This window comes from Orcinus orca, chromosome 6 (assembly GCF_937001465.1).
Source record: "Orcinus orca chromosome 6, mOrcOrc1.1, whole genome shotgun sequence".
In the NCBI taxonomy this organism is placed as follows: domain Eukaryota; kingdom Metazoa; phylum Chordata; class Mammalia; order Artiodactyla; family Delphinidae; genus Orcinus; species Orcinus orca.
The window spans coordinates 40582665-40871022 of record NC_064564.1 but is presented as its reverse complement, the minus strand read 5'-3'; the positions used below and the strand labels follow the sequence as shown (position 1 = coordinate 40871022).

The following is a 288358-nucleotide window of genomic DNA, read 5'->3' as shown; positions in this document are numbered from 1 at the left end:
GATTCCATTTAATTACTATTCTCAAAATGAAAAACTGTAATAATGGAAAACAGATTAGTGGCCGCCAGGGGCTAGAGCTGTGGGGGAAGGGTTTAACTATAAAAGTGTAGCACAAGGGAGTTTCTTTGGGAGTGATGAAACAGTTCTGTATCTTAATCGTGGTGGTTACATAAATCAACACGAGATGAAATTTCACAGAACTATTCATGTCCCACCTCAAAATGAATGCATGTAAAGACGTAAAATCTAAATAAGGTTTGTATGTGAGCTAACAGTGTTGTACCGATGTCAATTTCCTGGTTTTGACAACTGTACAATGTTTATGTAAGATGTTATCATTGGGGGATGCAGGTCAAGGGTGTACAAGAATTTTATTTAAGTTTTTAAAAAGCCAAGCAGAAAACTAGGAAGTGGGCAACTATGGCTATTATGCAGTGTCCCAACAGGTACTGCAGACCAGCCATCTCAACCATAGGTTTGTCACTACCAATTTATCATTTATAGGGACTCAAGCAATGGAGAGAGAGTTCCATACACCAGCCCCTGCGTCTTCTCCATGCTCAGCAGGATCCCCAAGTGCCCAGCCCAACATTTCAGTAGCATCACAACACATTCCCAGGGCTTGAGACCTCAACCTTGATACTCCTAATGTCCCTGGTGCTATAAAAGTGAGGTTCCTTGGGAACCAGCAGGTGTTCTGATTATAAATACACATCATAAAGACACTGTTGCCCTTCTCCTATTCGAGTTCCACCTTAGATCACATAGTAGCTAGCAGATGTCCCAAGCTGGTAATCCATACACTGTATCTCCCTCACTCACACAGGGATTGTTATATCAAAATCTTCAGTGAGGTTCTGCAGGAGGCTTAAAGACAGATCAGGGTCTCATTTATCCAAAGGATGCAAAAGAAAGAGAACAGTATACAAACATCCTGGGGAAAGTAGATTAACTACTGAGGTGCCAAAAAGATGTTTTGTAGACATAGAATTTAAAATATTAAATATGTGTCTGAAAAATATAGTGTATATGGTTTTCCAAGTGGTGAACCCATATTTGGTTACTGAAAGTGCCAGGACCAAGACACGCTGATTTGGGAACAGCCCACAGGGCTTGAGCAAAGGCACTTTCTGAGCACTCACCTGTCCCTGCATGTTCATGATGACCACTGTGTTTGATCTGTTGCAAACCACAAAGTGCTCTGGGTTTTTAGGAAGCAGTATCACACTGTTGACAGTGATGTCTGTCCCTGCAGTGCTGCCCAAGGATTTAAAGGTATTTGAACATTCTGTGGTCTTCATGTTCCAGATCTACAACACAAAAATATAAGGCATAAACATTTGGGGGGCGGAGGAGGAAGGTTAACAATTTCTAATGTTTTGCAGTTGAAAATTATATTACTAAAAAAGAAAAAAATTGACTCAGAAAAAAAAGCTTCTTACAGTCCAAATACCTAGCACTGCCATATACATAAGAGCTCCCCATTTGCTGATTAACTGGTATAAACAAAATAAAAATCAGAAAGTGAAATAATAAAACCCTTTTAAAACTTATGATCTTTTCCTACAAAATTTTCCTTGGCTGACAAGCTACCTATCTTTAATATCAGCTATGTGTCAACACTGCTACTGTCATAAACAACCAGAAAGCTACCCTTCTCTGGACACCAAAATGAAATGAGGGTTTTTTAGATTTACATGCTCAGGACCCTGAGATTCAGACTTGGTAGGTCTGGAGTGGGATGTAGGTTTGTGCAATTTTTTTAATCTTTTTTTGTTTTTAATTAATTAATTATGTGGCTGCGTTGGGTCTTCGTTGCTGTGCGCGGGCTTTCTCTAGTTGTGAGCAGGGGCTGCTCTTCATCGCGGTGTGATTGCAGTGGCTTATTGCAGTGGCTTCTCTTGTTGCAGAGCACGGGCTCTAGGCATGCAGGCTTCAGTAGCTGCAGCAGGCGGACCCTAGTGCACACGGGCTTCAGTAGTTGTGGTGTGACAGTTCAGTAGTTGTGGCTCGTGGACTCTAGAGCGAGGATGTGGGATCTTCCCGGACCAAGGATCGAACCCATGTCTCCTGCATCGTCAGGTGGATTCTTAACCACTGCACCACCAGGGAAGTCCCTGTGCATTTTTTAAAAGCTCCACAAGTGATTCTCAGCTTGTACTGAGAACCACTGCCGAAGTCACAATGTTAACAGACACACATGAGGATCCATGAAGCGGAAGCTACTCTTGGCCACTTGTGTGACCTCTCCCAGTCCAACATTTCTTCTGCTAATAGTTCTCCACCCTAATGCTTTTCACCTGGCCCTTCTGAGCTACTATGAACTGAAGTGGTTAAATCAGACATCACAGTTATTAAAATCTGAAATGTGCTTAGAGAAGGGATGGACCAACTATTGCCTGGCATCGTCTGGACAGCACTCACTTCATGAGGTATAAAAACTTCAAAGGCATGGACTATGTTGTGTTTCTTCTGTGCCTTCAAAGGAACCCAGCACAAAACAGATGTTGAATGAATACCTATAGAGAGGAGGAAATAGTTGCCCCACTAGTTGTCCCAGTATTTATTTTCTTAATAAATACTGTATCATCTACCCCAATCTCCTCTCCAAAGCCCAGCAGCCTAGAAAAGAAATGAACATTTCAGGGATCAAGAGTTCTAAGACTTCTAGAGTTTTCTGTCGAAAAGGTCAGTGAGATGCTTTACCCCACTTATTGCAGAACTAAACGAAAAGACCACAAAACAAAGAGACCTACACAAGCCACCTCCCAATGGTATTTTTACAAGTTGTGAGGCCCATATATTGATACATAGCACAAAGAGGGCAAACCGCATGACTAAAGCACTAAGAGCTCTGTGTATTTCGCCACCTATCCTGAGGAAGAGTACATCTCCTACCTTCAGGTTTCTGGTTCAATTCCCAAGCCAGAAGAAGCCACTGCAGAAGGTGGTCTGACTGTTAGGGATTTGTGTTAGAATGTTTAGGTCTTCTGCCACGTAACACTCACTTACATAAGGCAATTTATAAGCAGATCTAGAATGTAAATGGAGTGTCTCAAAGATATCTAGCGATTTTCTATTTGGATTTCCCATCTTTTATAGGAAATGAGGCCCTCTGTTGAAATAACTAAATCTCTTAAGGTACCGAAGAGCCACTACTTTCAGATGAGAGCTGAAGGCAATAAATAAGTATCTGAGAGGACTTGGTTCTACTCTATGCCCCTCCTGCTCCTCTTTAAATGCTATTAGAAAGGCCCCAATGTGGAGGCTCGGGGTGGGATGAGGCTGGCCTATTTATTTAGCCACTGAGCTCTTCGTGAACTTGTTGCGGTGGACCGTACCTATGGCAAGATAGAATTTCACCACTGTAAATGGGGGTGGACTTAAGTTTAGAACTCCACACCTTTCCTCTTTTCCTACACATGATAGTGTCTGTAGGTTTGAGATTTGAGGTCCCTAGGCCAATAAGAATTACCACAGAATATTACTACTGTCACAGACTCACCTCAATTATGGCTAAAATACTTAGTAAAGAGGTTTAACCACCACAATTATCACCATTATCACCATTGAAAACTCCTCAAAGGGCAAAAGTGGAACAGACACCCCAAAACAAACCAGTAGCAAATACTTAACCTTCACAGTGCCATCAGAGGATGCACTAATAATATAATGCCCATCCTGTGTAAATGTTGCTTCATTAACGAAGGAGGAATGGCCACGAAATTCCTTCAGGGTTTTTCCAGATTTTAAACCATGAATTCTATCACAAATAAAAGCAAATGAAAAGAACAATTAATATTCTATATATTATGGTTGGGACCAACTGTTGAAAGGATTTTAGATGAATTATAGAAGCTCATGTTAAAATATTAAATGAAGAATGAGGGCTATGCAATTATGTATGCAGTATTATTTTCATTATGTCAAACAATCAAACAAAACCACAACAAAAGCTTTGCACAGAGACTGGAAGAAAATATGCCAATAATACCACAAGCTTCTGTTCAGCAACGAATTTCTAGGTCTCTGCCGGGTCCCAGGAATCTGTATTTGTCACATGTCCTCTAAGGTGACTCTGAGGCAGGTGGGTCCATAGACCACACTTTGAGAAATATGAAGTACTGCTATAATCCCTTTCTAATCTCTCTTCTAGGTAAAGACCCAAATGGACAACACAATAGCACTGTGTCAGCTGTACTTTGGGGAAATAAGGTCTCACATACCCTCACTCTCCATATAAAAGCATCCTGGTGAAAACATAAGGAATCACTAGTACCTCCCTGTAAGGCTTCACCATATTAAACCCAAGTGAGGGCAGTTTGGGGACTCTTTTTTTTTTTTTTTTTTGCAGTACGCGGGCCTCTCACTGTTGTGGCCTCAAGCACAGGCTCCGGACACGCAGGCTCAGAGGCCATGGCTCACGGGCCCAGCCGCTCTGTGGCATATGGGATCTTCCCGGACCAGGGCACGAACCCGTGTCCCCTGCATCGGCAGGCGGACTCTCAACCACTGAGCCACCAGGGAAGCCCCTGGGGATTCTTACTTACCTAATTGTCTGGTCAAATGAGGCACTAAGGATCTGACTGCTATCCTTAGAAAAGCTTAGACAGGTGACACCTTTACTGTGTGCTCTTTCAAATCTCCTTAAACACTGTCCACTCTGAATCTTCCATACCTTTATTAAAAAAAAAAGAATAGTGAAAACCTGTAAATACTGTCCCACTCTACTCTGCAGAGCCAAACAAGATGCAGTACTCACTGATATGCTAAAAACAGCATTAAAAATGCATGCTAATAGCTGAATATGATATGTCTGGTTCACACAGTACAATGATAACTTGAATCCTTTGAAACTTAAGCCTCTTTCCTTTTAAATTATTAAAACAAAAATTCAGACTCTAAGTTCCCTTAGCAGAGACCATTTCTGTATTTTATCTAGCCCAGGGGATTTTAACAGCAATTAAATACAAGCCACAGCTAATCAACTGCTAATCACCTGCAGACCACCCCATCCCCTAAGCACAACACACCATAAGGTGAGCCACAGTGGCACAGCAGAAAGGGCACAAGCAGATCTGGACTGAAGTCCCAGATCTGTCACTTACCAACTGTGTGACCTTAAATTATTGGACCTCCCTAGGCAGAGTTATTATTAGGATTAAACAAGAAAAACTAAAGTCACTGGCATAAAGCTGATGCTCCATAAAGAGTAGCTGTTATTAAGCAAAAAACCTATGTAGGACACTAACTCATTACAGAACTCTCAAAATGTCTACATACAAGAGTTCATGCCACTAATTCACACCTTGATTTTTCCATCTTGGGCACCAGTTGCTAACATTTCTGTATCTCTGCTGAAGCACATGCAGAGGACAGCATCATCCATCATCATGAAGTTATCCTGGGCCTGGTACTTAAGATCCTAAAGGAAACAATGATAAGCAGTTATCAAAATAACACAAAAACACCAGTTACCCCAGGTCTCTGCAAACTCACTAAAAGCAGGATAATTGGACTATGCCAACTCTAAATCTGCAAAGCAAATAGTGTCATGCACACTATTCTGATGAACAACTGATAATACTGGGAATAACATTTTTACACAATTCAAGTAACTATTATAAAAAATGCAAACATATTAGCCTACATCTTTTGCTTATGATCCTTTCTAAGCAAAATTTCCCTACAGTATATATTGTACATCTTTAATAAATCTGAATTTATTTGTTTTTAGGGTATGACATGAGAAATTAATGTTTTGTCCATACTGTCAGCTACCTTTCGTAAAACCATGTATTGATTAATCCATTTATTTGTTATTTTTCTTTTATCATCTATTACTGTTCATATTGAACTACATATATATATATATTTTTACATCTTTATTGGAGTATAATTGCTTTACAATGGTGGGTTAGTTTCTGCTGAAATATATTTTTTCTAAAGTATAGAAAGACACTGCTTCATGGTTAAAAAAAAAAGGTAAATTATAAAGAAATATACAATGTAGAAAGTGAAAGTCACTCATAAATCCACTAAGCATGGAGTGGAATTTAGTACTCTATGATCAAGATTACATTTTAAATCAGGGGTTGTCAACAAGTAGCTATTTGGGAAAAAGTTAAGTTGGATCTACACCAATTTTAGCACCCTAAACAAATGCCAGATGGATCAAAAATTAAACATAAAAAGAAACATAATGAAGGAAGTCCAAAGGTACAAACTTCCAGCTGTAAAATAAGTGCCATGGGGATGTAATGTACAGCATGGTGACTACAGTTAGTAATACTGTATGTATATTTGAAAGTTGCTAAGAGTAGATCTTAAAAGTTCTCATCACAAGAAAAAAAAAAGCTTCTAACTATGTGTGATGATGGATGTAACTAGACTTACTGTGGTGATCATTTTGCAATATACACAAATATTGAATCAGAAGCAATCCAAAAGAGAAATGGGCAAAGGACATGAAAAGACTTCACAGAATAGGAAATACTGGTGGCTTTTCACATATAAAAAGATATTCCACTTCATTCAGAATGAAACACAGTTAGTCCTACAATAAGGTTAGAGTGGAAACAATAAGCAACTGCTTACATATACACATAGAATATTCCAGAAAAGTTACATAAGAAACTGGTAACTCTGAGTGGACCAAGGAAGGAAGGGAACTGACTGGCTGAGGGACAAGGTGGGGAACAAGACTCTTTACTGAATAACAGTTCTATTTTATAAAATGTTTTATCAGATGTACATATTACCCATTCAAAAAGTAAATTTAAATTGCAAAACTAAAAGATAATTTAAAAACAGTAACAGATAATTCTCCCACTAGAAAAATTAATGTATTTAAAATACTTTACCTTCCTGATTTTTCCAGTCGTAAAATTCCATACTTCAATGAATCCATCAACAGACCCAGTAACCAGATACTGACCATCTGGAGAAAATCGAGCACACTCCACATGTGATTTCTGACCAAACTGTTTCAAATGAAACAATGAAACAGATGCATTTTTATGTAGTGGCCTTAAAACAATTCCCATTTTAAACTTTTGAGAGCTCTGTCCTAGCATAAAGCCATAGCTAGCCTGTATCATGGAGTTTGGGAGGGGTGTTTCTGTACCCAGACACCAAGAGATGCTAGATATATTTTCTCCAAACAGTTTAGCGTCTAGGCTCTCCACTGAAACTAGTTTTTGTTCTTGTTTTTGTTGTTTCTTTTTTTTAAATGAAGTTGGTATTTCCAAAGAAAAGCAAAAAAACTATTTTAGCAAGGGACTTAGAACAAATAATCCTGTTAACTCAAGCAATAAAGTTTTACCAGAATCAGCCACTGTTGGCATGACTTTCACACTCAACTAAATATGGCATATGTTCCTATTTTTTTTTCATCTGGGGGAAAAAATTCTTTTTTCAAAATAAATGGCTATTTTCCTCCACTATTTTTTAAACAAATTTTCTATCACTGCTTCTTTTCATGACCTTCATTTAATCAAGTGATAATGTATGGCTGACTAACTCTAGGAGAACTGATTAGAGCTGACAGATTGTTTGCCTGGGAAATGTATCCTGAGCATTTACCAGCAAAGATGCTTCCATTAACAGATAAAAACTACAGAACGTTAGACAGATGGGAACAGAGAAAAGCTCTATTATGAGTTTCATTTTAAATGCCAAAAAAGGAAGTGTTTATAACAGAAAATCTTGGTCCAGCAGCATAATTATAATGGATTTCTATTTGTCGCAAGGTTTTAACCAGGGTAAATAAAAGTGCTGCCCCAAAATATCTTTACGTGCAAATCAAAACATATAATCCAGAAAAGACAAATTCAAATCACTAAGCCAAAGTCAAAGATTTGAGGAATATGAATTATTTTTAAATCTATAAATTCAATCAGAGCACAAACCCAGAAAGAAACTAATAAAAAGGAGATGCTAGGGCTTCCCTGGTGGCGCAGTGGTTGAGAGTCTGCCTGCCAATGCAGGGGACACAGGTTCATGCCCCGGTCCAGGAAGATCTCACATGCCGCGGAGCGGCTGGGCCCGTGAGACATGGCCACTTAGCCTGCGTGTCCGGAGCCTGTGCTCCGCAACGGGAGAGGCCACAACAGTGAGAGGCCTGCATACCGCAAAAAAAAAAAAAAGGAGATGCTAAAGTAGCAAATATGGTTGTAATTCTGAGGACTGCAACAATTATTTCATTATGCTTTTTCTTAGAAAAGTCAAAAAACAAAACAAAAAACACCAAGAACCAGCCATCAAGGTGATAAAATTATTTTCCTCAAACACCACTCAAGCCCACTTTACAATCCATGCCTGGTACTTTGCCTAACATGTAGCAAGCAAAAACACAAATGAACAGGACAAATTTCATGGTTCTTAGTCCCAGGCTTAACCAAAGAGCTAAGCAGTCTTCCAAATGCAGGATTCCTTGGAGGAAGTCCAAGGGCAGATGATGGGCCAGATGTCCAATGTATGTCCACTCGGTAATACAGTTGAGGTGTGCCACTGCCTGGCTGCAGGGAGACCTCAGTGATCACCGGCAGCAACCATGAACGTTGTTAGAGCTGGAGAATGAGTTCTGCTCCCCAACCCAAGCTCCTGGCACAGGGCCTGGCTAAGCAAGCATACACTGAGTCCCCAACAAATGATTACCGACTGGCTGCGTGTCCAAGGATCCTACCTTAATATGCCTGCTCAGCTGCGTAGGAAACTTTTCTTCTTCCACATCTTTGACAGCTGCTTTGCCTCGGAACAAATCTATGGTCATACCAGGAGGAAGCAATCCCTGGTGCTGCTGCCACTTCAGTGCCTATGAGAAAAGAAATCCACTTGGGTGCTTTTAAGATCTGGTCCTGATTGTTCAGACAAAGCCTGAAACTGTGAGCCATCCAGACCCAACCATCTTTGGCCATCCAAACACAACATAAGCTCGGCTATTCTGTGTCCTAGGAACACAGGCTGATCTCAGGGTAGAAGGGGACTCTGAGAGCCAACAGGGCCATGTTTTTACACCTATTTTCTTATAGGTGTCTCTTATTATAAATAAAATTTGAAAAACAGAAATCTCCCATAGTTCCAACATCCAAACACAGCTACTGTTAGCATTTCATGTTACCTTGTAGTATTTTTCCCCTGACATACATGTTTAATTTATATAGCTGTAATTATACCATATGTAAAATTTTATATTGTTTTCACCTATCATTAGATCATGCTATGACATGACTAACATTTCAATGGCTGTACAATATATCCTATGTAGTGGATGTTTCACAGTTTATTTAATATATTAATGGACATTTATACTGCTTCTAATTTTTGCACTCATCTAAATAATGCTGCAGTGAACACCTTTGGACATAAGGCTTTTTCTATTATGAGCATATTCCCCACTTGCAATAGGTTCCTAGAAGAGGACTTACTGAATCAAGAAAAGAACACAAATGGTTAAGGCTCTTTATATACACTGCCAAAGTGTTTTCCCCAAAAGACACAACTTCAATAGCATTCACGACTGCATTATTGGGAGTAGAAAAACCATGGACTTTGAAGACAAATGGTCCTAGTTTGTCAATTATGCTATTCTGACTCCCAATTTCACCAACTAAATTCAGGGGAAAAGCCTAATTCCTAGAGCTGATGAAAGGATAAAATAAAATAATATATGTAAAGTCTGTAACACAGGGACATGATCAATGTTGATTCCTTTTTCCCTTTACTATATCAAGAAAACAATAATTTTGGATGTCATTTAAAAACTCTAATGAGTGGAAAGTTACGCCCTACTTTAGTCAATTCTCTGATTAGAGTTTGAGCTTTTCTGCATGTTTATTAACTACATATATTTCTTCTGTTAGCTGTTTATTCATGTTCTTTGCTCACTCATCTATTGTGGTCTTACTATTTTTCTTATCAATTTGTGAGCTTTTAATGTGATCAAGACATTGTATTTGTTGTTTATGTTCGCCAAAAAGAATTTTTTTCCCAATCTACCCATTTTTTTAATTATAGCTTTAAAGCTTTCTTTTTATCTTAAGTTAAACTCTCAAGTAATGAAATTTGTTGACCTTTACCTTGGTGTTTACTCCCTACTCACAGGAAATCCTTCTCTATCAAGAGGTTTGATACATTATATCACCACCTAAGTTTTTCTATATTCTTAAAATACATAACTTTCACTCTATCTGAAATTATGCTTATAAAATATGAGAGAAGGCTCTAATCTGACATTTCTCCCCCATTCTAAAGTAGGTGCCCCAACACCATACACTTAATAATTCCTCCCTGTTCCTAGGTTCTGTGACATTCCCATTAACATCTATTGAATTCTTATAAATAACAGGATCAATTTCTTGCACTGCTGTTGCACTGGATGCCAAGTACCAAAATGATTCAAACTATAAACCTGTTAAAAGCTTCACTACTTCTAGGGCTAGTGTGCTTTCAACATTCTTCCTTTCCAAAATTTCTTTGATGAATATACTTCCAAGTTTATTTTTTCAAGTGAACACTAGAATTCTTCTGTGAAACAGTTCTAATCCTATTGTGATCTTTATTATAAACTGCCTTAAATCTAAGAAGAACTGGCATCAACATCAGTCTTATCCAGGAAAATCAATGTTTCACCATCTACTCAAATCTTCTTTCATTTCTCTTGAAAGCTTTGAAAGGCTTTTGCTTTTTTAAAAAGTGGAAATAAATCATGTATTACCCACAAAAGTTAATGCTAGAATTCTTATATTGTATGCTGTTGCTATAAACAAAAGCTCTTTTTTTCACTGAATATTCGAACTGGCCAGTGCTGATATGTAGAAATGTAATCAACTTTTGTATATTTTATATCTCACAACTTTACCAAACTTTTAAATTAATTCTATGATTATAGTTTAAATATTTAATGTTTATAAATACTATTAATTTTGTTTATTTCTTTCCAAAATTCATATGTTGCTTATTTTTCATATTTTACTTTAATGACTGGAGAACTTGACCTGTCTCCAATCAACAGGTACTCTCTACAGGCTCTTTACCCTTAGTCTACAGCAGCTTCAAATCACTCCCAACTTTAAAAGGAAAAAACAAAAACGAAAACCCCTCTCTACATCACCCCTATCTCCTTCCTTTAACAACCAAGAAAGGAACAACTTGAGAGATGAAAAGGGAAGCCAAGAAGAAAAGGGTTAGAAAAACCAAGAGTGGAGTTTCATGAAGACAAGTGGTTATCATGGTTGAGAGCAACCAAGAGCATGGGGAAGATGAGGTCAGAAAGGAGTCTGTACTCTAGGTCGCATTAAAATTGGAACGACAATGCTAGTAATACTACTACTAAAAATAAAAAAAAAAAAAAGAAAAGAAAAGAAAAAGAAAAAAGAAACACCGCCAGCAGCTACCAGTTACTGTGTGTTTACAAGGTGCCAGGCAAAATATAATTGTTTTAAGTACATTTTATCTCATTTAATCCTTACTACAACACCAAGATGAGTAACTGGGATCAAAAAAGTTAGGTAATATGCCCAACACCGCATAGCTGGTGAGAGAGCTCAGATTCTAACTATGGTAAACATTTGTTCCAATTTGTTTCAGACAGTGTTCTGGCACGATGATCAACAATGCCCTCAAGATTGGATGATAAATTCTATTGTTACCCTAATTCTGTCTCTAGAGTGTATGCCCTTAACCACTAATCTATACTGCCACTCCCAGGAAAGATGAATGTGGCATGGCACAGCTGTTGGTACAAGCAGCTCTACAGGTATTTCCCAGTTCTTAGGATGTCTGATTTCTTTAGCTCATACATAGACTTTATATGGTACAGGAAACACTACCAGGAGTTCAGAGTCATTTCAGTTCCACAGACTGTAACTACCTGACCCAGCAATGCCATGAGACGAGATGGAGGCACCACGCTGACTTCCCCAGCTAAGGCCTGGGCAATCGCTGCTCTTCTCTTCTCTTTGCTACTTCCATCGGGGTATGCCTGAAAAAGGAGCGGCAGTAGCATCATTTCCAAGAAATGGCAAAAGACATAAATGTGCTTATTTTTAAAAAAGTAACAGTAATCAAGCAGAAACATTCAAAAAGGAAAACATAAAAAGTTAAACAGAAGATTAATCAAACCATTTAGTTTTTAAAAACAACTTCTCAATTCTACCCACTTGCATTTCAAAAGTATGAGCTGAGAGAGAACTGAGGTCAGCCAATCCACACCATTATTTCTGAAAAGAGCCTAAGTAAACTATGTCAAAGCCAGAGTTGTTTTTCCAATTTTTGAAAAATCTGCAGAGCCAAGGATTCTTTTATATTCTTTAATAATTTTGTTCAGTCAAATGACTCCCAGCCCAGAAGTTCTTCACCACCTCTAACTTAAATCCTGTCCTGGCAATCCAAACTCCTTCCTTTATCCTCACGGTTTCTGTGAGTTTACTCTAACAACTTCCCATTATCCAGTGCCTATTAAATTCTTCTTCCTCCTATTTAGACAAGCTTCTAGTAAAAGGCTGGGTGAAAAAGAATGAAACTATATATATATAGTTTTGGAAGAATAAAAGAATAACAATCATCATGCTCCAGTAAGCATAATCAGCTGAGAAGCAAAAGCACAAGCTTTTAAGAACTAAAAGAACCAGGACTTCCCTGGTGGTCCAGTGGTTAAGACTCTGCACTTCCAAAGGGACACAAATGCACAGTGAACATACCAGCAGTAGAGCAGCACTTCTGGGCCAGTTAAGTACGTGGGCTAATGTGGAAATGATACCAGAATGAACTGTCTACTTTTTTACTAATCAACACACAATCCTATATGATGAGGTGTGGGGGGGAGGGAAGGTCCTCAAATACTAAATTAGATTATTCTCTTTAACATATGCAAATTTCAACCAATGTAAATAAACAAAAAAGTATCATTTTCAAAAATTAAATCAAAAATACGAAAAGTATCCAATAAAATGTTTTAAAAAGATCACATTATTGCTCAAAGTTAACAACAGTTTCTTTTCATTACCACCGTCATACCTCTCGAGGATCGAAATAAGACCTGGCCAAGAGGTTTTCCAGATGAATATACCGTTCTGGCTGTGTTTGTTTTAACATAATCATGGGATCAGTCTGTCTCAGAAGAGATCTGGCAGCACCCAATTCACGGAGCTCTATTAATTCCAAAACAACCTGTATAATTGAAAGAAAATGGCTGTCAATGCATTCGCTTATTAATTTTTCTTTTTCAGTACTATTTCTGACATAGAAATGGCCTATCAAAATGATCTCCAAATCACAAATCAGGAAATGCCCCTTCTCCTTTTCACAAGCAATTTCAGGCAGACAACTACAGTAATTATAAAGTAATAACTTCAGTCCTTCATTTTTATCTACCAATCTCCTCTCCTCTACCAATCTCCTCTCCTCTTAGGTCTCTTACTCAGAATGTAGATGCTAGAGAAAACTAAAGATGGAAATATCTCTATAGGCTCCAGAGAAACCTTTCTCCAATTACCAAAATTTTCTTTAGGGAATTAACTAAACTCACGTGGACTGTAAAGAAACAAACCCATTTCCCTATTTTTACTTCAAACCACACGACATTCTTATTTCCAGAAAATCCACTCTGTTCTGTTATATAATAAGTAATTTTACGATCTATGTCCTGGTTTCCTGGCACACATCTTCTAAAAACCTTGGCATTTCCCCAGTGATAGAAATATCTTTGTTATTCATAAGCCCTCTGCATCACACCTGAGTTAGTGCTAAGGAGATGGCTCAGGACAAGGGCTGGCTATCAAAAGGACCAACCATATGATTAGAGGATTGATGCTCTGAGCCAGCCCAACCCTGCAGAGGGTCAAGGAACTAGAATTTGAATGAAAAATCTCAATGGAGCTTCCTGGTTGGTGAATACTTTAATGTGCCAGGTAAGAGACAAACCCTAACTCCCTGGGGGGAAGGCACTGGAAATTCTGGTTCAGTACCCTCCCAAACTTCACCCTATATGTCTCTTCATTCAGCTGGTACTGATCTTTCCCCTTGATAATAAAACTGCAATCATCCGTATGTCACTTTCCTGAGGTCTGTGTCATTCTAGTGAATTATCAACTCTGAGGGGGTCATGGGGACCCTCAAATTTGTAGCCAGTTGGTCAGAAGTATAGATGGCCCAAAACCCCAAAGTGTGGCTGGTGTGTGAAGTAAAGACAGTCTTGTAGAGGACCGAGCCCTTAACTAGTGGGGTCTGCACTAACTCTGGGTGGTTAGTGTCAGAACTAAATTGCAGCACACTATTTGGTGTCAGAACAGTTGGTGTTAGAATAGATCATTCAATGGTCACTTAAGAAAGAATTTCAATTTGGGAAAATCTTGGCTTTTCCAAGAAGAGAAATAAAAATACAGAGTAGTTGGGCTTCCCTGGTGGCGCAGTGGTTGAGAGTCCACCTGCTGATGCAGGGGACACGGGTTCGTGCCCCAGTCCGGGAAGATCCCACATGCCGCGGAGCGGCTGGGCCCATGAGCCATGGCCGCTGAGCCTGCGCATCCGGAGCCTGTGCTCCGCAACGGGAGAGGCCACAACAGTGAGAGGCCCGTGTACCGCAAAAAAAAAAAAAAAAAAAAAAAAATAGAGTAGCACTCAAGCTTTGACAGTGTAAATTTTAGGGCTGTTAAAGCCCCATAATGCTTGAAGAAATGTTCATGGATGCTTTCCAGTCAGGGGGCCCACAATAAACCAACATACAGGGATCAGCATCACCCCCACTCTTACCTGTTCATAGAGGTCAATGAGGGTTTTGTCTGGCAATTTCAGAGACTGTATAGCCTGTAAAACAGTGTCCCAATGGCCACTATTAATGTCAGCCACAAAACTCTCAATGCTGTCCACAGTATTCAGAGACACAGTAGTCTCTTCCTGCAAGGTGGCTAATGCCCGATGTAAACTGTTCTCCTTTAGGTACTGCATGATAAGACGGATCACACTGAAAGAAGAAAGCAAGTCATTCAGCTCATGGATCCTCACTCACCAAAGAGTTCACAAAATAAATCCCACCCCAGTTTATTTTTCTACACAACCATCCTCCTTTCACTACCTACTTTCCGTTTCTTTATCGTGTGAGTAAAACTTTCCCAAAAAATCACAGAACCTAAGCTACAAGATATCATCCAGTCCTACTTCCAACTCAGAAATAGGAGAACTGGGGTTCAGCGAAGGGAAATAATTTGCCCAATGTCTCACAGTCAGCTAGAAAGCAAGTTAGTACCAAGAAGACTCTCTTACTTCCAAGGTCAGAGATCTTTTTATTATGCCAAGTTTCTTATTAATTCATATGATTACACTGTTGCACACTATAGTAAAATACTTTAAACCAAGTCTAGTCACTGACACAAAATAAATGATTGGATGATTTGGTCCATTTTTCAAATGACAACAAAAAATATGAATTGAGACCTTCTTAAAAGGGATTTGTTGAACACAAATAAGTAGAGCTATACTGTATGTAAAAGCAAAACAAAGCTATGTGTCCTCACTTGCAAAAATAACACCTACCCACTGCCTTTATTACCAAATGTTCAAGACAAGTGAAATAAAAACATGTGGATTCAGTTTCCCAAGGAAAAGAGGACCCAGACAATCTCCAAATACTCAGAGAACAAGCAACGGTTTTCAGCATGTGACACGTCATTTCGAGTTAAATATATATAATTAAAGCTTCTTTTTTTGTTGTTGTTGTTTTGTTTTGTTTGAGGTACGCGGGCCTCTCACTGTTGTGGCCTCTCCCGTTGCGGAGCACAGGCTCCAGACGCGCAGGCTCAGCGGCCATGGCTCAGGGGCCCAGCCGCTCCGCGGCATGTGGGATCCTCCTGGACCGGGGCACGAACCCGTGTCCCCTGCACCGGCAGGTGGACTCTCAACCACTGCGCCACCAGAGAAGCCCGATATAATTAAAGCTTCTTGATCTTCAGCTTAGTGTTAAGGAGTCTAGTGAAGAATGTTGTTCATATAGACAGTAAAAGTTCACTTTACAGGCTATACTACACTGTTCTTCTCTTGCCTTAAAAGTAAATATGTGGCACACAAGATATTTCTACTGGACAGCACTAGTATCAGGGGTCACACTGTCCTGGTTGGAAGGGATTTCAGACTGGAATTTAGTCAATTCTCTTTCCCAGGAGAGAAATAATAAAAAATAATAACCAATGTTTTCTATGTGTTCACTATATATCAGGTACTGTTCTAGGCATTTTGGATTCATTTACTCCTCAAAACAACCCTATGAGGATGGCATTACTCTTACATCCATTTTACAGATGAGAATTTGACCAGGTAACAGAGATAAGTGGAAAAATGAAGATTCAAACTGGCAGCGTGGCAGGTGAACATACACCCTGGACAGGAAAGCAAACACCCTCTTCTTAAAAAGGGCTCCCTTCCTGCAGAAGGGAACTGATTACTGCTACTCACAGTAGTCTTTTCTCTCATGGCCCCTTTAAGAGATACCTGCTGTTCCAGTATCACACTGTCTTCCATAGCACGCTTCCATTTACACTCCCCAAATGAAACACCACACTTCACGCTTGGAAAGAACTCATATTTGACATAGCCAAAATCAAATTCACGTCCTTCAAACACAGTGTAATACATAAAGAGCTAAAAGCTTTGGAGATAGGCTGGGATTTGAGTCAGAGTTCTGTCACTTACTGTGACTATGGACAAGTCAGTTAACATCTCTTTGCCTGTTTCCTCATCTGTTAAGAAAAATAACTACTCTGTAGGGGTTGGTCAAAGAGTTGACTACACTGCTTATAGTGTGACTAGCATGGAAAATACTTAGTAAAAAGCAGCAATTATTGATAATGAAAACATGCAGCTGGGAGAATGGTTAGCTCCCACTTTGATTCAGGCTCAAAGCATGGAATCCTTTCCAACTCCTGCCCTGACTTAGGTGTCTTCATCACCAGCACTCTCCATCACCCTTCTTTGCTTTACTTTTCTCCAAAACACTTACCACCATTTGCTAAGCCTATTTTACTTACTGCTTTTGCCTGCTGTTTGCCTTCCTCAATAACAATGTACTTTCTATAAGGCACGGATTTTTGTTTGCTTCGTTCACTACTATATTCCCAGGGTCTAATACAAGTACACAGCAGACTTCAATATTTGTTGAATGAATAAACCTCCCTTCTTCCTATGGCAGACCTTGAGGACAAGTCCTCTCTCCCTTACACTCAGGACACAAATGATACGTCTGCTGATTTAATTATTAAGTGTTGGCAAGAGCAAGGTAAAGGATGGAATCCTGGAAAAGTTCACTAAAGACCTTCAGTCACTCATTAGCCCCCCTCTCCCCCAAGTCTATCATTCTCCTGGCCCAATTTCCACATTCTGTCCCTCCTTTGGGCTACACAGAGCTCACAGACTAACCAAAATTCAGCGCCACGTGGAACTTCATAAAATAGCTAGTCGCTCATTCATTCCAAAGACAATCACTCATTCATTCCAAAGACAATCATTGAGCCTCGACGATGTGCTAGGAACTGGGACTGTAATGAAAAGGAGCCCCTAGACGCCTACACAGGCTAGTAGGGTGGACAAACGGTGACAATACTGGATTAAGTGCTGGGCAGAAAAAAGCAGAGGGCCCTGTAAGCACAGGGGAGGAAACAAACAACACTGCTCACTGGGGGCGGGAAGAGAAAGAAGGCCGCGAGTGCGGCCCCCTTGTGCAGATTAGACCGGAGTCCAGATTGGATGGCTAATTTGCTCAGTCACAGATACCCGGAGTCGGCGAGGGCTAGAACTCAGGTCTTCCAGGCATGTCTTACCCCCAACCCCGCGCCGCCTCCCACCGGGCTTTGGGCTTCCCGTCCGCTACTTTCTTGTGGGCCCGCCTCCGAGGTAGCCAGATCCAAGAAGCTTCTTTGAGGGAAAGGAAATGCCCCTCCACTCCCCAGCCTCTCGAACGCCTCCCCCGAGCAGCTCCTACGACCCCACCCTTCGCCTGCCGGCCCCCGCAACCTCGCGAGCATCCACCACCACGGGACTCACTCCGAGGACTCGATTTCGATCGACATAGCGCTATCTTCCCTGGCGCAGGGGCCACTCCACTCTCAGGCCCAGTAGCGGACCGCACCAGCGACACCTCCGGCGGCCCCCGTACGTCACTTCCGCTCGACGTCCGACGCCCGCTCTGGAGGCGGTCTGTACGGAAGAGGGGCGTGGAGTGCGTGAGGAGCGGGGTTTTGAGAGGCGGAGCTTCGAGGGGCCGTCAAAAGTCGGAACCTGGGCGCCTGCTGCAGAGAATTTTCCGTTCTCCTCCTTAGAGGAAAAGTTGCCTTTAAAGGACTAGTTTTTTTGTTTGTTTTTTCTGCGGTGCGCGGGCTTCTCACTGTTGTGGCCTTTCTGTTGCGGAGCACAGGCTCCGGACGCGCAGGCCCAGCGGCCATGGCTCACGGGCCCAGCCGCTCCGCGGCATGTGCGATCTTCCCGGACCGGGGCACGAATCTGTGTCCCCTGCATCGGCAGGCGGACTCTCAACCACTGCGCCACCAGGGAAGCCCTAAATTTTGCTTTTTAAATTTTTAATTAGTTGACTAGATTTAAAGGTAGGGTTGATTAATACATTGGAAACCAGTGGGCCACTAGGCAACATTTGCAGGAAAATTCCTTGAGTGTTAAATAAATAAATGAAAGATTTTGAAGCCAAAACACAGTTTAATTAATCTAATTATGAAAAGTTGGGGACTCAGGATTTGCATACTCAATTCTTGGAACGAGCTAAATTACTTGTAACGTTTCCAACTAAGTATTTAGTTGAAAATGGTTTCACAGCAGTGGTACAATTACTGGAAAAACAATGAAACCAAATGCATATGTGTAAAGGGCGATTTGAGACGTCCTTTAATAGACTTTAAACCATACATTATTAAATTAGTAGAGACAAATGTAAAGATATCAATGAATTTCATAAAGATTATTTTTTAAAAATATTTTATTGCCATCCTATATAAATTTTAAAAAATATTTGCAGCACAATGATAAGAAATCTCTGCTGTGAAAATTACATATTGAAATGATTTATTTGGAGAGTTCCTATTGGCTGTCAGTCTTATCTGATGCCACCAGAGACCCTGGGGACAAGTTTTGTGTTTCACCTTGTGAGCTGAACTTTGTGTTCTTGCAGCTTCAGTCCAGGTGATAAAGCAGACGGAAGAAGGAAAAGCAAGAGACTGTCATACAGGGTGAAGTAAGTCAGAAAGAGAAAAACGAATACTGTATGCTAACACACACATATGTAATCTAAAAAAAAAAAAAAAGGTAGGGGCAGGACAGGTATAAAGACGCAGACGTAGAGAATGGACTTGAGGACACAGGGAGGGGGAAGGGTAAGCTGGGACGAAGTGGGAGAGTGGCATTGACATATATACACTACCAAATGTAAAACAGATAGCTGGTGGGAAGAAAAAATAGCTATAAAAAAGAAAAAGCTAGCTATCTTTTTTTTTTTTAACTTTTGGCTGTGTTGGGTCTTTGTTGCTGCGCGAGGGCTTTTACAGCGAGCAGGGGCTACTCTTCGTTGCGGTGGCTTTTCGTTGTGGTGGCTTTTCTTGTTGCGGACCACGGGCTCTAGGCACGCGGGCTCAGTAGTTGTGGCTCATGGGCTTATTTGCTCCGCAGCATGTGGGATCTTCCCAGACCAGGGCTCGAACTCACGTCCCCTGTGTTGGGAGGGGGATTCTTAACCACTGCGCCACCAGGGAAGCATGGAACAGGGAGATCAGCTCGGTGCTTTGCAACCACCTAGAGGGGTGGGATAGGGAGGGTGGGAGGGAGACACAAGGAGGGGATATGGGAATATATGTATATGTATAGCTGATTCACTTTGTTATCAAGCAGAAACTAACACACCATTGTAAAGCAATTATACTCCAATAAAGATGTTAAAAAAGAAGGAAAAGCAATAGAGCTCTCCAGGAAGGCTTGCAGCAAAGGCTCATTCCCTTTGGACTCTGGACCACGCCCCTGGGTGTGCCTCGGGACTGCCCGGAGCTTCCCTTCCTTCCACCCTCCCCCTCCCTGGTTTCCAGGACTGACAAAGAGAACTTTTGTTTCTGGCCTTGAGTCCTAGTTTAAGTGCCCTAGCAGCAACCTCAAACAGGCAGAGGGGCCAGGCGGAATAAAGCACCCTAAAGAGTTTTCCTAGAACCACAAGCTGGCAGCCCCAGCAGGCTTTCACAGCCTCCCCACCCAGTTTCTGGATGGGGATCAGAGATAATCTGGTCTTGGTCACCTAGCCAGTCAACACTGGTCTTCCAGTCCAGGGCTTCCTCAGGTTTCTCTCCTGCCTTCATCCTCCCAAAGCCAGGCACCCCCAGCAGTGTGCTAGGATGTGTGCTCACCTCAGGGTTGGTGGAGGACCAGGGAAAGACCTAGCAGGCCTTGTTTCCTATGAAGAAAAGCTCTGGAAGGGTCTTCTGGAGAGTGTGGGCAGTGAACCTGCAAGACAGGGCAGACCCAAGGTGGCGAGAGTACCCACAGGCCCCACGGAGCCAGCAGGGCCAACGTCATTAGCCAAGCCCACCAGGTACCAAGCCCAGGGCCTGCGAGAGACGAAGTTGAGCCCCAGCACCTGAGTCAGAGACAGAGTGTTCTGAGCTGGCAGGCAGGGCCCAGGCTAGCATCTGAGAGACATTGCCCAACAAATTGGTCACGGTGGAGATTTCTTCCTTCCTCAGCATCAGATGGTCAGTTCTCCTCATTCCATGTCTCATTGTGGCTGGGTCAGCTTCCATCCAGAGCAAACCGCATGAAACATAAATCACTGAGGTCTGGAGTCTGATGAAGTTAAACCCAGCAGAGCTTTTTAGAACTCTTGATTCAGCCTGTCTAAAAACCATGAATCATCAGACACAGCCCCCGGTTTCATTTAGGAAAACGCCATTGGCTAAGAAGGTTTGGGAGGATTGGGAATGGTGCTGCGCTGCCCTCCTTTGGGGAGAGGGTGCACGGGGAGGGGGGAGAAGAGGTGCCTAGAAGGAAAAGGGAGAGCTGAGCAGGAGTCCAGGCCTCAGCAGAGCTGCCTGTCTCTCTGTCCTCCCCATGTCCCCAGCAGCCTTGGGACAATACTGTGCCAAGCTCCCCTGGACACCAAGTGTCAGCCCAGGGAAGGGACAGGACTGAGCACTGCAATGAAGCAGCTGTACTGTCTGTGAACCAGGGGCTGCTTCTCGCCTCACAGAGCGACGCTTCCACAGGCAAAAAGGAGCCCAGCTTCTTCTTCAGGTCTACGTGGGTCCTCAGCTCTCAGGGGTCTCCCTTCCTCCCTGTACCCATGATCCAGGCCCCCTGCATCCTGGTGGATTATTTCAGTGTTTGCCACTCCCATGTGTCTCCCAGATGGAGGCCGCACTAATGTCCCTGGTATAGGGAGCTGCTGCCACAAAGTATGCCAGATTCCCAAGTGCTCACAAACTGTAAAAGGAAAACCAAACAAAACCCAAACAACACAAAACAGAAACCAGGTCTTGGTTCTAGCCCCCTGTCTACACTGCACTTCTCTTGGCAATGCTGCTGAGGCCAGGCTCGAAGCGAGGGCCGTGTCTTCTGGCTGAGGCTGGGCACCACTCGGCCTCAGGCCTCCAGCTCTCACACTGTTTTGTGGAGGGAGAGCAGCTGAGGCTGGATGAGTGGCTGGATCATGTTCTGTGGCCAGAACCCTGGGCTGGGACTCCTGGATCAGACACTAACTCTATGTGACCTTGTGCAAGTCACATGACCTCCCTGAACGTATGATTCTCATGATGGGGATTACTGTAATGAGCAACGCAGTGCAAAAAGGGCCAGGTGTGCTCATAAGGCGAGAAGCCGTGTGAGGGATCACAGTGGTGCAGCAGTTCGCCAAGTCCTCCTGTTCCCTCCCTCATTACAGACGTGCCTTTGGTGAAGTGGGGAACCAGAGAGCTGGGGCCTGGGAGCTGGCCTGTCTCCTGCGCTGCTGTCATCAGGGGAAAGCAAAGTCGCTGAACACAAAGCAACAGGACATTTCACAGAAAGGGAATACTCTGAAGGCCCCACCAATGGCCCAAGTCCCCGGCTGGATAACCGCTGGTGGCCCACCCTGACCAAGGCTCTCAGTGCAGGAAGCTCCAGCTGTCTGGGCCCCCGTGGAGATGAGCGAGGGGGTGGGGTGCAGGGCTCGGCACCCAGCTCTTGGCACCCCACCAGAGAGAGCGTCAAAGATAGTGGCGTGCACTCTTATTGGTCACAACCTGCTACCCTCCCTCCTGTGGCATATGCCTCCCAGGCAGGGACAAGGTCAAGGAGGACGTGCCAATTGTCTGGCACTCACATCTGGCCCGGAAATGAATCTACGATAGCTGCAGGCTTGGGTCTGTGTCAAAATCCAGATGTCAGGGCCTCCCTCAGCAGCAGGACACCTGGATTCCACGGCCAGAGATCCACAGGCAGTGGGATCGCCCCGGCTTCCTGCTGGGTTCATAGTCCTCCCAGGGCCCTGATCAGGTGCCTCAGGCCAATCTTGCCCCTCCAGAGCCAGGGCACAGTGCCCCCATCCCCGCCATTTTTTCTGTTGGTTAACATTTTTATTACCCAAGTATAACAGGCACGAATATTTAATGGAACTCAGGAAAGAGTGGCAAAACTGTCCTAACTTTATTTTTCTAAATCCGAGAGAATTGCTAGAAGCTCTCTGGCCGGAATTGATCCCGTCCAGCCTCCATGAACATCCCCAGAGCATGCCACGTCCCCCCTCAATGTGAATAGGGCACAGGCCTCCATCATTCCCCCCATAGGAGGAAGCCCCCGTCTCTCTTCCCAGTCTGGGCACTTTCATGGAATGCAACTCCCCTGGGGAGCAACCCAGCTCATTCTCTCAATGGGGCTAGTACTTGTTAAAGGCCTCGGCCCTCAGGCAGCCCCCAAAACACTAAAGGTTGTTACCCCAGAATGGGAGCCTGGCCACACTGTCTGTGCGGAGAAGGGAGATCATCTCTTCATTTTATCGCTCGTGCATCTGCTCCCACAAACAACTGCAGAATAATCTCTGCACTAAATTATTCAGACATTTTCCTGCCATATGTGCAAATACCATTCTGTAGTTTGCTTTTTTCCCTCAGACCTCTTTCTAATCAATAAGTATAGATCCACTTCATCATTCTCAGTGGTCGCCTAGTACTTCATTGTTTGGATGATCCTCATTTTACTCAGCACAGTCCCCCACTGATGGTGGCTTCTAGGTTTTCAGTGTTACGAGGAATGGCAGGGTGAACACTGCTGCATGCAACAAACACTCCCTCCTGTGCTTCTCCCTCAGGGTCGATGGGATAATCAGGAAGCCTGAGTTTGGAAAACCTAAGGGGGAGCAGGTGAAAGGAGTCTGCCGGAGCTTGGAGGGGACTGGCAGAAGAGGGAGATGGCAAAGCCACAGCATCTCAGCCTGCCCCACCAGGTAGAGCTTTAGCAGATTATCCTGTGATGCTCAAGGCCTTCCTGGGAAAGGAGAGGGGGAAGGCAGGGGTGATCCTGCTATTTTTACAAATAAAGACTCAGATAAAATGACTTTCTTCAAGGCAGTATGAAGGGTGAGCCTCAGGGACAAGGGGAAACCCAAGACCACGACACTTCCTTCTGGCAGGAGAGACCAGAGGTGGATTCATAAAACAGAAGAGCAAACTGAGGCTCAGAGAGGGGAGTGGACTTGCCCAGAGTGACACAGCAAATGGGAAAGCAGAGAGCCAGACATAATGACCATTGTTTGTATGGCTTCTTCTGGCCCTCTTCCCGGGCCCCCTCCCTAGTGACCTGGCACACAACTTGCTCAAGGGCAGCTTTCTTGGCAATGCCACGGTCCTCTGGTTTCTGGTCCATTGACCCTATCACTTCGCATGACATCCATACACCGCCGGTTCCTCTGCCTCCCAGCCTGGGTACAGGTCCTGGAGCCCAGATGAAGGCAGCAGCCACGTTCCCTGCCCGGGGACTGTGCCAGAGAAGGAAATGAGGCTTGTCTGGCACAACCAGCTCAGCCAGGCAAACCTCATTTCCTTTCTGATGGGGGAAGAAGTTCCAGTTCTAAGAAGAAATTAGCCTCTAGGAATGTCCGAACTCCCACCTCCTGGAAGAAACAGGAGGAGAGTGTGTCTGGGAGTGTGGTGGAGACTTGCCAACCTAGAACTCAGTCATCTTCTCATTTCCTCAACCTCTCCCCCATCCTTCCCACACACAGCTTCCCTCTGTCACCAGCAGCAAACGCTCCTGCCTGGGGAGGTTTTACTCATATATCAATACCTGCATGGGCACCCACCCGCCTGAACACCACAGCCCTGCTTCCAAAGGACATTAGTGATTAGGCATCCAGGTCACATTCTCCCATGGAAAAGAGATACTATACTGGGTGGGGGGTGGGGGGTGGGGGGGGTCTGGTGTCCACCAAATCCACACCCACGGCTACTGGGCTCTGCCTGGCTCAGACTTGGTTTGGTTCTCAGGTGAAGTGGGAGACTAAAGGCACTTCTCAAGGAACTGGCAACCCCAAAAGCCTGGCCCTGGCCCCCTTCCTCCCTGGCACCTTGGAGCCCACCAAGCCGGGGTTCAAGCCCCCCTCCATCACCAAGGCCGCCAGTCCAAACACCTTCACTCAGGGGAGGCAGGAAGGGGTGAGGAAGCAGCACTGGTGAGGTCCTGGGTGTCTCCAGAAGAGGAGCGGTCACTTGCCCTGAGATCCACTCACCCATCTGCCACAGACACGTGCCCTAGAAGAGGAAAAAAGGAAGATCCCCAGCACACCTGGTGTGTGCATGTGTCTATGTGGGTAATGTGTGCACAGCAGTCTCTATGTATATCTCAGCACGTGTGTTCACCTGCACTTTCAAAAATTTAACAAATATTTGTAACATGTATAATGCTTATTATGAGCCAGTCTGAGTGCTTTATAAGATTAATTTACTTGACAATCCTATGAAAGAAGTACTGTTATCCCCATTACACAGATGAACAAAGCGAGGCACAGAGAGGCTAAATCACTCACTCAAGGTCGTGGAACCAGGAAGAAGGAGCAATAGGATTTGAACCCGAGCATTCTGGCCTCTCCTAGGCACATGTCAGCATATATGCATCTGCGTGGATATGTGCATCTTTAGGGAGGGAAGGGTGCCCCACTTAACCCGGACCTTACAGTTTGGAAAGCCCTGTAAGGCAGCACTTTGTCCAAAGGAGTCTCCTGGCTGGAAAGTCAGATCTGAGTACCAGCCACCTCTGCTCAAGCCTGAGGCCACTAGGGCTCCTTCCAGCAGTCACAGGGATGGGTGGAGACAGCCAGATGGCCCTGGTGGGGCTACAAGGGGCTGCCCTTCCTGCTCTGTTTCCCAACCGGTCCCACAAGCACAGCTCCATCCCAGCAGGGCCTGCAGCCCCCTCAGCCTGGACGGCGGGAGTGACCTCTCCTGCACACTGGTTTCCTCCGGCCCATTTCTTCCAGATGCCAATTCAATCGAAGCAGCATGTCAGAGGCTGCTGATGCCTGACCCCAGGGGCGCTGCAGAGGAGGAGCAGGTGGTGCCCAGGGTACTTACTGTCTCAAGTCCTTGGATCACAGCTAAGACCTTTGAGAGCGTCTGGTTAAATTTCCTGGGGCTGACAAGAAAGCTTATTTATCTAAGCTACCCTGTGAACACCTTGTGTAAGTGGCTCTGAGAACTATCTCAGAACCATGCTGGCGTTGGTGGAAAACAGCAGAATGTGGCCGGAGAACTGCTAGGGAAACTTCTACTCTGAAGTGGCACCAGCTGCTGCATAGTGAGTACCTGTGAGGTGTCAGTCATTGTGTTTCAGACACATCATCCCTTTTAAGCCTCAAAAAGTCTCTACGTGTTATTATTCCCATTTTACAGATATGAATATGAGGCTCAGATGGGGGAACGGCTGATCCCAGTGAGGTGCGTGCACCCTGTGTGATCCCAGTGAGGTGCGTGCACCCTGTGTGATCCCAGTGAGGTGCGTGCACCCTGTGTGATCCCAGGCAGGGCTGTGGAGCGTGGCCAGGTGAGGCGCCACCTCCTCCCCCCACCCAATCCCCCAGCCTCCCACATGAGGCAGGCACAGGAGGCAGACCTCTGCTTTCCTCACATCCTCCCAGCAGGCAGCCCCAGTCACTGCCCTCCAGCTCTGGGAGAACCCAAACCCCTTACATCAGAAGAGAAACCACCTGCCGTTACAAAGATAGGGTCATTTATTCACGTTATATTACTGGCTTTTAAAGGCAAAAATACAGTTCTGTTTTGAACACCAAGGTCAGACATTCCTCCACTTACAATGGTAAATACATATATTTGCATACACGGGAAATCGAAATACACAGCACAACAGGTCTCTAGGACAGGGACGCTCCCCTCCCAGCCGTGTGGGGTGGACGCTCCCCTCCCAGCCGTGTGGGGTGCCCCACATCCAGCCCTCAGGTCAGCAGAGATCCTGCCCAGGCTGAGTCAGCACCAGCATTTCCTTTACCCTCTTATGCCACCTCTGCCCTCCGATCTTTCCCAAAGGCCACTTTACAGGGTCACCAGCAACAGAATGGACAGAAATAGAGAAAGTCACAGCACATGACAACTTCATGGTGACAACTTCCAGGTGAAGGAAATGGTCCCTGAACCCTCAGCCCTGAACTCCCCAGTGAGGAAACAGGACCTGCAGCATCTCATGAACCAGGCAAGGTCCAGGCCTAACCTTGGGACCCCATTAGCGCACCGGAAGATCAGCAAATGGGGAAGAGGTGCAGCAGGATTTCCCTTGGTCCTGAGAATGAACCACATACTTGACTATTACAATGGAACATGAAAGAAAATGCAATAGGAAAAGAAAAAAAAGTCAGAATTTTGTTTTAAGAGTAAAGTAAGTAACAAAGAGGTTACCACCCAGGATATTTGTCTCCTCTCTTCTAAGGCACTTTGGAAAAGTCAGGATCTGGGGATAGAAAAAGAGGCCTTCATTCTTTGCACTTCCCAAAACTCCCTGACAGTACATTCCTGGCTTTATCAACATCACTGTTAAGGAGTGGGGAACTGACAGAAGGAACACTCTTTGCATAGCCCAGCTGCTTCTGCAGTGGAAAATAATTTGTAACCAATACAAAGGCTTCTGGAAAAAGAACCACATTAGCATCTGAGATGCTCAAAGTGATAAAGGCACAGGTTCAGACTGGGGCCAGGCATCAGCTCAGCCTCTACACTGAGGGCTGGTTTCCAGGCTGCCACCAGCTGTAAGGTCCACTCTGAGGTTAGAAAGCTGAATTTTAAGCCCTCAGCCCAGGCTGGACCCAGCAAGGGCACCCAGTGGCAGGAACTGCCTTGTGCATCTCAACCCAGGCCGGCTAAAACCTCTGGCAGCAGAGGTGGGCTTGGGGAAGATACCGCTGTGGGTCAGCCTCCCAGAAGTGGGAGCACCTGCTAAAAACCTGAGGGGGAATGGGAGGCTTTAGGCACCAGAGTGGTCGTGGGGGACTGTGGGTGGTTTCAGCCGAACTTCTTTCTAGATCTCTAATGAAAAGGCACATTCACGCTGGAGAATGAATGTTTGACCCTGAGCGCCACAGGCCAGTTTTAGGGAACAGGCAAGAGGCAAAGGAACAAAAAGGGGGAGGGAGGGAAGAGAGAGGCAGCAGAAGGGAGGAAGGAGAAAGAGGAAGGAGAACCGGTCCTGCAAGGTGGGCCAGGCAGCGTGGCCATCAGAGCCCAGGAGGCAGCACCCAGGGGCCAGAGGGAGGCTTCCTCCTCCTGCCTTGGCTAAGGGCCAGTGAACAACCTCATGGCTGTCATTTACAGCTCCACAGCCTAGGGCCCTAGCGGGAGGTCTTGGGGTCAGTCTGAGGAGGTGAGGGTTCCCTCAGCCCTGTCCACCGGGGGGAGGGGAGGGAGGTGGAGAGGTCAGCCAGGCAGGCCGAGGCTTCTGTCTCCCCCAGGAGTCCAGCTCAGTAGTGCTGATGTGGAGGCCTAGCTCTCATCAAGGGGCCCAAAGATGACTCTGCTCTTCAGAAAACCTGGCCTGCCAGCTACATCAGAGGCCCATGTGGGGCCACTATAGCATACATCATTTTTTCCCTTAAAAAATGCTCAGTCCCCTCCCCACATTTAAAACACCACAATAAAAATACATGGGAAATTCAAGTTTATATAGCATGCTCAGAAAAATAAATTGCCACGGCTAAACACTATGCAATTCTGGATCAACACAAAATCAAGCTAGCTCGTAATTAGAACCTGATTTGTTCTTTCTTTAAAATACTACAAACTGCTATTTAAAAAAAGGATTTACATTCAGGAATCAGACAATCTGGAGAAAGGCCACTGAATGTGAGAACACCCAAGACTTTTGCTCTGGTGGCTAAAGTCGCCTTGGAATTTACATGTTAGCAGGGTGAAAGGTCCAAGGCTCAAGTTTTAAAATTCTTTTGCTAAGGAAAGACACACACACACACACACACAGTGATTGTAACAGTTGCATACCACGGAAAGAGGGTGGGGAGAAGGGGGTAAAATGAGAATGGTTGAAATCGTGTGGTTTTTTTTGTAATGTGACACCGAAAAAACATCACACCAATCCAATTTCAGCAGCACTCTCCAATTTTTCATAAAGTAATAATACCACAATTTAAAGCAAAATTCTTACCTATATCACAACAAATTAGCAGTTTTTCACAGGGAATGAGTCCCACAGTCACCAAATTTGGGGCTGTGTATAGCTCTGATTCTTTGGGGTGACACTGTGAACATGTTGAGAACCCCCCAAAGGCTGACAGTTGCTATGCTTACATACACCTCGTGGGGCTAAGAAGTCACATGCCGAGCCAAGTTGGAGGCAGAATATCCCACTCGTCCTGGTCGTCTGGAAAGGCGTCTGAATGATGAGCCGAGAGGGTCTATCACTCTGATTGGTAAGAATGAGAGGGACCAGCCCAGGAGATTGGCAGAGACACACAGCAGAGGTCCCTGGCCATTTTCAGGTCTCTTATCATTGCACCAAAATGCTAGCTCGGTGTCCCGATGTCCACTGTGATTTTGGTATACAACGGGTATCTCTGCACGTCCAACACCAGGTAGGTGAGTGTGTTCAAACCGTCGGAGAGCATTGTCTCCTTTGTGTGTGCAATTCGGTCGAACCTACAAGGAACAAACGGGCAAAGGGTTGAAGCCAAAACAAAAATCTTAAAAAAAAAAAAAAACTTTAAACATTTGTACTTTTTGGCCCCTCCTCCCCACTCCTACTCCAATCCTGTCCCGTGGATTGAACCCTCAAGGCATGAAGCCCATTCCAGAGCTTCATTCCTACAGCCTGCCCCACCTGAAAGGGGAAAGAAGGAAACACACACAGGGGAGAGAATAAAACACAGAACACACCTCTGAGGATTAGGTTCATTTTTCTTGTCTCTTGAGTGGCGGATCATCCGACACTTGCCGATCACGGCACTTGGGCGAGATACAGACATGCCTTTAAAAGCTAATCTGTAAGGCGTAAAGAGACAAGTCGTCATTACAGAGCTTCCATAAGGCTCGGGTCCCACAGTCCCAGCTGCAAGACTCTTGTCCTGTCCACCATCCTGTCAGCTGTTCTCACCCAGCCCACGGCCCAGCCCAGTGTACAGGCATTGCTTAAAACTCACATGCCTTTCCCATAACATTTTACCACTGGTTCTAGATCGTGTTGGTGACCACCCTGTGCCAAGCACTGGGGGTGTCTGCCCTCACGGACTTTATAATGTGGGTGTGCTTAGAACACAGGGCCATCGGTGCCAGTACGGAGGGGACGAGGGAAGGGTGGCGATGCGCGCAACAGAGGGAGAAGCAACCGACTCTACCTGAACAAGACTAGGCACAGCCAAATCTTGAAGATGAGTGGGTGCTTTTGCCAGAGCATTTCGGGCAGTCAGGACAGCACAGGCAAAGGCAGGGAGGCGAGAGCAAGCACAGTGCCCTCAGGGAGTACCACAAGCTTCTGGGGACTGGTGAACAGGGTCTGGGGTAGGAAGTGGCCGGAGATGAAGCCGGAAGGAAGGGCAAAGACGACATCATGGAGGCCTCCTTAGAGCTTTTAGCATCCCCAAGAACAGTGCCAGTGTCGGACAGGGATATAACAGTCATCCCTCGGTATCCGCGGGGGACTGGTTCCAGGAAAACACCCCCCCTTCACAGTGGATGCTCAAGTCCCTTATATAAAATGGTGTAGCATTTGCATATAACCTATGCACATCCTCACCCTCCCATATACTTTTCTTTAAGCCTTATGTATTTATTTAATTTTTATTGGGGTATAGCTCCCATATACTTTAAATCACCTCTAGATTACTTATAATACCTAACACAGGGACTTATCTGGTGGCGCAGTGGTTAAGAATCTGCCTGGCAATGCAGGGGACACGGGTTTGAGCCCTGGTCCGGGAAGATCCCACATGCCGCGGAGCAACTAAGCCCGTGCACCACAACTACTGAGCCCACGTGCCACAACTACTGAAGTCTGCGCACCTAGAGCCCGTGCTCCACAACAAGAGAAGCCACCACAATGAGAAGCCCGTGCACCACAACCAAGAGTAGCCCCTGCTCACTGCAACTAGAGAAAACCGGCGTGCGGCAACGAAGACCCAACGCAGCCAAAAATAAATAAATTAATTAATTAATTAAAAATAAAACCTAATACTATGTAAATGATATGTAGCTAGTTGTAAATACAATGTAAATGTTATGCGAATAGTCGCGCGTGCACAACAAATCCAAGTTTTGCTTTTTAGAACTTTCTGGAATCTTTTCTCCCAAATATTTTCGATTGAAGGGTGGTTGAATCTGTGGATGTGGAATCCACAGATATGGAGAGGTGACGGTATACAGTGTTTCCCAAAGGTTTTGGGCCAAAGGGAAGTCTCTGATAAGCAGTATCAGAATGGAGAGCTGGGAACAAGACTAGAGGCAGCCAGAACGGGGTGCAAGATTCTGTGTAGGTTCTGGGGGAGAAAGGAATGAGGACCAAAACCAAAGCCTTGACAGCAGGAATACAAAAGTAAGCTAAGAGGCAGGAATGGCCAGTCCTAGATGACTTCAAGGTTCCCAGCCTGGCCTCCCTCAGTGCTGAACTAGTGCCTGGCACACAGCCAGTTGGTACACAGTAGGAGTTAGGTTCCTTATCTTTCAGGAAAGCTGCTCCACGGGGAGGAGCAAGATAGGGGTAGGGGATTAAGAGGTAGAAACTACTATGTATGAAATAAATAAACTACAAGGATATACTGTACAGCACAGGGAATATAGCCAATATTTTATAGGAACTATACATGGAGTTTAACCTTTAAAAATTGTGAATCAGGGGCTTCCCTGGTGGCGCAGTGGTTGAGAGTCTGCCTGCCGATGCAGGGGACACGGGTTCGTGCCCCGGTCCGGGAAGATTCCACGTGCCGCGGAGCGGCTGGGCCCATGAGCCATGGCCACTGAGCCTGCGCGTCCGGAGCCTGTGCTCCGCAACGGGAGAGGCCACAACAGTGAGAGGCCCGCATACCGAAAAAAAAGAAAAAAAATTGTGAATCACTATGGTACACCTGAAACATATACACTGTACATCAACTATACCTCAACTTAAAAAATAAAAAAAATTGAAAAAGGAAGAGAAGAAAGCTCCCCCACAGACCACTCATCTTCTAGTCCCTCCACCCTCGGAAGTCCGTCCTCGGGGCTCGCTCCTGCCAGCCTTTCTGATCACTCAGGTCTGTGCATCACAGCAGCCCTGTACACCATCATACGGGCCCAGCTGCCAGGTGTGGTGCTGTGAAAGCAGGTTTGTTTCTGTCTGGACTCCCTGCTCAGGGCTTCAGTGTCCTCCTCCTCACTGGGCCTTCCTGGCCCAGTGCTCTGCGTACTGATAACAAATCTGGACACTCCAAAACGTTTTCTTCAAGGCCTGTATTAAAGACTTGGGTTGATGTCAAGTTCCCACACGAAGCTAACCTTAAATGACTTTGGGTGCTGCTCTGACAGACACCTTCCGTTAATTATCCAATTAACGTACTCCAATTCAGAAAGGCACTAGGGTGTATTCTGATATCAAACTCAGTGACAAGTTCAGACTGGCTCCCAGAGGGAGAAGGTGCTTTCTGCCTGCAGCCAGCAGGGTTGAAAATTCCATTGCCAGGAAGAAGTGAGCAGAATGTGGTTTCAAATGCCACGGACAAATGGTTTTTTACCATCTGTGATGACAACTCACATGATAAAGGTTTACCAGCTTACAAAGAGGCCCAGGGTGTGGACGGCCATATAGCATGAGTCAAAGTAAATTCACCCCTTCACATGGTTCTTATTGTACATTTTCCAAAAGGGTAATGCAAAAATCACAGAAGCTACTTTTCCTAAAGACACTTTTTCAATTTATTTTGGCTGCGTTGGGTTTTCATTGCCGGGCGTGAGCTTTCTCTAATTGCGGAGAGCGGGGGCTACTCTTCGTTGCGGTGCACAGGCTTCTCATTACGGTGGCTTCTCTTGTTGTGGAGCACAGGCTCTAGGCACGCGGGCTTCAGTAGTTGTGGCTCGCAGGCTCTAGAGCGCAGGCTCAATAGTTGTGGCGCACGGGCTTCGTTGCTCCGCGGCATGTGGGATCTTCCCGAACCAAGGCTCGAACCCGTGTTCCCTGCATTGGCAGGCGGATTTTTTTTTTTTTTTTTTTTTTGTGGTACGCGGGCCTCTCACTGTTGTGGCCTCTCCCGTCGAGGAGCACAGGCTCCAGACGCGCAGGCTCAGCGGCCATGGCTCACGGGCCCAGCCGCTCTGCGGCATGTGGGATCCTCCTGGACTGGGGCACAAACCCGCGTCCCCTGCATCGGCAGGCGGACTCTCAACCACTGCGCCACCAGGGAAGCCCAGCAGGCAGATTCTTAACCACTGCGCCACCAGGGAAGTCCCACCTAAAGACACTCTTTATCACCTATAGCACCTAGAGCAGGGCACACCTAAGAATTTGGGCTGGGCGGGAGCTGCATTCCTCCTGAGGGTCAATCCTCGCAGAATAACCAAGCACTGGTAGAGAGACCAGAAGTGAAGGGAGACACGGAAGAAAGAGATCTAATTCGTTACCATTACCTGTTAAAAATGTCATCATCTTCACCTCCCCAGCCCCAGTAGTTATTAGGAAATCCATTGATGGTGAGAAACTGTTGTTTACTTAGAGCAGAGACACCTCCAAAATACTGCACATAAGGTAGGCTGGGGGAAAAAAACAAAAACCAAAACACACACACACACACACACACACACACACACACACACACGACCAGTGGTTAGCACACACACACACACACACACACACACACACACACACGACCAGTGGTTAGTAAGTTTTGACTTTTTGAAATAAAGCTTGTTCAAAATAGAAACACTTCTAAAGTTATTTTTATTCTCTGGAACTTTTAAATTAGGGATTTATGCGGGTTCTCCTTGTTTGTTTTGTTTTCAGATCAGACTCAAGATTATCTTAGAGAAGACACAGATACCAGAAAGTAGAATCTTGCTCTTTCTAAGAACATTGTGTTGCCCCTGTGGTTATCTAGAAAATCAGTCTGTGACAAGAACATAAGCCCAGTTCTGTTGCACCACTCAGGAACCTGCTTCCCATGTGTCTTGCTTGCTCCTGCACAGGAAATCCTTGTCCAGAAGGTCCTAGAAACTGCAACTGCTTTAGAGTCTCCTGTGCCCACCCTGCCAACCCCCCCTTTCCACCCCCAGCCCATCTACAGTCTAGCTTTCATTCTTCCAGAGATATACTGGCTTCAACACTGACCCCAACAGTCAAGACAGCATTTCTGAAAATTTGCTAAAATAAAATTTTCTTGGAAAATTCTACCATATCCTGACTTAGCAAAATGTATAATGGTGAATCTATTTTGACACATTTTCAAGGAGTAGGGCATCTGGGCTCTCATCCTTCCAAACCTTTTTGTATTTCAATGTTTTAGTGGTTATGAATTGTGGACTCCTGAGGGACGCAGAGGAAGAACTGACGAGAAATGTTAAGAACCTGGACATGCCTAGAGGCCAAGCAAAGGCCTTCCTGTGGGTCTTTTAAAGCTTGCTGTTTTGTGACAACCCTGTGTGCAGCTCCAAACCACACTTGGGCTCTTACTGTAATCCAAAGAGACCAAAACCCATCACACTAATGAAGGAAAACTCTAACTCAGACTTTGAGGGGGAAGTCAGCCAAACCATATAGAACATATGAAAAAAAGATGCAATTATTATTTTCAAATATATTCCGGAATTCTGACTGTAAGCATACACAAGCAAAGATCCCTGGGAGCCTGCTTTAACAAATCAAAAATAATCTACTTGTAAATAGGTGTCATCATTTAAGTGCCAAGTCATCCCCCTTTGGCATACCGCACATTACAGTCTGCACTTGTAATGTGAGGGTTTGAACCAGAGGTAGCCAGGCCATTAAGGCTTCTTCATAATCAGTGTTCTTATAGAAATGGACTCTTAGCCACTTCAAGGGGGAAGTATATGCTATTTTGACAAGATTTGGTTTTCTTGTCTCTGCTGCTTTCTCTTATCTACCTGCCCCGTCTCCCAAGCCTAACTAGTTCTGGGTAAAACAAACACGATGCTGTGGTAAAGAATTAGGTAAGCACCACCACGCTTCAAGGGAGGCACTCAGAAGAGCTGGTGTATCTCAAAGGGAAGAAGATACACAAACAGGGAGGGAGAGAGGGAAGATAGGAGGGTACAGAGTGCCGTTTGTAGTCAAATTTCCCCCCTTTAAGACAGTAAGTTTATGGTCTGAATGCCTTTAATTTGGAGGAAGGACTTCAGAGCATACCTACATTCATCTCACAGCTCTCATGCTCCCAGCAAGGGAGGACAGAAAGGAACGATGAGAATAAATGAGTCTGAAAGAAGTTGTTGTATCTAAACCAAGGCATTGCTGGGTGGCAGAGGCCCGCCAGCGGTAGTCAGCCGAGGCCAGGGATGCCTAGCACACGGCTACCCGCAGCGCAGCTTCCCAGAGCTCCCGTGTTGACTCGGAACAGGGAGGGAGAGCTCAGGGTTCTCAACTGACAGGTGACTTAAAACAATTTTGTGTTGATACAAACGTGGCTAAATTACGGAACAAAACGCAAATTTCTTTTTTAAGATTAAAAAAAAAAAATGGACTACCAGGCTATTTTCCACCTGTGACAATGTGCTTTAGATAACACTGCTGCTCCTGGGGACAGGCTTCAGCCAGCTTCCTCACAAGAGGCATTTTGGTGGAGAAGTTTGAGCCCCAGTGTTTGAGCAGAAGCCTGTGCTTTGCAGGGACACAGAACCATGTTCCTTCTTAAAGTGCCAAGGAACATCTACTGAAGTATCCAAGCCCAAGAATTTACTGGGGGAAGATGATTCCAATTTGTTTCCCAAACTGTGTGGGGAAGGGGAGAGAAGAAAGTGAGGTAATACAGCTGCTGTTTGGAGCCTAAAGACGAACACCATCCCAAATATAAAAACTCTTCTTGCCTGGATGTGCAGAGGTATGGGCGTTTCTGGACTCCATTTTCCTCCTTAAATAATAACTGACTATGGGCTTAAAAAGGGCCCAGTTCTCAGAGGAGGCATTCTCCTCCAGAGCCTAAGAGGCACTCCTCCTGGGCTGGAGGAATTGCGTTCCCTAGTTGTCACATAAGAGACAAATATGTTTTCTGCAGATTCCGGTGAACATCTCTTACCTAAATCCAAACTTATCCATTGCTACAGAAATGTGCCGTGGCTGTGAAAAACACCTGTAGGTGTTATGGTCGTTCATTGGAATGAGGTCCACGTCACTAAACACAAAGCAGTTGTAGCCATAGTCCTTCAAGGCCTCTTTAAAGCCAACGTTGAGGAGCTTCGCACGGTTGAACATGGATTCTCCAGCCTGGTGCAGAAACAAAAAAAGTGGTATCAGATGCTATAAGGCCTTTGAGCAGAACGCTCATGGGGACTGGTGACTTGTCCACTCCACGTGGTCATTAGACCAATCTTGGGCCTCATTTTCTGCCCTCACTTTACAACTCAATACCGAACGGCATTCCCTGAATCAGCAATCCCACTTCTAGGAGTTATCCTGTAGGACTTGCAAGTGTGCAAATGACAGGTGAACGTGTTCACTCTGTTCATCACACGTTCACCAACACAAAAGATTGCAAGCAATGACGTAAGCATGACCAGGAAACTGCTTAAATAAACCATGGTACAGCCATACAATGGAATAGAGCTGTTTACAAAAAATAAGGAGGCTCTAAAAGGAAATGATCATCAAGATGGTATTGTTAGGTGAAAGGCATTTAAAGATACATGTCATTTATTCATATAGTATATAGAAGCTAATTGTGGGTCACTCAGGTAACTGGTGACCATGGGACTTTTTCACTTCTACCTGCTTTGTGTGGTTGACTATGGTTTGATCACCACATTGTGTGCCTTCCAGGTGTTTGTCACTAAACTAGGTACCAGAGAAATAGGGCAAACCCAAATCAATCTCTGCCCTCGCAGTGCTCAAAGTGTAGAGTGGGGAGCAGTGTGATCCTCGGCACGATGGACACAGTGTGTATGAGCGAGGAGGACACCTACTTCAGGGTGCCAACCATCGGGTCCCCCAGAATCAAGTGTGTTGGTGCAAAGGTACTTCACATTTTATTTAGTTCTCTTGTTTATTTCCAGTCTCCCCCCACTAGAACATAAGGTCAATGAAGGCTGGAATTTTTTACTTTTTATTCACCCACTGCCTAGAATACTGCCTGGCATATAATAATATCTCAGTAAATAACCCCTGGATGGATGGATGGATGGATGGATGGATGGACGGATGGATGAGTAGACCAAAGATGGACTTCAACATACAATGGCAGATGGCAATCCTTTTGGGAGACTCCGACCTAAGGGGCCCCTCAGGGTCACCACCATGGGTCTGTGCTCTTACCAATTACCAATTCCCATGACCCCAGGTTAGTAAGGATAGTAACAGCAGCGACACAGCCACCCTTACACTTAGTTCACAAGCCCTTCCATACCCATGCTCTCATCCTGGCCAGAATTCTCCCAATGTTGCCATGAAGAAACTAAGGCCACATAAATGACACAGCTGGTGCTGGAGCCCAACACCCTGGAATCCTCACTGAGTGCTCGTTCCCAATATCTCTTGGGATCAACAAGATCAGGGCCCTCTACTTTGGGGAAAAAATGTGCCCCAGAAGGGCCTGCAGTAGCTATACAGTCTCAAAGGTAGAATGCTGAATATCCTCTCTCCAGGACTCCACCAGGCTGCCTGTGTGAGTACGGAGAGCACAGACAGTGCCACAGCCCCCTGTCTCAGGAGGGTGACTCAGGGAAACAAACCACTTGAGAAAGACAAGTACCAGAAAGTCAGAAAAAGCAGCCCAGAAGAGTAAATGAAACATCTTACACAAGAGCTCCTTTCTTCAGTCTGTGACAAAGCTTTCTCACCATGCGTGGTAAAGGGAGAAGGCTGTGCCCTGTGGCACTCAGGGTGTTCTCTGGCTGCCTCACCAGTTAAGAATCATTTAGAATTCTGCCTTCAGCTAATTCTGTGTAAGTCATGAGGTCAAAAAAAAAACGGCCAAAGTTTAGGAAGTGCATATGAAGAATATGAAGTTGTCGGAATTATTACAATAACACATTGCTAATATTCTCTGGGGGATATGATACACCAGGCACAGGTAAGTGCTTTTCAAGCATGGTGCATCACTTAATCATCTCAACAGTCTTGTAACAACCTTCATCCCAAATCAGATTAACTTCATTCCTCCCACACCCTTCCACCTCCCAGTGATGGGAGAGAGGCCTGTACCATCTTCCTCCTCCTGCCCCATAAAGACCCTAAAAGAGACAGCGTTCTCTAACGTTGTGAGATAAAATTCAGCCCCATTGAACATTTTTCCAACAAGTGAAAAGGCACTATTCCAACAAAGCCTTTTCCCACCTGTGTAGCAGGGCCCCAAGGGTGGCTGCCCAACGCTCCCTTCTCTTGGTCCACTCCCCAATAACAGGAGCAGGGTGTTGGTGGCCATGTCTGAACCACAGGACCCGGCCTACTGGCCACGACTGTTTGATCTAAGCAGATGCCTGAATGAGACTACACTAAGCATTCTCCTCTCTCGGGAGCTAGAAATATGGAACTATGAGTGGGCACCTCTGGTGCCAAACCCCAAGACCAGTGGAAGCCTGGAAGAGAAACCTAAGGAGCAGACCTGTTCTACCCCTTTCCACATGTGTGGCGTAACAACTCCTTCAGCTCAATAAGGTGCTGCAGTGTCTGGCCCACACTTACAACTAGTGAGGCAGTTTTCCAAAATACCCAAAACTATACATCATTCCTCCCATCCTTCCTCTCAGCCTAGCTTCACCTGTGTGATCCTGGGAGCTGGAAAGGGCAGGGTACACTTTTGCAGGTGTACCTACCAGGGCCCCTAGGAACACCAGAGCAGCAGAATGGTAGATTAGGAAAGTGTGTGTGTGTGTGTGTGTGTGTGTGTGTGTGTGTGTGTGTGTGTGTGTGTGTGTGTGTGTGTTTCTCTTCCTCCCCTGGGATTATAGAAAAGTCAGTTCTAGGCTTCTTTGGATGAAATGGTACAACACCTTGGGTAACTTTCTGGATAAGAAAGGCCCTGAGCAGTCTGCCAATCACCACGATTAACAGGAGGTTCTCGTTCCTCTCCAGGGAATAGGAAGACACCCAGCTCTCATTCCTGCCCCTCTTCATCGGGCACATTCATCCAGTGCATCCACTACTTTATGCACTCAGGGAAACACTGGTCAAGCACCTACTGTCTGGCAAAGCCAAATACACAATTGTGACAGACACATGCACTCTTATCCCAGGAATGCCAGCTTCTTCACTTATTAGCTATATGACTTTGGGACTAGGCCTCCATTTCCTCATTTGGGCACAGGGATGAAAACAGATGAGTTGTGTTCAAAGGGACAATGCATGAAAAGGCTTTAGCACACTGCCTGGCAATGAACGAATGGCAGCTACTCTCATTATCACAGGAGTAGGTTTTCCCATCCACCTTGAACAGTCAGACCTTTTCAGATCCAACCTGGAGACTCCTCCTTCTCTCATGTTTGTATGTGTCCCTCCTAATCAGCTTTAAGATTCCTCCCAAATCCTGCTTCTCTGATGGGGGAATGGGTTTTTAAAAAGGATTAAGGCTCAAGTGAGTTAGCCTGTGGCTCATATGATCAGGACCTCTATAGCAGCAGAAAAAAGTCAGAGAGACCTTGAGAGATGTGTGATAAGCTTGGGAAGTCATACTCAGCATAGAGAAGTTGGTGCACTGGGAGCAGGTGTCCCTCTGAAAGGCCGAGCTTTTTAAGTTCAGGCTTCATCTTACATTGATAGACAAGAGTTAGTTATACTTATCCATTCCTTCTAGGAATGGCCCCGCTTAACAGAGGGAGAGAACAGGGAGAAAAAAGAAAGGCCAAAAAACAATATGACATTCCCACAGCTGGACAGGGCAACTATCTCACTGACCAAAGCATGCAGAAAAGCCTGTAAACTGTTTATGACGGGGCATACAATCCTGAGAGTGGGTGTATCAGTCAAGCGAAGCCAACAACGATCAATCCAGAGAGGACAGAAGCCTGGGCCTGGTCAGGCGTGCTGGCCTGGGGTAGAGGGAGGAGACGTGAGGTGGGAAGCCTGGCAGGGTCTACACCCTTAGACACTTCACGCAGCAAACCCAGTGCCCTTCTGGCAGATCTGGGCGGCAGGGACAAACGTCTTAAAAAACATCAGATGGGGCTTCCCTGTTGGCACAGTGGTTAAGAATCTGCCTGCCAATGCAGGGGACAGGGGTTCGAGCCCTGGTCCGGGAAGATCCACATGCCACGGAGCAACAAAGCCCGTGCGCCACAACTACTGAGCCTGTGCTCTGGAGCCCATGAGCCACAACTACTGAAGCCCACGCGCCTAGAGCCCACGCTCCGCAACAAGGGAAGCCACCACAATGAGAAGCCCACGCACCGCAACAAAGAGTAGCCCCCCCTCGCCGCAACTAGAGAAAGCCCGTGCGCAGCAACGAAGACCCAACAAAGCCAAAAATAAATAAATAAATAAATTTTTAAAAAGCATCAGATGGCTCTCCAGGGCATTAAAACCTTTTTCTAGAGCCCTCATTTATACTAAACATAAGGGAAGGCAAGTAGTATGTCCACTGAAAACAGAATCCTCATACACTGCTAGTGGGAATATAAAATGGTGCCGCCATCTTGGAAAACAGTCTGGAGTTCCTCAGATGGATAAACAAAGAGTCACCATATGATCCAGCAATTCTACTCCCAGGTATATACCCAAGAGAAATGAAAACACATCCACCAAAAAATTTTAAACACCATGCTAAGTGAAAGAAACCAGTCACGAAGGATCACATATAAGATTCCATTTATATGAAATGTCCACAACGGGCAAATCCATAGAGACAGAATGTAGATTAGTGGCCACTAGGGCTGGAAGGAATGGAGGAATTGGTAGCTAAGAAGTACAGGGTGTTTTTTTTTTTCTTTTTGGCTTAATGAAAATGTTCTAAAACTGACTGTGGTGACAGATGCACAACTCTGAGTATACTAAAAAGCCGCTGAGTTATATACTTTAAATAGGTAAATTGTATGGTATATCTCAATTAAGTGATTGTCAAAAAAGAAAGAAAAGCCAGCTCCAGAGACAGGAGAGGACCAGAGGGTCCTGTTTCTCCCTCTTTCTCATATATCATTCTTGTCATTTATTGGGTGTCTAGTCCATGCTTAGCAGTAGGGAGACAGAAAAAGAAAAGACACAAGCCTTGCTTTCAAGGAGTTCCAAATTAAACAGGCAATTGTTATGGGGCGATGAGCTCTTTAGGGTGGACAGTTACCCGGGAGGGAAGAGAAGGAGCTCTGAAGCCCGGCACATATGGAGAAGTGGAGGTGGAAACACAAACCCAATTCTAGAAAATCAGAGAAGGCCTCGAAGAAGTTAGCCAAGTTTAGTTGGGTGGCATGAGAAGAATATTCCTAGAAGAGCGAGCAGCATTTGTAAAGGCTGTTAGGAAAACAGAGCATTCAAGGAACTACAAGAAATACAGACTGGGAAAGCCAGAATAAGACATGAAGGTGGACGTGGACCAAAACGTGGTGGGGGAGAGGGAGGCTGGGAACTCTGCTAAAATACTCAAGGTTTCATCTTTTATTCAGGAGCCCTTGAGGTTTTAAACAAGAATTATGCTTTGTGCGTCAAGGAGGGATTTGTGCCCTACTCCCCAAATGAGGGCTGTTGCATGATTCATGTGAGAGACATCGGAGACGAGGCAATGGCATTGGGCAAGCAAAGAACGCCTCCCCGGAAGGGCTAAGGCAAGGATTCCACTTCCCCATTTCATGCGTCACCTGCTCCCTCGGCCTGTGTACTGCACCTGCAAGCAGCCTTTGTGGGGCTTTCAGAAAAGGTACCAGAATCTGGTCTAATCCCCAGGCAAATCTTGTGGTTACGGCAAGAGCAGCCTTTCCCTGATTGCAACAGGGGACAGATGACCAACTACGGAAAACCACAGCCCCAGTTGTGCAAGTTCTAACAGTCTCTAGAAGATCCACCAAACCACCCTGGCTTTCCTGGATGTCAGGCCCCAGTGTGTACACCAGCACACATATCCCCCGACCATGATGGCTTGGGGGCTGACTATACCTGGCCCCTCCTCCACCAAGAGACACAGCAGCAGTGAGGTTGGAAACATCAACCGGAAGCCCAGGGTCTCAAAGAATCAGAATTTCTATGTGATGGGAGAGACAATTTTGCTGCTGTACACGTGCCCTGCCCATCACAAAGCCACCCCCGACAGTAACCCACAGGCTCTCAAGCCCACAGATCCAGAGGCAGGTCTGCAGGCAGTGCAAATGTTTGCAGAAATACCCTCTTTCATACTTTTCTGTGCCCACTCAGATGCCAAAAGGAAAGACCTAGGCCGAATGGGTGGTAGGAAAGCAGAGGAAGCTCTGGCTGGGCAGCCCTGCGGCAGGACTGACCTGCAGGCCTTGGGATGGTAGACAGGCTGGCTGAGAGGTGATCTCCAGAGAATTACTGGGATTATACAAATGCTGAGTTTGTGGAGGGCAAATATCCACTCACCCAGGATTTCACAACAGTTGGGTCTCAGGCTTTGAACCATAATAATATGGTAGCCCTGAGCTTGGACAGGGCCCTCAGTAAAACCTGATCTGAGACTTAAGCCCTTCTCCCAGCAAGTGAAGGAAACGGGCCCTTTCAGGTTCAGGGTGCTGAGGAGGTGGTTCTCTGTTTGCCAAAGTAATTAGTCCCAAGAGTGAGCACACCCTTGGCCTCTCCTAGACTAGGACACACGTCAGAGCCATAAGGTACCTTCAGAGAGAACTGAGCTAATAGAACAGCTTAGCAGGGATTCTGGGCAAGGTAAACACAGAGAACAGTTTTAAAACCCCAGCTCAACAGCAGCCACAGCAGGATGCCTGCCTCTCTCCCAGGGCGCAAGGCACTGAGATGATATTTTCTGCAGAAAAACACTTAGAAAATAAAGACTTCTTTTTCAGAAAGCAATTTGGCCACTTATGTTACGAACCAGAAAAATGTTTAAACCATTTCTGAACCCATAGTCTCGTATCTGAAATCTAGCCTGGGGAAATGAATCTAAATGTGGAAGAAGCAAACACAGAATAAGCTGCAGACTGAAAGATGTTCATTACAGTATTATTTACACTAGTGAGAAAGTGGAAATTATCTAAATGTCTTCTAATATAGGAATGTCTATGTTAATTATGGTAGCACTACATGTTCAACTACTATGACGGCATGGAAAGTGATGATTATGAAGACTATGAAATAACATGGGAAGATGCTGATGATACAGAATTTAAGAAAAAGAGCAAGATACAAAAGTATATACACATACAGTATGAGCACAACTGTGGCTTGATTTTAAGGCAAAGTCTCTTCGACCTCTGCACAACAGGCTGGCTCCCACCAGCCTCAGCATTTCTGAGTGAGCCCACCGAGGCCGTGGCCTTGCCCGGGAGACCCCAGGGCTCGAGACGGCATCCTCTCAGGATTACTTACACAGCTTCCCCCTGACCAGCAGGGCCTGGGCTCTGGGTTGGATTTGGGGGCATGTGGACATTACCAGGGTGGCAGCAGTGGTGGCAGCAGCAGCAGCAGTCACAGCAGTAGTTAGGTCGGCATTCCTCTCTTTCTTTCTCTCTCTAGGAGGTGAAGGGCACAGAAGAGGAAGTAGGTGGAGAGCAAGAAGCAGATCACAGAGAGGAGGTCCTCCTTCAGCTTGCTTTGCTACAAACAGGATTAACAAATAAAAGCAAAAGGCCCCCACTAGAAGGAAAAAAAAAGAAAAAGAACAAAGAGACAAAGATGGCTGCAAGGGAGAGACGCAAGGAGGAGAGGCAAACGTCTAGGCTGTGACCACCCTTGTTCCAGGGCAAAGGCAAATTCCTAATAAGCTGTCATTCCCTGTCACGAAGTCAACGGTGAACAGAGAAAATGACATTTCCCAGAACAATGCCCAGGGAGGCAATTCCCCAGCTCTGCGAGTACCTGAAAGTGCTTCTACACATTCCCCAGGAGACTGGAGCGAGCCACACGACAGAGAGAGGGGAAAAAAACACAGCAAAGGAAACGACCAATCACTGGGGCAGCACGCAAGCAGGTAGGGTACAGATATCCGCAGCAGGGGGTGCTACAGAACAGGACTGGCCTCACCCCTCCCGAGCCCCACTCCTGCACACATCAATCTGGGTGCTACCAGCTCGGGCAGGAAATGGAAGGGGTGATGGTAAATAGACACAGTCAAGATGAAACCAAACCAGGGGGGCCTCAGGACCAGGCAGCTGTCCTCACGAGCCTGCTTCACTGTAATTCGTCTTGGCCTCATTTAGGAACCAGCTGCCTGGCCCAGTGACAGAGGTAAGCTGCTGAGGGGTGGTGACAGATGCTCTCACTCACTGAGCGTGCAAAGGGTGGTCTCCAAACCTGCCCAAACCTGGTCTCAGACGAGCAGCCTAGAATCACCTCACGACTGTGTACAGATGAAAAGGAAGAGGGAAAAAATTCCAAAGCTAGACGGAGACTCCTCAGGTGCGAGCTGGGGCTCCCTTTCAGGCCAGGTTTTACCTGTAAGCATGACAATTGCACAAGCCTTCCAGAAGGTTCTGAGGCTGCTACTCCAAAGCTGCTGCCCCCCCTCTCGTGACCCAGTGGCACTCATGGGGGCATTGCCAAGTGGATGTGGAGCTGTTCCCCAGTGAGGGGAATACACGTGGCAAGGTGAGGCATTCCTTAGGCCTCGGGTGATTTCTGTCCAAATCTTAGCTCTGCCACCCAGCCGTCACGGGACCCCCAGCAACCTGCTCGCCTCCGAAGCCTTACCTCAGCAGGGACGGTGGGGGTACCCATTGCCTCACTGAGGGGCTGTTAGGGTCAAAATTCAAAGTGAGACCGTGAAAGAGGTTCAGTCCCAAAGACCACAAAGTTTTATGACCATCAAATACCACAGGGCTTAGAGTAGGTTCTCTGCATTTTTCCTGAAAAGGGAGGTCACCCCTGGTCCACTAGGGACAGGAAGCTTTGGGGAGAGGCCCGGGGGAGGGAGCAGAGGGAGAAGGCTGTGCAGGTTCCCAAGGGTCATGACCTGGCCTGGAGGGGAAAGGAGGCTTGACTTCTAAGAGACACAGACCTCTCCAGAGAACCCAGAGCAAGGGGTCCTGAGAGCAGGTGTAAGTAAAAGGGCAGGAGCCATAGGAAGCAACTCCATGCTCCAAACCCTGACCCTGCAGTGGACCGTGCATGGAGCTGCGTGGTCAGGGAGACGAGCAAGTCAGACCTGAGGGTCTAGGGGCTGCTGGGTGGGGAGAGCATGCACACAGGGAATCATCCCTCCACTCTCCCCGCCTCACTAGAAAGCACAACGTGGCCTGGGACAGCTCGGATGGAGAAGTCGGCTCCACTCCAGGCCTTCACAGAGCTAATAAGGCTGGGGAGGGCCTCCCATAGTGGCCAGAAAGAGAGCAACCAGAGGAGGGAAGGGGAGGCATGCAGGGGGAAGGTGGACGGTGCAGCATAAGCAAAGGGGCAGGAGGGCAGCTGGGCGTGTCTCGGGGATGGTGGCGAGTCCAGCGTGGCTGTGGCCTAAAGGTGTGAAGGAGGCCTGAGAGGAGGTGGCCGGAGGTCGGTCAGGGTGGGCTGCAGAGGGCCTCCCTCAGATGCCAAGCTCAGGCCTTCAGGCCCTTTAGACCCTCGCCTGTGGACAGCAGGGACATACTAAAGAGTTTAGAGAGGGCATGACACGGCCGGAACTAGAAAAATTGTAGGTAGCTGAGTGAGATCAGAGGCACCAGGGGATATACAAACAGAATCAGAGAGACAGATCCTGGGCACTGCTTCTGGGGCAAAGGGCTGCCATGGTTATTACGAGCCCACCTGGTCAGCTGGCCTGCATTCCTCACCTGTTTGTTAATTCCCATGGCAGCTAATCCCACAAACATCCTGTATTTCTTATTTAGGGCTAGTGCTGCCATGGTGGCAACCTGCCTTCCCCTTACCTTTGGTGGTTTTATGGTTTCCTTTCCCAATTAAAGTATGAAGGAGTGTAGTGTGCACCCCACCTCCCATCTGCTACGACGTCTTGATGTCCTCCTCCGCACCAAGGTCCCAGTGCTGGACCTTGGGCAGGACACCTGTGCCTCAGAGAAGCACCCTTGGCTCCGAGAGGCTGGACCTGCCAGAACGCTAATGGGATGTTCAGATGCCAGCCGGCTAGGGCAGGAAGAGAGCTGGACACAGAACCAACAGCAATGCTGCTGCTTCTCCAGGTTTACTCAACCGGTAAAGCACACCACCCACCTCTACCCCGCTTATTGTGAGATGGAAGTTATTACGGTGATTGGAGGGGACTAAGCCAAACGAAAGTGGTTAATAGCTTAGTACGGACAGGGTAGGAGCCACAAAAGCCCATGAAAGCTCACCCCTGTGTGTGGAGCTTGAGACACAACCCTTCTCTGAAGAAGCTGGTGGGCTTGCCGTGGTCCCTAAGTCCACTATCTGAGCCCACGGAGGCCACACAAGTGGGAGGGAGGGTCTCAACGCTGGTATTGAGTGGGGGTGAAGCAGGAGGCGGGGAGAGAGCAGTAAAGAGTTTATCACCACAGTCCTGGGCAGAGAAAATAGGCAGGAAGAAGGGGACAGGATGGGGCGGGGGGGGGAGAAGGAACTCAAATCAGCTAATGTTTACCAAGGGTTCACTGTGTGCCAGGTACGTCACAGCCCTGTGTGCTAAGGACTAAAACCTTGCCTTCCCACTACTGAGGAAACCAAGGTGTGAAGGACTCAAGCCCAAGGTCACTGAGCTGGCAAGGAGCAGAGCTGGAACCCAGGCAGCCTGAGCCTGGTGCTCACTCCCAGCCCTGGACACCCAGCTTTGAGAAGGAGGGACTAAATGGCCTGGAGGAGGGAGTTAGTGCTGATGCACTGAGAGGGCACTAGGAGACGGGGACTGGCCTCTGAGCTGCAGCCCTACTGTGGCTTATGTGGCTTCCTACCCGTCACTTCCCCTCTCTGAGCCTCAGTTTCCTCACCTGCAAAATAGAACAGTTTTCACACTATCTGGCCTCAGGGGTACACATGAATCCCAGCAAAGACTGAAGGGGAAGTCAGGGGACAGAGATGGGGACATGGCCCCCACTTCAAGTAGAATAGCACCATTGTGACCCACTGTGGATGGGGGCTGTGGAGGATTTTAAAGTGGCAGGAAGAGGTTTTGTTCTTAAAAACCTGTCTGAGAAGCCCTGGACTAGATGTCTCAGGGGTCCCTCCTATTTTAAGCACTTTCTCATCTTAAATGGGGTATGTGTTGGGGGTGGTGGTGAATGAAGCATCAAAGTGACAGCAGGGTGTCTGAGACAGGAAGACGCTGAGAAGCCTATTTGCTCAACAAATGGTACACAAAGCCCAAGCCAGATGCTATGAACTCCCTTTCCCTTACTATAACAGTAAAACAGAGAACACAGGAAGGTCCTAATTTGTAGATGGGGCACGCTCCAAATGTTTCCCCTCCCACCTCTTTCTTTTCAAGGCTTAGGGTTCTTTATACAAAGATATTCTTCACTGGAAAGGCAGAGCAGACTTCAAGTTTCTTTATGACTTGGTTACCTGGAAGTCAGATCATATTTTCCCCAAGAAATAATCAGGGCGGAGCTGGAGCGGAAGAAATTAGATTAACTGGGGGAGAGGGAGATAAAGAGGAAATTATTCACCAAAGGTGAAAAGTTAACCCTTGGAAGAGAAGGAAAAGATGAAGAAGCAAAAAGACATGCACTGGGGCAGGGGTAGGGGGGATGGGGTGGGGGAGAGATGACAATACAGACAAGACTAAAGGAAAAAAAGAAGTAAATGTTACAATGCTTTTCTCTTGTAAAAATAAAATACAGTGTGTGTGTGAAAAATAATAATAAAGTTAGATGTTGACAAAACTAAACTCTTTTGTTAGGGATGCATGCAGGTTAAAGGAAATGATTGTCAAGAAGTGAGGATGGTGTTTAACCGGGAAGAGGGAAGGAGCTTGTGATGAGAAAAGGAGATGGGAGGTTTAAGATGCTGACAAGTATCAATACTTTCAGATTCGAGTAGTGGTTATGTAAGTATCCTCTTTTTATTTGTTACATTGACAGTTTTGTTCTGTGCACTTCTCAGTAGGCATATCGTATTTTACAATTAAAAACCTGCATAAAGAAGAAGAAGAAAAAAAAGACGTAAATGTTTGAAAAACGAAAAATAAAATACTTCTGATGCTGAGATACATGTGGGAAAAGATAGGAATTGGGGGTGTTTCTCAGTATCCTAGGGAAAGTAAGAAGGTGGGAGGGGAGGAGGTGTTAATGTAGGCCTGCTTTCCCCAACGTTCAATTCACGGAACACTCTTCGCTTGAGATGGTTTTTGGAAAACGGCTCTCCAGTCAGATGAGCTCAGGAAACACTATGTGCGGAGTCCTTCTGGAGGCTGTAATGTACACCAGTACACTGAAGGCTCTGCAGGAATGAAACCTGCTTCATGTTGTTCAGTCCAGCATTCCTCAGATGCATTTGGCCTCAGATCTCCATTTTGGAAAGCACACTTTGGGAGAAGCCCCATCTTAGGCAGTGTCCAGTGTCAGCCGGCACAGCGGGGCCACTGGTCCAAGCTGGCTTGCTTAGTTGTTCTGCCAGCTTGGACTGGGGCGGGCAGGAGCAAAGAGCTGGTATAGGACATTTGGAAATCTGTTATTGGAAACGTGGGGAATATCTATATAAGCATGTCATAGGAATTTAAGATAGTGGCTAAATTTCACTGGTCCAATATTTGTTTTGACTTCATAATCGAAGTGAAATCTCAACATTCACCTAAAATACAAGCTTTCTATAGATTCGCATTCTCCCCCCCGGGCGCCCACACCAAGTCTTCCTTGACCACAATCACCTAAATTCAAAACTTGGCATCATCACTAACTATCTTTTACACTCTCTACCCAAGTATATATTTTAATCTAGTTTATATGCCATCCAGACCACAGCTGTCTCTCCTCTGCTCAGGCAGATTTGTGGGAGGCCACCAGATGCCTTGATGAATAAGATCTGACACGGTGTCTACAGTGTATCATTCATCTACTGGTAAAACAACTGTCAAAGAGGGAAAGGGGATGCAGCTGGCGTGGCCTGTTCCTCGTAATCTCTGCTGGCCCCTGGTGCTGGTGGCTTCCTCTCCCAGGCACTCACTGCCGTTGCTTTAATAACGGGCTCCTGAATCTTGCCATGGTCAACGTGCTCACTGGCATCAGACAAGTGTTCCTTGATGGCAGGTTTTTCTTAAGCAAGTCTTCTGGTCCAAGGAAGGCCCACCAAGTCCCTCAACTTTGATGGAAGCTGTCAACTGCTAGTAATCTTACTACTCAAGCTAACTTACTACAAGCAGACCCAGAGTTTAACTTGAAATGAAATGGACACTGGACCTTTTAGAAATGGAAATGCATCCTGTCTCTTCAGATGAATTTCAAGGGAATTTGGTATATAGATAAGTTAGATGTGTTATTCCAACTGGGAGGTTATAGTCTAAAGATAGGAATTTAGGTATTCAGGATAAACTTGAAACACCAAAGTTATACTCTTGGGAAAAAACAAAACAGAACAACACTGTATGGCATTTGCACCAAGATAAGGAGGGGGGTGGGGGTGGTAGTGGAGTTGCAAAATGCCAGATGTCTAAAAAATCACTTCCATTCCTTCACCCCTCATTACTCACATATTTGAGTACATAAGCACGCGCATGCACGCGTGCACACACACACGCACGCACATGCACACACGTGTACACTCCTTCCCTTCCTCCCTCCACCTTCCCAGACCTCACCTGGTTGATAACATAGATGCCATAGTCCAACTGCTGACGCTGTAGGATTGGGTGCAAATAATACAGCCAGTACTTGAGGTGTTCCTGCCGGTTGCGGAACGGAATGATGATGGCCACCTTGTGAGGAGAGATGCAGTCCTTGGGGGTATAGCGACCACCCACCTTCACCTTCGGGTTCTGCTCCTCCACAAGCTTCAGGTCCACAGCTTTGTTAAACTCAATCAGCATGGGGCCAACTAGAGAGGTGGAGGGAAGGAGAAGATATCAGGCCACGGGACTCTGCAGGTGGCCAGGCCGCTACCGCTGGAAGCATCTCCTCCTGGGAGGCAGTGTGGCTGTGGAAAAGGCACTCAGGCCCAGCACTGGGTACCATGTCCAGAACTAGCATGACTGACCATCCCAGGAAACCCTTCAGTATCAGGCAAACCCAGACAGCTGGTCACCCTCTGAAGCACTTCACCTTCGTAGGACCCACTCCTCTCAGACTATGTTGCTCAACTGAAAAATGGAAATGGAGTAATTCCTGCTCAGACTTCCTGACAAGCTGTAGTAAGGATCAGAAAGCATGGCTGAGAAAGCACTTTGTCAGAAATCCTGAGGTTGAAACTCTGCCACCTCCCAACTGTGTGGCCTTGGACAAATGACTTACATCATCTCTCTGAACCTAACCTAGTCGGGGGAAAGTGTGCGTGTGTGTTGGGGAGGTCCCTGTGGAGGAAATGAGCCTGAAATTACAAGGCGGCAGAGAGTGGCATGAGTAACCCATGTCTCAGGAAGGGAAGTGATGCACAGATGAAACAAACTCGACGGGTAGGGACTGGAGGAACTAAGGGGAAGCAGAGAGAAGAAACAGCCAGAACAAACATCACAGAAGAGTGCTTAGAATCAGCAGGGGATGAAGAAGGGAGGAAAAGTCAGGGGCAACTCCAAAGTTTCTGGCCTAGAAGAACATGGCTCCAAATGAGAGAACTAAGTTAGTAAGAGAGCTCTGGGCTCAGAAGACAAATTGATGAGATGTGGGTGGTGGCTTGTGAGGTAGTGGCAGGTTAGGAGTAGAGGAAAAGGCAAGGGTGAAGATCCAGATACAGGCATGAAAGTCCCCGTCTCCTAAGTAGAAACAGGTGGAGCTGAGAGAGGCCCTCACTCCTCCAAGTCTGACAACCACCCCTGCCACAGCACACACGGGGAGGGCAGGAGAAAGATGACTAGCCTAGGGACACACAGGGAATTGGGAACAGAGTCAACACTTGAACCCAGGTCCCCAGTATTCCCTGTAGGCCAGACTTTCTCAAAGTGGGTTCCAGGAAACACTAGTCCCAGTGAGATGCTCAATGGAAGAACACGTCCCCTGGTCAAATAAGTTTGGGAAACGCTGCATACTAAATCTTGCTTCTGGGAAGTCATAATGCATACCAAAAGCTCTGAGAAGCTGTGCAGTCAAGAAGTTCACTTTATCTATCTCACCACTTCCTAAACTTATTTGGCCATAGAATCATTTTATCAGGGAACATACTTTAGGAACCGTTACTCTAGCATAACCAGCTTTACCTATGGAATAAACTATCCACAGGAACAAAGGAAGGAACCTAAACACTACAGAACAGAAGCCAGACCCAGGCCACAAACTCAGAGCAAGTTCACCTGAAACATGCTGGTGAGAACCACCCAGGGTCCAGTGTGTAGCCCTCTGTCGCCCTGTTTGTTTGTCAACAGTATGTAGCTCTCCAAGCACCTCTTGTCTTCAGGGATCACTCACCCTCCTGAAATGAGGCAGCCCAAGAAAAGGAAGTTGTGACTCTCGCTCCCCTTGCCTGTCAGCAGGTATGGACCTGCATCTCCTCCTCTTCTCCCCTCTCCTGGATCCCCAGGACTCCTCACACCTTCCCTCCCACTGACGCTGACCCAGTTCTATCATCACAGCACCCGCTCACGTTAGTTCATTTTCTTCTGAGACACAGCTCTGATCCTATCACTTTCCTGCTAAAACCCTCTGATGGCTCTAAGGCTATAGCCTTGGACAAGGTAGGGCTAAGCCTCTTAGCTTGGCAACAAGGCCCTTCAGTCTCAGCTCTACCCGCCTTCCCGTTCCAATAAACTGTGCCTCTGCCCACACTTTTCCCTTTGCCAGAAACGCTCTTCCCTCTTCCCTCTAACGTCATTGAGAGACTAGGATCTTAAAATCAAAGCCCCAGTCTGGCCTTGTCCTTTTGCTCTCCTCATTCCCACAGAGCTCAGACGGCAGACCCCGTGCGGCAGGAAGGGGGTCTTCAGGGATCAAAAGCCCTAGTCTCTGCCTGGCCGTGCGCCTCGGTCTCTGGAGGAACAGAGGCCTCACAGATCAGTCCCTCACATGACTGCCTGCTGACCCAGCTCCAACCTCCCAGGGTGCCCTCAGGTGAGTAGGTACTATGTCCCAGAACCAAGTAAGGGGTCAGCCTGGCCATCGTCTCTACAGAAAAATGTGAGGAGTGTGAACACATTCTATCATCAGAATCATGTGAAGTAATCAGTAAAAATATGGAATCTCAGGCCTCTCCCCTAGAGAACCTGACTCGGTAGATCTTGGGAAGGACCCACATAAATAACAAGGAGCCCAAGGGATTCTTATTGGGCAAGATGGGCAGAGGGGAGCCGGACCGCCCATCTTCACAAGCCTTGGGGCTTTCATGGAGGGAGCCCTTTCCCACAGGGTCCAGCAGGCCTGGGTTGCTCTACTCCCCAACCTTGGGCAAAGCCTTTTGGGAGACCCTGCTGCACAGGGTGCTTGTGAAAAACATGAAAAGAAGACCTGTCATTGGGCTCTTCTCACTTCAGAAGGCCCCACGACATCTGCACCCTATCCCCAGCCTGCCCCACCTTTGGTTCTGAAGATGCTGCTAAACATAGCTCCATTTTGGGGAACCCAAGAGGCATCTGGACTGTCACCCCACCAAACTTCTCACAACTTCTGAAACCAACCCAGAAAACAGGAATTCACACTTGGTCTGCCCACCCTCCCTGGAGCAGACACCTGCAGGCTAGAAGTGTCTTAATTTCGCCCCTTCAGCAGTTCCAGAAAGATGGTCCTGAGGTAGTTTCCTGGTCAGGAGAAAGGCTGCCTGGGTCCTAGTTCAGCTCTACAAGTGACTTGTTGGATGATCTTTGGGCGACTACCAGCCAGCCGCTCTCAGGATACTGGCTTCCGTTTGCAAACTGCAGGGACTGGAACTCACATGAACACTTATTTAACCTCACCACCACCACCACCACCACCACCTATGGCCAATCCGCTTCTGCTCCAGAGTTCCTTCAGCAACTGATAACATTGTCTACCCAATTATGGGAGCTGATAACCTGGGTGGTCCATCTTCTATCCCCCTCCTCTTCCTTCAGCCCCCGCATAGGGGTTAACAGCATGTGACCGTCCATCCACGGGAGCCTACTCAACCATCAAGCCAGAAGAGTTTGTTTAACATAAACGTTTTCTGTGGTGTGTCAAGGCCACTTTCAATTCGTTTCAATCAATGCTTTCTGGACACCTACTGTGTGCCAGGTCAGGGAGGTGGGAGGTGATGGGATGGACAGGACAGTTCCTGACTTCAAGGAGCCCCCTGCTGAGCGTGGCAGGACCCACGTGAAAACCACCCTGGTTCAAGGCTGTCCGAGGGACTTGCTGCCCCAGTGGCTCCATGCAGAGCTTGATCACCGAACAGCCTCTTTCTCACTCCCCTACTCCTCCCTGTGCCCTCTCACAACCCTGCCCTGTCTCCCACACATCTAGAGCACCCTGACCCCCATCTTGCCCTTCTGGCCCAATCTGGCAATTCTTTTCCCTGCCTTCTCCCCTTGAAGCTGCCACCGCTCTGAGAACCGCCCCTCCCTGTTCACACCCCTGAGATGGGTCAGCGCTTGGCAGCTGTGGTGGCTCCAGATCCGGGGCTGAATGTTTTCCTGGAGCCGGCGCTAGCCGGGAGGCCTCCCTGCATGCCCAGCACACCTCCTGCCACGAGGCAGGGGACGTCCTTCGTGGCACACCTGGCTTTGCCCTAATTAGAAAGTCCAAAGAGCTCAGACTCCAAGAGGGCAGTGACCAGCTCTGCCTAGAACCACACTGACCTGCCAGCAGGTCTCAGAGCCACCGCGGGGGCCTCGGGAGAGGCGTGGGGGAGGAAGCAGAGGGCTGAGGCTTCCTGACGGTCCTCGGGCCGAGCCAAGGCCCCCTTGCTGTGCAGCGCGTGGCGCGTGCTACCACAAGCCCTCGGCCCTGCTGGGCCGGCTTGTGTGTTTTCTTGGCTCTAAGAGCTGGGAAGCAGGGTTACGTAAGCAGATGAGCAGATGTGAGCCTGTCCTCGGCTCCCCCCACTAAAGCCCTGCCACGTGGGCCTCTCAGCTGGGAGTCTAGGTCACAGCCTTGCATGTAAGTCGCTCAATAACTTCAATGTGTGAACTCAACTCAGACAGATTCCACTGCTCCCTCGCCCAGCACGGCAAACCCAAACACACATATGCCCCTCCATCAAAAGCCCTGTGAATCCAGAGCCAGCCCAGCACAGACTCCCTGCCTCACTTCCAGGCTGGCTGAACCACTCGTTCGTTCCTCTAGCCTCAGCCAAAGAGGCTGGAACGTCTAGTCACTGCTTCCCAACTGACCAGCCAATGGGTCAAGACAGTCCTTGGCCTGTTGTGGAGTGGTGACAATGTTTCATGAGCCTGAGACAAAATGGTCAAAGATAATGTAAGTGGTCCTTCATTAAGCTCAATGTAATCAATATATCAGAATGCCCATTCTTCCAAGATGAAGTGCTTCTTACTCTTTAAATGTTAAAATCCCCTTTCTTTTATGAAATGATCACAGTGGATTTTGATGCTGGATTGACCTTTTTTAATTTAATTTTTTAAAAAACCCTTACTTGCAGCCATGGGTCAGGCCTCCAAGTTTAAAAACAATATTTTTCTTGAGCAATGAAATTCACTGATTTGGGAACTAGCTTTGTGGTTCAACAAGCTGAGATGCTGGAATCTCTTCCTTGGTCAAGCCTCAGACCTAACAGTATGGCATAGTCCCCCTTCAAGCCATTCCTCCCACTGCCCACCCCTCAGCCCCACTACAGTGTTGTTCCTCAGGCTCTTGTGGGTGAGCCATTTTTCTCTGTACCAGTCTTCCGGCGGCCAGATGTATGCTGGAAGCCAAGCCAGGCACTACTAAATCCCCAGATTTGGGAATGACAGTTGTCTGCAGTGGTCCCACCAACTCACGATGCCCCTTGTAACCCCTTACACTAAAAATGAGAAGCACTGTCTACTGCATGGGGCTCATTCCAAATCTTCTCCCCAGTCCTTCACGGAAGAGAAGCTCTCCAGAATTCTCCAAGGACTTCCTTATCACCAATCCAACAGCTGCCTGGCCTCAGCTCAAACATCACCTCCCCTGGGAAGCCTTCTCAGACCACTCAAGGTTGGTTCTTACTTTCCTCCGCCTTCTTTAAACACTCACAGCACCACATCCATTCAACCATGCACCTGGTTAGCACACACCACATGCCAGTTGGTGCCAGGCATGCAGCAGTGGGGCTGGGTTAAGAAGAGGTCTTTGCCCTTGGCAGGGGGGAGACCAGCAAAGCAAACAATGACGGTGAGGGTGACAGTGGTGAGAACAGCTGAAATGGCACAAAGGAAGGGGAGTCAACTCCGGGGCCAGGGAACAGAGTCAAGAAAAGCTTTGCAGAGAAGCAGCTGACTCCACTGGGCCCCTCAGCTCCTCTCTGGGAGAAGAGTTGTGAGTGTCCACTTGGCTGCCATGGACACGGAGTACGCCAACAACTCTGAGCTGAGTGAATGGTGCACAGCTATTCTCCCTGCCACCAATGCAAGCAACCAAGAGGATTTCAATAAACCTCAAGAAAACCTGATGGAGGAGCACAGGACAGAGAGCCACCAGATGGGACTGCTCAAGGCTCACGTTAACCATGTCTTATTGGGTTTTAAAATCTAAATCACAAAGGCTTCAAAAGTACTGGAAATGATTTATTTCTTAAACCAGATGTTCAGGGTATTTTTCTTTATACCTTTCGGTATATTTAAAGTTGAGCAATAAATATTTAAAAATATAACCCAAGGACAACAATTGTGACCCCTCCTTCATCCCTTTCTCAATAAAGAAGTGTCTTCCAAAATAAAGACTTCAAAACATACAACTCCGTGACCAGAAAACAGGAATAATCTATTCCAAAGGCTGACTTGATATGGCTTGGGCACAGTGCGTGCAGAATACAATTTCAACACCCACTGTTCTTTCTGCCAACTCACCATCCAAGCCACTATTAGACCCTGGGGGGAAAAACACTTTTTCAACAGGAAGCAGAGCACATTTGTGGTCTCAGAACCCTGCATTTGGGGGCACAGAGAAAAACAAAATATTTGTTCAAAAAATAAAAGATCCTGCCAGAGGAAGGCTGCAGAGCAGAACCCAGGTGGCCAAGGGGAAGCTGGGCCAATAGGGCATAGTGGGGCCAGCTGCTCCTTCATCCATCTCTGCGCTGAGGCGTGGCCCTGCCGTGTGCCTGGACTGCCACACTGTGTAGGTCTTCCAAAATATGACCTGCAAGTGACCCGGCAAGGGATGAACCTCAGGGGAACTGCCTTTTCTTGTGCACTGCTCTCGCTCCCATTAAATTCTCACCCGGCCTTCAAACAAGGGCCAAGCACCCTCACTCGCTTTATTGCATTTGCTTTCAAGATACTGTTGAGGTTTCCATCTATTGCAGAGGTTCTCAAATTGTGCAGTACACAAAGAATCATCTGGGGAAGCGTGTAAAACTGCAGATTCTTGGATCCTCCTCCCCAGAGCTTTTGATGTGCAAAGTCTGGGGCTGGGGTCCCGGACTCTGCCTTTTTACAAGTACTCTATGTAGCTTTAATGCAGGTCCCTAGAGTATATTTTGAGAAACGCTGGTTTACAGGCTCACCTGTTCACCACCACCTCCCTCCCACCGCCATGAAGCTCTTTAAGAGTGAGGCACCAAGAAAAACAACTTACTGTGTATGGCTGCTCTCTGACGATGTTTCACTTTTGGCTTTTGCAAAGGGACAGATGTAATAGCTATTCTGGGCTGCGGAGCCTGAATATCTACATTTTAACTCTTCCCGAATCTTAACTTTTTAAGCCACATTTTCTCTTTCTCTTGTTTTAATTTATTTATGTTGACCCTTTTTATGGTGTGTATTCTTATAAGTTACCTCAAAAACCTTTGTGAAGTAGGTAAGGGAACAGTCCTTCAAAGTTCAAACTTTGAACTTCAAAGCTTTCCCCAACTCCCTCAGGCCAACTGGTCCCTGCTCCAGATGCCTACAAACACCCTTTACGTACCAACATCACAACCTTCACAAGCACGCATCCAAGTCCCCCCCCAGGGGGCGGGTGCCAGTCTACCTCCCTGCTTCTTCCAGCAGACCCTCGTCTCCTTGAGGGCAGGAGTTGTACACCATTCCTTTTTGTACTTGGGACAGTTTCTGGCAGAACAGGCTGCACAAACGTGTGGTGACCCCACAGCACTTATTCAACTACGAGGTAAGAATGTGAACTAGCAGAGTAGGAAACCATCTTGCCTATGTGATGCTTGAGAATCTAGAGTGCTGTCCTAAGTACACACCTACACCCAAGGCGACCAAGGGCAAGAACACTCTCCTTTCCGGTCTCCAAAGATGGCTTTGGTTTCCAGGTATAGCACCTGATTCATGATCTACAGGCACATCTCCTGCCCTCAATTTTAAATGAGTTTCCTCCAGATTCTAGACCTATAATTTGAGACTGTGTGGCAGTGGACAGCCTAACCTCCTAATGAAAATGTTGCTATTTCCTCACCTAAACCTCACACTGCCAGAGCAAACAGGCATTTCACCAAATACCACTTGTTCCTTGAGAGAATAACCCCAAAGCTCAAAGTCTAATATGGGTCATTAAGATCACCAGAAAAGCCTTGGGTGGTCACTCAGTCCAGGATCCTGTTACCAAGGGTACCAAGGCCTAAACCTAAGGGAGCAAAGTCAAGGTCAGATTCCATCACCTCGAAGGGTCAGGATCCACCTTGAAACAGACCTGTGGATAATCCTGTCAGACCAGGGCTGGAGTGACCTCGAGAATTATATTTCAACCCCAGCATTACACATAAGGGAAACTGAAGGCCAGAGAGACTAACAGCCTTCCTCAAGGACACTCTTGGATTTGCAAAAAAGCCATCCTTATCTTTTCCTTATTAATCCTTTAGGGTTCTGATGTTCATGGATGCATCTACACAGCAGACAACAGATTACAGCTCATGTGCCCCTCCACTCTCCCTCCATTGTGCCCATGGGGATTCTATCTCAGAATCCTAGGGTTCAGAATCCGTGGGGATTCCAGCAAGCCAAGGAGCCTAAAAGTGAACCTGATGTGACATCACTGATCTAAACCCTTCTCAAGTGCATTTCTACACATACATGGTCATGGCTCAGAATTCAAGGGGGCAGTAGAAACAAGGATAGAGCACTGGGAAACCCTGGGAGACCCCAGAACTCGGGGCATAACAGTACACGTCTGTCCTGGGGTGACCCAAGGAGGTTTCCACCAGCAGTGGAACCACAGAGATGCAAGGCCTGAGGTCAAGAAGCAGTGCCCAGGGATCAAGGCTTTTAAAGCCCAGTAAACAGGCTTCCCAGTGTTTGTCCTCTGGGGAAAAACTGTCCCAGGAGGAATTTCTGCTTTGTTTGGTTCCGGCCCAAACGCAGATTTCCTCCTCACCCAGCACTTCTCCTGACTGGCTGCCCTCCCTCCACTGGAATTTGTGAAAACTGCGCCTGCCCACAGTTATCACTACCAGGAAAGGCTCGGGAGGCCAACTTGCCTGGAAATTAGCCCCAGGATGATCGTGCTGTATCTCTCGCCCCTTAGAACTAGAGCACTTCTGGAAAGGATGATTTGAGCTTCTCAGGAAGGGTTAGATGATACAGGCCTGGGCGTTATTTAAAGACCTTCCTCTGCAGGCTGAGGCAGCCTCCCAGTCTCCTCCGGGTCTTGCACTCTCAGCCTGGGGTCAGTCACCAGCAGGTAGGCCCCGGGCCTGCCAGGCCCAGGATGGCCAGAGCCACATTTACCTCCATTCCTTTCCTGATTTTCCCCTCCTCAGGATGCTGCGGGAGAATACTTTGCTCTGCACCTTCTTAGGCCATTTGTTAGAAAAGATGTAGAAATTTGACACACAGTTCTACAGGAACCAAATGCAATTTGCAAGGGAACCAGCATGGTAGGAAAGGTCACAGACCAGGATTCAAATCCCGGCTCCACCTCTGAAAAGCCACAGGCACGTTTCATAACCTCTAAACCTTGTCTGTAATATAGCACAATGCCTAACACACAGTAGGTCTACAACATGTATTTGCTGAGTAAATATATGAATAATACTTGCGTGCGGGCCTTACACTCTAAGAGGCAAAGTCATTCTTAATAGAATTTAATAGAGGCTAAAAGTCATAAGACAGACTGCTGAGGAGAATCAGCAGAGTTAAATTATACCAGCACATTTAAAATGCAGAGGGACTAAGGGTATTAACATAGTTACAGAAAAAGAGTACTGGTGAGAGAATGCACAAAACAATGGGGAAAAGTCTTCTGTTCAAACAAAAGATAGCGTGGGCAAAGCAAACAGAGAGCTGACAGATTGAGAGAAGAGGTCTGCAGTGTCTGAGACCCGCAAGGGATTAGTATCCAGGATGTATAAGGAAACCTTCCATGTCATCAAGAAAAATATGAGTCCCTGTGAAAAAACAGCCAAAGAATTATTACGAATAAACAATTTACCAAAGAAGAATCCCAAAGGCCATCAAGCATATGAAAAGATGCTCCAGCTCATTTGAAATCAGAGAAAACCACGTTAAAACAAGAGCTTACCCAGGGACTTCCCTGGTGGTCCAGTGGTTAAGAATCTGCCTTCCCATGCAGGGAACACAGGTTTGATCCCTGGTCGGGGAACTAAGGTCCCACATGCCGCTGGGCAACTAAGCCCGCGCACTCTAGAGCCCGCGTGCCACAACTAGAGAGAGAGGCCTGCGCACCGCAATGAAAGATCCTGTGTGCTGCAACTAAGACTCAACGCAGTCAAGTAAATTAATTAATTAATTAATTATTTATTTTAAAAAAGAGCTCACCCATTGTATCTACGCGTTTGGCAAAAATTAGGAAGTTGGTTAATGCCAAGTATTTGTAGAGTTGCTCTTGCTCTGCTGGTGGAAACATAAATGGGGGCAGCCATTCTGGACCCATATCTGGCACCCTCGAAGCAGCATAAATACACACATAGGTCCATAAAGGACATGTAGAAGGCCATTCCTTACAGCATTATGTGTGAAGGCAGTGTTGAAGGCAGTGTGGGAGTCTACCATTAATGGAGAGAGAAAATTGGTATGAACACCACAGACACTAGATTACACACAGCAATGTGGATGGACCTTATAATCAAGGGTGAGCATCTGCAGCCCAGCTCTTAGTTTCTAAATACCATTATCTACTAAAAAGAAATAGTGCTCATCGGAGAAGTGGCTGATTCCAGGGCTGGGTCAGAGAATTAACAAGAGGAGCCTGGAACATCTTGATTTGCCTAAAAGAAAGGAAATGCTCAAAGAATGAAGGGATATGCCAAAATGACACAGAAGCCAGCTCGAAGGGGATCTCATTGGCCAAAGCTGGGACAGTCTGAGCATCAAAATAAATAATGTTAGAAAAGGATTATGAACTATTGAATAAAGTAAGAATCCACAACTCTGTACTAATATATGAAAATAGGGAAATAGGAAAACTCTTCCTCACAGTAAAATGCCAACTAATAAATGTAGAAGCAATGATAGATCACCAACCACCATGATAATAATAATTCAGGTAAGAATCATCAATAGGCACTAAAAATCAATGGATGAAAGTATGAGGAATAACAAGGTATTTACATAATCTCAAAGTAAATGCCCATAAGACACACTTTAATTAAAAGGGGTAAAATAGGGCTTCCCTGGTGGCGCAGTGGTTGAGAGTCCGCCTGCCGATGCAGGGGACGCGGGTTTATGTCCCAGTCCGGGGGGATCCCGCATGCCGCAGAGCGGCTGGGACCGTGAGCCATGGCCTCTGAGCCTGCGCGTCCGGAGCCTGTGCTCTGCAACGAGAGAGGCCACAGCAGTGAGAGGCCCGCGTACCACAAAAAAAAAAAAAAAAAAGAAGGGGGGTAAAATAGCAAACTTGATAATGGAGAAACAGCAGGCACCACCATAATGAAATGATCAAAGTTCACATGGCCAGTAAGGAACGAATTAACAGCACGTGCCTCCAGATATTATGTACCGAGAAGAACTCAGCATCGTTCACTGGTATTCTTATTCAAGGCATAACCTGAACCTCATCACAAGGAAACATCAGACAGACTCAGACTGAGGGGCCTTTACAGAACAACTGGCCCACACTCTTCAATATTTTCAGTGTCGTGTAATACAAAGAAGTGTCAGGCATTGTTCCAGATTAAGAGCCGAAAGAGACATGATGACTGAATAAAATGGTGCTCTTCAATTTTCTTTTACTACAAGGACATTCTTGGGACAACTGACAAAATCTTCATAAGGTCTGTAGATGAGATAATAGAAAATTTTCAATGTTGATTTCCTGATTTGATCATTATACTACGGTTATATAAAAAATCCTTGTTTTTAGGAAATACATACTGAATAATTAGGGGTAAAGGGGCATGATTTGGAATATCAAACAGGCGGGATCCAGGGATATCCAGAAACTCTTTGTATAATTCTAGCAACTTTTCTGTAAGTTTGCAGTTATGTCAAATTTTTAAAAATTGAACAAAAAGAAAAAGCAGATCTGGGTTAAAAAAATAGAATCAAAATGAGCTATAAAAAATACCATTTACATAAGTTAAAAATACGTATATACATATACTGTATGATCCATTTATATGGCCTTCTCAAAAAGACAAAACAACAGTAATGATCAGTGGTTAACAGGGGTGAAGGGTGAGAGGAAAATGTGACTACAGGGGGATTTTGGGGGGTGACACAACTATTCTGCATCTGGATTGTGGCGGTAGTTTTATATATATGTATATATACACACATATATATAAATTCATAGAACCAAAAAAGGGCCAATTTTACTGTATGTTAATCTAAAAAATTGAATTTAAATTAAAAATTGCATATATATGAAGCAGTGGCTCCCATTTAGCAAGAGCAAAAACAGATACACATTAAACACTTTAGAATCGCTGCCCATGGTGGGGTTGGGAAATGGAAGGGGGAATGAGGATAAAATAAAACAAGAAAATAAGGCAAGAGAGTCCTTGATGATAATAGGCATGAAATAAAAAGTTGGATGGCTGGATGGAAAGGAAGAAAAGAAGGAAGAAAGTACACAAGGAAATAAATAGAGGAGTGGTGGAGGCTGGAGCTGGATGTGTCCTTCCAGGGGTGTACAAGGGAGAAAGGAACCCTGACCTCTGGATCAGACCAAGGTCCCTGAAGGAGTTCTGCAACACTGTGGGGATGGGTTCATCAGCCTGACAGCCTGACACCATCCAACATTAGAGTACAACTCACCTCCCTGCTGTGACTTCTGACTTAGCAGCTGCCCTGATTATACTATGGCTTCCCTTATAGTGCTGCCAGCAGCCAGAGAATTCTAAGCCACCTGACAGTTCCAATCTTGCAGTAGTGCAGAGATTTAGCATTCCAGCATGTAAATAAGTTTTATAACTGAGTCAGCTGACCCTCTGATCAGTTTTGGAGCCCTGACTGCATTTCTGGATCTGCAATGCTGGTTCCAAGTACATCCTTCTCTCTCCCACTAGACCCAGACCTTGCACTGTGGAAAGCCTGCTGCCCTATAGGCCACCTGGGCAGTCAGCCAGCCATGCACTCCTAGCAATACCTCTCTGGCATCAAGACCTCTTTAAATGCAGCCAGTTCCAATTTCTTCCTCTACGGACTGGAGATAATACTGTGTTCTCTTTACATGGTAAATGAGATAACACATATACATTCCTATCACAGTACTTAGCACTAACAGATGTTCAAGAAGCATTACGTTGTACTAATGGATGTTCAATAAATATTACTCCGCCTTCTCCCCTGATTCCCTAGAACTTCAAAGCCTACATATTATTACAACTCTATAATCACAAGCAGCTAAAATTTCACATTTCTATTCTAAGCCACCAGCGTAAGTGATAGATTTGGAAAAAGAATCTGGGACCTCAAAGGGTCCTGTGGGTATGATACAAGGCTTCTTACAACATATGAGGGTTGAACAGTGATTCTGTTCATCTTTTACTGTCAGGGACAAGTACTAAAATGTTAAAGAACCAGCTTAGAAAAGAATACAGGGCTTTCCTGGTGGCGCAGTGGTTAAGAATCTGCCTGCCAACACAGGGGACACGGGTTCGAGCCCTGGTCCGGGAAGATCCCACATGCCGTGGAGCAACTAAGCCCGTGCGTCATAACTACTGAGCCTGCGCTCTAGAACCCATGGGCCACAACTACTGAAGCCCGCACGCTTAGAGCCTGTGCTCCACAACAAGAGAAGCTACCGCGACGAGAAGCCCACACACCACAATGAAGAGTAGCCCCTGCTCACCGCAACTAGAGAAAGCCCGCGCACAGAAACGAAGACCCAACGCAGCCAAAAATAAATAAATTTTTTTTAAAAAAAGAAAAGAATATAAAAGAAAATTTTTACAATCTTGGGATGATGAAGACCTTCCTAAGTGCAAAACAACCTGAAGTCATAAAGGAAAAGACAGACTTAAATACATAAAACTTTTGTATGATCGAAGATACCAGAGGTAAAATTAAAAGACACGTGACACATGGAGATCATATTTGCAAATGATATATAATAAGGGAGTAATATCCATAGTATTAAAAACTCCTATAAATTTATTTCAAAAAATAATAGAAAAATGGGTAAAAATATTAACAAGTAATTTACAGAAGAAATACGAATGGCCAACTAACACATGAAATTTGCTCAACACCATCAGTAATCAGAGAAACAAACTAAAACAAGATGCCACATTTGACCATCATATTGACAAATGTAAAAAGACTGATAACATCCTGTGTGGGAAACAGGCACCTCTCATACACTGCTGATGAGGCTAAATTGGAGGGCAATTTGACAGTATGTATTAAAATGTTAAAAGTATGTGATCTTTAGATCCCAAATCAATAACCTAACCTTCCACCTTAAAAAGGGTTTTAAGAAAAAGAAAAGCAAACTACACCCAAAGCTAAAGCAAAACAGAAGAAGATAATAAAGATTAGAGCAGAAATTAATGAAATAGAGAACAGAAAAATAATAGAGAAAATCCATGAACCCAAAGTTGGTTCTTTGAAAAGATCAACAAAAATGCCATACTTTTGGCTAGACTGACCAAGAAAAAAAAAAAGAGAGAAGACCAAATTATCAAAGTTGGGAATGAAAGCAGAAATATTCCTAACAACCTTAGAGTAATAAAAAGGATTATAGGGAATACTATGAATAACTGTATGCCAACAAATTCGATGACTTAGATGAAGTAGACAAATTCCTAGGAAGACACAAACTACCAAAACTGACCTAAGAATAAAAAGAAAATCTGAATAGACCTGTAACAAATAAAGAAATTGAATCAGTAATCAAAAAGCTTCCCACAAATAAAAGCCCAGGCCCAGATGGTCTCACTAGTGAATTCTACCAGAAATTTAAAGAAGAATTAATACAACCCTCACAAACTCTCCCCAAAACTGAAGAGGAGGGAACACATCCCTACTTATTCTGTGAGGCTGTGTTACCTTGATACCAAATTCAGACAAAGACATCATGAGAAGGATGAGAAGGAAAACTACAGATTTATTTGCCAATTATACCTCAATAAAGCCGGAAAAAAATCCCTATAGATCAATGTCTCTTATGAATAAGAATTCTCAACAAAAATATTAGGAAACTGAAGCAAGCAGCATAGAAAAAGGATGACACACCACAACCAAGTGGGATTTATCCCAGGGATCCAAGTGTGATGTATACCTGAGAAACACCGTATCAACAGAATGACAAAAACCACATGACCATCTCAACAGACACAGAAAACCATGTGACAAAACACATCAACACCTATGCATGATAAAAAAAACACTCAACAAACTAGGAACAGAAGGGAACTTCCTCACCTGATAAAGAGCATCGGCAAAACTCCCACTGCTAACATCATACTTAAAGACTGAATGTGAAAGACTGAATGTTTTCCCCCTAAGATCAGAAACAAGACAAGGATGTCCTCTCTTACTGCATCTATTCAACAATGTGCTGGAAGGTCTAACCAGGTCAATTAGGCAAGAAAAAGTGTTGCTGTGAGAGTTACTGAAAATAATGCATATGTAGTACTTTTCCCACACTTGGCATGTCAGTAAGTGCTGAGTAAGCATTACCTGTTGTGGGAGTGGTTGGTATGATTATTGCTGGAGCCTAGAACCCAAGATTCACAGCAGCTCCCACTGATTGGGTTTTCAAGCTGACCAATTTACTTGTGACTTGGGGCCTAGAAACTGGAATTGCTGGAAGGGTCAGCTGGGTGTGGATTTGTCCAGTAACTGACTCAATCCTGGCTCAGGGTGTACTGACAGTCACCCAGCTCTACACGGCTGGCCCACCTGCGGCCAAGACATTAAGCTGTATTAGGCAGGAGTACAAGGCTACATCAGAATTCCCAGGCAGGAAGAGACTCCGGAGAATATCCAGGCCAACCCCCTCATCTCGTTTTATAGATGCGCAAAGTGAGGCCCAGTGAGAGAACGTGACTTCTTTCAGATCACTCAGTAGGTTGATGTCAAAACTGAACTTCAGGGCTTGGCATCCTGGCTTCCATCACCAGCCCCTGGGTAGAGTAAAGACAGGTGATCTACAGGCCTGTGTCTTAGGTTTTCTAACAACACTGGTATAGGCCACTGGGCAGCCCAGCCTAAGCCCACCTATGTCCAGCCCTCATTTTTTTTTTTTTTAACACAGCCCTTTTCTTACCCCCTGAGACTCCATCAAATATCCAATGCTCCCTCCAGCTCCTCTCCCCGACCACTCAGATTACATATAATCTGTGATGGCCTCTCCCCAGGACGCTGACGAACAATGGCCACATGGAGAAGGGAAGGCTCTGGACGACCACAGAATCCTGGCATGCCTAAGACACAGCAACCTGCACTCCAAGTTCCCAGTGTTGTGGATTCAACAAGATGGAGGCTTCTCCTTGTGGCCTGGGGTCTGCTCAGATAAGCCAGGCCAATATCTCTACCAAACTATGGCTCCAGGCTAAATCCTGTCCCTAAACTGTGGTTACAGTCTCAGACCTCTTCCTCCTCCTCTTCACTGCCCCAGGGCAGCGGGGGAAAAAACTTCATTTGAAAAAACTTTTACCCTGCAGTCTACTGTATTGAATGTATACCTTTGCTGCCCAAGGGGATGCATTGATCAAAAGACAAAGTACTGCCATTACCAAGTAACTCATTTCGTCTAATCCTCTTATCAAACCTCTGAGGTAGGAATTATCTCTCCACTTTACACAGGAAGGAATTCTTGCCCTGGGTCCCCCAGGAACAAGATGCTCCTTGACAGCAGCTCTGGCCTAGTTCCAAATGGACCCCTGAGAGTACCCTGTTAAGTCACAGCTGATTGCTGAGGAATGCAGCAGAAGAGAGGACACGTGGAGGGGCTACAAGATGAATGGAGCAGCTGTCACAGGTTGAATGCACTCCGTCTACTGAGTCTGTAAACCTTTGGTCACTGAAATCACTAGCTCTAAAGCCATTCCTACATTTATGCAAGTAGCAGGCTCCTGTGTGTCTACAAAAGAGGCATGTGCATGGGGGGTGGCTACAGGGACAGAAACGGCAATTCATGTTTGCAGACCTTGGGCTACTGATCAACTTATTTATACCCAATATAATTTAAAGGCCTTTCTTCATTTGGGCCCCATGTCTGGATCCCATAAACCAGGGCTGTCAGATCAGAGTTCGTCCGCATGGGGTAAATGGTCAGGTGCCCAGGCTAACCCATTAGAGTCAAACATGGGTTCTGCATGCAGTGTTTCCAGCAACCAACCTGCAAAGTTTTAGATCAACAACATTTTAAAGCCAGGCTTTTAAAGCTAGGATCTGTCCACAATCTACAGGTTTGACTCCACAAATTAAGGAAGAAGGAGAGGTCCTTATGCTGTGTAAATCAACATTTTGGGCAAAGGTGTGTGTGTGAAGTGTAGAAAGAGCCACCAGTAAGGCACTTTTGTGGATACCCAGTAACCTCAGCAGGAACTGCCCAGAAGCAATGGCTTGTAGGAAAAGCCTCATGTCCAGAGCAGGTGCAGTGTCCTACACAGGGAACTTCACACATGCTCACACACAGAGAGCTGAGAGTATAAGGGTGAAACTCCAGATACATCTGACTGTCTCTTGGAATCTACACTCTTTAAAAGCCCATATCCCTGGCCCTGGAATTTACAGTTTAGGGCCTGTGGATTATTCTAGCCCTCCAGGAAAGCAAAGTGGCAGTGTGAACCAGTGTCCTAAAGATGACCATATCCTCTGGCCTGGAAATTCCCCTCTAGGAATTTATCCCCAGGAAATAATTCAACTGAAGCAAGGAGCTACATGCAGCAAAGATGTTCAAGATGATCTGTGACGGTGAAACGTGACGTTGAGCGCTAAGGGAATAGCCATAAGGATTTTAGACAGCAGCTACTAAAGATAATTCTGATAATTATAAGCAACATAACAGTTTATAAGATAATGTTGAACAAATATAGCAGAAGGCAAAATAGCTCACACTATGGTTGCAACAGTGTAAAACATGTATGCATTTGGAAAGTAATGGCAAGTTTTGTTACAGTGATAGATGCATGTTTTGTTACAATGGTAGGGAGTAAAATGATACATTTTTAAACATTTAATGTGGTGACATTGCATTTTCAATGGAAGAAGAAGAAATCCTACAAAGCAAATGCCAAAATCTTCACAAATAAGAACTATTAGTACTACCAATAAAAGACAACATATATTTGGAGCTTATTCTGTGTTAGGCACTGTTTCAGGCCCTTTTGTGCCTATTAACTTCACAACATCTATGAGGTACTTTTATTATCCTCATTTTACAGGTGAGAGCAGTGAGGCACGGGGAGGATAACAGCTTTCCCAAATCACACAGCTAGTCAGCATGATAGAAAGAAACACTACCCACGCCATTTCAAAGGTCACCCACCTAAAAATCTTTATGCCTGCTTAAACAGAGACGACAAAATCTTCAGCAGAAGCCTCACCACGAGACCCCTGAAATGGGTAGTGGGTAACAAGCCTCACAGGAACTCTCAGAGGGCTTTAACGTTACAGATATGACCAGGATTTCCCTCCACCCCAGCCTAGACTCCAGGAGGAACAAGAGGAAGGGCACTAAAGACCAACAGGTTTAGCATGACTCAAACTTCAGAGAGGGGAGAAGGGACCAAGGCAGTCGGGGTTTGCCCTAAATGATATAATGAGCTAGAACCAGAATTCAGAATCCTCGCTCCAGAGGCCCTCAAAGCTCGCCCCCATGCTCTGCAGACCACAAGCACCTCCTTCTGACCTCTTCCCTTCTCCTTCCTCCCTTTGGTCCCTCAGTCTAGCTATCCTCAGCCTTCCCTCGTCCAGCACAGTCCCAGCTACACCATCTCTCTCTTTTATCATCTTTCCTTCACGCCGCCTCTACTTCCTGTCCTCTCCTGCCCTGCCGGCAACTGCATGCAACAGCTGGGACTTCAGTTATGGCAGTCTCCCCATGTAACAGCAACTAGAGGAAATGACAGGCAGTAGACCCCTGCCCCTCCCAACCAGGGAGACTGTTCAAACATGCTGAGAGACAGGGATGCTAAAAATCAGTGCTTGGAAGAAAGGCCCTTCATTTTGACTCTGGCCCTGACCCAGACCACCCATCCAGCTCCCTGTACCTCCTTAGTGCCCTGGGAACACCCACGCTTCGTCCTCTCTTTGCCAGGATCTGCCCACCGCTGAGGGGCTCCCCGAGAGTGGGCGCCAGCCCTTGGTCATGTCTGTCTCCTATGCTTCATATAGCGTAGTTACCAAGAAAAGTTTGCTGAATGAGCAAATGAGTCCCCATTCATCCTCTTCCTCAGGGGCGAGTGCCCTTCTGACTTTGGAGGGAAGATTCAAGTCTACCCATTCTCAGCCAGGGGGGCACCCTGCCCAGGCTGCCTGAAGCAATCATCTGAATGACAGGAGCTACCTAACACCTCCATGCCAAGTGTCTGAGTTCCTATATTGCAAATACCAGTTTCCCTAGGTCCACCCTAACTGGGAGTCCTTTCCTGTTTTTTCAAGCTGGTGGTGTCCTGAAACACAACGACAGCCCTGCAGTTCAGTTTCAGGAACGTCAAAGGCAAAAGGACATTATGCAAAACAGGAAGAAACTTTTAAAGAAATGTTTAAAGGCATTGTCAGAATGCAACCTGTCATGAGGCCAGGTAGTTACTGAAACCCCTGCCAGGGCCCCTCCCCAGGACCTGGAGACCCACGTGGTGAGGCAGGAAGGAGCCTGACCTCACACCCTACTCGTCACGCTGGTCTGACATACCCTGCCCCTTCCCACAGTGCAGCCTCCCCCTTGACCCACAGCCTCTGGGCCAGTGACCCTCGGCAGAGTCCCAAATCCAAAGTGCCCCTCAGAAGAGGTGAATTTAGCTCCAGTGAGGACAAAGTGGCATAACTTCAAAACAGGCGTCTTGTGAAGAGCCTGAGTGCCAGCTCTGCTGGTCTCTGAGGCTTCTCCTGAAAGGAATTCCCAGAAACCTACAGGTTCTCACCTCCTGGCCCTTCTCCAGATCTCCGGACCCTCTGGAGGTAGGAGAACTGTGCTGTATGTTTCAGAACCTGGTTTGCTAGCTTGTTCCCACACCTCCTGTGGACATGGTCACATCTCAGTCACATCACCAGCACTGGGTTAGCACTGGTGCTCACCCAGCACCATGGCCCCAGGGCCATGCACATAAGCCCGGCCCAGGGACTTGGCTGCTAAGGAGACAAACGGAGCAATTCCTGAGGAAGCTGACTCCTAGGGCATCACCCCCGCTGCACAGTCCGTCCTGCAGCCTGGCCCTCTGCCCCTGCCCCAATCGCTTCCTGCACCTAGTTGTTTTTTTTTTGTTGTTTTTTTTTTTTTGGCAGTACGCAGGCCTCTCACCGTCGCGGCCTCTCCCGTTGCAGAGCACAGGCTCCGGACGCACAGGCTCAGCGGCCATGGCTCAGCGGCCCAGACGCCCCGCGGCACGCGGGATCCCCCCAGACCGGGGCACGAACCCGCGCCCCCCGCGTTGGCAGGCGGACTCCCAACCACTGTGCCACCAGGGAAACCACTGCACCACCAGGGAAGCCCCTGCACCTAGTTTTTAATCAGAATTCTAGACACATCTTTTATTCAGCAATAAATGATGTTCATCTGCCACCACTAAGCAAACCTGAAATTTTCAATAAGTCTATCCTTTAGTAAGACTGGTTTAAAAACCAAGCCCTTCTCAAAAAGCATTCATCCCTTTTCTTCCTTTTTAAAAAACTCTACTACGGAAACAATCCAACAAGTACCTAAAGCTTTAGGCATGAGCCTCACTGGACCACTAACAAGAAAACAAAAACTATCTGTATGTGTTCGGCAACAGCTGAATAATAAAAGTTATACCCTTTGTTGTTTTTAAAGGTGTAGGACCAAGCCTGTGACAGAATCTTAAGGGAAAAATCCTGGACACCAGGCTATCTATATCTATATCTAACTATACCAATCTAACTATCCATTTATAAAGATATCAACTAAATTCTGAAACATGTACAAGAAAAAAGACTAGCAGGAAATTTGCCAACATGCGTCCTCTAGGTGATAGGAATATAGATGTGCTTTTCAACCTCTTTTAACTTCTCAAACGGTTTTCAATGAGCCTGCATTACTTTTTACAAAAACGAGGAAGAGATTACCCACTCCTTAAAAAAACAGGCAAAAGCAAAGACCCACAACCCTGGTCTCCCTGGCATCCCAGGGAGACAAATCCTCCTCCTCTCTCTCAGGGCTTTGTGAGGGGCTTGGAGAGGCGGCAGGGGGAAAGAGAAGCAGCTACATTACACACCCAGACCAGACATTAAAATCACTGCCCAAGAATTCAGCAACAGCCAATAATACAGCCCCTGGCCTTCATTTGTGCAAGGAAGGGGCGGGCTGAGCCAGGCTGAAAAGTAGAACCTGAAACACTGAGAGTGTGACTCAGCCCTTCTGCCTCCTAAGGACGAATCCCCTTAGGCCACGTTCTCCCAGAACCAGCTCCCCGCCAGACCCTGTCCCCTACCCGCCAAGCCACCACAACCTTCCAACCTGGAGGTCTCTGACCTTTAGAAAAGTATCCAAGATCTCTCCCCCAAGCCGGCGACCTGCGTAGGCCCAGGTAAACACAGAGGGCCTCATAACTGAGGCTTTTGCAATCACAGCCACAGTCTGGCTCTCAGGATCCCTCGCCAAGTTAAGGGACAGGAGGGACCCTGTGGAGATCACCGAATCCAATCTCATGCCTTGCTAACTCCCCAGGAGTCAGGGTCTGTCTTACAGTGACCTCATCACCTGGGCCACATGGGCAGTACCAGAGGCAAAGGTAAAATGGCCACAGCGGAGGCCCTCAAGGGAGTTAGACTATCTGTCCTAAAACAACTGGACTGCTGCTTAACCAGGTAAGAATAACTGGAATTTCCAGGTGGACACGGATTCAAGCAGAATTTCAGTCTCTGCTTCTTATCAAGTACAGGCAAGGAACACTGAGGAGGGAATAAGGCATAGGAGGCACTGGGTTAACGGTCAGTGAAGAAATCACCAGGTTTGGCTTGGCCCCAGGATGCCTGGGCCCCTTTCACACACATCCAGAGCCCAGCTGAGCCCGAAGGGTATGAGCCTCCTGGCCCTGCCCCCAAAGTCTGAAAGGTCCCCAGGGTGGAATCCACGGAAGGGCTGGGACTACCTGGGCATTAACTGTCCCGTCTTTCCCAAACCATAAATTAGTCTAGCCCCAGCCTGGAAACCCCTACTCTGCTGCTATCCAAAGACCGTAATACCCAACCATATGGCTGCTGATGTATCATTATAGTCATTATAAAGCAGCAAGTTAAAGATTACCCCCAGAGCTAATGCACGGCTTCAGAAATTAGAGGAACATTTTCACACAATCAGATAAAACCGGAACTGGAGAACTTTAATACCAACTCTGGGTTTCTGAATAAGGGAAAGAAAGAAGGAAGAAAGGAAGGGAAGGGGATGGCTAGGGAGGCAGAGACTAAACATACACACACACACACACTCTGGCTTCCCTAAATGACATCGGCATGGTTTAATTATGCCTCCTCTGCCTAAACTGTGAGTTCCAAAAGAGAAGGCATTTTGTCATCTCCTTCTCTGTAGCTCTAGCGCCCAGACTAGGACAGGCATATTGTTGAATCCAGGAAAGCTGTCACCTTATCAGACCTCTCAGATGGACCCACAGACACACCTAGCAGGGATCTTCCCAAACTCAGTGCCACATTAGGCCACCCTGAGCCTCTGCACTAAGTGTCTACTGGGCAATAACTTTAAGGAAAAGCATTAGACTGGGAAGCAGGAGACCTGGTTTTTCCAGCCCCAGCTGGCTACTGCCTGGCCGTATGGCCTGAGGCAAGACCCTTCCCCTCTAGCACAATGTGGGATGGGGAACTGCAGAGACCCATCCTGGGATGCTGCGGTTCCAAGATGCTGCAGTTTGAGTCCAATCTCACATGTGGCTCTTGCAACCTGTAACCCAAGGAACTTGCACCTGGTTCATCAGGTGGAGGCCCCCGTGCTTGCTCAGAGTCTGGGACAAATTACAACAGGCAGGAGACACTTCTGCGACCATCAGGCTGAGTGGAAAAAAGTGAGCCAAATAGTCATGGAGGGTATTTCTCCACCTCAGACTGTTAGACAAGAAGGCATGTCAGTGTGTAGGTCAAGAAATTATCTTCCCCAGGAAAAGCAACAGGACAAAACTGGTTTAAAAAACTAGTTACCTAACGTCCCAAAGCTTAAAGATCTGGACACAGGGGAGGCTCCTGGTGCCTCCCCAACCCCCAGGATGAGGCTCCACCGCAAGCCAGAAGGTGATGAGGCTCTAGGACTCATCCCAAAGAAGAGAGAGAGCCCCTTCCGGAGCTGAGGCCAAGACAGATGTCCTCAAAGTACACTATGTCCCAGGCAGCGTGCTTGTGTCCACATGTGTGCATATGGGGGAAGGGGGAGAAGCGGGAACAGTGTGCTGGTGGAGAAACACCTGACAGCCGAGAGCCCGGCAGACACCCAGCAAGTGCTCTGTCTTGCCAAGGGTACAAACCATGGCAGAGGCTCGGCTGACACCCCCCATGAAACCTGGGGAAAACGGCTCACGGATAAGTGCTCTCCCAGGGCCCTGGCTACCTGTGGCTGTTTGCTGGCCCAGGTGCCCATGACTCTCTAGTGCCCGTGACTCTCTGGTGTCCACCTCTAGATCAGAGTCCTTTTCTGAACAAAGGAAGAGGCTCTCTTCAAAGCATAGCTGGGCAAGAGCGGCCTCAGGTTTAGGCAGTCTTATACTCACCACCACCCGCCTCCCACCCATAGACTGTACCAACTGTCCAGGTCAGCCCAGCCTCCCCTAACCAGTCCTACCTGAGGTACTGACCCCGCCCCGCCCCCAGCCAGCCCCTCTCTGGGCGGGCAGCGCCAGTGCTAGTCAAGTCACGTGGAGCTGCCGCCAAATCTAAGCACAGATAAACATTCATTCCGGGAAAAGTAACTCAACGCAAGGCTGCTGCTCCTCCCAGGCTGACTACATCTCAGGCAAACACCCAGGCTGCCAGAAAGGGAGCCTCACTGCCATGGTCAGTGAGATGCCGCACAGCCCAAGGGCCAAGACAACAGCGCCTACAGGCCTGGACTCCCCGGGAGAACTCCCTGGGGAACTTGCAGGAATCCTCAGGAAAGACCCATCTTTCCCCTGCAGCCCTCACTCCTGAAAGCCTCACAGCAGCCCAGCAGGTGTCCCGGGGCAGAGCCTACTATGGCTTCAAACACTGCAACCTGCCCTAATGCACAGTATAGACACAGGCAGGATTCAAACCCAAGTCTATCTGAAGTCTATCCTGAGGCTCTAACAACCCAGGACAGATCCAACAGTGACCCGTCGGCAGCCCAGTCTGGTGCCTGGCTCCTGCAGGGAAGGGCATGCCCGTTACCCACCACCTACCAGCCCGGAGGGATCACAGCATCTGGCATAGACCCTTGGACACCAGAAAGTACAGCCCAGTTGTGGAAAGGAACTGCAAGTAGTGAAAAAGCCACAGCTTTAAACCCCACGGATGCTTTCTCCCACCAACCTCGAAACCAACACGTAATGGCTTTGGCTGACACCTGCCCAGCTGAACAGATGGGCTTGACTCCCCCAGCCCACACACTCCCCGGGAGACTTTCAGCTTTCTCAAGGCTCTCTTCTACCCAGGAGCCTCCACTTAGAGAGCACCCAAACCTCAAACCCAAGGGCTCAATAAAAGTGAAGAAAAACACTCCACCCTCACCTTCCGGGGCTACCTCCGCAGCAGCTGAAACGTCACGGTCCCATGCATGTCACACAAAAGCGGACAAGCTACAGAAAGCCTAGGGCCTCTCCCCTTACCCTCCAAAACTGTATCTCTCAGGAAGTCTGTTCGTGCCACCAGTTCAGAGTCAACGCAGAAACAGCAGTAACTCGTCACCCAGTCACTGGGCAACACCAAGGTGGGTCACCACTGCCTCTCATGATTCATTGAGAAGATCCTACACCTCAAACACCAATCTAATGAACTTTGAGGTACTTTCCTTTAACTTGCTAATTAATTTCTCTTTCCTTCTACATAATATCCAGGCAACAATTAAAAACAAAAGATCAAAATCTGGCCTCTCTGGGGTCTGAGAACTCACCAACCCTCTTCCTCCTTCTCTGCTGTTCACAGCCATCTCCAGAGTCTGAGAAAAATGAAACTTCAAGTCCCAGGTCCTATTTGCCATGTACTTAACATACACAATCTCATTTAGTCCTGAAAATAACTCTGTGAGTTAAGCATGGACAACCCCATTTTACACAAGAGAAAGAGACTCTGAGGAACTCAGAGTCTGAGTTCTAACATGCCTGAGGTCAGACACTTAGCAGTATGGCAAAGATTCCATTTCATTTTACAGGACCAGTCTGCTTCCCAGACTAACCATCAAGTCCAAAAGAATTCAAGTTTCTGCTTTAAAAAAAAAAAAAGTCCCCTTTATTACCACAATTCATGTCTGACCAGTTCCAGGAGCATCCTCCCAAACTTGATATGAAAATGTTGAAGTAATTATTGGAGAAATTGAGCAAGAGTGGGTAGGAGGCCTGCTCTGTCTGGGCTCTGTGAAAAAGTGACAGAGTTCCCACTGGCAGGATGCCTGCTCTCCTGCCAGGGCCCCTCACTCAGAACAACATTCTCTACACCCTGGCATTGAAACTGAGCAGCCACCTGTCTGGTAACCTTGGGAGCAACCTGTGGCTGCCTTGGGCCTGACTGCCTGTGGATTACAGGTCAAGGGGAGGTCCCGGTGGGCATGGGCTCAGCCTCCTCGTGACATAAGGAATGCAAACCCACCGACCCAAGCTCTCTGCTTGTGCTGAAACAGAGGCTGGAGTTCCGGTTCAAAACATCTGGGCAAGATACCTGAGACTCCAGGCTGCTGCTATCAGGAAGGGACAACTTGGTGCTAACTGATTATATTTTAGCCCTCCAGCCCCCAGGGTACACACATTATACTGGTACAAATACCCTCGGCCCCTGGGAGGGCCCTACTCTTGGGAAGCTACAAGGGCAGGAAGCAGGGTAGGAGGGCCCCAGGGCAGGGATCTAAGCAGAGGAGGAACTGAACACAATAGTGACAATTTACTGAGGGGTTACCCTCATCCTTGTAAATGCTTGTTTACACTGTTTGGTCTAATCTTCCAAAACACCCCCCTCAAACAGGTACCACTTATTATTCCCATTTAATAGATAAAAAACCAGAGGTTTAGGGACAAGTCACTTGCCCAAAAGCTTAGGAAAAGGGTTAACCCACACTCAGGAGACAGTGGTTCTATGTGAAGACAGGAGATGTGACCTGGGAGGTCTGCTCCCTTCCCTCCTGGAGGCCTCATCATCAGCGTTCCAAACTAGAGAGAGCGGGTTACTCTGAGCTGCCTCGTAGTCCCTACCAGAGTTAGCAGAGCGAAGGCTGCTCCGAGTTCTAAGCAGACTCAAACTCCCAAAACTTCTTGAGGCTTGGGCCAGAGCAGGGAAGTCTCCAAGGCCTTCTCTGGTTCTGGGATCGGGGGTGGGTGGGTGGCGGTGGCTACGGCTTACTTAAACCGTCCCCGACCCAGTCTCCAGCATGAATCCGAAGGGACTCACCTCCCAACCTCTCACCCCCATCCAGCCCGGAACCTGTTTGGGATTAGGGGCTCTGATCCGGAATAGGGAGACTGACTGGCTGTCGAGGAAGAGGGCATGGGCGAACGCGCATGGTACCTTACCGAGCAGCGGGGACTCCTCAGGGCATGCGGGCAGCGACAGTGCTGTGGCGGGGGGCACTGGGGCCGAAGTCAAGTTGCTCCCGAGGCCGGGGCCGGGGCCGGGGCGAGAGTCCGCGTCGGGGTTGGAGGCGCCACCCAAGCGCGGCTTGGAAGAGGTGCGCGAAGGCAGTGGCGGTGCGGCCCCTCGGGGCTGGAGCTCCCCCGAGGGCTGCCCGATGGCGGCGGCGCCGTTAGAGCTGCCCTGCAGCGGTGTGGGGACTCCGACCAGCTGAGGCAAGCGGCTCAGGTCGCGGCCGACCAGGTAGTAGACGAGGGTGACGCCAAGATGCAGCGCGCAGACAGCCACGAGCAGGCGGCAGGCCCGTTGCAGGGACGCGCCCGGCATCGCGGCGCTGCCGCCCAAGAGCGGCTCCCGAAACCTCATCTTCCCGCCGCCGCTTTAAGAGGGGGGGTGGGCTACCGCGGGGAGGGCGGCCCGCCCGCGGGCCTCCGGCCAGACACTGCCACAAGACTGCGACTGGGGGAGGGATCGGGGGAGGGGGCGAGGGAGCGGCGCCGGCGGGCAGGCGGCGGAACTCAGACTCTGGCCGACTCAGCAGCCCAGCAAGCAAAGTGCAGACTAGGGGCTGGCGCGGACGGGGGCGGGGCCGAGGCCGAGGCCGCCGGCGGAGCGGGGGCAGGGCCGCCCGTAGGAGCCGCGTTTTCGGGACAGGAGCTGGGGGCGGGGCCGGTGTGGGGCGGGGCCGAGTGCGGGGCGGGGCCTGTGCAGGGTGGGCCGCAGGGGCGGAGCCATTCGGGGCGACAGTTGGCAGCCCGCAGCCTTGGAGCTGAGATCTCAGGTCCTCACGCCGCCCTCCTCCGCAGCCTGCCCCATGGGGCTTCGGTCCCTACTAAGCCACGCTTCCTCCTCCTCCTCCTCTTCCTCCGAGCTGACCCCGAGAGAAGCCGCCACTTCCTGCGGTGCTGAAGGGCTGGGTTATGCGCCTGGGCCTGCAGCGCGGCGTCAGAGAGGAGGGAGGAGAACAGAGCAGACTGGTCGTGGTCTTGAGGGGTCGGGGGCCGCGGCGGCTTTCCTGACGGTGGACCTCGGTAGACCTGGGGGGAGGGTCAGGAAGAGGGGCGGAGAAGGGTTGCCCAGCAAACGGCTTCGACGCCCAGGCGGAGGTAGGACAGCGGAAGAGGGAGTCTCTGGGACGTTCGGAACCCCCTCCCTTGGCCGAGCTAGGCCCCTCTACCGAGGTGGGGGCCCAGCAACTAGGCGCGGCTCATCCGGCGCCCTGCGGAAAAGAAAGTGGACGAGTCTCCACCTCTCTGAGCTCACTGTCCTACAGCGCAGGTTAGGGGATCCCAGAGACCCGCCCAGCTAGGTTGTGGGGATGCGTGGGAGGGTGTCAAAGAGCCCCAGTGACTCCCACGCCGCCATGCAGGAGGAGATCAGCCGGCTTTATTTACAGTCCGCGCGGGCCTGGACACAATGTCATGAAGTAGGAATTGTTCCCATTTTACAGATAGAATTCAAGGCTCAGGAAGGTTAAGAAGCTTGCTTAGGATCCCACAGCTGGTGAGAGGCAGAGGCAGAATTCTGGCTCTAAAACCTTTATTTACCACTTGTTGATTTGCAAGTAAGGGCTGGAAGCTGTGTGGGTGAGAGGTTTAGGCACTGAAGTCACTTGGTTCAAATTTGACCCAGAGGCCACTCGTCAGGCCCATCTGGTTGCCTGAGTGAGCAGGGACACCTCATTTCTGAGAAGGACTCATGGAGGTGCTGTCACTTATGTGGATGGGGAAGCTGAGGGCTGTGGCAGCCTACTCTGAAGTGGAGGAAATAATAACAATGCTACCATAGGCTGAGAGTTTCCTATATACCAGTCAGACACAAGTGTTAACTGCTTTACATACATTGCCTCAATCCTAACAACACCATGAAGTGGGCAGTTGTTACTCTCACCATTTCATGGATGAGAAAACTGAGGCTCAGGAGTTGACATGTGGTTGTGATCACACAGAATCTACTTTCTTCACTTGGCTTCCTGGACATCAGGCTTTTCTGATCTTCCTCATTTCACTGGCCACTCCTCTGTCTCTTTTCTGGGCTTCTCTTTTTCCTGGTTGTTGAAGGCCCCAGGCCATAGTCCATGATGCTCTTTTCTGTCTACACAGAAAAGACTGTGATTTATATTCAGTAATACCTGTATGCTGATGACTGCAAAATTTTCCATCTCCAGCCCTGACCAACCAACTCATATTCCACTCCCTCTTACTGGCATCTCAAACTCAGCACCTACGCCCTACACTCCACTCCCATTCTTACTTACCTCAGAGAATGGCACTGTTGTTCATCCATTTCCCCCAAGCCCCGAACCTAAAAGGTGTCCTCAATGTGCTTTTCTTATTCTTAAATGCCATTTCCAATCCCTCAGCAAGTCTTTCAATGCTACCTTCAAATTATCAGAATTAACCACTTGCTAACTCTGCTCTAACTGTCCTGGACCAAGCCACCATCATGTTGACCTGGGTTATAAGGTAGCCTCCTACTTGGTCACCCTGCTTCTACCTCCACCATGCCCCCTCCCCAGTCTATTCTCCAAACAGCAGATAGGGAGATCTTTGTAAGCATAAATCAATTCATGCCATTTTATTGAGAACGAACTCCAACTTTGTAGAAGCCCTGTCTAATCTGGTTTCTATCTCTATTCCCCACCCTCTTCTCCTATCACCCTCTACCACGCTCTATGTACTTTAGCCACACTGACCTAACTGCTGCTATTCCTTGAACTTGCCCTGTTACTTCCTGCCTCAGGACCTTTTTACTTGCTGTTCACTTAGCCTGAAACACTTATGAAATACTTAGCCCCATACTTCATTCAGATCTCTCAAATGTCACCTTATGAGAGAGGTCTTCTCAGACTACACTATGTAGAATAGTCCCCCAACCAAAGCTGCTTAACCTGCTTGATTTTTTTCAGAGTAGGTATCACTACCCAGAATTATACATTTAATTTATTGTTTGTTGTCTGTCTGTCTCAATAGAAGATCAGCTGCATGAGTGCAAGAACTTTCTCTCTTGTTCACTACTATATCCTCAGCTCCTAGAAATGAACCGGACACGTAGTTGGCACTGAATAGATATTTGTTAAAATACTTGTTAATGAATGCTTATGATCATCTTGATAATGTGGGAAGGGAAGAGGGGAAGAACTATTGTAGTTAGAACACAAATTCAAGAGTCGTTCACCAGGGAACTGGTGAGGGTGAAGCTGGCCCCAACAGTCTATGCCTAGACTGTCATACAGAATGAAGTAAGTCAGAAAGAGAAAAACAATGTGGAATCTAGAAAAATGGTACAGATGAACCAGTTTGCAAGGCAGAAATAGAGACACAGATGTAGAGAACAAATGTATGGACACCAATGGGGGGAAGGGGAGACTGGGATGAATTGGGAGATTGGGATAGACATAGATACACTAATATGTATAAAACAGATAACTAATAAGAACCTGCTGTATAGCACAGGGAACTCCACTTCGCTGTACAGTAGAAACTAACACAACATTGTAAAACAACTATATCCCAATTTAAAAAAATTATAAAAGGAACAGAAAAAAAAAAGCAATTCACTGCCATTTAAAAATGAAAGAATAAAAAAAGAGTTACATATAAAAAAAAAGAAAGAGAGGGCTTCCCTGGTGGCGCAGTGGTTGAGAGTCCGCCTGCCGATGCAGGGGACACGGGTTCGTGCCCCGGTCCGGGAAGATCCCACATGCCGCGGAGCGGCTGGGCCCGTGAGCCATGGCCGCTGAGCCTGCGCGTCCGGAGCCTGTGCTCCACAACGGGAGAGGCCACAACAGTGAGAGGCCCGCGTACCGAGAAAAAAAAAAAAAGAGAAAAACAAATATCATATGTTAACGCATATATGTGGAATCTAGAAAAATGGTATAAATGATCTTATTTGCAAAATAGAGACACAGATGTAGAGAACAAATGAATGGACACCAAGGGAGGAAGTGGGTGGATGGGATGAATTGGGAGTTTGGGATTGACGTATACACACTATTGACACTATGTGTAAAATAGATAATTAATGAGAAACTACTGTATAGCTCAGAGAACTCTACTCAGTGTTCTGTGGTGACCTAAACGGGAAGGGAATCCAAAAAAGAGGGAATATATGTATACATATAGCTGATTCACTTTGCTGTACATTAGAAACTAACACAACATTGTAGAGCAACCATACTCCAATAAAAATTAATTAAAAAAAAATAAAAGTATTTGCCCTGTTGGGCCATCACACACACACAAAAAGATGATAGTAACATATAATGTTTATTTATTTTGATGATTGTGGTTATGTTGGAAATATGCACATAAGGTTTTGGGTAATGTGGCATCATGTCAGAAATTTACTCTCAAAGAGTCCAAAAAAGTATTTGTACTAAACTTGCAACTTTCCTGTAAGTTATCTTTTCCTGTACAGATCCAACATACAATGGGAAGACAGAGACAGGAAAATCATAATAGAAACTCCCACTTAAAAAGGGGTAATAAAAGGTACATAGCGGTCCTTAGGTCTTTAGGAAATCTGAGATCCAATAGCGCAAATGTCACCAATTCCCCCTGCTCCAGGAGCAGGGAATGTGATTCTCTGTGGCTCTTCACCCTCCGGGCTCTTGGCTCCATCCTCTGGGTCATTCCTCCTTTCCCTTGTTTGCAGCAGAGTAATTTGTTCAGTCTGCTTCGCTAAGTGCCCAGTGTCCTCATTTCATTTGAACTGTCTTTGCCTATTTTAGTCCAAGCTAGTGGTACTTATGCTGGTACAATTCTCTTGGAGGGGAAGAAAATAAACAAAAATATTGTGCATTTCCCATGAACCTTATTGAGTTTCACTCCATTAGACAAAAACTATATCCCCAAATCTTAAGATAAGTTCCTACCTTCTTTAGGCTGTGAGTCGGGGTACTATGGGACAAATCCTTAAGATTCTTAGAAGCACTTTTGTCTAGCTGAGAGGTCTATAAGACACTGCTTGAAATCTATGAGATCGTAAAGAGTCACAGTCACATTCTTGACTTTATCCAAACTTTACTGGGAGTGCCCTAGAATTAATCTTTTCTCTAGGTTTTAGTTTACTTTGAGTAAGCTGGGTTTTTTTTTTTTTTTTATTTTTTTTTTGCAGTACACGGGCCTCTCACTGCTGTGACCTCTCCCGTTGCGGAGCACAGGCTCCGGACGCGCCGGCTCAGTGGCCATGGCTCACGGGCCCAGCCACTCGGCAGCATGTGGGATCCTCCCGGACCGGGGCACGAACCCGTATCCCCTGCATCGGCAGGCGGACTCTCAACCACTGCGCCACCAGGGAAACCCGAGTAAGCTGTTTTTGCAGTCAAAAACCTTGATTGGGGTTTCTTAGAAAAACTAGGTGGTTTTCTGCTTCATATAGTGTCAGCTGGGGTAATAGAATGTCTGGAAGTTATAGATGGCCTCATTCACATGGCTAAAAGTTAGTGCTGGTTGCTGTCTGGGTGTTTAGCTGGAACCCTTAGCCAAAGGTCTCAGTTTTCCTCCATGTGGACCTCTCCACATGACTGCTTGGGCTTCCTAACAGCATGGCAGCTAGACTCTAAGAAGGCATATTCCAAATGCATAGGAGGGAGTGGAAGATCTGTTAAGGTCAAGTCTTGGAAGTTATTCAGTGACACATTCTATCATTCATATGCCACATTCTATCAGTCAGAACAAGTCACAGAGCCAGCCCAGATACAAGAGGAGGGGAAATAGACTTCACCTCTTGATGAGAGATGTGGTAAAGAATTTGTGGTCATCTTTAATCCACCACAACACAAACTGTTTCTCAGGATGGTACTCCCATCCACACTTTCTTTTGAGTGTCCAGCTGGACTTCTTCCCATGACCTGAAGTGAGGTTGGCTTCCTCCTCTCACTCTTTACCCCAAACCCACAAAGTGCCTCCAGCACTGGGTCTGTGCCCCACAAAGTGACCTTGGCCATCCATTCTCAGCAACATCTATACTCAGGACAGGATATACCCACAATCTGTTGGGATGAGTTCCTTCCCTCAAGTGCTACTTCCTCAGATCCTAGAAAGGCCAGCAGAAGCCTGAGAACTGCCTTCAATACTGTATCTGAAAGTCTGTTAGAATGTCCGATCTGTCTTATTGCCATAATGATGCTACATAGCAAATAACCACCAAATCTAAGTGCTATACAACAATAAAGCATTTATTTCTCTCTCATGTGTCCATGTGTTAGCTGGGGCAGCTCTGCTTAAGGCTATAGTTCTGTAAGTTGGCTAGATGAGTCTACTCCATGTGTCTCTATTCTGTGATACCTATCAAGGGCATGTTTTTCACATGGTAATGGCAAAAGCACAAGACGGGTGAGCAAAAAAGCCATTGCCTCTTAGAGACTATGCTTGGAGTGGTCACTTCTACACTCCGTGAGCCAAAGCAAATCACTTGGCCAACCCAACATTAGCAGGACAAGAAAGTGTATTCTGTCTCTAGTGGGAGGGACTTCAAAGTCACATGGCAAAGGGATTGGGTACAGGGAGTGGTGAAGAATTCAGAATAATGCAATCTTCCATTCCTTTTTTTTTTTTTAATAACTCACAATTTGTAATTCCTCTGGTCTCCCCACCTCCAGTTTCCTGCCCTTCCCAACCTGTCCTATGGACTTGATCAGATTTAAGAATTGGAGAGAAGTTGGAAGGACACCAACTCTTCCTTCACCCCCACACAGTAGGATCCCCCAACACAATATACTCTCTGAGAGTTCATCCAGTTTTGTGTGCACACCTCCAGCGACAGTGAACTCACTATATTATGAGGCAGCCTGCTCTGTTGTGGATATCACAGACCCAACAATTAAACCCTTCTCGTTTTAAGCTGAAACTCGCTAGTAGCAGTGATGCTAGCTATGTTCCATGGAGCCACAGAGGATAAACTGAATCCTCTTTCACTTGATGGTCTTTATTTTTATTTTATTTTTTTCTGCGTTGGGTCTTCGTTGCTGCGTGCAGGCTTTCTCTTGTTGCGGGGAACAGGGGCTAGTCTTCATTGTGGTGCGCGGGCTCTAGGCACGCGGGCTCTAGGTGCGCGGGCTTCAGTAGTTGTGGCACGTGGGCTCAGTAGTTGTGGCACACGGGCTTAGTTGCTCCACGGCATGTGAGATCTTCCCGGACCAGGGATCGAACCTGTGTCCCCTGCACTGGCAGGCAGATTCCTAACCACTGTGCCACCAGGGAAGTCCCTTGATGGTCTTTAACTTATTTAAAAAGATCAGACATATGCCTTCTCCCAACCTAAAGACAATTCCTCTCTAGGCTGACTAATACCTATCATTTCTACTGTTCTTCATGCTTCATAGTTGAGTTCCTTCCCTGTCTTGATCATTCTTCTTTGACCAGGCTCTAGCTTGTCACTTTCCTCCATAAAAGACCAGTGCCCAGGACTGAATTCAACATTCCAGCTGGGGTCTCAGCAACGGAAGAGAACAGGACCATCACTCACCTCCATAGTCCCAAATACTGTACTTTCACCAATGCCTTCTAACACAACTTTCACTTTTTGATGTTCATGTTAAAGACAGAGCTGAAGGGGCTTCCCTGGTGGCGCAGTGGTTGAGAGTCCGCCTGCCGATGCAGGGGACACGGGTTCGTGCCCCGGTCTGGGAGGATCCCACATGCCACGGAGTGGCTGGGCCCATGAGCCATGGCCGCTGAGCCTGCGCGTCCAGAGCCTGTGCTCCGCAATGGGTGAGGCCACAGCAGTGAGAGGCCCGTATACCGCAAAAAAAAAAAAAAAAAAAAAAAAAGACAGAGCTGAAGACAAATCCTGGAACAGTGGAAACTTGAATCCTTTTAAAAACAGTCCTTGTACCAATCAAGGTTTTTGATTGCATAAACAGTTAATTACACCACTGCTCTGCCACGGCCACCACCGCCAGGGAACACTCAACATCACCACTTCAGGACTGGTCAAGCTGCTGTTGCTGTTGCCATGAATACTTCCTACACTACATCTGCCCCTTAAATTCACCTCCTAAAAATTAAAAGTCCTTGGTGGGAGTGGCTGAGCCTAATTCACATGATTGAGTCCTGGCTGCAAGGAAGTGAAAAGGAAAATCTTCCCCTTTCTGCTTCCATGGTGGGAGCCAGGGCACTACAGCCCTCTAGTACTAAATTATTATTAGAAAATTCTTGCAAAATAAGATAGGGGTTTGCATGCTGAGTGGACAAATGTAATGACATAGGTTCACTCATTTAGCAGGTTACTTTTCCTCTTAATCATACTGTCATCTAACCTATATTTCCCATTTTATCCACACAAGGATATCATGGCAGAGATTGTTAAAAGCCTTACTGAAGACCCAGTTTACTAACAGACAGGCTATCAAATGCAGCTCTGTGATCTGTCAGTTCAGGGACCTGTCAAAAAAGAAATTTGATTGTCCTTGCCCTAAATTGTTCTGAGAAATCTCTCCTTCCTTTATTTTTTAAAAAATTTATTTATTTATTTATTTATTATTTTTTCGCTGCATTGCGTCTTCTTTGCTGCACGTGGGCTTTCTCTAGTTGCGACGAGTAGGGGCTACTCTTCATTGCGGTGCATGGGCTTCTCATTGTGGTGGCTTCTCTTGTTAAGGAGGTTGTTGCTCTTGTTGCTCCAGGCGCACGGGCTTCAGTAGTTGTGGCACACAGGCTCAGCAGTCGTGGCTCAGGGGCTCTAGAGCGCATGCTCAGTAGTTGTGGCACACAGGCTTAGCTGCTCCCCAGCATGTGGGATCTTGCCGGACCAGGGATCGAACCTGTGTCCCCTGCACTGGCAGGCAGATTCTTACCCACTGCACCACCAGGGAAGTCCCTCTACTTCCTTTATATTTAAAAAAATCTATTGTTGGATGAGAGCATAGTCTGCAGAATCAACTTTTTCGCCCTGTAATGGACAGGTGTTAATTTTGTCTTCCCTGTATTCACTCCTCATTCTGGTAAAAGATGTCCACTCTTCCCCATGTGGTTGGGATAGTCTAACCTCACCACGGTCCCCTTAATGGATGTGGGACTCATATCTGGCCAATGAGAGCACTGTTTCCCTTCGGCCACAGTGATACGTTCAGGAAGCAAAGATCCCCTCCACCCCAAAATTTCTGTATGTGTTGAGAAAAAAGCCTCTTCCTTTCCTCTAGGGTGGCCAGCCTGGAGTTGCTGAGGGTATCGTATTAGTTTTCTAGGACTCCCTAACAAACTGCCACATGCTTGTTGGCTTAAAACAACAGAAGTTTACGCTCTCACAGTTCTGAAAGCTAGAAGTCCAAACACAAGATGTCAGCAGGGCCATGCTCCTTCTGAAAGCTCTAGGGAAAAAATCCTGCCTTGCCTCTTTTATCTTCAGTGGCTCCCAGCAGCCTTGGCATTCCTTGGCTTCTAGCTGCGTCACTCCAATCTGCCTCTGTCTTCATACGGCCTTCTCTGTGTGTATCTTTTTCTTCTGTTGATGCGTCCTCTTCTTATTAGGGCACAAATCACTGTAAATAGGGCCCACCTTAATCCAGTATGACCTCATCTTGCCTTAACTAATTACATCTGCAAAGACCCTCTTTCCAAATAAAATCGATTCTGAGGTTTTGGGTAGACATGAATTTGGGAGGTTCACTATTCAGCCCCCTACAGCTACCATGCAGAAAGAGCCTGCCTAAGAAGCCAAAAAGGAGGCGGGGGGTGTGCCCTGCTATGCCCATATCAGACTCTCCCTGGACTGATCGGTTATGTGAACTGGCAAATCCCCTTTCCCTTTTTCCCCTTAAGTCTGTTTGAAGTAACAGAAAGAAACTAACTACCACCCCTCCTTTTTCAAAACTGGAAGATCATTTGCACATGACCAATGTTCCAGACTTCTGCCTACTGCGCTCATCCTCCAAAATCTCTGACAGGGATTGAGCAATCTCATTTGGAAGTTCTCTTAGTGCCTTGGATTGACTTCATTTGGCCAGGAAACAAATTTATTTTGAGCAGCTGGACAATCTCTTGCAATGTCTTCCAGCTTTATACAGACCACAAAGAGAAGTGGGCCCAGAAGTGAAGAGTGATTACTGCCCAAGTTCCCGAGGCTTCTTGCCCCATTTGTCCCTCCTGAGACCTAATAGCATTTCTGCCCATGGATTCTGTGCCTCAGGATCCATTCTCCTTCTACTGGAATCTTCCAGGTGTTGCACGAGTGAATTTCAGATCTTTACAATCAAAGAGACTGACAAAGAGCCATGGTCATATAACAGGTGGGGACAAATCAGAGAGGGTGAAAGGTAAGGGCTGCTGAGCCTAGGAATGCAGGTCAACGTGGGTCACCGAGCAAGTGAGTAGAGGAGAGGCCATCCTGGCAGGAATGAAGTTTCAGGAACCAGAATAGAAACTTGCTCCCAGCAGGCAGAGTGAGCTGGGCCCTGCCCAGACTTCCTTGGAAGCCACCTGGCCTGCCTGCCAATCCTCACCTGGGAATTTCCCAGTTTCTCTAGTTGTGTAAGACTGGCCACGCCAGAAGGCACCTGTTCCCACTAGGTTCTGAGGGCTACAGTGTCCCTGCTTTGTTGCCACCTGATATTGTAGTCCTCCCCTCCTAAGTGTCTGGAAAGAGCTGCTGCCAGCTGGTTGTTATTCCGCTCACCTTCCCCATCAGCACATCACTCTGTCAGTCTCTAGCCCGGGAGTGTGAGGAGGAAGTTGGCCTGCAGGTTGGTCCTGAAGACGATGATCCAAGCCCAGCCCTTTCGTTACAGGTAGGATGATCAACTTACCCCTGTTAGCCCACAGTGGCCCCAGTTTTAAAACTGAAAATCCACAGCCCAGGACCCCTCTCAGTTGTGGGAAAACTAGGAGAGTTAATCAGCCTAATTGTAGAGCCCCCAGGTCCTCAGTGGAAGCCTGCCTTAGCATTGTGCCTCAAAGGCACCATCCCAGGTCTGGGGTCTCCAGCCTCCAAATCCTACTCTCCTAAGGATTCTCATACAACTGGCATTTCTGAAACCACCGCATTTCTCCATAGGCCTGCAGGCAGTATGGCAAGTTAAGTGCACAGATTCTGAAGCCTTCCTAACTGGGTGAGCTTAGGCAGCTATCTAACCTCTCAGTGCCCCGCTGGAAAGTCGTACCGATAATAGCTAGCTCATCGTGTTGCTGTGAGAAAAGTGAGAATAGTCCCTGACTGTATAAATGTTGGCAACTATTCCCATGCCCTCACCCTGATCTAGTCAGTGCCTCTTCCCTCCAATGGGCACTCCCACCTCTCCGCTGGGCACATTTGGCGCAGACCCTGGCACAGACAGTGGGAGGACCAGCCTGACTCTAGAGGCTTCACCTGGTCCTCCTCTCCCTGGGCTCTGAGATGGGGCCTCAGAGGAGGGCCTGACTTCTTTCATTTCTGGGCAGAATCCTTGAAGAGGAACGCTCATGGGGCCCGTTAGAAGGTCCTAGCAGAAAGGGACGCGCAAAGGACCTCAACGGCTTGGCCAGCGCTCTGGTATGGATGGGGGGCCACCATGTCTCTGGTCCCCTGCCATCGTGGTCAGCTGTGTCCCTCAACCTGTTTCTCAGCAGCTGTGCCCTCACACTTGTCAGGCAGAAGTAAGAGATTCCAGGCCAGGAGCATTGTCTCCTGAGAACTCTGCGAACAATCACAGCATGCCTTGAGGACTTTCTCTGTGTGCGTGGTGGGGTAGTGTACGCAGCCTCTGCAGACAGCTAATCCCCATGACCACTGACAACTGGAGGTGGGAGCTGACTACCCACAGAGTCACCCTGGCCTGTGTTCATTTCTTCTACTCTGTTCACCATGGGGAAGTGTTTGCACCAATGCCGGCTTTGTATGTCACAATGAAAGCAAATCCCAAAGCCCTGGTGCTGGGTTTCAGGCCCTTAAGAAGAAAACCCCAGGAGTGCCTGGAGGTCTCCCCACCTCCCCTCAGGCCAGCCACACCAGGCCAGCTCTCAAAGGCCTCTCGTGTCTGTCTTTTCTCTCATCTTTCCCCACTCTGATAAATGTCTTGGGATTAGCCCTTCTGTGTTTATTGGATGAGCAATTTGTGTCTGTCTGAAAAGCTGCATCTGAATAATATTTGGCACAAGCTGAAGAAATGTGATCTGCCACGTTCCCCTCCAGGCAGCTCTCGAGCCAGCCCATCTCCTGCCAACAGTGCTATACAGCTCTGCAGCTGGCTCTGCAGCCTAAACACATTTGTGGGTTGAGGAGCAGGGGAAGTGGGTAGGAGGGTGAGGGAGGTGGGCACCAGAAACCCAGAGTGACAGAGCAGCCTGAGTGAATCTGCCAATCATTCTGGAGCCCCTGTAATAATTTGGGGACATCACAGATGCCCATGCTGGTCACCAGGGCACAGGCGCACCAGGGCCCCCATGCAGCTCAGGAGCCCGGGTGGTTACCTGGGCCCAGAGTCCCAGGTGTGAACAGCAGCAAAGGAGATTCAAGGGAGTCCAAGGGGTGGCATGAGGATCTCAGGCCTAGAATGGTAATCAGCGCTGGGCTCTTGAGGTCTGAGTGTTTGTGTGGGATGGGGAGTGGTAGGATGCACTGAGGCTGTTTAAATTTCTCCTGATGCTGGGACTTCCCTGGTGGTGCAGTGGATAAGACTCCACGCTCCCAATGCAGAGGGCCCGGGTTCGATCCCTGGTCAGGGAACTAGATCCCACATGCATGTCATAACTGAGAGTTCACATGCCACAACTAAGGAGCCTACGTGTTGCAACTAAGAAGCCAGTGAACCATAACTAAGGAACCCGCGAGCCACAACTAAGGAGCCCACCTGCCGCAACTAACACCCAGCACAACCAGATAAATAAATAAGTAAATGTTAAAAAAATTTTTTTTTTCCTGACTCCATCTATATGGGCCCTGAAACTTGGGAGCACAGAGCTTGCAGTGACAATCAGGCAACCCAGGCATGAGGTGCTGAGGAGCACAGAGAAAGAGGCAATTTGGTGGATGTGGATGTATCAACAACCTCCACCCTGCCCCCGCCCCAGAAGCCTCTGTTTTTCTCCCGCAGCACCCTCCCTACTCCTGTCTTGGGACCCACATTTCTTCTCCTTGAATCCCAGGACTCAGGTCTCCATCTTTCCACCACCTCTGCCCCACTCTCCCCAAGTCAGTGATAGGATTAAAGGCAGGACATCGTCCCTGGGCCCCTAACAGCGAGCACAGAACTGGCCACCCAGGAGGCATCGCTGTGGTTTAGTGAGTAAAGGAATGAATTAGAGAAGCTGGGAGCTCAGACCTCATGGTCACAGACGCATAAGACGACAGCAGACAGCAGGTCAGACAGAAGCAGCAGTGCAGGAAGTTGGTTCAGGAGTGAGAACTTATCTGTAACAACACCATCTCCAGAGTCAGCCGAGGCCCATGGGGAAGGCCAGCTCCTCAGGATGGGCCCCTTGCAGCCGTTTGCACGTCCATCTTAGTGCTCCACATGGTTCCATCCATTCAGTTAATGTGCTTTGAATCTCTCCCTTGTACCATACTCCATAGGGTACCATCCGTCCCCTCAAATAGAACAAAAGCAGATGTACCCATAAAAAGGTAAGAGAAATCAGTGCTCTTACAGTGGCACAGAGAGAAGGCTATAAAAGTTCAGAAGAGAAAGAAGTTAATTTCACTTGTAGGAGCAAGGAAGTCTTTATGGGGATGGGGAGATGCATAAGACCTGGACCTGGAACAAAGTGCACATGCATCCCAAGTGTGCTGTTCCTCACCACCCACTGCCTCCCACACCCATCCCCAGCACACACCCAATTTGGTGGCCATGGTAGATTTTGCTGACTGATCCCTTACTCTTTCACTGAGCCCAAGTATGTCTACAGAATCCTTCTGAACACAGAAACACAGCCAGACGATCAGAGCAGGCACACGAAACGCATTTGCCATCCCACACCTCGGAAGGTGTGTACAGCCGGGACATACAGGAATGGGAGACAGAGGGAACAGAGTGAGGACAGGCACCATGGTGGGAAAACACTGAATGCATCTGATGAAGGTGAGTGGCGCGGTTAGACTCACGGGTAAGGTTTGTGAACGGGGAACAGTGGACAACATGGCTGAGAAAGTAAGTTGAGGCAATATCTGGTTTAGGGTTTTGCCAGGCTAAGGCATGTGGGCTCAGGCCTGCAGGGGGCAGAGGCAGTCGCACATCTGTTCGGGGAGACATTCCGGCGGCAGTGGGCAGGATGGGCCAGGGTGGGGAGAACCTCGAGGCGGGTAGATCAGCCAGACGACCATCCCAGGCAATCAGCGACAGAGCCTCCTCTAAGCTCCTGCGGCACTTGGCGAGCACATCTGTTCAACACTCACCCCACTGTCTCTCTCAGAGCAGTCTTTTGACGGCCTGATGGCCCCCACAGCCTGCGGGTTCCTTGACAGCAGGAACTGCCTCTCTGGGGCCCCAGGCCTGACTTGGTTCTTGGCAGGTGCTCCTTCTACATTTGCAAAGTTACTGAATAGGGCAGTGAAGAAAAGGACAAGGAGCGTACAGAGAAGGGCACAGATTTCCGGGATAACACCCTGTTTAGCAAGTGCAGTTCCTCGTGCCTGGGCACTGGCGCAGCTGTCTTTTGGTGTGTGTGGAGAAGTAGAGGACTGCGCGGGCAGTGCAGGCGGGGAAGGAACTACAGCTCACTCCTAGGAGCTGGCAATCGCCATGACTCTGTGTGAGTGTGTGCGCATATGTCTCAGGGAGGGCTTTTCAGAGAGAGGTGGACAGGAGACCCCATGATCTGTACTGTCCTAAGGTGCCTTAGGAAATGTATTAAAACTCTTTTGATTGCAGTGACAGAAGCTCAATGCAAGCAATCTTAGAGAAAATAGGACATTCATTGGCTCATACGGTGCCTTTGGAGACAGCCAAAACTAAGGGTTCCAGTAATGTCAGACTCTTGCCATTTCTAATGTTAGCTTTTCTCCACTGGTCAGTCAGCCTCACTCTCGAAGCTAGGCTCCTTTCACAGGCTGGAAACATGGCTGCCAGGAGCCTGGGTCTCACCTCAGGGAGCTTCCCCACCAGAAAGGCACCAAAGGCTTCTTTTCTCATGTTCCAGCTTCAGAGTTCCCAGGAAAGGACTCTGATTGGTTCTGCTTCTGTCAGGAGCCTGCCCCTGGCCTAAGACTAAATGCAGTGGCTAACCCGGAAGCAGGGCCATGGAAGAAAGAAATGCTTCCACCAAAACCACCTTAGCTGAAGTGGTAAATGGGTATTTCCCAGAGGAAGAGACAACAGTAATAATCCTGTCTGAGTGCTTTGCATAAATTAACTGTTCCTCACAACAACCCCAACAGGTGTTACTATGTTAATATTGTAATCATTGTTACCCTTGAGAATTATTACCTCGGGAAACCAAAGCACAGAGAGGTTGAGTAACTGCCATAGAACACACAGCTAGTAAATAGCAAAGATGGAGCTGAGATTTAAATTTACTCAATCTAGCTCCAGACCCTATATCTTCCTGTTCTGTTATATTGCCTATTCACTACAGAAGGCGAGAAAGCAAGGTGTAGGGCTCTGAGGAAGAAACCTACACAATTTCTCCTGGGGAGACCCAAGGCCTGAGCTGAGGAGCTTGTGGAAAGTGATTGGTCCAATGTCATGGAAATCTGGAATAAGAAACACCACCACCCATCTTAATCTCACTGAAGATATCTGAAAAGGAATGTTTCATTTTAACTTCTTTTTTCTTCCATCTTTATTTACTTAAAGTAGAATTAGATGAAGCCAAGAAAAGCATGAAAGAACAATGAGGTCCCATTTTCACCTATTAAATATCTAAGCAGCTGTGTAATAGTCATGCTGGCAGTGGTGGGGAGATGGTTTGCTTCTAAATGCTGGTGACAGGACAAAGTGGTCCAACCAGTGAAAAAGTTATTTGGCCATGAGGGTCAAGAGCTTTAAAAGCTTTCTTTGACCTGATCACCTCACTCTTTAGAAATAGCTCATGGACTCATAAAATAAAACCTAACTAGTGCCATGTGTGAGAGACACATCTAAAATAGTGCTCCTCAGAAAGACTGAAAGTAAAAGAGAAGGAAAAAATAGAAAACAAAACAAATACCACATATGCAAATACAAGCAACGACAACAACAACAAAAAAACCCCAAGGGTTATAGTATTAACATCAGACATGGTTGAATTCACAGAAAATCAGAAAACAAGATACAGGAGAAAACGTTGTAATGATAAAGGCTGAGAGCCACGATGAAGATCTGGCATCAATATTTATGCACCAAAAATACAGTATCAGAACTTATAATGCAAAAACAATTAGGAAGTACATGGAGAAATGGACAGAAATACAGTAATAGTAGAAAATTCTAACTCACCTCTTTTAGCCCATGACTGATCAATAAATCATACAATAAGTAAGGATATGGAGGACTTGATTTGTTAACTTAGTAAGGTAGATCAAATTAAAAGATATCAAGCTCTGTACCTTGAAAACCTAGAATATACTCTTTATGAGATCATTAACAAGTGACCACATGAAAGACCACAAAAAACAAACAAAATCTCAATACATTTCAAAAAGTAGGATGAATACAGATAACATTCTCTAATCACAATGCAGTAAAACCAAAAAGTAATAGCAAAAACAGAAACTGAAGAGCAATAGAAAAGTTGAAAATTAAACAAAAAGAAACAAACAAAAAACTACACCTGAATGGAATATTATTCAGTCTTGAAAATGAAGGCAATTCTGACCTATGCTAAGACATGAATGAACCTTGAAGACATTATGCTAAGTGAAATAAGCCAGACACAAAAAGACAAATACTGTATGATTCCACTTACTTGAGGTATCTGGAGCGGTCATATTAACACACCACATTGGAAACAACATGTAACGGTCGTTTCCAGGGGCTGGGACGAGTAGGGAATGGGGAGCTGTTTAATGGGTATAGACTTTCAGTTTTGCAAAATGAAAAAGTTCATCTTATATTTTGCACAGTAATGTGAATATACTAAACACTACTGAACTGTACATTTGAAAACAGTTGAGATGGTAAATTTTATATTATACGTATTTTAAGAAACTTTCTCTTAGTTAATTCTCAAAGTGTAAAATATCTTTTGGAGAAAAAAAAAGGATAATTCCCAAGGAAATAGTGCAAAAGACAAGTCAAAGGAATGAGTATTTCTGTGGTTATTGTCTAAGTTTCACATAATCTCCAGGGGAGGATTTAGAGGGGTAAATTCTGAACACCACAAGCTCTGAGAATGACACATTGACACTGCTCAAAAAAATGTTGGTTTTCTTCCTGCCCTTAGTCAACAAGCATGTGTGCCAGGCCCTGTATTAGGCCCTGGAGAGACCAAAAAGTATTGAGTCTGTCTCTCCTCAGTGAGGACAGCCTAGGGGAAGGCAGGCTTTGGGGAGATATGTACCTCATGAACCAGAGCCCGGCTGGACCCTGCCTGAAGGGCTACAGAAAGGGGAGGAGGAGGGGGAAGAGGCCCTACCAGGACCAGGACATTAGAGGTGGCCTCTAAGAGAAAGCTAAGATTTCACCAGAGGAGAAGTGCTGTGAAGGGCAGTGCAGGCAGAGGAAACCACCGAGCAAAGGTCCAGAGAACAAAACTGAAAATTCTGTTCAGCCCCACCAGGTACTTCCAAGCAGAAGGAGAAGGAGAGGAAGAGGGAGTACAAACAGCCAAGGGTGGGTCCTTCTCTCTGAAGTTAACCCCCTCCTTACCTGGGCTTCTGATTGTGGCCTCCTCACGGTGACCACAGGTAAATCATCTCATCTCTCTGAAAGTCAGCTTCCTCATTGACAAAATGCAACTGATAATGCCACCCGGTTTCATGAAGATCAAATGAGATAAGGTGTGTTAAGAGTCTGGTGCCTCACACACACTCAGCACACAAGAACGGCTGGTGCACATATTTTATAGGTGAGGGAGCATTCTCCAACTCAACTTTATTCCTTATTCGCTTTGAAGGTTTTGATGGCCTTGTTTCTTCCTCTCCTGAAGTTTCTTCCAAGATTCTCTCTACACACTTTAGACACCAGGTTATCAGTTCCCTGAGGAAAGAGAAAAAGTTGATTCTTCTTGCTCTCTCCAGGACCTGACACTTGTCAAAAAGAATGGACTCCTTAGCTTCAGGTAGCCTAATCAAAGTCACAGCCACTCCATGGTGCCAACCATGGTGCCACAAACACCTGGGGCCTCAGCAAATACTACAGGGGCAGCAGCACCTTCTATCTTCTGGTGTTTTGGGTTTTGTCTCCTGTACGTGGCAGGTAGCGTCCTTCATACCTGGTAAGTTAGTTTATTTGTTATCTAATAGACATATCAACAAACAATTGCAAAAGTTGCACTAGAGATCTGTGGAAAATGCAGTGGGGACCCGGAGAAGGAGCACTTATGCTTCACAGAGGAGAAGCATGAGATGGGCTTTGAGTCAGGAAAGGACATGGGGGTTAAAGAAAGAAAATACAGTTAAGGGGTAGAGCTTGGGGTCCCTTGCAATAGTTGGCAAGGCTGAGCAACTGTTTCCCATGAGGCCATGCCCAGTGGCAGGGACGCAGCAACTATTAATCTCCTCTAGAGGGTACTTTGCAAATCCTTCTCTCACTGCCTCAGCCCTCTCGGCCTTACATCATTGGCCAGAGCTTTTTCCCTAAGGAGAATGGAGCTCTGCCAGAGTCCCAGAGTGAGCAGTAATGGAGCAGAGATTAGGATCTGACTGAGTTATAGTCCTAGCTTTTCTATTCTTAGCTCTTAGGCTTTTATGGAGCTCTGGGGGTTGAGCTGCCTTTGAAAAGCCCACACATGGAAAGCATGGTGGGTACAACTTGCTCACCATTAGGAAAAAAATTAAGTTAGAGCTCTAAGTCATGGCTGATGTTAGAATAAATTCCAGATGGCTAAAAGCTTTGAATGTAAAACATAAAATCATAAAAATAGTAAAAGAAGATAGATGAATATTTATCATTTTGCAGGGGAAGGGGAGTACAGAAGTTTAACACCAAAGGCAGATAATAAAGAGAAGATTGACATTGGTTAAAAAAAAATCGGGACTTCCCTCATGGCACAGTGGTTGAGAATCCACCTGCCAATGCAGGGGACAAGGGTTCAAGCCCTGGTCCGGGAAGATCTCACATGCCGTGGAGCAAATAAGCCCGTGTGCCACATACTGAGCCTGCGGCCTACAGCCCACAAGCCACAACTATGGAGCCCACGTGCCACAACTACTGAAGCCCGCGCACTCTAGGGCCCATTCTCCTCCACAAGGGAAGCCACCGTAGTGAGAAGTCAGCACACTGCAACAAGGAGTAGCCCCTGCTCTCCACAGCTAGAGAAAGCCCATGCACAGCAATGAAAACCCAATGCAGCCAAAAAATAAATAAGTTTTTTAAAATCATGCAAAAGAAGCCTGGCACAAAAGTAGAAATATTAAGAAAGAACTTCAATATCAGACTTTCAGATTTAATGGGCCCTGGGCCATTCCTTGGGATGGTTAATTTGGAAACTGAATTTGGAGTATATAATGAAATTACCCCCTTCTCCTCACATTTGTACTAATCAGCCAGCTGCAGGGGGGATTCACCCCAGACCAAAACACTGAGCATAGGCTCTTGGACCAGAGGCAAAGTCTTGTCCCAAAAAACTAATGCCCAGGAAGGGAAAGGATTATCGTACCCAAAAGACAAGGCAGATCCTCTTCTTCCTTACATACCCCATCGATACCCAACCAGCATGTTCCACTCCTCCCACCAAGTTGCTACATGCAGACTCAGTAAACAGAACAGACATGTAAACAGTAAACAAACTCAGTAAACAAACAGAACAAGAATGCACAATTAAAACATGGACAAATGTCTAGAAAACTACACATTTGAGTAAAGTCAAGACTATTAAAGAGGGCCATCAAAATCCACCATCAGAAAAACTAACATCAAGAAACAGAATTAATAACTACTAAAAAACAAGCCTTCAGATTAAGTGTAATTAATAGGTTCACAAGAAATGTGAAAGGATATTTCACATATTAAAAAGAATCAAGTGGAGATTTTGGAAATTTAAGAACTCAGTTTTCCAAATAAAAATTCAATGGACTGATCACAAAATAGATATGGCTGAAGAGTGAAAAATAAAGTTGAAAGATCAAGTGGAGAAATTCTCTCAAAATGCAGTTCAAAAGACCAGAGGTGGGAAGTATAAAAGAAAATTTAGATAGGAATTCCTTGCTAGTCCAGTGGTTAGGACTTGGTGCTTTCACTGCTGGGGCCTGGGTTCGATGCCTGGTCTGGGAACTAAGATCCTGCAAGCCACATGGCATGGCCAAAAATAATAATAATAATAATAATAATAATAATAATTTAAAAAATAATAATAATAAAAAGAAAAGAGGCAGCAGCCAGTTTGGCCCACTGGCTGTAGTCTGCCAACTTCTGCGTTATGGCTTTCAGCGCCCTCATTTGTAAGATAGGGACAATAATTATACCTACTTCATAGGGTTGTTCTGGGAATTAAATACGGTAATGTGTTAAGTACTTTGCTCATTGCCTTACACACACTAAGGTGCCAATAAATGTTAGCTATTGTTGTTGCTGATGTGCTTGTTCATGTAGGTGCTGAGAATGAAGAAGAAGGAGGTCATGTTTATTCAGCACTACTGTGCACACAGCAGGGCCAAGTCTTAAAGGGACTTACGGGATTTCATTTAGTTATTTTTATTTCTTAATAAAAATACCTCATGTTGGCATAGAAAAAAAGTTGGGGGAGGGGGGAGAAGGAGGCATGGAGGATGGATCCAGAAGTCCTACCATCCTGTTTTATAGGAATTCCATAATGAGAGAACAGAGGGAATGGAGGGGGGGAGAAAAAGAAGTAAATTATGTCCTACTTCCTAGAGGTGAAGAAAGGAGTAAGCTTTCACAGTAAAATGGCACACTGAGCACCAAGAATAATTTTTTTTAAAAAGACCTACACCTGGATTAATTATGATGAAATTTCAAAATACCGAGCATAAGGGAAATTCCAAGAAGTTTTGTTCCATCTTCTTACATTTGTAAGTGCATATTTCTAGGAAGGGGGCCCAGAACAAGTATCAAGTTCTCGAAAGAACAACCAAAAAGGAAGTCGAAAAACCACCAGCCTCTGTGAAGGCAACTTCTCCAAACAGGGGCGCTGGTGAAACGGGGCTTGACCCCCTAAGTGACACCCTTCCCCAAAGGTTGTTCCACATCTGGATCTTTAATTAAAAAAAAACAAACCTCATGCTGCCATAGGGGAAAAAAAGAAAAAAAAAAAACGGTTAGGAAGCATGGAGGATAGATCCGGAAGGTCTGCCATCCTGTTTAATAGGAATTCCAGAATAAGAGAAGAGAGGGTGTGGTCCCTTTCACTCCTTTTTCTTGCATACCTGCACAAGGAAAGTTTGACCAAGCTCAAAACCAGACTGCCCTTAACTCAGACAGCACATTATTATATTTTCTTCTCTCTGAGAGGAACATCTACAGAGGTTTTCCTCCAGGAATGTGCCTGCTTTTTAAAAAGTCTCTAAGACTCAAGAATGCTATTGGCATTTGCTACTCTGAAAATCTAGCTGGGGAAATGGGGTGGAAGGTGGGTCCTGAGAGCCCACTGCTGCCTTGCAGGGTTGGAGATGTGGAGATGTGGGCCTGATCAGTGTTCAAGCTGCGTTGGGAGGCTGGAGACTTGGGTTGGAGACTCAGCTCCGCTACTTCCAACTGTGTGATCAGTGTGATCCAGGCAGATCACCTTTACTTTCTGAGACTGTTTCCTGGTCAGTGAAATGGGAACACATTTGTTTCCTGGTCAGTGAAATGGGAACACATTTGTTTCCTGGTCAGTGAAATGAGAACACATTTGTTCTGCCTCTCAGCGTAGTTCTGAGGCTAAGGTGGTAAAACAACGAAGATGTTCTGAGATAGCAAATTCTAAACTAAGGGTCACTTATGCAGATGCCTTCAAGGGCCCTGTCACTTATGCAGATGCCTTCAAGGGCCCCTCAGGTAATGCAAATTTGTGAAGTGGCCAGCTTAAGACACTAGGGAATGGTGGAGACCCTGACCTAATGAACACTCTTGGAAGCCAAATTTGGCCCTGGGTCACCAGCCTGTGACCCCTGCTCTAAACAAAAATAAGGGTAATTAGAACAAAGCAGCTCTCAAAAATTGATGTAAAATAAAATTCTTTTTTCCCCCCCTGTTATGGGTTCAATTGTGTCATCCCCTCTCAAAAAAAAAAAAAAAAGAAAAGAAAAGTAGAAGTCTTAACCCCAACAATATGAGCTTATTTGGAAATAGGGTCATTGCAGATGTAATTAGTTAAGATGAGGTCACATTGGAGTAGGACTGGCCCCTAATCTAATATGACTGGTGCCCTTAGAAGAAGACAGTCATGTGAAGACAGAAAGGCACAGGGACAAGGCCACATGAAAACGCAGGCAGAGATTGTAGTGATGCACCTACAAGCCAAGGAACGCCAGGATTGCTGGCTATCATGGGAAGCTAGGAGAGAGGCATGGAACAGATTCCTCCTCAGAACCTCAAATGGAACTAATCCTACCCTCACCTTGATTTCAGACTTCTAGCCTCCAGAGCCGTGAGAAAATAAATTTCTTCAGTTTTAAGCCAGCTGGTTTGTGAAACGTTGTTATGGCAACCCGGGGAAACTAATACACTCCCCTAAATGGAACTTTATTTTACAACAGGCATGAATTTCTGATCTTCATCATGAGTCAGTGAATCTCCCAGCTTAACTGCTAACAGGCCCAAGGACTAGGGTGAGACCCATAAGGTGCCAGGGCCCACCATTGCTGGATGCAATCACTCTCAAGTTCCTGCAAGGGCCGATCCTTACGGTGGGTGCCTCCTTGAGAGCTGGGCACCTCTGGCTATGTCGGAGTGTGTGGCAGTAGTCCTGCTTGAACGCTTTATTTAAAATCTTTGAATGGTGCTTTGGAGCTAATTATAAAACGTAGTTTCCAGCCACCTTAACCCAGGGTAGAGCAAACATGTACTTCTCACCATCTCAGAATACTTCCGTTTTGCTTAAGATGGAGGTTGAAGGGTAGCAGAATATGCCACCCCAAAATGTGGCTGTAGGAGTTCAGGACATGCCACTCCAAAATATGCTGCTTTGATATATTATTTGGGGCTGTAAGCACTTGAAAAACAACAAATGCAAGGAGAGGCTTTCTCTGAACTCCCCTTATCTGTCTGAAGACAGAACCTCGGAAATGAACTCAGTTGTCATAAATCTATTCCCCAGGGGTAGCATCAGCTAGTGAAGACTGACTCTTATCAGAGGAGAGGAGGCCATAAATCATCCAGACACACTTTGTCACAAATTATCATACCTCCCATCTATTCTTCTAAGGGCCCATTCATCTTTCCTAAAAATCATTTCCTCTCCTCTTAGGCCTAATCACCTTTCACTATTAAGATGGTATTTAATCCTGACTTCTAAGCCACCTTAGGGAATTATTCATTTTTCCCTGGGTATCTCCCACATATGCATGAGGTAGACACGTTAATAAACTTCTGTTTGCTTTGCTCTTGTTAATCTGTGTTTTATTACGTGAGTCTCAGACCAGAACTCAGAAGGGTACAGAGAAAATCATTTTTCCTCTCCTACAGTTTCTGGGGATGAGATGGGACCATTGAGACATCCTACTCAGATGGAATCCTGGGAACACTGGCAGAAGGGTGAGAATTCTTACCAAAGTTGGCACTCCTGGATCTCCATCTGGAGGGCCCAATCAAGGGAGGAAGGTAAAATTTCGTGTGGTCCCTTCCTTTCCAATGTCAGATTAGCAGGAGAAAAACATTACTAAGGATTAGTTCTTTGAATTGTGACTCTTATGAATTTGGTTTTTGGAGTACCCTTTGGTTATCTATCCTTTCCCTCCCAGAAACAACTACTGCTTTCCTTTTTGTCTACTTTGTGTCCTGAGACCTTGGCTTGCAGGTAGGCTGTTGGTTCTTGTGTGTACAAGTGGCTCAAACATCAGTTTAGGGGCCCCAAGAATGTGGCCAGACAAGACTGTGGGTCACACCCCATTTGCAGCTAGCCTCCTGTTGCAGGGGAGCTAAGCCTTTTTTTTTCCAGCGATATTTGTGAGTAGTTCTGGATCTTGGGAGAGTTGCATCTTTTGCACCCTTTTTCAGGACAGCTCTTGCGTCCATAGTTAACTCATAAAAGTTTTGGTTTTGAGTCACTTGATAGTTATACCTTTGGTATAAAAGAAAAGGGAAAGAGATAAGTTTTAAAAAGAAGTTCAGTATTGTCAGAAATATTTACTGTTTGTCCTGGCTGAAATCTGATATAATATCAAAAGGATTTTTTTTTAAGAGTTCTATGGTCAGAAGATGGCCTAATTGGAAGCTGATATTCAGAGCCTGATAGAAGCTTTTTAATTTTTTTAAATGTCTTTATTGGAGTATAATTGCTTTACAATGTTGTGTTAGTGAATCAGCTATATGTATATATATATTCCCATATATATATATCCTCATATCCCCTCCCTCTTGCATCTCCCTTCCACCCTCCCTATCCCACCCCCCTACGTGGTCACAAAGCACCAAGCTGATCTCCCTGTGCGATGCAGCTGAGAAGTTTTTTTTTTAAAGACTTCTCTGTTCTCTCTATTTGATCGTGTTCCTCCCATGAGGACTTTCTGGTCAACCGAAACGCTTTTTTTTTTTTTGCAACCTCTTACTCAATTTATTATTTATTTATTTTTTAATTTGGTTGTGTTGGGTCTTAGTTGCGGCACGTGGGCTCCTTAGCTGCAGCTTGAGGGCTCCTCAGTTGTGGTTTGTCGGCTCCTGAGTTGTGGCATGTGAACTCTTAGTTGTGGCATGCATGTGGGATCTAGTTCCCTGACCAGGGATTGAACCTGGGCCGCCTGTGTTGGGAGTGCAGAGTCCTAACCACTGCGCCACCAGGGAAGTCCCAACTGAAACCCTCTTCTCGGACCCCTGCTGACTGCATTCTCTGCCAGTTGTGTCCACTTCCTTTTTGTTGACATGATTTTGCTAAGGATAATTTGAAACTTCACTGGGAAAATTTAAGATCTCCCCAGACTGGCTCCTCTAAGACCTCTTCCTTCCCATATCCCCTGCTCCTCTTTCCTCCTTTTGCTGTCTTCCATCTTCCATTCAGCGCCCTTGAATCCTTTGCTATGTCCCCCCTCAAACTCCTACCTCCTCCAGCCCTCTGTCCACCCTGCCAGACCTTTCCCTTCCCACTTCAGCCCCTCAACTCCCTACAGTCACTTGCACTTTAGGCCCCCATACCCTCCATCAGGGGCTCTCAAAGACCTATAAAAGCAACTACTTGGGGCTAAAAAGGAAACAGGAGCTTTTGGAAGTTGGGAAACTGAAAACTCTTGAAAGTCTTCTCCACAAATACTAGTGAAAACTTTAGCCATCTAGTGGGTAACCGTAACATATTCATCTGCCAGAAACACAATTTGGATCCAACTGTTCTTTCATGTACTAGTGAGTTTTGAATTAATGTACCTGACATATGGCTAAAATTTTTAAATGAAAGCTGTAAGATCTCAGTTTGCATTTGTCTGTATGTTTATGTATGCCTATACATGTATGTTATGTATATGTGATATTTTTCCACCTCTGGATGGTGGTGCCAAAATTGATTTGTAAAAGAGCTCTATTTAATTGGCTTAAAGAAAAATAAGTGCTGGGCTTATAACTACTGAGCCTGCGCTCTAGAGCCCGCGAGCCACAACTACGGAGCCCATGTGCCTAGAGCCTGTGCTCCACAACAAAGAAGCCACTGCAATGAGAAGCCCACGCACCGCAACGAAGAGTAGCCCCCGCTTGCCGCAACCAGAGAAAGCCTGCATGCAGCAACAAAGACCCAAAGCAGCCAAAAATAAATAAATAAATTTATTTTTAAAAAAGTAATAATGTTTAACCTTCTTAAGTTATATTTGTATGGGTGTTATATTATCAATATAGGTGTTCCAGAAATTATATGAAATTCCTAGAATCTGATATGTCCTGGTATAATGTTATCAGTCATAACTCTAGTTATCATCTTAAACTGTTGTACAACACAGAAATAACCAAATTTCCTTGTCAATTGTGTTTAAATGAACTCTCATCAGGTTTTTAACCATGGCCATTTTTAAGTCTTTTGGTCAGTCACAGACAGTTATTGTTTTAGTCTGATGTTTCCTGAAAGCTTTTGCAAGTAGCTATGATCCAAAAACACTTTGTCTTCAGATTCATGGAAAGGACTTTGATAAGTGCTCTAGAATATCAGTTTCCAATAACTTTGAGATCATACCATTGAACTGGGTAGGAATTTCCAGAACTCTAACAGAAAAACAGAATGATTCATAAAACTACTAGCTCAAGATCAAGCAAACAAGAATTAATTACCTGGGACTGAATAAACTGATGAGTATGATTACAATAATTATGACTTTTTGTTTGAAACATTGCTAGTTCTTTAATGTTTTGTTTTCCAGATTTAAGAAAACTTTTCTCTTTTCTCTTAAGCTATCTATGATTTATGGCACTTTGGTAAAGTGTACCTTTGTAAACAGAATTGAGGCATTTATCTTTTCTCCCTACCTGATCCCTCCAGAATTCAGACTCTTATTGAGTATTCTTATTTTCATGGCAATATAACTATTTGTGTAAGTTTGATAAGAATCTGTTCTCCTTGTGATAGGACACAATTGGAAACATTGGTTATATTACTAAGGCTTTGACTAGGATATCAAATTTGAGAATGATGTACATAGAATCAGATATGGCCAGACAGCTTTATGGAAATAAGGTTGACTTTAAGGAGCCAATGCTTATTAAGGTCCCTTCTGAGAAACTTCCTGGTTCCTTGATTTCAGGGTTTCCAGCCTTACCAGGTGAGTAAGGAAGATCAATTCCTGGCAGACCCAGGAACCTCAGGATATTTTGGTGACTTGGAGCACAGAGGAATTCACCCAAATGCATAGATAGGCATGTGAAGTCTGATGATGAGTTCTTGGTTTGGCTTCCTAGCCTTGAAAGTCTTTTAAAAGTCCAATCTGAGATTCCTTATGAAAGTTCCAACAAAGCAGATTTTAAAAGAACCTATATGGTCAATTGCTATACTTGCTGCACTTATGTAAATAATCAGGCCAAGTTTAGTAAGACTAGACTTATTCTGCAAACAGATTCATCTTACCGTGATTACCTTTGCTAGAAATGGGGGTGATTGTACAGAGAAAAATTATGTTTCAATAGAAAATTATAACACATCCTTGTGGGTATGAGATTCTAGCCCTGTGCATTGTCTTTGAAGTTTTGTTATCTACCTGCAAACTGGACTGGATCTTGAATTCTAGTCTTCTCTAATATCTGGTTAAAACTCTCCAATCTAATGCTTGCAATTTTCTTTCACCCTTCTGACTTGGAGTCACTAAGAACAAAAACTTCCCTTTTCCAAAAGCCCTGGAAGCTGAAACTGGACAACTTGATATAAACCTCAGAGATATCACCACAAAAGATCATGTATGGACAACCTTCATGTCTGTTGCTGTCTGGATCACTCAGAAAGTTCACTGGAACACCCAATGACATCATCAGAAACATTTAAACTGTGAAAGGTGCTTCTAGCCCAGTATCTAGAAATCTTCTCATGGCTGCCTTCTGGACTCAGAAACTGACTTATAGTGTGCTCCAACTATTATTTGTTTTGTTTCCAAAGATATGCCTCTTATCAAATACCTGCTAGTATCCCACCTGCAATACCACCTCCTGGAATGAGGCACAGTTGTTTAACTGAACCGACCTATTCTCAGGACTAAGAGACTGGTTCAATGAGATCTACCAACTCAGCTTCTAGACTGTGAAATTTCTTGAGGAATTTTCAAAGGTGGGGAATGAGGGTAGCAGAATATGCTGCCCCAAAATATGACTGCAGGAGTTCAGGACATGCCACCCCAAAATATACTGCTTTGGTATATTGATTATTTTGAGCTGTAGGCACTTGAAAAAATGGCAAATGCAGGTAGAGCTTTCTCTGAACCCCCCTTGTCTGTCTAAAGATAGATCCTCCAAAAGGAACCCATTTGTCAAAAATACCCTCCCTAGAGGCATCGTCGACAAGGGAAGATTGAGTCTTATCACAGGAAAGGAGGCTAGAAGTTGATACAACATGCTGACAAACTTGGTCACAAACTATCATACCTCCCTTCTACTCTTCTAAGGGCCCATTCATCTTTCCTAAAAATCATTTCCTCTCCGCTGAGAGTCCTACATTCCCCCTCTTTTTTCACTATTAAGCTGGTATATAATCCTGAATTCTAAGCCACCTCAGGGAGTCACTTATTTTCCCTTGGGGATCTCCCATGTATGCATAAGGTATACATGTTTATGATTTCTCTTTGCTTTTCTCTTGTTAATCTGTGTTTTTATTACGGAGGTCTCAGCAAAGAACTCAGAAAGTTAGAGGGGAAATTATTTTTCCTCCCTTTGAGGACTTACAAATTGGAGCTCTCTCTCTCCCACCTGCCTCATCCACTCCCATCAATCAATAAATCAGTAAATTCTCTATCCTAGGTGCTGGGGATTAAGAATTGAATAAGACACCAAAGGGTGGGGGAAACAGATTCATTTTTAAAAGATCAATTACCATACAGTGTTATAAGTGCTGTAAGAGAGACAATTTAAGGGCCTATGAGAACTCAGAGTGGTATATCACCCAGACCCCAACAGACTGAGGAGACAGGGTAAAAAGATGATATCTACACTGTCTCTTTAAGAATGGATAATTGTTAATTAGATGAGAAGAAGAAAGGAGGAAGCAAGAGGGGGTGACAGATTGGATGGAAGAGGAAAAGGAGGAGTCAGGAACAATGCCCAGGTCACTTGGGTGATGAGCAAATGTGATGCAGTCACTAAGACAGGAAAGGCCAAACAAGGAACAGATATAAAGGAAAACAGATTGATTCGGACTTGGACACGCTGAGTCTCAGGTGCCTGCAGATATCCAGGGAAAAATAAAATAACCAATGCCACATTTCCAAAGTGTGTTCTAGGAACCCCAAGTTCCAGGAGATGTTAATATTCCAGGAAAAGGGGGGCGGTCTGTTGCAGGTTGTACTAGCCCAGGTTCCCTAGAAAACAGAGCCTGAGGCAAAGATTATATGCTCAGGCTTTTTATGGAGGCACAAAACCAAAGCCTCAAGAATGATATAGGGCTTCCCTGGTGGCGCAGTGGTTGAGAGTCCGCCTGCCGATGCAGGGGACACGGGTTCGTGCCCCTGTCCGGGAGGATCCCACATGCCACGGAGCGGCTGGGCCCGTGAGCCATGGCCGCTGGGCCTGAGCATCCGGAGCCTGTGCTCCACAACAGGAGAGGCCACAACGGTGATAGGCCCGCATATCGCAAAAAAAAAAAAAAAAAAGAAAAGAAAGAATGATATAAAAGGGAAGAGAGGCATGGAGAGATGGAAAGCAATGTAAGATGCAGGCAGCAGCAGCTGGTTGGCCACAGAACTACACCACTGGCTACAGTTAAACAGTTAAGGAAAAACAAAAAGTCAAGAATCCAGGTCTCAGGCAGGGCTGAGAGAATCTGAGGAAATGTATTGATTATGTTCAATACAGATGTCAAATAAGTTTAAGAAATACGAGGTATTACACACTCCCTCTTTTTTTTTTAAGATTTATTTATTCATTTTATATTTTATTATTGCTGCATTGGGTCTTTGTTGCTGCACATGGGCTTTCTCTAGTTGCGGCAAGCGGGGGATACTCTTTGTTGTAGTGTGTGGGCTTCACATCGCAGTGGCTTCTCTTGTTGCAGAGCATGGGCTCTAGGCACACGGGCTTCAGTACTTGTGTCTCGCAGGCTCTAGAGTGCAGGCTCAGTAGTTGTGGTGCACGGGCTTAGTTGCTCCACGGCATGTGGGATCTTCCTGGACCAGGGCTTGAACCCGTGTCCCCTGCATTGGCAGGCGGACTCTTAACCAATGCCCCACCAGGGAAGTCCCACACTCCCTCTTAAACACTTGCAATGCATAATAGCACATTCACAGTTCTAGGAGCACCTCAGCAAAAAAGTCAATTTCATTCTATTTAACCCAGCATTTTCCAAACTTATTTGACCATGGAAGCTTTCTTTCATGTCCTACTTGTCTGTAGAAATCAGTTCTTTTCAGCTGTGGATACTAGAATCTGGGGCTCAGGAGAGAGTAAAAATTGGAAATAAAGATTTGAGAAACATACAGATAGTGATTGAAGCCTGGAGAATGAAGGGGATCATGCACGAAGAGTCTGTAGTTTGATCCTAATCCTGAGTCTTGGGATACACCAGTATTAAGGGACAAACACAGGAAGAACAGATTGGTTCAAGGTGGTGGAGTAGAAGGACATGCGCTCACTCCCTCTTGCGAGAGCACAAGAATCACAATTAACTGCTGAACCATCATCGAGAGGAAGACACTGGAACTCACCAAAAAAGATACTTCACATCCAAAGACAAAGGAGAAGCCTCAATGAGATGGTAGGAGGGGCGCAATCACAGTAAAATCAAATCCCATAACCACTGGGTGGGTGACTCACAAACTGGAGAACAATTATACCACAGAAGTCTACCCACTGCAGTAAAGGTTCTGAGCCCCACATCAGGCTTCCCAACCTGGGGGTCTGGTAACGGGAGGAGGAATTCCTAGAGAATCAGACTTTGAAGGCTAGCAGGATTTGATTGCATGACTTCGATAGGACTGGGGGAAACAGAGACTCCACTCTTGGAGGGCACACACAAAGTAGTGTGTGCACTGGGACCCAGGGGAAGGAGCAGTGACCCCATAGGAGACTGAGCCAGACCTACCTGCTAGCGTTGGAGGGTCTGCTGCAGAGACGGGGGGTGGCTGTGGCTCACCGTGGGGACAAGGACACTGGCAGCAGAAGTTCTGGGAAGTACTTCTTGGCGTGAGCCCTCCAAGAGTCTGCCATTAGCCCCACCAAACAGCCTATGGGCTCAGGTGCTGGGTCACCTCAGGAAAAACAACCAACAGGGAGGAAACTCAGCCCCACCCATCAGCAGACAAGCAGATTAAAGTTTTACTGATCGCTGCCAAACAGAGCAACACCCAGCACTACCCACCACCAGTCCCTCCCATCAGGAAACTTGCACAAGCCTCTTAAATAGCCTCATCCACCAGAGGGCAGAAAGCAGAAGAAAGGAGAACCACAGTCCTGCAGCCTGTGGAACAAAAACCACATTCACAGAAAGATAGACAAAATGAAAAGGCAAGGGACTATCTACCAGATGAAGGAACGAGATAAACCCCAGAAAAACAATTAAATGAAGTGGAGATAGGCAACCTTCCAGAAAAAGAATTCCAAATAATGATAGTAAAGATGATCCAGGGCCTCGGAAAAAGAATGGAGGCAAATATCTAGAAGATGCAAGAAATGTTTAACAAAGACCTAGAAGAATTAAAGAGCAAACACCTAGAAGAATTAAAGAACAAACAAACGGAGATGAACAATACAATGACTGAAATGAAAAATACACTAGAAGGAATCAATAGCAGAATAACTGAAGCAGAGGAACGCATAAGTGACCTGGAAGACAGAATGGTAGAATTCACTGCCACAGAACAGAATAAAGAGAAAAGAAAGAAAAGAAATGAAAACAGCTTAAGAGACCTCTGGGACAACATTAAACATACCAACATTCACATTATAGGGGTCCCAGAAGGAGAAGAGAGAGAGAAAGGACCCAAGAAAATATGTGAAGAGATTATAGTCGAAAACTCCCTAACATGGGAAAGGAAAGAGCCACCCAAGTCCAGGAAGCACAGACAGTCCCAGGCAGGATAAATCCAAGGAGAAACATGCCGAGACACATAGTAATCATACTGACGAAAATTAAAGACAAAGAAAAATTATTAAAAGCAACAAGGGAAAAACGACAAATAACATACAAGAGAACTCCCATAAAGTTAACAGCTGATTTCTCAGCAGAAACTCTACAAGCCACAAGGGAGTGGCACGATATATTTAAAGTGATGAAAGGGAAGAACCTACAACCAACATTACTCTACCCGGCAAGGATCTCATTCAGATTCGACGCAGAAATCAAAAGCTTTACAGACAAGCAAAAGCTAAAAGAATTCAGCACCACCAAACCAGCTCTACAACAAATGCTAAAGGAACTTCTCTAAGTGGGAAACATAAGAGGAGAAAAGGACCTACAAAAACAAACCCAAAACAGTTAAGAAAATGATAATAGGAACATACATTTGGATAATTACCTTAAATGTGAATGGATTAAATGCTCCAACAAAAAGACAGAAGTTCGCTGAATGGATACAAAAACAAGACCTATATATATGCTGTCTACAAGAGACCCACTTCAGACCTAGGGACACATACTGACTGAAAGTGAGGGAATGGAAAAATATATTCCACGCAAATGGAAATCAAAAGAAATCTGGAGGGCTTCCCTGGTGGCGCAGTGGTTAAGAATCTCCCTGCCAATGCAGGGAACACGGGTTCGAGCCCTGGTCCGGGAAGATCCCACATGCCATGGAGCAGCTAAGCCTGTGAGCCACAACTACTGAGCCTGCGCTCTAGAGCCTGTGAGCCACAACTACTGAAGCCCACACACCTAGAGCCCGTGCTCTGCAACAAGAGGCCCGCACACCGTAACAAAGAGTAGCCCCCACTCACTGCAACTAGAGAATGCCCGTGTCCCGCAACAAAGACCCAACTAGGTCAAATAAATAAATAAATAAATTTAAAAAAAGAAAGCTGGAGTAGCAATACTTGTATCAGATAAAATAGACTTTAAAATAATGTTACAATAGACAAGGAAGGACACTACATAATGATCAAGGGATCAATCCAAGAAGAAGATATAACAATTGTAAATATATATGCACCAAACATAGGAGCACCTCAATACATAAGGCAAGTGCTAACAGCTATAAAAGAGGAAATTGGCAGTAACACAATAATAGTGGGGGACTTTAACACCTCACTTACACTAATGGACAGATCATCCAGACAGAAAATTAATAAGGAAACACAAGCTTTAAATGACACAACAGACCAGATAGATTTAATTGATATTTATAGGACATTCCATCTGAAAACAGCAGATTACACTTCCTTCTCAAGTGCGCACGGAACATTCTCCAGGATAGATCACATCCTGGGTCACATATCAAGACTTGGTAAAATTAAGAAAATTGAAATCATATCAAGCATCTTTTCCCAACACAACGTTATGAGATTAGAAATAAAATACAGGGAATAAAAACATAAAAAACACAAACACATGGAGGCTAAACAATATATTACTAAGAAACCAAGAGAGGGCTTCCCTGGTGGCGCAGTGGTTGAGAGTCCGCCTGCCGATGCAGGGGACACGGGTTCGTGCTCCGGTTCGGGAAGATCCCACATGCCACGGAGCGGCTGGGCCCATGAGCCATGGCCGCTGGGCCTGCGCGTCTGGAGCCTGTGCTCCGCAGCAGGAGAGGCCACAGCAGTGAGAGGCCCGCGTACCGCCAAAAAAAAAAAAAAGAAACCAAGAGGTCACTGAAAAAATAAAAAAGGAAACCAAAAAATACCTAGAGAAAAATGACAATGAAAACTCGATGATCCAAAACCTATGGGATGCAGCAAAAGCAGTTCTAAGAGGGAAGTTTATAGCAATTCAACCCTACCTCAAGAAACAAGAAAAATCTCAAATAAACAATCTAACTTTACACCTAAAGGAACTAGAGAAAGAAGAACAAAGAAAATCCAAAGTTAGAAGAAGAAAAGAAATCATAAAGATCAGAGCAGAAATAAATGAAATAGAAACAAAGAAAACAATAGCAAAGATCAATAAAACTAAAAGCTGGTTCTTTGAGAAGATAAACAAAATTGATAAACCTTTATCCAGTCTCATCAAGAAAAAGAAGGAGAGGAATCAAATCAATAAAATTAGGAATGAAAAAGGAGAAGTTACAATAGACACCACAGAAATACAAAGCATCCTAAGAGACTACTATAAGCAACTCTATGCCAATAAAATGGACAACCTGGAAGAAATGGACAAATTCTTAGAAAGGTATAACCTTCCAAGACTGAACCAGGAAGAAATGGAAAACATGAACCAACCAATCACAAGTAATGAAATTGAACCTGTGATTAAAATTCTTCCAACAAACAAAAGTCCAGGACCAGATGGCTTCACAGGCAAATTCTATCAAACATTTAGAGAGGAGCTAACATCCACCCTTCTCAAACTCTTCCAAAAATTTGCAGAGGAAGGAACACTCCCAAACTCATTCTATGAGGCCACCATAATCCTGATACCAAAGCCGGACAAAGATACTACAAAAAAAGAAAATTACAGACCAATATCACTGATAAATATAGATGCAAAAATCCTCAACAAAATACTAGCAAACAGAACCCAGCAACACATTAAAAGGCTCATACACCATGATCAAGTGGGATTTATCCCAGGGATGCAAGGATTCTTCAATATACACAAATCAATCAGTGTGATACACCATATTAACAAATTGAAGAATAAAAACCATATGATCATCTCAATACATGCAGAAAAAGCTTTTGACAAAATTCAACACCATTTATGATAAAAACTCTCTGGAAAGTGGGCATAGAGGGAAACTACCTCAACATAATAAAGGTCATATATGACAAACCCACAGCAAACATCATTCTCAGTGGTGAAAATCTGAACACATTTCCTCTAAGATCAGGAATAAGACAAGGATGTCCACTCTTGCCACTGTTATTCAACATAGTTTTGGAAGTCCTAGCCACAGCAATCAGAGAAGAAAAAGAAATAAAAGGAATACAAATTGGAAAAGAAGAAGTAAAACTGTTACTGTTTGCAGATGACATGATACTATACATAGATAATCCTAAAGATGTCACCAGTAAACTACTAGAGCTAATCACTGAATTTGGTAAAGTAGCAGGATACAAAATTAACGCACAGAACTCTCTTGCATTCCTCTCTTGCATTCAACAGACGATGAAAGATCAGAAAGAGAAATTAAGGCAACAATCCCATTCACCATTGCAACAAAAAGAATAAAATACCTAGGAATAAACCTACCTAAGGAGGTAAAAGACCTGTACTCAGAAAACTATAAGACACTGATGAAAGAAATCAAAGATGACAGAAACAGATGGAGAGATATACCATGTTCTTGGATTGGAAGAATTAATATTGTGATAATGACTATACTACCCAAAGCAGTATACAGTTTCAATGCAATCCCTATCAAATTACTAATGGCATTTTTTACAGAACTAGAACAAAAAATCTTAAAATTTGTATGGAGACACAAAAGACCCCAAATAGCCAAAGCAATCTTGAGGGAAAAAAACAGAGCTGGAGGAATCAGACTTCCTGACTTCAGACTATACTACAAAGCTACAGTAATGAAGACAATATGGTACTGGCACAAAAACAGAAATAAAGATTAATGGAGCAGGATAGAAACCCCAGAGATAAACCCACTCACCTATGGTCAACTAATCTATGACAGAGGAGGCAAGGATATACAGTAGAGAAAAGACAGACTCTTCAATAAGTGGTGCTGGGAAAAGCAGACAGCTACATGTAAAAGAATGAAATTAGAACACTCCCTAACACCATACATAAAAATAAACTCAAAATGGATTAAAGACCTAAATGTAAGACTGGACACTATAAAACTCTTAGAGGAAAACATAGGAAGAACACTCTTTGACATAAATCACAGCAACGTCTTTTTTGACCCACCTCCTAGAGTAATGAAAATAAAAACAAAAATAAACAAATGGGACCTAATGAAACTTAAAAGCTTTTGCACAGCAAAGAAACTATAAACAAGACGAAAAGACAACCTTCAGAATGGGAGAAAATATTTGCAAATGAATCAATGGACAAAGGATTAATCTCCAAAATATATAAAAAGCTCATGCAGCTCAATATTAAAAAAAAACAAACAACCCAATCAAAAAATGAGCAGAAGACCTAAATAGACATTTCTCCAAAGAAGACATACAGATGGCCAAGAGGCACATGAAAAGCTGCTCAACATTACAAATTATTAGAGAAATGCAAATCAAAACTACAATGAGGTATTACCTCACACCAGTTAGAACGGGCATCACCAGAAAATCTACAAACAACAAATGCTGGAGAGGGTGTGGAGAAAAGGGAACCCTCTTGCACTGTTGGTGGGAATGTAAATTGATACAGCCACTATGGAGAACAGTATGAAGGTTCCTTAAAAAACTAAAAATAGGGCTTCCCTGGTGGCGCAGTGGTTGAGAGTCCACCTGCCGATGCAGGGCACGCGGGTTCGTGCCCCAGTCCGGGAGAATCCCACATGCCGCGGAGCGGCTGGGCCCGTGAGCCATGGCCGCTGAGCCTGTGCGTCCAGAGCCTGTGCTCCGCAACGGGAGAGGCCACGGCAGTGAGAGTCCCGCGTACCGCAAAAAAAAAACAAAAAACCGAAGCTTCCAGAGATAACTGTAAGCCCTCAGGATCATCATGCCTCTATCATCACGATCAGGAAAGAAGCCACGACCACTCTGCTACAGGAAGCTGCTAAACCAGGAAGCTAGTGACCAGGAAACAAGTCTGCCACAATCCACACCTGCAAAATTGATGCCTCACCTGCCCCTTCTCTCCACTTAGCTCCAGGTTCAAGTCCTGTTCAAGTTCACTTAATTAGCAATTCCTAAATCACATTTGGAATGCCAGCTGCAAGGGCATCTAGGTAGTGTGTCTTCCCAGCTTAAACTAGAAGGAAGTAGAAAGGGATATTGTGTGAATCACAGTATCCACCACTGGTGGTGTCACAGAAGCTCTAATAAGTGCTGATATCTGCCCCCCAATATCTATTCTCCCTTTCATCCATAGCAATAGACTACCCAGTATAAGGACATTTCCCAGCCTCTCTGCAGATAGATCTGACCCATGAGATTAAGTTTGGGCCAATAATATAAAAGTGAAAGTGTCACATAGCAGCTCCTGGGAATCTTTGAGAGACAGCAGGAGCATGTCCTTTATATTCTTCTTTGTCCCTCCTTCCAACATGCTGCTTGGAGCACCACCTTGGACTATGACGTTGAGGACTACACCCTGGTGTTGGCAGAGCAGAGCTAGAAAGAGTCACCCTTCCAGCTCTGATGACTGATTCTGTATACATGAAGAACAAATCAACCACAGTTATCTTGGATCACTGTCAGCAGAACCTAATTCTAACCAATACAGATTTCAAGGGCACTGGTTCTTGACATTTTGGCAGATCACTGATCCCTTCTGAGAATCCAATGAATGCCCTGGACCATCCTCCCTAGAAAGATGCAGATTTGTACAACACTTGGTATAAAAATTTTAAACACTGCATGTTGTTTCTTCCTTAAGACAATCTCTCATGGATCCCTAGTTAGGAAGCCCTAGAGTTGAGATTTTTCAAGAAGAAACAATTGTAATCGACAGGTAAATGAAAAATTTAAAGAAAAAGTAAGAACTGGGAAGTGGCCCCTGGATTTGGCTTCAGATTCCTGATGCCATTAGTAGGAGCAGTTTCAGTGCAGTGGGGTAAGGTGGGAGAGAAGCTACACTGTAGAGTGCCAGAAGAATGGGAATCAAGGAAGTGGAGGCAGCAAGATCATCAACTATTTAGAATAGCATGGCCCTGAAGAGAGTGGCGGCCAGGAGACAGTGGAGGCCATGGGCTCCAGGGAACATTTTCCTGGCCTTCCTCTGCTTCTAGGACTAGACCAGCCAGAGTTAGGGTAATCTGAGATATCCAATACCACTCAGTGTTGCAGCCCAACTGGTGGCTTTGGCCTTCACTGCCCTGGAAATGCTGATGCTGTCTCAAAAATTAGCATTGAGGGGGAGCCTGGGAGCAGGAAAGGTCCCTGCAGGAATGAAGGCTGGAGGATGTTTTGGGCCCAGTCAGAGTAGATACTATTAACTAAGTCCTTCCCCTTCAGACACCACACACTAGGGTGCCCTGGACATCCTTCCATGAGACGACTGCCCCTGCTGCCCCTCCGTCCCCACTTCTGGTGTTGCTGCTGTGACTGGATCCAAGACCTGAAACCAGTGCGTCCAATAGCCTCCACACAACGGTGGAGCTAATGTCCAAGCAGACCATAGCCAGTCCTCAGGAGAGGAGAGGGAAGCACACCACGTATCCTGGTTTCTCTTCTCACCAGGAAGCTCCTTCATGCTCTTCTGCAATCAGGCCTTGCACTGGCATTCCTGGCATGTCTCCATGACTCTCTCCACCCACACCTCCTCAACCCTGCTCTGCGATCCCAGCCTCATCCCTTTCTTCTCACCCTGAGCCCTTCCTTTCATCATCCCTGAACACATTAGTCACTTACATCCTCTCTTTTTTTAGCATCATCCTTTCTAATGATAAAACCACCTTCCCAATGAAAGATTTATTGTGCAGGGAACCCTCCCCAGCTCCCCATGGTGCTGAAATTAGACAAAGGCTAGTCACATGTGGGAAACTGGAGAAGGAAATGGCTGATTTACACCCGAGCCCTGGGGAACAGCACCATCAGTGGGAGCCTATGGCAGAGGCTCCACCCTGAGTGGCGGAACTTTTATGGGGACACAAACTGCCCATTTATCTCCTATCTTGGGAGGAAGCAAGGATCCTCACTGGGGCCTGGCACTTGCCGGTTTGCTGATTGCTGGGCCAAACTGTCAGGTTTTAGTAGTCCTTCAAGGGCATCCAGGGAGAAAGCGATGGTCCCGGGTCAGAGCTGGAGCAGGGTTTGCTCTCACCTCTGTGGCCTCCACTTCCCAGGACATACTCCTGCTGCTCTGGACCACGGCAACCTCCAGAAAGGAGACTGGGCTTACGAAATGGAAATTGTCCAGCAAAACTTATAAACATCCCACCGGCACCCACCTTACTTCCCACTACCAAGGCCCCAGTGTTCAAAAAATACAGAGCTTAGCAGCCACAGAAAGCCTTTCAGATAAATTAGAGCTGAGCCAAACATTCAAGTACCGGGGGCCTGGTTCCCTAGGGCAGCCTCGTCCTCCTCCCCTGACCAGCATTTCCTGGGTGAGGAGGAAGAATTCAGCAAAAGGAGTAAACGTCCCCCTGGAATTTTAGCAAGGGGCCTGGAAAGAAACACAGGCTCTGGCCTCTGAAAAACCTGGGTGGCAATCCCATCCCTGCCACTGACCTGCTGTGTGACTTTGGTCATATCCCTTAACTTCTCTGAGCTTCCACTTGCTTTCTCAACTGTTGACTAAGAATTAGAATTCCCCTTATATACGGTTGTAAGAATTAAACAAAATCAGGTCTGCAGAGTTCCTGGCTGTTATTAAGTTACCAACCTGCTTGGAGATACAGCCTCTAAAAGAAACTGTTTCCCATTTTCTGAAATGCTCTCCTCTCTGCCCTTAGCTTCCCTTTCTCCTCTCTCTTCATTTCTTTCCCCAGCACGGGGAAAGATCTAAGTCCCCACTATTCGAAGGTCCAGGGTGGCAAGCAGCCTCGTCCAGGAGTTTGTGAGAAATGCAGAATCTGAGGCCTCACCTCAGACTCCCTGAGTCTGAACCTGCATTTTAATAAGATCCTCAAGTATTTCTCTGTGCAAATTAAAGTTTGAGAAGCACTTGCACTGGGTTACCCCTTGCTTCTTTTATTTACAACATCAAATAGAACTGAATTTCACACCATTTAATGGGAGTTTCCCTCTAGCAAATTGCTACACACTAAAATCTCCTTAATTGTGACACTTGAGCAACAACAAATCATAATATTAATTAAAATAATAACACAATCTAATATGTGTTTAATGCTTTGGTATTTACAACACTCTTATTTTTCTTTCTTTATTTTTTTTGAGGTACGCGTGCCTCTCACCGCCGTGGCCCCTCCCATTGCGGAGCACAGGCTCCGGACGTGCAGGCTCAGCGGCCACGGCTCACAGGCCCAGCCGCTCCGCGGCACATGGGATCCTCCAGGACCGGGGCACGAACCCATGTCCCCTGCATCGGCAAGCGGACTCTCAACCACTGCGCCACCAGGGAAGCCCTACAACACTCTTTTATACCCACATAATCTCATCTGATTCTAGAATATGGGATGGCTATCTTCAATCAGAGAGTGTTTGAGTGAGCGAATGACTAAATGATTGAATGGATGACTTGGGGACTATTTAGTGGAGAGAAACTGAATTACAAGAGGGCTTTTAGGATTACACCAATGAGCAATTTTGTCCAGTCGCTGGTAAGTGATTCAAAACAACAGTGACCTAAACAAGATAGGGACTTATTTTCCTCTCACATGATAAACCATCTGCAGGCAGGTCAGGCTGGTATGGGGATTCTACAAGGTCTCAGAAGCTGGAATCTGTCATCTGCTCTGCCATCCTCAGCGCATGATGTCCATCTTCAAGATCACCTCATGAGTGAAAGATGGCTGTTGGAGCTCACCCATCAAATTCATGTCCCAGGGACAAAGGAAGAAGAATAGGGGGAAAGGGAAAAGGGGTGCTTGCTGAGTTAACTCCTTTAAACAGCTTTCCCAAAATCCCACCTAATCACTTCCACTGACCTCTCATTAGCCACCCCCACTTGCAAGGAAGGTTGGGAAATGTGGTTTTATTAGCCAGATACATGGTGCCCCCAACATAGGAGTAAGTAAGGTGGGGATAATGGCTATTAGGATGAAAGTTAGCATTCTCTGCAGAAAGGGGTATGAATGAAAGGGAAGAATGCATATACAGATCATGTTCAGTGTGTCAAGGCCTTCTTGGAAGTGTTTTGTGTTTCTCCCCATGCAACAGCTCAATAAGGAATAGAACAGGGCTTCCCGGGTGGCCCAGTGGTTGAGAATCCACCTGCCAATGCAGAGGACATGGGTTCAAGCCCTGATCTGGGAAGATCCCACATGCCGCAGAGCAACTAAGCCCCTGCGCCACAACTACTGAGCCTGCGCTCTAGGGCCCACGAGCCACAACTACTGAGCCCGTGTGCCACAACTACTGAAGCCCACGTGCCTAGAGCCCGTGCTCCGCAACAAGAGAAGCCACTGCAATGAGAAGCCCGCGCACCACAAACAAGAGTAGCCTCCGCTCGCCGCAACTAGAGAAAGCCCACGTGCAGCAACGAAGACTCAACGCAGCCAAAAATAAATAAACAAATTTATAAAAAAAAATAAATAAGGAATAGAACAGTCTGGACAGGAGGGAGTGGTCCCTGCTAGGCTGCTTCTAGGGAAAAGGAAAGAGTCTCCTTACCAATGTATTACCTGAGGGCTCAAAATGGGGGGAGGTGAAAAATCAGGCCCCTTAGCTGGTCCAGCTCAGCTGGAGTGTTGTTTTCTCTCCAGAGGATGCTGGTTCATGATGGAGTTGTCATCACTCGTGCTCTTCTTCCTGCCTGGGATGCTCTCCCTCCTCGACATCCTAATTCCAATCTTCTTCCACCCAACCCCTGCCCCATCCTTCAGTTCTCAGCTTGTATGTTCTCACAACTCTGTGATATATTTTGTAGGGGAGCAAAATTTGCCACCCCAGAATACGTCTCTTTGGCATGAGGAAGAAACAAAAGACTCAAGAAGTCTTTTTCTTTGTTTTCTTTTCACCTCCCCCTTAACTACCTAAAAGAATTCAGAGAGAGGGCCTTCTCCAGGAAAGAGAACTATCACCAGAGCTATCTATAGTATAATATGAACTAGGTGTGGTAGACAGACAGGAAACTAGCAAAGTCTGTTTGTTAAAATTCCTCTCTCTGTCCCATTGTTTCTACACGGCCCAGCAAACATTTAACAAACATTTGCTCTTTTTTCATCTTCCTACAAATTGCCTTCCTTCCCTTTGAAGTCCCAGACACGTGCTCCCTTCTCTTTAGTCCAGAATGACATATATACCTCATGCTGCCTGTATTTGGAATCTCTCATGTTAATGTGGATTTCTTGTACATAAGTAATTAAATTTGATTTTCTCCTGTTAGTCCGTCTCGTGTCAATTTAATTCTTAGACCAGACAGAAGAGCAGAGAAAGGTAGAGGAAAATTTTTTTCCTTCTTGACAGTTCTCATAAACCTGGATTTTACCTGTATAGTACTTGTTCCAGGTCTGTCCTGCCCTAGCCTCCAAGTATAAGGTCCCTGGGGGTATATACCACATCTATCCTATTCATCGTTAAATTTCCAGTACTTTGAGGGTTTTGGGGGCGTTTTTGTTTTGTTCTTATAAATTTATTTATTTTTGGCTGCACTGGGTCTTCGCTGATGTGCGTGGGCTTTCTCTAGTTGCGGCGAGCGGGGGCTACTCTTCGTTGTGTTGCGCGGGCTTCTCATTGTGCTGGCTTCTCTTGTTTCAGATCACGGGCTCTAGACGTACGGCTTCAGTAGTTGTGCCACATGGGCTCAATAGTTGTGGCTTGTGGGCTCTAGAGCGCAGGCTCAGTAGCTGTGGCACACCGGCTTAGCTGCTCCATGGCATGTGGGATCTTCCCAGACCAGGGCCCGAACCTGTGTCCCCTGCATTGGCAGGTGGATTCTTAACCACTGCGCCACCATGGAAGTCCCAAATTTCCAGTACTTTGCACAGTACCTGGAACATAGTAGATGCACCAGAAATATTTCTTGAATGAATAAATGTGTTTGATAAGGAAGTTCATACTATTCCTTAGCTCTTTGGATCAATAACAACAACAACAAAATCTATCTAAACTAGCTTAAGCAAAAAGGGGAAACTTAATTTTAATGATATCAGAGTCTAGATTACAGCCTAGCCTCAGGAATGGAGCAGAATCAGAAACTCAAACACCACTGGAAGTCTCCTCATCTTTCATTCTCTCTCATCAGACCAGCTTCCCCTGCTTGTTACTTCCACACAGTGAGAAAAATATGACTGTCAAGAGAACCTCAGGGTTATATGTTATTGGACCAATCAGCTGGAAAGAAGTTAAAATAGCTCTTTCTCTCTCCAAAATTCCCAAACAGAAAAATTATTGTTCCAGTGTGGGTCAAGTGCCTGACCCTGGACCAATCAAGTGACCAGGGGCCAGGGGCCAACTGTAGAAACATGACAGTTCCCACTGCAACCTTGTAGTTTGGGTGTGGGAGAGCTGACTCCTGGAAGAGAGGTTTGGGGCAGACCAAACTGTGGACGACCACTGAAGTGAGCATGGGCTCCCCAACACACACCAGCCCAGCTCCTCGGCCACAGCTCCAGCATCTCCTTGGATTCATGCCAGGTTCTCTGGGGCCTCCACTGGGTCCCAGGGCGCTTGCTGGAGTTCTCTGGTAGATTCTAGTATCTGGATTTCACTCTTCATTAATTACTCAGAACCGTTCTTCCCCAACAATGCCAGTGTTCAGAGGGACCATGGGCACTTGAGGCTTCGCAGGGAAGGCCTCCTCAACAACCAGGAGGTCCTGCTGGGCCTTCCTGGCTGCAGAAGGTGGAAAGTGGAGTCCGGAGAGACATTAGGCAAGGTCAGACCTCAGGAGGAGGCAGCTCTCTCCATGATTTCCCCCAACAACCACTCTATCCTACCAATTACATCTGGCCGTCATGCAGCTCTGAGAGCTGGGCTTCCACAACCATGTAACAAATGAGGAAACTAAGGCCCTGAAAGGGGGCAGGATAGGAGGCGTAGTCATTCAGCGGATCAACAGCAAAGATAACACTTGGAGTGAAGACTGCCGCCATGTCCTGCCTGCCACCCGCTGCACATGGTGGGCTGTCGCTCCAGGACCTTGCTTCAGATGTATAAGCTCCCCCATCCATTAAATCATTGATGTCTCTGTTGCTGACTCCGGGCTCTTTCTTCAGTCTTGAAGCAGGGCAAGCACAGGCCTTGTAGGCCTGTGGGGTGCGGCACAACATGTAGACATAAAGAGACCATCTTCCAGAGCCCATCTAGGAAGGATGATGAGAAACCCATAGTCTGAATAAGTGCAGAACCCAGCTCCCCCCACATGTTCCAGCTCATCTTGCCTGGCCTCCTCATCCGTCAGTGGGGCTCTGGCCTCCTCATTGGCCAGTGGGGCTCCCAGCCTCCGAAGCAGCAATGAAAACTCTCATGCAGCATCTTCAGAAATACTCTGGGCTTCAACCATTACCCCAGGCCTTCCAGCCGAAGCTAATTTTAAAAAATGTGAAAGGATTTTTCTAGAAATGGCAAGACACTGTACATGGAGAGTTGGATGTTACTTGGCTCCTGTGTTAGAAACAGTTTAGGTACCTTACTGTGAAAGTGAGTCCTACAGTATTTCAGTAAAAGGTATTCATAGCAAAAAAAAAAAAAAAAGATGACACGAACTTAAGCCTCCTTTTTTTATGCTCTTAGTATAGGGACTGGAAGAACTTGACATTTCTGCAGAGACATGGCTGTGCTCACCAAACACAGACTACATTTCCCAGGCCCCTTCGCATCTAGGTATGGACCATGTGATTGAGTTCAGCCCATAGGAGAAGGGTAGAAGAAATGCAAGCCACCTCCACATTTGCCCATAAAATATTCCAAGTAATCTTCCACACCCTCTCCCTTTCAGCTGTGAGGCTGGAAGCAAAAGGCTCTGAGGTGGCAGAGCTTCCTAATGGAAGAAGGCCGAATCTCTCATTTCACCGCTTGAAGGAGAGCTGCCCAGGAGAGAGCCACCCTACCAAGAAGATCTGCTGTGGACTTTACTGGAGCAAGAAATAAATCTCTACTGTATGTTAAGCCACTGGGTTTGGTTTTTTTTTTTTTTGGCCTTGCCGCACGGCTTGCAGGATCTTAGTTCCCCAACCAGAGATCAAACCCAGGCCCTCAGCAGTAAGAGCACGGAGTCCTAACCACTGGACCATCAGGGAATTCCAAGCCACTGAAATTTTGAGGCTATATGTTATTATCCATAGCCCAGCATACCTAGACTAGTACATCTCTGGTGAAGGCCCTCTTCTCTATGGAGAATTAGACCTGACCTCCTCTAGCACTCTCTCTGTCCTTTGACTCTGACAAAGACGCAAACTGCAAAGGGGCAGTGCAGCTTTGCAATTAGGAACAGAGGCCTTAAATCCAGTCACATCTGAGTCTGAACTCAAGACCCACCACAGACAGACCTAAGCAGCTTTCTTGATCTCTTTGAGCCTATTTCTACATGTGTAAAATAATGATACCCAGTCCAAATGTGTTTGTAAGGATTCAGTGAGATATGATGTGCCAGTGGTCTCTGCCCTGGGGAGAATGAGGGAGAATGGATCTGGAGGGGTGAACAAAAGGCAGCAGGGCACCATGTCAATCAAGGGAAGGCTGGATTCTGTTTTATTTGGAATTTTTCAGCAGGAGAGTTCACCACTGCAGAAAAGCATAATGCAATTGCAACAGTACTGGTGGTATTTGAGCCATTACTATAACATGTCTGTATCAGTGACGGTTGCATTTGCAGTTGTTGCAGATTGGCGGGGAATAACTACTTCATTATATCTTCTAGTGAGGGTCTGCCCAAGCATTTCCCTGCTGAAAAAAACAAGTGTATGTATATATGTACATAATCTTCTCTGTATGGTTCCAATTTTAGTATATGTGCTGCCCAAGTGAGCATGAACTATATGTTCTATTATTATAAATTCTTTCTATTTCCCCCTTTACACTAATTGTGGCATTTTGTGGTTTAATATTATTGAACTGGGATGTAGGCTGGTTACATTATCTATAAATGCTGAAGTGGCACTGAAACGTATTATAAGAAAAGGGCACTGGGTTGCATAAAGTTGAGAACTACAAGGTGTAGGTGACTCAATGCCAGCACACTAAGAAGTGCTCGGTAAACAGTACCTATTTTTAGGAAGTCTGTTATCACCCTTCATCGCCTCCAGGCACCGTTGGGTTGAGGACCCTGGAGACCAGTCCTGCTGTGAGTCACCAGCGCGGTCGGTCGCGGAGAAGAGGGCGCAGACTGGAAGCCAGTTCCCCTGGGGGGGGGTGGCGCTAAATGACGCAAGCGTGGGTCCCAAGCAACCGACACTGACACCACGGACCGCTCCCTCGGAAGCAAGGTGTCTCCTGAGGCAGGGACTCTTTCTCTCGAGCCCTGAAAGCCCCGCGACACCCTGTACCAAGGGCGCCTGCGCGGCTCCCTCGACGCAGACCAGCATCCTGGGCTTTCCCCCAAAGCCGCGCAGTGGGGCGGGGCCTGGCTCCAAAGCCGCCAACCAGGCGCGCCCGGCCCAGCTGACGTCAGCGAGTTGGACGGGTCGGGGAGGAGTGGAGTTGGCCTGGAAGCTAGGCCGTCTCACCCCCAGGGGAAGGGAGGAGGTGGGAGAATTGGGAGAAGAGGGAAGGAGGAAAAAGGCAGGCGGGGACGGGAAGTGAGCCCGCGGAAGTCTGACTCAGGTCAGTCTGGACAGCCGTGGGGAGGGGAAACGGGGTACCAAGTTACTTACCTGCTTGAAACTTGGCATTCAAGGCGCCTGCCTCCATCTCCGTCCTAATCTCCCTGCCATGTCCGGGACCCTCCGCAGAACTACTTATAGATTCCTCCAAAGGCCAGGCTAATCCATGCCTATGTGCCTTTGGGTACACAGTACTCTGCCTGAATTGCTTTTCTCTGGCTTATCTAGCTTGAGGCTTCCTTAAAAATGTCACCTTCTCCATGAAGTATTTCCCAGTCCAGACATAATTACTCTTATCTCTGTGCTAAAATCCACAGATGTCTACGGTAGACGAGAATGGCCGTTTATCACTTTAGTACAGTGCTTGCAAACTTCAGTCTCCATCAGAATTACCCAGAAGGCTTGGTAAAGCACAGACTGCTGACTCCAGAGTTTCTGATTCTATTCTGGTCTGGGCTGGTGTTGGAGGAAGAATCGAGAGGGCATGACCACTGATTGACCCACCAGCTGGACTCAGGCAGTCGCAGGCTCCTCCCACACCCTTTGTCTTTGGAATGTAGGCTCAGCCTACTTTCCCACAGTGGGAGCTGTTTCAAGGACGTAGCCTTGAGAGAGAAAGGTGTTTTTGAGACTGTCTGGACTGAATATATGACTGAATCCAGTTAAGGTCTCTTTAACTTTAAGGTTTTGGTGGGCAGGTACAGGGATCTATTCGTCTTGCAGGCGCCAAAGACAAGCCTCAGAAGTAAGTACCCTTGCTTATTAAATCTGCCACCTACCAATCTGGAGTGGTCTGACTCTTTCTTTGGTCTCTCCCTGCCCTCTGGGTATGGGACCAGTTTGTGAAGGAACAGGTAGGGCCAAGAATTTTCACTCCAAACCAAGTTCCCTGGTGTTGTTGATGCTGCTAGTCCAAGGATCACACTTTGAGAACCACTGGTTTAGTGCAAGAAATCATCATGCCTGGGTACGATCAGTGCTTATTTGTTAATTCACTCAATAAATGTCTCCTTTGGGCCTGCTGTGTGCCAGCCGGGACCAGGGGTTGAGTATTCAGTGTAAGCAAAGCAGACATAGAACCTACCCCCACTGGGGACACGGAAATTAAGCAAATAAACATACTATTATATTAACAAATTGTGATAAACACTCTAAAGGAAAAGAAAAAGAATATCATGAAAAAGAATAGTAACAAGAACCTATTTTATATTTTTCCTATTTTTTTTTTTAAAGGGGAGAGCACAAACGCAGTCCCCCACAACCACAAATTATGCAACTGAGTTTCTTTCACACATTTTAGGAAATCGCAAGGGTCGGCACACTCGGAGTGCAACGGAGGAGCGTCGCCCTGGGAAATACCACCTTCTTGATCGTGGTATTTCCCCTGCCAGGTAAGTATACAATAACCTATTTTAGATTGAGTCGTCAGGTAAGGCTTTTGGGGGAAAAGGGGCATTCATAGAGGCGTATTTTAAACAAACTCCTATAGGGTGGACTTATTGCACAGTATTATGACCTATTTTTAAGTTGTCCAGCCTAACACTAGACTATGTTCTCCTTGAAAGCTAAACTCTTATTAATATTTTTGCCGGGACTTCCTTGGTGGCGTAGTGGTTAAGAATCCGCCTGCCGTGCTTCCCTGGTGGCGCAGTGGTTGAGAGTCCACCTGCCGATGCAGGCGACACGGGTTCGTGACCCGGTCCGGGAAGATCCCACATGCCGCGGAGCGGCTGGGCCCGTGAGCCATGGCCGCTGAGCCTGCGCGTCCGGAGCCTGTGCTCCGCAACGGGAGAGGCCACAACAGTGAGAGGCCCGCGTACCGCAAAAAAAAAAAAATAGAATCCGCCTGCCAAGGCAGGGGACATGGGTTTGAATCCTGGTCCGGGAAGATCCCACATGCCATGGAGCAACAAAGCCCATGCCTCACAACCACTGAGCCTGTGCTCTAGAGCCCGTGAGCCACAACTACTGAAGCCCACATGCCTAGAGCTCGTGCTCCACAACAAGAGAAGCCACTGCAATGAGAAGCCCGCGCACTGCAACGAAGAGTACCCCCGCTCGCTGCAACTAGAGAAAGCACGCGCGTAACAACGAAGACCCAACGCAGCCAAAAATAGATAAATAAATAAAGTTATTTTTTAAAAAGACAAAAAAAATATATTTTTGCCTTCAGCATGCTGCAGAGAGTAGGGCCTTGATAGATAACATAAGAATGGATGGAAAGATGGAGGGAACATTGGAAGAATGAACAAATGAATGAATAAAATGTCAGATGATGTATGCATGTGTGCATGGGTGGATGGATGGTTGGATGAAAGGATGGATGGTGGATGGATGGATAACTGTCTCTGGCAACAACACAGAGAACCAGGATTCTCTACCTACCAGTGAGGCCAGAGTAGAAACTGATAGAAACTTAGCTGACTCCTTTACTGTATTTCAAAATCCTGTTAATCATTTAAGGTGACCACAAATGGCCCCTTCTCCCTAGAGCTCCCTTGACTATCATTGCTCAGCCTCACTCCCCACATGAATGCGTTTTATCATCTCTCACACTCCCGGACATGCCACACTTACTTCAACACATGCAACTGCCCTATGCTTGCCACTTACCACCTGTGTGCAAGTCTCTTCTGTCTCAGACTCAGAAGGGAAAAGGACTGGGGGGGGGAGGAAGAGGAGAAAGTTTTTCTCCTGGCTCTGAGCTAAAGAAGGCACAGAGCACAGAGGGTGGTGAGGAGATTCTTACTCTGATAATTTCTCACATGACTTCAAAAAAAAAGCACTTTAAATGACACATTTCCTCTAAATATGTGTCTGAGGCTCCTAAGAGGGACATAGTTTATTCAGAGATTCAATTTGAATTAAATAAGGAGAAGGAAATCACCCAGGGTCCCTCTGGGATGTTTAAAAATGGGAAGTGAAAAAATTATGTAGAGACGATCTCCTTCCGTTTGAAAACTCTCCAACCAGGGATGAAAGTTCAACTGGCTCTGCAGGCTTCAGACTTCCATACACTTGTTTCCAGCCCCATGGAAGCTCTTAGCCACCCAAGCCTGTCCTCCTATGCCAAAGGAACTTGACTTCAGAAGGGAATTTCCAAAGGATTTACAGGTGGGAAAAGAGCCCCTCTCCAACCAAAAGAGGGCAGAACAGAGAATCTGGGACATGAAATTCCCCAGAGATTGAAATAAAATACTTCTCAACTGTGAAGGACTTGAACAGAATACTCTCAAAAGAGGACAAGAGATAACAAGTGTGGGATGAACGTCCAACCCCAATATTAACTAAAGAAGTGTAAAGAAAGCAAGATTTCATAGGTATGCACACACACGCATGCACACATTTCAAACTGTAATACTCCAAGTCAGGATGTCCTGAAATGGCCTCTAGTGGGACTGTAATTGGTACATTTCTGAAGTCATTGGGCAGTAAGTAGGTCTCAAATGTCTATAAAATATTCATGCTCTTCCCCCCCCAAAAAGTGGAGGATACGATTTGACACCAATTTATTTCCAAATCTGATTATCTATCCTAAAGGAATCACTTGAAATACAAAACAACAGCAAAAAGAACACTAAACACAAAGACATTCATCTCTGTGTTACATAAATTAGTGAAAGACTGGAAACAGCCCAAAAGTCCAGCAACTAAAGAATGGTTGTTGGACTTCCCTGGTGGCACAGTGGTTAAGAATCCGCCTGCCAATGCAGGGGACGTGGATTCGAGCCCTGGTCCAGGAAGATCCCACATGCCACAGAGCAACTAAGCCTGTGCACCGCAGCTACTGAGCCTGTGCTCTACAGCCCATGAGCCACAACTACTGAGCCCGCACGCCACAACTACTGAAGCCCGTGTGCCTAGAGCCTGTGCTCCACAACAAGGGAAGCCACCACAATGAGAAGCCCGCACACCACAACGAAGAGTAGCCCCCGCTCGCCACAACCAGAGAAAGCCCACACGCAGCAACAAAGACCCAATGCAGCCAAAAATAAAATATTAATTAATTTAAAAAAAACAGTGCTGGCTCAGTAGTAAATATGCTGTTTATTTATGAAGGAAGGAAGGAAGGGAGGAAGGAAGGTTGATTGTTGGTTGGACATATATAGAATTCGATATATCCATGGGTTCTTCAGGGTTCTTCCTTGGGGAATGTGCTAGCAGTGATGTTGTGTAGGATGTAGGCTGCAGATCCTTCAGGAGAACACCCTGACTGAGTCCCTTGAGTCCAAAACCTGGTTCTCAGCTCCTCAGGGTCAGAACCTTACTTCTTACTGCACCACATAAGAACAAATTCTTGGTGACAGACTTTCACTAATAACACCCATGGCTGATAACATCAAAGGCTGATTTATTAGATTATGGTGGATGATATCCCTTTTCAAACAGCAGAATACGTAGCCACTGCCCAAAATCTGTCCCTCATCTGGTTTTGTGTAGATGGGAGGAAACATCAGAAGGTTTCTTGGTGAGCTGCATGTTTGAATAAAAGAAAACGGGTAGTTTTGAGGAGTATTTTTTCAAACCATGGTGAAGCTTGATGAAATGTCCTTGATCTATAGGACAGACAATTTCTCTAATGACTAAGGTGCTTGTTTCTCTCCCCTGGAGAGCCCGAAGGCTGCTTGGTGACCAGCTGGCTTTCTTGCACCTGCCTGTCCATGCTCACTGCTTCTCTTTTTATGAATGCAGTTCCATTCTCAGCACAGGTGACTGACCAATCCAGGGGTGGCACCAGCTGGATCAGTCATCGTCCCTCCTATGGGCATATGGAGTTGGGATTGTGCTAGTTCTCAATCTATTGCCTCTCAGCTCCAAATTCAATCTTCATTGTCTGCTCTGCAGAAATGTAGTGGATCATCTCAAAATTTTTCCTTTGCGAGCTGACAGATGTTAAGCTTTGTCAGTAGAGGGCACTGGAGAGACATTGTAGGAGGGATTTTCCTTCCGGATTCCGGTGTGCTTTGCTCAGCCCGCCCCTGTGGCAGGCAGCACCTGGCTTCTACAGCCTGGACAGCTTTTCCAGTATCCAGCTCCTGCGATGCAAGTGACTTGTCTTGCATCAGCTTCCTGCAGGACAGATGGCTTCTTTAGCATCCAACTCCTACAGTGCACAGTGGCCACCATCATCCAAACGCCCCAGCTTCCCCTCGCACTACTGCTACAGGTGGTTTTGTAGAAGAGGGACCCCAGTAAATACATCCCAAGCACTCTAGAGGGTGGATTTCCAGCATATTCTGCTCTGCCAGTGCAGCACCATAGTGACTTCTCTACCATCCTGTGAACCACAGCTACACCCTCTCCTACAAGGTCTGGGTCTTAGCCATGAGGGTGGGATGACGGTGTGGGCTGCCTCAGCCCTAGGGGGAGCAGCTGCTCCTTGCAGCTGCTGTTCCTATACTCCTGAAGTCCACTGGGCCTTGGGAGACTCTCTAGTACCCTAATAATCCTGATAATTAATGTCCCCCTCTTTTTTTTTTCAGTTTAATCTAGCTCTGGTGTGTTTTTGTAACTTATAAACAAAAGAGACTTAACTTGGGAATCCCTGGCAGTCCAGTGGTTAGGACTCTGTGCTCTCACTGCCCAGGGCCCGGGATCAACCCCTAGTCGGGGAACTCAGATCCCACAAGCTGAGCGGCACGGCAAAAAAAAAAAGAGAGAGAGAGACTTAACTAATACAATTGGACTCTGGGAGACCCTGCACCTCTTCTCATTATTAACTTCAGTAGAAAATTTAGAGTTTGAGAGATGTCCCCATTTGAAAAAACATTATTTATAAAAGTGAAAATAAGAAGCAACTTGGAAGTCCAATAATAGATAGGATTTGAAAAGTATTAATGTGCCTGTTTCTTTTGGTTTTTTCCTCCTCAGCACAAATCACGTGGGCTAGTTATTCTTCACTTGCCCCTTCAAATCCTTTGTCCACCGTTTTCCAATCTCTCTGTATACTGGGAGGTTGACCTCTGCAGAATACTTGTTCCCCTGCCTTCCCATTCAGTTGGGCCAATGGGAGGCCCTGAAAAGAGATAGAGGGCAGGTGGAGAGAGATGTCAGAGTCATTACTCCCCTAGTTCCCTCTCAGCCAGACCACGGGGGAGGCCATGGCTGCATCCCTCCTCCTAAATCCCTGTGCGACGGTCTCGCTCGCACAGCTGCAGCTTTTGCTGTTGCTCCTAGGACTAGGGGTGGTAACGCCCTCACACATTTCTGGTCCTGAGTGCCTCACCATTTCTTACGTGTTACCCTAGGCTTGCTGGCATCTTTGTAGGTAGTCCCATTATGAAACTCTTCAGTGACTGCGTTGAGTAAGCCATCTGTTTTCTGCTGAGACCCTGGCCGATTCTGTATCCATGAGAAGGCAGGAGGAACAGGGGTTAGAATTTGTTACAGAAAAGATGCAAAGAGGAAGACTAAGGTTTCTGACATGCAAAATGGGATCACATAGAAAGATAAAACCCTTAAAGGCAGGCTATTCAAATTATTTCTTCAGATTATTCTTTAGTTAGACCCACTGTTAATTTTCCCTATTAAGGAGGTAGGAAGTTGTGCAGGAGACTAGATCAGCTAGAGACGAAGAATATAGAAATCACAGTTTTTCTGCACATTCCCAGTCGAAGTGTGATATAAATCTGTAACCACTACAGGGACATACCTAACTAAATTATATACGGGTAGGATGGAATATTAATGATGATTACAGCAAATGAGTAAGAGCTTATAATGTACTGCCAAGTGAAAAAGGAAGGCATGAAACTCATAGTCCGTATGATCTCAGCTATGTTAAATATGTACACAGATATGCAAAGGGGGAAAAAAAACTTGGAAGGAATTCACCAAAATGTATAAAGAGGTTGCCTTTAGGTGGTGGGATTAAAGGTGGTATCTATTTTTTCATTTATATTTTTCTTTATTTTCCAATTTTTCTACAATGAGCATGAATTACTTTTGCAGCCAGAATTTTATTTGGTTTTTTTAGAGCACACATATATCATCCTCTGCTCACGTTATCAGGAACAAACCAGACTGACCCTGGCAAGTCCCAGCCAAGGAATCCGCCCCCAGATATGCCTTGGCCTGGTTCCTGTCAGGAACCTCAGCAAACAACTCTCTAAGTTAACCCTTTCTTCAGAAAAGAGTAGGAGGTGGTGAGACAGGTACCCTTCTGAGGAGGTTGCCTGCAGGAGCAGGGTTGCTACAACGGATCCAGGTGTCCTGAGCACCTACCGTGGAGTTATGGGGAGCTCTTAGTCTTACAGTCAGGGTTAGGTTGGGCCCTGTAGTGGGCTGCTGGGAAACAAAGTGAGTCACAAGTAGTCCTGTCCTTGGGGAACAAACAGGGACTCTACCAACAGTGACAGGCACAGGGTATGAATGGTGTCCTTGGAGAGTAGAAAACACAATAGGGCCAGCTTCATCAGAACTGGATGGAGATATGTAAGTTGATCCCTCTTCCCACCCAGGTGAGTGTGGTCTTGCCTTTGGGCCTTTCTGTGGGCCCTTCCCTCTGCTTCAAATGCCACCTCCCTATCCCATCTCTGTCTACTGCTGCCTGACTTACCTTTGGAGTATCTAGGTAGAATAGCTAGAAGTCTTCATCCTGGTGTATCCAGGCACTGGGTGCTCACCTCATCTCTTCTGGCCCCTGGAGGGTGCAGAGAGGCACCCCCTGCTGGGAGATGCATCACACGTAAGACCTCCTAAGGGCAGGGGCAGTGCTGGTGTTGGTACTTTGCTGTTTTGTTTTGTTTTGCTGTTGTAGGGGAGAAAAAATAATGTTTTCTCTACCCTTCTGAGTTCTTAGCTGAGACCCCTGTAATAAAAGACAGATTAACAAGAGAAAAACAAACAGAAGTTGATTAACCTGTATACCTCATTGGAGATACCCAGGGGGAAGTGAATAACGAATGCCCTGATGTGGCTTAGAATTCAGGATTAAATACCATCTTAATAGGGAAGGGGTGGGGGTTCGGGCAGGGAATGTAGGACTCTCAGGTGAGAGGAAATGATTTTAAGGACAGATGAATGGGCCCTTAGATTGAAGGTATGGTAGTTCATGACAAAGTTTATCTTCTGGGTGTGCTATCAACTTCTAGTCTCCTCTCTTCCCTAGTTGATGATACCACCGGGGAGGGACTCTATGACAAATGAGTTCTTCTGGAAGATCTATCCTTAGGCAGATAAGGAGAGTTCAGAGAAAGCCTCTCCCTACATTTGCTATTTTTCAAGTGCTTACACCTCAAAATAATCAATTTATCAAAGCATTTATTTAGGGGTGGCATATTCTGCTCCCCTTCATTGTGGTTATTTATGTTGTGGTTTTCAGTTTCCTTCCCCTTAGTTACCCCCACCCTGGGCTAGTCGCCCTCCACCCATCACAGCCTAGTCTGTGGGAAAAGCCTTCTCCCGGATCCTCACCAGGGCCCCTAGCAAAGGCCCAGCCTGCCCTCAGTCTCACTGTAGCCCACAGAGCTCGCCCCACCAGTGCCCAGGGCTACACCCAGACAAGCGTATGACCTGTGGAGGGAAAGAGATTGCAAAACTGGGCCACCTGCTCAGCGTCGAGGTGCGCTCGCCCTGAACTTCTTTCCTTCCCAGTGGGTTGGGGTGCCATGAACCCTCCCTGTACCTCTTCCCTCAACAAATGTTGAGGATCAAGAGGAAGAAGCTAAAAGTTCCTGAGCCCTGAGCCCTGAACCCTGGGCTCTGTGGCTCTGTGGCTGGCCATTTGCCTGGTCCAGAGCAGAGATGGTATCTCTGGGAGGGTAATGGGAAATACCCGCTTCCCCTCCAAACCCTACTCTTTCCCTTCCTTCCAGTCAAACCCATTATGCCTACCCAGTCATGGCAGACATCTAGGCAGGAAGGACCACAGGTATGGCCTCATTACCTGTCCCTGCTACCAGATGACATGCCTGTAGCCTTACCTGCTGAATCAGTCATTGCTGGGTGAGGGTGAGGAGAGGAAAGAAGACACTTGTTGCCTCTGCCCATCTTCCCTTCTATCCTGTCTGACTGGCCTGGCCTGGAGGCTGCTAGGTCAGCCTTTGGCCAAGACATCACACAGAACTGCATTTTGTTTCTGTTTACTTTCTTGTCAGACAGTGTGCTCATTTTAAGGCAGTGCTTCTCAAACAGTAATGTACAAAAAGATCCGTTGGAGATCTTGTTAAAGCACAGGTTCTGACTTGGTAGTTCCAACATGGAACCTGAGATTCTGCCTTTCTAACAAGCCCCTGACACTGTAAGGATTAAGGGACTCGATCTTGTATTCTAGGCTTAGCGAGGTATTGCCTGATCTGTGAAGGTTATCAGAACTCCAGTGTCAGAATTAATCATTGGGTTCCACTGTTTCCCCAACATCTGGCTCAGACCTTCACATATCTACTGACACAATCTGATTCATCTGTCTGCCGGGGGGGCTGCTGGGACAAGTAATCTTTGTAGTCCTCATACTAGGATGGTGGATGCCCAACAGTGTTTTGAATAAAAGAATGAACACATTAATGGCTTTTGAAGGCAATTTACAAAAGATGTAGGTTGTTAATAGCTAAGACAACATTTCCCAAACTGTGTTCCTTGGGACACCAGCTCTGGGGGTGTTAATACCGATAAATATTTGTTAAACAATGGAGGAGGAATGGGAAAGTTCTGTAGTCAATCTGGGAAATGCTAGGTTAAAAATAGACATCTGAGGGAGTTCCCTGGCAGTCCAGTGGTTAGGACTCTGCACTTTCACTGCCATGGCCTGGGTTCAATCCCTAGTCAGGGAAGATCCTGCATGCCGTGCAGCACGGCCAAAAAAAAAAAAAGACATCTGAGGAGCTGCATCCCTCCTCCTAAATTCCTGTGCAACGGTCTCGCTCGCACAGCTGCAGCTTTTGCTGTTGCTCCTAGGACTAGGGGTGGTAACGCCTTCACACATTAAAGACATCTCAATGTCTTTAATGATCTAATGGGCATTGCCAGTGTCCGAGACAGGGATTCAGTAGGCAGTGTTGCCCTCACTTATTTGACCACAGAGAACGTTTCATTTTTTTTTTTTTTTTTTTTGACCATGCTGCTTGGCTTGCAGGATCTTAGTTCCCTGATCTGGTATTAAACCGGGCCCTCAGCAGTGAAAGTGCTGAGTCTTAATCACTGGACCGCCAGGAAATTCCCACACAGAGAAATTTCCTGAGAAAATTACAGTGCTAGTGTGCTGAGGAATATAGGGGACAGTCATCACTCTGGGTGCTTATCCAAGGACTGTAGATAAAAATTGTTACAAAAGAGATCTAGAGAGAGAATTCCCTGCTGGCACAGTGGTTGAGACTCTGAGCTCCCAATGCAGGGGGCCCAGATTCGATCCCTGGTCAGGGAACTCGATTCCACATGCATGCCGCAACTAAGGAGCTGGCAAGCCGCAACTAAGGAGCCCACCTGCCACAACTAAGACCCAGTGCAAACCAATAAATAAATAAATAAATAAATAAATAAAGAGAGAGATCTAGAGAGAGGAGGGGAGAGGATGTGAGAACTAAAAAGAGAGACCCCCTTTTTCTGTTCCCCTTGCAGACTGGGTCAACAGACTCTTAAGATCTTATCAGCCACTGTGGGGTTCTACCTGCTCTTCTGGATTCCTCCGGGAGCAGACACAAGGAGAATTCTGACTCCCTCTTTCTCCTCTGATGCACTTTAGTGTCTGAGACAGGGAAGCCAGGAAACCTAGCAAAGACTATTTGGTGCTCAGTCCACTAAGAGGCTAAGGGCTCTGGTAAGTATCTCCAGAAAGAACGTTATTCCAGCTAGAAAGCAGGAACGGACATTTTTTAAATGACCATGTAATACAAGTCTGTAGTTGAGATTAGGGTAGAAATAAACTGACAGAAAGAAAGGTTGGGGGGGGGGGCTTCCCTGGTGGCGCAGTGGTTAAGAATCTGCCTGCCAATGCAGGGGATACGGGTTCGAGCCCTGGTCCAGGAAGATCCCACATGCCGCGGAGCAGCTAAGCCCGTGCGCCACAACTACTGAGCCCGCATGCCTAGAGCCCATGGTCTGCAACAAGAGAAGCCACCACAATGAGAAGCCCACCTACCACAATGAAGAGTAGCCCCCTCTCGCTGCAACTAGAGAAAAGCCAACACGCAGCAACAAAGACCCAATGCAGCCAAAAATAAATAAATAAATTTATTAAAAATCAAAAGTGGTGGGGGGGAGAGTCTAGCAAAAGGGTTCCAAGTGAATCCCAGAGTTTGTTTACCATAAAACAGTGGTTCCCAACTGGAGGTGATTTGCCCCCCTCATTGGACATTTGACAATGTCTGGAGACATTTTTGGTTGTCACAACCAGGGAGGAGGAATGCTACTGGCATCTAGTGGGTAGTAGCCAGGGACATCCTATAATGCACAGGACAGCCCTCTACAGCAAAGAATTATCAGGCCCAAAATGTCAATAGTGCCACTGTTGAGAAAACTTCTTGTTCTAAAACATTACCTGTAATTTAAAATTTAGAATGTTGCTTAAATTCAGCTGTTTTACCACAAAGAATCAGGAGAAATTTATTCAGTAGAAGATAATCCACGATTATCAATTTGGAGGTTCAAATCTTAGTCAACAGGGACTTCCCTGGTGGCTCAGTGGTTAAGAATCTGCCTGCCAATGCAGGGGACACGGGTACGATCCTTGGTGCAAGAAGATCACAGAGCAACTAAGCCCGTGTGCCACAACTACTGAGCCTGTGCTCTAGAGCCCGCAAGCCACAACTACTGACCCCATGCGCCACAACAAGAGAAGCCACCACAATGAGAAGCCCGTGCACTGCAACGAAGAGTAGCCCGCGCTCGCCCCAACTAGAGAAAGCCCGCATGCAGCAACGAAGACCCAATACAACCAGAAATAAAATAAATGAAAAAATAAATTATATAAAAAAAAATCTGGGCTTCCCTGGTGGTGCAGTGGTTGAGAGTCCGCCTGCCGATGCAGGGGACACGGGTTCGTGCCCCGGTCCGGGAGGATCCCACGTGCCGCGGAGCGGCTGGGCCCGTGAGCCATGGCCGCTGAGCCTGTGCGTCCGGAGCCTGTGCTCCGCAACCGGAGAGGCCGCAGCGGTGAGAGGCCCGCGTACCGCAAAAAAAAAAAAAAAAAAAAAAGAAAGAAAAAATCTTAGTCAACAATACTATTTTGTAAATTTAAACGACATCACAAAGAGCACTACACATTTTACAGAGAAACATACAAATAAAACGACTCACAGCATACATTTCCTTTAATTTAAAAGTTTGGGATGTTGCCTGGATTCAGCTGTTTTAGCACAGAGTTTTGGGGGAATTTATGAAGTAGAGGGGATAAAAATGTACAAATAAATAAATATTATGAGTGGAGCTGGGAAGGACCCCACTCCTGGTTATATCATTAGAGAAATTCTTACACAGGTGCATAAAGAACATGTAAGAGGATATTTTATCACAAAGTTATTTGTGGTGATTGGAGGGCTGGACACAATGAGGCATCCATCACTGGAATGTTCTGTCACGGTAAGGAGCAATGAGCTAGATAGACACACAACAGAGTAGTTAGATCTTTAAAACACGGTGCTGAATGTGGCAGGGGGAGGGTAAGAAACACAAAGAGACCTCCAGCACAATACTACTGATTGAAATTTAAAATTCATGCTTACAGAACTGTGCCTCATGCTTTCAAGAACACTCACTAATAGAATGATTTACAAATCTTAGGCATTGCACACACTTTACAGTTGGACTCTTAGAAATTAGTTTCCACTGCCTGGTGATAGCAATCTAAAATTGAGGCATAGGGACTTCCCTTGTGGCACAGTGAGTGGTTAAGCATCCGCCTGCCAAGGCAGGGGACATGGGTTCAAGCCCTGGTCCAGGAAGATCCCACATGCCACAGAGCAACTAATCCTGTGCGCCACAACTACTGAGCCTGTGCACCACAACTACTGAAGCCCACATGCCTAGAGTCCGTGCTCAGAAGCAAGAGAAGCCACCGCAATGAGAAGGCCACACACCTCAATGAAGAGCAGCCTCCGCTCGAGGCAACTAGAGAGAAAAGCCCTTGCGCCGCAATGAAGACCCAACACAGCCGAATAAATAAATAAATAAATTGAAGCTTAATTCAGTTTTTTTAAAGAGATATAATTTATATACTATGAAATGTACAGATCTTAAATGTTTAAATTGATGAATTTTGACAATTGTATACTTCAGTGTGATCACTCTAAACAATATATAGAACATCGCCATCACCCCAGAAAATTCCCTTCTGCCCTTCCCAGGAAATCCTCCCCACAGCCTTCCCTAAAAGCAACACTGATCCATTTCTGTCTGTTCCTATAAATAAGCTTTGCCTGTTGTAGAACTTCATATACATGGAATTATACAGTGTGTACTCTTTTATGTTTGCCTTCATTTGGGAAGTATCATGTTTTTGATTCATTCATGTTATAGCACATATAAAGAGTTAATTCTTTTTTTTTTTTTTTTCGGTATGCGGGCCTCCCAGCGCTGTGGCCTCTCCCGTTGCGGAGCACAGGCCCTGGACACATAGGCCCAGTGGCCATGGCCCACGGGCCCAGCCGCTCCGTGGCACGTGGGATTCCCCCGGACCGGGGCACAAACCCGCGTCCCCTGCATCAGCAGGCGGACTCTCAACCACTGCGCCACCAGGGAAGCCCCAGAGTTAATTCATTTTTATTGCTGAGTAGTATGCTACTGTATGGATGTTTCACAGTTTTTCTATTCACCAGATGAGGGACATTTGGGTTGTTTCCACTTTGGGGCTACTACAAATAAAGCTGCTATGAATATTCATGCATATGTCATTGTGTGGACATATGTTTTTATTTATCTTGGGTGGAATTGGTGGGTCATAAGGAAGATGTATGTGTAATTTTTTAAGAAACACCCAAAATAATGCTCCAAAGCAGTTGTATCATTCTGCATATTCACCAGCAACTGTTTACAAAGATGAACTACACTAGTTTATTCTTTTTAATTGCTGAGTACTATCCCATTGTAAGATTATAGCCTGGTCTCAGACTTACAGCCTCCAAAACTGTAAGAAAATAAATTCCTGGGGATTCCCTGGTGGCACAGTGGTTAAGAATCCGCCTGCCAATGCAGGGCACACGGGTTCGAGCTCTGGTCCTGGAGGATCCCACATGCTGCGGAGCAGCTAAGCCTGTGTGCCACAACTACTGAGCCTGCGCCCTAGAGCCTGTGAGCCACAACAACTGAGCCTGCGTGCCACAACTACTGAAGCCCACACACCTAGAGCCCGTATTCCTGCAACAAGAGAAGCCACCGCAATGAGAAGCCCACGTACTGCAACAAAGAGTAGTCCCTGCTCGCCGCAACTAGAGAAAAGCCCACGCACAGCAACAAAGACCCAACACAGCCAAAAATAAATAAATAAATTTATCAAAAAATAAATTCCTGTTGTTTAAAAAAAAATGTACAACCCAATTTATTTAAATGGGTAAAAGGCTTGAACACACCCTTGAAGATGTGCAAATAGCCGAAAAGCACATGAGAAAGCGTCCAACATCATTAGTCTTTAGGGAAGTGCAAATTAAAACCACAATGAGAGCTTCCGGGAAGATGGCGGAAGAGTAAGACGCGATCACCTTCCTCCCCACAGATACACCAGAAATACAACTACACGTGGAACAACTCCTACAGAACACCTACTGAACGCTGGCAGAAGACCTCAGACCTCCCAAAAGGCAAGAAACCCCCCACGTACCTGGGTAGGGCAAAAGAAAAAAGAATAAACAGAGACAAAAGGATAGGGACGGGACTTGCACCAATGGGAGGGAGCTGTGAAGGAGGAAAGGTTTCCATACACTAGGAAGCCCCTTCGCGGGCGGAGACTGCGGGTGGCGAAGAGGGAAAGCTTCGGAGCCGCGGAGGAGAGCACAGTAACAGGGGTGCGGGGGGCAAAGCGGAGAGATTCACACACAGAGGATCGGTGCCGATCGGCACTCACTAGCCCGAGAGGCGGGGCGGGCGGGGCTGGGAGCTGAGGCTCCGGCTTCGGTAGGAGGCAGGGAGAGGACTGGGGTTAGCGGCGTGAACACAGCCTGCAGGGGGTTAGTGCGCCACGGCTGGCCAGGAGGGAGTCCGGGGAAAAGTCTGGACCTGCTTAAGAGGCAAGAGACTTTTTCTTCCCTCTTTGTTTCCTGGTGCGCGAGGAGAGGGGATTAAGAACGCTGCTTAAAGGAGCTCCAGAGACGGGCGCGAGCCGCGGCTAAAAGCGCGGACCCCAGAGACAGGCATGAGACGCTAAGGCTGCTGCTGCCGCCACCAAGAAGCCTGTGTGCGAGCACAGGTCACTATCCACACCCCGCTTCCGGGGAGCCTGTGCAGCCCGCCACTGCCAGGGTCCGGGGAACCAGGGACAACTCCCCCGGGAGAACGCACGGCACGCTTCAGGCTGGTACAACGTCACGCCGGCCTCTGCCGACGCAGACCCGCCCCGCACTCCGTGCCCCTCCCTCTCCCCCCCGCCCTACCGCCTGAGTGAGCCAGAGACCCCGAATCAGAGGCTTCTTTAACCTCGTCGTGTCTCAGCGAAGAACAGACGCCTCCGGCGACCTACACGCAGAGGCGGGGCCAAATCCAAAGCTGATCCCCTGGGAGCTGTGAGAACAAAGAAGAGAAAGGGAAATCTCTCCCAGCAGCCTCAGGAGCAGCGGATTAAAGCTCCATAGTCAATTTGATGTACCCTGCATCTGTGGAATACATGAATAGACAACCAATCATCCGGAATTAAGGAAGTGGACTTTGAGAGCAAGATTTATGATTTTTTTTCCCCTTTTCCTTTTTTTGTGAGTGTGTATGTGTATGCTTCTGTGTGAGATTTTGTCTGTATAGCTTTGCTTCCACCATTTGTCCTAGGACTCTATCCGTCCGTTTTTTTTTCCTCTTAATATTTTTTATTTTAATAACTTTATTATATTTTATCTTACTTTATTTTACTTTATCTTCTTTCTTTCTTTTTTTCCTTCCTTCCCTCCTTCCTTCCTTCCTCCCTCCTTCCCTCCCTCCTTTCTTTCTTTCTACTTCTACTAATTCTTTCTTTCTACTTTTTCCCCCTTTTATTCTGAGCCGTGTAGATGAAAGGCTCTTGGTGCTGCAACCAGTAGTCAGTGCTGTGCCTCTGAGGTGGGAGAGCCAACTTCAGGACACTGGTCCACAAGAGACCTCCCAGCTCCACATAATATCAAATGGCGAAAATCTCCCAGAGATCTCCATCTCAACACTATCACCCAGCTTCACTCAACGACCAGCAAGCTACAGTGCTGAACATCCTATGCCAAACAACTAGCAAGACAGGAACACAACCCCACCCATTAGCACAGAGGCTGCCTAAGATCATAATAAGTCCACAGACACCCCAAAACACACCACCAGACGTGGACCTGCCCACCAGAAAGACAAGATCCATCCCCATCCACGAGAACACAGGCACTAGTCCCCTCCACCAGGAAGCCTACACAACCCACTGAACCAACCTTAGCCACTGGGGACAGACACCAAAAACAACGGGAACTATGAACCTGCAGCCTGCAAAAAGGAAACCCCAAACACAGTAAGTTAAGCAAAATGAGAAGACAGAAAAACACACAGCAGATGAAGGAGCAAGATAAAAACCCACAGACCTAACAAATGAAGAGGAAATAGGCAGTCTACCTGAAAAAGAATTCAGAATAATGATAGTAAAGATGATCCAAAATCTTGGAAATAGAATAGACAAAATGCAAGAAAGATTTAACAAGGACCTAGAAGAACTAAAGATGAAACAATGATGAACAACACAATAAATGAAATGAAAAATACTCTAGATGGGATCAATAGCAGAATAACTGAGGCAGAAGAACGGATAAGTGACCTGGAAGATAAAATAGTGGAAATAACTACTGCAGAGCAGAATAAAGAAAAAAGAATGAAAAGAACTGAGGACAGTCTCAGAGACCTCTGGGACAACATTAAACGCACCAACATTTGAATTATAGGGGTTCCAGAAGAAGAAGAGAAAAAGAAAGGGACTGAAAAAATATTTGAAGAGATTATAGTTGAAAACTTCCCTAATATGGGAAAGGAAATAGTTAATCAAGTCCAGGAAGCACACAGAGTCCCATACAGGATAAATCCAAGGAGAAACACGCCAAGACACATATTAATGAAACTGTTGAAAATTAAATACAAAGAAAACATATTAAAAGCAGCAAGGGAAAAACAACAAATAACACACAAGGGAATCCCCATAAGGTTAACAGCTGATCTTTCAGCAGAAACTCTGCAAGCCAGTAGGGACTGGCAGGATATATTTAAAGTTATGAAGGAGAAAAGCCTGCAACCAAGGTTACTCTACCCAGCAAGGATCTCATTCAGATTTGATGGAGAAATTAAAACCTTTACAGACAAGCAAAAGCTGAGAGAGTTCAGCACCACCAAACCAGGTCTACAGCAACTGCTAGAGGAACTTCTCTAGGCAAGAAACACAAGAGAAGGAAAAGACCTACAATAACGAACCCAAAACAATTAAGAAAATGGGAATAAGAACATACATATCGATAATTACCTTAAATGTAAATGGACTAAATGCTCCCACCAAAACACACAGATTGGCTGAGTGGATACAAAAACAAGACCCATATATTTGCTGTCTACAAGAGACCCACTTCAGACCTAGAGACACATACAGACTGAAAGTAAGGGGATGGAAAAAGATATTTCATGCAAATGGAAACCAAAAGAAAGCTGGAGTAGCAATTCTCATATCAGACAAAATAGACTTTAAAATAAAGACTATTAGAAGAGACAAGGAAGGACACTACATAATGATCAAGGGATCGATTCAAGAAGATATAACAATTGTAAATATTTATGCACCCCACATAGGAGGACCTCAATACATAAGGCAAACACTAACAGCCATAAAAGTGGAACTCGACAGTAACACATTCATAGTAGGAGACTTTAACACCCCACTTTCACCAATGGACAGATCACCCAAAATGAAAATAAATAAGGAAACACAAGCTTTAAATGATACATTAAACAAGATGGACTTAATTGATATTTATAGGACATTCCATCCAAAAACAACAGAATACACATTTTTCTCTAGTGCTTATGGAACATTCTCCAGGATAGATCATATCTTGGGTCACAAATCAAGCCTTGGTAAATTTAAGAAAATCGAAGTTGTATCAAGTATCTTTTCCGACCACAATGCTATGAGACTAGATATCAACTACAGGAAACGATCTGTAAAAAATACAAACACATGGAGGCTAAACAATACACTACTTAATAACGAAGTGATCACTGAAGAAATCAAAGAGGAAATTAAAAAATACCTAGAAACAAATGACAATGGAGACACGACGACCCCAAACCTATGGGATGCAGCAAAAGCAGTTCTAAGAGGGAAGTTTATAGCAATACAAGCCTACCTTAAGAAACAGGAAACATCTCGAATAAAAAACCTAACCTTGCACCTAAAGCAATTAGAGGAAGAAGAACAAAAACCCCCAAAAGTTAGCAGAAGGAAAGAAATCATAAAAATCAGATCAGAAATAAATGAAAAAGAAATGAAGGAAACGATAGCAAAGATCAATAAAACTAAAAGCTGGTTCTTTGAGAAGATAAACAAAATTGATAAACCATTAGCCAGGCTCATCAAGAAAAAAAGGGAGAAGACTCAAATCAATAGAATTAGAAATGAAAAAGGTGAAGTAAAAACTGAAACTGCAGAAATACAAAAGATCATGAGAGATTACTACAAGCAACTCTATGCCAATAAAATGGACAACCTGGAAGAAACGGACAAATTCTTAGAAATGCACAACCTGCCAAGACTGAATCAGGAAGAAATAGAAAATATGAACAGACCAATCACAAGCACTGAAATTGAAGCTGTAATTAAAAATCTTCCAACAAACAAAAGCCCAGGACCAGATGGCTTCACAGGCAAATTCTATCAAATATTTAGAGAAGAGCTAATACCTATCCTCAAACTCTTCCAAAATATAGCAGAGGGAGGAACACTCCCAAACTCATTCTACGAGGCCACCATCACCCTGATACCAAAACCAGACAAGGATGTCACAAAGAAAGAAAACTACAGGCCAATATCACTGATGAACATAGATGCAAAAATCCTCAACAAAATACTAGCAAACAGAATCCAACAGCACATTAAACGGATCATACACCATGATCAAGTGGGGTTTATTCCAGGAATGCAAGGATTCTTCAATATATGCAAATCAATCAACGTGATACACCATATTAAGAAACTGAAGGAGAAAAACCATATGATCGTCTCAATAGATGCAGAGAAAGCTTTCGACAAAATTCAACACCCATTTATGATAAAAACCCTCCAGAAAGTAGGCATAGAGGGAACTTTCCTCAACATAATAAAGGCCATATATGACAAACCCACAGCCAATATCGTCCTCAATGGTGAAATACTGAAAGCATTTCCACTAAGATCAGGCACAAGACAAGGTTGCCCACTCTCACCACTCTTATTCAACATAGTTTTGGAAGTTTTAGCTACAGCAATCAGAGAAGAAAAGGAAATAAAAGGAATCCAAATCGGAAAAGAAGAAGTAAAGCTGTCACTGTTTGCAGATGACATGATACTATCCATAGAGAATCCTAAAGATGCTACCAGAAAACTACTAGAGCTAATCAATGAATTTGGTAAAGTAGCAGGATACAAAATTAATGCACAGAAATCACTGGCATTCCTATACACTAAAGATGAAAAATCTGAAAGTGAAATCAAGAAAACACTCCCATTTACCATTGCAACAAAAAGAATAAAATATCTAGGAATAAGCCTACCTAAGGAGACAAAAGACCTGTATGCAGAAAATTATAAGATACTGATGAAAGATACAAATAGGTGGATACAAATAGATGGAAAAGTATACCATGTTCTTGGATTGGAAGAATCAACATTGTGAAAATGACTCTACTACCCAAAGCAATCTACAGATTCAATGCAATCCCTATCAAACTACTAGCAGTTTTCACAGAACTAGAACAAAAGATTTCACAATTTGTATGGAAACACAAAAGACCCCGAATAGCCAAAGCAATCTTGAGAACGAAAAACGGAGCTGGAGGAATCAGGCTCCCTGACTTCAGACTATACTACAAAGCTACAGTAATCAAGACAATATGGTACTGGCACAAAAACAGAAAGATAGATCAATGGAACAGGAAAGAAAGCCCAGAGATAAATCCACGCACATATGGTCACCTTATCTTTGATAAAGGAGGCAGGAATGTACAGTGGAGAAAGGACAGCCTCTTCAATAAGTGGTGCTGGGAAAACTGGACAGCTACATGTAAAAGTATGAAATTAGATCACTCCCTAACACCATACACAAAAATAAGCTCAAAATGGATTAAAGACCTAAATGTAAGGCCAGAAACTATCAAACTCTTAGAGGAAAACATAGGCAGGACACTCTATGACATAAATCACAGCAAGATCCTTTTTGACCCACCTCCTAGAGAAATGGAAATAAAAACAAAAATAAACAATGGGGACCTAATGAAACTTCAAAGCTTTTGCACAGCAAAGGAAACCATAAACAAGACCAAAAGACAACCCTCAGAATGGGAGAAAATATTTGCAAATGAAGCAACTGACAAAGGATTAATCTCCAATATTTATAAGCAGCTCCTGCAGCTTAATAACAAAAAAAACAAACAACCCAATCCAAAAATGGGCAGAAGACCTAAATAGACATTTCTGTAAAGAAGATATACGGACTGCCAACAAACACATGAAAGATTGCTCAACATCAATAATCATTAGAGAAATGCAAATCAAAACTACAATGAGATATCATCTCACACCAGTCAGAATGGCCATCATCAAAAAATCTAGAAAAAATAAATGCTGGAGAGGGTGTGGAGAAAAGGGAACCCTCTTGCACTGTTGGTGGGAATGTAAATTGATACAGCCACTGTGGAGAACAGTATGGAGGTTGCTTAAAAAACTACAAATAGGGCTTCCCTGGTGGCGCAGTGGTTAAGAATCTGCCTGCCAATGCAGGGGACACGGGTTCAAGCCCTGGTCTGGGAAGATCCCACATGCTGTGGAGCAGCTAAGCCCATACGCCACAACTACTGAGCCTGTGCTCTAGAGCCAGTGTGCCACAGCTACTGAAGCCCATGTGCCTAGAGCCCGTGCTCTGCAACAAGAGAAGCCATCGCACTGAGAAGACCGTGCACTGCAATGAAGAGTAGCCCCTGCTCACCACAACTAGAGAAAGCCCGTGCACAGCAACAAAAGACCCAACACAGCCTAAATAAATAAATAATAAAATAAATAAATTTATTAAATAAAAAAACTACAAATAGAACTACCATATGACCCAGCAATCCCACTACTGGGCATATACCCTGAGAAAGCCATAATTCAAAAAGAGTCATGTACCAAAATGTTCATTGCAGCTCTATTTACAATAGCCCGGAGATGGAAACAACCTAAGTGTCCATCATCAGATGAATGGATAAAGAAGATGTGGCACATATGTACAATGGAATATTACTCGGCCATAAAAAGAAACGAAATTGAGCTATTTGTAATGAGGTGGATAGACCTAGAGTCTGTCATACAGAGTGAAATAAGTCAGAAAGAGAGAGACAAATACCGTATGCTAACACATATATATGGAATTTAAGGGAAAAAATGTCATGAAGAACCTAGGGGTAAGACAGGAATAAAGACACAGACCTACTAGAGAATGGACTTGAGGATATGGGGAGGGGGAAGGGAAGCTGTGACAAAGCGAGAGAGAGGCATGGACATGTATACACTACCAAACGTAAGGTAGATAGCTAGTGGGAAGCAGCCGCATAGCACAGGGGGATCAGCTCGGTGCTTTGTGACCGCCTGGAGGGGTGGGATAGGGAGGGTGGGAGGGAGGGAGACGCAAGAGGGAAGAGATATGGGAACATATGTATATATATAACTGATTCATTTTGTTGTAAAGCAGAAACTAACACACGATTGTAAAGCAATTATACTCCAATAGGGATGTTAGAAAAGGAAAAACAAAACAAAACAAACAAAAAAAGACAACAAAAAAACCCCACAATGAGATATCATTTTACATTCACTAAAATGAGGCTATTGATAAATTGGAGGCTATTGGCTATCACACAGACAATAGTGAGTGACAACAGCTCTCTAGGGCCACCAGCCCTACAAAAGTATTCAGCATGGGATTTGCACATTCCCACATGGACTATTTTTTTAAATAGATTTTATTTATTTATTTATGTATTTATGTATGTATGTATGTTTTTATTTATTGGCTGCGTTGGGTCTTCTGTTGCTGTGCACTGGCTTTCTCTAGTTGTGGCGAGTGGTGGCTACTCTTTGTTGCGGTGTGAGGGCTTCTCATTGCAGTGGCTTCTTTTTGTTGCGGAGCACAGGCTCTAGGTGTGCAGGCTTCAGTAGTTGTGGCACACGGGCTTCAGTAGTTGTGGCTTGTGGGCTCTAGAGCACAAGCTCAGTAGTTATGGCATGTGGGCTTTGTTGCTCTGTGGCATGTGGGATATTCCCGGACCAGGGCTCGAACCCGTGTCCCCTGCATTGGCAGGCGGATTCTTAACCACTGCGCCACCAGGAAAGCCCCTCCCACATAGACTATTGTTGGTCAGAAGATAAAACTGATGTTTTCCATCCGTTGGATGGGGCCACTGAGGGTGCCTGAAACACATATTGGGGCAGGCCCTTGTAACTGTTCTTTCTCTCATGCTATAGACTGAATGTGTCCTGACAAAATTTATTATGTTGAAACCTAATCTCTAATGTGATGGTATTTGGAGGGGGCCTTTGGGAGGTGATCAGATCATAAGAGCTCCCTTGCTTCTTCTTACCATGTGAGGACACAGAGAAAAGATGAACTGTCATGGCACCTGTGGGTGTGTAGTTTGGCATATGTAGTTTGGCAAATCTAAAATCTCAGGATGATATATTCCTGAGTTAGTCCAACCCAAGACCACCACACACTCTTCTGGAAAATCCCCATTTTGCAGTCTGTTTCTGTTGCTTGCAACCCATGGACCCTATCAGATTAATAGTGATCTGGAGTGGTGTCACATTGCACCTGGCCATAATAACCTATGGTGGTCTTTCTAAAGACCATCAGGCTCTGGAAGGGGAGAAGTAGAACTTCATGAGCCTTTGTTCTAAGCTCTGTTATATGTTAGCTCAGAGGACTTGAGCTCTGAGCTATGCCTGTAAGTGGAATTGCTTGGATGACACATGGTCCCAGAACACCAGATCTCTCGTGACCCCAGGTCACTCCTAGGGTGAGACTGGCCTAAAAATTTATTCTAGTTGATGGCGATCGAGCCAGGATTCCATGTACCAGGAGAGAGGGCAGGTACTGAAGCTGCTGTCTGTGAGCCCTAAAGATGGGCTTAGGATGGCTTTTGGAATGAAGTACCACATCTAGGGTTTGGAGGAGATTTTGGGTTCTTGGGAGCCCAGCCAGGTGGGCCAAGAACTAGAAAAAGTGTCGCCCTTGGAATAGAGTGCCACTTCTGTTCCCGTATGGACATAGCACAGTGTGGTCAGTGGCTGGACCCACTGGGCCAACTGGAGTTCAGCCTGGTTTTCAGAGCACTCTGAAGCCCTCAAGCCCAGCTGACTGAGCATCTGAAGTTGGGCTCCTTGCTGTCCTGAAGTTGCATTCAGTCCCAGATGTATTCATATAATCAACACATATGCCAGGCCCTGTGCAGGGCATTGGGGATATGAGGCGAATCAGATGTCCTCCACTCCTCTTTCTTAGGAAATATTGGAGACAGTCACATAAGCAAGAAAGGGCCAGGGAACATTACAGGTGCTACTGGGATGTATATCTGTACAGATAAGGGACCCAAACTGAGGAGGACTGAGAGCTTGGGAAGAGAGTACCAAGGAGGTGATAGAGGGGCATCTGGGCAGAGGGTGCAGCATGAGCAACGGTTTGGAGGCATAAAACCCTGGTGGGTGGTTTTGTCTGTTGCAGTGAAGGGTTAAATGGCCAGAGATGAAGTTAAAGAGGCCAGCAAAGGCCCAGTCATGGAGGAACATGTATGCTATATCAAAGGGTTTGGTTTTCATCCTCAAGTCAATGAGATTGAATAATTTTAATTGAATTGATGATAATAATTCAATAATTTCAAGAGAGGGATCACATGTTCATTTTTGCATTTCAGAAAGAAATTGCTCAGGAAGCAGATAGAGGATGCGTTGGAGGAGGTGAAATCGACTTCTGAGCGTTGGGGAGGAGGTGAAGTTGGTAAGACCTGATTCCCTGAGTGCAGAGGGAAGGGAGAAGTTCAGCAGGATGCCCAGGTCCACTTGGATGATGACGGTGCCCTTTTTTTTTTTTTAATTTTTGAATTTTATTTTATTTATTTTTTTATATAGCAGGTTCTTATCAGTTATCTGTTTTATACATATTAGTGTATATATGTCAATCCCAATCTCCCAATTCATCCCACCACCACCACCCCCCTGTGCCACTTTTCTCCCTTGGTGTCCATACGTTTGTTCTCTACATCTGTGTCTCTATTTCTGCCCTGCAAACCAGTTCATCTGTACCATTTTTCTAGGTTCCACATATATGCGTTAATATATGATATTTGTTTTTCTCTTTCTGACTTACTTCACTCTGTATGACAGTCTCTAGATTCATCCACATCTCTACAAATGACCCAATTTCGTTCCTTTTTATGGCTGAGCAATATTCCATTGTATATATGTACCACATCTTCGTTATCCATTCGTCTGTCGGGCATTTAGGTTGCTTCCATGACCTGGCTATTGTAAATAGTGCTGCAATGAACATTGGGATGCATGTGTCTTTTTGAATTATGGCTTTCTCTGGGTATATGTCCAGTAGTGGGATTGCTGGGTCATATGGTAATTCTACTTTTAGTTTTTTAAGGAACCTCCATACTGTTCTCCACGGTGGCTGTATCAATTTACATTCCCACCAACAGTGCAAGAGGGTTCTCTTTTCTCCACACCCTCTCCAGCATTTGTTGTTTGTAGATTTTTTGATGATTGTCATTCTGACTGGTGTGAGGTAGTACCTCATTGTAGTTTTGATTTGCATTTCTCTAATAATTAGTGATGTTGAGCAGCTTTTCATGTGCTTCTTGGCCATCTGTATGTCTTCTTTGGAGAGATGTCTATTTAGGTCTTCTGCCTATTTTTAGATTGGGTTGTTTGTTTTTTTAATATTGAGCTGCATGAGCTGTTTATATATATTGGAGATTAATCCTTTATCTGTTGATTCGTTTGCAAGTATTTTTTCCCATTCTGAGGGTTGTCTTTTCATCTTGTTTGTATTTTGCTTTGCAAAAGATTTTAAGTTTCCTTAGGTCCCATTTGTTTATTTTTGTTTTTGTTTCCATTCCTGTAGGAGGTGGATCAAAAAAGATCTTGCTGTGATTTATGTCAGTGTTCTTCCTATGTTTTCCTCTAAGAGTTTTATAGTGTCCGGTCTTATATTTAGGTCTCTAACCCATTTTGAGTTTATTTTTGCGTATGGTGTTAGGGAGTGTTCTAATTTCATTCTTTTACATGTAGTTGTCCAGTTTTCCCAGCACCACGTATTGAAGAGACTATCTTTTCTCCACTGTATATCCTTACCTCCTTTGTCATAGATTAGTTGACCGTAGGTGCGTGGGTTTAGATGATGGTGCTCTTTACCCAGATGGAGGAACTGGGAGGTAGGACATCTCTGGGTAGAGAGAAGATGGTAAGTGGACTTTTGGACAGATTGAGTGAGGGGTCCGTGAAATCTCTCTCTCACTATTTCTATCACTGCCCCAACCACAGCATTTTATAAATATGGCTCAAGTGTCCATGTGTCCATTCCACCTCCCCACCATGTGTGAACCGCAAGCCCTTTGAGCATGGAGATCCAAGTCTCACTCATCTCTGTGGTTCCAGGACCAGCACAATGACAGGTACCCAACAGTAGGTGCTCAATTAGTGTCCATTGAATGGCAGGCTGGGTGTCCCCATGGGGAGATGACTTCAGCCCATTCCCATCACTGAGTCCTTCTTGGAGTCAGATCCCAGACTAGTAGATGAAATCTCCTCTTAAAGGAGTAGAAGGGTGTCCTTTCCTCCCACTGCCATCGTGTGGGGTCCTGCAGCTTTGGACCAGGTGGAATGGGAAGTGGTCAGACCTGGGACATGTTGGGTGGCTGAGGAGGCCAGGATAAGACAGGTTGTGGAGCTGGCTGTGTCCAGACCAGGCCTCCCTGGAGTAGGTGCCCACACCCATTCCTGCTGCTCACAACAGGTAGATGGGCTGGGAGGGGCACTTGAGGCTGGTGGAAGGGTGGAGCAGGATGTTGGCTAAGGGGCCAGGTAAGACGGTCCAGGGACAAGCTGGCTGTATTGGCCATGCCCTCTGGCAGGCCCAAGACCTGACTGAGTTCGGTTTATTCACCTTAAGCCAAACAAGGCCTCTGTACCCACCACCCATCAGCAGGGCTCATGACTCAGACCTAACGGATCCTGGGTTGCCGTCATCAAGGAGGGGCTGTATTCCTAGAAAAGCTGGGCGCCAGTGCAAGTCTCAGTAGTCGGGGTGAAGTCTGCTGGGTGAGGCTGGGATGCGTCAGCTCAGCCAGTGTGCATGTCCCAGGCCTTCACTCTGACCTGGAGCAGGAGATGGAGGAATCACCGGCTTCCTTGCCTGAGCGCAATTCTGTCCTTACTGTGTTGATCCCAGCACTTGTGTAGGTGCCCAGGGCTTTTAGGGCTTGGCCTCGGCTCTGCTCCTAGGAATCCCCACTCAAGGCACTTCCTTGGCATCACAGTGGCTGCACACATCTCCCCTCATACTCTCCTCATCAGGGCCCTCACAGCTGCCCTGGGAGTCAGGCTGGTGGTGGTACATATCAGCGGGCCCATTTCTCAGATGGGAACACATGCACAGGCCCAAAGAGAGGAAGGGAGGCACCCAAGTTCATCCAACAAGTTGGTGGCTGTGCTGAGACCTAAGTACAAGCTGGCCCTCCCCTCCTGGCACTCACTTCTTTGGTCACTCCACTCCAGCCACAATGGACTCCTTGATGCTTACTGCCTGAGCATGCCAAGCTCGCTCCTGTCCCAGGGCCTTTGCACTCACCATTCCTTCGCTTGGCAGGCTCCTTCCCCAGATCTCTGCAGGAACATTTCCTTCTTGCTCACATGTCATCATCTAAAAGCAGCCTCCTCCCCTTCTGTCACATTCTCCCCTTACACCATAATTTCTCTTCTGTATAACATATCATGTGCTCATTTTGTATTTCTTTGTTGTCTGTCACTCCACTAGAATATAAGCACATGGAAGGCAGGGACTTTCTCTACCTTATTCACAGCTGAATTCCTGGTGACTAGAATAGTGCATGAAATATAGTAGGCACTTAATACGTATTTGTTGAAGGAATGAACAAACTCAGATCTCTGGGATGCAGAGAGGTACAAGGAGAGAGTTCAAGGTCCAGAACTCTCTCCTTGTACCTCTCTGCATCCCGGAGAAGCTAGAGCAGGAAGGTAGTGAGGGAGGGGTTGGCTCAGGCTGGAGGGAGACAGCCCCTTTGCCAGAGACGCACCAGGCACTCTGACCCAGGCTGTGCCACCTGGGGTCTGGCATGTGTCAGCGGGCTCTCTAGGGTTCTCACGACCTCCCAGGAGCATGGAGGGACCAGTGGGGATAGCAATTGCCTTCACTCCACTGCTCCCTCTTTTCCAAAGCTGGGACCATCTCTGTCCTTGGACCCACTGTCTTCTGCCCCCTCTTGGAACTGTTACTCAGTATTTACTGGGCACCTACTGTGTGCCAGGCCCAGGACTGGGCACCCAGAGAGCTTTATGAGCAAGGTGGACAAGCAAATGCCACGAGAGCACAGGGCAAAGACTGATGGAGGAAGGAGGAGCAGTGGGAGGGGGGCATTCAGGAGGACAGCAGTGACCTTGCCCAGGCTGGTGGAGGGCAATAGGAAAGGTTTCAAAAGAGAGGGATATTTGAGCTGGTTTTTATAAGATGGGGCTGAGGGGGATAGAGATGGGAGACCCGGCATTGCCGGCAGAGAGAATAAATCATGCAAAGGGTTCAGTAGAACTGAAGAAGTGTAGGTCCAGAGTGGGGCTAGGCAAAGATGAGGCTGAAAATGTAGGTTGGAATCAGAGGCTGAAGGGCCTTGAACAACAAGCTGAGGAGGCTGGGCTTTGTCCTGCTGGCAGGGGGCAGCATTACAGCACTTTGGGCAGGGGTGACTTGGTCCAATTTGCATGTTAGGAAGCTCGTCCTGGCCGCTGTGTGCAGTGGTTTGGAGTGGCAGGTGAGGAGGCAGGGATATGAGCTAGGAGACTATTGAGGTAGCCAAAGATAGTCTAGGTCAGAGATGAGGGTGGCCAGGCCCAGGGTATGGTATTGGGTGGAGAGGGACGGCGTCAAGAGCTATTGAGGAAGCAGAACCTATACACTCAGTGGAAAAGCAAAGAAGGCCGCAGGCTTGGCTCTCAGATTCCACAGCTGGAAGGTGGGGGCCAGTGATTTGGCCCCCCTGACCATTCCAGGCTTATCTCATGCCCCTCTCTATTCACTGACGTCACCTTGGCTACACTGGCTTCTCTGTTCCCTGGATGTGCCAAGCTTCTTCCTGCCTCAGGGCTTTTATACATTCTGTTCCCTCTGCCTGCAACACTGCTCCACTCTGCTACAGCCTGCCCCGCCCACTCACCCTGTGGCCTTCTCTGATTTCCCAGATGGACAGGTCAGTCTTGGATCCTCCTAAAGGACTGAGCGTGTCTCATTCATGGGACTTATCCCAACAGTGATGATGCAGTTCCGCTGCTCATTTAGTACCAATCACTCACTTAACCACAAGCTCCTTGAGGGCAGGAACTGTGTCTGACTTATTCCCTGCTGTATCCAAACACTCAGCATGGAGCTGGGCACCTAGTTGCTCATTAAACTCTTGTTGAATGAATGGGTGAATTTCAAATTAATGAATGAGGTTTATTTGGATACATTAACATCCACAGGGATGTTGTCCAATAGCAGTTGGATATAAGAGTCAGGCTCACACTTTGGTGGGAGGACAGATTAGGAAGTTTGTTACTGTGAGTGAATCTAGGAGGTGTTTGTCTGAGGAAAGAGACCTTGGGCAGCGGGGAATGGTAGGTGGGCTTGGCAGCCCACAGGCTGCCCTTGATTTTACTCTGGACTTTGGAGGATGCAGAATTCAAGCTTTCTGTTCCCTTGAACAGCTAAAACCATTAGCAGCCATTCCTGCCACAATCATAGAGGTCTAAGGTCCAAAACAAGGGAGGTGACAAGTTCCTTTGCTCCATTCTGTCCCCTTCTCACTCTAACCTGGGACACTGGCAGACAGACCTGGGGACCAGGTGAGAAATGCTGAGAGACCCAGGAGCTTCATCATATGCAAGGGTGGGGGGACTTCCCTTGTGGTCCAGTGGTTGAGACTCCACACTTCCACTGCAGGGGACACTCGTTCGATCCTGGTTGGGGAACTAGGATCCCGCATGCCGTGCAGCCAAAAAAAACAAAAGCAAGTGTGGGGGCAGGCAAGGGGCTGGACCTGCTCAGCCTGGAGGTGCTCATCTGGGGTTCATGCAGGTACAGGAAGCTAGACAGGGAAGCAGATCTCTTGTGTGAGGAAGGGCTCCGTTCAAAACCATCCAACAATGAAGACAAATACTGTGTGATATCACTTATATGTGCAATCTAAAAAATAAAACAAACTAATGAACATAACAAAACAGAAACTGACTCACAGATATAGAGAACAAACTAGTGGTTACCAGTGGGGAGAGGGAAGGGAGTGGCATGATACAGGTAGGGGATTAAGAGGTACAAACTACTGTGGATAAAATAAATAAGCTACAGGGATATATTGTACAGCACAGAGAATATAGCCAACATTTTATAATAATTATAAGTGGAGTATAGACTTTAAAAATTGTGAATCACTATGTCGTACACCTGAAACTTATATAACATTCTACATCATCTATACCTCACTAAAAATATTAAAAGAAATCAAACCTTAAGAAAAACCCATCCAACAATGAAACTTCTCCCCATCACTGGAGGATGAATGACTTCTTGGTGGGGCTGCTGTAGGAAGGTCTGAGTGGAAGAGGAGAGAGAACCTAGATGACCTTTAAAATTCCCCTTCCTTTATGAGATGGCGTTCTTACCTTAGGGCAGGAAATCATGGTTAAATATTTGCTCTGCCCAGCTGGGCAATGGAAGGACATCTGCCACCTGTCCTTCCACCTCAGAGGCATTCCTGAGAAGGGGCAGGAGGATCTCAACGCTGAGTTATGGACCTCAGGTGGGCTTGGCTGTAGATCCCAGGCTTCTATCAGCCTGTGAGGGTGATTGTCTGGCTGCCTGTGGCCCCCAAAGGGGCTATTCTTGAACAAGAATCCTTCCCATTAATTCATTTAACTATTTTTACAACCTATTCGTAGGCTTGAAATCATTCAAAGTAAAAAGGTTTTTTTTTTAAAAAAAACACTGATTCAAATATTTCAGAGTAGGACTCAGCATCTGTAGTTTAAAGTTCTCCCCAGGGAAATTTATCTGCAGATGGAGCTGAAAATCACGGATCTAAACGAATTAGAGGAATGCATGGCTAAATAAAATTTTGTTATTCTCTTTATAATCTGAAATTCTTTGAGGCTTCCCTGGTGGTGCAGTGGTTGGGAATCAGCCTGCCAATGCAGGACACAGGGGTTCCGGCCCTGGTCCGGGAGGATCTCACGTGCGGCAGAGCGGCTGGGCCCATGCGCTACAACTGCTGGGCTTGCGCTCTGGAGCCCATGAGCCACAGCTCCTGGGCCCGCGGGCCACGACTCCTGAGGCCTGCGCGCCTGGAGCCCGTGCTCCGCAATGGGAGAGGCCGCCTCAGTGAGAGGCCCGCGCACGGCAGCGAAGAGTGGCTCCCGCCTGCCGCAGCTGGAGAGGGCCTGTGCGCAGCAAATGCAGCCAAAAATAAATAAATTAATTAAAAAAAAATTCTTTGAAAACAGATAACCAAATATCTTAGTCATATACCTGTATAAGTAAGGGGAAGTTTTAGATACTGATTTTTCTTTTTTAAATTCTTATTTTAAAATTAATTAATTAATTTTGGGTGTGTTGGGTCTTCGTTGCTGTGCGCGGGCTTTTCTCTAGTTGAGGCGAGCGGGGGCTTCTCTTGTGGAGCACGGGCTCTAGGCATGCAGGCTTCAGTAGTTGTGGCTCACGGGCTTAGCTGCTCTGCGGCATGTGGGATCTTCCCGCACCAGGGCTCGAACCCGTGTCCCCTACATTGGCAGGCGGATTCTAAAACACTGCGCCACCAAGGAAGTCCCCTAGATATTGATTTTTCCTGAACAGAATCTTATCTGTATTTAACCCATTTAAATGTAAAAGAACATAGACTACATGCAAAGCATGAGGGCATCTTCCTTACAATATGTTTTATTTTACTTTTTTTTCCTCTGTCAGTTGCACCCTCTTCATGGTGCAAAAAAAGAAATAAAAATAAATGAAAAGAATAATTTCTATTTATACCTTATTTCATACTCTGCAAAGTGTTTTCCCATCTGCTATCACCACCTCTCGTCTTCACAGCAGCCCTAGGAGGGAGACAGAGCCAGAATTATCTTCCCCATTTTATGGTGGGTAAACTGAGGTCCAGTTTAACAAAAGCAGCTTTTCTGAGCTCACGAAGTTGGTTAGTGTCAGCACTGGCCAAAGGAACCCATGACTCCAGCCCCTTTTCTCTGCCTCTGACCACCTTCCAATTGCTGCTTTTTTGTTTTCTTTTTGATATCTCTGTCTCAGTCTCTCTGAATTAGTCTCTCTTTGTTTTCCTCTTTTTTTTAAATAAATTTATTTATTTTATTTATTTATTTTTGCCTGTGTTGGGTCTTCGTTGCTGTGCACAGGCTTTCTCTCTAGTTGCGGTGAGCGGGGGCTACTCTTTGTTGCAGTGCGCAGGCATCTCATTGCAGTGGCTTCTCTGGTTGCGGAGCACGGGCTCTAGGAGCGCAGGCTTCAGTAGTTGTGGCACGTGGTCTCTAGAGCGTAGGCTCAGTAGTTGTGGCGCACGGGCTTAGTTGCTCCGTGGCACATGGGATCTTCCCCGACCAGGGCTCAAACCCATGTTCCCTGCATTGGCAGGCGGATTCTTAACCACTGCGCCACCAGGGAAGCCCCTGTCTTCCTCTTTCTACTTGTTTCCCTCTGCCTCTTGCTTCAGCCCTCAGTCTGGAGTCAGCTTTGCAAGTTGTCCAAACTTTTTCTCACTTCCAAAATCTGCTGGCCATAGCCCCAGCCCCCGCCCCAGGCCACCACAAGCTCAGCGTCTCTGCAGAGAACAAACCCTTTCTAGATGCCAAGGTGCAGATAGGTGACACCTCCGGCCTCTCCATCTGGCCTCAGGTAAGATAAGGGTGGGGATCAGCACTATAAACGGGCCTCTATCGTCCCTGGCCCAGGCCCCAGCTCACTCAGGCCACGTCAGCCCAGGATCAGCATGGCTGTTCGCCTGTGGGTGGTCACCCTGGCCTTGGCTGCCCTCTTCCTTGTGGGCAGGGGTGAGTAGGCAGAGCCTGGATTCTCTGGCTTGGTGTTGGTAGGTGAGCTTGCGTGGAGCAGAGGCAGGGCCTGGAGCACCCTCTAAGGCCTTGGTTTTCTGCATATACCTTCTTTCTGCACACTGGGCTAGGAGAAAAGAAACCTGGGTTCAAATCCTAACCCTGTCCCAGAATTGCAAAAGTCCCCTCCCCTCTTGGGGACTCTGTTTCTCCAGCTATAAAGTAGGAGGTTGTTCTAGTTCAAAGCTGCACTGAGCAACTACTGGGCTAGAGATCGGGGAGGCAGAAGAGAGAAGTCTTATCTCTGGGGAGATAGGCAAGTCTGGTGGCTGTAGGGTGGTGGGTGCTGAAGAAAGCTTGGCCTGGGTCCTCTGAGCTCCCATCTGCTCTGACAGGCTGTGGTTGTGGGGCTGAGAGCAGCCTTGTGAGCACAAGGGAGCCCTCGCCCTGGGCTACACACATGCCCGCAGGAGTGGGGCCTGCTCAGGGCCTAGGGCACCTCTGCAGTCTCGCACCTGCTGGGTATCAGGCATTGTTCTGAGCCCTTAGAACTTATCAGTGAGCACACCAGAAAAAGAACTGTCCTGATAGGTCTTTAAATCCAGTGGGGTTTGAGGGAGGGGAACCAACAATAAACAAGACAGGTGCAATGTATGTTAGAAGGTGATAAAGCCTAAGGAAAAAAATACCGGGCAGGGTGATGGGGATTGAGAGGGGTTGCAATGTTAAATAGGAGGAGTTCTCTCTGAGAGGCTGATGTTTGAGCAAAGCTTGAAGGAGGCAGAGGAGTGAGCCATGGGGGTATCTGAGAGAAGTGGGTTCCAGGCAGAGGGAACAGGCAGTGCAAAGGCCCTGAGGTAGGAGCATGTCTGGAACGTTTGAGGTACGGCAAGGAGGCCAGCGGGGCTAGAAGAGAGTGAGGGGCAGGGTGCAGAGAGATAGGAGAAGAGATGATACAGGCAACTGGGAACTATATTGGGTAAGGCATTGGAGGTCAATGTGAGGGCATGGCTTTTCCTTTGAGTGAAATGGGAGACACTGAAGTGTAATGAGCAGAGTTATGTGTTAAAAGGTTTGCTCTGGTTGCTAAGTTGAGAACAGACTAAAAGGGGAAGCAGGGAGACTATTTAGGACACACCTGGACAAAGTCATGATGTTACAGAGCAAAGCCCAGCAGGACCCCAGGGACATTGGCCTCATGGCCAGTCTCAAACCCATTTCCCCAGCTGGGGACATAGACTAGGAGCTGACACAATAGAGAATGGGTCTGCAGACTCTGGCCTGGCACAGCCTGCTTACTCCCAGCCTGGCATCCATTCCATCAGCAGCTCTCTTGTTGGGAACACTGAAGAGGCTGCCCTAAAGAGAGTCCTTTTGCCCATTGCAGATTCCTGCCTGGGCTGTGTGAGGAAGGGGCACACTGGGCCAAGGTCAAGGGCAGTCTGGGGGTAAATGCAACTTCCCACATCATCCAGGAAGAAACTCTGACACCAGAGAAGTTCTGAACTTCTCCCCCACAATGCACATTAGTGGTCAAATCCTGGACACTCACTGTGTGAAGGGCATTGCCACTTGGAGGCAGAGACAAAGGAACCCCAAGGCACTCAGGCCCGGCAAGAGTGACCCGGTGAGTGGGTGAGCACATGGTGGTGTGAAAGAAGCTACTAGGGTCTAGCTGCTTGTGGCCCCCCCAAATTCATATGTTGAGATTCTAACTCCCAAGGTGATAGTATTGGGTGGTGGGACCTTTGGGGGGTGATTAGGTCATGAAGCCAGAGACCACATGAATGGGATTGGTGCCCTTATAAACGAGGCCCCAGAGAGCTCCTTCACCCCTTCACCACGTGAGGACACAGTGAGAAGGCACCGACTACTAACCAGGAAGAGGGTTCTTGCCAGACACCAAGTTTGCCGGCACCATGACCTTAGACTTCCAGTCTCCAAAAGTATGAGTAATAAACGTTTGTTGATAAGCCACCCAGGTTATGCTATTTTTGTTATAGCAGCCCAGACGGACTAAAACAGAAGCCTAAGTCCAGGCCTGCTCAGGAAGCCCTGGGGGATATCAGGGAATACTTCACTGGGAGGTGGTCTGTGTCTTGAAAGGAGGGTCTGACTCAATAGGAGGAGAAGGAGAATAGGGACATTTCAGGCAGAGGGACCAGCATAAGCCAACACAGAGCTTGTTCCAGAAGAGTGAGCAGAGAGGAATGGCGGGGGCATAAGGGCATGGGGAGGTGTACGAGGAAGTGAGCCCAGGGGAAGTTTGGGGTCAGCTCACGCGGTGCCCTAAACATAAGATGAAGAGGCTTAGTGGTCACAATCGGGAGCCTTGGAAGGGCTTTATTATTATTTTTTTAATGCTTTTTCTCCCCCGCTAACAATTATGCACCATGAAAGGGTACAAGTCTTATCACTCAATGAATCCTATTCAATGAGGTGTTTTTTTTTTTTTTTTTTGCAGTACGCGGGCCTCTCACCGCTGTGGCCCCCCCCTTTTGCGGAGCGCAGGCTCCGGACGCACAGCCTCAGCGGCCATGGCTCACGGGCCCAGCCGCTCCGCGGCATGTGGGATCTTCCCGGAGCGGGGCACAAACCCGTGTCCCCTGCATTGGCAGGCGGACTCTCAACCACTGCGCCACCAGGGAAGCCTCTATTCAATGAGTTTTGATGAGGCATATACCTGTGTAACCCAGACCCTTACCAAGATACAGAACAGTTCCATCATTCCAGAAATTTCCTTCATGTCAGTCAATCCCTGCCCCTACCCCACCCCTGCCCCAGAGGTAACCACAGCTCTGACTTTTTTCCACCATACATTAGTTTGCCTGCTCTAGAATGTCACACAGATGAAACCATAGTGTGGAGTCTTTTGTGTCTGGCTTCTTAGGCGTGTTTTTGAGATTCAGCCATGGTGTTGCATGTTATCAGTTATTGGATTGTTGGGGTTTATTAATTAATTAATTAATTTATGGCTTCGTTGGGTCTTTGTTGCTGCACGCGGGCTTTCTCTAGTTGCAGCGAGCGGGGGCTACTCTTTGTTGCAGTGCGCGGGCTTCTCACTGTGGTGCCTTCTCTTGTTGTGAAGCACGGGCTCTAGGCATGCGGGCTTCAGTAGTTGTGGCTCGCAGGCCCTAGAGCACAGGCTCAGTAGTTGTGGCGCACGGGCTTAGATGCTCCGTGGCATGTGGGATCTTCCCGGACCAGGGCTCGAACCTGTGTCCCCTTCACTGGCAGGCTGATTCTTAACCACTGCACCACCAGGGAAGCCCTATTGGCTTTTCATTGTTGAGTTGTATTGTACTGTACTGTGTATCACAGTTTATCCATTCGCCTGTTGATGGACATTTGGATAATTTCCAGTTTGGGTGATTATGACATGGAAGGGTTTTGAGCAGTGTGGTGACAAGGGTAGATTTGCATGTTGACACTTCAACAGTGCATCAGAGGTCAGTTTTGGTTCCCTTCTTCCTCTCTGCCTTGGAAATCTCTTGTAATAGCACCTCCAGGAAAAGCTAAAACCACAGCGCCTCGCCCACCTCTAGGGATAGAGAGCTCTCCACTTCTGGAGACAGCCTCCTTCATTAAGGCATAGCTCCCACTGAGAGAAAATTCTGGAACCCACACCTGCTTCTTTGCAGCCTCCTCACGCAGATGAGCTCTGCCCTGTGAGGCTGAGAATAGCTCATCTCTCCCATGGCCCCATGACAGCCCTTCAGAGACTTCAGGAAGCAGCCTGCCCTTCTTCAACTTACATGGATACCTTTTCTTACACCTGTGGTCTTAAATACAGATCCCATTCCCTCATCCACCTGTCACACTAGCCAGTCACATCACAATTTGCTCATGTCCTGTAAGAAGTTCGTCCAGAACTCAAGGGGCCATGGGGCATGACTGCGTGTGTGGAGTGACCGATCCATGTGCAAATCCAAGCTCTGCCCTTAACAAACTGTGTTGCTTTACCTGTGAGCCTCTTTCATAAGTTGGTCAAGTTTCCCGGGAAGCAGACTCTGGGGAGTGCTCACGGGGTAACACCTATGAGGGATGAGGGATGTTGACTGTGATGTAGTAGAGCTGGGATGGCCCATTAGCATCATTCTGAGTAGAGAGGAGTAGTTCAGACCGTTGTACCCACATCACGCTGACATTGGATGCGAGCTGTTTCTGGGTAGGGAATGCCACCTTGGGCAAGGCAACTCCATTCTCTGAGGGTAATTCCCAAGAAAGGACTCTGCCGTGAGCAGCCAATACTCCTGGCAGCTGAGGAAATGAGTGCCTCTGGGGATCGCAGACCACTGCTTCCTCTCCTGCCTGTTACACAGGCTTGAGAAAGCTGTGAATAGCAGTCAAGATCATGTGTTGTCATGGCCTGGTACACGGTAACTGAATTATTTTCATTGCTATTATATGGAATATAACAATCCCAGTGGGATCTAACTAATAACGAACAGGCTGGACTTTGATCTCCCTAATTCTAGACTTTCTGTCTCAGTTCTTATAATACAAGGTCACATGAGCTTTCTGGGAGCCCCTCTCTGGTGACTCACTACCTTTCCTTGAGGAATTCCAGATGGGGTGGTGGCTGGACAGATGCCCCAAAGAAGCTGTCCTCAGGCCCCTGGACCTGGGGCCTAGAGCCAGTATCACCTAATTCTTGCTTCTTGGCCTTTCAGAAGTGCCAGTGTCGGCAGCAAAGTTCATTTTCTCAAGAATGCTAAGGCAGCTGCTTGCAGTTCTGGCCTCAGGGCTGCTGATCTGGCCTTCCTTCTGCAGAGGGGAGCCCTCTCATCCATGCTGGGAAACCGGGCTTCTTCTTCTTTACACTCCTGCTCATACAACTTCAATGGCTCCGCAGTGGCCAGGGTGGCCTCCTGAGCATGCATGCTCCCCAGGTTAGCCCTTCCAGGCTGAGCAGGCCCACCCGCTTTGCCAAAGATTCACGGCTAATCAGTGCAGAGCTCAGGTCTCTCAGGCCTGGGGCCTTCACTGCTGCAGGGCACTGCCCCCCTCACCATATCCCTACCCCAGACCCCAATCCTAGTCCTGACCCAATTCTGACCCTGACCTCAGGGCTGGCTTGAAACCCTTTCAGACTGAGCTTCAATTAAGTCCCATTTCTCCAGCCTTCTCATACTAGGGGCCTGATAGGTCATGCGGGCCAGGGTGAGTTCAGGAGCCCCCAGGGAGGCGGGGCCTCCTAGGAATGATGGGTGGTTCCGTCTCCCGGGGTCCTCAATAGGACCAGCAGCAGGGTTCTATTAGACCCCGTGAGGAGTGTGTGAGCCCATAAAGACAGGCACTCACCTGGATGCCCGCATACTTGGGCTCAGCAGATATAGGTACACACTTACGTACACACCCACGGTCCACGGTCGTGTACACACACATAAGCAAACGTGCCAAAGGGCCCTGAGTGGTTGGTTTCATGCTCTTTGGACCCACACTGGGGCCTTCTTGAATCTGGCTCCTCCGTGGAGATCCCCGCCTGGCTGCAAGCAGAGCCCCCAGTTCCCTCCTCTCTGCCTCCGAATCCCTGAGCGCCTCCCCCTTCCTCTCTTCCACAGCCCATCTGTGAGCACATGGCAGAATCTCCAGTCTGCCCCTAGATATATGACCCAGTTTGTGGCACTGACGGGGTCACGTATGACAGTGAATGCAAGCTCTGCTTGGCTCGCATGTAAGTCCACCCCCCCACCTTCCCCTGGGTTGGCTTGGGTGGGCCCCATCTGTGGTACATATGAGTCTGAAAGGAGCAGGTCTTGACCTGCTTCTTCCTTCACTCACACTTGGCCTGGGAAGAGTCCTCCAACATTTGCCCGTAACAGAGTGAGTGCAAGTATAAATCAAAAGAAGGCACATGGTTCCAAGCAGAAAGTCCCACTGGTTGGGGGTTCAGGGTTCGGGTAGAAACTCTGGGCTCTTTTCCTTGTTCTGCCCCCGACTGACTAGGTGACCTTATTTGTTCATTTATTCCTCCAGTCAACAATTATTTATTGAACACCTACTGTGTGCCGGGCACTGGGGATACAACAGGGCATAATAAGCTAGACAGCATTACCGGCTCCTGGGGCAAACAGTCAGTCTAAGGGGGAAGCCAAGCTGAAGGTCAGCCAACAGCAGCACAGAATGCTAAAGGCCCAGATGGGGGCGCACAGGGTACTGTGGGTACCAGGCAAGGACAAGGCAGGGAAGACTTCCCAGGGGAGGCGACACCTCAGCTCAGCCCTGAGGGATAAGTAGAAACTAGGTAGGAAAAAGAAGAAACAAGGGAAGGTAATTCCAAGTAGAGAAATGAGTTTGGAAAGATCTAGAAGGGAAAGAAAGTTTATATTTGAGGAAATATAAGAAGGTGGGTATGGTGGAGGACATTCTCATTTAAAGGAGAATGGGGGAGAGGCAAGAAATGAGTCTAGAGCAAGCAGGGCTGGAACATGACCTTGGTACATCGGATCTCCTATTTGGTCTCATTTCTTCATTCATAAGACCTTGAGCCGGCCAGAGCTAAGTGAGAACACAGAAGAGAAGAAAGTCTTTGGAAGCTGCAATACTCTAGACAGATGGACAGTGTCCTAACTTGGAAAACAATCATGATAATTAAAGGCTCATGGTTACATTGGGAGTAGAATCGACAAGCTGTGAGATTGGATGTGAGGGGTTGACAGGCAGGAAGGAAGCAAGAGCAACATGCTGGTTTCTAACTTGTAGGCTTGGGTGGCTGGTGGTGTCATGTGGCAGGGGGCAGGGTGTGCGTGGCAGGTTTGTGAGGTGATGATGTTCGTGGACAGTGGAGCCTCTGGGACAACCCAGCGGCGATGTACAATGGACAATCACATGAACAGGCCTGGAGTCTAAGACAGAGGTCCAGGCCAGAGACAGATTTGTGGCCAACAGCATGCAGAGGTGGTTGAAAGCCCAGGAAGCTGAAACCGCCCCAGGGGAGGGTGTACAGAGGGAAAAGCTGTAGAAGGATATGCCCAGGGAGCCCTGGGACCTCCCCCGCACTGTACACTGGGTGGGTGGGCAGAGCTCAGCAGGGGGTCTGGACTGGGCCAGGGTTCCTGAAGGGTACATTACGGTTCCTGAGGAGGTGGCCTCATCCTTGTCTGCTGTGATCCTAGAAAAAAGACAGGACATCCAGATCATGAACGATGGCAAATGCTAACCCCACAGGAGCCCCTTGAGCCATGAAGCTTCAGGCTGGAGAACCGTGGTGGGCATGGAGAGGATGTGACATGAAATAAAAGATTCAGCACAACCTGGCCAAGCAGGTCAGTGTCTGTGGGGATCCTGGGGAGGAGGCTGGCATAGGGGGGGAATTTTGCTGTCCTCCCTACTCTGAATCTGATGTCTTCTCCATCACTCTGATGCTCCTCAACCCTGTCACATGTTCCCCTAGAGGTCCCAGGCATCTTCTGCCTTCTCGAGGGGGTCACGACTCTGAGAGTCAGTCCCTGTCCCCAGGGCTCTATGCAGTGCTCCTGTGTGCCCCAGCCTGGCCTGTCACTGAGGTCAAGAACCTAAGTGAAATCTGTACCCTCTGCCACTGCAAGGCCCAGCCTCGAACAGCCTTTGGGAGGGTCCCACACCCCTCATAGTTTTCTCCCTGGGCTGTACCAGCACCCCAAATCTCACTCACACACACACACACACAGACCGCCCCCGCCACATGTCTACACTATCATGGCTGATATTCAGGTGGTATTCATCATACATCTGACTGCTTATTACAATACTGAACCAGGTCTATAATTGTTGACAACAGGTGCTGCCCCAAGCCCTTAAGTGTCCCCCTGCACCCTGGCCACCATAGCAGGATCATGTCCAGACCCTGCTCTTCTCTTTTGGTCAACGTCCATTCTGACTGGTTGTTAAATATGTTGACATTGGACACACACAGCTCACAGGCACTCACACAATGGCCCACAGGGACACGTAGCATTGGGAAATCCCACCATAGACAGAGATCCCAGCCTGTGGTATATGTCAGATACCCGCTCTTGGCCAAAGCTTACAGGAGGAGCCTTTTGGTAGTGGTGGAGGCGGTGGGCAGAAGAGTGTGGAGAGGGGCCTGGCAGGCGGCAGCAGGGTCACACAGACTCAGATTCCTGCTCCAGGGCAGGCAGCTGGAGCAGGAAATGCTCGGTGGGAAAACACACACTGGGAGGAAAGTGGGGGCTAGGAGGACAGGAACCAGCATTCCCTGGACCACTGAAATGGGAACCTGGGCAGGAATTGTTGCTGATAGGTCTGCAGGTAGCAGGGACTGAGAGGTCACCTGTAAGGCCCTTCTATGGCTATTGACAATAGAAACTTGTTTCCCACCTGCATAGGGTTGGTATAGGATTAAGTCTGGCTGTGAGAGACCAAAAAGCCAAAATAACAGTGGCTTAAACAGATAGAAGTTAATTTCTCTCACACACAGACCTATGTAGTATGCTAACTTCATGTTCCTTTTATATTATACTCTGCTATCCTTATCAGTTTCCACCCCAATGTCCGAATAGCCGCTTCAATTCCAACCATCATGTCTACACTCAGCCCACAGAGACGGGGAAGGGGCACTCTACTGCATCTGACGATGCTTCCCTAAGATGTACACACAACCCATTGGCTAAAATGTAGTCTCTTGGCCATGCTAGTGCAAAAAGACTGGGAAATATTATTTTATCTGGTTGGCCACATATTAAGCTGCAAATTAGTAGTTCACTTAGTGTAGGAAGAGTGGATATTGGTGACATCTAAGTCTCTGCCCTAAGTGGGAAGCCCCTCTTAGACCCAAGTGGCAGAGCTCAGCCAAGCTTCTCCTCAGTGACCCTCCCCTCCCAGGCTTCCACTCACATGATGAGGAATCACAAAGGTTAAGCCTGAGCAATGTGCCAGAACACCACACAGAAAGAAAGACCTAATTCCCTACTTTACAGATATGGAAACTGTGGCCCTGTCTCTGGGAAGCACCCTGAAATGTAAGTGTGGGCCCCAAAGGCCTGTCTATGGCATGTGACCCTGCTGGCATGGCCACTGCTGATTGGCCAGAAGATTATTCTCCAGATTTTTCAAATCAGAAATAAGAAAACGCACACCAATGTAAAACAATTATACTCCAATAAAGATAAGAAAGAAAGAAAGAAAGAAAGAAAGAAAGAGAGAGAGGGAGAGGGGGAGGGGGAGAGGGGGAGGGGGAGGGGGAGAGGGGGAGGGGGAGAGAGGGAGAGAGGGAGAGAGAGGGAGAGAGGGGGAGAGAGAGAGAGAGAGAGAGAAAGAAAGAAAGAAAGAAAGAAAAGAAAAAAGAAAGAAGGAAACAGAGGCAGTTCCTCTCTGGTAGTGACATGCAATGAGATACAGACAGAAATTTCAGGCAGCATTTGTGTTCCTGGAGCCCAACTGCCCTTGAACTTCCCAAAGTTACATGAGATAACATCCTACCAACAAATTTTCTATTTCAACAATCTCTCTGGAATAGGTTTGTGGTGTTTTCAACTAAGAGTCCTGACTACCAGATGAAGAAGGGCTTCTCAGAGGGGATAAACTTTTTTTTTTTTTTTTTTTTTGCGGTACGCGGGCCTCTCACTGTTGTGGCCTCTCCCATTGCAGAGCACAGGCTCCGGACACGCAGGCTCAGCGGCCATGGCTCACAGGCCCAGCCGCTCTGCGGCATGTGGGATCTTCCCGGACCGGGGCACAAACCTACATCCCCTGCATCGGCAGGCGGACTCTCAACCACTGCGCCACCAGGGAAGCCTGAGGGGATAAACTTTAAGCTCTGCCTCGAAGGATAAGCAGAAATAATTGACTGAACAGAAAATGTGTGGGAGAATTCTTCCAACTCTGTGAGGCTGAAGGATGTTTGTGGGATCACAGAGCCCCATTTGTTCCCCTGCGGCAGGACTGATCATGTTATGCGCAAGTGGGCAACTGAGGTGTACTCTTTCCCTGTTCATAGGCAGAGATGCCCTGTAGATGTGCAGATCTATGTGAGTGGGCCGTGTTACTACCCTGCACATGTGCTGGGCAGCCCACCCTTAAATAAGACAGTGGCTAGCAGATGCTATAAATCCCAGTGCTGACGGAGCTTCAGTGGGTGAGTGCAGCAGTGGAAATTTCACTATTAATGTGTGTGGTCAACATTCATTCATTCTCCAAATATTTATTGAGCATCTAATATAAACCAGACAATCTGCTTGAAATACACTGTTAACAAGACAAAGAAGCTCCTTAACCCAAGGAACTCACAGTCTAGCATAAAGGCAAATATTAATCAAATAATCCCATAAATAAATCATCATAGACCATGATAAACGCTGTTTATCGTAAAAAGTCATGACAAACTGTGAGAGGATATCACCTGGAGGCTTGATGTTCTCAGACAGTAGTAGGTGAGGTTTCTCCATGAAGAGACGTTTACGTTCTGAAGCATGAACAGGAGTCGCCTAGCACAGGGGTAGGGGAAGGGGAAGGATGGCGTGGAGCTGTCCAAGCAGAGGAACAGCGTCTGCAAAGACCCCAGGGCGGGAGAGGGCACAGAGCACCTGAAGGCCTGAACTAGACCAGAGTGGCTGACAGCAGAGAACAAACAGGAGAGTGGCCCGAGATGAGAAGGGAGCAGGGTACGGACCTTGGCCTCTGAGGTTTTTAAGCAGGGGACTGACATGGTAATTTGTGTACTTCATGATCACTCAGCTGCTCTGTGGAGAATGAACTGGAGAGGGCCAGAGGGGAGCTGCAGAGGCCAACATGGGAGATAAATAGAAGAAAAAGAGAAAATGAGAGGGTGTGAGCAACCCCATGTTAGTTGGGAGGCAAACTGGCAGAGATTAAGGACTTAGGCTCGGACTCAAGCTACCCAGTTTGTGTCCTGGCTTTGTCACTTACTCTGTGATTGTGAGCAAATTACCTGAGCTCATCTATAAAACAGGGATAGTATCTGTCTACCTCCTAGATTGTGTAAGGATTAAATGACCAATACACCTCAAGAACTTAGAGTGGTATCTGGCACACAGGAACGTGCTGGGGCTCAAGGCCACACAGCTACTACCTAGAAACAGAGAAATACTGGACTGCTCTGATTAAAGCTGGGGGTGGACGGGCCGGGCCCCAAGCCTCGTCCACTTGTCCACCCCTAACCACCACCTTGTCCTAGTCCCACCCATGCACCCCTAAATGCCTGGGACTTCACAGACTCCCTCTCTGCCAAAGAAGGTTGACTTCAGAGTGGCCTGTTGGAAGCCTGTCTCCTGGGCACTGTGTGAAAAAATGGGGTGATGGCCGCTGACCTGTTTAAGCATTCCAGCACACAGGGCCACTCTCAACTTTATAACATAACTAGACTAGAACCTCAGAAGGCTTTTGCTTCCCATACTTCATCTACCAAAAGGAAAAAAAAGTCTAAACACTCTTCTGCTTGCTGACGTATATATAAACTGTTTTATTTTTTAAATAACAATGAAGGGGAAAAAGGCCACAAAACAGACAAAAACAGCCTCGAAGAACTCGAAGGACATGTAGATCTCAGAAGGGTACGGTTAACAGAAATGCCTTTGAAGGAACTCCTGAGAAGTTTATGGTGGCCCTCACTACCTGCCTGCTTTATTATTCACTCTGTCTCTCTTCTCTGCCCCTCCTAAGCCATGGTTGTGACCCGGTTTTGAGCAGAGACTTAGTCAACTCTGGGCTGTAACCTCCTAGAGATCTGCTTGGGGACAAGGAAGTCCATGGATCAACCACAGGCCCCAGTCCAGGAGCGGCCCCGAGACCTCACGGCCTGTGACTGGTCAGGGTCACTGGGGGGTGAAGACAGGGTCTATGAACCCACAACCCAGCCAGCTGTTCCAGAATTAGGTCACAATGAGAGATACTTGGACTACCTGTGTGCCAAACACCTGTTCTCAGCCATTCCTAACATTCCTGACCAGATGTAGCCTCCTGGTGATTCTGGTTTACACAGATGGGACTATGGGATCATAAGGGCAAAAAGGCCTCATGTATCTGAAGACAGGATAGCTGATAAACCCAGAACTACCCCAGGACAAATGAGAGCTCTCACCAGCCCAAAGAAAGCATCCAAAGGTCAAAAAAGCTGGGAAGACTTGGGCAGAGGAGGCCCTCTCCAGACAAGGTGGGCTGCTGGACAGCACAGATATACACAGACGGAATGAGAAACTGACAGGTGCGCTAAGATTGCACAGACAAGTGTTCACTGAGAGCAGGTATAAGAGAAGGAAAACTTTCAATCAGCCAGTTGTCCCCAGCAGCCCCGGGGAAAGCACGTAACTTCTGTTCCAGAGAGTGCAGAGCTGGTGGAGCTGTTCTTCAAGGCAGCGCAGCCTTCTCCACCTCACCTCAGTCAGCCAAGGCCAAGTTAGTGGCCTGCAGTCGCTCCATCTCCTGGCAGATGCTCTGCTCCACTGTATCACATGCAGCTAGGAATGCCTACAAGGTAAATGCAGAGCAGTAAGGGCCCACTCGGGGCCAGGCACCCCTGCCAGCCCCACCTGCAAAAGGCTCTTTGCCCAGCCACTCTGGGGAACCCCTGGGCGACTGACTCAGGCTGAAACAGGTGTGCAGGGATGGAGATGGCCTGGACTCCAGAGGAAGGAGGGGGAGGTAGAGGAAGCACAGGACCAGGGCTTCTGACAGTGCTCTATGCCAACAACCCCCAAACGGTGCTGAGGACAGGAAGCCAGGCCACTGCAACTGCACGATTTCAGGGGGTCCTGTCCATCGGATCAGTATAACATGTCAGCCCTATCTGCTCTCCAGCCATCTTCCTTCTCAATTAGCTTAAATCCAAATTTAATTACAGGGACATGAAAGGAGCTCTTCTCTTAGGTTCTGGGTTCATGCTGAGATGTAACAACCAAAGAGAGGCCACACCACACTTGTACTCTACCCTACTTTGAACAGATACATGCACCAACACATTACACTTTGTGATGCCCTACCACACAACTCACCTGAATCTTTTTCACCAAACCCTTCCTTTTCATTCGACTGTCTTTGAAATTTTCTGGCAGAACCTATGGAAGAATAAGTTGACGTATAAATAATCCTCAGTGAAAATGACATAACACATCAGAAATACCTACAGTATACCGAACAGGCCACAGGTCACTAATGTGAATGACATGCATTTTCAGGAATCACTTCCCTGGATCTGTACCCTACATGGCCCTTCCCATGGCTCTCACCCCTATACAAGCTCCCTTTGTTCTTGGTGTTGGGGCCATAGATCTATAACATGGACTTTGTCCTCTCACTGTTTCCTGTACATGGATACCGTGCCCTGGCTGGACCATGAGCTCAGGGTGGCAGGAAAAGCACAGTGCTTTTTTGCTTCTTCTTTACCACCTCCCCCCAAGAATCCCAAGCAGAGTAGTTTAGGCTAGAGATATCATTACTGTGTCATCTCTAAGAGGGAGCGTGGCATCGATGATTCCCAACAGCCTCACAGGAGCTGGGTCTGACTGAATTCTGTACAGTTAATGAGCTCAGTGAAATGTCAGACACATGTGTTACGAAAGTTAAGCCCTGTGTTTCTCTAACCATGAGATCATGGACCATCCCAGCTTCCTGAGGATTAGATGCTACTGGCATACATAAATAAAAATAACAGGGACTTCCCTGGCAGTCCAGTGGTTAAGATTCTGCACTCCCAATGCAGGGGTATGGGTTCAATCCCTGATCGGGGAACTAAGATCCCACATGCCGTGGCCAAAATAAATAAATAAATACATAAATAATATGACAAAAGCCCTATGTTGGTGGGACAGGAGAAATCAGGAACCATCTTACCTTTCTGTGTATTCACCAGAGACCTAGCAGTGTCTGGTACGCAATAGGTGCTCAATACCCTCAGGCAGTGAGTGCGATACTGAAAGAGTGAAACTGACTGAAAAATAGTCAAAGGAAACTAGTTCTTCTCAGCTGAATATTTACTTACTAGTGTGTCAGTCTCTTCCAAGATCTTCATAAACTGCCCGACTGTGGCTATTACTCTCCTGTCGAGTTTGCAGAGAGCTTCAGCTTGCAAATCCTTGGCCAGAAAACCCTGTGGAGGAATGATGCATTATTGCAAAGGTTCCTTGAGGCTGATGGAAAACTCCAAGCCAAGGCACTGATGAAGCAGCCACACCCTGAGTCCACATTCCCCAACAGGCTGGGCCAGACCTCAGGCCTGCAACTTCACCTCTTAGGAAAAACAGAAAAGCTGGCCCTGGGCCACTCCAAGCACTGTAGTAGGCTGCAGGCCATTACATGGTCTATCTTACACGGTCCACTGGGGTCACAAATGCCTGTGGAGGCCTGGCTCTGGTGAAGCCCCCAGTCACTAGTGTATACCTGCACACGAGAAGCAGACATTAAGAGCACAGGGTTTAGAGTTTGATAGGCCTGGGCTTCAACTCTGACTGCACTGTACTGGCTTGTGACCTTGAGCAAGTTCTTTACCTATGTGTGCCTCGGTGTTCTCATCTTTAAAATGGAGATCATGATACCCACACCCCAGAGGGTTACCATGAGGATAAAGAGAAATAATGTAGACCTTTAATAGAATTCCTGACACAGATGTATGTATGCTAACAAATGGCAGCACTTACATTATTTTTATTAAATTGTCTCTCTGTTTATTCACAATGCTTGGCCTAATGACCAGTTAGCTGGTGACAACAGGTGGACAGCAGGTATCTCTGAGGAAATAAAAGCCATAGGCTACAGATGCAGATTTGACAACATGTAGTATATATTAGCTGGTAATTCCAACTTAAAGAATTTATCCTACCAAAAAAATCGGAAATGGTCAAAAAAGATTTATGTCCGAGGACGTTCAAAGAAGCATTATGGCTTCAAGATGGCGGAGGAGTAAGACGTGGAGATCACAAATACATCAGAAATACATCTACATGTGGAACAACTCCTACAGAACACCTACTGAAGGCTGGCAGAAGACCTCAGACTTCCCAAAAGGCAAGAAACTCCCCACATACCTGGGTAGGGCAAAAGAAAAAAGAAAAAACAGAGACAAAAGAATAGGGACGGGACCTGCACCAGTGGGAGGGAGCTGTGAAGGAGGAAAGGTTTCCACACACTAGGAAGCCCCTTGACTGGCGGAGATGGGGGATGGTGGGGAGGGGAAGCTTCAGAGCCACGGAGGAGAGCACAGCAACAGGGGTGCAGAGGGCAAAGCGGAGAGATTTCTGCATAGAGGATCGGTGCTGACCAGCACTCACCAGCCCGAGAGGCTTGTCTGCTCACCCTCCAGGGTGGGCGGAGGCTGGGAGCTGAGGCTTGGGCTTTGGAGGTCAGATCCCAGGGAGAGGACTGGGGTTGGCTGCGTGAACACAGCCTGAAGGGGGCTAGTGCGCCCCAGCTAGCCGGGAGGGAGTCCGGGAAAAGTCTGGACATGCCTAAGAGTAAGGAGACCGTTGTTTCGGGGGTGCGCAAGGAGAGGGGATTCAGAGCACCGCGTAAACGAGCTCCAGAGACAGGCGTGAGCCGCGGCTATCAGCGCACACCCCAGAGATGGGCATGAAACGCTAAAGCTACTGCTGCAGCCACCAAGAAGCCTGTGTGCAAGCACAGGTCACTATCCAAACCTCCCTTCCGGGGAGCCTGTGCCGCCCGCCACTGCCAGGGTCCCGGGATCCAGGGACAACTTCCCCGGGAGAACGCACAGCGCGCCTCAGGCTGGTGCAACATCACTCTGGCCTCTGACGCCACAGGCTCGCCCCGCATCCGTACCCCTCCCTCCCCCCGTCCTGAGTGAGCCAGAGCCCACTAATCAGCTTCTCCTTTAACCCCGTCCTGTCTGAGCGAAGAACAGACGCCCTCCAGCGACCTACACGCAAAGGCGGGGCCAAATCCAAAGCTGAACCCCAGGAGCTGTGCGAACAAAGAAGAGAAAGGGAAATCTCTCCCAGCAGCCTCAGGAGCAGTGGACTAAATCTCCACAATCAACCTCATGACCCTGCATCTGTGGAATACCTGAATAGACAACGAATCATCCCAAAATTGAGGCGGTCGACTTTGGGAGCAACTGTAGACTTGGGGTTTGCTGTCTGCATTTAATTTGTTCCTGGTTTTATGTTTATCTTAGTTTAGTATTTAGAGTTTATTATCATTGGTAGATTTGTTTATTGATTTGGTTGCTTTCTTCTTCCTTTTTTTTTTCTTTTTTAAAAATATATAGATACATTTTTTTTTTTCCTTTTTCTCTTTTTGTGAGTGTGTATGCTTCTGTGTGTGATTTTGTCTGTATAGCTTTGCTTTTACCATTTGTCCTAGGGTTCTAGCTGTCCGTTTTTTTTTTTTGTATAGTTTTTAGCGCTTGTTATCACTGGTGGATTTGTTTTTTGGTTTGGTTGCTCTCTTCTTTCTTTCCTTCTTTCTTCTCTCTTTTTTTTTTACTACTTTTTAATTTTTAATAATTATTTTTTATTTTAATAACTTTCTTTTCTTTCCTTCCTTTCTTTCTTTTTTTCTCCCTTTTCTTCTGAGCCATGTGGCTGACAGGGTCTTGGTGCTCCGGTCGGGTGTCAGGCCTCTGCCTCTGAGGTGGGAGAGCCAAGTTCAGGACACTGGTGCACCAGAGACCTCCCGGCTCCTTGTAATATCAAATGGTGAAAGCTTTCCCAGAGATCTCCATCTCAACACTAAGACCCAGCTCCGCTCAATGACCAGCAAGCTACAGTGCTGAACACCCTATGCCAAACAACTAGCAAGACAGGAACACAACCCCATCCATTAGCAGAGAGTCTGCATAAAATCATAATAAGTCCACAGACACCCCAAAACACGGTCTTGCCCACCAGAAAGACAAGATCCAGCCTCGTCCACTAGAACACAGGCACTAGTCCCCTCCACCAGGAAGCCCACACAACCCACTGAACCAACCTTAGCCACTGGGGGCAGACACCAAAAACAGCGGGAACTATGAACCTGAAGCCTGCGAAAAGGAGACCCCAAACACAGTAAGTTAAGCAAAATGAGAAGACAGAGAAACACACAGCAGATGAAGAAGCAAGGTAAAAACCCATCAGACCAAACAAGTGAAGAGGTAATATGAAGTCTACCTGAAAAAGAATTCAGAGAAATGATAGTAAAGATGATCCAAAATCTTGGGAATAGGATGGAGAAAATACAAGAAACGTTTAACAAGGACTAGGAGACCTAAACAGCAAACAAACAATGATGAACAACACAATAAATGAAATTTAAGATTCTCTAGAAGGAATCAATAGCAGAATAACTGAGGCAGAAGAATGGATAAGTGACCTGGAAGATAAAATAGTGGAAATAACTACCTCAGAGCAGAATAAAGAAAAAAGAATGAAAAGAATTGAGGACAGGGCTTCCCTGGTGGCACAGTGGTTGAGAGTCCGCCTGCCGATGCAGCGGGCACTGGTTCGTGCCCCGGTCTGGGAAGACCCCACATGCCACAGAGCGGCTGGGCCTGTGAGCCATGGCTGCTAAGCCTGCGCGAACGGAGCGTGTGCTCCGCAACAGGAGAGGCCACAACAGTGAGAGGGGCCCGCGTACCACAAAAAAGAAAGGAAAAAAAAGAACTGAGGACAGGCTTAGAGACCTCTGGGACAATATTAAATGCACCAACAGGGCTTCCCTGATGGCGCAGTGGTTAAGAATCTGCCTGCCAGTGCAGGGGTCATGGGTTCGAGCCCTAGTTGGGGAAGATCCCACATGCCATGGAGCAACTATGCCTGTGTGCCACAACTACTGAGCCTGTGCTCTAGAGCCCACAAGCCACGACTGCTGAGCCTGTGTGCCACAACTACTGAAGCCCATGCGCCTAAAGCCAGTGCTCTGCAGCAAGAGAAGCCACTGCCATAAGAAGCCTACGCACTGCAACGAAGAGTAGCTCCCGCTCGCAGCAACTAGAGAAAGCCCGCGCACAGCAACGAACACACAACACAGCCAAACATAAAAAAATAAATTAATTAAAAAAAAACGCACCAACATTCGAATTATAGGGGTCCCAGAAGAAGAAGAGAAAAAGAAAGGGACTGAAAAAATATTTGAAGAGATTATAGTTGAAAACTTCCCTAATACGGGAAAGGAAATAGTCAAGTCCAGGAAGTGCAAAGAGTCCCATACAGAATAAACCCAAGGAGAAACATGCCAAGACACACATTAATCAAACTACCAAAATTAAACACAAAGGAAAACTATTAAAAGCAGGGAAAAACAACAAATAACATACAAGGGAATCCCCATAAGGTTAACAGCTGATCTTTCAGCAGAAACTCTACAAACTAGAAGGGAATGGCAGGACATATTTAAAGTGATGAAAGGGAAAAACCTACAACCAAGATTGCTCTACCCAGGAAGGATCTCATTCAGATTTGATGGAGAAATTAAAACCTTTACAGACAAGCAAAAGCTAAGAGAATTCAGCACCACCAAACCAGGTTTACAACAAATGCTAAAGGAACTTCTCTAAGCAGGAAACACAAGAGAAGGAGAAGACCTACAATAACAAACCCAAAACAATTAAGAAAATGGTAATAGGAACAAACATATCGATAATTACCTTAAATGTAAATGGATTAAATGCTCCAACCAAAAGACACAGACTGGCTGAATGGATACAAAAACAAGACCCATATATATGCTGTCTACAAGAGACCCACTTCAGACCTAGGGACACATACAGACTGAAAGTGAGGGGATGGAAAATGATATTCCATGCAAATGAAAATCAAAAGAAAGCTGGAGTAGCAAGTCTCATATCAGATAAAACAGACGTTAAAATAAAGACTATTATAAGAGACAAGGACACTACATAATGATCAAGGGATCAATCCAAGAAGAAGATATAACAATTGTAAATATTTATGCACCCAACATAGGAGCACCTCAGTACATAAGGCAAATGCTAACAGCCATAAAAGGGGAAATTGACAGCAACACAATCACAGTAGGGGACTTTAACACCACACTTACACAAATGGACAGATCATCCAAACAGAAAACAAATAAGGAAACACAAGCTTTAGATGATACATTAAACAAGATGGACTTAATTGATATTTATAGGACATTCCATCCAAAAACAAAAGAATACACTTTCTTCTCAAGTGCTCATGGAACATTCTCCAGGATAGATCATATCTTGGGTCACAAATCAAGCCTTGGTAAATTTAAGAAAATTGAAATCATATCAAGTGTCTTTTCCAACCACAAAGCTATGAGACTAGATAACAATTACAGGAAAAAAAATCTGTAAAAAATACAAGCATATGGAGACTAAACAATACACTACTTAATAACCAAGAGATCACTGAAGAAATCAAAGAGGAAATCAAAAAATACCTAGAAACAAATGACAATGAAAACACGACTATCCCAAACCTATGGAATGCAGCAAAAGCAGTTCTAAGAGGGAAGTTTACAGCAATACAATCCTACCTTAAGAAAAAAGAAACATCTCAAATAAACAACCTAACCTTACACCTAAAGTAATTAGAGAAAGAAGAACGAAAAAACTCCCAAAGTTAGCAGAAGGAAAGAAATCATAAAGATCACAACAGAAATAAATGAAAAAGAAATGAAGGAAACAATGGCAAACATCAATAAAATTAAAAGCTGGTTGTTTGAGAAGATAAACAAAATTGAAAAACCATTAGCCAGACTCAACAAGAAAAAAAGGGAGAAGACTCAAATCAATAGAATTAGAAATGAAAAGGGAGAAGTAACAACTGACACTGCAGAAATACAAAGGATCATGAGAGATTACTACAAGCAACTCTATGCCAATAAAATGGACAAGCTGGAAAAAATGGACAAATTCTTAGAAAAGCACAACCTTCTGAGACTGATCCAGGAAGAAATAGAAAATATAAACAGACCATTCACAAGCACTGAAATTGAGACTGTGATTAAAAATCTTCCAACAAACAAAAGCCCAGGACCAGATGGCTTCACAGGTGAATTCTATCAAACATTTAGAGAAAAGCTAACACCTGTGCTTCTCAAACTCTTCCAAAATATAGCAGAGGGAGGAACACTCCCAAACTCATTCTACGAGGCCCCCATCACCCTGATACCAAAACCAGACAAGGATGTCACAAAGAAAGAAAACTACAGGCCAATATCACTGATGAACATAGATGCAAAAATCCTCAACAAAATACTAGCAAACAAAATCCAATAACACATGAAAAGGATCATACACCATGATCAAGTGGGGTTTATCCCAGGAATGCAAGGATTCTTCAATATACACAAATCAATTAATGTGATATACCATATTAACAAATTGAAGGATAAAAACCATATGATCATCTCAATAGATGAAGAAAAAGCTTTTGACAAACTTCAACACCCATTTATGATAAAAACCCTCCAGAAAGAAGGCATAGAGGGAACTTACCTCAACATAATAAAGGCCATATATGACAAACCCACAACCAACATCGTTCTCAATGGTGAAAAACTGAAACCATTTCCGCTAAGATCAGGAACAAGACAAGGTTGCCCACTCTCACCACCTTTCTTCAACATAATTTTGGAAGTTTTAGCCACAGTAATGAGAGAAGAAAAGGAAATAAAAGGAATCCAAATTGCAAAGGAAGAAGTAAAGCTGTCACTGTTTGGAGATGACATGATACCGTACGTAGAAAATCCTAAAGATGCTACCAGAAAACTGCTAGAGATAATCAATGAATTTGGTAAAGTAGCAGGATACAAAATTAATGCACAGAAATCTCTTGCATTCCTACACACTAATGATGAAAAATGTGAAAGAGAAATTAAGGAAAAACGTCCATTTACCATTGCACCAAAAAGAATAAAATACCTAAGAATAAACCTACCTAAGGAGACAAAAGACCTGTATGCAGAAAACTATAAGACACTGATGAAGTAAATTAGAGATGATACGAAGAGATGGAGAGATATACCATGTTCTTGGATTGGAAGAATCAATATTGTGAAAATGACTATACTACCCAAAGCAATCTACAGATTCAACACAATCCCTATCAAACTACCAACGGCACTTTTCACAGAACTAGAACAAAAAGTTTCACAATTTGTATGGAAACACAAAAGACCCCGAATAGCCAAAGCAATCTTGAGAAAGAAAAACGGAGCTGGAGGAATCATGCTCCCGGACTTCAGACTATACTACAAAGCTACAGTAATCAAGACAGTATGGTACTGGCACAAAAACAGAAATACAGATCAATGGAACAGGATAGAAAGCCCAGAGATAAACCCATGCATGTATGGTTACCTTATCTTTGATAAAGGAGGCAAGAATATACAATGGAGAAAAGACAGCCTCTTTGATAAGTGGTGCTGGGAAAACCGGACAGGTACATGTAAAAGAATGAAATTAGAACACTCCCTAACACCATACACAAAAATAAACTCAAATGGATTAAAGACCTAAATGTAAGGCCAGACACTATAAAACTCTTAGAGGGAAACATAGGCAGAACACTCTATGATATAAATCACAGCAAGATCCTTTTTGACCCACCTCCTAGCGAAATGGAAATAATAACAAAAATAAACAAATGGGACCTAATGAAACTTAAAAGCTTTTGCACAGCAAAGGAAACCATAAACAAGACGAAAAGACAACCCTCAGAATGGGAGAAAATATTTGCAAATGAAGCAACTGACAAAGGATTGATCCCCAAAATTTACAAGCAGCTCATGTAGCTCAATATCAAAAAAACAAACAACCCAACCCAAAAATGGGCAGAAGACCTAAACAGACATTTCTCCAAAGAAGATATACAGATTGCCAACAAACACATGAAAGGATGCTCAACATCACTAATCATTAGAGAAATGCAAATCAAAACTACAATGAGGGGGCTTCCCTGGTGGTGCAGTGGTTGAGAGGCCGCCTGCCGATGCAGGGGACGCGGGTTCGTGACCTGGTCCGGGAAGATCCCACATGCTGCGGAGTGGCTGGGCCAGTGAGCCATGGCCACTAAGCCTGCGTGTCCAGAGCCTGTGCTCCGCAACGGGAGAGGCCACAACAGTGAGAGGCCCGCGTACCGCAAAAAAAAAAAAAAAAAAATCTACAAACAATAAATGCTGGAGAGGGTGTGGAGAAAAGGGAACCCTCTTGCACTGTTGGTGGGAAGGTAAATTGATAGAGCCACTATGGAGAACAGTATGAAGGTTCCTTAAAAAACTACAAATAGAACTACCATAGGAGCCAGTAATCCCACTACTGGGCATGTACCCTGAGAAAACCAGAATTCAAAAAGAGTCATATACCACAATATTTACTGCAGCTCTATTTACAATAGCCAGGACATGGAAGCAACCTAAGTGTCCATCGACAGATGAATGGATAAAGAAGATGTGGCACATATATACAATGGAATATTACTCAGCCATAAAAAGTAAATAAATCGAGTTATTTGTAGTGAGTTGGATGGACCTAGAGTCTGTCATACAGAGTGAAGTCAGAATGAGAAAAAGAAATACCATATGCTAAAACATATACATATATGGAATCTAAAAAAAAAAAAAAAAGATGGCTCTGAAGAACCTAGGGGCAGGACAGGAATAAAGATGCAGATGTAGAGAATGGACTTGAGGACATGGGGAAGGGGAAGGTTAAGCTGGGACGAAGTGGCATGGACTTATATATACTACCAAATGTAAAATAGCTAGCTAGTGGGAAGCAGCCGCATAGCACAGGGAGATCAGCTTGGTGTTTTGTGACCACCCAGAGGGGTGGGGTAGGGAAGGTGGGAGGGAGACAGAGGAGGGAGGAGATACGGGGATATGGGTATATGTATAGCTTATTCACTTTGTTATAAAGCAGAAACTAGCACACCACTGTAAAGCAATTATACTCCAATAAAGATGTTAAAAAAAAAGGAACCACTATACATAATGGTAAAATAACATTAGGTGATGAATAATAGAGAATTGGTTAGGTAAACCATGATCCATTCATATGATGAAATAAATACTATGGAAGTTTTGAAAAGTATGACCTTTTTTTTTCCAGTCAAAACATTTTTTCTTTATTTAGGTATAGTTGATTTACAATACTGTGTTCGTTTCAGGTATACAGCAAAGTGATTTGGTTACATATGATCATTTTTAATGACATGGGAAAATGTTCAATTTTTTAAACCAATAAAGGAACAATTTACAAACAAAGTGTACCTAACATTATACCAATTTTTTTAAGATGAAAAAATAGATTCCAGTTTTTAGTAATGATTATCTTTGAGTTGGGGGTCTTACAGGTAATTATTATTTTTCATATTAGTGCCCATGTTTTCTTAAAAGCTATGTACAATCAGCATGTATTACTTTTGTAATTAAAACACAAACATACATCTATAAATGTTATAAAATGAAGGGATCATAAATAAGTATGTGCTTTGGGGCTGTGTCTCATCCTTATTTGGTTTCAGTACTCCACCTCTAATACTATAAGGAATTGAATAGGATGACCCCTATGCCCACCCCAAGATCATGGTCAACTTGGACCTTCTATGAATCCACACAATGTTCTTTGCCTTGCCAAATACATTATAGCTGACTAGACTGAGAGAAGCTACTTATTCTATTTTAGACACATGATCCTAGCACAGCAGGTGTTCTCCTAGGAGCACAAATGGATGCTGGCTGGGGTTTGGAAATAACAGTGTTGATAACGCTTACAAAGCACTTAGTATATGTCAGGCTCAAATTATGTAATTTAATCCCCACAACAGCCCTAAGAGGGAGGTACCATCATTACTCCCTTTTTACAGATGAGGAACCTGAGACAAAGGCAAACTTGCCCACAGTAACAGAAAGGATAGAGCCAGGGTCTGAACCCAGGGAGTCTGACAACAAAGTCCGCCCTTGTAACCACATATTTGTATCTCCAGAGAATTCTCATAGAAGGCAGAACGACAAAGTCCACGGAGAGGGTTACCTGCTGGATTCCAGTAAGCTCTTTACTCAACTCTTCCAGTTGGTCAGCTATCTTCTCCACAGACTTCTCCAAATCTTTCAACTTCTTTATTTCAACTTCTTCCTCTGGACTGTTCTAAAATGTTTAAGAATAAAATGAAGTCAAGAATTTTTTTTCTGTCAGGAAAAAAAAATCTGACCACAATTGGGTTAAACCACTGACCTAGAAAAAATCGTCTTAACTCTGTTGCTTCTTAGAAGGCAAGCTGGAGGGTTATACATGAAGGTTTTCTATCTACAAAGACTCTAGACTAGATAGAGAGAAGGTATCAGGTACACATTCTGGCAAGAGAGCCCTGACGGCTTGGGTTCAGAGAACAAAGCTGATCCATGTGCCAGATTCAACCTCAGCCTGGGGCTGATTACCAACAGATTCCGGACTGAAGCCTGGAGTGTTAACAAGTTACAGTGAATGCCTGTGAGGAGTCCAGAACGGTGAGACAGGTGGAATTCTACCCTTCCTTTAAATGGAATTCCTGAGCTCTCTCATTCAATATGATGATGATGATGAATACTTTTACTGAGCATCCCCTGTATGCCAGGTTTCATCCTAAGCACTTCACCTGTATTACTGTTTAAGCCTTACCACAATCCAGTGAAGGAGGTACTGTTTCAGATGATGAAATTGAGGTTACTGTAAAGTAACTTAAGGTTACACAGCCCAAAATAGGTAGAAGAGACTTAAATTGGACTTGGCTCCACATACTCCAGGACAGCTCCAACTGAGGGTCCTAAAGCTTCTTCAAACTCAACTCTTGGGTTCTGCTCATTGCCCATCACCATTCTCCCTGACCCTTGAGCAAGAAATCTCTAGATTATTTCCCCTTCTCTCACCTTAATTGGTAGCCAGCAGCTTCCTGCTTTTACACTACCCTAAATTGTTCACATTCTTCTTTGTGGCCAAATCCTGAGTGCCAGTCTCCTGGCAGTTCCAAGTCTGGAGTAGACTTTCCGTGCCTCCACTTTGCTAATCTCTGCCCTCTCTCCGCTCTGAATCAGCCACCTCACTCGAAGTAAGGGAACTTCACAGGACCAACAATTCCACTGTGTCACAATGCAGGGCTGGCTATGGCCCTCTCTCATCACCCCAGGGCCTACTTTTCTCACCAACTGGCTTTTTCTCCATCACCTCTTTAGTCTGAACCTTTCTTTCCAGCCAAAGAGGGTTTATCCTTATGTGAGATTCTGGTAAAAAGAATGGTTAAAGGAAGAGAGGCTCCTGAAGTTTGCAGAGTACTTATTTTTAAAATCTACAGGTTTATTCTAACAAAAACGCTCTCTTGCAAATCCCCCTCCAAGTGAGTAGGGACTGCCTCAGGCACTATTTTAACCAGACTGATTCCACCACCAACACAAAAGCCACATTACTGAGGCAGCATAACCACTCCTAATTCCCAGAGTGAAAGCCCTAAACAACAGGAGCTGGAGGGTGTGAGAACTGGTGACTCCAGGGAACAAAGAGACTACATTTGTTTAGAGAGCGCTACTTCACCAGTGCCAACCTTGGCTCCCCGACTTGGCCTTCTAAACAGAAACATGCATAAAAGACCTTCGTCATTTGATTCTGAGGTATTCTGGTGGAAAAAGCAACTTACCTTTTTCCCAATTAACATGACCCGGCAACCATTTTGTATTCCAAGTGCTGACAATGGCGTCTCCATTTCTTTCAGAGATTTTCCTGAACAAAGAAGAAAGTGATGTCAGGTTGCAACAATTGCACAACAGTGAAAACAGATTTCAGCAAGGGTACAGGAAGTAGTGTGTTCACTAATAAGAAGAGGATGAATTGGTATAAGCTTTTTAGAAGGTTTCTTGACCCAGTAACTTCATTTTAGATATTTACCCTAACACATAACTGGACATGTGCCTGCACAATAACTGTTATACAATAACTATTATTCATAATAGTGAGAAACTGGAAAGAGCCCAAAATTCAGGAATAGGGGACTGATTAACTATACATCAGTACAACAGAAGACTTTGTAGGCATCAAAGCTCATTTTTTTCAGGAAACTTCAATGCCATAATACATGTTGATGACCCAGTGTTATAAGAAGATCACTAGAAATGATCCTAGTTTTGTCAACTAAAAAAAAAAGCCACAAATGAGAACCCACACTTTGGGATGCCAGGACAAACAAACAAAAAGAGGCTGGACGGAAATATATTGAATTGTTATGAGGGGTTTTATCCAGGAGAACATTTTCTTTTTTGTGCTTTCCTCTATTTTCAAACATGGATTTCTATTGCCTTTATAATTCTAAAATGAAACGTTTTTAAAAAGAAAAGACAAGGAGCTGTACTATGAAGTACAAATATAAATGCTTCCCATCACTAAATTTTTTATGACTGGCACCAAATGGGATACATTTAGCCTCATCAGATACCAGAATAATGGGTTCCCATGGGAATGGGAAGACCAGAGAATGGGGATGGGAGTGGGTGTGTCCTGGCAGAAATCAGCATCATCCACTGGGCCTGCCACATCCAGGCCCTGGTAAGTTTGTTCAATACCTTCTCTGTGCCAGCACTATGCCAAGCATTGGACACATAGCAGCATCTCTGCCCTTGTGGAGTTTGTTATTGTATTAGAGAAATCAGATGTTCAGTGACTATGAAGACAATTATTTAATAGGAATTTCAGTACAAGTTATGCAAAAGTGGTAGGGAGTGCCATCTGAACACAATGGGAAGAGGATCTAACTTGGCCAGGGAAGACTGCCCATGTGCTTCATCAAAAATGGTAATATTTCTGTCACCTTCGTGTGACTTCAACTCTAATACCTGTTCAAATGTTTGCAAGTGTCCAGTGCATAGTAGGTCCTCAATACATATTTGTTGAAGTGATGAATAAATTAACAAGCAAATAAGAATTGTCCTAGTTTCGAAACTGAGAGTTTCTATTATTAAAGTTAAGCGGTTTTAAATAGGCCTTTTAGCAATGAGGGCTCAAAGCTGGAAGAGAAATACCTACCCTTAAATATGAGTTTCTGAAAAGGCAGCGGGACCCCTGTGGCCTCTTCAACAACCTGGGCCAGGTCTTGGACAATTGGTTCACTACAGCCTTCTTGCGGGATAACTTGAAGATCGTGCTTCTCATTGCCTGGGGAGAGAGAAAAGTGTTGAAGAAAACTCTTTCACACAAACCAATATAGGCTGACACTTTATTTACCCAGCCTTCAAGGCCTACTCAAGGATTTTTGTTTCCTTTATTATAGTAACTAACAATATCAGTGATATCAGCTAACATTTTAAGCACTTAACATGCATAAGGGGCTGACTAGGCTCATTTCCTGCATGATCTTATTTAATTCTCAGAACAAGCCCATGAAGTAGGTACTACCTATTATTCCCCATTTCACAGATAAGCAAACTATGAGTTCAGTCCAATTAAGACCTGCCTAATGAGACCCAACTCTAGAATTAGAACTTGACCTCAGATCTATCTGATTTCAAAGTCCGTGCCTTTCTTCACAAGCCATCTGCATCCTGTGGCCTGACTGTTCTCTACTCTGTGTTGTACTGGGCAAGGTACTATTTTTGTCTCCTTTGCTGTAATGGGCAAGGAAATGTTTTTCCTCCAGGTCTCTCCCACTGGGGACACCTCGGCACATACATGGTTGGTGCCCAGTGAATAGACAAATGAATAAACTCAAACAGCAGAAATTCCTTTCCGAAGCAGAGGTGCTAATTCTTTTCTGGGTATGTGGACAATAAGGAGGTAGCCTGTGCCGGTGCATCATGCCAAGCCTTAAGCCTACTCAACAGCCACATGTAGTGAGTGGGACAGGTGTTACCAACTCTGCTTCTATGTGAAGTAGAAAGCAGCTGCCTAGAAAGGAGACATCCCAAGGTCACTTAAACCTGAATTATCTAGAATCCTGGTCACCAGATTCCGAGGCCCTGGGGTCTCCCCTAATTGGTCCTGAGGAAACCTCATGGACTCAGCTATCTGGAGAACTCGACACAGAACTTTGTCTAGTTCTGTGTCAACTCCAAAAGTAGGCAGACCCAAAGGGTGCCCAGAGTGTACGCTTGAACCCAGGGCTCACTCAAAAAGCAGACAAGAGTTCAGACTCTCGCACACACGTAGGTGTCCAGACACACAACAGTCATACACAACATGGCTAAAAAGAGCCAGGCACAAAGACCCACAATAACTACGCAGGCACACACTAACACATACAACCAGGACCACGATGTGAAGCACGGACATCGAGGATCTAACAAATGGCCTGAGACAAAACACACCAGCCACATGCAAAGGTGTGCTGAACAGAAGATCCGTACAAAAGCCGGCCCCACGGACACAAACCAGATCCCACGCTTCCGGACGCCAGAAGAACACAAGGACACACGCTTCGGGAGGGCACGTGGCCAAACCCACAGACCCCCGCCAGACTTTTCGCAGCCCGCGCTCACTGTGGGTGACAGTTACGCTGAGCCCGGCTGCCGCCATTTCCTCGCTCCGGGCCACCTCTTCACTTAGGGCCACCTCTTCGCTTCCGACCGCCTCTTCGCTCCGGGACCCCTCTTCGCTCCGGGTCACCTCTTCGCTCCGGGTCACCTCTTCGCTCCGGGCCGAGCGAGGCCGTGCTTTCTTCTTCACCCGCGGCCTGCGAACGCAGGCAGCGGCGCCCCTGGTGGATCCGGCACGCCCTCTGGTCACACTCCGGACGGCTGATCGCTGGGAGGGAGGCGGACCGCGCTCGGCTGGGGGCACCGACTGGCGCGGCTCCCGGCCCAGCCGAGGGGCGCGCCGCCGGGGGCCCAGCCGCTCCCGGTCGCCTCGCGATCTCCGAGCGCCGCCGCGCTCCGCCAGACCCGCGCTAGTAGCCCACCCAGCGGTGGAGGCTGAGCGCGGCGCCCCGCGACCCCGCCCGGCTACTTCCACGCTCCGCCCGGGGCTACCGGCCCCGCCCCTCGGAGCAGCCCTGCTCCCGCCAGGCTCTATTCCGCTACCGCCGCCCCGGGCCCCACCCACTCAGCCGAGGCCCCGTCCGGCTTATGAGGCCACGCCCACGCCCGCCACCGAGGCCACGCCCCCTGCTGACTCGGTCTATCACCTCCAACCTCCTGCAGTTCTTCCCCGGAAGACCGAGCTGAAAATCCGGAAAAAGGATCGGTAAACGCCAATAGGCACATTGCGCTTGCGCATGGAGGGCCGGAAGTCAAGGCGGAGGCGGAGGTGATTCTGCTTCCGTTTCTGGTTTTGCTCCAGTGTTTGGGTTGTCTTCGCGGCCGCTCAAGATGAACCGATTCTTCGGGAAAGCGAAACCCAAGGCTCCGCCTCCCAGCTTGACCGACTGCATTGGCACGGTGGGCACTTAGACACGCATAACTAGGCTCCGGGACCCTGACACCCCCAACCCCACCCAGCCCCGGCTTCGGCGCCTACTCCTGGGTCCCGGACCTATTGCATCTCAGCTCTCTCCACCCCACTTTCTTTCCTGTTACCCAAGTCATTGCTGACTCCACAAACCAGGGACCCCTAACCCATCACTGTCTCGCCCTTCTTGCGCTCCACCCCTTCTGGTGCCCGTGCCGCGTTCACTCGCTGTTTCCTTACCTCCTCACTCCTACCAGCCATAGGCCCACACAGCTTTCCCACCTCGTCCAGCCTGACCCCTAACTCCTCTTCCATCCCTCATCCCTCTCTCACGTCAGGACCCTCGGCTTGATATTCTAGTTCAACATATCTGTACCCCAATCCTGGATCTCAGTAACAAAAATTCAGAACTCTGACCCCTGACATTAAGCCACCACTTTCTATCCAAGCGAATAGCATTAGATCTAAGCCCTAGCCGGGGTCCACTGGGCACTAACCCATTTCACACACCTCCTGCTTGAGCCCTCAGCCTGACAAGCCTCTGATTCTAGGGGAATCTCAACTAAACCCAGTGATTCTCAAATTCTTTTTCTGCTCAAGCACACTTGAGAGCGACCCTGGAATATTAGAATTTAGGGGGTGGAGTATAGTTTATAAAAGCTCTCCAGTGTTTCTGGCTGAGAATCTCCCCACCACCAACAGTTAGGAATCACTGTTTTCCACCTTTCACCATATGCTCTTCTTTTTTTAAAAAAAATAATTAATTTTATTTATTTATTTTGGGCTGCATTGGGTCTTCGTTGCTGCACGTGGGCTTTCTCTAGTTGCAGCGAGCGGGGACTACTCTTCATTGCCATGCGCAGGCTTCTCATTTCGGTGGCTTCTCTTGTTGCAGAGCACTGGCTCTAGGTGCACGGGCTTCAGCAGTTGTGGCATGCAGGCTCAGTAGTTGTGGCGCATGGGCTTAGTTGCTCCGCGGCATGTGGGATCTTCCCAGACCAGGGATTGAACCAGTGATCCCTGTATTGTCAGGCAGAATCTTAACCACTGCGCCACCAGGGAAGTCCCTCTTCTTTATTTGTCCTTTCTTCCTCTATATTCATTCCTCTCCTGCCACTTTTCATGTAAATGTATTGCAATAACTACTACTGCCTTTGATGTTTTTCCCCTCAAGGTGGACAGCAGGGCAGAATCTATTGACAAGAAGATTTCTCGGCTGGATGCTGAACTAGTGAAGTATAAGGATCAGATCAAGAAGATGAGAGAGGGTCCTGCAAAGGTAAGGTAGGCAGCACCTGAAGAAGGTACTGTGACAGCCTAACTTGAGCACCTGTGGAAGTAGGGCCTGGTGGTAAGGGCTGGTGAGAGATACAGAAGAGATGCTCACAGTCTAATAAGAAAACATACGTGAAGGTGTATCCTTCAGGGGGGAGAGTTTGCAGCCATATATGAGAGGAAGGCTAGGATTTGACCTGGTGGTGAGAAGATGCTGGTTACATGTCCAGAAGAATGTACATGGGAATTAGCATATTCTACTGAGAAGGTGCTATATTCTACCTGGAGAGCTGGGCCTGCTCAGGAATAATGAGTTGCCAGGCTAGTCAGGTTAGGTAAGTATAATAGACTGGTTAAGGAGTGGCATATTGGGAAAAAAGTACCAGTGTTCTATTAATAATATCATCACTACCTACTAGCTGTGACCTTTATAAAGTCAGTTAATTTTTTATTTTTCTCTTCTGTTAGGTAGAAACATAGAGTTGTATATTTAAGTGCATGGACTGTGAATGTAGAACTGTCTTCTTTTTTCCCATCCCTGTAACTTATTAGACATTCAAGCCAGAGCAAGTTACTTAGCATCACTGAACCTCAGTTTGCCCATTTATAAAATGGGGATATCTACTTTAAAGTGTGAGATTAAATGAGGTAATTCATGTGACCTACATAGCACTGTGTCTAGTACATAGACACATTCAGTAAATGTTAGGTATTATTATCATCTGTGAAGTAGTAATACCTGCTTTTCCTTCTTCATTGGAGGAGACAAATAAAATGATTTATGAAACAGTATAGAAATGGAAGTGACAGGAGGATTTTCTCTGCCATCTTAGTTAGATGGCTTGGCATGAAGAGCGAACAGAGGCAGGAATGCCCACCTAGACTTGAGATGAAAGCCTAAACCATGGTGGTAGTCATGAGAATGACATGAGAGGAATCAATTTAAAAGTGAGTTCTGGGGCTTCCCTGGTGGCACAGTGGTTGAGAGTCCGCCTGCAGATGCAGGGGACACGGGTTCGTGACCCGGTCCGGGAGGATCCCACATGCCGCAGAGCGGCTGGGCCCGTGAGCCATGGCTGCTGAGCCTGCGCGCCCGGAGCCTGTGCTCCGCAACGGGAGAGGCCACAGCAGTGACAGGCCCGCGTACCGCAAAAAAAAAAAAAAAGTGAGTTCTGAAAATCTAAGATAGCAGTGCATGAAGACACAATAGAGAGAGGAAAGGTAAGGTTGGTGTAACAGTTTTCAACCTAGAGAAGTGAGAGACTGGCGGGGCCATTATTAGTCATTTCCAAGGTAAGAGCAGGCTGAGGAGTTTGAGCATGCTGAGTTTGAGTGGATAGCAGACTGTCCAAATTGGGAATCTCCCTAAGGCACCTAGATATACAAAATCGGCCCTCTTGGGGCTGGGAGTAGAGATAATATGCACTAGGAAAAGGAAATGTACTTCAGTACACTGAGATGTGGGATGCCAAGACTGAGACAAGCTGGGGCTTAAAGCCTGCTTGGGAGGTGAACAATCCAGGAGTCACTGTGTCTTCTACTTTGAAGATGAGAGGAAGTAGAGGTATGTGGGGATATGGGAGATTTTTTTTTTTTTACCGTATGTATATTTTCTACTTCTTTTCATTAAAATCTGTTTTTCTCCCTAGAATATGGTCAAGCAGAAAGCCTTGCGGGTTTTAAAGCAAAAGCGGATGTAAGTTATAAGCATAACCTCCTTTCCTCTAGCAGGTTTAACCAAAAGGGAAATGGTCTTCCATTCCTTTAGGTTTTCATACCACTTTATAAGTATTCTTGAGTTAATTGCAAATTTCATTTACACATACAGTTAGCTGGGTTTTTCTCCCCCTGCATGTTCAGCAACATCTGTTGCAGCACTGTCCATTTAAATAGAACTTTTTGCTTTGATGGGAGGTGTTTTGTATCTCTGCTCTTCAGTACAGTAGCTATTAGCCATGTGTGGCTATTGAGCACTTGAAATGTAGCTAATGTGACTAAGGAACACAAGTTTTAATTTTATTTAATTTTAACAATTTAAGTAGCCATGTGTGGCTAGTGGCTTCTGTATTGGACTGCCCAGATCTATAGAGTTTGATTCTCCCATTTATTTAATTAGAGTGTGCCTTTTAAATTTTTGTTTGTCTGTAAAATTGGGAATCTTGAATATTTGTTCCCTCCCATCAGAAGATTTAACGGTCCTTAATTTGTTTTAGGTGACTGTGTCCCAGTGTTTGAGCAGAAGCCCAAGAGTATCTTTGCTACTTACCCTTGTGAGCTGTTGAGAGCCTCTGCAGGGTTTATAGAGGTCAGATGTAATCAGCTAATAAAGAACCAGAAAAATTGTTGATATCTCTATTCCTATTTATAAACTAACTTTTTATAAGACATCAGACACCATCTTACTCCTTTTAGATTAGACGGAATTGGAAAAATAAATTATGATGCCTAGAGTGGTGAGAGAGTGTGATAAAATTGTTACCTCTCTAATTGGTAGCACTGCAATTTTTAGGTAACTTTTTTTTTTAATAAAAGGATATTATTCATTGTAGAAACTTGGCAAGTACATAAACATGAGTAGAAGAAAAGGAAATCTACCTAGATTCCTACTAGCAGAAATAACCACCTTTAAAATGCTATTTTTACAGTTTCTTTCTCTGCTTGTGCATACATGGTATGTGTGCATATAATTTTTAGAAGATAATAAATGGCATGTATATAGGTTATCCTTTTCCACTTAATGTTATATCATGAGTATTTTTGTCCTTCTAAATATTCTTTGCAAACATACTTTTTAACGGGGTAATAATGTTCCACCACCATTTGCCTGCATCGTTGACCATTTTTCTTCTGGTTGGATGGTTAGATGGTTTCGAAATATTGTATAAGGGCTATAGGGATATAAGTCTTTGAGGCAGTATTATAAGTTGATATAAAGCTTTATTTTAAAAAAACATGGAGTGTCAGGCATTATATTAGGTTGGATAGATTACCTATTTGTGGATACGAGATTAATAAAATAACATACCTGTCCTCAAGGAGTTCAGTCTACTGGAAAAACAGTTTCACTATATGTATGAAGAGCCTTAAAAACAGTCTTGCCCTTTCCCTCAAGAATTCCATTTCTGGGAATTTAGCATAGGAAATGATCTAAAACGTTATAAAAACATGTATTAAGACTTCTTAGCAACGTAGAAGTAATAATAATAATGTTAAGTGGAAAATAGTGTTGTAACTAAAATATATACAAAGGAAAAAGACTGGAGGGACATCAAATGATGTTTGTGTTAGATTGATTAAATTGTTTTTCCCAATTTTTCTGCATATTTAATTTTTTAACATTTGTTGTTATTGTTTTTAAGAAAATTCTCTTATTTTGTGTTAGAGATACTTTCTTCATGAGGATTTCTATCTGGCTCACATTTATCCTTCTCAATTGACTCTAAAAAGGTATGAGCAGCAGCGGGACAATCTTGCCCAACAGTCATTTAACATGGAACAAGCCAATTACACCATCCAGTCATTGAAGGACACCAAGACCACGGTACTCCCAAAACACCTTTGCCATGGTTTTATTTTATTTTATTTTTTTTAAATTTTATTTATTTATTTATTTATTTTTGGCTGTGTTGGGTCCTCGTTTTTGTGCAAGGGCTTTCTCCAGTTGCGGTGAGCGAGGGCCACTCTTCATCGCGGTGCGCGGGCCTCTCACTGTCGCGGCCTCTCTTGTTGCGGAGCACAGGCTCCAGACGCGCAGGCTCGGTAGTTGTGGCTCACGGGCCCAGTTGCTCCGCGGCATGTGGGATCTTCCCAGACCAGGGCTCGAACCCGTGTCCCCTGCATTAGCAGGCAGATTCTCAACCACTGCGCCACGAGGGAAGCCCTTATTTTATTTTTGTTTTATTTTATTTTATTTTTGTACTCTGTGCTCTTTTCCCATGGTTTTTAAAAGACAGTTTAACCAACACGGCTTCTTAAGACATGGTGTTTTCTCTTTCCTTTTTTTAGGTTGATGCTATGAAACTGGGTGTAAAGGAAATGAAGAAAGCATACAAGCAAGTGAAAATCGACCAGATTGAGGTGAGATGTGTACTGGATTCTCCAAGAATATACACTTGTTTCTGAAAGAATCAAAATGATTGTGTATGTGATGGGAAGAGCACAGGAGAGGGATTGAATCTTGGGTTCTGCCATTTACTAATAGAGTAACTTTGGGAAAGGGTTCCAAAGGTCTCACTTTCCTCATTGTTAACCTAAGGATCCTAATACCACATACAATTATAATTAGAATGAAATAAATGAGCTGGTGTATCTAAACGCACAATGCCTGGCACATAATAAGCACCCAGTGAATAAGCACCCAGTTTCCTTTTACTTCTAACTCACTTAATGACTTTTAGTCAGTTGCCTCAATTGTAAAGTAGTGATGTTGCTGCTCATCTCCCAGGATTGTCCCGAGTGTAAAATGAGGACATATACATAAAGTGCTTAGCACAGTTCCTGGTGTAGAATTGGTTCCCTCTTCTAGTAATTCTCTTTATATTTTTTTCCCCCAGTTTTATTGAGATACACTTCACATATAACATTGTGTAAGTTGAAGGTATACAACATGATGATTTCATACATATATATATAGTGAAGTGGTTACCACTATAAAGTTAGTTAACACCTTCATAACCTCACATAATTACTATTTTTTTGTGGTGAGAATATTTAAGGTTTACTTTCCTAGCAACTTGCAAATATTGTTAAATATAGCCACCATGATGTACTTTAGATCCCCAGAACTTGAGTCATCTTTTTTTTAAAGGTTATATTCCATTTATAATTATTATAAAATATTGACTGTATTCCTTGTTGTACAATATATCCTTGTAGCTTATGTATTTTATACGTAGTAGTTTGTGCCTCTTGATCCCCTACCCCCATTTCTTTAGATTTTTTTTTTTTTTTTTTTTTGGCTGCACTGGGTCTTAGTTGCGGCACGTGGGATCTTCACTGTGGCATTCGGGCTTCTTAGTTGTTGCATACGGGCTTCTTAGTTGTGCATGCGAACTCTTAGTTGCAGCATGCGGACTCTTAGTTGCGGCAGATGGGATCTAGTTCCCTGACCAGGGATCGAACCGTGGCCCCCTGCACTGGGAGCACAGAGTCTTACCCACTTGCCCACCATGGAAGTCCCTAAATTTTTAATAATAATGTCATTAGGTCCTTAAAATTAGCATTTCTTTTTGAGATCATGTTTTGGCTGGGGCACTGAGCCCTAAGAGTTTGGCTCCTCTTGCCTCTCTCAGTTGAACAGCGCAGATGGCAAACAGGGTTAGCAGAAGGAGTAGTGACTGGCCTGAGGAAAAGCCTTCCTTTCTGCGTATGTGATAGTTCTAACCCCCGGAGTAGAATGTCTCTTTCTAAGAGGGCATGGACTCAGTTTTGTTCACTGTTGTATCCCCAGTGCCCCAAACAATGCCTGTCCATAGTTGGTGCTTAGAAAGTATCTAATGATTGATGAACAAATGAACTAGAGGCCATTCATGGAGATAAAACAGTTCTGCCCAATTGGAGCATTATTTGTTGGTGGAATATTTACTATGTTCCTAGCATTTTACGGCTTCTGCAGACGTATTCTCTGGTAGGGTAGTTCTGGTCTTTAGTAAGTGAAGGCATTCCTCCCATCTTGCTCTTTTCCAGCACCCCTCCTTATACTTCTCAGGACCCTCTTTCTAATCCTCCACACCAGTCTCTGCTTACAAGAATTTAGGCTTAGTGATATCTTCCAGGAGATTTCACTGAGAAAAATGTTCTGACTATGCGTGTCTTATTTGTATATTATTATTTGATAATAAAATAAAATGAAACTGAATTTTATTTTCTGCTTTTCGGGTTCCTTGTGTTTTAATTAGTGCTATTTAATGAACAAAATAGAAATTTTGATCTTTGCGGTTTTTTGTATGTTTCTTCGTCTTTGACCTATGGTTGTCTGGCTCTCTCCACATCTAATTATCCTTCTCCTGTCACCTCATAGATTTGCTTGCATGACAGGTGGAAAGCCCCTTTCGTTGTAACTTTTTTGATGTGTATGGGTATGTGTCTTTGGCTGGTCTAGGTATTTTGAATTCCATTTGTTTTCCTAAAATCCTTTACTTGTAAAACATTTTCACTGTTTTATAGTACTCATTCAGAAAATTTGCCTCTATGTATGTATGTTCCCCTGTTTCTGTCTTTTTTGTTTCCCAGTTTCTGCACATCAAGTGTAGTGCTTATATTTGTTTTGTATTGATTTTGTTTGTTTTTCCAGAACTGAACATGCTAATTCTTTGTGATGTTTTTTTTCTTTTCTGTGTCTATCCTGGAGTCTATTGCTAGGAATCCTATCCATAAATGATTTTGGCAGACTTGTCTTGACATGTAAAAGCATAATATAAGTTCAACTTGATTAGTTTATGTTATTTTCACTCTATTTTAAGTATTGTTTCAGCCAGTGCTTCTCTGTATAGCAGACTGTTACATATGTACAATAGTTTGGCCCTTGGAAATGCAGAAAAGCAAAGCATTTTCTTTTTAAAGAAATGTTTTTCTCCGCTTTATTTTATATCCTTTATATGGAAAAACAAACCTAATCTGGGGGCCAGGAAGGAGTTTTTAAGTGTTTTGCATTGCTCTAGAAATCCTGAAGGATAAGTGGTGCTAATTTGGACCCTCTGTGTTATCAACACTAGTCCATTCCCCTCTATGTGGAATTTTCAGTATATGAAAAACATATTGTTTTGTACATCCTTAACAGAGTAGAAGATATATAGTATTAAGTGCTTAGTGTTTGACACATATTATGACATATATTATTGCAATAAATCCTTATTATAACCCTATGAAGAATGACTATTAATAATCCCATCTTACAGATGAGGAAATAAAGGCTAAGAGACATTACTTTTCATTGAGTAATGGCCAGATTTTAGCTTAGATATGTCTGACTCCAGAGTCTGCTCTTCTAACCATTATACTAACTGCCCTTTATTATGCTATAGTACTTCTCAGCTTGGTTTTACATTCTTTCTGGCCTTGTAATAGTCTCCCAGTTAAGTACAAATAGATAATTCCCAGAAGATTTATGCCCTCAATCAGTTTTTTTCACCAGCCTGGTCTCAGGTATCAAGCCTATCCTGATTACATTTCTGTTTCCCCATCCGGGGTGGGCCCAGAACAACTCTTTTGTACTACCCAGTTGTTTCCGCTACTGCTTCCTTTCCCTGTACAGCGTAGTCAGTTTTTGGCTGACTCAAGAAGAGTAATTTGCTTGTCTCAATTACCTCTTCTCTATTAACTAGAAAAATTTTGATAGTGTAACTGTTGCTTGATTTGATGTTTCAAGGAAACTTTCTTTAATGAGAGAGCTGATTGGGCATGTATTCTTACAGTAGAAGTTTGGATTTCCGTGAAGCACCTTAAATTCAAATGCAAGATTACCAATTCTATTCTTTATTTTGAAGTTTACATTTTACCACCCAAAATAGGAAGATTATGTGGGCCATTGCTCGTTTCTGAGATTCAGGAGAGAGAATAGGGACAGGTGGTAGTTAGAGAAAAATGGTAAGAAATGAATAAAAATCCTGTCATATATTTTTGTAGGATCTACAAGACCAGCTAGAGGATATGATGGAAGATGCAAATGAAATCCAAGAAGCACTGAGTCGTAGTTACGGCACCCCAGAATTAGATGAAGATGACCTAGAAGCAGGTAAGTTATAGGAAGAGCACTGTATATGTAGTTTTAGCATCTGAGAGGAGCGACTGCCTGGGACCTTTTCTCCCAAATGTTAGAGAAAATTTCTGCAATAGTTCCCTGAGAGTTTATGGTATAGTCTCTGGGCAAAGAGCTTGAGAGGCAGCCATATCAGATTTGCATACCCCACCAACTCTGGGATGGACAAGCTCTGAAGGAATGTCTAGGCAAAGTCCTCTGCTGACCTGGTGCTTGGTATCCAAACACTGCCATTCCCTGCCATTTTCCTTTTGATTTTTTTTCTCTTTATTTTCCTGCTGGAGTCCTCTCCCTCAGAACAGCGAAGCAGATCAAGAAACAGTAGTTGGCAAATACTTAGTGTGCATCTGCTATATGCCAGGCACTGTATTAGATGCTGGGGATTCAGCCTTGAAGAAAACAAACACAATCCCTGCATTTATGAAGCTTCTCCTCTAGCAGGGGTAAGAAACTGCTTGTTTCAAGTAATTCATTAATTATAAGAGCACAAACTGTTGGGAAGGAGAAGTATGGGGTACCATAGGAGCACATAGCCAGTGAATCTAACCTATTTGGGAGTCAGTGACAGGCATTGCACCTGAAGGATGAGCAGAGGGTAGCAAGACAAAATGGAAGGGGTTGTTAAGTGGCCTCACAGAGAGTTGTTTAGAAACTATTCCTGTAGTCCATTTAAGAAATTGTGGTGGCTGAGACTATGGTGGTGGTAGCAAAAACAGAGATAAGTGGACATATTGAAGAAATTTTAGGAGGTTGAATGGACAAGACCTAATGATTGATTGGGTGTGGAGAGAGAGGGAGGTGTCAGAGGTATTTGTCAATTTCTAGCATGAGCAACTGGGTAGATGGCAGGACCACCCCACACTGGATTTTCTGTTGCATGATTCCCCTGTCCCATTACTACTTCTTTCTCTCCATGTTCTGTTTTGCCTAGAACCTTTTTTCCCCTGTTTATTTCTTTATTTTCTTATTTCTCATCTTAAGTTTCCTCTGATGAGTCTCTACCTGCTGTTGCCATTTCCCCGGTCACTTCCAACTCACTTTGCCATAGACTTATTTTTAAAGCCTGATCTCGTGCAATGGTCACTCACTATACAACAATCTCATGCCTCCTTTCACTGCCTGCTTTCAAGTTCATCAATAAATGGGAGAGGATTTTTTACATTTGTTATCATCAGGATTTTCTAATTTGAATTGGCCAACCGATAACTATAGAGTCTTCTCATGAAGACTGGGCCTTATAAACCTGTGGGGAATGGTTTTGTTTGTTTGTTTGTTTTATTTTAATTTTTCATGGATTTTTACTACACCAGTTCCCTTGAAAATTTCTTACAATGGCCATCTTTTATTTTGAAAATAGAAATTAATAATCCCTTCTCTTTGTTTCTTAAGTTTTCATCTTATTGCAAATAGTTTGGCCAACTTTCTTAACATTAGCTGCCAGTTTTCTTGCTTACATTTTATTGAAATATTGACTATTTCAATCTCAGAGTTGGATGCACTGGGCGATGAGCTTCTGGCTGATGAAGACAGTTCTTATTTGGATGAAGCAGCAGCTGCACCTGCAATTCCAGAAGGTGTTCCCACTGACACAAAGAATAAGGTGAAAGCTTTTTCTGTTTTATTTTCTATGCAAAATGGTCTGGGAATCTAAAAGGTATTCTTAAGTAAGAACAAGGAAAGACTGTCATTATTTTGGGAACCCTTGAAAGCCCAGTTTTCCCACATTGGATTGTGGATAGGCTACATAAATAGTGTCACTGAGGCCCAGGGATGGTTTTATTCAATGACAATTTGTATAGTATACATAATCACTTTTGTGAGCTTGGATTGGGTGCTATTGGGTTTTAGACATTTCCTGGGAAAGCAGCAGCAACATATGCATGAACCATGCGGGGTGGCAGCATAAAATAAAGGTCCACTCCAGACACGATGATCAATAATAGGGTGGATTTTTTTTTTGAACTAGGGATTCATAATTTAAGTATAAAACAATGTAGAAAGATTCTACTTCAACAAGGAAAAAGAATCAGGATATATGGGTGTAAGCCTGAGATTGACACCACTAACTGTGAGACCTTGGCAAATCACTTAGCTGTTTTGAACTTTACTGTTCCTTGCATCTATAAAATGCAGATAACTGTAACTATCTCACATAATTGTTGTGTAGATCAAATTAGATCTTGTATGTAAAAGGACTTTGCGAACTTAAAGCCCTGTTCAAATCTACATGCTTGTCATTATAAATAGATACAATTTTGCTGCTTATAAAATCCTGTTTACCCCATCTGAGATTCTGGTATCACATGTCATTTTTTCTATTGCCACTGGCCATTTACAGTCCTGGTGTTTACCTACTCGCAACGTGCACATCGAGGTGCACAGTATAGTTGACAGAATCCTAGAGTGGGAGCCAGTCTCAGCTCTGCCTTTATTCACTGTGTGACTTTGAGCAAATTAGAAGTTCATATCTTCTTTCTGAACCTCATGTTTTTCCTACCTGTGCAATGTGGGGAACAAAAAGGTGGGAAAGTAGATAATTTCTCAGGTCCCTTATAACTGAATTTTTTTTTAAATATTTATTTATTTGGTTGCATTGGGTCTTGGTTACAACAAGTGGGCTCCTTAGTTGCGGCTCGCCAGCTCCTTAGTTGTGGCATGCAAACTCTTAGTTGCAGCATGCATGTGGGATCTAGTTCCCAGACCAGGGATCAAACCTAAGCCCCTTGCATTGGGACTGAGGAGTCCTAACCACCGTGCCACCAGGGAAGTCCCTCTTATAAATGGTTTTGACGAATGTGTGTGTTCCCCTACCTTACCCCTCCCCCCGCTTACTTGAGCCTGGGGTCGTCTTACCTTTCTCTACTACACAGGCCACCCTCACCATTTCAAGGCACCAGGTGCATAGGTTGCTTTTTCTCAGCATACCTAAAATCATTTTTATTAACACTACCATAGCCCATCTTTTCAAATCCTTGGTAACAGGTCCCTGAGGGATGTGTGTTATTTCCACTTTTAGAAGGTCACAGATTCCTGACTTAAATGTGCTGTTGAGGTATGGTTTCTGAATTGATAGTGGTGTCACTGCCTATAAGTTTGTAGTGAAGTGTGATATGGAAGTGACTGCCTGTCCCAGGGCACCGCTCCTTCAAGGATTGATGAGGCGGGCTTCCCTGGTGGTACAGTGGTTAGGAATCCGCCTGCCAATGCAGGGGACACAGGTTTGAGCCCTGGTCCGGGAAGATCCCACATGCTGCGGAACAGCTAAGCCCGTGCGCCACAACTACTGAGCCTGTGCTCTGGAGCCCACGAGCCACAACTACTGAAGCCCGTGTGCCTAGAGCCCATGCTCCATAACAAGAAAAGCCACTACAATGAGAAGCCCACGCACCGCAACGAAGAGTAGCCCCCGCTCTCCGCAACTAGAGAAAAGCCTGCATGCAGCAACAAAGACCCAATGTAGCCAAAACTAAATAAATTAAATAAATAAACTTTTAAAGATAAATAAATAAAAGGATTGATGAGGCTACAAAAGGTATTGGTTCACTTTGGGATCAGAGTGAAAGTGGGAATCTGGAGGCAAGCACTCTCTCCTCTGCCTTCACTCCTGGACATTCCCAGTCCCCTTTTCCCCTTTCTAGGTTTACTCTTAGGTTTCTCTTTCTTTCTGTACTCTTCCCTTACTCTGCAAGGAGTCATCCCTTTTGATCTCTTCCACTTCTTTTCCTGGTTTATCACTTCCCCCTTTACCTTTCATAAAACAGCTTGTTCTCATCAGTGGGATTTTTTTCATTGATTAAACACTTAGAAATGAGTTTTGACTACTAAACATTTGTAATCTTTTTCTTTTTTTATCAGTTGGAAAATAGTGGCACTAAACATTTCTTCCTTTTCACAGGATGGAGTCTTGGTGGATGAATTCGGATTGCCACAGATCCCTGCTTCGTAGACTTGCATCATTCAAGTACATCATGTAAAATAAACACATATTCTGGGACTAGGAAATATTTATCTTTCCAAGTTTGCCATAACAGATTTAGGTTTCTTTCCTTTCTTTGGAAGAAAAGTTAACTACATTGCTTTCATTTTTTTTCCGTTAAGAGACTTATTGCTTGAAGGAAGCTTTCTTCATACTAGATTTTTATTCCTTTTCTCTTATGAAAGACTAACTTACTTAAAGTTAGCATTGGGTATGTATAACTTCATTCCTTAATAATAATTTTGAGATAAAACCAAGGAAATGGGAATCTTTAAGTTCTATGACAGCATATCTCCACAATCTCAAATTGACCCGATAAATTGATGACAAAGACAAGATTAGTGGGACTGTCCATATTATGATTCAAAACCATTTTCTCTTGTGGTATTATAGGTTGGTTAAAGTGATGGCCTTTTTTGGTGAGTTTTGTTGTGTCTTGTGAGTAAATCATTACTGTGTCCAATATTGGAATGGAATTATCACTACTGTATCATGGGTGGCTATTTTGATTCTGTGGTTCATTCAGTATTACAGTGGACTTGTAATCAATAATGAATATTTCTTGATATTTAATGTATAGGACATTTATTTATACTCAATAAATATTTTTCAAAAGGATATAATTTTAATAGTATTACCTCAGCCTGAAACTTCCACTACAGAAACCAAATTTAATATAATTTTAATGTCAACTTAGCCTAAAAACTCCACTACAGAAATCGAATTTAACTGGCAGCATTGTGGTATAGTGGAAAGAGCAAGGAGCAATCCAGGCTTGGGCCCTGGGTCTGCATCTAATAACTACTAAGTAGCCCACTCACACCTCTAAAGTTTTATTTCCTTACTAGTAAAATCATGCTTCTCTCACAAGCTTTTGTGAGGAATAATTGATTGTCTTGAGTACTTTGTTAACTGCCACGTCTCATATGAGGGGTTATTAACAATTAAAAATCAGGGGTTGGGCTTCCCTGGTGGCGCAGTGGTTGAGAGTCCGCCTGCCGATGCAGGGGACACGGGTTCGTGCCCTGGTCCAGGAAGATCCCACATGCCGCGGAGCGGCTGGGCCTGCGAGCCATGGCCGCTGAGCCTGCGCGTCCGGAGCCTATGCTCCGCAACGGGAGAGGCCACAACGGTGAGAGGCCCAAGTACCACAAAAAAAAAAAAAAAAAAAATCAGGGGTTGGGAGTTCTCTGGCAGTCCAGTGGTTAGCACTCGGCACTTTCACTGCCATGGTCTCGGGTTCAATCCCTGGTCGGGGAACTAAGGTCCTGCAAGCTGCGCAGCTCGGCAAAAAAAAAAAAAAAAAGTGGGCTTTATTCCCTTCTTGGGAAGTGCCTGGAGTGCTACAGCAAGTCCAAATTCCTGCTAGATTTCAGGGTCTTTAATGATCCATCCTCCCTCTGCCAGCCTCACTGGCTGCCTCACAGTGTCACATGCACCAGCCTTTCATGTGTCAGCAGATCAATAAACATTTATTGAACACCAGCCCTGTAGAGTCTCTATACCAACCCAGGGGATACCAAGAACAATCACAGCTCCTGTCTTCAAAACTTCACTGTCTAATTATAGGTGAGGATGAGACATGGATGTAACCCTCTCCCATCCCCACTAACCTCACCCTTGAAGAAGACTTCCAGTGGAGCAAATATTACACTATTCATCATTACCTTCTTGAAACCTTCCTTGGCTTCCTTACAAGTTCTCACTCAGCCCTTTTAATATTTCTTCCATTATAGTTCCAATCTGGGATAACTTCTTACCCTTCATACTTTCCTTGAGATAACTCACACCCATGATTTTAACTATTACCTATGAACTAATGCCTCAAAATAACTGTAACTAGCCCAGACCTCTTTCCTTACTCTTTTTTTCAGTTCTGGGTATTCCAAATTAAATGCCGCACCACTACCTAAAATCTAACATCCAAATTAAGCTCATTACCCTGAGCTTCACACTCAACCAACGTTCCTGCTTTATTTCTTGTCTTGCCAGTGTTAAATCAGTGACCCATATATTGCCAGTTTTAGTGGGTGATATTTAGTGCTCCAGCTAGACCACTTTAGTACACTGGATACCAGGGAACAGTCATTCTACCAGTCTCTCTTCCCTTGGCTTTTGTGATGGTATCCCGTGGTTCTTCTATTCTTCTGACTATTCCCTCCAAGATTCCTTTCTGAAATTCTCATCTCTCCAACCCTGTAATGTTGGTGTTCCTCAGGAGTCCAGCCTTTATCCACAGTACTTCTTTCTCTGCTCACTTATATTTAATAATCTCAGCTATTCTCATGGCTTTAACTGCTGACTTCTAAGTCTATACTTGTATCCCTGGTCTTGACCCTGAGTTTCAGAATCCTGTTTATATCCACTCGTTGCCTAAGAGTAATCTGGATGTTCCAGAAGCCCACAAACACTTCACATTCAAATAGCCAAGACAACCATTATCTTTCCCCCAGACCTAACCTCCTGTTTTCCCTGCCTCAGCTAATGGAACCATTATCCTCCATCATGCAAAACAGAAAGCTCTTGAGTTGTCCTTGATGCCTACATTTTGCCTCATCCTACACATTCAATTAATCATTAAACCCTGCTTTTAACCCCTTTGTGTTTCTCAAATCCAGCCCCTCCTTTTCTCTTTTCAACGCTCTTTGGCTTGGACATCCTTCCCATAGCCTTTGCAAAGAAATGACCTGCTTTCCCTTCTTGCATAAAGTCCTGGTTCCCTGACATCTCCAGCAGGGCTTAAAAAGCTGCCTATTGGCCCCTGCCTCTCTGTAATGGTTTATTGCTTAGTCTTTTCAGAACAGCATTCTCTTTCATTTAGAGAACTGCCTCCCCAATTCCAAATGTGTGATTATTGGAAAAATACCAATTAGAGTAGCCCTACCTTTACTTTTCCACTATGGGAGTGGGCTTGTAACCAGATTTGTGCCTATTGAAGTTCATCCCTCAAATTTTCTAAGGGGAAATGCTTTCCCTTTTTTTTTTTTTTTTTTTTTACTCTTTATCAGTCTGAGAAGTTTGAGATATTGAGTCGAGAGAGCAGCCAAGAGGCAGAATGAAAGAATCCTCATGGCACTGAGCCCTGACTTCTGATCTTTGAGATTCTCAGAGTGCTCCAAGTCTCTGTAACTCCTCCTTTAGTACTGTGAACTGAGAATTCTGCCAACAAACCCCCTTTTCTGCTTAAACTAGTTGGAATTGGGTTCCTGTCACTTGCTAGTAAGAGTCCTGTTCTAGTTCTCCTGCATCTGCCATACAGTCATTCCCTGCCTCTCCTCATACAGTTTACCCTCCCTGGAGCAGTAACCGATCAATGGGCTCGTGTGCCCATGGCACAGAGAGGCAAACTGACAGCGGGTGTGTGCAGCCAAGTCAGGGTTTATTGCAGGGTGCCAAGCAAGGGAGTGAGAGACAAGTCTCAGATCCACTCCAGCTTGGTCTTTGAGTTAGGGGTTTGTTTTTTTTTTGCGGTACGCGGGCCTCTCACTGTTGTGGCCTCTCCCATCGCGGAGCACAGGCTCCGGACGCGCAGGCTCAGCAGCCATGGCTCACGGGCCCAGCCGCTCCGTGGCATGTGGGATCTTCCCAGACTGGGGCATGAACCCATGTCCCCTGCATCGGCAGGCAGCCTCTCAACCACTGCGCCACCAGGGAGGCCCTCCCCAGGTAGTTCTTATGTGTAGCTAACGTTAAGAACCACTGTCCGAGGGTGCCTGATCAGTACGAACCTGTTTTCATGGACAGGCAGTCTGACTGTTGCCATAAATTTCTGCAATGAAGAGATAGGCAATGATTGCCCTAAGGCAGAGTTTTCATCCAGAGAATGAGTTGGGAAGTATTACTTTCTCCTCTGTTTTTTGGAAGAATTTCGAAGGATTGGTGTCAATTTTTTGAACATTGGGTAGAATTCACCAGTGAAGCCATCTGGGCCTGGCTTTGTGGGAAGCTTTTTTTTTTTTTTTTAAATTACTAATTCAATCTCTACTTGTTATAGGTCTATTCAGATTTTCTATTTCTTCTTGAGTCCGTTTTATTTATTTATTTATTTATTTTGGCCACGCAACACGGTTTGTGGGATCTTAGTTCGCCGAACAGGGATTGAACCTGGGCCTCCTACAGTGGAAGCACAGAGTCCTAACCACTGGACCGCCAGGGAATTCCGAGTCCGTTTTGATAGTTTGTGTATTTCTAGGAATTTTTCCATTTCATCTAGGTGATCTGATTTGCTAGCATACACTTTTGTTCATAGTATTACCTATGATCTTTTTTATTTTTATAAGGTTGGGAGTAATGTCCCCTCTTTCATTTCTAATTTTAGTGATTTGAATTTTTCTCTTTTTTTGTTTTTCTTGGTCAGTCTAGCTAAAAGCTGATCAACTTTGATGTTTTTGGTGAATGGATCAACTTCGTTTTTGTTGATTTTTTCCTATTGTTTTTCTATTTTTTATTTCATTACTTCCTGCTCTGACTTTTATTATTTCTTTCCTTCTACTTGTTTTGGTTTAGTTTGCTCTTCTTTTTCTAGTTCCTTAAGGTAGAAGGTTAGGCTACTGATTTGAGATCTATCTTCTTTATTAATAAATCTTTTTAAGGGGACTTTTCTGGCGGTCCAGTGGTTAAGACTCCACGCTTCCACTTCAGGGGGTGTGGGTTCGATCCCTGGTCAGGGAACCAAAATCCAGCAGGCCGAGTGGAGCAGCCAAAAAATTAAAACCAAAACAAATATTTTTAGAGCAGTTTAGGTTCACAACAGCATTGAGCAGGACGTACAGAGAGTTCCCATACACACCCTGTCCCCGCACATGTACAGCCTCCCCCACTAGAGACGTCCTGCTCCAGAGTGGGACATTCGTTACCATTCATGAACCTGCATTGACTCGTCATCACCCAAGTCCATGGTTTACATTAGAGTTTACTTTTGGTGTACATTCTATTGGTTTTGACAGTGAACCCACTATTATAGTATTGTATCATACAGAGTTGTTTCACTTCCCTAAACATCCTCTGTGCTCTGCCTATTCATCCCTTTCTTCCCTCTAATCCCTGGAAACCACGATTTTTTTTTTTTTACTGTCTCCATAGTTTTGCCTTTTCCAGAATGTTATATACGATAGTTGGGAACATACAGTATGTAGCTTTTTCACATTGGCTTCTTTCACTTAGTATTTGCATTTAAGTTTCCTCCATGTGTTTTTCATGGCTTGATAGCTCATTTCTATTTAGGTCTGAATAATATTCCATTGTTTGGATTTCTTTTTTTTTTAAATGTTGGGGGTAGGAGTTTATTAATTAATTTATTTATTTTTGCTGTGTTGGGTCTTCGTTTCTGTGCGAGGGCTTTTTCTAGTTGTGGCATGCGGGGGTTACTCTTCATCGTGGTGCGCGGGCCTCTCACTATCACAGTTTCTCTTGTTGTGGAGCTCAGGCTCCAGATGCGCAGGCTCAGTAGTTGTGGCTCACGGGCCTAGTTGCTCCGCGGCATGTGGGATCCTCCCAGACCAGGGCTCAAACCCGTGTCCCCTGCGTTAGCAGGCAGATTCTCAACTACTGCGCCACCAGGGAAGCCCCTGGATTTCTTTTTTAATGTAAGTATATATAGCTATAAATTCCCACCTGAGCACTGCTTTTGTTGTTTGTCATAACTTTTGGTATGTTGGGTGAAGCACTGTTTGTATAGGAAAGGCAGGATAAATGCTTGCTTACTTCCAGTTATTGACAAGTTTTGGAAATAATGAGTGGGTTCCCTAGTATGCCAGTTATGGATTATTGACTTTCAGTTCCAAATTTATCCTTTTTGCCTGCTCTGTGAAATGGATTTGGGACCTTTAAATACTTATCCTTTACCAGCTGGCAGGTATTAAGCTTTGTCAGTAGAGGGCAACAGAGAGATACTGCAGGAAGGATGGGTTTCCTTTCCTGTTTCTAGTGCTTGGGTTGGGCAGGGTTCTGTGCTGTAGGCAGCTTCTCCAGCGTCTGGTTCCTGTGCTTCAGCACCTGGTTTCTTCAGTGTATGATGGCCAGCAGCCAGAAATTTCTCCTGGCACCTCCCCCTGAAAAGTGGTTTGTAGTAGACGGCCTCTTGTGAGACTCGTCACCAAGAATGGCTTTCCCCAGCACCATATAAGGTAGATTTCTGGCAACTTCCACCAGTGCAGCACCACAGCAGCTTCCCTATCTAGTGAGCCATAGGCGCATCCCCTCTAACAAAGTCTGCACCTCAGCTCTGGAGTGATCTTCACTGGACACTTTATCTCAGCCCTAGAGGAAGTGGCTGTTCCTTACATTGCTAATCCTGTATTCTTTGAGAGTTCTCTTTTACTTCTTTACTAGTCAGTCCCTTATTACTCTAATCCCTTGTTATAGTTAATGTCTTTAAGTAAATAAAACCTTCCCTGTTCAAATTACTATGTGGTTCCTCTCTCCTGACTAGACTCAGACTGATACAACTGGTAATTTCTAAAGGGGATGATAAGGTTTTTTGTTTGATGAACTTATCTGTCAAAATTAAGGATTTATGGGCTTCCCTGGTGGCGCAGTGATTGAGAGTCCGCCTGCCGATGCAGGGGACACGGGTTCGTGCCCCGGTCCGGGAAGATCCCACATGCCGCGGAGCGGCTGGGCCCGTGAGCCATGGCCGCTGAGCCTGCGCGTCTGGAGCCTGTGCTCTGCAACGGGAGAGGCCACAACAGTGAGAAGCCCACGTACCGCAAAAAAAAAAAAAAAAAAAATTAAGGATTTATGTTTAATCCTTTTATCAATGAAGGATAAAACTAATGGACATCATAGAAGACAGCTGAAATGTCTAAAACTGACAAGATATACAAGTCGTATATCTACAATGTACAAGAAACCATCAGCAAGAAAAATTGAGCAACCCCAACAGAAAAATGGGCAGAGGATGTGAATAAGCAATCTAAAAAGAGAAACTCAAAAGGGCACTAAGAAGTGTTCAGATTCAGTAATCAGAGAAACTCAAATTAACAGAACAATGAGATTATTGCATCACACCTTTTGGTTTAAAAAACATTTGGAAGCTGGATAATGGTTATATCTCAAATATACCTTAGATCGGCCCTCTCCTCTCCATCACATTTGCTGTCACTCTAGTCCAAGGCCACCATCTTCAGTATTAACATAATACAAAAATGCAACTTTTCTGCCCACTTATATTCTTGCTCCCCCACAATTCACTCTTCACCCGGGAGCATGAGAAATCTTTAAGGGTAATTCAGACACTGAAACTGAGTGCCCCTAAAACCGAGTTCCCTTACTGAGTTTATGATTAATCTCTCTATCCAAGACTTTATTCCCTTTCTTGTGTTCCTTCTGACCTCCATCCTGTGCTAACTGAACATTAATCAACCAGAATCAGATGACGAAAATTGCTGTTGTCAGTAACATTGTTAATGTACTAAAATCGCTATTATAGGGATCATTAACTTACAAACTCAGGACAAGATGAGCTCCCAAGCCATGGACCACAGCCCAGAGACTTGTAAACCAGAGACATCCTGACTCCCGAAACTATGATTAAGAGATGTCACCAGATGATCATCAATCCCAGCCTCTTTTATCTTCCTCTTTAAAAAACAAAACAAAACGAAAAAAACCGTAACTTAAAAACCAATTTGGAGTGGATCTGAGGCTTGTCTCTCACTCTTTTGCTTGGTGCCCTGCAATAAGCACTGTACTTTTCTTCACCAAAACCTGGTGTCAGTAGATTGGCTATGCTTCGCATGGAGTGAGCAGACCCGTGTTCAGTTAGGTAACAATACCATTTCTTTGCTTAGAACCTTTTAACTTCCTGTTGCTCTTCGAATAAAATCCATTAGCATGGCCTGCAGGTGATCCACGTGATCTCCTTACCTACCTCTCCAGTTTCATACTGTGCCACTCTCCTTGCTTACTGCTGTCCAGCAAATATTTCAATGACTTGAACACTTCAAGCGCTTTCCTTCCTCCATAGCTTTTGCACATGCTATTCCCTCTGAATCTTCACATAGCTTACCCTTCTCATCTGTCCTTTTACTCAAAGAAAGCTGGCCACCTTTTCTAGAGCAGATCCTAGTAAGTCTCTATCACTGCTACCCTACTTATTTCTTTCATAACGCAAATTATTAGCTTGTAAATATAAATTACTTAGTTTTAACCTCCCCTACTAGACAATGCACTTCATTGAGGGCAGAGACCATGTTTGTCTTTTTCACCATTAACCTCCAGCACTTAGAACAATGCCTAAGACAAAAATAGGCATTAGAATGTATGTGAATGAATGACTCTATTTTGTGTTTTGGGGGAAGCCTGGACCAGTGAATTACTTTACAAATGCAGGTGCTTCACACTTAAACGTTGTGTTCTAGTTAGTAATGCAACAACAAAACACACAAACAAAAGAACGCCACACATTCGCTCAAAACATTTTGCACTTTAAAAATTATCAGTGCCGGGTTTCCCTGGTGGCGCAGTGGTTGAGAGGCCGCCTGCCGATGCAGGGGACACGGGTTCGTGCCCCAGTCCAGGAGGATCCCACATGCCGCGGAGTGGCTGGGCCCGTGAGCCCTGGCCGCTGGGCCTGCGCGTCCGGAGCCTGTGCTCCGCAATGGGAGAGGCCACAACAGTGAGAGGCCCGCATACTGCAAAAAAAAAAAAAATTATCAGTGCCTCCAAACTTTTCCCCCCTCACGTTGTGTCCATCTTTTCGTTCAAGTCCTTTATCATTTCTAATAAATGGGTGTTCGTTTTCTAAACTGATTTATAATATGTTAGCCTTTGATCGTTTGTTTTGCAGGTATTTTTTCCCAGACCGCCTTTTGACTACTTAGTTTTTGTTTTAATCCTAAGCCTGAACTACTCTAGTAAGGAGGTGCTGTCTGAGGTGACTCCAGAAAGCAGGTGAAGCTGGTTGGGTGGGAGGGTGAAACAGGAGCGCACAGGGACTCTCAAAAGGAAAACAACTATTGATTACGCAAGTCCGGGCCCGCCTATCCTCCTGGTATCCTAGCCACCTACAGCCACTAGCAACCTCCTTCAGCCCGGAGCCTGGCGCGCCTGCCTGACGTCACGGACGCACCGCACAGTTGACTCGGGCCGCGCAAACTCCGTGGCCGTCTACCGGGCGCGCAGAAGCGAATATTGTCGCGGCGCCGGAAGTCCAAGGCACGTGACCGGGTGACAGCGCTCGCTGGGCTGCAGGGCTCGCTTTAGGTGTTGCGGCACGGGATGGCGGAGGCGCCTCCTGTCTCAGGTACTGTCCTGGCCCGCGCGGGACTGGGCCCCTCTCGGGGAGCGGAAATTGAGTCAGTGACGAGTCCTAGGGCACCGGCCATTCGTATCGCGAGAGTGGCGCGTACTAGGGTTGGAGATAGTGGCTCGGAAGGGCCAAGCCACGCGCGTCGTGCGAACCGAGATCTTAATCATCCTTGACTGCGTAGTGAAGCCCGGCATCTGGTTTCTAAGGAGAATGGGTTTGTCCTGCTGAGTCGATGTGGGTGTCCCGCCCTCTCCAGGGCTCAGCCCGGCCTTCCTAGGGCAGCGATATCCGACAGGCGGGCGTCGGCCGGGTCACCGCCAGTGACGGTGTTGGGCTCTCGACGCACGGCGGGTTTGCTCGCTGCGCTTAAGATGTATTCGTGCGTCCTGGGGCAGCGGCGCGTGCGCGAGCCGAGCACCCGTGGTTTCCAGTGTCAGCCTGCCACGAACTCTCAGTGTGAAGTCTCGTTTTCCTCATCTGTGAATTGGGAGTAAATAAGTCAATTACAGTGAAGGTTCCCGCCGCTGCTGTACCTGTTACACAATTGTTAGCTTACTTCTCCTCCCGGAGTTGCCTTTGTGTGCAGAGACAGCCTCATTTGGCTGTTAATAAGACATCCATTTCCACTTCCTTCGGGGTACCTTAGATCTTTGTTTTCCCAACTCTTTGGACGGTGACCGGAAAGGAATATTTTACATGGTGATCTCAGTGCACACAGACATAAATATAAAAACAAACCAAAAATTTCAAGAAGCAGTGGTTTTCCTTCCTATATGCAATGCACTCTACTACATATTTCGTTTGAAAAAATACTTGTCCCAACCCACTGCATGATTTGATTTCATGACCCACTCTTTCTGAAAAACAGGACAGTAGTGTGCAGCATGAGGTTTGTGAACAGTCATGAATTTGAGTCTTCGTTCTGCTACCTACCAGCTGTTGGGGCACCGAGAAGAGTATATATGTATTTGTGTACTTGGTGGCAGGTAAAATGTATTTACTACTGTGGGTCTTGGTCAGAAAAGTTGGATAACACACTGCATTGGTGTACCCTAGTCCTGATTTAGGTATCAATTCATCTTGGAGTGTAGGGACCTTGTTAGGCTGGTGTTTTGTTCTTCTCCCACCCATTTTTTCCCCAAATCCTCTAAATTGGATCCGTTGGTCTTCCTATCGTTAGGCTTACTTCTGGCCCATTTCTACACCATTCAGTGTTTGAAGCAGAATTGAGTGGGGCTAGTTGTGAGTCATAGTTTGGGGCTATGGTGTTGTGCCCCAGGTTACAACCTCTGCCCCACCTACTGAGGCAAAGTCTCCTAGTCCAAAGACCTCCCCAGTCTGTCTCCTGTGCCTTAGTTTGTTTTTGCCTTAGTTCCTATTCCATGTTCTTATTTCAGCATCATCTCTAACCCACACCTCCATCCCCACTCAAGGTTTAATTCTCTTACCTGCTGTTGTCCTGGAACACCAGCCCAGTCCAAGGGGTATCTTCCTGCCCATGGGCAGACTCTCCAGTGCCAACTTTGTCTCTGGACTCTATAATCTACAGTTGGATTTTCCCTTACTCTGCTCCACCCACCCGTTGGTCACCTACCATGGTATTATCTTGAATCTTATCTTATTTTATCTTGATCTTATCTTGGGTACCACTTGCACTATAGCCAAGCCTTGGGGATGAGACATCCTATTTGTTGAGTAACTTACAGCTGCTCAAAATAGTGAAAAAATAAAGGTGTCTCAGATCTTTGTGTTCAGTTTCCTGTGCCCTTTCCCCCTTCCTTATGTCTCTTAAGGATCTTTCAGAGGGCTTTGCCCACTGCCTCATGTCTGGTGGAACACATACTTTATATGAATAGGTGCTGCCCGTCTAGATTCTCAAGTTGCATCAACTCTTTGCTGCTTAACATGAAAACACCCTCTTCCCATCCTTTACCAGGCTATTCTGCACAACTTTACTGATGTTTTTCTGCCCCTTTTACAGCCTTGCTTCTTCAAGCAGAAGAAAACTACACAATACCCACTTGGTCTAATCTACCCATTCACCCCTCTAAGTTATCTCTTATATTTCTGGAACAGCTTCTCTGCCACCTTCTGAATTTGTCTAATCCTCTTGCTGTTTTGTAAAGCCCTCCACCCCACCCCCAGAATTCTGCCCATTGAAAGCTTTCAGGACAAATCCTGGATTGAGAGAGAGGTTACCCTGTGACCTTTATGATCTCGCTCAGTTCTTAAGTATATGTTTCTGTAGTATGGGCCACCCAACCTCTCACATTGGAGCGTAGTATAAGAGTGTGATCTCTAGGGTCACATAGCTTGGGGTGGAATCCTGAATCTGCTTTGGAATACCCCTGTGGCCTTGAGCAGGTTACTTACTCTCTACAGTGTCTCAACTTTCTCATCAGGAATGTAAAGATTAAATGAGTTAACATATGCAAAGTGCTTAGAATAGTGCCTGACACATGTTAAGTACCTAATAAATGTTAGGGCTTATTATTAAACCTGAAACCCCATAGGCTGTGCACTGCACCCATCTGTGGTCAAGTTTGTGTTTCAGATAGTTTGTAGTCCTAACGGCAATAATAAAGCACTATTTTAACCACTTTATACATGTTACTAACCTTGCTTTAATCTTCATAGCAACTCTTTGAAGTAGCAACTCTTTACTATTCCATTATTGAGATTAAGTAACTCGCATAAAGACACAAGTGATGGGCAGGGATTTAAATGCAAATTCCAGGCCCTGTTGATTCATAGAATATTCTGTATGCTACACATAGTTCTGACTTTGCTACTAACTGGTTTTGTATCCTTAGGCAAATCTTTTCATCTTTGGACTTCAGAGACTGAGTTGACTATAAAGAAGCATGTTAGGGGGTAAAAATGAGTAGGTTGAAGGGGCATGTGCTTAATTTTTGAGACTCTGGAATTCTGGACCATATTACAGAGATTATGTATGGAAAACCTAAAATATATTCCTGGGGAGAAGAGATGAGATGTACTGATCCTGCTAAGTACTGTCTGTGTGAAGTCTTACTTAAATTCCACAATGACCCTTTGGAATAGTATTATCAGCTTTTGTCATGTATGAGGAAACTAAGGCTAAAAGCAATCAGGTGGTATCCCTAAGCTCATACTATAAGTTGGAGGGCCAGACTTTAAACTGATTTTGGCTGACTCCAAAGCCTGTTTACTTAATGCTATCTTAGAGTTTTGAAATACCACATTGAACCTGCTGATTGATGTCTCACCCCGAACTGTTTGCTGACCTCACATTTGTCGATAAAGATAAACACGTTTATAAATAATACCCGGTAGCCCAGGTGAGCAGTTTTCCTTAGCAATTCAGCAGTAGCTGTTGGTGAGGCTGCTGGTTATGAGATGATCAGTCTTCCACAAGTACCTTGAACCTACCACCTTCACAGGAAACATAGACCTCGTATAGAGACTGTTTTATACAAAGTCCCTAGGAAAGTAACTTTTAGATATGGCTTACAGTCTTCAGGCTTCATGAGTGACCAATTAATTTCTTTACCTGCATGTCTGTTTCTTATGTCCTAGGTACTTTTAAATTGAATACGGACGCTGCTGAGTTCATTCCTCAGGAGAGAAAAAATTCTGGTCTAAACTGTGGGGGTCAAAGGAGACTAGATTCTAATAAAATTGGTAGAAGAAATTATAGTTCACCACCTCCCTGTCACCTTTCCAGGCAAGTCCCTTATGATGACATCTCTGCTGTTCATCACAGTTATCTTTCAGGAAGCAAACCTAAGAGTCAACAGACTTCTTTCCAATCCTCTGCTACTAATAAATCACTCAAGAACCATGGCCTTCCAAATCAACCTTGGCAGAAATTGAGGAGTGAAAAGCAGCATATCAGAGTCAAGAGAACACAGGGTCTCACTGACCAGACCTCAGATGCAGCTGGCTTAGAAAGTGTGGCCAAGTCAGAGAGTGGGACAAACCTCAGAGAGCACAGCCCTTCTGAGAATGAGAAGGAAATTGTCGGTGCAGATCCCAGGGGAGCAAAACCCAAAAAGGCAACCCAGTTTGTATACAGCTATGGTAGAGGACCAAAAGTCAAGGGGAAACTCAAAAGTGAGTGGGGTCACAGAATGACTCCCAAACCTGAGGAGGCGGGACCTGAAAACACCAAACCTGTGGGGGTTATACACCCTGATTCTTCAGATGCATCCTGTAGAAAAGGAGTAGTGGATGGGTATGGGGCCAGGCGCAGCGAGCAGAGAAGATACCCACAGAAGAGGCCTCCCTGGGAAGTGGAGGGGGCCAGGCCACGACCAGGCAGGAATCCACCAAAACAGGAGGGCCAACGGCAAACAAACGCAGGATCCAGAAGCAACATGGCCTCTGTTCCAAAGGAAAATCTCAATGAAAGACCAGCAAAATCTGCCTGTGACAATGGGAACTTGGCAGTTGCCAGCAAGTCTTCCAGAAGGGTTGACCCAGAGAAATGTGCTGTAAGGAGGCAGGATCCTCAGGTAGCATCTTTCCCCCGAGGCAAACAGAACCACATGCTAAAGAATGTGGAAACACATACAGGTAAACCTATCTGAATGGGTGGAAATGTTTTCTCTCTCTTTTTTTTTTTTAAATTTCTGAATAGGTAATACATTCATACAATTTAGAAACCAGAAAATATAAAAAGGTACATAGTTAAAGTCTCTTTCTCTCCTTGTTCATCATCTCCTTGGGTCCTGCCACCACCTGCCCCCCTCCCCAATAGGTAACCACTTACTTAGTTTTTATATATCATAAGCAAATACAGGTAAGGAACGTTTTTCTTAACAAATAAGGAATTTAAAAAGTGCAGGTATGGGTGGTATAGATGTTTGGTTACAAGATTTGTTTTGAATTCTGAAAGCACAAGTAGGGGGTGGTAACATCTCCACTGCCTCTCCTGGTTCCAGCCTGCATCACCTCTTGTCTGCTTATCTGCAACAGTTCCTAACTAATCTTGCCATCTCCAGTTTTTCTCTTTGAGTTCACCTCTTACGTCAGCATCAGAAAGTGATCTTTCTAAAACACGTATTGACCTGCGTCACTCCCCTGCTTAATTCTGTTCACTTTTTCTCGTCACCTACAGATTCTGCCTTCTGCCTTACCCAACAGCCTCATCTTCTGCTGCCTCAGTCCCCACCACATTTTACTCCCTGGACTCTATACTGTCATCTTTCCATGCTGTTGCATATGTGGCTCCTTCTGTCTACACTGTCTACTACTCAGCTCACTGGTGAATTCTTACTCATATTTCAAAAGCTATAGTTTAGTCACATGTCCAGAAAACCTTTTGTCACCTCCACAGATAGCATTAATCTTTTCCAGCCCTGTGATATGTCCTTCCCTTACATATATATGCTTCTTTATAGCATTTACCACTGGAAACCATCATTTGTTTATGTGTCAGTGCCCTCCACTAGTTTATATGGTCCTTGAAAGCAGAGACCATATTTTTCCTTTCAGTTTTATATCTCTATTGCCTAGCACAGCTCTTAGAACACAGTAGGTACTCAGCTCTGACTGTTAGAAAGTTCTTTCTTACATTAAACTGAAAACTTCTTTCCTGTAAATATTTCCTATCTCCTAGTTCAAATTCTGTCCTCTGGAACTACACAGCAGCTAGTCTCTCTCCTCACAGCTTCCTTCCCACTCATTACACATCAGCTCTTTGCAGTATTTGAAGACACTTCTCATTTTACCCTGAGTATATATTTTATCCAGGCTAAATAGCTTCATTCCACCAGCTTTTTCTCATGGACCTTCACCATTCTGGTCTCCCTCCAGTTTAATGTGACATAAAGCCTAACACAGGGAGCCACCACCTGCCCGGGCCTGTTTTTACACAGGCCTATAGTTCTAGTTCTCATTTGCTTCACCAGGCAGTCCTTCTTGGGATCTCGACTTGTGTGTGAACAAAGGCAATGTTATACCAGAGTTGTTCTTGAATCCTCAAGGCTGGTTGATAGTTTCCTGTTGCTTCATAACAAATTACCACAAATGTAGTGGCTTAAGATAACACAACTTTACCATGTCATGGTTTCTGTGGGTCAGGAGTCTGGGTACGGGTTAGCAGAGCTTTCTACTCAGGGTCTCACAGGACTGAAATTTGGCCAGGGATGCAGTCTTATCTGATGTGTGGGGTCCTTCTTGATGCTCACTGGTTGTTGATAGGATTTAGCTCCTAATGGGTGTAGGATCGAGGTCCCCATTTTCTTGCTGGCTGGGGATCACTCTCAGCTCCGAGGGGCCACCCGCAATTCCTTACCACATGGCCCCCTTCACAGCATGGTAGTTTGCTTCTTCAGAGCCTACAGGAAAGAATTTGCTACAGATTCTTTACATCTCTCTGACTTCTGTCTCTGATCACTAGACTCTTTTAAAAGGGCTCACTTGATTAGATCAGGTCTACCCATACTTGAGGGGAGATTATCCAGGGCATGCACACCAGGAGCTGGGAATCTTGGAGGCCACCTTAGAGTTCTGCCTAACAAATCTTTCTGGCTTCACATCCCAGCATTTTCTTGAGACCTCTTTATTCATATTTATTGAGTAGATGCTGTGTGCCAAGCACTGTTCTAGGTACTGGGAATACAGCACTAACGAGATTTACATTCTGGTAGGGAAGACAGGTAGAAAGCACTTAAATATTTAATATGTCAGATGATAAGAGCTAAAATATAAAGCAGGGTTGGGTTTTTTTTGTTTGTTTTTTTAAGCAGGGTTTTTAAAAAATTTATTTTTGGCTGCATTGGGTCTTCATTGCTGCGTGTGGACTTTCTCCAGTTGTGGCGAGCGGGGGCTACTCTTCGTTGCAGTGTGCGGGCTTCTCATTGCAGTGGCTTCTCTTGTGGAGAGCGGACTCTAGGCGCGTGGGCTTCAGTAGTTGTGGCACACGGGCTCAGTAGTTGTGGCTCGTGAGCTCTAGAGCGCAGGCTCAGTAGTTGTGGTGCACGGGAGCTTAGTTGCTCCACGGCCTGTGGGATCTTCCCGGACCAGGGCTCGGACCTGCGTCCCCTGCATTGGCAGGCGGATTCTTAACCACTGTGCCACCAGGGAGGTCCCATAAAGCAGGTTAAGAGGACAGAGTAACAGGGGCGCCAGTTTACATAGGTTGGTCTCTTTGATACGGAGACATTTGAACATAGACCAGAAGGAAGTGCAGAAGTGCACCACGTGGCTCTCTGGAGAAGGGCATTTCAGGCAGAGAGAGAAGCAAGTGTAGATTGGGGTGGGAGGGGAGCATTGTGAGCAATGAAGAGGTGGGCAGTAGGGGAGGTCAGAGAAATCACAGGGACTGGGTCATATGAGGCTCTTAGATTTGGTTCTGAGTAGGAAGGTGAGAAGTAGCTGGGAGGTTTTTGGAGACGGGATGGCATGATCTTACAAGCATTCTAAAATGATCACTCAGTCAGCTGTGTGAGGAATGGGCCCTAAGGAAGCAAGGGAATGAGTTAGGAGGCTGTTGTGGTAATTCAGGTACTTGATGGAGACTTGGATGAAGGTATCAGTGGTGGAAGAGGTAAGAATTGGTTAGACTCTGGGTGTATTTGGGAGGTAAAGCTGACAGAATTTACAGATAGACTGGATGTTGGATGCGGGAGCATGAGAGGAGTCCAGGACGCAGCCAGGGTGTTGTGCCTGAGCAATGTGGAAGGCGAGAATTGCTGCACAGTGCAGTGGTAGTGCATGGGAGGGGAAAGCAGTGTTCGTGTTTTAAACTTTTCACTTAGGAATAATTTTAGATTTATAGAAAGTTTGCAAAGATAGAACAGAGAATTCCCATACACTCTTCACCCAGCTCCCTGTAATGTTAACATCTTTGTCAAAACTAAGAAATTAACACTGGTACCATGGTATTGACTAAACTTCAGACTTTTTTTTTGGCTACGCCGCGAGGCTTCCAGCGAGGCTTGTGGGAGCTTAGTTTTTTGACCAGGGATTGAACTCGTGCCCTTGGCAGTGAAAGCACAGAGTCCTAACCACTGGACCGCCAGGGAATTCCCCCGGACTTTAGTTGGATTTCACCAGTTTTCCTACTAATACCCTTTTCCTGCTCCAGGGTGCAATCCAGGATATCACATTGCATTTAATCAGCATGTGTCCTTATTCTCCTCCAATCTGTGACAATTTCTTAGCCTTTCCTTGTTGGAAAACGTGTTTTTGCGTATGTTTTGCTTTGTCTCCTCCTTGTTCAGGAAAGATAAAGAATTTGGTTAAATTTATTAGATTTGAGTTGTCTACTAGACTGCCATATGGATATGTTAAATAGACAGTTGGATATAAAATTCACAGAAGAGATCTGGACTGGAGATTTAAATTTGGGCATTGTCAGTGTAGAGATGGTGTTTAATGGACTAGAGGAGGTCACCTAAGGTGTGAGTGTAGTTAGACAAAAAAAGAGGCTTCCCTGGTGGCGCAGTGGTTGGGAGTCCGCCTGCCAATGCAGGGGACACGGGTTCGTGCCCCGGTCTGGGAGGATCCCGCGTGCCGCAGAGCGGCTGGGCCTGTGAACCATGGCCGCTGAGCCTGCGCGTCCGGAGCCTGTGCTCCGCAATGGGAGAGGCCACAGCAGTGAGAGGCCTGCGTACCACAAAAAAAAAAAAGAGTGAGGTTGGAGCCTACCTAGGCTTGGCTGGAAAATGAGCATCCAGTAAAGGAAACGGAGAAAGAGTAAACTGAACTAGGATGTGAAATGTTCTAAACACCAAGTAAAGAAATTCAAGGAGGAGGCAGTGATAATTGTGCTAAATGCTGTTGATCAAGTACAGCAGGATAACTGCACATTGACTATTGGATTTAGCAATGTGAAGGTTACTGGTCTTTTTTTTTTTTTTGAATTTTATTTTATTTATTTTTTTATACAGCAGGTTCTTATTAGTTATCTATTTTATACATATTAGTGTATATATGTCAATCCCAATCTCCCAATTCATTGCACCACCACCGCCCCCCCGCCCCGCCTCTTTCCCCGCTTGGTGTCCATACGTTTGTTCCCTACGTCTGTGTTTCAATTTCTGCTCTGCAAACCGGTTCATCTGTACCATTTTTCTAGGTTCCACATATATGCGTTAATATACGATATTTGCTTTTCTCTTTCTGACTTATTTCACTCTGTACAACAGTCTCTAGATTGATCCACGTCTCTACTAATGACGCAATTTCGTTCCTTTTTATGGCTGAGTAATATTCCATTGTATATATGTACCACATCTTCTTTATCCATTCATCTGTCAGTGGGCATTTAGGTTGCTTCCATGACCTGGCTACTGTAAATAGTGCTGCAGTGAACATTGGGGTGCATGTGTCTTTTTGAATTACGGTTTTCTCTGGGTATATGTCCAGTAGTGGGATTGCTGGGTCATATGGTAATTCTATTTTTAGTTTTTTAAGGAACCTCCATGCTGTTCCCCATAGTGGCTGTATCAATTTACATTCCCACCAACAGTGCAAGAGGGCTCCCTTTTCTCCACACCCTCTCCAGCATTTGTTCTTCATAGATTTTCTGATGATGCCCATTCTGACTGGTGTAAGGTGATATCTCATTGTACTTTTGACTTGCATTTCTCTAATAATTAGTGATGTTGAGCAGCTTTTCATGTGCTTTTTCGCCATCTGTATGTCTTCTTTGGAGAAATGTCTATTTAGGTCTTCTGCCCATTTTTTGGATTGGATTGTTTTTTTTTTAATATTGAGCTGCATGAGCTGTTTATATATTTTGGAGATTAATCCTTTGTCTGTTGATTCGTTTGCAAATATTTTCTCCCATTCTGAGAGTTGTCTTTTTGTCTTGTTTGTAGTTTCCTTTGCTTTGCAAAAGCTTTTAAGTTTCATTAGGTCCCGTTTGTTTATCTTTGTTTTTATTTCCATTACTCTAGGAGGTGGGGCAAAAAAGATCTTGCGGTGATTTATGTCAAAGAGTGTTCTGCCTATGTTTTCCTTTAAGAGTTTTATAGTATCTGGTCTTACATTTAAGTTTCTAATCCATTTGAGTTTATTTTTGTGTATGGTGTTAGGGAGTGTTCTAATTTCATTCTTTTACATGTAGCTGTCCAATTTTCCCAGCACCACTTATTGAAGAAGCTGTCTTTTCTCCATTGTATATACTTGCCTCCTTTGTCATAGATTAGTTGACCATAGGTGCGTGGGTTTATCTCTGGGCTTTCTATCCTGTTCCATTGATCTATATTTCTGTTTTTGTGCCAGTACCATATTTTTTTGATTACTGTAGCTTTGTAGTATAGTCTGAAGTCAGGGAGTCTGATTCCTTCAGCTCGGTTTTTTTCCCTCAAGACTGCTTTGGCTATTCAGGGTCTTTTGTATCTCCATACAAATTTTAAGATTTTTTTGTTCTACTTCTGTAAAAAATGCCATTGGTAATTTGATAGGGATTGCATTGAATCTGTAGATTGCTTTGGGTAGTAGAGTCATTTTCACAATATTGATTCTTCCAATTCAAGAACATGGTATAGCTCTCCATCTGTTTGTATCATCTTTAATTTCTTTCATTAGTGTCTTACAGTTTTCTGCACACAGGGCTTTTCCTCCCTAGGTAGGTTTATTCCTAGGATTTTATTCTTTTTGTTGCAATGGTAAATGGGAGTGTTTCTTTAATTTCTTTTTCAGATTTTTCATCATTAGTGTATAGGAATGCAAGAGATTTCTGTGCATTAATTTTGTATTCTGCTATTTTACCAAATTCATTGATTAGCTCTAGTAGTTTTCTGGTGGCATCTTCAGGATTCTCTATGTATAGTATCAAGTTATCTGCAAACAGTGACAGTTTTACTTCTTCTTTTCCAACTTGTATTCCTTTTATTTCTTTTTCTTCTCTGATTGCCGTGGCTAGGACTTCCAAAACTATGTTGAATAATAGTGGTGAGAGTGGACATCCTTGTCTTGTTCCTGATCTTAGAGGAAATGCTTTCAGTTTGTCACCATTGAGAATGATGTTTGCTGTGGGTTTGTCGTATATGGCCTTTATAATGTTGAGGTAGTTTCCCTCTGTGCCCACTTTCTGGAGAGTTTTTATCATAAATCGGTGTTGAATTTTGTCAAAAGCTTTTTCTGCATCTATTGAGATGATCATATGGTTTTTATTTTTCAGTTTGTTACTGTGGTGTATCACATTGATTGATTTGCGTATATTGAAGAATCCTTGCATCCCTGGGATAAATCCCACTTGATCATGGTGTATGAGCATTTTAATGTGTTGTTGGATTCTGTTTGCTAGTATTTTGTCGAGGATTTTTGCATCTATATTTATCAGTGATATTGGTCTGTAATTTTCTTTTTTTGTAGTATCTTTGTCTGGTTTTGGTATTAGGGTGATGGGGACCTCCCATAACGAGTTTGGGAGTGTTCCTTCCTCTGCAATTTTTTGGAAGACTTTGAGAAGGATGGGTGTTAGCTCTTCTCTAAATGTTTGATAGAATTCGCCTGTGAAGCCATCTGGTCATGGACTTTTGTTTGTTGGAAGATTTTTAATCACAGTTTCAATTTCAGTACTTGTGATTGGTCTGTTCATATTTTCTGTTTCTTCCTGGTTCAGTCTTAGAGGGTTATACCATTCTAAGCATTTGTCCATTTCTTCCAGGTTGTCCATTTTATTGGCATGGGGTTGCTTGTAGTAGTCTCTTATGATGCTTTGTATTTCTGTGGTGTCTGTTTTAACTTCTGCTTTTTCATTTCTAATTTTTATTTGAGTCTTCTCCCTCTTTTTCTTGATGAGTCTGGCTAATGGTTTATCAATTTTGTTTATCTTCTCAAAAAACCAGCTTTTAGTTTTATTGATCTTTGCTATTGTTTTCTTTGTTTCTGTTTCATTTATTTCTGCTCTGATCTTTATGATTTCTTTCCTTCTGCTAATTTTGGGTTTTGTTTGTTCTTTTTTCTCTAGTTCCTTTAGGTGTAAGGGTAAGATGTTTATTTGAAATTTTTCTTGTTTCTTGAGGTAGGATTGTATTGCTATAAACTTTCCTCTTAGAACTGCATTTGCTGCATCCCATAGGTTTTGGATAGTCGTGTTTTCATTGTCATTTGTCTCTAGGTATTTTTTGGTTTCCTCTGATGTCTTCAGTGATCTCTTGGTTATTTAGTAATGTATTGTTTAGCCTCCATGTGTTTATGTTTTTTATGTTTTTTTCCCTGTAATTCATTTCTAATCTCCTAGTGTTGTGGTTAGAAAAGATGCTTGATATGATTTCAATTTCCTTAAATTTACTGAGGCTTGATTTGTGACCCAAGATGTGATCTATCCTGGAGAATGTTCCATGCGCACTTGAGAAGAAAGTGTAATCTGCTGTTCTCAGATGGAATGTCCTATAAATATCAATTAAATCTATCTGGTCTGTTGTGTCATTTAAAGCTTGTGTTTCCTTATTTGTTTTCTGTTTGGATGATCTGTCCATTGGTGTAAATGAGGTGTTAAAGTTCCCCACTATTATAGTGTTACTGTCAATTCTTCTTTTATAGCTGTTAGCAGTTGCCTTATGTATTGAGGTGCTCCTGTGTTGGCTGCATATATAAGTGTTATGTCTTCTTCTTGGATTGATTCCTTGATCATTATGTAGTGTCCTTCCTTGTCTCTTGTAACATTCTTTGTTTTAAAGTCTACTTTATCTGATATGAGTTTTGCTACTCCAGCTTTCTTTTGATTTCCATTTGCATGGAATATCTTTTTCCATCCCCTCACTTTCAGTCTGTATGTGTCCCTAGGTCTGAAGTGGGTCTCTTGTAGACAGCATATATATAGGTCTTGCTTTTGTATCTGTTCAGCGAGCCTGTGTCTTTTGGTTGGAGCATTTAATCCATTCATGTTTAAGGTAATTATCGATATGTATGTTCCTATTACCATTTTCTTAATTGTTTTGGGTTTGTTTTTGTAGGTCCTTTTCTTCTCTTGTGTTTCCCACTTAAAGATGTTCCTTTAGCATTTGTTGTAGAGCTGGTTTGGTGGTGCTGAATTCTCTTAGCTTTTGCTTGTCTGTAAAGCTTTTGATTTCTCCATCGAATGTGAATGAGGTCCTTGCTGGGTAGAGTAATGTTGGTTGTAGTTTCATCACTTTAAATATGTCGTGCCACTCCCTTCTGGCTTGTAGAGTTTCTGCTGAGAAATCAGCTGTTAACCTTATTGGAGTTCCCTTGTATGTTATTTGTCATTTTTCCCTTGCTGCTTTCAATAATTTTTCTTTGTCTTTAATTTTTGCCAATTTGATTACTAGCATCTCGGCGTGTTTCTCCTTGGGTTTATCCTGTGTGGGACTCTCTGCGCTTCTTGGACTTGAGTGGTTCTCTCCTTTCCCATGTTAGGGAAGTTTTTGACTATAATCTCTTCCAATATTTTCTTGGGTCCTTTCTGTCTGTTTTCTCCTTCTGGGATCCCTATAATGTGAATGTTGTTGCATTTAATGTTGTCCCAAAGGTCTCTTAGGCTGTCTTCATTTCTTTTCATTCTTTTTTCTTTATTCTGTTCCGCAGCAGTGAATTCCACCATTCTGTCTTCCAGGTCACTTTTCCGTTCTTCTGCCTCAGTTATTCTGCTGTTGATTCCTTCTAGTGTATTTTTCATTTCATTTATTGTATTGTTCATCTCTGTTTGTTTGTTTTTTAATTCTTCTAGGTCTTTGTTAAACATTTCTTGGAATTTGCCTCCATTCTTTTTCCAAGGTCCTGGATCATCTTCACTATCATCTTCACTATTCTGAATTCTTTTTCTGGAAGGTTGCCTATCTCCACTTCATTTAGTTGTTTTTCTGGGGTTTTATCTTGTTTCTTCATCTGGTACATAGCCCTCTGCCTTTTTATCTTGTCTATCTGTGAATGTGGTTTTTGTTCCACAGGCTGCAGGATTGTAGTTCTTCTAGTTTCTGCTTTCTGTCCTCTGGTGGATGAGGCTATCTAAGAAGCTTGAGCAAGTTTCCTCAAGGTTACTGGTCTTGCTAAGAGCAGTTTTAGTGGAGTAGTGGAGATGAAAGCTTGATTGGAATGGAAAGAGAGGCTTACCCCAAATATAAGTGTCCATGGCTGTTTGAGAGTGGGCTTTGCTTACTCTCACTCTGAACTGAGAGAACCTAGCACTGCCCAGTCCTCCCAGACTGCCTGGATCCCTCATTCTGCAGTAACAAAACCCCCTATATCCTTTATTTGTTTTGGCTCTGCTCCTGCTCTTAATTGACCTATGGCCTTCTGTCGAGTCACCACTTCCTTACAGCCTCAGAGCCTGCTGTTTTCCCTTATCCCACTTACCTTAGTTTCTGGAAGACGGGAAGAGCACACTCCTTCCCCAGTTTCATTTCTAAGCTATTATTCTTCTACCTTTGTATCAGAATCCCTGCTTTTTTGAAGCTAATGCTGCATGACCTTTTCTCTCCATCCCCTTCCATGTCTCCTTATCTTTGTCATCTGTGAGCCTCCACATCTCCCAGCCCCAGCCTCAGTTATTAATGCATCTAGCCTGTATCTTTTTTCTACCCCAGTGATTCTCAAGGTATAGTCCCAGATCAGCAGCTGTCAGCAATACCTGGGAACTTGTTAGAAATGCACATTCTTGGGCCTCACCTCAGAGTTAGTAAACAGAAATTCTGGGTGTGGGGCCCAGCAGTCTCTTCTTTTAACAAGCCTCCAGGTGGTTCTCATGCACATTCAAGTTTGAGAACTACTGATTTACCATAAATCCTGCTGTTGTTCTGTGTGACTTCAATGATCACGTGGGTTATGTCATCCTCAGGTTCTTTGATCTTGTCACCTGCAGTGACCTTCATATCCGTTCCACCTCCACACGCACTACCAAGGAAATGACCCTGGGGATGCCCCGTCTCTGAAATTCTAAAGTCCTGTGTCCTGCTTTCTGACCATAACCTCCTATCCTTTTGGCTCTCCCAGTCTCTTCCACCCACTATCAGTTCAGTCTCCATCCTTCTTCATCCCCTCTTCAGGTTAGGCCTTACTGTAAGTCATTTGAAGTATTATCCTTCTGCCAAGACATTTGGCAGGATCCCAGCCCTGGGTGGATGCTGCAGTCTAGCTTTTCTACCCTATCTGGATAACAGAATGCCATTTCAGGAAATCGTATAACAGTATAGATTTGGCACTGCTGCAAATTCACTCGCCCTCTGAGGAAAGCCTTCCTGATCACCCTGTTTAAAACCATAATACTTCCCCCACTGCCGACCCTTGCTAACCTCTTTTCCTGGCTTATTTTTTTCCATAGCACTTATTACTATTTGATGATACTACTTATTTTCATTATTTATTTGTTTATTGATTACCTTCCACCACAAGATAGGAAACTTCATAAGGGCAGAAGATTTTTGTCTGTTTTGTTCACTGTATACTCTTAGTGTCTAAAGAGTGTCTGGTACATGGTCAGTTCCCAGTAAATATTTTTGAATAGTGGTCTCCAGCTCAGCTGGCTTTCAGCGCTGCCGTTTTCCCCTTATATGACCTTGGGCAGCTGTCCCTCCCATTTTCATCTAAGACTATTCCAAACCTTTTCCACACTTATTCAAACCTTCCTAACATTGATCTCTGAACCCCAGTGGACCTCCTTGCCTCCTACTTCACTGAGAAAGGGGAGGTCATCACTGAGAAAGGGCATAATTTTCTCAACTTTTTGCTCTCTCTAAGCAAACTCAGAGACATCTGTGCCTGTTATTCCTTTTCTTTCATTCTGAGATCTCTTTTATTTCCTTTCATCAACCTTTCCACATCTACTACTCCAAGTTCTCAACCTGAAGCTCTTCCTGAGTCTGTCCTGCCCTCTAAAAGAAAAACTTGCCCCACACGGGACCTCCCAGTAGTGTTTCTTTCCTTCCATTCAGTCTAATCAAGAGTCATCCACTCTGGGGCTTCCCTGGTGGCGCAGTGGTTGAGAGTCTGCCTGCCGATGCAGGGGACACGGGTTTGTGCCCTGGTCCGGGAAGATCCCACATGAGCCCGTGAGCCATGGCTGCTGAGCCTGCGCGTCCGGAGCCTGTGCTCCGCAACGGGAGAGGCCGCAACAGTGAGAGGCCCGCGTACCGCAAAAAAAAAAAAAAAAAAAGAGTCATCCACTCTGTGTCCTTTTCCCTAATCTGATTTCATGTCTCAGTCCTCTGGCATCATCACCACTTGACTCAGAGCTACTGGTAAGGTCACGGATGACTCAGTCCTTACTGTTATCCTGGACTTCCCTTTGAGTTGGACACAAAGGGGTCTTTTCTGAAATGTAACTTCCTTGACTCCTTTGTTACCACACACTTCTGGTCCTTCTTGTTCTCCTTGACTGTTCCTGTTTATGTCCTTCACTCTTCTCTTCCTCCACCTCTTTCCTAAATGTTGGTGTTACCTAGGGCTTTATCTCAGCCCTCTCTTCTTACTTGATAAGGCTTCATTGGGAGATTACAACCAGTTCTGTACTTTCAAACCACTGCCTCTGGGCTGTACTGATTTCTAAACCTTTACATCCAGCCCCTAAGCTCTGCCATAGGCCTTAGACTCACATAAATAAATGTGATGTCTGACATATGCTTCAGACTCAGCAAGACCATCTTGAACACGTTGATCATGCTTACGTTGTATTAGCTTTTTAAAAACAGCTGCCTTACCTTAAATAAGGCAGCTTACTAAAGTTGATAGGTTAATTTACCTTTATTCCCACCATCCAGATATAATCAGCTTTAACCTTTTAGTCTGTTTCCTTAAAGAATTTTTCAATGCTCAGTTTTACATAGTTGAAATCATATAATAAAAATAATCTTTATTCTTTTATTGCTTATTATAGTGTTATATTTTTCCACTCATTAAGAAATCTTTGTAAACCTTATTTTAAATTAATATATAATATGCCATAAATAGATATGCATTAATATTTAAACAATCTCTATCTCCCCCCCCCCTTTTTTTTTTTTTTTTTTTTTTTTTTTTTTTTTTGTGGTACGCGGGCCTCTCACTGCTGTGGGCCTCTCCCGTTGCGCAGCACAGGCTCCGGACGCTCAGGCTCAGCGGCCATGGCTCACGGGCCCAGCTGCTCCGCAGCACGTGGGATCTTCCCAGATCGGGGCACGAACCCGCGTCCCCTGGAACGGCAGGTGGACTCTCAACCACTGCGCCACCAGGGAAGCCCCCCTTTTTTTTGCTGATATATTTTAAAGTAAATTCCAGATATCAGGCTATTTCACCTTCATATACTTTTAGGTTACATCTATTTAAAAAATATGGCCGTTTTCTTACATAATCATAGTGCCGTTATTGTGCTTGACAAAATTAGCAATAATTCCTTGAAATCATCTAATACCTGGTCCACAATTGAATTTCCCTGTTTGCCTCAAAAATGTCTTTTTACACTTGGATTTTTCTTTTATTTTTTTGCGGTACGCGGGCCTCTCACTGTTGTGGCCTCTCCCGTTGCAGAGCACAGGCTCCGGACGCGCAGGCCCAGCGGCCATGGCTCACGGGCCTAGCCACTCTGCGGCATGTGGGATCTTCCCGGACCAGGGCACGAACCCGTGTCCCCTGCATTGGCAGGTAGACTCTCAACCACTGCGCCACCAGGGAAGCCCTACACTTGGATTTTTCAAATCAGGATTGTTTTAGGTTTTGTTTTGTTTAAGACAGTTATTTATTGGTGTATCTGAAAAGTTTGTAGTGCATTCTCCAGACAGGTCTCTGTTCTTCTGGTTTTTTAAGTGGGTTTGTCACCCTCTTTACTGACATACTATCAAAGTAAAAGTATAGAGAATATACAGTCATGACTGGGGAATGATGGAGAAGCCCTAGTGGGAGAGGGCCTAGGATTGAAGAAGAGCCAGTGGTCAGGATAGGGCTGCATCCACCATGGACAAGAGTCTTGCACCTGAAATGTGATAGTTCACTAGCAGAGAGCTATTCCAGAATAGTACCATGTTTTACGTATGTTACACGCTTAGATAAAACTGAAATGTTGGTGAAAGAATTATACTGTTTCTCTTTCTAGTATGTTTCTAGAACCTTTTACTATTATTTATTATTTTCATTCATTCATACAACAGGTATTATTGAGTACCTTCCATGTGTAGAGTTAGGAAATAAACAAGGTAAAATATATGATAGACTTAAGTGGTGTGAAGAAAGATAAGGGAGATAGGGAATGCTGAGGGAGTGGGTTACAGTTTTTTTGTTTTTTTGGGGGGAGGGGTGGGTTCCAGTTTTTAAAGTGTGGCCAGAGACTGCCTCATTGAGAAGACCACATTTTTTAAAAATTAATTAATTAATTTAGTTTTGGCTGTGTTGGGTCTTCGTTTCTGTGCGAGGGCTTTCTCCAGTTGTGGCGAGCAGGGGCCACTCTTCATCGCAGTGCATTGGCCTCTCACTGTCGCGGCCTGTCTTGTTGCGGAGCACAGGCTCCAGACGCGCAGGCTCAGTAGTTGTGGCTCACGGGCCTAGTTGCTCCGCGGCATGTGGGATCCTCCCAGACCAGGGCTCAAGCCCGTGTCCCCTGCATTGGCAGGCAGACTGTCAACCACTGCACCACCAGGGAAGCCCGAGAAGACCACATTTTGAGTAAACACCTGAAGCGGGTGAGGGACTGAGCTGTGCAAATGTCTGGGGGACAGTATTCTAGGCAGAGGGAATAGCAAGTTGTAAAGACCTTCCCGCAGGAATCTGCCTTCCAGTTTAGGGCTGGGAAGGAGGCAGTGTCGTCTCAGAGTGGTGGCCTAGGGAAAGAGGAATCACAGATGAGGACCGGGGGCCAATGAAGGCCATTGTAAGGACTTTGGCTTTTACAGGCATGTGATGTAGGAACCATTGGCAAATTCTGAGCAGAGGAGTGTATCATCTATTAATAATTTGCATTTTGACAGGCTCCCTCTGGCTGCTGTGGTGAGAATAGACTGAAGTAGGGAGACTAGTTAGGAGCCCATTGTAATAATCCAGGTGAGTGGATAGTGGCTTAGACCAGAGTGTTAGCAGCAGAGGTTGGATTCTGGAAATATTTTGAAGGTAGAGCCAGCAGGGTTTGCCGACATACTGAACATGGGATGAAAGAGACAGCCTTTGGAAAGGCTGCAATTTGTCAGCTATTCAAAGTTGACAGCTTTGTAAAGGCAGTAATTTGTAGGCTATTCAAAGTTGACAGCTGTCACCACATAACTAAATGTATGTGCATCCTAGTGGTCAGATTTCACCGTGACTGGACTTAGAAACATCACAATAGTTCTTCATTAACAAGCAATAAACTAATGAATAAGAGAAACAGTAAAATAAAAAGACAGTCCTCAGGGTAAAAATTACAGTGTTCTCAGGTGGGTTCCGTACTACTTCACTTACCTTTCTGTGTTCTTAATTCTAACTCAGTTCTATTCTGGAATGGTCAATAGGCATTTTCTATAAAATTCACCACAAGTATAATTCTCACAGACTATTCCTCTGCCCCAATCAGCCTCACATATAGATGGCTCAAACTTAATCTCACTCTCTAATGAGCTCTCACCTAACTTACTGCTCCAGAATCTTCCACATGTAGCATGGTAACTGGTAGGAAATATAATTGACTCTGTTATTCAGAAATGTTAACCTATGCAGGGTAGGGTATCCCTACTTTTTTTTTTTTTTTTTTTTGCGGTACGCGGGCCTCTCACTGTTGTGGCCTCTCCTGTTGCGGAGCACAGGCTCCAGACGCGCAGGCTCAGTGGCCATGGCTCACGGGCCCAGCCACTCTGCGGCATGTGGGATCTTCCCGGACCAGGGCACGAACCCGTGTCCCCTGCATTGGCAGGCGGACTCTCAACCACTGCGCCACCACGGAAGCCCGGGTATCCCTACTTTTAAAAAAGAATCTTAAGTCTGATTCTTCGGCTTTTATAATAGAATTCAATTTTATGATGTGTTCATCTGTATCTAAAGCAGGTAATTTCCTTTTAATCAGTCACTTGCAGTATCTTTATTCCAGGCTTTCTCCAGAGGGAAAGAGCTATCCCAGAAACTACTGAAGCCTAAAACTTTCAAAGGAGAGAGGTTATGGAGCAGACTAGATGATACTCGTTTATTCTTTCATCCATTCATTCAATAAATATTACTGAGCGTTTGGTATATGCCAGGCATTGGATATACTACAGTGAGCAAGGCAGACGAGCCTCTGGTCCTGCCTTCCAGAGCTTACAGTCTTGATGTTGTGTATTTCTTTTGACTTTGAACTGGACAAACAGAAAGTAATCTTAGGGAGCTAATATTATGGAATGACTAAAATGTGAGCTTTTGAGTCAGATGGCGAAGAGTTTGAATTTTGATTTTTAAATTTCTGGTTATATGATCTTAGGTAAGTGCTTTAACTACTTTGAGCCTCAGTTTCTTCATCTATAAAATGGTATCTCTATTATATCCTTGTTAAGAGAATTAAATATGTGTAAAGTGCTTTAGCACAACACTTGGCATGGTGTATTTAAGGTTAGTTGTTTTATTCTTATAACTTACTTGGACCTTATAACAAACAAAATAGTATTGTGAAATAAATGCTAAAAATATGGACTCAAAAAAAACATACACACACACATACTCTCAGGTCTGGGTACACTTGGGATTTAGAAAGATTTTGCTGAGATCGTATTTGAAGGAAAAGTCTGGAAGTGGGTGAAGGTATTGAAGAGTAAATCTGGGAGGATTCTTAGGATGTTATACGCTGGTCTCTCTCGTAGATGCTGAGCTTCTGGAGCCAGAGACTGTGTGTCCCTCAGTCTAGTAATCCTACCATGGGGCTTGTGGTAGGCATCAAACCTGTCTTTCTTGAGTGAACAACCAAAGACTTTCAGGGCATCTACTAGAACCATCTCACCACCATGGGTTGTTGGAACGTGTCTAGGCTTAGGTTTCTTGCACCTGACCACTGTAGCTTCACGAGCCCTTCCCTAACCTGAATCCATGAATGTGGTAGATGCAGAGCCTTCCAGATCGAGAGGGCAAGGCAAGGTGCTACAGCATGTTTCTCCTGTGAATGCTTAAGCCGTGTGTTACAAGGGGCGTTTGGCTATTCTGCTAGAATCCTGGGCAGTTTCTTGGGAATGTTTCCTCAATTGTGGGAATCCCTACCTGAATGTCTGCTTCCTAAGTCCTCTACCTCAGCATATTCCTGCCCCTTCCTGGTCTCAAACTCTGAAGAGTCACCTTGCTCAGAATCAGACATCCCTTAAAATCTCTACATTTGAATTCTCCTCTCAAATGCCTTGCTGATCCTTGGTTGACTATGGAATGATTTTCTGTGTTTCAGTTTATCTGTTTTGTTTTTTAAACAGGTTCTTTAATTGAACAGCTAACCACAGAAAAATATGAGTGCATGGTGTGCTGTGAATTGGTTCGTGTCACAGCCCCAGTGTGGAGTTGTCAGAGCTGTTACCATGTGTTTCATTTGAACTGCATAAAGAAATGGGCAAGGTCTCCAGCGTCTCAAGCAGGTCAGTCATTTCTCTCTTCTGAATAGTTATTCTTACTCATTAGATATGTTCAGGTTTTAAACTTAGCTTTAAAAATACTACTTAATTCCTCTTAAGTGTTTTATCGGGGAGAGTATGTTGCCCTGATCACATATTTTGATCACATATGTTGCCCTGATCACATATTTGGTTTAAGCTATAAATCTTAAACCAGCTAAGCATAACAAATTAAAATATACTTAGGGTACAACAAAATCAGTCACTTTTACTGAAAATGGTAGCTTTTATCCAAGTAGCATCTATAAGAACGATTTTTTTTAAATTGGAGTATAGTTGATGTACAATATTATGTCAGTTTCGGGTGTACAACATAGTGATTCACCATTTTTAAAGGTTATATTCTATTTATAGTTATTATAAAATATTAGCTATATTCCCTGTGTTGTACTATACATCCTTGTAGCTTATTCATTAGAAAACATTTCTTGTATAGTTTGCTTTAGAAAATTTATAGAAAACAATGTTTAATTTACCCTTAGGATTTTGAAGTTGCTTTTGCCTTTAACAGATCTTCTCCATAGTATTTTGTGGGCTTTTCCCAAAGTATACTAGTATTTAGGGATAATGCAAATGTTACTAAAAATATGCTTTCTGAACTTTGGCTCTTCTAATTTAAGACATTTGAGTTTTCCTGCATGTACTCAAGTATCCTACTTTTTTTTTTCAAACCAAGATTCAGATGCTTACTTTGATATTAAAAATAATAGAACACTGTCCCACAAAATGAAATGTTAATTTTATGAAGTGATAGAGGTGTTAACTAAGACTGTGGTAATAATCATATTGTAATATATAAATGTATCAAATCAACATGTTGTGTACCTTAAACTTACACAATGTTATACGTTAATTATATCTCAATTTTTAAAAATGGAATGAAATGGATACCCACTGTATTCATGATATGAGGTCCTTATAATTATAAGCCTAAATGCAATATTTAAGCAAAGAATTCAGTATTGTGAATTTGTTTCTTAAATGTCTGATATCCTTAACATGGAAATTACTACTGCTGCTTCAATATTATGGCTTTCCATAGATTTAAAAATTCTTAAATTACATGTGCTTTTGTAAGGAAATTATTTTGATTTCCTCTCATTTTTCTTGACAGATGGCCAGAGTGGTTGGAGGTGCCCTGCATGTCAGAATGTTTCTGCACATGTTCCTAATAACTATACTTGTTTCTGTGGTGAGTTTTTTTGCATACACTGGAGTTTCTTTTACTTTGCTTATTTTACCGCAGTTCCCAGCCCTGGAGAGGCAGTGTGCTGGGCATGTTTTAGAAGTCACTAATAAGACTTCAGAGCTACAGGAGTTTGTAAGACATCACATGCATGTGGTCTGTCACACAGCTAGAGTCACAGGCCTTTGTGTTCTTGGCAGACTGTTCTGGAGGTGAGCCTTCTCATCATGCCCACCATGTCTCCTTGATCTTAGTTTAGATCAGAGCTGACCAGATGGCAGAGGTGGATACAGACATGGGCTTCTTCTCATCTCTAATGGTAACAGCTTTGAAATTCTGGATTTGAGCAACATGAGTAAAGAGTAATGGTGAAGTGTACTTTATTTTAATCCAAGAAATCAGTCATTGTTCTTTATAATAAAGAGAGATTTTCTGTAAACCAGCATTGCAAACTATCCTTGTGCCCTCCCTCTTTATGGAATACTTCTTCCTGGTTTTGCATAGGTCAGTTCTTCCATGTGTTAGGAAAAAAGCTTTTCATGATCCACATGCTCATCTGTTGCTAACCTATTTCCTGCGTGTCTTTTTTTTTTTTTTTTTCCCCTCTTTCCTGCCTGTCTTTTAATGGGTAACCTTTACCATCTGGCTGTCGATTTTTCAGATTTTATTTCTTAACCATTTGTCTCCCTCCTTGAACCATTGCATTTTTATCTCTGTCCTCATTACCTCACTGAAACTTATTCAGAAATCATCAATGACCCTTTCCTGACCAAATCCAGGGCTGATTTATAAATTCTTAACCTTTTTGTCCACACAGCAGCCCTTAATGCTTTTGACCATTCACTTCTTGAAATGACTAGCTCTTTCTGTTTCTCTTCTACCTGTTCTCCTTATTTTTCTAATTTGCTCATATTTCTCCTTTCCTGTTACTTAACTGCCAGCTTTCACCAAGAGTCAGTCACTGACCATCAACACTTCTAGACTCAATCTCTTTGTGAACTCAGCTATCTACAGTGTTCTTCCCCTTCTTTTCTTTAAATCTCATCCACTGTGTCATTCAAGATCTGACCCCAACTGTCTGCTTCCAAAGGAAGCTTCCCCTTCCTTATCTCCTCTCCCACTTTGGCCACTCTTATCCAGAATCTGTTGGTCCTGTATGTTCTTTTGCCAAAATCTGACCCTTAATAGATACTGAATTAGTATTAGCTGAAGGAATGAATATTCTTGAATGTACTACTGGAAAGACAGCATGAAACTGGAAGCAAGAGATCAATTGAAAATTGGACAAATAAGACCAATACCCAGGCTTAATTACCTTATTTTTAAAGGATTTTTTAACATGAAGCATCATAATGAAATTTAAAATCTTGTTAAAGCCTTCACTGACAAATTGGATATGAGACCCTAAGAAGGCAGAAGAATGTGGGGATGAAGGTCACGATGATCTGAGTGAGGTGGAATGGTGTGGGAAGGCAAATAATGGCCTGATTTTACCTGAGGACTTTGCCCCACTCTGCTCTTCAAGGAGACCATTGGTCGGGAATTCCCTGGCAGTCCAGTGGTTACGACTCTGTGCTTTCACTGCCAAGGGCCTGGGTTCAATCCCTGGTTGGGGAACTAAGAACCCACATTCTGCAAGCCACGCAACGCAGCTGAGTAAAAAAAGGAGACCATTGGTTTAATATACTTATTGTGAACTTATTAATGTAACAGATACCATGAAGAAACAGAGAAGAATGAGACTCTTTACTGACTTCCCAGAGCTTACAGTCTAAAATTTAAGACACAATTAACTTGCTGTTCTACTACAAAGTCTGTGGGAGATCTTTGGGGTGAGTTTGACTTCTGGCTGGAGGATTAAGAGCTTTCCTGAAGGAGGTAGAATTGAACCAGGCTTGAAAACTAGGTTTAACACCAAGAAGTCTTAGGATCTGCTGGGAGAAGAGGAAGTCATCCAGTTATGGAGCCCAGGGTCTATGAAGATGGAGGAGTTCGAGATGACTGGAAAGGTAGGGCTGACTTCTTCATGCCAGGCCTAGATATTGGGACTTCATTTGTCAGGTGCTGGGAAGCCACCGAGGGCATTAATGTGTTTTTTTTTTTTTTTTTTTTTTTTTGGCCGTGCCAAGGCATGTGGGATCTTAGTTCCCCAACCAGAGATCAAACCTGGGCCCTCTCCAATGGAAATGCAGAGTCCTAACCACTGGACTGCCAGGGAATTCCCTGATTCTTTATGAAGATTAGTCTGGTGGCAGTGAGTAGAGTATTCTGGGACCTAAACAGTTTGGGGACTTAGAGTAACCCAGATGAAGAATAGTAAAAGTCTGCAATGGGTTTTAGAGTGGGACAGAAAGGAAGGGATATAAGATTTCAAAGGTAAACATGAATTAACAGCAGTGGGAAAGGAAGGAACCCAAATGTGACTCCAAAGTTTCATGCTTTTGGAAATGGTGATACCAAGAACAGAAAAGGGCAGGGCAAGTGAACCAGGTTTGGTGGGGACAATGAGTTCAGTTGGAGTTGGAGTTGAAGTGTTGAGTTGGAGGAGTAAGACATCCAGTGGAAGATGTTCTCCAAGGAGATAGGAATGTTTGAAGAAAGATCAGGAATTAGGGAAGATAGTCACAGGTGAGAGCAATAGATGAGATTCTAGTAGGTGAAAGGGTAATGGGTGAGAAGGAGTCTAATTCAGAACTCTGGCAGATGAAGGGAAAAAAACATCATTGAGAGTCAGGGAAAAGAGGTTGGGCCACTGAGAGATGGTAGGAGAAAACCTGGGCACCGTATTGGAGCAAGAAAGCACAGAGGCAGGGGAGCTATTCTAATAGTCTAGAGATGAGGTTCTGGCCAGTAGAGAGGAACAGCAGGAGTAGAGGGGGAGGTGAGTTGTGAGATACACTATGTAGGAAAATTGACAAGATTTGGTGACTAAATAGAATAGAGAAAGAAAAAGGAGGATGCCTCTAGTTTTTGAGTTTGTGTGACTCTGACAGTGATGGTGTCACTAACAGATAGGGAACCCTGGAGAGGGTGGAATCTAAGAGGGAAGATGCTAACTTTGACTGTAGATACATAGGCAATTTGAAGTGACTGTGAAACCCCAAGCACAGATGTTTGGCAGATGGTTGGACATGTAGGACTGAAACTGAGGATTCAGGGCAATGCAGAAAATGTAGATTTGGGACTCATCGGCCTTTAGATGTATTGAACCGCACAGCATGAATAAGATTTCTGAAAGAGACAGACAGGAGAGAACAGCAGAGACCAAGGACTGGGAACAGGCTTCATTTAGGGTGTAAATTGCCCAAGTGAGGATGAATAGCTCAAGGGCAAGGAGCAGTCCCGCACCTCAGTTTTACTCATCCTGCCCCTGCACTAAGTTCATGGAATAGGCTTACTAAAATTTGTGGATTGACATTGATTATAAAATTATAACCCTAGAGGGAACTTTCCTCAACATAAGAAAGGCCATATATGGCAAACCCACAGCCAACATCATCCTCAATGGTGAAAAACTGAAACCATTTTCACTAAGATCAGGAACAAGACAAGGTTGCCCACTCTCGCCACTCTTATTCAACATAGTTTTGGAAGTTTTAGCCACAGCAATCAGAGAAGAAAAGGAAATAAAAGGAATCCAAATCAAGAAAGAAGTAAAGCTGTCACTGTTTGCAGATGACATGATATTATACATAGAGAATCCTAAAGATGCTACCAGAAAACTGCTAGAGCTAATCAATGAATTTGGTAAAGTAGCAGGATACAAAATTAATGCACAGAAATCTCTAGCATTCCTATACACTAATGATGAAAAAGTGAAATTAAGAAAACACTCCCATTTACCATTGCAACAAAAAGAATAAAATATCTAGGAATAAACATACCTAAGGAGACCAAAGACCTGTATGCAGAAAATTTTAAGACACTGATGAAAGAAATTAAAGATGATGCAAATAGATGGAGAGATATACCACATTCTTGGATTGGAAGAATCAACATTGTGAAAATGACTCTACTACCCAAAGCAATCTACAGATTCAATGCAATCCCTATCAAACTACCACTGGTATTTTTCACAGAACTAGAACAAAAAATTTCACAACTTGTATGGGAACACAAAAGACCCTGAATAGCCAAAGCAATTTTGAGAAAGAAAAACAGAGCTGGAGGAATCAGGCTTCCTGACTTCAGACTATACTACAAAGCTAGAGTAATCAAAACAGTATGGTACTGGCACAAAAACAGAAAGATAGATCAATGGAACAGGATAGAAAGCCCAGAGATAAACCCATGCACATATGGTCACCTTATCTTTGATAAAAGAGGAAAGAATATACAGTGGAGAAAAGACAGCCTTCAATAAGTGGTGCTGGGAAAACTGGAAAGGTACATGTAAAAGTATGAAATTAGAACACTCCCTAACACCATACACAAAAATAAACTCAAAATGGATTAAAGACCTAAATGTAAGGCCAGACACTATCAAACTCTTAGAGGAAAACATAGGCAGAACACTCTATGACATAAATCACAGCAAGATCCTTTTTGACCCACCTCCTAGAGAAATGGAAAAAACAAAAATAAACAAATGGGACCTAATGAAACTTAAAAGCTTTTGCACAGCAAAGGAAACCATAAACAAGATGAAAAGAATGGGAGAAAATATTTGCAAATGAAGCAACTGACAAAGGATTGATCTCCAAAATTTACAAGCGCTCATGCAGCTCAATATCAAAAAAACAACCCAATCCAAAAATGGGCAGAAGACCTAAATAGACATTTCTCCAAAGAAGATATACAGATTGCCAACAAACACATGAAAGAATGCTCAACATCATTAATCATTAGAGAAATGCAAATCAAAGCTACAATGAGATATCATCTCACACCAGTCAGAATGGCCGTCATCAAAAAATCTACAAACAAAAAATGCTGGAGAGGGTGTGGAGAAAAGGGTACCCTCTTGCACTGTTGGTGGGAATGTAAATTGATACAGCCACTATGGAGAACAGTATGGAGGTTGCTTAAAAAACTACAAATAGAACTACCATATGACCCAGCAATCCCACTACTGGGCATATACCCTGAGAAAACCATAATTCAAAAAGCGTCATGTACCAAAATGTTCATTGCAGCTCTATTTACAATAGCCATAACATAGAAGCAACCTAAGTGTCCATCAATAGATGAATGGATAAAGAAGATGTGGCACATATGTACAATGAAATATTACTCAGCCATAAAAAGAAACAAAATTGAGTTATTTGTAGTGAGGTGGATGGACCTAGAGTCTGTCATACAGAGTGAAGTAAGTCAGAAAGAGAAAAACAAATACCGTATGCTAACACATATATATGTAATCTAAGAGGAAAAAAAATGGTCATGAAGAACCTAGGGGCAAGATGGGAATAAAGACACAGACCTACTAGAGAATGGACTTGAGGATATGGGGAGGGGGAAGAATAAGCTGTGACAAAGTGAGAGAGTGGCATGGACATATATACACTACCAAACGTAAAATAGATAGCTAGTGGGAAGCAGCCACATAGCACAGGGAGATCAGCTCTGTGCTTTGTGACCACCTAGAGAGGTGGGATAGGGAGGGTGGGAGGGAGGGAGAAGCAAGAGGGAGGAGATATGGGGATATATATATATGTATAACTGTTTCATTTGTTATAAAGCAGAAAGTAACACACCATTGTAAAGCAGTTATACTCCAATAAAGATGTTAAAAATTATAACCCTTTTATGCCTATATTTTAACTTTAGAATAGGCGAGTTCCTACTATACTGGGGGACTTATGTCCTTTCCATTTCTTACTGCCTCTCCCCTCCCCCCATTGCTCTCTTCCCTTATTCCCTCTTTCTGATCCTTACAGTAGATATTCCCATATCAATTCAAAGACCCATTTACAGAAAGCTTATCTTGTAGGTTTTGTTTAAATCTTAAATTAAATGTGTCCATTAGTCAAAGTGGCATTTTCATCAGTAAAAATGACGATTTGTCTTTTCCAGACAATCCAGAATTTATCATACTCAGTGAAGCTTTTGATGAGTAGCATTACATTCACCTTCTTATTTTAGGACAATGTGTTTATTGAACTAACGAACACCATCCTGATGTTTCATGCTGTCTGGCTATATTGTATTATTTCATCGAAGTCTAGGATGCAGTTGAAGTTTATACCATTGACTCTCTTATTTGATATGTTTTAGGCAAGGTAAAGAATCCTGAATGGAGCAGAAATGAAATTCCACATAGTTGTGGTGAGGTCTGTAGAAAGAAACAGCCTGGCCAGGACTGCCCACATTCCTGTAACCTGTAAGTTGGAACACTATACTCCTGGAGATTGCTGGTGAACACGCTTTGCTTGCGGCTCTCAGTACACATATCTGGTTAGCACGTAACAGGACTGGGTGAGGGACAGTGTGGTATCATTTACTGAGCACTTGCTTTGTGCCAGGTACTCTGCAAAAGTTGACTCGTTGAATCCTTACAACAGCCCAGTGATGTATAGATATTCATCACTCCATTTTACAGATGAGGAGGGAGATGCACAATAATAAACAGTTGATCAGTTACAAATAAATTTCTGTGGGCTTTGGCTTCAGACAAAGGTTTAATTCCTGGGTTTGTCTCTTTAACAGTTATGTGCTGTTGGACAAATTACTTCTCTGAGCTTCAGTTTCTGGACCTGTAAGATAATAATGATAGATAAAAAATAGTTACAGAGTTCTATGAATATTAAATTAACACACTCAAGAGACTTGGTACAGAGCCTGGCACATGATAAGTGGTCAAGAAATGGTAACACTTGCTTTTATTACCCAAATCTAAGAGAAAACAGACATCAGAGTGTTATACTTATTTCCACTGGTACCTCGCTTCTATTGCATGGAGCAAGGGTTGGATCAGAGGTCTTGTGATCAAGATGTAGGGACCGTGCTGGGGAATATCATTGTGGGGAGAGCTATTCAGACTGAGCTAAACAGCATGGTCTGCCATCTGCTGGACAATCAGCCCTTTCTCTTCCTTTGACTGCTTCCATAGGTCAGAACTCAGGGACTCATCTGTTCCTTCCCTTAGTTGGCATTTTAGTAAATTCAGTAACAAGAAATTAATCCTACACATGAATTATCTTTAGGAAGCCTTCAGCAGAAATGGGGCCCTGTCATGACTGTCAGAGAACACCACTGTGATACAGATCAGGTGGTCAGTCATTTAAGGAGCACTTTAAAACACCAGTGCCCAGTTTCTGCCTCAGAGCAATTGAATCAGAATCTCCTGGGGTGGGTCTAAGCATTGTAGTTTTTTTCCAGGTGATTCTAATATGTAGGCAGTGTTCTGAACCACTGCTCTGAAGGTTATGAGAACCTGGGGTTAAGTCCAGGCCTCAGGGATATTTGCAATAACCTGGAATCATCCACACTTGACCAGCAGTTTGTCTATCAGTCTAAAGTTATTTAAGGGCTTCCCTGGTGACGCAGTGGTTAAGAATCCACCTGCCAATGCAGGGGACATGGGTTCGAGCCCTGGTCCAGGAAGATCCCACATGCCGTGGAGCAGCTAAGTCCATGTGCCACAACTACTGAGCCTGCCCTCTAGAGCCTGTGAGCCACAATTACTGAGCCCACATGCCACAACTACTGAAGCCAACGCGCCTAGAGCCCGTACTGTACAAGAGAAGCCACCTCAATGAGAAGCCCGCGCACCACAATGAAGAGTAGCCCCTGCTCACGGCAACTAGAGAAAGCCCGCGTGCAGCAATGAAGACCCAGTGCAGCCAAAAACAAATAAATAAAATAAATAAATTTGTTTAAAGAAATAAAGTTATTTAAATGTCCAGCCATGAAAATAATTTCACCTGAAAGGGTTGAGGTATATCATGTGAAATATAACTGTTGAATAATGATACTCATCCTTAAAGAAGCATGCTTAATCTTATGTCTCCTGTGGGTTCTGTCTGTCAAAATGGATCATCTTAGGAGACCGGGCACATGTTCCTGGACTGTTTTCAGTGTTTAAAGCTCATAAAAATAAAAAATCCAACCAGACCACTTTATAGGCACAGCTGATTTTTATAGCAAATTCTGTTACCCACTTGATTAATTACACTTGGCTCTGATTGGCTATTTTCTTAATTTATTTATTTTATTTTATTACTTAGTTTTGGCTGCGTTGGGTCTTCATTGCTGCGTGCGGGCTTTCTCTAGTTGTGGAGAGCAGTTGCTATTCTTCATTGCGGTGTGCGGGCTTCTCATTGCTGTGGCTTGTCTTTGTTGCAGAGCACAGGCTCTAGGCGTGCAGGCTTCAGTAGTTGTGGCACATGGGCTCAGTAGTTGAGGCTCGCCAGCTCTAGAGTGCAGGCTCAGTTGTGGCGCACGGGCTTAGTTGCTCCGCGGCATGTGAAATCTTCCTGGACCAGGGCTCGAACCCGTGTCCCCTGTATTTGCAGGCGGGTTCTTAATCACTGTGCCACCAGGGAAGTCCCCTCTGATTGGCTTTTAATTCCCAAAGGATTGTGATTTGCCATCACATAGGTGTCCCCCCTGCCCACCCGCAAAGTTCCCAAAATGTTTTAAGTAGTGATATTTCTGTACAGGTGTGTAATTTACCAGGGGTGTCTGCTTCGAAGAGGGCAGTATTTATTTGAATTGGAATTTATTTCCATTTTGTTCATTTTTTCTTTGGTCTCTTTATAGCATAGCTCCTATAAAAAGCGTACTATTCAGAGGCCTAATTCTGACCTATAGCAAAAATTAGGCACGGTTTTTTTCCATGAGTCCCTTTCCCCTTTGTTACTTACCAGCATGCCTCCCCTCACCCCAAGCAACCTTCTTTTCAGTGTTCCCGTTGTTAGCCTATCACCTGGTTATCACTTTACCAGCTGATGAGAAAATGTCTGTACTTCTCATGGATCTAGCAGATTTAAGCTCTGTTACTTTGCTCAGGTTCTGAACTTCTAAAGGACCCCATTGGCCATCCTGAGTGGCAGGATCTTATCCCTACTCACTGTACTAAGTGGGCCGAGACCATATTTAGAAATGTTATCTTTGACTATCAGACCCAAATAAAACCAGTATTTTGACTTGGGCTTTACTTTTCTCGTTAAATATTCTAAGATGATACTGCTATCGATTCTTTCTATATAAAAACATTGTTGGTATCTTTGTTTAAATAGTTTGATCAACTTTAGACAAATACTAAAACATTTCGTAGGAAGTTTATTTGCTGCCATATTCATAGTAGGGCCCAGCTGGGGCAGCTTTGTTTAAGTTTGGATACATGGACTTTCATCACAGCCTTTCTTTTTCAGTCTCTGCCATCCTGGACCTTGCCCACCCTGCCCTGCATTTATGACTAAAACATGTGAATGTGGACGGACCAGGTAAAGTTAGAATTGTACTCCGAAGAAGACTTCAGTTTCCACATTAATGGTTTATGTATGAATTTCTAAAATGAAAGATTAGTAGGTAGGTGCAAATAGTATTTATTTACTACCATTAATAAATGGTAGGTGTAAATAGTACTTTTCTGTAAATAGTAATTTCCTGTGCTGCCTTAATCCTGCAATCTGATAGGTGATTAAGAAGTTATAAAATAGTGAGATTACCCATTTCAGATGCAAGGCCAAGGTGACAGGGACTTTTTTCTTAACCTCTCTAGTGGGTGAAAGAACCAGGAATTGAACCCAGGCCTGCTAAGGTCCAGGAGGCAAGGGTCACTTATCTGTGCCTAGCATAGTATCTGGTGTGTAGGTTTTCAGTGAATATTGTTGAATGAAAGAATAAGTAGCCCCAGAGCCCGCTCTCTTTTCATTATAATGCAAGTTCTCCTGTTTTATCAGTGCAAGGATCACTGATAGCTGCAGAGGCCCAGTTAAGACCACAAAATGATTTCTGAACCACAAGACGAGATGGGATAGTGCAGGTTTTCAGTGATAAGCATTTTTTAAATGTTTACTGAACTTACAAGGGTAGCAGTGTGGCCTTACAGAGTCACATGCAAGGGGCTGTGGGTTAGAAAGCCCAGGTCAGATTTGGGCTCTGCCACTAACTAGTTGTTGACCTGGGCAAGTTGCTTCTTCTTGGTGAGCCTCATTTTTCTTATCGTATGGTAGAAATAAGTGTCTTCCTCAAGGGGTTGATGTTAGCCTTGACGCTGAGCACTGGAAACTGATCATCTATGTATGTAACAGTGACTTCTTAAAATATGTAGTTGAAGTGGGAGTAGGGGGATAGAATAAAACTTTCTGTGGGAGAGTAGACTCCAAGGTCTAAACCATTACCCTGGAAAGAAACCTGAAGATGATTGTCTAAGAGCAGCAGCCTCATATCCTTCTCTAGTGAATAAGTTGGCAAAATCAGGATGTTTATTAGAAAAAAGCCAGAATGATGTCCCCATCCTGAATCAAAGTACATACAGTATGTTCTTAAGTATCATAACGGCCTAAAATGCCAGAGTGCCAGGTCCCAGGAGAATGCCACTGTGCTTTCATTCCAAGAATGTTCATTACGACTACACCTCCCAACCTCCCTACCCACCTCTGTAAGATACTATGGGAGCTCCAGGCTCTTTCCCCTCCTGCATGCTGTTTCAACTCAGAGAAGAAATCACATTGTAACAAATACTTAGGCCCTCAGTTCCTCACTGGCCAGAAAATAGGGGAGAGAAAAAAGGCAGAATAGGAAATAAGGAAAGCAAAGGAGGAAAAAGAAGAAAGAGTGGAGAAGGGAAGAGGAATTGAGGAAATGATTGGAAGAGGGAAACAGAAAAAGTAGGGGAAACTGGGCAAAGAGAAAAGGTTTAGTAGGTTTTGGGGGAAGGTCAGTTTAGCTGTCAAATAGGACCTCAATATCCAACATTAGACTAATGCTGTCTTTACATCTATTTTTACAGGCACACAGTTCGCTGTGGTCAGGCCATCTCAGTCCACTGTTCTAACCCTTGTGAGAATGTTTTGAATTGTGGTCAGCACCACTGTGCTGAGCTGTGCCATGGGGGTCCATGCAAGCCTTGCCGGATCATATTGAACCAAGGTAAGTGGTGAGCACACCAGCCAGCAGTACTTGGGTACTTTTCTGGAACCTTATTTATGGTTGTCTTGATGACATGGATTTGTTTCAAGCCTGTAGTCACAAAGACTCTATTAGGTCTGGTACCTTGGGTAGAGAGAACTGGAGATACATGAATGATTAGACGTTTTTTTGTTTTGGGGGGGTTTTTCTGCCACACCTTGCAGCATGCAGGATCATAGTTCCCCTACCAGGGATCAAATCCATGCCCCCTGCAGTGGAGGTGCAGAGTCTTTAACCACTGGACCTCCAGGGAACTCCCTAGGTGGTTTTCATTATTTTGGTTACATACTACCAGTATAGGTCATTGTCCTATAGAATTTGGATGGTAGATTTTTTTAATGCTGTTTAAAAGTAACTGCTTGTGAAATTTTTTTGCAGTAATTACTTGAAAAAGACCCAGAAAGGCCAAAGTGATCTTGAAAAGGAACAGTTGAAAGACCTGATTTTAAGACTTACAAAGTTACAGTAATTGTGACATTGTGGTTATTGGTGTAAAGGTAGACTAGTAGATCAATGGAAGACAATAGAGTCCAGAAATAGACCTCAATATATACAGTCAGTTGATTTTCAACCAAGATATTAAGTTAATTCAGTGGAAAAAGGAGTCATTTTACAAGTGGTCCTAGAACAGCTGGATGTCTATATGGGAAAAAAGTGACCCCCAACCCCTGTCTCACTCTTTACACAGAAATTAATACTATATGGGTCATGGGCTTAAATGTAAAACCCAGAAACATAGTTTCCAGATAAAACTATAAGAGAATATTTTCATGACTTTGGGATCAGGCAAAGATTTCATAGAGCAGCAGCAAAAGTACTAACCGTAAAAGAAAATAATTGATAAATTGAACTTTATCACATTAAGAAAATGAATTGATAAATCAGAGATTGTATCCAGAATATTTAAAGTACTCCTACCAAAGAAAAAAAGAAAAAGATAAAGTACTCCTACAAATCAACAAAAAAAGACGAACAACTCACACAGTGAGCAAAAGACTTGAACAGGTACTTCACAAAAGAAATATGTTAATGGCCAGTAAACACATGAAAGGTGCTTAACACCTTTAAACACTAGGAAAATGTAAATTAAAACCACAATAAGGGTAGAATAGTATAACCACTTTAGAAAACAGTCCAGGGGAGTTCCCTGGTGGCCTAATGGTTAGGATTCTGGGCTTTCACGGCCATGGCTCAGGTTCAGTCCCTGGTTGGAGAATTGCGATACCACAAGCCACGTGGTGTGGCCAAAAAAGAAAAAGGAAAAGAAAACTGTCCAGTAGTTCCTTTAAAGGTTAAATATAGAATTACCATATGATCCAGCAATTCAACTCCTTGGCATATACCCAAGAGAAATGAAAATATATGTCCATACAGAACTTGTAAATATATGTTCATAGCAGCATTTTTCATAATAGTCAAAATGTGTCAACAATACAAATTCCTATCAACTGATGAATGGAATAAATGTGATATGTCCATAAAAAGGAATATTATTCAGCCATGAAAAGGAATGAAGTATTGATACATGCTATGAAGTGAATGAACCTCCAAAAACATTATACTAAGTGAAAGAAGTGGTCTCAAAGGACCACATATTGTGTAGTTCCTCTGTTTGTGTGACTGCCTCTAATCTTCAGGGATCCTGAGCTACTATGTATTAGTTATATAGTTTTATTTTACTAGATTTTACTTTGGTGTGATGCTGTTGATCAGTGCTTGCACTTACAATAAGAAATACCCCTATGGGCTTCCCTGGTGGCGCAGTGGTTGAGAGTCCGCCTGCCGAAGCAGGGGACGCGGGTTCGTGCCCCAGTCTGGGAGGATCCCATATGCCGCGGAGCGGCTGGGCCCGTGAGCCATGGCCGCTGAGCCTGCGCGTCCGGAGCCTGTGCTCCGCAACGGGAGAGGCCACAGCAGTGAGAGGCCTGCATACTGCAAAAAAAAAAAAAGAAAAGAAAAGAAAAGAAAAAAATATCCCTATGAAGTGTTTTGTGCTGTGCACTATAAGGATTTTATATAGGGAATTGTGCCATATACTATTCAGTATTCTGTTTATGGGTCCTCTTGGAAGAAAGTCTTGTCTGGTCTTGGTTCCAAGAATAGTTGTTTTTCCTCAAAGACTATATCTTAGGAAGCTGGTATAACTGACCTAATGTTCGTCTTTATAGTGTGTACTTTTTAGCTGTGATTCATTCTCTATCCTTACCATTGTTTTTCTTTTTCTTTTCACATCTTTTAATTTACATTCTCTAGATATATCTCATATATCCTTATATACTGCCTCAAATCCATTTTGAGATAAGGCAGGAGTTAAGTATATATTGGCAGTTTGGTTTTAGCAGTGTAGATTGTAGTGTGGGAGAGTCCCTTTGATTTGGACCATTTTTAGCTTTTGATACATATTGGGCTGAATCACACTTTTTTGTCAGATTTGTATGGATCCCAGTCTCTTCCTTTTTGTTTTTGTGTACGTAACTGATTTTTCAAACCCAGTTGAAGACTTTTTGTTTGTCTATATTAAATATCTAGCAAAGCATTTGGGCCATCCGTGCAGTTTATTTATCTTCTTGAATTGTAATTCTCCTAAGATCGCTTTCAGCCTTATCTGGAGATTTAATAAGCATTCCTTCTGGGTCTTCATTCACATGTTGGTAAAAATGCTGAACAGGTTCAGGCGGGCAACAGAGACCTTTCTGCAGACTGTCTTTGGTTCCTTAATACTCTTTAACCAGCAGTGACTCCACCCAACTCTTCTGTCATCAGCTCATATTTCTGTCTCTTGTGCCTAAGCATAGTAGAGTTTTTAGTGTTGTACTCAGATTATTTCCTGATTGATCAGGGGCTCTACTTTTGTTTTTATTGTCACAATTTTCTTTTCTTTTCTTTCTTTCTTTTTTTTTTTTTGAGATCTACATGCTTAATTTTTTTGTATTAAAGTATAGTTGATTTACAATGTTGCGTTAATTTCTGCCGTATAGCAAAGTAACTCAGTTTTACATATATATACATTCTTTTTTATATTTTCCATTATGGTTTATCCCAGGACATTGAATATAGTTCCCTGTGCTATATAGTAGGACCTGTTGTCCATCTATTCTATATGTAACAGTTTACATCTACTAACCCTAAACTGCCAGTCCATCCCTCCCCCACCCCCCCTTTCTTGGCAACCACAAGTCTGTTCTCTATGTCTGTGAGTCTGTTTCTGTTTTATAGATAAGTTCATTTGTGTCATATTTTATTTATTTTAATTTAATTTTATTTTATTTTTGGCAACATTGGGTCTTCATTGCTACATGCGGGCTTTCTCCAGTTGCGGCGAGCGGGGGCTACTCTTCGTTGCGGTGCTCGGACTCTAGGCATGCGGGCTTCAGTAGTTGTGGCTCGCAGGCTCCAGAGCGCAGGCTCAGTAGTTGTGGCACACAGGCTTGGTTGCTCCGCGGCATATGGGATCTTCCCGGACAAGGGCTTGAACCCGTTTCTCCTGCATTGGCAGGTGGATTCTTAACCACTGCACCACCAGGGAAGCCCTGTGTCACATTTTAGATTCTACATATAAGTGGTATCATATGGTATTTGTCTTTCTGTTTCTGATTTTACTTAGTATGATAATCTCTAGGTGCATCCACGTTGCTGCAAATGACATTATTTTGTTCTTTTTTATGGCTGAGTAGTATTCCATTGTATATATGTGCCACATCTTTATCCATTCATCTGTGGATGGACATTTAGGTTGTTTCCATGTCTTGGCTATTGTGAATAGTGCTACTGTGAACATAGGGGTGCATGTATCTTTTTGACTTATAGTTTTGTCCAGATATATGCCCAGGAATGGGATTGCTGGATCTTATGGTAATTCTATTTTTAGGTTTCTGAGGAACCTCCATACTGTTTTCCATAGTGGCTGTACCAATTTACATTCCCACCAACAGTATAAGAGAGTTCCCTTTTCTCCACACCCTCTCCAGCATTTGTTACTTGCAGACTTTTTGCCTCGAGGTATTCTTTAGTTTGCTTTTTGATTTCCTCATTGACCCATTGGTTTTTTAGTAGCATGTTGTTTAGTCTTCATGTAATCGTTTTTTTCTCATTTCTTTTCCCTTGGTTGATTTCTAGTTTCATGCCATTGTGGTCAGAGAAGATGCTTGAAATAGTTTCTATACTCTTAAATTTGTTGAGGTTTGTTTTGTGCCTTAGTATGTGGTCAATCCTAGAGAATGTTCCATGTGTACTTGAAAAGAATTTATTGTCATAGTTTTCTGACCCTTGATTCTTTGGTTCACAGCTGTCCTATGTCTCTGAAAAAAAGCCTCTGCTCTATTTGAGCAGAAACTTAGCAAAGAAAAGCCTGCTTGCAGAAGCTCTCAGTTGCTAGTGTTTGTTTACCAGTTTGTTGATTCTACCAATATTAATTGTATTTCCTGCACCTGTATTAATTCTTCTAATAAGTCTTTATTGATAATGAGTTTTAGAACAGGGGATGGAACTGCACATGTATTTACTGGAAGAGTAAATGTATATTTTAAAAATCAAGAGTCTTGGTTAATGTCTTTATTGACAAAAAGTTTTCATTATAAACTGAAAATGTAAAGTGGCCCTTATCAGAAAAATTATCTAAGTTGATGAAAATTAGTCCTTACCAGACTTTGTTACATATTAGTCAGAAACTTTTTTTTTTTTTTAGTTTGCTTTAGAAACTAACTCCTTAAATATAACATATGCTTATTGCTGATCTCAAGAAATAAAGTAACCCATTATTTCTTCAACCCATAGAAAAATCTATAGATATTAGACTGGGTTCTCTATGCAGTAAATAAAAGTCTCAAGTTATTTGAAACACTTTTTACTCAGTCAGTACTCAAACATGATTACTTCAAATTTAACAGTAGTAGAATACAAATTAATAAGGATTTTATATTGTGCCTATTTTTAAATTTCTTTTTAGCATCAGAGACTTTTTCCAGGCATTTTATGTGAACCCCAAGATATGAAGTATTAAATATCTGCTGCTTGGTTGAAGTGAGGATGGAATCCAGTTATCAACTCCTCCATAACTACCACCAGTTTAGCTTCCATCTCTTGCAACATCTCCGCAGTACCCCAGAAAGCCTCACAATCCATGGTTTTCAACCATGGCATTATGGACCAGAGAGTAGTCTTTTACTTTAAAGGATTGCTTCACTTTAATGCTCATGTTGAGGTGTGCTGCAGGGGCACCATGAGATATGGACAGAGTCTACCAAGGCCTTTTTAATTCTTTTTCTGTGGTGAAGCTCTTAAGTGGGGCTTAGAGCTGCTGTATAAGCCACATTTATTTCTGCATCAGGTCTAATCAACACTAGTGAATAGCATTTTGTGTTTTCTTATAGATTGTTTAGAATATTTTAAACACCTGTACAGATTACTAATCTTTTGTTTCTGAAATTCTGTTCTCAAGTATGCTACTGTGGCAGCACCTCCCGAGACGTGTTATGTGGAACAGACGTAGGAAAGTCTGATGGATTTGGGGACTTCGGCTGTTTAAAGATATGTGGCAAGTAAGGTTTGATGTTTTCCTCAGTTAGAATAAAGCTGTATTTTATGCAACAATTATGTAATAGTCTGTTGTTTTTCTAAACAGGGACTTGAAATGTGGGAACCACATGTGTTCACAGGTGTGCCACCCTCAGCCCTGCCAGCCATGCCCACGGCTCCCCCAGCTGGTGCGCTGTTGCCCTTGTGGGCAAACCCCTCTCAGCCAATTGCTAGAACTTGGAAGTAGCAGTCGGAAAACATGCATGGATCCTGTCCCTTCATGTGGAAAAGTGTGCGGCAAGCCTCTGCCTTGTGGTTCCTTAGGTAATTAGTAGGCATAAAGTTGTCTTTAAAAATATGAATGTAAATTTTTGGCAGCAATGGCTACTTAAACAAAATAGTACATAATTCTAGTTACAATATCAGAGGTTTTTCTAAATATTATGATCAAATTTGGGTGGGTACTTTTTCTTTCCTCCTCAGATTATACTTCTGAAAACTCACATTTGCCCAAACAATCTCTCTTTCTAATCCAGGTATTTTATTGCCGACTCAGGACAGTTGTGGTTAGATACTATTTTGTGGGGGAGTGGGCACTGGGTTGTTTATGATTTCTCTTAGCAGCCTACACTAGTATGAATGCCAGGTATCGTTTTACTAATTTAGGGTTCAACAGGTGTTTAGAAGCATTTTCATATAATAGAAACATCTTAAAATAACGGAGTGAGGTGTTTAAGAACTGAAATTTTAAGTACACTTAAACTTCATGCATTTGAACCACTCAAGAAATGTCTTCCTCTACAGCTAGGTTTCCCATATAGCTGAGGATAACACCTCCTGAGCATCATTTTGGAGGGACATTTTTCTAAAATTTACATTCCCTTCTTTCTTTAAACAGAGGATACTGAAGACAATTTCTTTCCCCTTATTTGACCCAGAGTCATCATTTCCCTGAACCTCAGTTATTGTATTATGCTGAATACACTGATTTCCTCTGGGCTTGCTGGGGTTTCTCAGGCGATTTCCCCATAGCAGTGTACAGTTTGAATTGTTTTATTTATTTGTTAAAGCTTTTGGTTGGTTTTTTTCTTATGAATGCTTTCAGTATGCCTATGTGCCTACCTTTAGTGACTCTCCCTTTCTTCTGACTTAGGGCTTCTGATTACTTGGATATAGAAACCAGAAAACATTTGTTGGGATTAGCTATAGAGTAATAGTCTGAGCTTCTGACAGAGACTTTTTGAGGCAGTCCTTGGGATATGGATATGTACAGTTTTTGCAGTGACTTGGCAGCTTCTCTCCTGAGTGAGTGTTCAAAGGCTGTGTGTTTAGAAAAATGAAATTGGGCAAGTGAGTCTGAATAAGAGATGTGTTCCTATAACTAACTGTGATAAAGATAGAATCTTTAGGTTTGGTTTTGCATTTTTCCAAAAAGAGAGATTTCACATTTCTTCCAAGCACCAGTAGGAGCACCCTACCTAATTCCTTTTCTCAATCTGACTTTAAAATTATGTATAGAGAAGAAATGCCCTCTTCTCATATTTTAATACATTTCAACCTCATCAGGAAAATCAGTTGTCTGTTGCTTCTCTGTGTCTACTGTGAAAATGTATCTTCAGATAAGCCCTGTGAAATAGAGATCAGATGACTTCCAAATCAAGAAGGATGATAAAGGTCTTCCCTTTTCAGAAAGCACATGGGTCAGTTTTGTAAGAATTTCATATATAATGACCAGAAATCCTACCCAGAGGCTAAGATAGCTTGTTGGCATTGACAGAAAGAGGAAATGTGAAATAGTTAATACAAAGGGACTTGAGCAAGAGAAGGACAGTAACTGTCAGTATGAACAGACCTGGGGGTGGGACAAGACCAGCTCAAGGGACTGAAGAGTAACTGCTATACCTCAGCAGAGTTTTAATCATGGAACACTTTTAAGGAACTAAGGTGAGTTGGATTGAGAATCTCAAAGAAAAGCCCATGGCTAGTGGTAACAGTGGCTCTCATGTTTATTCAGACCTGGCTTATCTATAGAAAGCTTGTTAGGTCTTAGTATCTCACCCAGTAGGAAATTTCCATCCTAGACACATAGCTTTAGTACAAAAGACTAGGTGGAGTTCTGCTTTCAGGATGGTAGCATGAGGAGCAAAACAAGCAAAGCTGGGGAAAACTATAAAAAAGCAACCATTTAAAGTCTCTGGAAATTGTCCTATGGGCATACATCAAATGAAGAAAATCTACTAAAACTCAGTAAGAACAGCAAGAGTGTGTGTCATTTGAATCACAACCTACTTTCTCCTTCCCCACCCCTTCCCAGCTCAGCTCAACAAAAGCTCCACTCAGGATGGGTGTGCCCAAGAAATTGGGGCTTCATGTACCCTCAGCTCCCAGTCAAGGGTTACTTGCTAGGAGGAGTGGACCACCAGCTTTCCTCCCCCCCCCCCCCAACCCCACCAACTCCAAGTTGAAAAGGCTAAATTTCTGGTAATCACAGCTGACAGGTTGGGGATTCCCTTCCTCCACACAGCCCACCCATAGATTGGAGGCTCTACTCTAGTCGCAACAGGCAGGAGTACTGGGGCCTCAGTCACCCTCACCCCAGCTCACTTGTAGGAGAAAGGTTTCACAGTGAGAGAAGCAAGCTAAGAAAACTAGAGGCTGCTATCTCACCCAGCACCCATAGTAGTGACTGAGTGACAGGGTGGGGGGAGAAGCAGTCCATAAGGAAAGAGTTCCAAAATATTCCCCAAAGGAACTGACTTTAATTTGAAAGAGAGTGTGGGGAAGTTCAGGCCTAAGGGCCCTTTAGAAAACAATAGCTCCTCTTAATTAAGAGCAACAAGCTAAACTATAGACCAACTGGTTCACCAGAGAGACCCAGGGAAGGAGATAACTAAGAGTAACCATGCTGGGGTCAGAACAAACCTCACAGATTTGCCTCAAAGACTACCTCTGCCCAAATTTTATTGGATCAGACTGCTGAGCAGTTTATGCCCCAGGACATTGTTGAAAATAATAGAGCAATCAGCTAGCAATTAGTGGAGCCTCAGGACTGAGTGTAATACCAAATGAGGCAGACAGCTTAACAGAGAGATCAGGGAAAGAGACAGTCAAAGAGAGCCCTGCTAAAACCATTGTCCTCCCAGGGTGACTGTGCACATGCCCAAGGCTGTGCCATCTAAAGAACACCACCAATGGCTTCATACTATAATAGAAATAGACTTCACTAAAATAGCTTAGCCAAGTCACAAAACAAACAAGTAGACAACAACAAAAAAAAACAAGCTGTGGAAAGAGGAAGCAGTATCCAGAGTTGCTGCAAACAATATATTACCAAAAACGTTCAGTTTCCAACAAAAACTACAAAGTATGCAAACAGAAAAAAAACAAAAACAAAAAACCCCACAGGTAACAGTAACTTTCTGTTTCAGTTTTCTGTGAGAGTGACCAATGTCAAATTTAACAGAGACTTCAAGGTAGCCATTACAAATATATTCAAAGAACTAAAGGAAACCATGCCTGAAGAGGTAAAGGAAGGAAAGTATAAAGGCAATGTTTCATCAAATAGAGAAAGAATATCAGTAAAGAGATAGAAATTATAAAAAAAGAACCAAATGGAAAATCTGGAGTTTTCCAGTAATTAAAATTTTTAATTCATTAAAGGGACTCAACAGTAAGTTTGAGCTGGCAGAAGAAAGGATCAATAAATATGAAGATAGATCTATAGAGATTATATAATTCAAAGAACATAGAGAAAATGAAGTGAATAAAAATGAACAGCACCTCAAGAGAAATGTGGGACACCTTTAAGCACACAAACGTGTAATGGGAACACCAGGAGAGGAGAAAGGAGCAGACAAATATTCAAAGAAATAATGGTGGGAAACTTCAAATTTATTGAAAGACATTAATCTACACATCCAAGAAACTCAACAGATTCCAGTAGGATAAATTCAAAGAGATCCACACCTAGGCACATAGTAAAAATGCTGAAAGCCAAAGACAAGGAGAAAATCTTGAAAGCAGCAAGAGAAAAATGACACATTACATACTTGGGAACCACTATAAGATTCACAGCTGACTTCTTATCAGAAACAGTGGAGAACACTGCATCACAACAGGAAGGCAGTGGGATGACCTATTCAAAGTGCTGAAAGAAAAAAGTTACCAACCAAGAATCTTATATCCAGGAAAAGTCTTTCAAAAATGAGAAAAACAGAGTTCTCTGCTAGCAGATGTACTTTACAGTAAATAGTAAAGGGAGGTCTTCAGGCTGATACCAAGTAACCCAGATGTAAATTTAAATCCACAAGAAAAAGCAAAGAGTAAAGGTAATTGCATAATTATAAAAGAAAGTATAAGTGCATATTTCTTCTTCTTGCAACTGATTTAAAAAGTGATTGTATAAAATAGGCATATAATTGTATTGTTAGACCTACAGTATATAGAAATGTATCTGACAATAACAGCACAAAGGAGGTGGGTGGGATCAAAGTTGTACTGGAGTAAGGAAATGATACCAGATGGTAACTTAGATCTGTAGGAACAAATGAAGAAAACCAGTAATGGTAAATAAGATAAATACAACAAGTTATAAATACATACTTGCTCTCCTTTCTTTTCTCAACTTCTTTAATAGGCATAACATATAAAGCAATAATTTTGACATTGTATTGTTGAATTTGTAACACATATAAATGTAATATGTATAAAAATAAAAGCACAAAAGAGGAGAAGAGAAAATAGAGCTATATGGGTGTAAGGCTTCTGTATCTCACTGGAATTAGGTTGGTACAAATCTGAAGTAGATTCTGATAAGATGCATATGATAAGCCCTAGAGCAGCCATTAAGAAGATAACTCAAAACATAATGGAACATGCCATTACCGGGAAAAAATGTTACACTGGAAAATATTCACTTAATGCAAAAGAAAGCAACGAAGGAGAATTAAGTTAACAAAAAAGACATGAGACATAAAGAAAACTAAAAGTAAAATGGCAGACATAAATCCAACTATATCAATACTAACATTACCGTCAGTGAATTAAACAAAAACCAGAGATTGTCAAAATGAATTTTTAAAAAAGATCCAACTATATGCCATGTTTGGGAAGCAGACTTTAGAGTCAAAGGTACAGTTAGGCTGAAAGTAAAAGGATGGAAAAAATACATCATGTAAACAGCAGCCATTGAGAAAGACTATGGATGATCCCTGATGGGGTCCTTGAAACAGGACTTGTCCTAAAATCTAGTTTAGCAGAATGACTAGCAGGCCACCTATCACCAGATGTTCATAGAACTTAGTGAGATCATGGATGATGGTTTCTGATTACTTACGATCCCCACGTGATTTTCGGAGTCAAGAGTACTTCAGTAAGTCACCCATGGCTACAATTTTAAGGATATCCGAGTCTAACCTGGAGACTTGAGGTCTAAATAAAGAGTCAGAAGATCTGTTCTTTGACTTAGGCAGAGCATCTTGTGCTCCAGAGCATCTTGCTGTGACTAATGCTGGGGCCTGTCCTTGCTGGAAAAGGCTCAGCCTGCCAGATGAAGGGAAGATAGGGGAAGAGGCATTGATAGCATCCTTCTTCCCTCAACTCTGGTGATGGAGTTGCAGGGAACAGAGGTGGAAGACCGTTGTGGGTAGTTAATTTGGGAGTCTGAAAATGAGTAGTTGCAATTTTCATTCCCAGTTCTTTTCATTTTTATTAAAGATTTCATTCATACTTGTGAAAAGCTCTGCCATGAAGGAGACTGTGGACCATGCTCTCGCACATCAGTTATTTCCTGCAGATGCTCTTTCAGAACAAAGGTAAATCCTACAGAATGCTAGAGTTGTTGCCACCAGTGCCTTTTATTTGTTTGCTTGTTTGTTTGTTTATGGCTGCATTGGGTCTTCTTTGCTGTGCACGGGCTTTCTCTAGTTGCGGCGAGCGGGGGCTACTCTTCGCTGCGGTGCACGGGCTTCTCGTTGCAGTGGCTTCTCTTGTTGCAGAGCATGGGCTCTAGGCACATGGGCTTCAGTAGTTGTGGCGAGCAGGCTCTAGAGCTCAGGCTCAGTAGTTGTGGCGCATGGGCTTAGTTGCTCCACGGCATGCGGGATCTTCCCTGACCAGGGCTCGAACCCGTGTCCCCTGCATGGGCAGGTGGATTCTTAACCACTGTGCCACTGGGGAAGCACCCAATACCTTTTAAATTGGTGATTGTGGGAGGGAAGGAATCAAAATAACCTCAGGCTTATTCCTGTTAATACTGTGTATGATTGATTCAATCCAGCCAATGTATACCGACATCTACTGTGGACCAGTTGTAGGATAGGTATGAAGGGGTATGGCACGCAAGGGTCAGAGACCAGTAATAGGCTTAGGGCACATATACAAGTAGCTTGACCAAATACAAGTGTGATAATGCTAAATGCCAGAAGAAAAGAACAATAGCACCATTGCAAGCAGTTAGCTTACTAAATTAGAGGGAACACAGTCCACAAGATCGCCCTCACTTCTGACACCCACTGCAGGAGTTCAGACAATTGCTGAATTAGAACAGTCCACATGACCACCCTCACCTCTGATACCAACTACAATCCAGTGGCCCCCAAGGCTACCCTCAAGGTTTGATTATTCTCTAGAAGAACTCACAGAACTCATTGAAAACTGTTATACTCTTGATTACAATTTACTACAGGGAAAGGATACAGATTAAAATCAACCAAAGGAAGAAGCATGTAGGGCAGAATGCAAGAAAGTACCAAATACGAAGCTTCCAGTTGTCCTCTCCCCATGGAGTTGGAACAGCGTTACTTTCTCAGTGCTAGTGTGTGATTGTATGCGTGGGGTATTGCCAACCAAGGAACCTCACCCACCAGAGAGTGGGTGGTCAGTTTTTATTGGGGCTCCATCATGTAGGCATGGTTGACTGCCCATGTAGCTGATCTCAGCCTCCAGTCCCTCCAGAAGTCTACTACCATTGTGTGACCCAAAGCCCATGCCCTAAATCACATCATTGGTCTTTCGGTGTGGCCAGCCTGCACCTTAAATCATGTTAGACTGTCTGGTGACCCAAGGCTCCAGGGAAACAATGACACTCCCATTAGGCATGATATTCCAAGATTATCTCCCAGAAGCCAATGGCAAAGGCCAGACCTCTCTTCAGATAGTGTTAATTTTTCACTATACAACTGTTTTGTCAATCTCTGCTTTCTGCCTGGGACAAACTTCATTGGACTATGTATTATAAAAAGTCGTCTTACCATTTTGGAATTAGTGCCCATTTCTGTGTCTGTAACCAGAAGAGGCAAGAAGCTTTCCTCTGAAGTCTTTAGGTAATCCAACTTGGGGAACATACTGAATGTTGATCTGTCCTGCTCTCTGACGTACTTCTGGTCATTTCAGTGCATATCGGCACCTGTCCCAGCAGAGCACAGGCCTCGGTAGAGACAGAATTCTGAGTAGTTGATTCTATTTGTTAAATACAGCCCAAGGTCTGGGTAGCAGCTGACTTGCAAATGATTCTGAGGATATTGTCCATAAATTGGGAGCTAGTTTAATAGGTAAGCTTCAGAATTAAAGAAAAACTTGTCAAAGTAGTGCAATTTACATGTGACAAAAGTTGTGTGAGAGTGTGTGGGGTTTTTTTCTGAATGAAGTCACAATACATAGGACAGTAAAGGAATTTTGATTGTCAGGTACAGGACCATTTTATGCTTTGTAAATACCAGCTTGAAGACTGTGAGATACTCTGATTTAGTAATCATAAATTTAGTAATGCCTAGAGGTGCTCTCTGTAACCAAGAATTACAAACAGGGTTGGGATACACAGCTGTCAGTTTGCTTGTTTCTCCCCAACAATCCCTTTCTCTGTCTCTGTGCTTTTTTGCTTCTCATTCACTCTCTGTCCTCACTCCCCCTAATAGTGGATCCCATGGCAGTGAGTGTATTATTGAAAAGCTATGTGTAAATTGAATTTTTTTTGCAAATAAAAGTCTTATTCTAAAATTGCTGGAGGAGCTCACTATCAATATGAATTCTGTTAAACAGTTTGACAAAATGAAAGATCTCTTTGAAACACTGATAATCACCTCATTGTTCAGCCAGATTTTTCCTGAAATATCTTTTGTACTGGAATGGGCTTTTCCAGGGAAGTGAGTTTTCTAGATAAATAAAAACTTATTTCTTAAAACTTCAAAAGTTCTTCTCTTTTAATCACTTTGGTAGGAGTCTTTGAGAAATGTTTGCTCTATCTTACTACCTATTAACAAAGAACCCTGTATTTAAGTTTTTATTGGTAATTCATATTTAGTATAGGGATATATGGGAGTTCTGTCTTTCCCTGCAGGTGTACATACCACTCCAGCATGTCATTTCTTTTTCTTTTTTTTTTCCTCAACTCCAAACAGCCTCACGTTGTGGGGTGGCTGGCGCCTGTCAGGGAGAGTCCCTTCCAGTTCCCTGGAATGAATGCGCTCTGGCAGCTAGCTGCTGGGCACTCAGGGAAGGGGCTGCCTCTGGCCAGGGTCGACCCGGCACGAGCACAGACCCCTAGGCTGGCTTCGCCAAAATTGTCACTGAACACAAGTTAATGCGCCTGACGCACAGTGAGGCCAAACAAATAAAACTTCGGGGTTTGGAGCAGAGAAAGGTTTATCGTAGGGCCAAGCAAGGAGAATGGTGGCTTGTGCTCAAAACCCCCAAACTCCCAGCATTTCCTGTGTACAATCCGGTGTTTGTATTCACTGGAGCACTCAAGCAATTTCATGAGTCACTTTTGCTTTGTATATTTAGAGAGCATATGGGGAATTTTTTCATGTCATAGAACCGAGCCAACTCATTGATTTACCGAAAACATTTTTCTAGCCAAGAAGCTTCAATTTCTTAGACATCTTCACGTCTGTTATCAACCCCAGCAGCTGCCCCCCTTTTTCAGGATCATTTTCACTGAGAAGAAATGTTTTTATCATTTTGCTTATTTCTGAGTACATAGCAACCTATCCATGACATCAAAGCCAAATTCGGATGTAGGTGCTGGGCAACCAGCCAGGCTCACTCTCTCCCAAGTGACTGACTCGCCCTTCACACAGCAGCCTCCCCACACATGTTATTCAGGAACATTTTTCAGCAAAATTACATGTGATAGACCTTTGAGGCCATTCACACATGATTGAAACCAGGGTAGCAAAACTTTGAATGGCAAAGGACTTCTGTATTCCACTCTGCTACAGTTCAGCTGCATTGCCAGGGATACTTTTGAGCATGTAGAGCTGTTTGTCCCTGCATCAGATGGTGCTGATTGTTACATATTTTCAATTCTTGTATCTGCTTTTTATGGCTTTTTCTGTCTGTACCCTTAACAGACAGTTATTTCTCTTTGCTTTGCATACCTTTAGTAGTCAGTCCTTCTTTCCGTTCAGATTTTATAATACGTAATCTGCTGTGAGTTTGGAGGTCAGACCACAAAGAATGTTATATTTGCATGAAAAGTCATTAGACCTGGGGCCCTGTTGTGAGTAAAGCTTACAGGGACTGGGCAAACGTAGCTCCAGATAGGTGAAGTTGGTGAATAAGTGACTGCCAGAGAAGTACTGGGTATTTGGGGTATGCATGTTACATTTAGCATTATACTGCAGTTATGTTGTTTCATTTATTCCTAGAGTAGTTACTATTCCCTTTTCTTTCTCCATAGGAGCTTCCGTGTACCAATCTCAAAAGCGAAGGTATGACTGGGAAGGGGCATGAGGTAACTTTCTGGGGTGAAGGTAATTTTTTACATCTTGACAGGGGGATGGGTTATGTGTTTGTCAGAATTCAGTGAAGGTACTTTGTGCATTTAACTGTATGTAACTTTTACCTCAAAAGAAAAAAAAAAAAGAACCATAAATTGAATTCTAGTTAGTGAAATGCTGTAAAATACCGGGGAAGTGTATTCATGTATGCAGCTTACTTTGAAAAGCATCCAAAGTTAAGATAAACTGATAGTTGGATGGGAGAATAGAGAGTTATGAGAAAAAGCAACTACTGGTAGAGGCTAGGTAGTGGGCATATATAGATGTTCACTATAAACTCGTTTCAACTTTTTTATATGTTTGAACTTTTTCATAATAAAATGTTGATATGGGAAGGGAAGGTAAATAATATCTAATGAAGCAAACTTTGTAAAAACTGACTCTGATGCTTGATCCCCTTATGGCTTGATAGGACTGTTGGATACCTAGAACAGGGGGACTCAGCCAGCAGCCTTCTTAACCTTTAGGCCTAGAATATTGTTTCTTCCTTTGTCCTTGATCCTGATACTCCACTTTATTATGGTTCTGTCCTTGTTTTACCAACCGTCACGTAGTCTTTGTTTAAGCCACCTTAAAACTGTTTTGGAAAAGTGATGGAAGATAAACTTATACAAAATAAAAGCTCTTAATTCTGGTCAGAAAGAAAGCTGTATTGGTTAAGGTGCTTTTGGCTGCAGGTATCAAAAAACCCAAGGAAAAATGACTTTAGCTCTCAGGAGGTTTACTGTCTCTTATAACAGGAAGTCTGGAGGCAGAACAAGTCCAAGGTTTTAATTACAAACCCAGTGATTCTAGGACTCCAGTCCAGCTTCCTGTGATTTTCTTGGTTTTCCCCTCATGGGTATAAGTTAGCTACAGCACTTTCACGCATTGAGTCATCTCCCAGCAACATCTAAAGAAAAGAAGGAGAGATTATTCTCTTCCTTCTTGAGAGCAAGGAAGACAGTCCTGAAAGACCCTCAGTATGCTTTTTATCACATGTTCCTGTCCAATCCCTTCACTAACAAGGGGAATGGAATTACCATGACAGGCTACACTATTCAGCATTCACTCCTGTAATGGGGGAACACGTGGGTGCCCAATTTCTGAACAAAACTAAGGATCTGTTAGCCTGAGGAAGGTGGAGAATGGCTGAATATCTGCCTCAACTATCTGAATATTTGACATAACCAGAAATATCTTCCTCAAAACGACAGTCAAAATTTTGGTAATTAAAAAATATAATTTGAAAAACTTACTATATTAATACATAATTTTTAATAATTAAAAAATTAATAAAATAGTAAAAAGTAGAAATACACCCTCACCCCATTTTCCCCTCCTAGTTCCATTCCCCTGATAAAACCACATCATTAGTTTGTTGGGTGTGGGTCCAGATCTTTTTCTGTATTCATACAGGTGTATACATGTGCTATTATGGTTCTTACTAAACATACTGGAACTTGTTTTTTTCCCCTAAGTAATATATCAAAGACATTTTTCCATGTCAGTGTGTATAGCTCTCCCTCTTGAGAACATTCTTTATGTGGATATGCCATAGTATAGTTCACCATTGCTCTTTTGTTGGTCATTTACGTTGTCTCCAATTTTTCCCCATTACAGATAATGCTGTAACCATCTTGTTACTTTTTTAGCTTATGATGAAAATTTTCAATCATATGTGAAAGTACAGAGACTAGTATAGTGAATCCCTATGTACCTATCACCAGTCATCAACAGTTATCAGCATTTTGCCCATCTTCTTTCTTCATCCATACCTCTCTTTCCTATTTTTAATTTTCACTGAAGTACTTTAAAAACAAATCCCAAACGTTATTTCACCGGTAAACACTTCAGCGCCTTCAGCACCTTTATTGAGATAATATGCACAGAACATACAATGAAACATTTTTTTGTTTTGTTTTTTCTTTTTTTAATAAATTTATTTACTTTTTGGCTGCGTTGTGTCTTCGTTGCTGTGCACGGGCTTTCTCTAGTTGCGGCGAGCGGGAGCTACTCTTTGTTGTGGTGTGTGGGCTTCTCATTGTGGTGGCCTCTTTGTTGCAGAGTACAGGCTCTAGGCACAGACGCTGCAGTAGTTGTGGCATGCGGGCTCAGTAGTTGTGGCTTGCGGGCTCTAGAGCACAGGCTCAGCAGTTGTGGCACACAGGCTTCGTTGCTCTGCGGCATGTGGGGTCCTCCCAGACCAGGGCTCGAACCCGTGTCACCTGCATTGGCAGGCAGCTTCCCAACCACTGCACCACCAGGGAAATCCCCAGTGAAACATTTTAAAGTGTACAATTCAGTGGCATATAGTACCTTCACAGTGTTTTAAAACCATCACCTCTATCAATTCTAAAATGGGTTCATCATCCCAAAAGGAAACCCTTTGTTTACTGAGTTTTCATTCCCCATTCACCCCTCCCCACCAGCCCTGGCAACCACTACTCTGCTTCCTGTCTCTGTAGATTTAATTATTCTGAGTATTTCATATAAATGAAATCATATAATATGTAACCTTTTGTCTCTGGCTTCTTTCATTTAGCATGTTGTTAAGGTTCATCCACCTTGTAGCACGCATCAGTACTTCATTCCTCTTTATGACTGAATAATATTCTGTTGTATATATATACCACAGTTTGTTTATCCATTCATCTGTTGATGGACATTTGGTTTCCTTCTTTTGACTATTGCAACTAGTGCAGCTATGAACATTTGTACACAAGCTTTTATCTGAGAACCTGTTGTAAATTCTTTTGGTTATGTACCTAGAAATGGAATTGCTGGATTATATGTTGGTTATAGGTAGAATTTTTTTAAAAGAACTGCTATATTGTTTTCTACAGTAGCTACACTATTTTACAGTCCCACCAGTAATGTGTGAGGGTTTCATTTTCTCCACATCCTCTCCAACACTTGTTATTTTCTGTTTTTTATTACTACTATTATTATTATTACTGTTATTGCCATCCTCAGTGGGTATGAAATGATAAATCATTGTGGTTTTGATTTGCATTCCCTAATAACTAATGATGTTGGGCATTTTTTCATGTACTTGGCCATTTGTATATCTTCTTTGGAAAAGTCTATTCCTTTACCATTTTTAAATTGGGTTGTCTTTTTGTTATTGAGTTGAAAGAGTTCTTTATATATTTTGGATCCTAGACACTTATGAGATAACTGATCTGCAAATATTTTCTCCCATTATGTTGTTGTCTTTTCTTGATGATGTCCTCTGATGCACAAAAGCTTTAAATTTTGATCAAATTTATTTTTCTTTTGTTGCTTGTGCTTTTGGTGTCCTAGCTACTTTTGAAAGTGTATCTGTAGGAAGCATTACTTAAAATGGAATTGCCACATAAATTTTTGATAGATACATATGTACTCCAAAAGTTTATTCTCCCATCCACTAAGTGTGTGTGCCTTTTTCTCCACACCTTCACCTGTTCCATACATTAATCAGTCTTCCTATTTCCTTTTCTTCTTACAATTTTTTTTTTTTTTTTTTTTTTTTTTTGGCTGTGTTGGGTCTTTGTTGCTATGCCCGGGCCTTCTGTAGTTGAGGTGAGTGGGGGCTACTCTTCGTTGCAGTGCGCGGGCTTCTCGTTGCAGTGGCTTCTCATTGCGGAGCACAGGCTCTAGGCACGTGGGCTTCAGTAGTTGTGGCACACAGGCTCAGTAGTTGTGGTGCACAGGCTTAGTCACTCCACAGCATGTGGGATCTTCCCGGACCAGGGCTCGAACCCATGTCCCCTACATTGGCAGGCAGGTCCTTAACCCCTGAGCCACCAGGGAAGCCCCCTCTTCTTCCAGTTTTATTGAGATATAATTGACATATAGCACTGTATAAGCTTAAAGTGTACAGCATAATAATTTTTTGCTTTTAACATCTTTATTGGGGTATAATTGCTTTACCATGGTTTGTTAGTTTCTGCTTTATAACAAAGTGAATCAGCTATACATATACATATATCCCCATATCTCCTCTTTCTTGTGTCTCCCTCCCATCCTCCCTATCCCACCCCTCTAGGTGGTCACAAAGCACCGAGCTGATCTCCCTGTGCTATGCAACTGCTTCCCACTAGCTATCTATTTTACATTTGGTAGTGTATATATGTCCATGCCACTCTCTCACTTTGTCCCAACTTACCCTTCCCCCTCCCCGTGTCCTCAAGTCCTTTCTCTGTCTGCGTCTTTATTCCTGTCCCAGCATAATAATTTGACTTACATACATCATGAAATGATTATTGCAATAAGTTTAGTGAACATTCATCAATTCATATAGATGGAAAATGAAAGAAATAGAAAAAAAATTTTTGTCTGTGATGAGAGCTCTTACTTCACTCTCTTTAACAACTTTCGTATATAACACACAGCATTGTTAATTATATTTATCATGTGGTACATTACATCCCTAATACTTATTTATCTGATAACTGGAAGTTTGTGCCCTTTGACTGCCTTCATCCAATTCCCCCTCTACCCACCCCTCCACCTCTGATAACCACAAATATGATCTCTTTTTTATGAGTTTGTTTGTTTTTGAAGTATAATTGACCTACAACACTCTGTTAGTTCCTATTACACAGCATAGTGTTTTTTCTATACATTTCAAAATGATCACCGCAATAAGTCTAGTTACATTATGTCGCCATACAAAGATATTATTTAGTTATTGACTATATTCCCCACACTGCATTTCATACCCATGAATCATTGGTTTTGCAACTGGAAGTTTGTACCTCTCACCTATTTCTTTTTTCCACCCAGCCCCCTCTCCTCTGGCAACCACCTGTTTGTTCTCTGTATCTATACTGTTTCTGCTTTGTTATGTTTGTTCATTTGTTTTGTTTCTTAGATTCCACATATAAGTGAAATCATACAGTATTTGTCTTTCTCTGTCTTATTTCGCTTAGCATAATATCCTCTAGGACCATCCATGTTGTCACAAATGGCAAGATTTCTTTTCTTTTTTTAATGGTTGAGTAATATTCCATTGTATATATTCCACATCTTCTTTATCCATTCATCTATCAGTGGGCACTTGGGTAGTCTTCCTATTTTCTTTTCTATTTTTTTGACTGTCTGGCAAGTGAAAAGTGATATTTAAATAGTATGCATTTTCACCATAACTAATTTATTTACATTATTACATTTGTATTTCTTCAGCCTGTAGTCACACAAATATTTGTTGAATGAATGGTCATATCCTCTGACTTCTTTTTCTTCTTAATTGTTCATAGCAGATGCTACATTTATGTGTGACAAGAGGTGTAACAAGAAACGGTTATGTGGACGGCATAAATGTAATGAGATATGCTGTGTGGTAAGTGGACCTATCGTTAGGCAGTATCAGATTGCATTCATCTAGGGGCTGGGCTTCTGGAAGCCTCAGCCATCTAGAATGCAGCCCAGATTTGGAAATCACTGGGAGAGGCCCCTGAGCAGCAGTCAGAATGCTGCCCAGAGAGACAGACTGGTCCTTTTTAGGCCTCAGCCAGGTCAAGAAGTCAGCTGATGGCAACATGGAGGAAAGGAAAGAAGAAAGACAGAAGGCCTCAGGCCCCAGAGCTCAAGACCACTGGATGAGCATGTAGTCATCTGCAGGAGACTGTATGCTGTCCCAGCACACAGACTGGCTTGGCCTTAGCAACTCAGGCTTCAAGTTTCATATATTCCATGGGTCAGATCAGTAGGCAAAATGAGTATGGCTTTTTTTTTTTTTTTTCCAGAAGAGGGGCCTCCATTCTTGGGTATTCTTTCTTTTTTTTTTTTTGGCTGTGTCAGGTTTTAGTTGTGGCACATGGGTTCTTTGTTGAGGCATGCGGGATCTTTTTAGTTGCGGCGCACGGGCTTCTCTCTAGTCGTGGCATGCAGGTTTTCTCTCTCTAGTTGTGGCTCACAGGTTCCAGAGCTTGTGGGTTCTGTAGTTTGCAGCACACGGGCTCTCTAGTTGAGGTGCACGAGCTCAGTAGTTGTGGCACACGGGCTTAGTTGCCCTGCGGCATGTGGGATCTTATTTCCCCGACCAGGGATCGAACCTGCGTCCCCTGCATTGGAAGGAGGATTCTTTACCACTGGACCACCAGGGAAGTCCCGAGTGTGGCATTTTTTAAAAAACAGTTTTCAGTTATCTGAAATATTCACTTCTGTGGAACTAAATAAAGGAAGCACTACCTGGCAGTGGGTATTGTGTTATCGTGTGTGTGTGTGTGTGTGTGTGTAAACAAGGTAACACAGTACCAATAATAAAGTAGTACATATATACACACACATATATAATACACAATTGTTTTTTTAGCATTTATTTTAACAGTGTGAAGAGTGATGAAATTGTTCTGTGTATCAAGACTTACTTATAAACCAGTGTTTGAAAGTTTAAAGACTTCCTCTTATTACTGAATATTTCAAACATATATAAAAGCAGAGAGACAAGTATGAGTCCCATATGCCCAACATCTATCTTCAGTAGTGATCAGGTCATGACTAATCTTGTTTCATTCCCCCACCTACTCCCCCTCCTTTGATTATTTTGAAGCTAATTCCAGATATCATGCGATCTATAATTGTGGAGAACTTCTTTATTAATCTTGTTTATGGAAAATATAAAATGGAGATAATTTTGTAAACATATATAAATCTCTCAGGAATTCCCTGGCAGTCCAGTGGTTAGGACTCTGCGCTTCCATTGCCGGAGGCACAGGTTCGATGCCTGGTCGGGGAACTAAGATCCTGCATGCAGTCAATCAATCAATCAATCAGTATCTCTCCTCCTAGGATAAGGAGCACAAGTGTCCTTTGATTTGTGGGAGGAAACTCCGCTGTGGCCTTCATAGATGTGAAGAACCTTGTCATCGTGGGAACTGCCAAACATGCTGGCAAGCTAGTGAGTGTCTTCACTGTATACTTTATTATATAGAGTTTTCTAGAAAGTCAGGAATGATATGTCTGAGTGATTGATTTTCTTAGGTTGGTATGGATTACTGAATTAATAAGCCTTAGTATTTCAGATATATTGAGACTTTTTTTTAAAAGAGGGTATTAAATCATTTATTGATTACACATGATAATGGATGATTCCCATCTATAACTTTATCTGGTACCATAATTCAGTTTAGATATATTGCATAGGATGTGCCAACAATCATATTAATAACCAGAAAACTCTAACTTTGCTTGGGTGACCCTTTTAACAGTGAACTCCAGGTCACAACACAGTAACTGTCAGTTCAGCTGAAGACAATGGCTTCTCCACCCAAGCGGGTTGTAAATAAATTTCGAATGGGCCCTGGCATCACCCTGAAGGAATTCTAACTTCACATTGTTGGGGTGAAGTTTACCAAAATGGCTTCAGAGTAGACTAACTTTACACAGCACATTTTTTAAAAAGACACATTTATTCAGCTTCATGAGTGGACTATTACATTTAGCAATCAACAGCATGGGTGCAAAAAAAAAATCTACATTAAAACCCTTTGTTGGAATGCTTTACACTTTCTACAGAACAGAAACTAAAATAACCTGTTATACAATTTGTCACAAATATAGTCCTCGAGTTTTTTTGCCCATACACATGAGTATTGTCAAAAACATGTCTTCTTTGTAGCAGCTAGGCCCTGCCAGCGCTGTGCTTGGCCGAGTTCACAAATCTCTTGTAACCTGTAGCTTCCCTGTCACTTCCCTGCCTTCCTCTCCTGCTAAGCTTTGTTTCCTGGCAGTAATTACAACCTCCTGCCACTGCCATAGCTCCTGCTGCTGCTGGAACCACCATAGCCACCTTGGTTTCGTGGTTTGGCAAAGTATTGGCCTCCACCACCATAGGGGCCAGAACTTCTGCCTCCAAAGTTTCCTCCTTTCATGGGTCCAAAATTTGAAGATTGATTGTTGTAATTGCCAAAATCATTGTAGCTTCCGCCACCTACAAAATGGCTTCTGTCATTACCAAATCCATTACTGCCATCCCCACTGCCACCATATCCCCCACCACCACAGCTGCCACCAAAGGCATCTCGACCACTGACGTTCCCTCCACGACCAGAGTTGTCATTCCCACCAAAACCCCCTCCATGACCACCACCAAAGTTTCAGAACCACTTCGACCTCTTTGGCTGGATGAAGCGCTAGCCTTCTCTTGCTTAGATAGGGCTTTCCTTATTTCACAGTTGTGGCCGTTCACTGTGTGATATTTCTGAATGACAGTCTTGTCTGCGGCGTCATGGTCATCAAAGGTTACAAAAGCAAAGCCTCTGTTTTTGCCACTGCCTCAGTCAGTCATGATTTCAATCACTTCAGTTTTCCCACACTGTTCAAAATAATCTCTTAGGTGATGTTCTTCAGTGTCTTCTTTAATGCCACCGACAAAAATTTTTTTCACGGTTAAGTGGGCGCCAGGTCTTTGAGAATCTTCTCTTGAGACGGCCCTCTTTGGTTCCCCAACTCTTCCATCCACCTCGTGTGGCCTCGCATCCATGGCCGCATCCACCTCCTCTGCAATGGCATACGTGACAAACCCGAAGCCTCTGGAGCACCTGGTGTTTGGACCCCTCGTTACCACACAGTCTGAGCGCTGCCCGCTGCTCAGGTGGCTCCTCAGACGCGCATCAATTGTTTCAAAGCTCAGACGTCTGATGAGGAGCTTCTGCAGCTGTTCGGGCCCTTTGGGAGACTCTGACTTAGACACGACGGCAGTAGAGGGGGGAGGCTTCAATGATGCTTACTCGGCGGTGTCCATGGGCAGAAAAGCTATTGAGACTTTTAAAGAAGTTATTCCTCTGTTGTCCTTGAATGTATGAAACTGGGATGTAAGCAATGATCCTAAGATGGGGTCTGCTTGTGTTACAATATTAAAAACTCACATTCATTAATACACTACCAATCCCATCAGAAAACTCTGGGGAAAAGTATTAGGAAGTTGTCAAGCTCATAGTGATAAATGCGTATTTTCCAAAATTCTGTTTTCACTTGAAAGCTTGAATGTTATTGTTGGCAGCAAAGTCAGTTTTCTTAAAGTGATGGTCTCACTGTTAATTTTTCATAAACGTCTGCCAAAATACCCAAGTCTGAATAATCATAGTTTGTCGGCCACTTTTTCAAGTAAAATGGTGTGTTATGAAAAAAGAAGTTAATTCAGCAATTCAGCTCACGACTCAGAAAAGTGCAGTTCTTTAGAATGACCAGAGGTCAGACAGCCGTCCATATCTGAGGGTTCCATATCCATGGATTCCACATCCATAGTTTCGACCAGCTGTCGGTTGAAAATGTTCAAGGGGAAAAATTCTAGAAAGTTCCAAAAACAAAACTTGAATTTATTTTGTGCTGGCAACTATTTATATAGCATTTACATTGCATTGGGTATTATTAGTAACCTAGAGATGATGTAAAGTATACAGGAGGATGTGCATAGGTTGTATGCAAATACTACAGCATATTATATAAGGGACTTGAGCATTCTTGGATTTTGGTACCCATGGGGGTCCTGGAACCAATCCCTCCCTGCCAGGATACTGAGGGACAACTGTATTTTTGTGTGCAACAAAAGTGCTTGAAGCAGATACCCTATTTTGTTCCACAGAATATTAGAAAGACATGTATTTACGGGTCAAGATTTTTTTTTACTTCATCGAGGACTTTCTTAAGTGAAATTGTCATTTTTTATCTACTCTAAGTATGTGGCAGTGAAAAATACAATGGTTACAGTTTGGCACTACTGCCTTATTTGCGCTAATGCCCTGGCAGTATTACCAGCTGTTGCTTTTTCACCATCAGTGCAAATGTCAACATAGTGAAAAAAGCAAATAGTATCTAAGTATTATTATGAAAATAATTTTGACCTTGTGGACTCCCTGAAAGGATCAGGGAGTCCTAGGGGTCAACTGAGCACTCTTTGAGAACTGCTACATTAAAAGATGAGCCTATATCAGGGTTTCCCAACATACCTTCTGTGGAATACTAGGCCTACTATATTTCAAAAAGGAGTTAAGTGCTTTGTTATAAATCACACACATGGAGTTCCGTAGAAACAAGTAATGTAGCCTCTTACTCTTTCCCTAGCTGTTTCACATATATTAGCCCACCCCCACAATAAACTTTTGAGTGGACAGGTCAAAGTTTGGTATCCCCATTTGACCAAAAGGAAGCAATCTCAAGAGTCGTTAAGTTACCTGCCCACAGTCACCGCACAAGTGAGAAGTAGGTCCAGGACTAGAAGCCTAAGTCTCCTGCTGTATTTACAGGGCTCTTTCCACCACATTGTGTAGCCTCTGAAGAGTTTTCTGGAGAGTGCTGACTGGAGAAGAGCAGTGGGTAGAGGAATCCTGGAGGGCCTGGGCTTTCTGACTCTTGGTCCCTAGTTGAGAACCATGGCCAAAGACCCAGCCTCTACTAAGGACCAGGATTGAAGAACTAGCTCCCCTTTGGGTCTGAGGGTTAGTAAAGCTCTTGACAAAGTGGGCCGCTTGTTGGAGGCCCCATGTGAGTTCTCATTTTGACTGGGCTTGTGAACTGTGCCTGGTGAACTCAGATGTAGCTCTCGGCTTCATCTCAACTTCATATTTTTATCATGATAGGTGTCAGTTATACTTACAAGAATTTTTTTTTAATGGCTTCAGTGGCTCTCTGAAGTTTATATTCAAAAGCATATTTTTCTGTGTTTGTTAACTACCTGTGGCTTTCATAATCTCTATCCATTTTCCTAACCAAAAAGTTAAAGAAAAGAATCTGTTTCTTTAGTGGAAGTCTCCTGTTCTGTCAAAAGAGATGGTCTGTAGATCTTTTGTTTATAAAATACATGTAAAAATGTCTTGGAATACTCATGGACTTAAAGTTTGTTGCAAGTAAAAATTGACCACTTTGCCAGCAGCTCAACGTTAATGAAATAAAAACCTTTTTTAAAAGAGCAGCCCCCCAAAAAAATTCTCCTCTAAAAATACAAGCCAAAAAAAAAAAAAAGTGTGTGTGTAATTATCTTGTGCTTCAAATTCTCAAATTCATGAAGGGTTGTTTTGTTTCACCTGCGGCTTCACCAGGTTTTGATGAATTAACCTGCCACTGTGGCGCATCAGTGATCTACCCTCCAGTTCCCTGTGGTACCAGGCCCCCTGAGTGTACCCAGACCTGTGCCAGAGTCCATGAATGTGACCATCCAGGTGGGTCCTGTCTCCTTGCCTCCACGCCTCACAGCCTGCTCACACTGTGTCATTTAGGATGTTGCATGATGGTCTTCACTGCTCTGAGGTTACACTGTGGTAGCCCTTCCTTGTTCCCTGTGCTCAGGGGCTGCTTCTGTGAAGATGGGTCTGAGATCTGGGCCACAGCTGGGAATCACAGTGCCTTCCAGTGCTTTACTCTGTGGATGTCAAACACACCCAAAGGGTTGGGAGAATCCCCAGCTGGTCTTGTCTTCTTTCTTTGTGGCCTCCACTTCTGGTGCATATTTCAAAGTTAAGCATCTTTTTGTAAAGTTAAGAGTAATTCGGTTTTGTTGTTGTAGACACAATATATGTTATTACGTAAAAAGGAAGAGAGAAGGAAAGAAAATAGAGATAAAGTCAAAAGATTGAAATTAAATAATCTCTTATGTCACCTTTTAAGAATTACGCCCTGGTGTATATTTTTCAGGGCCTTTTTCCATGGGCAAAAATATATATTTGCATTTTTTTTTCCTAAAATAAAAGTGGGATCCTAATGAATTTATTTTAACTAGATATTTTTCCCTCTTATTATTGTAATTTTAATCTCTCTCCTTATCAGTGAATATTTTTCTAGATGGTAGTGGGGTGTCCTGTTACATGGATGGGCCATAACTGATTCAGTCAGTTTCATGTTGCTGGACATTTGTTTCCAGTTTTTCTGTGATAGACTGCTGTAGACACCAGGTAAATAGCTACTTGACATCACCCATTTTCTGTCCAGTCTAGTCACTGGCTTTCCTCTAGGACCATATTGGCCCTATCATTTCATTTTACCAAGTCCCAGAGGCAAACCTGATATAATTTAAGTCACTGGATTTGATACTTAAAATAAATCTGGCCATATGATTTAGTCTGACAAATAGACAAGCAGTTCTCAATTTTTTAAGTTACAGAGTGAAAAAGAATTAAGTAACTTCCTCATGAAGTGGAAAGTCCCTCCTTTCCTGGAGACCTTAAGGCGGCCCTCCCAGCTTAGTTTGCAAACCCTTGCTGTGGTGTTCACACCAGCATGAAGTTAATGTCCAAACAGATACTCACCCACTCACTTGTACTCACTTCCTTTATAGTCACTTGCAGATATTACAAATGAAGTCCAAATCCTGCTGATTGATGTCCATAGTGAGAACTTAACTATTTGTGAGTTGTTTTGTTTTAGCCTGCTTTCATTCAGCATTCACTTAACTTTTCTTGAGTGTTTCTTGTATATCCAGCATGGTGTCAGACATAGAGGGAGGTTCAGAGGAGGGAAAAAATAGCCCATGACCTAGAGGTTGTTCTGTTGTTTCTGAGAGGAAGAAGATGGTAGTTGAAAACATTTGACACAACTAGCCAATACATGAAGAAGGGCCAGATAGCATGGCAGCAAGCCATCTGTGTAAGAACTGAGACGTCAGGGAGAGCAAGAGTGCTCAGGGCAGGGTGTGGTCAGCCAAGGAAGGCTTTGTTGTAGATGAGTTTGAATGAACTGCCTCTTCCAGGCAGTAGAGAGATTGAAAGGAGTCAGAGGAAGCATGTTAGATGAGATACCAAAGATGTCTGAACAAAAGGGAGCAGTTGCTGTGTAAGGTAGGACCAAAAGAATCACTGAGTAATGTGGACAGACCATGTGGCAGTGCCACAGGAGACGGAGTAGAAAAACTGCCTCCTTCTCTGCTTCTGTGTCTCTTGCCCCTCAGTTGGGTTTCTTTTTCTCACTCATGTTCATCTTTCAACACTTTAATATAAAGCCAACTACTTTTACTTTTCAGTGACCATTTTAAAAAGTACTCAGCTCTGAAATTTAAAAGTTCCATGTCATAGGCCATTACGATATGTGTAGTAGTCTATGTTTAAACATTATTCCTAATTTTAAACATTACTCCTAATTTTACCTTTCTCTTTCTACAGTGTATCATTCTTGTCATAGTGAGGACAAGTGTCCCCCTTGTACTTTTCTAACTCAGAAATGGTGCATGGGCAAACATGAGGTAAGTTTTCTCTCTCAAGTGTTCATTGTTCCAACCAGAGATTTATGATTGGATTTCGTTAAGAGGGTTAGCCTCATTGTTTCTCAAAATAAATATACTCCAAGAAGCAGAGATTTGCTGTTGCCACTTTTTTTCTTTTCTTTTTCTTTTCATTAAGGTATAGTTTGCATAAAATGAAATGTACCCTTTCTAGTGTACAAGTCTATGAGTTGACAGAAGCATTTGTAGTCACGTAACCACCACCACAGTCAAGATGTGGAGCATTCATTCACCCCCAAACATTCCTTTGGGCCACTTCATAGTTACTCTCCCCTTACCTCCAGGCCCTGGCAACCAATGTTGTCTGCCCCTGTAGTTTTGCCTTTTCAGAATATCACATAAATGGAATCATGCAGTAGGTAGCATTCTGAATCTGTTCTGCTCTCATTTTTATTTTTATTTTATTTTATTTTTTAATTAATTTATTTGGCTGCTTTGTTGCTGTGCACGGGCTTTCTCTAGTTGTGGTGAGGGTAGGGGCTACTCTTCGTTGCAGTGCGCGGGCTTCTCATTGCGGTGGCTTCTCGTTGCGGAGCACGGGCTCTAGGCTCACGGGCTTCGGTAGTTATGGCATGTGGGCTCAGTGGTTGTGGCTTGTGGGCTCTAAAATGCAGGCTCAGTAGTTGCGGTGCACAGGCTTAGTTGCTCCGCGGCATGTGGGATCTTCCTGGACCAGGGCTCAAACCCGCCGTGTCCCCTGCATTGGCAGGCGGATTCTTAACCACTGTGCCACCAGGGAAGTCCCTGCTCTCATTTTTAATCTGGTTACAATCAAATGAAACTCAGCCAGTTGGCCTTGAGAGCATGAGCCGTGTTCAGAGACAACTTCTAGGTTAGCCAGCATGGGGAGGGGTTGCTAGTCTGGGGAAAGGTGTTACAGCGAGAATATCCCAAGAGTGAGAGTGGGCTCTCCACCAGTTGCCACCGTTCCTTCTCTCTACTCCCTACGCAGCTTTCCATCCTGACTGATCGGCCATGCACCTTCCTCCAGGCTAATTGCTGCCATTACCATGAAGGACTTTCATCCTTATTCTTAGTGTCTAAGCTATATTTGGCGCCGCTGACTATAGACACTTTGAAACACTTTAAAAAGATTTGTTTATTTTAAAAATGCATATTCATTGTAGACGATTAAGATAATACAGTTTTGCTATGCAGAAAGAAATACTTTTAACATCCTGGTGTATAGACTTCCAGGCATGTGTAATACACTCTTTCCCCTACTCTATGAGGATTATACTGTTTTGTAACCTGCTTTTTTTACTTAGTAACATGTTGGCCAACATTTCTTGAAACTCTTGACAACTATGACAATATGCTTTCAGTATTCTTATCTTTTTTTTTTAAATAGTGTTTATTTATTTTTACTTGTTGACAGTTTGCTTTGTTTGTTTATTTATTTATTTATTTATGGCTGTGTTGGGTCTTCCTTTCTGTGAGAGGGCTTTCTCTAATTGTGGCAAGTGAGGGCTACTCTTCATTGCGGTGCGTGGGCCTCTCACTATCGCGGCCTCTCTTGTTGTGGAGCACAGGCTCCAGACGTGCAGGCTCAGTAATTGTGGCTCACGGGCCCAGTTGCTCCGCGGCATGTGGGATCGTCCCAGACCAGGGCTCGAACCCGTGTCCCCTGCATTGGCAGGCAGATTCTCAACCACTGTGCCACCAGGGAAGCCCAGTATTCTTATCTTGATAGACATATTTTTCTCCACTTATTTCCTGTCAGTGGTTCTCAAGTCATAATCCTTGGTATTTATTCTTCCTCTAAAAATCTCACTTCCTCTGAGAGTAACCATTCTAAGACATCCATGTGTCATCTTTGTGTTGATGGACTTCAGTCAACAAATACTTACTGCGTACCTGCTATGTACTAGGTAACAGGCTAGGTTTGGGTGATTCAGAAATGAACAAGACAGGTACCGCCCCTGCCCTTGTGGAGCCTTAACTCTGAGGCAGGAAGCAGACATGTAAACAGTCGATTATAAGTACAGTAGTGTGTGGGACTTCCCTGGTGGTCCAGTGGTTAAGACTCTGTGCTACCAATGCAGGGGGCTCGGGTTCAATCCCTGGTCGGGGAACTAGATCATGCATGCCACAACTAAAAGATCCTGCATGCCGCAACTAAGCCCTGGCACAGCCAAATAAATAAATACTGAAAAAAAAAAAAAGTACAGTAGTGTGGGAAGTACAGAGTACTGAAGGGGATAGAAGGGGCCCTTACCCTTACCCAGGAAAGGTGTTTCTGGAGGAAGTAGCATAAGTAACATCCTAAAGGACAGTGAGAAGACAGGCAAGTAATGTGGGGAGGGGACAACAGAGGGCATAGCATGTGCACAAATTATCCCAGTGGTGGAGTAGGTGAGTGTTTAATGACTGGGAACTACATTCTACCAAAATACTGATTACAAAGCATGTACATCCTAGGCTTTGGGGGCCTCTTCAAGAGTACAAGTTTGTCACCAGAACCGAAGTATATTCCTCATTTTGAGGGTTCTTAAAAGAATTTGAGTGAATATGTAAGAGTAACCTTTGGTTCCACAGGAATAAAATTCCAGCATCTTTTTCCTGGAGTGAAGAATCCTGAATGGAGGCAATTTCTCAAGAAAAAAAAAAATGATTTGGTTGGTCCACGGCCTGTTGCCTCTTAATTTTTATTTTTTTTTTTTTGCGGTACGCAGGCCTCTCACTGTTGTGGCCTCTCCCGTTGCAGAGCACAGGCTCCGGACGCACAGGCTCAGCGGCCATGGCTCATGGGCCCAGCCGCTCTGCGGCATGTGGGATCTTCCCGGACCAGGGCACGAACCCATGTCCCCTGCATCGGCAGGCGGACTCTCAACCACTGGGCCACCAGGGAAGCCCCTCTTAATTTTTTTAATGACAGAGCTGTCTAAAACTATGGAGATCATGGGTTGGGAGATGTGAGGAGAGTTGAGTAATTAATTACATAAAACAGCCCTGCAAGCAGTCTTGAAACGATGAGCCAAGGGTGCCCCCACCCCCAGGGTTTCTGTGAACTCAGTGCCCTAGCTGTTTGTAAAGGGAAAAGGTCACCTGATCCTCCCAGTTAGTCATAAAATTTTCAGAAACTCCCTAGTTATCTGGTTTCACATGCTTGTTACCCACCTTGGGAAGTTTATGTTGCAAGTCACACTCGGCTGCTAAAACAAATCCTTTTAGATCATAACAAGCATTATTTTTTTTTTGGCTGCATTGGGCCTTTGTTGCTGCTCGCAGGCTTTCTTTAGTTGCAGCGAGTGGGGTTTACTCTTTGTTGTGGTGTGCAGGCTTTTCACTGCAGTGGCTTGTTGCGAGCACAGGCTCTAGGCGCGCGGGCTTCGGTAGTTGTGGCACGTGGGCTCTAGAGTGCAGGCTCAGTAGTTGTGGTGCACGGGGTTAGTTGCTCCGCGGCACGTGGGATCTTCCCGGACCAGGTATTGAACCCATATTCCCTGCATTGTCAGGCAGATTCTTAACCACTGCGCCACCAGGGAAGTCCCATAACAAGCATTATTAAATAAGGTTCAGGTTTGTTTTCTTTTCAAACTAACCTTTCAGACTTTGAAAAACAGCCAGATTTTTGTTTCAGATAAAAATAACTTTTTTAAAAACTTGCTCTTTTTGAAAGTTCAGAAATGTTTAAGTAGGAAGTTAAAATCCACCCTGAATCCTGCATGGAGATGAGAATCTGGCTACTTCTGTCTCTCCTAGTTACGAAGCAACATCCCTTGTCACCTGGTTGATATCTCTTGCGGATTGCCCTGCAGTGCCACGCTACCGTGTGGGATGCACAGGTGTCAGAGACTCTGTCACAAAGGAGAGTGTCTTGTGGATGAGGTCTGCAAGCAGCCCTGCACCATCTCCAGAGCTGACTGTGGCCACCCATGTATGGCACCTTGCCACCTCAGCTCACCCTGCCCTGTGACTGCTTGCAAAGCCAAGGTGAGTAATCCTGGCTCCTGGTGGGGACTGACTGTGGTTCTGGGGCTGCTGATGAGTCCAGAACTGCCTACAGTGGCACCTGGGCACACATCCTTACCAGGGGTCTTTGGTTGCAAGGAACTGCAAGTTAAGTTAACAAGAGAAGGGTGGAGTAAATTGTACAGACTTCTATCTGCCAAGCTTGAGATGGTCTTTTAATTCAGAAAGTACCCACTGCCACCTGACCAGTTTCTGTCTCCCTTCGATCAAATTCTCAAGAGAGACTCTGATTGTCCCCTCCATTTATTCAACAAATACTTAAGTGTCTATTTTATATAAGATGTAATGCTGTGATAGGTGCTGGGGCTCCACCAGTGAACAGTGGACACGTGGTTCCTTTAATTAGAGGGACAGATACTAATTAACTACTCAGATAATTAACTGTGACTGTGGTAATGTCGTGAAGGAGTAGTTACCCCCTTGTAGCGGGTACCACAAGAACATGTGAGTGAGGGACTTACCTGGTCTGAGGGATTAAGCAAGGTCTCCCCGCCGAAGAGGTGAAAGCAGAGGGATGAAGTGGAGTCAATTAGACCTTGGCTGGTCCTGGGTCAAGTGTCTACCTCTGGTTCAGTGGTAAAAACTTCATTCTAGGCCTGACCCTTCAGGCAGGATTAAGGACAGAAGTCATTCCCAGTAAGGGGCACTGTCGACTGGACACTTCCCTCCTAGCATGTGAACCACCACGTTGTCAGTTTGCATGTGTGGTTAGCTCCTCCATCTTGGAGGGTAGCCACTCACCGTCTCTCTATTCTCTGCCGTGGTTTGATTTGAGAGAGGCTTTAAAAGTGAAACCTACCCATTCACATATTTACCGTGGGCTGAAAGTTGCTACATGTTAATCTTATTTCAGATAGAGCTGCAGTGTGAATGTGGACGAAGAAAAGAAATCATGATTTGCTCTGAAGCATCCAGTACTTATCGAAGGTTAGTGCTACTTAAATGTTAACAATTGGTGGGTCTAGATAAAGGGTATACAGGAGTCTATTGTAGGATCTTTGCAACTTTTAAGGAAGGATTTTTAAATACATTTTCTTGAGTCTAGTTTTTCTGGTTAAAAGAGAAAGTACTGCTTTATGTACCTTACCTTCCCTAACTTTAATTTGTGAAATAACCTTTTTGTTTCTCTCCTCTCCTCCTCCTTCCTGTCTCTCTCCCTTTTGGTCTTATGACACCATGAGATCAGAAGGGAAGATGTCCTGAAGTTGCGTGCATTGCTTCAGCGTTCCACCGCTTGGGGCACAGTCAGGACCAGGTCCTGCGCTCCGGCTGTGGTCTGGGGGGTTCTGACTGTTCTGTGAGTTGTCTTTGCAGCCTCCTGAAATCTTGGGACCTGTGTGGTCACACCGTACAGAAGTGGAGGTGTTTAGGGATGGATGGACGAATAGATGCAGAGATGCACCATGGAGATGGGACTTTAGGAGTATGCAGACATCAGATTGACTGTGTTTGAATACACACTGAGTGCCTGGCATTGGCCCGGATGCTCAAGGGGGTACTGAGGAATGGATTACCTCATTTCCTGTGGAGCTGCTTAGCATCTAATTGAGGAGATACCACATAAACGTGTGGATAGTTCATAATAGATGGGCTTCCAAGGCCACACAGATTGTCGAGTGGTAGATTTGCCTTGAAAGAAGTGTTCTCTGTGCCTGGTATGGGGAGGTTCTTGTGAAACTGCAACACCTTCCTTCCCTTTCTCTTTTTTTATCTTCCCTTTCTTTTATATACTTCAGAATAGCTGCTATTTCCATGGCCTCCAAAATAACAGACATGCAGCTTGGAGATTCAGTGGAAATCAGCAAGTTAATTACTAAGAAGGAAATTCACCAAGCCAGGTAATTTTTTAGATGTGTAGCTGTGCCTTCTTTCTCCCATTAGACTTAATTTCCAAAGGGCAGGAACCATTCATTTGTGTCAATCTGCAACAGGAAAGCCTTGCACACACAGTCGGTGTTCAACAGACATCTGATATTAAGAGACCACACCCACTCCAATGCAGTGAGTCCTACTTGGGATACAGCTAAGACCAGAGGAAGCTTTTCTGGGCCTCACTGCAGACAGTAGCCAGAGGAAGCAGAGACCTTGACGTGTCTATTCCAACCCACAGGAGAACAGAGAACAGAGTAGTTTGCTGTGTCGAGAGAGGGAGGTGGGGTTGTTGCGGGGGCGCCGGGAACTTTTGGGGGCTGAGCAGCCAGGGGACACTCTGAAGCCTTTCTGAGAACTCCTAGTCTCCCGTAACTCAGAGGCCTGCACACCTGTCCTTGAGAAGGACCCCATCCAGCCATTATTTTGGCCAGTCTGTTCTGTCTCCAGGTTGACCATCTAAGAACTTATTGCTGAGTAGGAGCTGTGAAACTTGTACCCTGACTTAATTTTTTTTCATTTGCTTCTCAAGGCTGGAGTGTGATGAGGAGTGTTCAGCCTTGGAAAGGAGAAAGTAAGTAGTTTCAACTGCTGTTTATCTAATTGTCCTTGAGCTCTGTGAAATTAGTGGGAGGGAGCAACCCTTCAAGCATTCATTCAGCACCTGCTCTGAGTCTTTTGCTGCTGTTGGGGAGCAGGAGAAATTCAGTCATCAAGAATCAAAGTGTCTGAGGATAAACCAGTTAGGTGATTTCAGCATATTTCTGAAACATGAGCTTGTGTGGTTTCAGGCAAGTATAAACATCACATGCTCCAAAGCATACTAATTCAGAGACTGACAGACTTCCTGATTCCAATGGAGACAAGAGGCTTAAAATTCTTTTAATGAACTGTTATGTTGAAGTATAATATACTTCATATAGATCAGAACTATAGTGATGAGTGAGTCATCGCAAAGGGAATACAGTGGTGTAATCAGCACCAAGTTCAAGAGATAGAAAACTACCAGAACCCACTCTTACACTCCACCGAGATATAGCCTCTATCCTGACTTCTAACAGTTTAGATTATTTTTGTCTGCTTTTGGACTTTATGTAAATGATGAAATCATATTGTTTGTATTATTTTTGTCTGGTTTCTTTCATTACATTTGTGACGTTCATTCCTGTTGTTACATGTAGCAGCATTTTGTTAATTTTCATTTTGGCGTGACATTTTATTGTGTTAATTTATCATCATTTATCTATTCTATAGTTTATAGATATATGTGTTGTTATCAGTGTTGGGCTATTACAAATAATGCTCTTTTAAGAATATCCTTATACTTGCCTTGCTATATATATGTACTCATCTCTGTTGGATATAAACTCAGGAGTAGAATTGCTGATTAATAGGGTATGCATATTTTCAGCTTTAATTGATTCTGCCGAACAGTGTCCAAAATGGTTGTACCAGTTACGCTCCCACGAGCAGGGTCATATTTTCCGTTGCTCTCTGTTTGTGTCAGCCCTTGGAATTGTCAGTCTTTCTCATTTTAATCCATTTTTGTAGATGTATAACTGGATATCATTGAGCTTCTAATTTATATTTGTCTGATGACTGGTGAGGTTGAACACCTTTTCATATGTTTGTTGGCCATTTGGATATCCTCTTTTGTGAAGTACCTATTCAGGTCTTTGCTTATTTTTTTAATTGTATCATCTGTCTTTTTCATATTGATTACTAGGAATTCTGTATATATTTTGGATATGAGTCCTTTGTTTTATATATTGTTTTCCTCACACTCCGTGCCTTCACTTTTCACTCTGTAACTGGTGTCTTGATAAACGGAAGTTTCTAATTTTAATGTAGTCCAGTTTATCAGTCTTTTCCTTAGTGAATAGTACTTTTTATGTCTTGTTTAAGAAATATTTACCTATCCTGAGGTCGTGATGATATTCTGTGTTATTATCTAGGAGCCTTATTTTACCTTGCACGTTTAGATCTACAGTTGACCTGGACCAATTTTTTTTTTTTTTCTAAGAATGGTATAAGGAGGGTTCATGATTCCATACAAATATTCATTTGACCAACATCATTTATCAAGAAATCCTTTTCCCAGTGATCTGGGAAAGGTGGCAGTGCCACCTTTGTCTTAAATCAAGTATTCATATTGTGTATGGGTTACTTCTGAGCTCATTCTATTCCATTGCGCTTGTATCACATTATCTTAATTACTGTACCTTTATAACTGGTAGCATGTCTCTTCAAACATGGTCTTTCTCCAAGATTGTCTTGGCTGTTCTTGGCCATTTGCATGTCCATTTAAATTTTAGAAATAGCTTATCAATATTTGCAAAAAAAAAAAAGAAAATACTGGGATTTTGATTGAGCTGGTATTTAATTTATAGTTCAGTTTGGAGAGATTTGAGATCTTTATAATATTGAGGCCTCTAATCCATGAGCAAAGTATATCCTTCTATTTAGTCATGTTTTCTCTCAATGATATTTTATAGTTTTCTTTATATAGATTTTGTACATTTTTCAGTAGATTTTAGTTCCTTGCTATTTGATGTATTTTGATGCTATTATAACTGGTATTTTTTCTTGTATCACTTTTAAAATTTAATTCTCTAATTGCTTGTTGCTGGCATATAGGAATACAGTTGATATTTGTTGACCTGTATTCACAACCTTGCTAAATTACTTATTTCTAACAGTTTAGCTTCTTTTAGATTTTGCATGTACACAATCATGTCCTCTTCTAATTTCTTTCTAATTCTTAACTTTTATCTTTTTCTTGCCTTATTGCACTGGCTAGGCCTCCAGTACAGTGTTTTTTTGTTTGTTTGTTTGTTAATTGATTGATTTTATTTATTTATTTTTTGGCCGCATTGGGTCTTCATTGCTGCGTGCAGGCTTTCTCTAGTTGCGGTGGGCGGGGGCTACTTTCATTGCGGTGCGCGGGCCTCTAATTGTGGTGGCTTCTCTTGTGGAGCATGGGCTCTAAGCATGTGGGCTTCAGTACTTGTGGCACGTGGGCTCAGTACTTGTGGCTCAGGGGCTCTAGAGCACAGGCTCAGTAGTTGCGGTGCACGGGCTTAGTTGCTCTGTGGCATGTGGGATCTTCCCGGACCAGGGCTCGAACCCGTGTTCCCTGCATTGGCAGGCAGATTCTTAACCACTGTGCCACCAGGGCCGTCCTCCAGTACAGTGTTGAATGAAGGGTGGTGATAATAGGCATTTCTAACTTATCTCCAGTCTCATAGGGAAAGTTTTAAGTATTTCACCACTATGTATGGTGTTTGCTGTAAGTTATTTGAATATACTCCTTATCAGATTAAGGGACATTTATTCAATGACTGGCAAACTTTCTTGTTCCAACAAAGATTAAAGGTATAGCTCTGTGAAAATATTAACATTTGGAGAATTTAGCTGAAGAGTATGTGGGCGTTCATTGTGATATTCTTGTAACTTATCTTTCTTTGAAAATTTTTCAAGATAAAAAGTTAAGCAGAAACAGACAAATGCAGACAAAGTGCAGTCTTGTTTTACCTAGAAGTTTGACCTTCAACAGTTGTTAACAATACCTCTTTAGGTGGCTAAATATATAGAAGATAATATGATGATTAATAGCACTGCCCAAATTTCCCTTGGTTTGACCCTTATGGTAACTTGGTAATAACTGCTATTCAAAACTCTTGTCCCTTAAGGACTGTAACATTGTTCTGCACTCCAAAATGTGAACTAAGAGTCCTAAATATTCAGAAATGCTGTGGTGAATACACAGAAGGTCTCAAAAACACGGAAATGCACCTTTGTTTAGTTGAGACAGTATTTCATGGTAGTTAGAGCCAGCCAGAGCTCTAGCTTAGATTGCCCAGATTTGAATCCTGGCTTCACAAATCAGTTAGCAATGTGACCATGGGCAAATCACATTCTTTCTCCAAGCCTTAATTTTCTTAAATATTTGGGGAAATGGTGACAATAATAGTACCTACCTCCCTGAGTTGTTATGAGGATTATACATTAAAATTAAGGAAGATATACATAAAACTCTTGGCACAAGCCTAAACCATAGTAGATGCTCGGCAAATGTCAGTTATTGATTAGAACTAGCTATTTCTGAAAGCCTTTTGAATTTCTCCTCGATCTTTGAATGATGACATAATGACTCTTTATGTAAGGATTCTTTCTTAAATACTCACAGACCTAAGGAAAAAAAAAATGTGAATTGAGAATACCATCTAAACTTGCAAATAGGGACCTCCCTGGTAGTCCTGTGGTTAAGAACCCGCCTTCCAATCCAGGGAACATGGGTTCAATCCCTGGTTGGGGAACTAAGATTCCCACACGCCGTGGGGCAACTAAACCCACATGCCGCAGCTAGAGAGAAGCCCGCACACTGCAACTACTGAGCCCGTGTGCTTTGGAGCCCACGCACCACAGCTACTGAGCCCGCGTGCTCTGGAGCCTGTGTGCTGCAACTAGAGAGAAGCCAGCAACGAAGACCCAGCACAGCCAAAATAAAAAATAGATAGATAAATAAAGTTGCAAATATATGCTCCATTGCAAAAATGAAAAACTGGCTGGCCATATTCATCCCACAGACATGTTTTATTGGTGTTTGTGTTTGAATTAGTGGCCAACTAATCAAAACATCGAAATATCTCTGCCTTAGGAATTCTTAAAAATTTGAAAATTAAACCTTAAAAAATTAGAAAATCTAGCAACAGTAAACCAAATTCTTATGGGCATGAAGCATGTAAGAGACCCCTATCTCTGTGTAAAAGAAAACTGTACTAAGTGCTAAGCTCAATTTTATCTATCTTTAAAAATAAACAAACAAACAAAAAAACCCCGACATATATACCTGGATGTTGGTGAGGTGCCACGAAACTCACATACTGCTGGTCAAAACAGAAGCAGCACTGTGGAGCCCTTAGACCACGATATCAAGGGTCTGATGTCCATACCATTTAACCCAGTTATCCCACACCTTGGAAACATTTTCCAGAAAAATAATCTCAAAAGCTTTTTGTTCAGAGATATTGTGTTACTTATAATATTGAGAAGCTGGAGAACTGTTGAAGAAACCTAAATGGGATATAAAAAAAACTTTTTTAATAAATTTTAAAAAAATGAAAAAAGAAAAAGAGCAAAACAAGAAAAAACAAACAAAAGAAACCTAAATGGGGACTGTTTAAGTAAATTGGGGGATATGTATAATTAGAAGATTATGCAGCTATTAATACAGGGAGTGTGAAAATCAAATAGTAATATGAGAAATGCTAATCATATAATAATAAGGTGAAAAAAGATTCAAAGTTTTATATACACTGATTGCAACTAAAAATTACAGAGGAAAAATCTGAAAGGAAATACATTAAAAATAACGCAGAGCTTATGTTGTAAATGCAATTCTTTATTTTCTAAAGTGATATTAACTTTAATATTATCTGTCTATGTATCTGATGTTTAGGTGAAACCTCAAAGGAAGTCATCCCCCATTGACCATCCCCAGTGCTTTCCCTCCCTCAGCCTTCTCTTCACCTAACAATCTAAGTCCCCAGTGTCAGCCTACAGCTTGCTCAGAACCATCTAGATCTGTCTTATTTTTTTTGTTCTTTGAAGACAATTCAATATCTTGTCCCAAGTTGTTCTTATTCTCCTTAATAATTAGGTTTATTGAAATGAGATCATTAATGTATAAAGAATTTAGGACCTGGGGGGCACTCTGTTACTATGAGATAGTTTTCCTCCCCCTCCTTTCCTTTCATTTACTTACTTCTCTCTCACTTTCAGGCGGTTAGCAGAGGCATTTCATATCAGTGATGATTCTGATCCTTTCAACGTACGTTCTTCAGGGTCAAAATTCAGTGACAGTTTGAAAGAAGATGCTAGGTATGTAAGTTGTTACCTACTTTCTTAATTGTGGCTTACCAGAGTGATCTTTTAAGATGTAGTAACTAATATGCAGTCCTCTGTGATTGAGCCAGTTTATATATCTATAAGGGATTATATGATATTTAATAAAAATCCTTCTCTTGGTCTCTCAGAACTGTCCCATTGAAGAATTGAACTTGGGGAGAAAGAGTGTGTGTGTGTGTGTGTGTGTGTGTGTGTGTGTGTGTGTGTGTGTGTGTGTGTGTGTGTGTGTGTTTGGGCCCTGTGGTGGGAGTCGGGGCCCCCCAAGGGCTGGACTAGCCTGAATTGAAGGATCTCTGGTTACATTCCACCTCTGTGTGCCCAGGTCTTAATCACATGGGCGGTGCTCACTTGGGTGGTAAAAAGTCTTATTTTCCTCCAGTCTCCTGGCCTTCTGGTGGCTAGTTCTCCTTCCATCTTCCCTTTTCTCATATTTGATTTCTTACTTTCTCTTCCTTTGTTCCATCACATTCAACCTTCTGTTATCTGACAGTTCCTGACCTCTGCAGGTTTTCTGCCCACATTGTCCACTGCCTGCACTTTACAGGCAGAGGGTGGGTAGAAGGGATTCTCAGAAGATCAGAAACAAATGAAATTAACTGTGGTTATTTCTCATTTCAGGAAGGACTTAAAGTTTGTCAGTGACATTGAGAAGGAAATGGAAGCCCTTGTGGAGGCCGTGAATAAGGTTGAAGTCAAAACATCCAGCTGTACATGTCTCTAAGGCCAGCTTGATAAAAAAGTCAAGTCCCAGAAACACTGTCGGTATAAAGTAGTTACAGGAAAAAGTCACAGCTGCCTTGAGGATCCTTATCTTTCCCAAAAGGCCATCCATTATAACATCCATGGAAACCCTGTCCTGGTTCAGAAAAGATACCTGCAATAATATTAAATGTAAATAAAAATCCTAGCTCTGTGCCTAAAAATGGGTGAAGAAACTCTGGACGAAGGAGATTCAGTAGGGATACTTAGGAAGACATGCTCGGTCCTCAGATCTCTGAAGGGCTGTTGTATAATGGGACACACTGGTTCTTAGTGCCCCAAAGGCAGGAGAGAAACCGTTGGGCGAGGATGAAAAGTTGAATGGGTAGTGGCACAGACTCCTTTAAGAGAGTGAAGCTGTCCTGGAGGCAGCCAGCCCCTCGGTGGCTCCCTCTTCATTCAGGGGCCTGTGGGTGAGGGCAAGGTGGCTACTTTAGCTCCACATCTTGTGAAGATGGGTTTCCTTCCCGCCATCCCCTCATCCCCTTCCTTTCTGTTCCCACTTCCCAGCAGGATACTAACACAGAGGAGAAAGTGGGACCATTGTTCCCCTCCTAATTAGGAAGCCTGAGCAAATGTATTTCTGTGCTTGCGTGTCTGTATCTGTACACTCGTGATTTTTAGCGTAGAATGTACTTTTTATAGGAAGTGAGATTTTCTTGTTTATAAGTCTTCAATTTATTTAGTCATTTCTTGGGAACATCACTCACTCCCCAGTTACGGGCCCCACAGGAGGAACCATTGCACTGTCCGTGTAAGTCTCAGTTTACTTGCCCTCTGTTCCTCTAACCCCGGCCAACTGCTACCCTGTGGCTCACAGAGGAGATGAAGGAAGTGCATCAGCCCTCATCCTCCCACAGCCTCTGCTTGCTTAGCAGTCAGTGAAATGCTGTGTGCTGTGGGCCTCCAAAACTCAGCTGTCTCTTTATTGACCCAGGCTGTTCTGGGATGGTGGGAAGGACCTCTGTGGACATATCCTGTTTTCAAGATGATTTTTATCAATCAATCATCTTTTCCCTCAATACAGGGAAAGAATAGTAAGAAGAGCCACTGCTTCCCTCCCATGAACAGAGACCACCGCCGGATCATCCACGACCTGGCCCAGGTGTACGGCCTGGAGAGCGTGAGCTATGACAGTGAACCGAAGCGCAACGTCGTGGTCACTGCGGTCAGGTGGGTGAATCTTGCCATTACAGAAGGAACTGCTCGGTGGAGCAAGCTGGACCTGGGAAACAGGGCTGGCCAATATTTGCTTTCCTTACTTCCTCCCTTGGAAGATGAGGTGGAAAGTCTGCCTCTGGGCCAGCCATTCTGACCGATCTAAAGGTCCAAACCAGAAAGTAAAGCCCATGCTTCAGTCCTCAGGCCAGACACACCTAAAGGATACAATCCACGTCAGACCCTGAGAGCCTGGAGTGGGTACCTGCCCGTCACATCTGTCCCTTTTTCCCTTGTGTCCTCCTTGCCTGATGGAAACAGGAAGAATGCTGACCTGTGACTCAAGGCATCCTCTGTAAACAGTGTTTGCCATTAGAGGAAACCAAGGCAGTAGTGTGTGCCAGGAGGGGACAGTAGGACCTAAGATCACTGTCAGAACCAGGGGGAGTCGGAAGAACCTCCCAACAAAGAAAACTCAAGTGTGAGATGAGAGGAAGCAGGTAGCAGGCCCAGCAGAGGTGGGTGAAAGGGACAAGGGTTAAACAAAGTTGATCATGCCTGAGAGGAGACGGGTCATATCAGAGAGTGCTCCGCAGCGTCACAGTGAAAGTCTCGGACTGGATTTCCAGCTGTCTGCCTCTCTCCACAGACAGTTCTAACTTTTCAATACTTTGTGTTCTTACTTTTATCAGAGGGAAGTCTATATGTCCTCCTACCACGCTGACAGGTGTACTTGAAAAGGAGATACAGTCACGGCCTCCACCACCGATTCCTCATCACAGACATCAGACAGACAAGTAAGGGTTCTTCAGCTGCTTTCCAAAGAGCCCTGTCTGTTCAGAGAAGCCAGCAGCGGCTGAACTGCCCTGGGCTGCACCAGCCATTGGCGGCCTCCTTGGGCCTGGCTTTGGGGTGCTGTGTTCAGATATATAAGGTTTGACTGAGATGTCAGACACATATGTTCATTCCAGAGGGGTCCCAAGTCTGATGTTTGTAATGCCCACTTCCCCTCCAGGGAGCACAGTCACTGGCCATAATTTCCACAGTGTAGGTGGTGACACTGGGAAATGGATTCAGTCTGTCACACCAGATGATTTAGGAACATCATGTGGTCCACAACAGTTACTCTGGAGATGGAAGTGGGATTCTAGCGGGGAGCTGACAGTGAAGGGGGGAACTTTCATGTTTTGCTCTGTCTACTTATATATGGTTTGAAGCATTTTTACAACAAAAACATATGTTTGTGATTTAAGGAGAAAAGAAAACCACATTGGCAAGCAGCAAATCTGGCAGGTGTTTTCTCAGACAGGAGCAGAGAGGGTCTTCATCCCTCCTTCCTTTCCTCTCCCTTCCCAGGAGGGGGCCAGCTGCCCTGCTGTGACAAGGCCACACTGCTGGAATTTGCTGGGAAACACAGTGGGGTCCCTCCTCCTGTTCTGGGCTTCCACACAGAAGCCTAGGAGTACCTCCTACACAGAACCTCTGGGTAGGGAAGTTTGCAAGGTCACCATGAGCGTCCTCGCCATCTGTGTTCCCCTGGAACTGGACGGGACAACTAGGTGTTGCCCATTGGGCACAGCCTCAGCCAGGAGCACCTGGGGCTGTGTAGCTCCCCAGCACCAGCCCTGCTCTAGCCCTGGAAGCAGGCAGCCTGGACTCCCAGCAGCACAAGCTGCATTTCCTCATGTTATTCCACAGCTGTGTCCAGTACCACCTGGGGGACGTAAAGTTACGGGCCTGTTTATGACATGCTATCTTTTTTTTTCCTTTGCTTGCTGTATTTTTTTGTAAGACTTAATTGTGGAAAATTTTTAGAGTAGAGAGAATGGTATTAATATATTAATATAAACCCCTATGTGCCCATCACCAAATTTCAACAGTTACCAGCTCATGTGGACCCCACTGTCTTATCAAAGCTTCACACATGGTAAATCAGCCGATCCTGAACTTTCCAAGACCTGAATCTGTTTCCCCCAAGCAAGAAAAGATTGATCATTCTGTGTTTGCTTTTCAGGAATCTTGGGAGCAGTAATTTACAGAAAATAGCCAAGGAGCCAGTAATTGACTACTTTGATGTCCAGGACTGAGGCGATCAAGATGCACTTAGAAAAAAGGATGATTAGGTGGGGTGGAGACTCGTTTGCCAGCAGATTGATCATGTTTGTTCCCAACTGCCTGGTGGACTCAGAGCTCACATACTGTCTTGAACTGATACATCCAAAGCATGAGTGTGTCAGAAATCCCCGTGTCCTCTCTTCTGTCTGTATAAAGTATTTCAGTATGTCTCTCACTGGACGGTCACTAGTGATTCAGTCGTATTTGCAGAGGCTCCTCACACCACCACCGTGATCGCCCTGATGGTTGGGGGAACATGGGGCTTGATTTAGTCAAACCAGAATTTTAGCCTGAAAATGTCACTTAGTCATGGTCTCAGTTGTCCCAGTTATCCATCCTCCTCCTGAAAATGCCTGCAGCATCAGGTGCACCTCGTTTTTTTAATCCGAAGTGATCACTATCTTTGGAAAGACATAGGCTAACTTCTCAATCCAAAATGCCAAACACTGAATTGGTACACCACAGCTGGAATCACACATGTGGTTAAACCCAGCTGTCTTAGCTGAGTCTTTTGTCAAAAATTCTTGTAGGTCTACCTAGCTGAACTTATTTTAGTGGTCCTCGGTACCATCAGTTCCAGACCTAGGAGAAGGGTCGGGTGACTTTACAGAATTCCATCTTCTGGAGTCTGGGGGAGGGCCTCTCATAGCACATCGCTGAGCCTGTGTGGTGACAGACAGGTTAGCCTATCCATTGTGGTGGTGGAGGACATAGAGCAGCTCCTCCTTCTCCCAGGTTCACACTGCAGCCTCTGTGTACTGACCAGTGCAGCCCTAACCCCTTCTCTCTGGTTGAGAAAGAGTCTCTGGGACACTTACCTTTCCTCTGTTGCTTTCTCCCAGGCCTGCAGCAGCCGTATTGGCTTTCCCTGTCTCTGAGCTCTGGACCTCTGTTTGAATATTCAAAAAACCATGTGGACAGTCCAGGGCTTATGCCAGCAGCCCACTGGAGGCATTCTTCAGGCTCCTTTTAAGGCAGGTACATCAATAGTTACATTAGTTTGGCTCTCTGCATTGGCACTTCTCCAGCATGGAGGCCAGACTTCCAACAACTTCCTTCTGCTCCAGAGCAAGCCACAAGCCCCAGAGCAACAGAAGGAGAATTGAGAAGTGACATCACAAACCTGGCACTTAATTTTACTAGGAAGAGCAGGGCTGCCCTTTGGTCCTGACCCAGATGATCTGCCTTGAAGGACATGATGTACAGCAATGGGAACAGGTGACTGGAGGGCAGAGACAAAACCACCTCTATCTGAGCCCGTTTAGTAGAGGGTCAGTGGCACCACACCCAACAGGAAGCTCATGAGCATCTGTTGCTTCTTTCAAGCAGTGAGTTCAGTGGGTGAACTGTACATTGAGAGCATCTCAAAATCAGCAGGAAGCAGGAGACCTGATCTCAGATTCCAGCTCTGCCACGTAACAGCTTGCTGCTGCCTGGTGGAGTGGAGATATCACCTAACTCACCAGGGTTGTGAGGATTAAATGAGATAACGTACATGGAGGTGCCTGGTCTGTTATAGGTGCTGAAAGTTTAGAGTAGCTGGAAAATATATAGGCATCTTCTTTCTACATAATGCCAGCCAAGTGAAAAATTAGAATGCTAAGCAGGCCACTTCTGGTGAATACTTGCATCCTACCCATGCCAGCATGTGCTAGGGCTGTGGGAAATGGACATGGCCTGTTCTTTTACAGTTAGTAATCCAGTGGGGGACACATACCTGAACAAATAAAATGAAATTGTTTGGACTGGCACAAATAGGTCATTAGTCTGTTTATTAAAAGCTGAAGGGCTATACCAAGATTTTTTTGTGGCATGCTAGGAACGGATTAGCCCTCATGCTTAGGGGAAGGACCCCTGGATGGGGAACAAAAACAGAAGGAAGCATTTGAGCTGAGTCTTGAGATGGTAGACTGCCATTTGGAGGAGAGAGGCATGCTGAGTAAAGGTAAAAGGCATGAGACAAGCCCAGGGCTGTGGTTTGTGGGAGGTTTGAGGAAGGATTAGTTGTCCAGAGTGGGCAGACAACTGGAGAGACAGTTGTTAAGCTGGAGAGGTAGACAGGGGTCAGTTTGTAGAGAGCCACAGGGAGCCACTGAAGGATCCTAAGCAGAGAGCAGCATGGCTGGATTGATGACCTAGGACAGGAGTTGGCAAAGGTTTTCTGTAAAGGGCCAGATACTTTAGACTTTATGTTGTGGCTACCCAACTCTGCCACCGTCGTGTGAACACAGCCCCAGACAGTACATGAGGGGATGAGCATGACTCTGTTGTAATAACATTTTATAGACACCAAATCGGAATTTCATAGAATTTTTACATGTCTCAAAATAATAATTTTATTTTTTCCAACCTTTTAGAAATTAAAAAAAAAAACATTCTTAGCTTGTGGGTTGTTCAAAAACAGGCTAGATTTGGCCATGACCTTAGTTTGCCCACCCTGTTCCTAGAGCTGTTACTCAGGCAGAGTGTGTAAAAGGGATTGGAGGGCTAACTTTGAGGCAAGAGACCCAGCCAAGAGCTGCCAGAGTGATCCAAGTGAGAGGAAGAGGGTGGTGGGAGTTGGTGCTGCAGAGGGAAGAGGTTCAGGAGATCCAGGAGGTAGGCTAGGCTGCCGGGTTCAGCAGGGAGCTACTCCCCTTGGATCACCAAAGGGACCTCAGACCCCTCAGCGAGGGGAAGCTGTTTCTCATGTGTTTGGTGGATTCTTCACTAAGCAGTGGCCTTAGACAAAATTTTACCCATCAAAGTAAATTACATTTAGTGTGGGCTAAAGGGAAAGACACCTCCACCCCTTACATGGAGGGAGCCAGTGGGCATCAGGACCCTACTTTTGCTCCCTAAGAATCTGGTGGTATCTTCCCACCCCTCCAGCCCCACAGTCTCCTCCAACAGGAGTTTCTTCATGGGGCCAGAGCTTTCCAGAGGCCAAGTTCTTAACTGGCATTCCCTCTGGCTTGTCTAGCAGGGCTGGCTCCTCTCAACAGCAGTACAGTCTGGCGTGTGGTGGAAGGTTGTGTGCGGGAAGGAGATGAAAGCAGCCCTCCTAATTGCAGGGTCTGTGTGAAGCCGCTCTGGATCCTGTCCTGGACAGGGCCTGGCCAGGCCGCGGAAGAGGCCAGGGGAGGGGAAGAAGGAATGTCAGTCTTGTGGGGGAGGTGCAGAGTCTCAAACAGTGGATCCTGAAGTTTAGGGAGTCCTTCCCATGTGGTGCCGGCCTTGCTTCATGCCTGAGAGCCTGGAGATTTTGTTCTCTAAGGAAAACCTGCCGGTGTGCCTCCTCTTCCAGAACTGGGGAGGGATGGCCAGGCCAGGCCAGAGCTCCTTCCCCTTCACAGACCTGCCTTCTTCATCGGTCCCCTCACTCACACACCTGCCACAGCCATCGGGAAAGTTCTACCTCCCAAACTCCCCACATGGCCTCAGCACAGGTGTCCCATACCATCTCCCGTGGCCTTTGAGAGCTCACAGATTCCCCAGGGCATTCTCTAAGCCAGACCAACCCCAGTCTAGAAAGGCCCAGCCAGAATGGACAGGGCTCTAAGGGCTGTGTGTCAGGCCGGAATTGGAATCCAGGCCTTGGGTTTCCCAACCTAGGCCAGGAGGGGCTGCGTCCTCAGGAAAGGGGGAGCTGTCTTCCCCACACGGTTCCCTTGGAGTCCTTCCCAGTGGCTTAGGCTGCCCTCAGCCCCAG

At 44.6% G+C, this 288358-nt stretch overlaps 6 protein-coding genes, 3 long non-coding RNA genes and 2 other non-coding genes across 25 annotated transcripts in view; 5 read left to right on the top strand and 6 right to left on the bottom strand.

Moving 5' to 3' along the window:
• SMU1 (SMU1 DNA replication regulator and spliceosomal factor) overlaps positions 1-18183 on the bottom strand; it is a 20647-nt gene extending 2464 nt beyond the window's left edge. For 2 of the 3 annotated variants that reach the window (XM_004275079.3, XM_033437766.2), the window contains exons 1-10: positions 18031-18183; positions 14752-14962; positions 13018-13170; positions 11873-11983; positions 8687-8815; positions 6864-6983; positions 5309-5425; positions 4551-4678; positions 3637-3763; positions 1143-1310 (exon numbers count right to left, since the gene is read on the bottom strand). In XM_004275079.3, coding sequence (XP_004275127.1) covers positions 1143-1310; positions 3637-3763; positions 4551-4678; positions 5309-5425; positions 6864-6983; positions 8687-8815; positions 11873-11983; positions 13018-13170; positions 14752-14962; positions 18031-18056 — 1290 coding nt within the window. In that variant the 5' untranslated portion in view covers positions 18057-18183. The remainder of the gene's footprint in view (positions 1-1142; positions 1311-3636; positions 3764-4550; positions 4679-5308; positions 5426-6863; positions 6984-8686; positions 8816-11872; positions 11984-13017; positions 13171-14751; positions 14963-18030) is intronic. The other variant, XM_033437767.2, reaches the window with a different exon arrangement.
• An 8026-nt stretch (positions 18184-26209) lies between these two features.
• Positions 26210-76712, bottom strand: B4GALT1 (beta-1,4-galactosyltransferase 1). Of its 6 annotated transcripts, XM_004275080.3 has the most exons (6): positions 76084-76711; positions 49439-49674; positions 35717-35904; positions 33099-33221; positions 29388-29492; positions 26210-29150 (listed from the first exon to the last, which is right to left on the bottom strand). In XM_004275080.3, the coding sequence occupies exons 1-6, from the start codon at positions 76505-76507 to the stop codon at positions 29018-29020; spliced, it is 1209 nt and encodes a 402-aa protein (XP_004275128.1). In that variant the 5' UTR covers positions 76508-76711; the 3' UTR covers positions 26210-29017. The 6 variants fall into 6 exon arrangements, with proteins under 6 accessions (XP_004275128.1, XP_033293660.1, XP_033293661.1 ...); XM_033437769.2 differs by lacking the exons at positions 26210-29150; positions 29388-29492; positions 33099-33221 and adding an exon at positions 43175-43253 and having other exon boundaries at positions 35719-35904; positions 76084-76712; XM_033437770.2 differs by lacking the exons at positions 26210-29150; positions 29388-29492; positions 33099-33221; positions 35717-35904 and adding an exon at positions 46196-47427 and having other exon boundaries at positions 76084-76712.
• A 2395-nt stretch (positions 76713-79107) lies between these two features.
• On the bottom strand, positions 79108-122247 carry LOC117203383 (uncharacterized). The gene is made up of 3 exons (XR_007477972.1): positions 121935-122247; positions 93840-94169; positions 79108-80907 (listed from the first exon to the last, which is right to left on the bottom strand). It is a non-coding gene; the product is annotated as an uncharacterized LOC117203383 (long non-coding RNA).
• A 295-nt stretch (positions 122248-122542) lies between these two features.
• LOC125964730 (uncharacterized) lies at positions 122543-147588 on the top strand. The gene is made up of 3 exons (XR_007477973.1): positions 122543-123236; positions 123792-123882; positions 146747-147588. It is a non-coding gene; the product is annotated as an uncharacterized LOC125964730 (long non-coding RNA).
• Positions 123722-123890, bottom strand: LOC117203396 (U1 spliceosomal RNA). Its single transcript, XR_004486132.1, has one exon. It is a non-coding gene; the product is annotated as a U1 spliceosomal RNA (small nuclear RNA).
• On the bottom strand, positions 128291-157621 carry LOC125964728 (uncharacterized). The gene is made up of 4 exons (XR_007477970.1): positions 154129-157621; positions 152611-152694; positions 130050-130301; positions 128291-128833 (listed from the first exon to the last, which is right to left on the bottom strand). It is a non-coding gene; the product is annotated as an uncharacterized LOC125964728 (long non-coding RNA).
• SPINK4 (serine peptidase inhibitor Kazal type 4) lies at positions 155096-161020 on the top strand. The gene is given in 3 exon segments (XM_004275081.3): positions 155096-155156; positions 159830-159888; positions 160721-161020. Coding segments are annotated over 3 exon segments (237 nt in total). The 3' UTR covers positions 160838-161020.
• Positions 161021-161130: 110 nt separating this feature from the next.
• BAG1 (BAG cochaperone 1) lies at positions 161131-183706 on the bottom strand. Of its 5 annotated transcripts, XR_007477969.1 has the most exons (10): positions 183534-183706; positions 182086-182214; positions 180707-180789; positions 179074-179187; positions 169093-169200; positions 168107-168169; positions 167492-167582; positions 165499-165583; positions 162231-162270; positions 161131-161657 (listed from the first exon to the last, which is right to left on the bottom strand). XR_007477969.1 is itself a non-coding variant. In XM_049711114.1 (9 exons), the coding sequence occupies exons 1-7, from the start codon at positions 183568-183570 to the stop codon at positions 167493-167495; spliced, it is 624 nt and encodes a 207-aa protein (XP_049567071.1). In that variant the 5' UTR covers positions 183571-183706; the 3' UTR covers positions 161131-161657; positions 162231-162270; position 167492. The 5 variants fall into 5 exon arrangements, 3 of the variants coding, with proteins under 3 accessions (XP_049567071.1, XP_033293666.1, XP_033293665.1); XR_004486122.2 differs by having other exon boundaries at positions 161131-162270; XM_049711114.1 differs by lacking the exon at positions 165499-165583.
• Positions 183707-184275: 569 nt separating this feature from the next.
• CHMP5 (charged multivesicular body protein 5) lies at positions 184276-198070 on the top strand. The gene is made up of 8 exons (XM_004275082.4): positions 184276-184430; positions 185615-185719; positions 187365-187411; positions 189163-189256; positions 189721-189792; positions 193339-193447; positions 194959-195071; positions 197367-198070. Exons 1-8 carry the CDS (start codon positions 184362-184364, stop codon positions 197415-197417), a joined length of 660 nt encoding a protein of 219 aa, XP_004275130.1. The 5' UTR covers positions 184276-184361; the 3' UTR covers positions 197418-198070.
• Positions 198071-206556: 8486 nt separating this feature from the next.
• On the top strand, positions 206557-287016 carry NFX1 (nuclear transcription factor, X-box binding 1). Of its 4 annotated transcripts, XM_033437776.2 has the most exons (25): positions 206557-206691; positions 210256-211254; positions 227955-228113; positions 229264-229341; positions 235552-235657; positions 238653-238724; positions 240236-240375; positions 245852-245951; positions 246035-246252; positions 251644-251741; positions 255608-255638; positions 260930-261012; positions 262464-262572; positions 266711-266830; positions 268763-268842; positions 272587-272817; positions 273710-273783; positions 274593-274694; positions 275258-275299; positions 280510-280608; positions 281254-281320; positions 282422-282567; positions 283245-283349; positions 284567-284675; positions 285510-287016. In XM_033437776.2, the coding sequence occupies exons 1-24, from the start codon at positions 206667-206669 to the stop codon at positions 284637-284639; spliced, it is 3357 nt and encodes a 1118-aa protein (XP_033293667.1). In that variant the 5' UTR covers positions 206557-206666; the 3' UTR covers positions 284640-284675; positions 285510-287016. The 4 variants fall into 4 exon arrangements, with proteins under 4 accessions (XP_033293667.1, XP_004275131.1, XP_012390362.1 ...); XM_004275083.4 differs by lacking the exon at positions 285510-287016 and having other exon boundaries at positions 260933-261012; positions 284567-284842; XM_012534908.3 differs by lacking the exon at positions 285510-287016 and having other exon boundaries at positions 284567-284842.
• Positions 270884-270956, top strand: TRNAG-ACC (transfer RNA glycine (anticodon ACC)). Its single transcript has one exon. It is a non-coding gene; the product is annotated as a tRNA-Gly (tRNA).
• Positions 287017-288358: the final 1342 nt, after the last annotated feature.

What these genes read in the sequence shown, in the direction of transcription:
- B4GALT1 (XM_004275080.3), bottom strand. Translation starts at nt 76,507, where the DNA reads ATGAGGTTTCGGGAGCCGCTCTTGGGCGGCAGCGCCGCGATGCCGGGC. An exon ending in TGAGGAGTCCCCGCTGCTCG is followed by an intron (nt 49,675 to 76,083) that starts GTAAGGTACCAT and finishes CCACCTCTCTAG; the next exon opens with TTGGCCCCATGCTGATTGAG. An exon ending in ATGGATAAGTTTGGATTTAG is followed by an intron (nt 33,222 to 35,716) that starts GTAAGAGATGTT and finishes TTTTTCCCCCAG; the next exon opens with CCTACCTTATGTGCAGTATT.
- BAG1 (XM_033437775.2), bottom strand. Translation starts at nt 183,570, where the DNA reads ATGGCGGCAGCCGGGCTCAGCGTAACTGTCACCCACA. An exon ending in CAGCGTAACTGTCACCCACA is followed by an intron (nt 182,215 to 183,533) that starts GTGAGCGCGGGC and finishes CTCTCTCCCCAG; the next exon opens with GCAATGAGAAGCACGATCTT. An exon ending in TCAGAAACTCATATTTAAGG is followed by an intron (nt 180,790 to 182,085) that starts GTAGGTATTTCT and finishes TTCTTTGTTCAG; the next exon opens with GAAAATCTCTGAAAGAAATG.
- CHMP5 (XM_004275082.4), top strand. Translation starts at nt 184,362, where the DNA reads ATGAACCGATTCTTCGGGAAAGCGAAACCCAAGGCTCCGCCTCCCAGC. An exon ending in TGAAGGACACCAAGACCACG is followed by an intron (nt 189,257 to 189,720) that starts GTACTCCCAAAA and finishes TCCTTTTTTTAG; the next exon opens with GTTGATGCTATGAAACTGGG. An exon ending in CCACTGACACAAAGAATAAG is followed by an intron (nt 195,072 to 197,366) that starts GTGAAAGCTTTT and finishes TCCTTTTCACAG; the next exon opens with GATGGAGTCTTGGTGGATGA.
- NFX1 (XM_033437776.2), top strand. Translation starts at nt 206,667, where the DNA reads ATGGCGGAGGCGCCTCCTGTCTCAG. An exon ending in GAATGTGGAAACACATACAG is followed by an intron (nt 211,255 to 227,954) that starts GTAAACCTATCT and finishes TTTTTTAAACAG; the next exon opens with GTTCTTTAATTGAACAGCTA. An exon ending in GGTGCATGGGCAAACATGAG is followed by an intron (nt 268,843 to 272,586) that starts GTAAGTTTTCTC and finishes TGTCTCTCCTAG; the next exon opens with TTACGAAGCAACATCCCTTG.